This window comes from Patella vulgata, chromosome 9, assembly GCF_932274485.2.
Source record: "Patella vulgata chromosome 9, xgPatVulg1.2, whole genome shotgun sequence".
Taxonomy (NCBI): Eukaryota; Metazoa; Mollusca; class Gastropoda; family Patellidae; genus Patella; species Patella vulgata.
In genome coordinates this window covers 44524890-44779668 of record NC_065887.2, presented here as the reverse complement: position 1 = coordinate 44779668, position 254779 = coordinate 44524890, and the positions used below count along the sequence as shown (strand labels likewise).

The 254779-nt window shown below is 35.7% G+C and overlaps 5 protein-coding genes and 3 long non-coding RNA genes across 13 annotated transcripts; 5 read left to right on the top strand and 3 right to left on the bottom strand.

Moving 5' to 3' along the window:
* Positions 1-22807: 22807 nt before the first annotated feature.
* Positions 22808-44274, top strand: LOC126832545 (protein Wnt-9a). Its single transcript, XM_050563388.2, has 4 exons — positions 22808-23312; positions 25726-25991; positions 33140-33408; positions 42563-44274. Exons 1-4 carry the CDS (start codon positions 23233-23235, stop codon positions 43046-43048), a joined length of 1101 nt encoding a protein of 366 aa, XP_050419345.1. The 5' UTR covers positions 22808-23232; the 3' UTR covers positions 43049-44274.
* Positions 44275-62965: 18691 nt separating this feature from the next.
* Positions 62966-81701, top strand: LOC126832543 (protein Wnt-1). 2 transcript variants are annotated; one of them, XM_050563385.2, is made up of 6 exons: positions 62966-63116; positions 63378-63637; positions 71102-71370; positions 75077-75227; positions 77080-77109; positions 78605-81701. In XM_050563385.2, exons 1-6 carry the CDS (start codon positions 63016-63018, stop codon positions 78940-78942), a joined length of 1149 nt encoding a protein of 382 aa, XP_050419342.1. In that variant the 5' UTR covers positions 62966-63015; the 3' UTR covers positions 78943-81701. The 2 variants fall into 2 exon arrangements, with proteins under 2 accessions (XP_050419342.1, XP_050419344.1); XM_050563387.2 differs by lacking the exon at positions 77080-77109.
* On the bottom strand, positions 80774-100694 carry LOC126832547 (protein Wnt-6). Of its 3 annotated transcripts, XM_050563392.2 has the most exons (5): positions 100349-100694; positions 97111-98084; positions 90097-90317; positions 84495-84772; positions 80775-84396 (listed from the first exon to the last, which is right to left on the bottom strand). In XM_050563392.2, the coding sequence occupies exons 2-5, from the start codon at positions 97182-97184 to the stop codon at positions 83935-83937; spliced, it is 1035 nt and encodes a 344-aa protein (XP_050419349.1). In that variant the 5' UTR covers positions 97185-98084; positions 100349-100694; the 3' UTR covers positions 80775-83934. The 3 variants fall into 3 exon arrangements, with proteins under 3 accessions (XP_050419350.1, XP_050419351.1, XP_050419349.1); XM_050563393.2 differs by lacking the exons at positions 90097-90317; positions 97111-98084; positions 100349-100694 and adding an exon at positions 86716-86886 and having other exon boundaries at positions 80774-84396; XM_050563394.2 differs by lacking the exons at positions 90097-90317; positions 97111-98084; positions 100349-100694 and adding an exon at positions 86335-86460 and having other exon boundaries at positions 80774-84396.
* LOC126832571 (uncharacterized) lies at positions 87162-120026 on the top strand. Its single transcript, XR_007684773.2, has 2 exons — positions 87162-87317; positions 119552-120026. It is a non-coding gene; the product is annotated as an uncharacterized LOC126832571 (long non-coding RNA).
* Positions 120027-132610: 12584 nt separating this feature from the next.
* LOC126832579 (uncharacterized) lies at positions 132611-136400 on the top strand. The gene is made up of 3 exons (XR_007684781.2): positions 132611-132688; positions 133021-133150; positions 136264-136400. It is a non-coding gene; the product is annotated as an uncharacterized LOC126832579 (long non-coding RNA).
* Positions 136401-136430: 30 nt separating this feature from the next.
* LOC126832546 (protein Wnt-10a) lies at positions 136431-148947 on the top strand. Of its 2 annotated transcripts, none has more exons than XM_050563391.2 (6): positions 136431-136502; positions 139134-139620; positions 140368-140630; positions 145243-145505; positions 146375-146515; positions 147925-148947. In XM_050563391.2, exons 2-6 carry the CDS (start codon positions 139571-139573, stop codon positions 148240-148242), a joined length of 1035 nt encoding a protein of 344 aa, XP_050419348.1. In that variant the 5' UTR covers positions 136431-136502; positions 139134-139570; the 3' UTR covers positions 148243-148947. The 2 variants fall into 2 exon arrangements, with proteins under 2 accessions (XP_050419348.1, XP_050419347.1); XM_050563390.2 differs by having other exon boundaries at positions 146375-146521.
* Positions 148948-150331: 1384 nt separating this feature from the next.
* On the bottom strand, positions 150332-189510 carry LOC130014340 (uncharacterized). Its single transcript, XR_008789301.1, has 4 exons — positions 189292-189510; positions 159551-159727; positions 158237-158332; positions 150332-150462 (listed from the first exon to the last, which is right to left on the bottom strand). It is a non-coding gene; the product is annotated as an uncharacterized LOC130014340 (long non-coding RNA).
* Positions 189511-240865: 51355 nt separating this feature from the next.
* LOC126832528 (uncharacterized) lies at positions 240866-250451 on the bottom strand. Of its 2 annotated transcripts, none has more exons than XM_050563343.2 (2): positions 249046-250451; positions 240866-243377 (listed from the first exon to the last, which is right to left on the bottom strand). In XM_050563343.2, the coding sequence occupies exon 2, from the start codon at positions 243357-243359 to the stop codon at positions 241320-241322; it is 2040 nt and encodes a 679-aa protein (XP_050419300.2). In that variant the 5' UTR covers positions 243360-243377; positions 249046-250451; the 3' UTR covers positions 240866-241319. The 2 variants fall into 2 exon arrangements, with proteins under 2 accessions (XP_050419300.2, XP_055959142.1); XM_056103167.1 differs by lacking the exon at positions 249046-250451 and adding an exon at positions 248821-248865.
* Positions 250452-254779: the final 4328 nt, after the last annotated feature.

Sequence of the window (254779 nt, the reverse complement as noted above, 5' to 3'; positions counted from 1 at the left end):
ATCAACCTTGCGGAAATAACAAACTGGGTTTATCGTAGTTGACCGGAGGGCACGTTCTTCAAATCTAGTGACAAAGATTTCTGAGATGAGTGGAGATAACGGGCTTCCCATTGGTAGGCCATGGATCTGTTCAAAAATTTCATCTCCCCAGGTGAAGTAGGTGGAGTAAATGCACATGCTAACTAAACTAACTATATTATCTGTTGACAAATTGGTTCCCAACGGTTGTTCTAGGTTGTTGATTTGTGATCTTAGGGCTTCCATGGCTTCATCCCTGGGCACATTGGTGAATAAGTCTACCACGTCATAAGATACAATTTTCCCTGGGTCTTTTATATTTCTGATCTTTTCACAAAACATGGTGGAATCTGGAATGAAAGAAGATGCAACCTTGCCTAGTGGTGAGAGTAGTTTGCTGAGATGCTGAGCAACATTGTAGAAAACGGAGTCTCTTGAGCATACAAGTAATCTGGCTCTAACAGGGTTCTTATGGGTCTTGATGGTGGCACGGGCGTATGGTGGTTGTGGGTGACTGCAGCGGAATTGGTAAAATTGGTTTTGGTGATCTGTTCTTGTTCTCTCAATTCTTCAAGTTTACTGTTTAGTTGTTTTTCTAGTTTGGTGGTAGGGTCTTTTCTTATTCGTCTACAGGTAGAAGTATCTTGGAGCAGGTTATTAACGGTGGAGTGGTAGTCTTTGGTATCCATGATCACTGTGGATTTCCCTTTGTCAGCAGGAATTATGGTTATGGAACGGTCTTTCTTAAGTTCTTGTATGGCTATTCGTTGTTCTTTATTAATGTTGTTCCGTTTTTTGCTGGTTTTTGATTTAATAATTAAATTGGCGATTTGAATACTGCGGCTAGACTTGTTACTTTAACTAAGAAATGTGACCACATAACTCCTGTTTTATATAATTTACACTGGTTACCTGTTAAATATCGAATTGATTTTAAGATTTTATTACTTACTTTTAAATGTTTAAATAATTTAGCTCCTGTTTACCTCTCAGATCTTTTAGAACTTTATACACCTGGCCGAACATTACGTACATCCGATAAACTACTTTTAAATCCCAAAACTGTTTAACTAGTCTCTTATGGTCAGCGCTCTTTTAGTTATCAAGCACCTGTTTTATGGAATAATCTACCATTTAGTTTAAGATGTTGTACATCTCTATATTCTTTTAAAAAACAACTTAAAACACATTTATTTAATCAGGCTTTTAACTGACTCTGTATACAATCGTTAACATGCCCATAATCTTGTTGTTTATGTGTGATTTACATTGTCACTTTGTAAAGTGCCCCTGAACATGTTATATGAAATGGTGCACTATAAATATGCTGTAATAATAATAATAATAATAATAAATAAATCAAGTCAACCGTCTTGAATTCCTGCTGCACGTTCAGTTTGAAGTCGGTCGCCACGCTGTAAATAGAAACCTCGCACGTCGTTGACGTAGGATTACACAAACTGTTTCAGTACCATGGAAATACAAAAAATCGCTAGCGAAAACACGTGAATGAAAAGTGGGCCTTAGGCTTATAAGTCGATGAATCGGTTAACCCTGGCACTACCGGGCCTCACGCAATTATTACAAACACCCAGATATCATCGGCAAGTTTAGTAGTTGACGTTCCGGCAGAATTAAATTGCACGCTGAATCTATTATTGTACAGTTCCTGGTCATTACCAATCTGGTTAAAACACAGATCCTATTTCGTTTCGTTTTTATAGTTCAAAATTTCGTTTTACTTGTCTTTACTACACTTGGATCTGGAAGAGTTGTTATTTAACTCGTGTTCTGAATGGTGTCATGGATAAGCCAATGAAACGGTCTGTTACGGCGAGCTTTAGGCGTGTTTTGCACGGAACTGTGGGTAATCCACTAGTAACATCAATGCTGATTGGTTTATCAAATGTCTGACGTCAAAAGGGTCATAAGTCGGTCTTTTGACCCCTGACGTGACCTATCGCTATAACTTGTCAGATCTTCATGTAGTGTAGGCCATCGAAAGTATAAAAAAACGAAACTAAATATAGATCTGTATTTTACTGAGATTGGGACATTACCAAATATCATAGGTTCAAATGAATATAATTTTTGTGGGTGGAAGAGTTAACGTAATTTTGTTGAAAGGATTATACCTTTAAAGGTGATTGGTGAACACATAAGGTAGCCACGCTGGCTAAGTGGGTAAGACACTGGTTCACTAGCCTGGAGGTCGCGTGTTCGATCCCTGCATTGGCCAAAAAAGTTCATTGAGATTTACCGGCGTTGTTTCCCTTTATCAGTGGTGCATAATCCAAATATTTAAGAATTTCTCTATAATGAGATTTTTAACTATTTAATATAACATTTATATCCTTCGTTTTTGTATGTTTTTAGCATTTGTACTATTATAACTATCAATTACAATGTATGTGGAGAGGGCATCGGTAAGTTTTCCTAACTTTTGTCCCAATCCGTTTGTACTTTATTTATGTTCTAGTACAATAAACTATGTTTAAACTAAACTAACGGAGGGCCTGTGTATTCTTTCATGTGCACGTAAAAGATCCATTGGCAGTTTGAATTCGATATAAGAGTAGGCCTTAGTGCCGCTGCCCGGTCAAAATTTCCCTCATAGCACACTGTATGGAGTATGCCCGTCTTCATTCGCCCAGTAGGAGCAGAACAGTAGGACGTTAAACCCCATTTCATTTAGTGAACACATGATATTTTGATCAATCCCCAATACCCATACGTGCACAATGCATGTATGGGTCTTTTCCATAATACATGTTTGGGTAAGTGATGATAAACCATCGTACTTATCAATGCATGTGTGATTTTTCTTTGAATTGTTTTGATTGATAAGTTAAAGGCCCAATCCTGATAATAGTTTGGTGTTAAAATCCCTTAAATCCTCTACCTTAGGGCCGAGCAACTAACTCAATATATGTGGTACGTTTTCAAACAACTTAAACCTGTCAGTCTTCGTCTGAAAATGGAGACCGGTGTCCCAAGCTGTATTATAGTGTGTCTGGATAAAACCAGGCTTATATTTTATAAAAATAATGTGTAGGTGAAATTTACCTTTCGTTATCAAGTACAGCAGATGGGTGATTCACTGTAATAGACCTCTAAAGGAACGGGAATCGATTATCTTAATATGTATGATAAATGGACATTATGTAATGAAAAATACATTCTGAAAAATGGACCCTCCTTAACTGAATTGAGATGACAGACATCATGATGTCTAACAGCGGTTCATTTATAGCTTTGGGTATCCCCACGCAAAAACAAAGTTTAGAGAGGGATTTGAAGTCAATTTTTTATAGATTAATTAGTTTGAATATGTTTTTAGTCCAAGTATACAATGAAATCACACAGTTGGTATGCGGGAAAGTATCTTTAAATGATTGAATATTTGTTTATAGAGGGCAACAAATCAATATATCTGACAGTAATACTGTATATAAATTTCAAATCATTTGGATAATAAGCATACTATTTGACGACAAGGCGCAGACTTCACTTCACTCTCTTGTGGTGGGGGATGGCCGAATGGTTAGCACGTGCCCGTTGTATCATAGGGTCTGTCATTAAGTCAACTGGTGTAATTACTGTCGATCATTTTCAGCTTATTTTCATGATACAGGAATGACCGCGCATTCACTTTCAGTGCAAATGAACCCATTTGACCTTTGACCCCGAATATCTCGAAAACGCCCCAACGACTGACTGATTACCTCTCGGCATCGTATTCTACGCAACATTTCACTCTAGAAAAGTTTGGTCTGGTTTTGTGCCCATTTGATGGACCCCCCCCCCCCCACCGCGCTGAGCCTCCGGTCTAATATGATATCAGTGACACATCAGTCGACAATATAAACAGATTGGTCGTGTTTCCGTGAGCGGATGTGAGTTATTCGGGTTGTTTTACAGGATACATACTTTAGACTTGAGGTCAAGTTTCTAAGAGTACAAGACAATACCCTGCTGTACCGCTGTGAAATACTAATAGTTGTTATACATAATATATTTAGTAAATAAAGGATGTTAAGACCCCACTTCGAGCCATTTAGTCTCCACATACGGTCTACCGCCGATATATACAAATAGATTATTACAATCGACGATTAAACTATTGACAGAAAGTGAATGATACTATACACAACTTAATATCGACAAACAGACGTTTTGACAGCTTTTAAAGTGTTTCGTGAATATCATAATAATGATTTGTATAGCGTGTATTTGCTGATTAAACTGTCTATAGATCCACTTGTTGACATTTGGGTCGATAACAATTGCATTTATAGTGAAAGGTACGATATATAAAGGGAAGATAACTCGGAAAGCGAGAGTGAGAGTTTAACGTCCACTCAACACAGACTAGGTCATTTCGTGACAAACATGTGGTTCAAGTCTAGTTAAATAATTTATTTGTGCGTATTGGTCTTTTATAGGCGTTGGGAGGACTATGAGGGAACCCACCAGGTTGGAATGGACAAGTGGGAAGTTGAAACCATCTTGCCAAATGACGGACCTTATTAATTATCTAACTCACACGCTGATATAACCTCCTCAGAGAATTAACATTAGCTAATTACGAAAAACAAGCTGATCTTTTTTCAATATATTTAGATTTCAGTGATGGATGGAGAATAACTGTGAAACCCATTTCATGCAATTGTTTTTGTAAAACTAACCAAAGAAATCATAAATGGGGATGTCTAAACAGTGGATTCATATAAAATTAGCCTTCTCTTTGTTTTTCGATATTGGCGAATGACGAAATACAAGTAGTTCGTTTTTCGACATTCACATTTAAATAGCGAAAAGCAGATTGAAGGATGTGTAACTCCCAATTATATTTCATCAATACAGATTTATAAAAAGAATTTAGGAGCTATAAATGATAATGCATGTGTACTGGATTCAATTAAACTGCCTTTTCCTTTCGAACTGTCAATTTTTTTCAATATTAGCTAATGACGAAATGAAAGGAAATAGGGTTTAACGTCCTACCGTTTTGCACCGACTGGACTAATGAAGACGGACATACGTCAAACAGTGTGCTATATGGAAGCCTATTGCTGACAAGGGAGCAAGAAGTAGGACGGAGAGTCTGAAAAGGGACAACGTATTTTAGTTCGAATGGGATAAAAAAAAAACAGGTCCCGTGTACGGAATCGAAATGAAGTTGGTTCAACGGTGGCCCAGTGAGTAGGACGTTTGCTCTCTAACTTCATCAAAGTCCAGAGTCACGAGTGGTAAGACACTGGCTCGCTAGCCTGGAGGTCGCGTGTTCAATCCCTGCATTGGCCGTGAAAGGTCATCGGGATTTTCCGACGTGGATTCCCCTTGTCAGTGGTGCAGGACAGAGGGCCTGGCAAGGACAGCTGTCTAGTCGTTCGGATGGTATGAAAAACCGAGGACCCGTGTACACATTGGCGTGCGCGTAAAAGATCCCTTGGCAGTTGGAATTCGATATAAGAGTAGGCCTTAGTGCCGCTGCCCTGGCATAATTTCTATCATAGTACAATGTATGGCGTGTGCCCGTCTTCATTAGCCCAGTCGGAGCAAAACAAGGGCCCGACTAATCACCGGAATTCACCGAAAAACCCAAGATTCCTCGCACAAAACTAATTTTATTTTAAAAGCATACTACATTATGATATAAGGAATAACTATTCTGATCTCTCCACATATAAGCATCTCAAATATAAGCATCATGATTATGATAACTCCAAAAATGTTGACTGTGGAAACACAAAATAACAATTTAATTGAGTTTAAGACGCCTCACTCTGGGGCGTACATAACGATTTTGTTTGGGGGGGGGGGGGGTGTTTAGCCAAAATGCGACCGACTGATGCACATACCCCCAGTACGAGTGACGCAGTCAGGAGTCGCGCACCACAGGTGCGAGTTTTCTAGGGGCCATGTGCAGAGCGGATCTAGAAGTTGGGAATAGGGGATGGGGTGGTTCCAAATCTAGGGCGCCATCCACACTCCCACCCCACAATGTATGTCAACAAAATACTGGCTATAACATTAATCGTCCCAGTAGAACATAGACAGTATTGTATAATTATATAGTTGTTCGCCGATCGTTGTCTCGCCGGAAAGCAGTTTTATTTAAATTGACATAAAGTTTATGTCATATATGATGATTGTGCCTATAACACTGAGCAACCTGAGAAAATTTTGGAAAAATTGAGTCAATATCCTAGCACTTTAGGTTATTGCTGGGAGAAAGTCTTATGGACGAGTGGACCAGAAATGGGAGCCAATGGGACAGAATCTCGAGATCTGCCCCTGTCAATTCCGCCTGTTTTGCAAGAGTTGACATAACATTTGTATAGCCTGACGCCCCACGACCCACACACCAGTATAACTGGGCAGTTCACTATAACCGTGAATATGATAGTGCTGAGACAGTATAAGAAAACAGAGGAATAGAAGAATGATGTTATAACAGAATCGAGCGCCATAGGCGCGAAAAAATTTCAGATATGTAACCGAGCTTTTAATTTTTCGGGACTGGGCCTAAAAATTTTAGTCATTGTCATGGCAAATGGAACCAAATTCTCGCTAACGAAAGGATAAGAAATGAGACAGAATCTTGTTGCCTATCTGTCAATTTCGCCTGTTTTGTAATTGTTTGTTTACCTCATTAATTCATTTAGTCTGAGACCGACTGCGGTGAGTACTTTTTTTGAGACCGACTATTTTTTTGTCATTGGGGAAAAACATTTCATAGAACAACATACTCACAACAGAATAATAGTGACAAATATTTTTTCAAACATGACAAGCAGACATGGTTATTTTATACTATAGTTTTGTGTGACGTATGCAATTTAGGCTCACGGATTCACGCAAATACATAGTATTTGGGATCTATTCTGGCATTGTTTGTTTACCTCATTAATTCATTGAGTCGCCGATGCATAATTTTGAGACCGACTGCAGTGACTGCACTTATTTTGAGACCGACTATTTTTCTCCCTGGGAGAAATTTTGTTCATAGACCAACATACTCACAATAGAATAAGAATGAAACAACATTTTTTCAAACATGATAAGTTGACATGGTTATTTTATACTAAAGTTTTGCGTGAGTAACGTGACGTATGCAGTGAGCACTTATTTTGATACCGACTTCTCTTATTTTACGACCGCTGCACTGATTTTGCGACCGACTAATTTTCTTCCTGTGGGGGTCTACCCCCCCCCCCCCCCACACACACATTTACGCCCCTGACCTCGGAGGTTCATGAGAGATAACTCATGTATGAGAGAGAGAGAGAGAGAGAGAGAGAGAGAGAGAGAGATTTAACGTCCACTCGACAGAGACTAGATCATTTCGGGACTAACATATGGTTTAATTTTATTTCTATAATTCGCGTGGGGGTCTTTAGCAGTTGGAGGAGACCGGGGGACCCGGAGAAAACCCACGAGATTGGACAGACAACCCTACTCCTTGTCACGTACAGCCGGGGATTCGAAACCACGCCAGTTGACTCAATGACAGGTCTTATGATACAACGCGCGCACGTGCTAACCATTCGGCCTTCCACCCCCCCCCCACCCCCAACTCGTGTTGACAGGAAACTAATGTATATTTTCGTTGCAATTCGTTGTAATGTATTGTAATTAGAGATTGATTAATAGTTTATTAAAACAGTAATTATACATGTATATACATGAAACATATTATGGTATATATAGTGCAATAAACAATCCAATATTATAGCTATGTTTATTTATTTATAATTGCAAATTGTGTCGATTGTCACTTTCGGTCATCAACATCGTAACTTGTTTTGAAATAAATAAATGAAATCAATTTAGATGAGTACCGCCGACATTTAATTGTCTCTGTTCAGAGTATTCACATACCAAAGACAAGTCATCCCAAGACAACTCATCCCAATATAAGACAACTCATCCCAAGTTACAAGACAACTCATCCCAAGTTACAAGAGAAGACAACTCATCCCAAGATATAAGACAACTGGAGGCAGACCAACATTAATTTCCCCATTGACTTCAATGTTAATTCTGGCCTTTTTGCCCACCTCCAACTTTTCCCCAAATTTTCGTTGGGCTGAATGCTTTTCACTACAGACAGTCTTTGCCCTAAAATTTGTATGAGGTTGACCACCCAAATTTTGAGATACAAAAACTTAAAGAAGCATACTAAAAACATGTAATCATGAATATTTACCCAAAACCTGACAGAAAATGTTAATTCAAACCCTCTTCGTCCATTCTACACCAAAATATCAACAAAAATAGGCATGCAAAAGGGGAGAAAAGAGACAGAGAGGGAATCAGTTACCTCCCTTGAGCTTTAAAGCTGCATGGAAGAGGTCTGTCAGATTTTTACACTTTTTTCAACTATCTGCATCGTTTAACTTGTGAAATTGTGCAAGGATATCAAGTATTGTGATTATGATGTTTCATTAGATTTAGCTGTAGGGTCATATTTTAATTAAAAGGTCAAATTTCTTTAAAGTTTTAGAGTTCAGGGTCAGCTTTAGTCATTCATTGTTTAAGTGTAAGAGTTGTTCACGACTATAGCCCATGTGAGTTGGAATCTGCTCAGGGGAAAAGTTGGAGGTGGGCAAAGAGGCCAGATTTAACACTAAAGTCAATGGGGAAATTAATGGTGGTCTGCCTCCAAAGTTGTCTTATAGGAGGCAAACCACCATTTAATTTCATCAACGAATTGTAGTTCGTCTATTTATAGCAATTCTCTCTCTCTCTCTCTTTTCTCCCCTTTTGCATGCCCATTTTTGTTGATTTTTTGGTCTAGAATGGACGAAGAGGGTTTGAATTAACATTTTCTGTCAGGTTTTGGTAAATATTCATGATTTTGAGGCGGAAGGATAAGAGGGTTATCAGGTTAGCTACGGCGATATGTACGGCAACTAATTACATTTTTTTAGTATGCTTCTTCAAGTTTGTGTATCTCATAATTTTGGTGGTCAACCTCATACAAATTAACAATGAAGTCAATGGGGAAATTAATGGTGGTTTGCCTCCTATATATCTTGGGATGAGTTGTCTTCTCTTGTTACTTAGGTTGAGTTATCATGTAACTTGGGATGAGTTGTCTTATATTGGGATGAGCTGTCTTGGGATGACTTGTCTTTGGTATGTGAATACTCTGAACAGAGACAATTAAATGTCGGCGGTACTTATCTAAATTGATTTCATTTATTTATTTCAAAACAAGTTACGATGTTGATGACCGAAAGTGACAATCGACACAATTTGCAATTATAAATAAATAAACATAGCTATAATATTGGATTGTTTATTGCACTATATATACCATAATATGTTTCATGCATATAATTGCTGTTTTAATAAACTATTAATCAATCTCTAATTACAATACATTACAACGAATTGCAACGAAAATATACATTAGTTTCCTGTCAACAAAAATCACATACACGAGTTGGGGGGTGGAAGGCCGAATGGTTAGCACGTGCGCGCGTTGTATCATAAGACCTGTCATTGAGTCAACTGGCGTGGTTTCGAATCCCCGGATGTACGTGACAAAGATTAGGGTTGCCTGTCCAACCTACGTGGGTTTTCTCCGGGTCCTCCGGTCTCCTCCCACTGCTAAAGACCCCCACGCGCAAGCGAATTATTGAAATAAAATTGGACCATATGTTAGTCCCGAAATGATCTAGTCTGTGTTGGGTGGACGTTAAACTCTCACTCTCGCTTTCCGAGTTATCTTCCCTTTGTATATCGTACCTTTCACTATAAATGCAATTGTTATCGACCCAAATGTCAACAAGGGGATCTATAGACAGTTTAATCAGCAAATACACGCTATACAAATCATTATTATGATATTCACGAAACACTTTAAAAGCTGTCAAAACGTCTGTTTGTCGATATTAAGTTGTGTATAGTATCATTCACTTTCTGTCAATAGTTTAATCGTCGATTGTAATAATCTATTTGTATATATCGGCGGTAGACCGTATGTGGAGACTAAATGGCTCGAAGTGGGGTCTTAACATCACTTATTTACTAAATATATTATGTATAACAACTATTAGTATTTCACAGCGGTACAGCAGGGTATTGTCTTGTATTCTTAGAAACTTGACCTCAAGTCTAAAGTATGTATCATGTAAAACAACCCGAATAACTCACATCTCCTCACGGAAACACGACCAATCTGTTTATATTGTCGACTGATGTGTCACTGATATCATATTATTAGACTAATGGAAAGTGAGCAGTCTTAGATAAGGTTATCCAGTACACTGTAAAATTTAGGAGTAGATTTATGTTAAAATATACGTGCGTATAAAGCTTTCGGTGCAAAGCTCCATATTAACCAATGATCTAGTCTAAAAATATCATCTCAAATTCATTCATTTAACTCTTTCTTTTAGATCATCCAGACAATCTATTATTCTAAAACATACAGTACCAACATTTTTATAGTGTTTTTTTTTCTTATTTTATATTTTTTTCCACTGTAAAGGAATTGTTTTACGGCAACTATACGTTGATTATGTGTATAATAATCGACAAAAATGGTGAAGGATTCCAAGTATAAAGAACGACGAACAAATCAGTATTAAACAATCAAATTATATACCCCCTGTCTTCAAGTTTAAATCAGTGGCAGCCCTTACGATCTGTGACGCGGGTGTTGTTAGAACGCCCTGTTAACAGGGAGATATGTAGTCTTGTTAGAACAAAGTATTATGTGATTTGTTTTACCGAACACCGCAGAAAGTTGATATTGAGAGAGAGAGAGAGAGAGAGAGAGAGAGCAGAGAGAGAGAGAGATGGAGTTTAACGTCCACTCGACACAAACTAAGTCATTTCGGGGGCAACATATGGTTTAATTTTATTTCAATAATTCGCCTGCACATAGGGGTCTTATGCAGTGGAAGGAAACCGGAGGACCCGGAGAAAACAACCCACGAGGTTGGACAGGCGACCCTACTCCTTGTCACGTACAACCGCATTCTGCACACAGAGATTCATCTACTTCTTATTTCGAGAATAAATCTCTATCCTAAATGGCCGCCATATCTAAAAATGAGTATACTGTTTTTGTAATTATGTTCTACTCCGTTTTACATCTGTCATACACGCAAAGACTAAATAAACTTTTTCAATTGTATTAAATGGAAGCAGAATAAATCCTTAGCAAAGTTTACTTTGTGTTTTAGACTAAAATAGTCGATTTAGGACTTAAAATGTCGCTCAACTAGCTTAGTGTCTATTCTCAAGCGGAGCTAACTGTAGACAGACAGCCTAAGTTTAGTATGTTACAACCGGGGATTCGAAACCACACCAGTTGACTTAATGACAGGCCTTATGATACAGCGGGCACCTGCTAACCATTCGGCCATCCCCCACCGCAAGAGTGTGAAGTGTCGTCAAATAGTATGATTATTATCCAAATGATTTGAAATTTATATACAGTATTACAGTCAGATATATTGATTTACCTTACACTAGCAACAAATATTCAATCATTCAAAGATACTTTCCCGCATACCAACTGTGAGATTTCATGATATATTTGGACTAAAAACATATTCAAACTAATTAATCTATCAAAAATGTACTTCAAATCCCTCTCAAAACTTTTTTTTTGTTGGGGTACCCAAAGCTATAAATACACTGCTGATATACATCATGCCTGTCATCTCAATTCAGTTAAGAAGGGTCCATTTTTCAGAATGTATTTTTCATTACATAATGTCCATTTATCATACATATTGAGATAATCGATTCCTGTTCCTGTAGAGGTCTATTACAGTGAATCACCCATCTGCTGTACTTGATAACGAAAGGTAAATTTCACCTACACATTATTTTTATAAAATAAAAGTCTGGTTTTATCCAGACAAAGTATAATACAACTTGGGACACCGCGCTCTATTTCTAGATTAAGACTGACGCGTTTAAGTTGTTTGAAAACGTATCACATATATTGAGTTAGTTGGTCGGCCCCAAAATAAGCAGTTTTATTCTCCAAAATATTATCGGGATTGGCCCTTTAACTTGATAAGTACGATGGTTTATCATCACTTACCCAAACGTGTTATGGAAAATTGAGGATTGATCAGAACATTATGTTTTCACCAAATGAAATGGGGTTTAACGTCCTACTGGGATAATGAACATGGGCATACCCCATACAGTGTGCTATGAGGGCAATTTTGCCCGGGCAGCGGCACTATGGCCCACTCTTATATCGAATTCCAACTGCCAAGGGATCTTTTACGTGCACATCAAAGAATAAACGGGTCCTTGGTTTTTCGTTCCATCCGAACGACTAGACAGCTGTCCCTGTCCGGCCCTTCGTTCTGCACCACTGATAACGGGAAACAACGCCGGAAATTCCCAAATAACTTTTTCGGCGAATGCAGCTATCGAACACGCGACCTCCAGGCTAGAGAACCAGCGTCTTACCCACTTAGCCACCGTGGCTACCTCACCAATCACCTTTAAAGATATAATCCTTCTAACAAAATTACGTTAACTCTTCCACCCACAAAAATTATATTCATTTGAACCTATGATATTTGGTAATGGCCAGGAACTGTACAATAATAGATTTAGCCTGCAAAATCTCAAACAGTTTAATTCTGTCGGAACGTCAACTATTAAACTTGCCGATGCCATCTGGGTGTTTGTATTAATTGCGTGAGGCCCGGTAGTGCCATAGTTAACCGATTCATCGACTGACAAGCCTAAGGCAAATATTGAAAGTGTTTATCTTGTTTTTGTGTGATGTATGATATACCCATGTATGTTATACTTTTATTACATATTTTATATATAAAACATAGTAAATTGTTATATTTTCATTAAATTATAAAGTGCTTATGTGATGTATGATATATCCATGTATGTTATATTTTTATTACATATTTTATATATAAAACATCGAAAATTGTTATATTTTCATTAAATTATAAAGTGCTAATGTGATGTATGATATATCCATGTATGTTATATTTTTATTAAATATTTTATATATAAAACATCGAAAATTGTTATATTTTCATTAAATTATAAAGTGCTAATGTGATGTATGATATATCCATGTATGTTATATTTTTATTAAATATATATAAAACATCGAAAAATAAAAAAAAAATTACATAAAATATTTGTTTTTTTCCATCTAATAACCTATAACACCTAATCCTAATCCGCTTAATCCACTAATCCTAATTAGCCCTTAATTGGATTAATCAAAAGTGGGCACAGTGAGGACACACCAACGGGCCCGTTACAATTGCATTTAGACCGACCCCTCCGCCGGCGAAAATGCTCGCGGAAACGTGTACATGTACATTGAAAGCCGGACGCCTGTTAATGTATCTCGTAGAGATTTTGGTAGCCTCAAAAGGTTTTCCAATCGATTGTTATGCGTTTCGAATCGAACAAATATAACCCAAACTTGTACTTTCACCAAATTCTAGACTAAAAATTCAACAAACATGAAATATGGTTTCAAAGGTGTGTTCTTTAAAATAAAACAACTAAAACATAAAAACAAGATTCATGAACGATCATAATTCCGCTAATGAAGCTTTCCTGCTGTCTTTTACCATACAGAATCTTTCCTTTAATTCGTTTATATTTTTAATACAGAAATGGTGGATGTATGTATTTATTTACATACAGTTGTCAAACAAATATGAAATTAATCTAAGATGACCATATCTGCAAAGTAAAAAATGAAAATCACTTCACAAAATATGTTTCAAAGCAAAAACAAATTATGACACCTATGTGCTAACTCAAACTTTTAAATAAACCCATTAATACCTATGTTTCTCAAAATATTATATTAAATTTAGTTTAACAATTTAATAAATAATCTTTTACAAGCAGTATTTGTATATTCGGCGTATTTTAATAAATTTTGGCTTAACTGAGGCGTTCTATTGTGTGGTCGGTATGACAGACGCCAAGACGACCGCTTACCGGTTTACAAATGGTAAATATTTACAGGTCATCCAAGTTAATATTTTCACGACAACAGATAAGAAGCCGAGTGTATTGAACTGCAAATTGGATGTTTAACCCATGACCTCACAATTTTCGTGTTAAAATTGTGTGCGTGTCTGAGAATTAATATTATTATAATCTCGTATTTCAAGATGTGGCCAAATTAAACGTAGTTAAAATGAGGCGAGGTTTTTTCATTATAAGTGTATTATATAAGATTTATATCTACACCTCGTATTACACAACTCTTCATAAACTCCAAAATATTACAAATACCACAAAATATCACAACCATTTCGCACCCAAAATTGAAATATTTAATCTTAACAGTTTTTGGAAAACCTTTCCTTTAAGTAATTTTAACACCCCTTTAAAAGCAATCTATCACTTGGAAAGCAAACTCTACGCCAGCGAATGGATGAATATTAATAAGATAAAAGAAATACTTAAATTTAATTGAATAAATATTCAAATATACAAACTTAACAGTAAACTGTGATTTTTTTTTTTAGTAAGTGGAGATGTAGGCCTATTCACAATATTTTCAAAGTATATATTGTAACAGCTTTTGACCAACAGGTGATGTCGATAAAGTAAGCCCGTGTCAACGGTTGCTGTAATAAACAAAAAACAAACAACAAAAAGGAATACAGAATAAATTTGAAAAATATGTAAAAATGATCGAATGACGCGTCGCTTTTTTTTAAAATGTCGACGTAGTGTAAAAATGTCGACGTCATTTATTTTCTCTATAGGTTAACATTGAGTTTGGCGTCGAGTGTCGCTTTTTTCAAAGACGACGCGGGAAGTGGCTGGAATATAACTAAATATAGGCCTGTTCGACCAATGGTATTAATGAGTACATCATTACTACAGGTAACGCAGCAATCAGTTTCATAAACATTATCCGAATATAACACAGAGAATTAAAAATATTCACGTTCAAAACAGACAGAAGATAGGTTGCCAGCAGACAAGAAGTATACGCCGACAGTAGCTACATCGTACGGGGAGTCCACATTGTCGTATTGTAAAACTTTTGTTTAATAAATAGCAAAATCTTGTTGAAATTTGGTTTGTCCGGACTACAATTTTCTTTCTATAAAAAGGTCAATAACTAATTAATTAAAGGACATTTGTGAAATTCGACAGGATACATTATGTAAGATTTAGATAAAGAGCTGACTATTCTTGTTATAATAGCTCAAAAATAGATGATGTAAAATGAAAATTTCATTCAAATTTCTCGATTCTAAGTCAAGTTATCAGTGTTTGTAGTTTTGACAAGATATGTCCGTTGTGGTAACCAGGGCACTGGTATATTCGTGACATAGCCCCGCTTTCACATTTTTAAATTAAATTTTTAATCTAGTTAAAATCTGGAGTATCCAATGCCATCGAGAGTTGACCATGGTCTTGTTTTGTTAATTAATGTCTTATTAATAATTTAGATAACATTTAAGGCCTAAAGAAAGACCTGCAATAGGCATTTTAGCTCTTGCATACTGCATGTTTAATTTACTCATCGGGTAAGAACGCTTGTCGCAAGGGTAATAACTATAGTAGTAATTATTGAAAATGTGTGGCAATTCATTGGCTTCGGCGTCTCATGGTGCCTGAATAATGCATATACATGTCAGATCGGATGTTGATGAGAGTGATCAAGGGCAATAACCCACTAATGTAAACAAATTATGTAAATTAAAAAAAAACCCACACATATAGGGATGATTGAAGGGTATTACAATATACCAGCAAATTTTAACTGAATTCAAATCGCACGCACAAACCGTTATACAGGAAAACAAGCTCACCGACACTTTACAGGCCTTGGAGAGCAACTAGTTGAGGAACCTTGCTGCAGCGTTTATGTTCCATGGAAAATAATGTATTAATTTAGGTTGTGTTTATCTGAGTGGATTATTTCATATTGATAGATGTATTGGTAATAGTTCATACCCAAATGTTCACACTAGGTCTATAATATACAGCCATGACTAGTATAATACAATAATTATTATGACAAACATTTAACCAATTCTCGTAAATGAATGTTTGTTGACATTGAAACGTACACCCATAGAAAAGATGACGGTTTCAATAGCCAATTCTAACCCCATTCTTTCATAGCCTATTTTCTGCTTGAGTGGCTTATTATTTTGTGCGTTTTGTCGACATTTGACAGGTAGAAATACTCATTGTATAGAAAGTGGGTTTGTTCCGATATCTGACTGTGTGACTTGTTTAATACTCGTGCACCAATCCTCTACACCACTGATCAGTCTGTACATGTAGCTCATATTATACTGTCTTTTCCAAATAACCTGACGAAAACTCATTTCTACCATTTCAATATGTATTCATTATTTTACAGAAAGGGTAAAATTATAAACATAAAATGGAGAAAGAAAGGGTAAAATTATAAACATAAAAAGGAGAGGGGTTCACTAGTCCGCGTGTCCACCGCTATAAGAAATACTATAAATATGGGTATTAGTCCGGTGGCTGAAGGGGGGGGGGGGGGAATCGCCACCCGAGCTGTGAATTTATGAGACCAAGTTTTTCTAGACCAGTTTTTTGCGTAGATTCCGAATCTGGGTGGTGATCAGGCGTTTGAGGGGGCATTAGGGGGTCAAATGTCTACAATGGGGGGGGGGGGGAGGGGAGAGGTCATTATGTTGACATAATATATTAATAAAACATAAATTTCTAGGACTGACCATCTATAAATAAGTGCTTACGATTCCCCTGGACAACTATTTTGATTTATGGGAAGGTGGGGTGGGGGTAGCAGGTGTGCGCGTGTGGAGGGGTGGGTGGGGATAAAATTGGCGGGGAAATGAGTTCACGTTGATTTAAATGATGATTTTCTAAGAGCTTGATGAAACATCTCTAAATATGTTTATATGATTCCTATTATATGGGGGTGACGCCGGGGTGAGTGCCCGCCGTGGGGGGGGGGGGGGCGGTGCGGGTGATGGCGGGTGGCAACATGTGTTTTTGTGGACAGAACTCATTTTGTTTATAACTGAGTTTAAAGTGGTATCTCGTTAGCGTTTTCGTTCAAAATATTAAATTATAATGGTACTTTTCAAGAGATCTGGAAATGTAAATCAAAAACACATTAACTCAGGGATATGTTTAGTTGTTAGTTTATTCTTAGTCTTCATCAGAAGATTCAAAATCAAAAGTTCATATGAGCGAGACAAATATTTTCTCGGTTGCTGGCCAACAGCTCGCATATCCTTTGGATATGCTTCAGGAACCAATTCACATTGTAAATCTTCATTCCAGTCATGCAGCAAAAGACCACGTATACGGCAAGGTGGTAATAAAGAAAGGTCTGTTATTTTTTCACCCAGAAAATCTTTTTTCTAGCGTCATCTAGTGATGTAAGTCGTCTTTCGCGATATTTTTCTACCTTTGCCCGTCTCATTATCGATCAAAATTTGTATATTTGGATCATCGTTTGCGAAGAGAATGATTGGGATGTCTATTTTGCCCGAGCAAGAATGCAAAATACAATTTTTTTCAGCACCTCCATTAATTTGCAATGCGAAGAGGAGTAGGTAAGATATTTTGGTGTCCTCGTGGTTGGTTGTCAGTTCTAGGATATTCTCGACACTTTCAATACTAATCTTGATATTTTTTGATCCAATCAAGATTAGTATTGAAAATGTCGAGAATATCTCGGCCTACGGTACATGCTTTCAGTGGTAATGGCTATCTGTCTTTCTTTTTCAAGATAATCCCAACTTTCTAACAAGTTTTAAAGAACTGGGATAGACAAATGATGCTTCTGATGACGTAATTGCTGGTTTAGAAAAAAATGTTTGTAGATGACACTAGAAGAAAGATCTTCTGGAGAAATTTTAATTGTGATGAAAAATAACAAAATTTTCTTTCTTTATTACCATCTTGCCCGAGTAGTTTTTTGCTGCACATTAAACGCAATAATTATGTTGCAGCAATATGGAGACAGGTTGCAAAATTAATGATCGAACAAGATGAATGGGTATCTGAAGCATATCCAAAGCCATCAAGAGGATATCTATCCCGCACATATTATAAGAATAAACATATATCTAAACATGTGTTTTTTATGTAAATTTCCAGATCTTTCGAAAAGTACCATTATAATTTAATATTTTTAATGACGATATTGGCACTGAACGAAAACTCGAGAAAACACTTTTCAGGTCAATTTTGAACCAAGTGGTTTCTGTCCCCCAAAATACATTTACCCTCCCCTATACAACGGTAATCGTATACACATATTTAGAGATGTGCAGTGGAATTAAAAATAATGTTTTTACCAAGCTCTAAGAAAATCATCAACGTGAACTCACCACATCCATACCCGCACACCTGCTACCCCCATCCCACCTCCACACAAATCAAAATAGCTGTCCAGGGGCATCATAAACACTTATTTAAAAATGGGCAGCCCTAGAAATTTATGTTTTATTAATATATTATGTCAACATAATGACCCCCCCCCCACCACACACACACCTACCTGCTGTCCCCACCCCACCTCCCCACAAATCAAAACAGTTGTCCAGGAGCATCATAAACACTTATTTATAGATGGGCAGTCTTAGAAATTTATGTTTTATTAATATATTACGTCAACATAATGCCCCCCCCCCCCCATTGTAGACATTTGACCCCCTATATCTCGAAAACGCCCCCTCAAACGCCTGATCACCACCCAGATTCGGAATCTACGCAAGAAACTGGTCTAGAAAAACTTGGTCTCATAAATTCATAGCTCGAGTGGCGATTCCCCCCCCCCACCCTTCAGCCACCGGACTATATCAATATAAGACCAACTTTCATGCAGTAGTTCAAACATAATTTATCTAATTTCTTGCAGACAATGTGACAAGCAATACGTTGGGGAGACTCAAAATGCACCTAGGGAACGAATTAACGGTCACCGATCAGACATACTCACTAAAAAAGACAAACCGATCTGAATTCATTTCAACCAATCAAATCATGACATTTCTGATCTCATTGTCACGCCAATAGAAAAGACCGAGAGCGACTTTGAAACTACAGAAGAAATTAAAACGTTTAGGCTAACAAGAGAAAAATTCTAGATTGACAAATTGAAAACAACAGCCCCCCTAGGTTTGAATATGCATACGGCTAGCGCAATAGCTCCTTTTGTAGTTCCATTTAGCGCAACAGCAGCAAGTGCATCCAAAATCATCAGAAAACACTATACTGATCTCCCAGAAAATCACCCTAAAAATATTCACACAGAAACTTTTAATTGCATATTCTAAAAATAAAAATCTGAACGACATCCTAGTGCACAGTAAATTAGATTAAATAAGACCAGTCTCCACCCTAACCCAAAACAAACCATATATTAAATCCTATCCCTAACCGTTAGTAAATAAAATCAACTAGATATAAGAATCCCTAGCCATAACCCGGTGATGTGGAACAAACACGATTTTTTTTAGAAAATCCAATCCGTAGTAGGAAACACACTAATGTGGCTCTCTCCCGAGAGCCTCAAATTTATTTTCTTTTTTCTTCAGAAACAATAATACCAGAATACCAGAAGCACCATCAAAGGAAGACCATCAGCGCCACCAACACCAAAAAACAATGAAATCGCCTTTGTATATAAATCTAATGTATTGTATGTATTTTTAATAAAACTAGGAAATATCACGAACTAATTTTTCATCATCCTAGGTCAGTGCTTATGTGGAGACTTAACCTCTCCCCCAAATTCTTAAACCTAACCCTAATAATAGATATCGGTGGACTAATGAACTGCGGACTAGTGAACACTCCCCGTTTTCGCGTACCTTTTCGCCGGTGACATTAAAACGACCCCATTACATATGCATTAGACTGATTTTTTCCCCGGCGAAAATAATACACTGTTTATATATTATACCACATCACACACTAATAATACACTGTTTATATATTATACCATATCACACACTAATAATACACTGTTTATATATTATACCATATCACACACTAACAATACACTGTTTATATATTATACCATATCACACACTAACAATACACTGTTTATATATTATACCATATCACACACTAACAATACACTGTTTATATATTATACCATATCACACACTAACAATACACTGTTTATATATTATACCATATCACACACTAACAATACACTGTTTATATATTATACCATATCACACACTAACAATACACTGTTTATATATTATACCATATCACACACTAACAATACGCTGTTTATATATTATACCATATCACACACTAACAATACACTGTTTATATATTATACCATATCACACACTAACAATACACTGTTTATATATTTATACCACATTACACACTAACAATACAATGTTTATATATTATACCATATCACACACTAACAATACACTGTTTATATATTATACCATATCACACACTAATAATACACTGTCAATGCCGTATTAATCGATCTATTAATCAAGGGATAAACTACGAATGAAGGAAAGAATGGACACACAAAGTCATCACTATTATCATTAACAATATGAATTTATTTAAATTTATCATGCACAGAAATCAGTACACAAAGAATCAGTATCACCAACACTCTGAAACAAGTAACAATAAACATTTCATTAGACATAACATCACTATTTTTTTTATTTCAAATCCTTTGGAAGGGATAAAACCAGAAAGCCGAAATTATAAACTATGCCACGTTTTAGACCTAGTAAAATCAATGTAGGGATGAATAGCATTGTTCTCTGATGAAAGAATGTTTAAATACATTACAGATCGTACTACTATAGCAACTCGCCATGCATGTTTTTCCTCAACGATGTCATTCAACAGTGAAAGTGTTCAACATTGTTTTAACTGTAGGCTTGCCAATTAATCGTCCAAATCTGAAACAAAAAACTTTTTTAGTGGTGATCTTGAAAGAAATGTGCCAGATCTCTAGTGATAAAACGTATAAACGCGTACTTGTTAAGCTTAGTATAATATTAAAGATGCATTATGTTAGTATAATATTAAAGATGCATTACGTAAAAGCTAAGTCTGCCTATTGTACGTCTTTATTTTGGTTGTTAATGTTATATAAACTATTATTTAAACATGGCAAGCCCATAATCAACTCTCTAGGTCATAGGATGGCTCCAATTTTAAGTAGATTAAAACTTCGGCGAACGTCTTACTCACTGAGCCACCGTGGCTCCCCTTAGGTTCAATTAAATATAACTTTTGTGGGCCGAAAAATTTGGTTGAAAAGAATATACACTGACGTCCAAAAGAAAGTATACACACTAAAAGTATGACTAAGTTTTGTTTAGATTAAAAACATTTGATAAAGCATTACTGAGTTTGTCTCTTGCGTCCAAACTCAACATTTCTAAGCAAAATAAAAATGTGAAACAAATTGACATTCTACACAAATACCGTCTACCATGGAAAAACGACTTTGGTTGATGCAGCACAAAATGCACAGGGTATACTTTCTTTTGGACGTTAGTATATGTTTAATGGTGAAGAGATGGCCATCCAAGTTTTATAACAATCATAACAGTTATAAATACCATCGACCGAAATAATCCAAATTAACCATATCTATAAATAGTAGGAATATTGAGAAATATTTCTCGTTGTATAGGCTCTAAGATCAGGATTCCGAGTTTGGTAATACCTACACCCCAATCAGTAAGTGACATATGGTGTTCCGAAAACAATCAAGATTTACTGGGTTATAAATGAGCCTAATAAACAATGGGAATTTAGAATGAAGAGAGAGAGAGAGAGAGAGAGAGAGATGTTAGAGAAGATAGTAAAGTTTGAACATAGGTCTAATGAATGTTTAATTAAGAAAGGAAACTATCAACTGTAGATAAACTCCTTGAATGAATTGAAATGGCTGATCAAATTACGACCCAATTCATGTGGCTCTTACGTCATTATACAGAATTGTCTGACTGTCTGTTTTATATTCCGTCCTGACACTGATGACGACATATCTTGGCTCTATAGCGGATGTCTTGCACGGGGCAGGGTGTGCTTTTGTAATAATCTCGCACTCATGTGACCCCGAGTCACCAATGTTTATCCCATGACACGCCAACAGTTTAATAAAATGTTGAGTATGAAAGCTTTCTGTAATAATGGTATTTAGTGTGTTGTCAATGTAAGTTCTGTACAATGTTTAGTATATTAACATAACGCTTACTCTCCTATAAATATACATAGTATTACATTTTACTCTTAATGTACAGTCGTGAAAATAAGATCAGTGAAACACAAGATTTGGTTCATCGTTCCGTGCTGCGGCAGAATATGTTACATATAGACTATATTGACGATATGTGATGAGGAATATATGTTTTTGTGGGTACTATCATTGAAAACTAAGGATATAATGATACGGTGTCGACGATAAATTATATTGAACCATACTTTTAAACAATTATAAATCTTACATCTCATTCTATTTATTTCATGGTCTGCAAAAATATATTTGGATGTTTCTTACACTTTTAATGTAAAAATTGTGATTTTACAAAGTGCACGCCTGGAACGTAACACTAGTTTATAGCAAAACGATGACGCGTATCACTAAACTATATCAGTCAAGTTCAGGTATTGTGTTCGCAAAACTGTTCTAAGTGACCACTAAGCGGTAAAAAAAAGAATCACTGCCCGTGAGAGATGATAAATCCCAACTGCGTCCGCGTGACGTGTATAGCTCCCCTTGAAGCCACCTCGCTAGATCCAACATGCCTTTACTTGAGATGATATGATGTGCTTTTAGTGGCGACAGTCTTAACTCTCTCTCACTTAACAAAATACTACCAACGTAGTTGAAATACCTTGTACGATTGGATCCAACATATAAATTATTTTATTTGAAAGGGACACGGTGTCAGTTTATTACGTTGTGTGGTCGATGTGGAAATATAAATTCATTCAGGGTGTATTTGTGACAAATGGTTTAAATCGGAAAAACGGATTTTCTTTTATAGAGTACAAAGCCTCGCAAATTCACCGAGAACACAAATGATTAGAATAATAATACATCAACAACAGACAGTTTACAATTTTACAAAAAACTCATGCGTCGAATATTCTGGTGTGGTTTATTATTATTATTATGCTGTATAGAATATTAATATGTGAGCGACATGTTAGGCGTATTACCTTCTAATCACCATGAAGTTATCGTATGAAAAGTGCATCTGTATTTCACATCTAATTATTCTCTCGGCTTCCATGGTATTCGGATATTTCGGGTAAGTACGATAAATGTTTATAATAGATAGATTTTATTTTTTTTTTTAAAAATATATATTATGTGATCCTGTACAGGAATGAGTTAGTGCTTTAGTTAAATTGGTTAACTATACACATGGTGGTAAACCAGGCTAGTAATTGTGTGTTGGAGTTTTAAATGTTCTATTTAATAACACTTTTCATTATTTCTAAATTCTACTCCAAGTGAGTTGGTAACAAAATCAGTTCTCATTTTCTTTTATACACTTTTGATTGGTGATTATTTGTAAAAGGTTAAAACTAATTATGTTTGTTATATTATTAAAGATATCAACGTAATAAATATTTACTGGCATAACATGTTGAGGGAGTTGGGATGAGAACTCCCATCCATACAATATTCACCTAATTATTTACTACAAACACTTATCTAATATGATTATTAGTATTTCACTTGATATACGTTGAATATACAAACCTAGAGTAGATCAGATCTTGCTATAATTGTAAGATAAAGCACGTGTTGCTGTCTATCTGGCTGTCTTATGTCCCTAAAATTTGTTTATAATTTATAATGTGCGCCAAGATTCATTTTTAATATTCAATCTGACTCTTATATTGAAATCATGTCTGGGGCAATCTTTCAATGTTGCTATTTATAATTTGAATATATCAACGAGAAATTGTATCGTTTCTAAATACAGAAAGTTTTGCCAGAATTAGAAGCATGTGATATATAAGTAAAATGTTTTTCACACTACACGTGCAGATGTTCAGTTTTGGATTAACCTATTAAGTTATTATAGTCGACAAATTTACATAATATTTATTCAAACAAAATACATTTTAGAGGAAGGAAACTACACCATAAAAGAATTTCGCGCGGGACTCGTCTTCACTTTCTTTCAATACAGAAAACTGCGCCCATTTATAGAAAATCTCGTACGATATTTTCATATTGAAATAAATTAAAAGAAAAGTAACTGACATGAGAGAAACCTAACGAGGTTTAATTTCACTTCTTCATTCTTATTTCAAAAAACACGCTATAATTTCAATATATTTTACTTCACGAATTATTCAAATTTCGCCATTTGGACATTGAATGTTTATATTGGTTTTATTAATTTCTTCTGTATATTTCTTAGATAATAAAATAATTAATAGCACATTTATATTTTACTTTTAAAATGTTTGACGATCTGGCTTGCTCTGCCGTAAAACACACTCCTCGAGACAGGCACAAATGTTCCATGCACATAACTGAATTATTCAATTAATAATAGTAATGTTTGAAGTTTAATGCCGGCGTTCGCTGGTGAGGTGATGTTATGCGTATGCTTTTCAAAAGTTCAGAAGATATTATGTCAAGAGTTGAGGTTTTATATCAGGCGTCTACATAGCAAGGAGTAGGGTTTTCTCCGCCCCCCCCCACACTGTTAAAATGAATGTGCAAGCGAAGTATTATAAAAGGGATATACCAGATGCTAGTCTCGTCGAAATAAATGAGCCATGTCTCTGGTATTCTTTCATTTAGTAAATATTTGGATATATTTTCTATCTCTATAAATAACTGATAAGAAATGATAAGGGATGAAGACAGAAGCACTGCGAACTACATTTATATTAACCCACAAACTTCATCTACAACCATTACACTATTAAAATTAAAAGGTTTTGATAGGTGAATACATGCCTGTACTTTACCACCAATACATGTTTTATTGACTTCCCCAGTTCTTGGTCCCGTCAATATAACTTGTCGAATTAAATACTATGAAATTTAACAGTGAACTATTACCATTGGTAATGAATGTTGTCTAATGTATAGTTTGTTTAACACACGAGTCTCGTGTGCACCTGATACCTTTGATAACGTATCTAACAATCCCCACCCCCACTCACAATAACCCTCACAAAACATAATTAAATAAAGATGTGAAAAGTCAATGTATCAATTATCAGCGGTTTTTTGTTTGTTTTTTTTTTATTTTTTTTGCAAGGAAATAAATTTTTGTTAACCTTTATTTAATCCACAGTGTTGGAATAAGACCTATAGAAACCCTAAACACTTAGAAGATTTTGGTGCCCTCATATAGTATACAATTCAAAATGTAAAGAATAAAAAACCCGAAACAATCCGTTGAACACGTGGTTATCGATTTCTGAGGTTTTATACACGCCATTATAATTGAAACAGTAAGAAAAGACAAACAATGGAAAACTAATTGTTTCGATGTCATTTAGCTAATGAACTGGAATATACAGGGCACAATTACTGCTGATTACTGAGTGACGTTTCCACTAGGCTTCTCCATGATGCCCTAAGCTAATCCAGCCCTGTTTATCTATCCCAGGGACCATATTTGAGAAATTAAGTGTATATAATTATTGCATTTGATTGAAAACATTTATTTAATATTATACTTGCAGGTTGACGTCAAGGGAACCCCTTATTTCCCTAACCCTGGGATATCAAGACGGTCTCAATAATCGTGATCGCTACTCATCAGCCAAACTTTGTGAGATGTTAAAATTACACAGGAAACAGAAAAGAATGTGCAGAAGAGGGAAAGGAATAGCAGATAGCCTTGTAGAAGCCAGTAGACTAGCTGTGATAGAATGTCAATTCCAATTCAAGCATGAACGATGGAATTGTCCATTATTGGGACAATATAGACAAAATATACTCAAGAAAGGTAATTATACATTGACAGTATTGTGATAATTGGGAAGATAACACCGTTATTCAAAATAAATAACCGTAATTACACCTTAAACATGCATTATGTAAGAGCTAAATGTGTCTATTTCAGATCTTTCTTTAGCCTTGGCAAATATTCTATAAATTATTAATTAGACATTTATTAACATGTCAAGCCTGTAATCAACTCGCAAGAACTTTGGACATTTAGACATTTATTAACATGTCAAGCTTGTAATCAACTCGCAAGAACTTTGGACATTTAACGGATTTAAACACGGTTGCCAATTAATGATTTAATTTAAAAAATGGATAGTCGAGAATTGTTATTAATGTTACAACGGTACCAATAACAACCGAGACTATACTTTTAATCACCATAGCCATCATCATCGTCGTCGTCGTCGTCGTAGTTTGCATCAAACCTATCACCAGTCCAAATTTATTTTCATGAAATTACAAAACCCGTTGCTATATTTAATAAAAGCAGAGTATACTATTAACAAAGAAATGAACGTCCTACTGTTCTGCTCCGACCGGGCGAGTGAGGACGGACCCACACCATACAGTGTGCTATGAGGGAAATTTTGCCCGGACCGCTTCGCTACGGTCTACTCTTATATCGAATTCCAACTGCCAAGGGATCTTTTACGTTCACGCCAATGTGTACACAGGACCTCGGCTAGCGAGTCAACTGTGGCCCCTTATTACATTCAAACAAGTTTACCTTCAGCATAAGCTTTTAATTTTGTAATATAATTCATATGATTAATAAATTAATCATCATCATCATCATCATCATTATCTATCCTCATGCCGTAAAATCGTGGGATTTATCTATCCTCATGCCGTAAATGGGTGCACACAAATAAAAAAAAGTTACAACAAAGAATCCTAAAGAAATGATTAGTGAATTGCACCGCTTCCGTTTTTGATAATGTGTAATGAAGTACTTGAAAGATTAAAAAACTAATTACGTTCAAGTGATAAATAAAGGTCTAACCTATCCTCTTATATAGACAACTTGAGTCTGGCTTGGTAATATTCAACCTGTTTAACTACTCTCCTTTGTTTATAAGTTAACGTGTATTGAGATTAGGTGGACAAAATAACTTAATCTCATCTAAGTAGGCCTGTAATTTATGGGTCCAATACTAACATACCTGTAAACGTATATTAGATGTTTTATGTCGTCTTGTTCGTATTTATCTATATTAATTTCTCCTTATCACCAAACATCAATCAAACCATCTATATACTCGTTTATATATACTAATAAATCGGAATGGTCAGGTACAAGAGGTAGAGTGGCGGGGTCGTGGTCGGGGTCGGGGTGAGCGCAAACTAAATATCATCAGGTAATTATTGCGCGCTCTAAATAAATTTGAGTATTGAATAAGTTTGGTGACATCTTGTTTTAACTTTCCGAAGGTGCACGTGACACGCCACAAATCTTATTAAATACATGTAGTATACACGTCTTACAAAGTGCATAACATTTATCTCTGCATTTAACTAATTGAAGCGCTTGTTGGGAGTTTCTTGGTGATGGGTAACATATCAATGTACCCGGATATCTTTCATCATTCGTTCTAATAAAAGAAAGTCGAGCAAATTTTAACATTTAAATTTTATACCCTTTACGATCGATGTTACTGAATGAATCAGACATTCGGTTTAACAATACAATGTAATAGCGTATTTTAGGGTATTAACAACATTCAGTGTATAGAGCTGTGGAAATAGAAAGAAATTGGAATAAGACAAGACATGATAAGTTAGCCAGATTATTGTGTTAAAGTAACCGGGAAATGTGGACAGGACACGGTGTGTTAAAGAATTGTTAACGATATCCCAGTTGATAGTCGTTATTAGTGTCTGGCTCAATGTGACAGTGACAGATACTATGCAATCCATAAATTAAAGCGTTTTAATGTTTGCAAACATCGGTTTCACACGACGAGTTAAACATTTAGCTTGCTAGAACTGACGAATACAACATTGTAAAAAAAAAACAAAAGGAAACAAAAACTCATATTCTGTATTCGATGATCTCTATCAATTCTTTACGTTTTGTGCAATAATTGTTTTCAATTCCAGAAAATATCCCAGGGGACGTCGCCTATTTAATATATATTTTGATTATACTATATTTCGTCTAGTGTATTTATCGTGCACTTTAGGCTCGAATAGGCGTGACATGGGTGAATATAAAGAATCCTGAATTCATCTTAGATCCTGGTCGACTGTCCGTTTGACACAAAACTTGTAAGTTAACTTTTCACTCAGGCGTGGAATCATAACTCTTATTGTACATTAAAGTAATTAACCCTAGTCAGACATACAGGTCAGTCCTCCACACTAAATCTGATAAATGTTGTGTGAACAAGCACTTAACCAACAACAAAACATCCCTGCCAACACTCAGATACTCGTAAAACTAGTGTAGAAAATAATATTTGTTTCGTTAGAAAACCAATAAGGTAATTTTAAAATGTGATGGAACATTGAACCTGAACCATAGATAAAAACTGCCATTCATCACAAGTAATTGACTATTTTACCCTAGCAAGATAGGGGTTCAGTAACCCCCACACATCATGAACCCATCGGCTTTTTAAAGATCAATCTTTTAGCTTCAATGCCCCCCCCCCCCCCTTAGCTCTCCCACATACACCCACCCACACTCATCGCGGGTGATGACAAATACGGACCACACAATTTCTGGGTTCGACTACGACGATAACCTACATCTGTTGAAACGCTCGTGGTTAACTTGCAGTAATAGAATGGTGTCATGTAATGCGCGTGGACCTTCGGCTGATTTATGATGTTTCTGTCTGGTTTAACAAAAATAATATTTCACCCTTTCTTGAAAGGACTCCTCACTTTTTATGACATTTCCCATTTGGGTAAATCTGACTGACAAACATTATCTTGTAGTTAGCACATGAAAAATTACTGGCAATAAATTGTTCTTGTACTAGTTGTTCCTGAATTCACAAGGCTAAATTCTTTAACCGTGTTTGTCAACATAATGATAAAGACGTCCACCAGTTATATTTAGCTTAAATGGATCTGGTTTTTCCTTGTTCAGTGATATGATAAAATGATGAAATATATCGCATTCACTGGAGTGATGTAATAAAATAATTATAATCTTGAATTATCCGATGGTTCGGTAGTTTTAATCACGACCAATGTATTATTAAATAAGTAGACTAGCAAAATTAATATGTCAGTTGTTTTCGAGCACCATAATATGAATCTAAAGGCGGTGGTATTCTTTCCATTCAATGTTTTTTTTATTATTTCATTCCGATGTCACATTATTGATTCCTCGTGGACGCTCTGTCATCCGACAGACTTGAAATGTATACGCAGTATTTATTTCCATCAAGATCCTATGAGTTATAACCCTTTACCACTTATAAACAATATCCGATAATTAGTGTATGAGTTATAACCCTTTACCACTTATAAACAATATCCGATAATTAGTGTATGAGTTATAACCCTTTACCACTTATAAACAGTATCTGATGGTAAGTCAAAAAACTATATTAATTTTCAACTATTTCCGATAAATGGTTTTTGATTCCTTTTGTCGGGAGTTACTTGATGGATTGTTACGTTTTCAGTGCCATGTAACATCTGGAATTAAAATATTGCAGTGTTTCAACCTTGGATCTATACTGCTTTACAAAATGTACAAGCTAAGTAAGCATATAAATTATCTAACATTCGCTCAGTGTTTGCTATATGTAATGCTGAGGAGAAGATTTTTTCCATGGGATCTTTTACGTACATTTGTTTTTATGACAATATACAAAGGCAAAAACGTAGACTTCATGGGAAATAGGGAGAAAAGGTGCCCTTAGGAAGGATGTCTCATGTAGGGGGGTAGGGCCGGGACAATATGGGCTTTATTATGTGGACGTATTATGCCGCCACCCCTGACCGTCTGTGCGTACGTTCACATTTGCTTGTGGACACTGCAGAGGTCACAATTTTTATCCGATTGTACTGGAACTTAAAACGTATGTTTGAATCGATTTTAGCAGACATAGCACCGGATCATGGGAGGAAGAACCCTGTCGATATTCAGCGTTCCATGACCTGCCGGTCCGGACTTACAGGCTACACCTTGTAACGGGTGTGCTTTTCAAACAAGTCCTGTCTCCCGTCTATTTTATGCACGAAGGACTGGGTAACATTTCCTTTCCTGTGGGAAACACATTATAGTCGAACGCCCTTTGTTCTACAGTTTACCTGAAAACACACAGTTTATAATCCCGCTTCCTGATTTGAGTTGATTTTGTGGGTTACCGCGTTGTTAAATTGTAGTTCTTTAGATACCATTTCATACTTTTGAATCATCCAAAATTTCTACACGGAGAAATAATTATTACGTCGACGAGACAATCTTCTTTCTATCAATGGAAACAGATCTTTTTATTTTCTTTATTTACCACCCGTTGGTTGAAATAGACACAGGAGTGATTTAGTGCTATACGGGAACAACGCATAGTGGTAAATAATAAAGCTAAGAAAATTTAAATATGGATAAATCGTTTAGATTGTTTAACTACCACTACAACATTCTGTATGAGTGCACATGTGAAAGAAATCCCTATAATGTATACACAATCTACATATATATAGGTAGTAAATAATCTAATTACTTTTAGTGTTACTGCCCTTACTCAATTTCTAGACGCTCTAACAACTAAAGTTATTATCCCATATACTTGATATTTATATGTATAAATTGCAATAGAACACCATTCACAATGCGACAACCTATGTGGATTGATCAGATATCTAAGCTCTTGTGGGGGTATGTGTCATTGCCTGCTAGTCATTGGTCTAGTTTTATTTTATTACCTTTAGTCTTGGACATCTTCGATGAGCTTTGTATTTGTGTATAAAAGAAGTCATACCCCCACCCTCCCCTTTGTTGTGGGGTCAACCATGACGCCTTCAATGTGTTTCAAAAGCAAACGTTTTAATTTCAACAAGAAAATTATATATTTGTCAAGTTCTCACCCGATCCTTACAAACTATTACATTCTGAATGATAAAGTTATCTACATCAAACCTTGACATTCTGAATGATAAAGTTATCTACATCATCAGATCATTTCAAACCAGTTCATTCTAAAATGAGCGTATATGAATTGATATGTGGAAACTGTTTGGGAGAGGAGAGAATTATTTTAAAATGTTGTGGTAATGGGAGGATAATGTTATGGATGGATGTAAATAAAACTATTATAATTCTTATAGTTACATCAAAGGTTGAACTGTTTATTTAGCACTGATTAGTGTTAGTCTGTACAACTTCAAATCAGTCATTTCGTTAAGGTACGTGTACACATAGAAACAAGCTGTATATATGTTCATGGCATTGACTATTGGCCAAAATTACAATAAAATTCAAATCCAAATAATGTATCATTAAGCCGGTCTGTTATCTTCATTTTCGGAAAGAGGTCAGTGCAAGCTATAAGATAACCATATTATTCCATAGGATTCGTGTTTTTTTTGTGTTAATGTCAATGTTTGATGGTTAGATAGCATACCTGATATTCGCCATTCCAAGAGTGATGTGTGCGGGGGTGGTAATGAGGATAATACAACAGAGGTTTACGTGATCTAGCTGGACTGAAACCTGCAATCACAGATGTAAGTCTTCAATCATCCCGTCCTTTCAGTTCAGTTAAAATCTAAACTAGTATACATATGACGCCTGAATAATGGCTATTAAATGTCAGTTGTACAATTCTTAAGACAAGGAAATATTTGTATTTGATATACAGCTTTAAACAGTGATAACATCATCATAACAACCACCAATCATGCCAGTTCGTATACCAGTTCCTAATGAATTTCACAGAAACATCTACAATGAACCTATGCACTCACTGACTTGTTTTATATAATATATGTACCATTTGTATAACAAAGATGGATGCCAAATTCTTACAAACAATTACTTTGACATTAGCCAACTTGTTTATTTTAACTGTTAATATAGTTTTATAAGTATGTTAAAATTTGATATTCAGCCTCCTAGAAGACGTAAAGACCATTTAGTGCAGACCATGAATGATATGACGTAGACAGATTTAATAAGTCTCACAGCCATTCGTATAGTCTCATAATATAAAAAAGAAATTGTTTTAAGTCTTACCTGATTTAAAAAAAAACCCCAAAACAACCAAAAAAAACCCCCCAAAACCCAACAAAAAATAGATGAAATCACTGACAGGCCAAATGTGGCTATGAACGTAAGCCAGATACGCAGGGCACGTATAATAGAGGTATTCTGTATTACCAGCTAGTACAATTCTCATTTCAATTTTCTTAAAACTTTCATATATTGTGAAATATTGTGAACTAATTACACCCACATTACACAAAACTTGAACACTTTGAAAATTCATAATTCAAGCCCTAAAACTACATTTTTCTAGCATAAACATAAGACAATTTAGAAGAGCGGGCTATTATTAAAACATTAGTTTTCGACACAGTGTACCTTGGGAAATGGGACAGTCTTATCAATGATGACTTTAAATTAGCTTTTAAAGTAGCCAAGTCTCTAACTCAATATCATCCAAAGTCTTCAACTTTGAAAACGCAGGTTATTTGTCAATTTAAATCAACATTGATGTTGTCTTCTTACCGGGAAAAAATAAGCTTCTGATATCTAATATTTAAGGCAAAATAAACTTTTTACCTATGGTACTCGAACCGTGTACCATAATGAGTTTCAGCGCCATTTGTAACAAGGGACCCGAAGAACGAGGCTAGACATATTCCACAATTCATATTCTTATCTGGAGAGCATGCGTAATAAATACTATCGGTGTAAACTGGAATAACCAGACGCTGGAGATTGACATTCGATTGAGACTTCTGGCATATTTCTGCGAACATAACTGATTTGCAATTAGAGTAAAAACAGAAACGATTGAATGTAAATCATTTTATATACATTTATATTACATTATTATATGCGTTGCGACCCATTTGTATCAATCTCCAGGTCCCAAATATTAGAGATTTACCTCCTTTAATGAAATATGTATCGGACCATTATTTTGATTCTTTGGGTTTTTTTTTTTTTCGTTTCAGGTTTCTCAGAAACGTCATTCCTGTACGCATTATCGTCAGCAGGGCTTGTTCATGCATTTGCCCGTGCATGTAGTCGTGGTGTGTTGGACAGATGTACATGTGATGAATCAAAACACTTAGAAAATCGCAAGGCGTGGTTGTGGGGTGGCTGTGGTGATAATCTTAGATTTGGATTAAAATTTACTCGAAAATTTTTGAAACGAGCGCGAAAATCGGGAAAGGATGTACGTGCTAAAGTGGATCAACACAATAGCCGAGTAGGCATTAAGGTAATTATCTGGTTATAATATAGGTTAATAAATAAATACACTACTTGATCAAAAAACTACATAAATCTTGACATTTAAATGACGATAATTTAGATAAAGTTTTACAAGGTAGGGTGGTGGTCTGCAGCAGGTTTCCAACCGTGTTCTCCATTTATACTGATTAAAAGATGGCAGCTATGTAGGGTATCCATAGATACGTTGACAGTTTACTGATAACATGCACATAATCTTTATTACTTAATATAATTCGTATAACACGCCTTAAATAACACATATTATACACATTTAAATTATACAAATATACAAGTGTATAATGCCAATTACTGAGAGATATTATTTATTGAAATACCACCTGCTTTCTCGCCTTTATACATCTGTTGTATAGACATATTAAATCCGTTCAAAGCTTCTTTTAATTCTCAAAGTAATGCATGCAGTGTTCTATTGTTCCGTTTTATACGCACATATGGAAATCTGATCGTATATTGCAGTCGCCATCCTCCACACTTTCTTGTAAACACTCTACAGACTACATTTATCATCTGATTGTTTTGAAATTGATATATTATGTTGCTTACATTCATGAGGTGAAGAAGCCTATGATATTGAACCTTGTGAACGCTCTAACGACAACAGTTATTACCCAATCTGTATTAAATTGATATGCATTATTTAAATTAGTGAAACGAAGAAGTCTATTGAATTTCAGCAAATACCGTCGATAGCATCTAGAGTTATGGCCCCTGTTGCTCTTTGTTGAACACTGTGAATGCTCTAACGACAAAAGTTATCATCCAATCTGTATGGAATTTATATGCACCATTTGAGTTAGTGAAACGAAGAAGTCTGCTGAATTTCAGCAATTTCAGCAATTGCGTTTAAAGTTATGGCTCTTGTTTGACTTTGTTGAACACTGTGAATACGCGAATGACAAAAGTCATCCTCCGGCCAACTACTAGGGAAAATGAGTGGATAAATAGCCAACTGTTGAAAGTGAAAGAAGTTGTTCAATCAAGGACCGTATATGGTTAAATGAATAAGACTTAATTGTATGTGTACAGAAATCGCAATTCATTTTGAATTTTTGAAGATAAAATTGCCCTTGTGTACCGGTAGTGGTGACCAGCAAAAATATGAAAAACGGAATGAAATCTAGATCTATGTTTTCATCAGATTGCTCTGATTTAATAGTTAATCGAAATAATATAAATTTTCCTATTTTTCCCCGATTACTTCCTTGTATTCGGTATTAGTTTTTATAGGCCCACCTTGAAATGTGTCCGTATATTGTCGTCCCCGACGTCCGTTGGTCCGGCGTCCACAATTACTTGTGGACGCTCTAGAGACTAAAGACAAAGTTAATATCCGATCGACTTTCAATTTATACACAGTGTTTAAGGTCATGAGACAAAGAAGCCTGTTGATTTTCATCGATTTCCGATAATTACTGCCCGAAGAGTTATGGCGTTTGATCAATTTGAAAAATGTTGTTTATTGCTTTAGAGACGACAGTTATCATCTGATTGATTTTATATTTATACACTGTGTTTACGCCCATATATAATCGTTTTGATTGGCGGAGTTTAAGGTCTTGAAACGAACAAGTATATTGATTTTCAATGATTGTTAAACGTTAGCATGGGCCAAACAAATTCTAATGATTTTCTGATAACTACTTAATGAGTTGTTACTGTAGTGTATTATAAATGTTTCATTACCAACAAAAGTAAAAATATACGACAACTCTGGTTGACTGTTCGGACGATTTAGCTGCTGTGGGGGTATGTTTCGTTGCCTGGCAACCTATTTTCTCTGCTTTATAGAAAAAGGACTTATGTGAACCCTGGACTGATCTATGTATGCTCTTTGTTTCGATTATTGCGCCGAATAACAGTTATAGAATCTTAAGAATGGGTCAATGATTTTATATCTGTCTTCATGTGAACTAATCTATATATATATATTTGTGACTGTCGTTTGTCTGTCTGTCTGTCTGTCTGTTCGGGGTTGGCGGCTATACTAGGTCTGCCCCGAGTCTGAAATTTGGGGGAGTAACATAGGCCAGGTGGCGTTATTCTACCACTTCCGGTTTCGGAGTTATGACCGCCGAGCGAAGCCGGTCTGTTCGGGGTTGGCGGCTACACTAGGTCTGCCCCGAGTCTGAAATTTGGGGAATAGGGGTAGCTCAGACGGGGGAGTAGCATAGGTCAGGTGGCGTTAGTCTACCACTTCCGGTTTCGGAGTTGTGACCCCCGAGAGAAGTCTGTCTGTTCGGGCTTGGCGGCTACACCTGCCCCGAGTCTGAAATTTGGGGTATAGGGGTAGCTCGGACCGGGGAGTAACATAGGCAAGGTGGTGTTAGTCTACCACTTTCGGTTTCGGAGTTATGACCCCCGAGCGAAGTCTGTCTGTTCGAGGTTGGCGGCTACACTAGGTCTGCCCCGAGTCTGAAATTTGGGGTATAGGGGTAGCTCGGACAGGGGAGTAACATAGGCCAGGTGGCGTTAGTCTACCACTTCCGGTTTCGGAGTTATGACCCCCCGAGCGAAGTCTGTCTGTTCGAGGTTGGCGGCTACACTAGGTCTGCCCCGAGTCTGAAATTTGGGGTATAGGGGTAGCTCGGACCGGGGAGTAACATTGGCCAGGTGGCGTTAGTCTACCACTTCCGGTTTCGGAGTTATGACCCCCGAGGGAAGCCGGGTATCCTGCTAGTTAGAGATAATGTTAACTATTTTAAATCCAGATGTTTAAATCAGTTTGTCTTTCAAGTAACAAGAATAATATTGGGCAGAGTGCAGCGAAGTAATGCCAATATTTTGCGTTTTTCTATCTTGACTGGGGGGTTGGATGGCTGAATGGTTAGCACGTGCGCGCTGTATCATAAAGTCTGTCATTGAGTCAACTGGCGTGGTTTCGATTCCCCGGTTGTACGTGACAAGGAGTAGGGTCGCCTGTCCAACCTCGTGGGTTTTCTCCGGGTCCTCCGGTTTCCTCCCACTGCTAAAGACCCCTACGCGCAAGCGAATTATTGAAATAAAATTGAACCATATGTTAGTCCCAAAATGACCTAGTTTGTGCCGAGTGGACGTTAAACCCCATTTCTCTCTCTCTCTCTCTATCTTGACGTTCAACGCGTGATACCTTAACTACGTGGTCAAAGTACGAAAACCCGAATCATGGATGATTTCTGTAGTAATAATAAGCGTACCTATGCCGATTCACTATATCGATAGCAATGATACATAAATTTAGAATGGGGTTTTACGTCCTATTTCTCTGCTCCAAAGAGAGAGAGAGAGAAATGGGGTTTAACGTCCACTCGACACAAACTAGGTCATTTTGGGACTAACATATGGTTTAATTTTATTTCAATAATTCGCTTGCGCGTAGGGGTCTTTAGCGGTGGGAGGAAACAGGAGGACCCGGAGAAAACCCACGAGGTTGGACACTGCTCCAAGAAGGTAGGGTAAAATTTAGACGGCATGATAGTATTTTTAAACAAGAAACGTGAGGTGTGTGGTGGAAGATGGACGATGTTTGATCAGACTTGAAGATTTAACATTCTACTACATCTTTACTTGACGGCTGTACACCACTGTGCTAATTCTTCTCATGGTAAATATTGGTCACTTAATACTTTTAATCCGCGACTGGGTTAATAAAAAGTCATTTTGTCGAGTCTGTTTGGAGACGATGCGAGTCTTTTATAAATACATCTAATACTTCGGCTTTAACAACTTGTACTGTTACCTGGTTTTCAAAACTGCCGAACAGTTGCTGTAGAAAAACCGCATGTTGAATTGGGTCATTAGGTGCATACGGAGCCGCGGTGGTTCAGTGAGTAAGATGTTGGCTCGCCAACCTGGAGATCCCGTGTTCGATCCAGGTGTTGGCCGAGAAAGTTCATCTGGATTTTCCGACGTGGCTTCTCCTTGTCAGTGATGTAGGACGAAGGGCCTTGTAAGGGACAGCGTATAGTCGTTCTGATGGGACGTAAAAAACGGAGGCCCCGTGTAGACATTGACGTTCACGTAAAAGAAGATGTAAATACTGATCATTTTGTCAGCTTGAAAGTCTGCGTGACACTGTCAATGACCTTTCTACATTTATTTCAATATTAATCGAAGAATCCCCGGCCAGATAGGTTGATATATAGTCCTATATTGCCCCGGGTCGTATATTTCCGTCATTCTCTCGCTTGTATATTTACGTCCGACTATGGGCGTGTTCCAGTATAGTTGAAATGTATACCCCGCGCTTATTTCATTATATTTTACTTTCTGGGCTAGCGCTCTTGGATTACTCTGGTCACATATTACCTATAGAAGAATCACGATTCGAAAACCTGTGCTGAATGTACGGACGATTTAGCTGTTGTGGACAAGCGTAAAATATTCTTTACCATTGATTGACCAGTTGCGTGTGGTTCTTCACTGGTTTGACCCAGCAGGGTAGAGTGGATGCTAGGGGGATATGGTTGTCGTCACCCTTTGCCCGGCTCTACCGCGGTGTCCTCACTCGGGCTAAAGCGCCTGGATTTGACGACAGCATGCGTGTGGGTGTGATCAATTCACGGCTCAGGATAAGAAATGACTCGGGACTTCAGTCAGAGACAAAAGCCGCGATATTTGACACTAGTTAAACAAGGTTTGTCATTAGTTTGATCAGCAGACTAGCTTGCCAGGCGTCTTAACTATTCTTATCTTAAATGGACAATTGATTAGTGAAGAGGCAAAGTAAATGTGAATTGAAACTGATCCCATATGGTGCTGTCAAGCTTTGTCACATTAATATTGTCAGCTCCGTTATATTTGCTTACACAGTTTAAAAACTACTTTATTTAGTTATCTACTTAAAAAAAACCCAAAATAAGGCATGAATGGATCTCCACTATTTAATGTTTGGAAATATTCAGACATTGATTTGGAAACTTTACGTTACGTTTAAGCGTCCTTTCTAGTCCAATATTTTTATTGATATATTAAACGTAATTGGGAAACTCTAAAACCAATGTAAAATGCCGCTCATTGTTGCGTGTCTAGGGTACATGTATCTGCAAATGATATAAGTATTTAATTAGTCATGATCTGTTTTTATACGCCCACATTGAAATGTGGTCGTATATTGTTGTCGCCCCCGTCCGTCCGTCCGTCGGTCCGGCGTCCACAATTGCTTGTGGACGCTCTATAGGCTAAAGTTAATATCCGATTGACTTTACATTTATACACAGTGTTTAGGGTCATGAGACGAAGAAGCCTATTGATTTTCAGCGATTTTCGATAATTACTGTCCGTCAGAGTTATGGCCCTTGATCACTTCAAAAAATCTTGTGGACGCTCTAGAGGTCAAAGTTAATATCCGATTGACTTTAAATTTATACACAGTGTATAAGGTCATGAGACGAAAAATCCTAATGATTTTCAACGATTTTCGATAAGTACTTCCAGAGTTATGGCCCTTGATCACTTTGAAAAATCTTGTGGATGCTCTAGAGGCTAAATTTAATATCTGATTGACTTTAAATGTATACACAGTGTTTAAGTTCATGAGACAAAGAAGCCTATTGATTTTCAGCGATTTCCGATAATTACTGCCAGAGTTATGGCCCTTGATCACTTTGAAAATTCTAGTGGACGCTCTAGAGCCTAAAGTTAATATCCGATTGACTTTAAATTTATATACAGTGTTGAAGACCATGAGACGAAGAAGCCTAGTGATAATCAGCGATTTCCGATAATTTTTGCCAGAGTTATGGCCTTTGATCACTTTGAAAAATCTTGTGGACGCTCTAGAGGCCAAAGTTAATATCGATTGACTTTAAATTTATACACAGTGTTTAAGATCTTGAGAAGAACAAGTATATTGATTATCAAGAATCTTTATGACTTGAACAGCTTAATCCATGATGTTAAAAGTTTTGTATACTAAACGTTAGGATGGGGCAGAACTTTATAAAAACCAAACAAATTCTAATGGTTTTCTGATAATTACTTAATAAGTTGTTACTCTTAATCAGATTTTAATGTATTATAAATGTTTCATTACCGAAAAAAGTAAAAATATGTGACAACTCTTGTTGACTGCCCGGACGATATAGCTGCTGTGGGCGTATGTTTCGTTGCCTGGCAACCTATCTTTGGATATGTTTCAGTAATAATTCTACATTAACGCTAGTATTTGTCTCCTATTAATCATGTTTGGTATTTTGAATATTTATTTGTTTTGTTTTGTGTATATTGATGGATATTACACAGATTGTAACGCCACCTTATGATTGGTGAATTTGCTGGCTTTTACCTACAACTAATCATATGTTTAAATATTTCTAATATTGGTACATGTTTATCATCGGCGTCACCTTTCTTCAATTTTTTTTTACATTTCTTTAGATAATCAGGTTGTTAAGTAGGACAAGAAAATATCCCCCTCAATAAGATGAACCAGTAACCTCGTGTTTATAAATAATGTCGGAATATTTGCTGCGAGGTGTTCATCTCAGTTTCTCATTATAAACTAACGACAGACTATTTTCATATTTCTCAGAAATGTGCCTCCTACATCTTATAAACAGTCGCATGAAATATACGACGACGTTTACACACAATTCTACTCCATTACGCGGCTAGTAAACCATATATCTATTTCCCACGACGGTTGAACTAATTTCAATGGAGATGTTTACAAACTGTGACAAAGTTATTATTATTTTTTTTTTTTTTCAAGTTTACCGATTAACGCCACTTGACAGATTGATACATAGAATATGGCGATCCACAGATTAACTCAATATTGTCAATTAAACGCCACGTTAAATGTGAATAATAGTCCATCGTATCACGTCTGTCATTTTCCATGGGACTATCAAATGATAGCCTCTCTTATTGTCACACGTGAGCTCTTCAACGTCTTGTTGTAGCAAAACTTACGATTATTTGAAATGAACCAGTTTTAGTACCTTTTAAAGGTTTTGATCGTGAATTGAGGGATTTTTAATTCTTTGCGAACTACAAAAAGAACATCAGTCCAAACATATACGAATTTGATTGACTCTATAAGTGGGATAATGGTCAAACCAAGCCATAAAGTGTGAATTTATAGTTTTTGATAACTTTGTATGCATTGTGCACTGAAGAAAGGGTGATGCTGATGTACAAACCTAAATGTTTTCGATAAGTGTAAACGTTATAGTTTGGAGTCAAATAACCCGCGTTAAACATATTGATATACGACCGCTTACGATATATTGATACGACCGCTTACCTTATATTAATACGACCGCTTACGATATATTGATACGACCGCTTACGATATATTGATACGACCGCTTACGATATAAATCACCGAATCTGCTGGGTTGTGTTTTTTTTTTAAATTCTATAACAAAGTTTTCTATGCAAACTCCACTAAAGCCAACGGATTAAATGAATCGGGTTGTCTAATCCAATTGATATATGTCACCCGATAGTTGATTATAGGCTTGTCATGTGAATAAATGTCTAATTAATAATTTATAGAATATTTGGACCTGCAATATGAAGATTTGGCTCATACAAAAAATATTTTTAACCCGATCAGCAATTTCGTATAATGCGTGTAGTCGACTTCTCGATCAATAATTAGCTGAACATCGTCGACTATCAGCTAATACTCGACTTATTCGATACATCGGATTAAAATCTGCCGTCATTAGTGGAGTCATACAGTTTGTTTGGTATATTTATCTGTATAACATGCACAGCGTCTGGCCTGGTCAAAAATAAAAGGGGATGAACAACCAGAACGGCAGAGACAAGATAGATAGTATAAACATCACTTGTTTTATAAGTAGAATCCATTTGCTTGGTTTATTCTAAGAAGTGTTGAAGCCAAAACAAGCTAAGATCAAGCGGTTGTATAATAAAATACCCTTTCTTCTACACACAAAACTCATCTAGCTTGGCGATGTAATAACACGATAAGGTACCATTCGAGCATAATGCCAAGAATGTGCACAATTATAGTATATATATGTAATAGCATGTCATACCTATGTCATAAATCTAGCCGGTACAATGGGGAGGTGTTCTAACCGTTCTATTAATAGTCCAATATTGTTCGTAGTCTGTCTGCTCTTTGACTTTCTTAATTTTATACTTATTTACTAAATAAGATAATGGCAAATGACATTAGAACACTTTGAAACTGAAATGTTTTTTTCGTGACAATCAGATATTTTAATATGAGATTTAAAATTTTACAGGGCCATGAAAAAAATTCCCCCCCCCCCCCCAAAAAAAAAACAACCCCCCCCCCCAAAAAAAAACCCAACAAACAAATAACAACACATATAATGCACGATGGTTAAGGTTAAGGGCTCGGGGGATAATGCACGATGGTTAAGGGTTCGAGGGTTGTTAAGGGTTCGGGGGATAATGCGCGATGGTTAAGGATTCGGCGGATAATGCGCGATGGTTAAGGATTCGGCGGATAATGCACGATGGTTAAGGGTTCGGCGGATAATGCACGATGGTTAAGTAATTTCACCCGCATTTTCCACATCGGCATTTGGGTTCGAATATACATAATTTATTTTTCACCAAAAGACTTTCACCCGTATACTTAAAGTAGCTAAGTCTCTAACTCAATATCATCCAAAATCTTCAACATTGAAAACACGATTTATTTGTCAAATTAAATCAACATTCATGTTGTGATCTTACCGGAAAAAGATGGGCTTTTGGTATCCAATATTTAAGACAAAATAAACATTTTACCATTGGTACACGAATCGTGTACCATAATGCGCTTCAGCCCCAGTTGTATCAAGAGACTCGAGGGACGAGGCTAGACACATTGCACCAAATCAAACGGCGTATGTAGACTGGAATAACCAGACGCTAGAAATTTGCACTCGCTTGAGACTGCTGGCTTATTTCGCCGAACATAACTGATTTTGAAATTGGAGTAAAAACGGAAACCATTGAATGTAAATCAGTTTATATACATTCATATTACAGTATTATATGCGTTGCGACCCACTTTTGTCAATTTCTATAGGTCCCAAATATTAGCGATTTAGCTCCTTTAACATGCTGTTAGAATTGTCGTTAAAGAGAACTAATGTCCTTACTGTTAATTAAGTTATCTTTAAAATTGTTCTTCTATTTCGTTTCAGGTTGTGAAAGAAAATGTGAATACCACGTGTAAATGCCATGGTGTTTCCGGTTCCTGCACAGTAAAAACATGTTGGTTACAGTTATCTCCCTTTAACAAAATCGGCGAAATTTTGAAAAATAAATATGACAATTCGCTTAAAGTGCTCAGTCATACAAATCAAGCCACCGGCAAAAGCCTTTTGGTGAAAAATGTGGATACGAATCCAAATGCCGATGCGGACAATACGGAGGGAAAATCACCTCGCCGCGGTGAATTGTTATATATGGACGAATCGCCCAGTTTCTGTCGTAAAAGTCGATATACAGAAGGAACTGGTGGGCGAGTTTGTGACAAGGATAAGAACTGTGAGACAATGTGCTGTGGGCGTGGTTATAATGTACAACACACCATGGTAAAGAAGGCGTGTCATTGTCAGGTTATATGGTGTTGTTACGTCAAATGTAAACAATGTTTGGAAGAGGAAGAGATTTATATGTGTAAATGACGTCATAAGACCTTTATGAATATAATGCAAGAATGCAAACAGTGCTATTTTTTTATTACCAAATAACCAATGAATTTTAATGAATACTAATTTAACTGTCAGTACTAGATGAGGTGGTTGTACGTTTATGTGTTTTACTTACAACTATTTGAATAGACTGAAACTGTATATATCATATAATATTGTCCAATTCCACTCAGTCTTCTGGATATATAATTCATTTAATTAAGCTGTAACCAAATACGGATGACACGTTCATCTTATAATTAACAAGAAAAGAGATGTATTTGTGTGTAGTGATAAAGACTGGTATATTGTGACTACATTTGGTAAATTATTGTTAAAATACCGAATATGATTAGTCCTATATTCAACGAAGCACAATTTAAGCTGATTTATTAACATCATTTTTTACTTCATATCGTTCTTACTCGTTAGAAAAGAATTTGAGTTTTGACCACAAAGCTCTTTGAGAGTTCGTGCTTAAAAGAGTTTTACATCCATTAAAAAATGTGCAGAAAAATCAACAGTTTTGTAATGGTTCATAAATATATCAACAGTTTTGTAATGGTTCATAAATATATTTAAAGCGCATTCCCTGGAAAGTATTAACATGTATAAGGTAGTTATTTCCAATAAAAGTTTGGCATATTTGTTTGACACTCAATCGTACTAGATAAATACTGGATTCCATGAAAAAACAGTCATGGCGCCCCCTAACGACAAAAATGTAAGGGTATCAATAACTGGTAAGAAACGGGTCGTATGTGTTGATCTAATGGCTAGCGGCAGTAAGAACAGCTCGGTGGGGCTAAACCTACAGTAGACTGTCATTAATCGCCGGTAAAAGAAGGTGGTACAGTACAATGCAAGAATTAATATAGGCTTTAGTAAATGGACAGCGAGTAACAACAAATAATAGCTAAAATTCATTTCTCCCACAATCAAGTCCCGTGGCAAACATGGCTGCTTAACACAGATTGTTACGAAATGCGACATGGCTGCTTAACATAGATTGTTACGAAATGCGGTAGTTTTCTTGCAATTAAAATGTTTCGAGAGGGATTTGAAATTTACTTTGAATAAATAAATTAATTTGAATGGGTTTTTTTGTAGGTGGGAAGGCATCTTTAAACACAAAGCTTTATTTATAGAAACGGTTAGATATTTAGTTTTATAAACATATTTATTTGTATATAACAATGGCAATAAAATAAATAAAATGACATTAGGTGTTGTTTTTTTTTGGTGGGGGGGATGTATATTGTATTTATTCCGCGCTTTTTTAGCATCCACAACGCATTAAATTCCAGAAGACGACGACATTGGATAAAAAGAGATATCCAAGATTCTTAACTATAATGCAAGCGGACAGCGAGTCATGTTAAGCTTGGTGACATCGGAATCTGCCATGTTAATGCATTTTGTAAAATTTCAAAAGTTTTTGTAATAAATTTGGTTGAGAATCGGACTCAGTTGTACCGGATATGTGATAACAGATGGCGCCACTTCGCTTAGAAACCAACACATTCATCTTTTTCACAAAAAAAAACATGTATAGTTACTTCATTCCTTGGATTAAATCGTATGTTTTATTACAGTGACGCGTTATGAAGAAATGAAAACGAAACACCCATCATTGTTGGCGAGAAATAGAAAGTATCATATCCATATGCTGTATTACCTTCATCTATTTAAACTGAACAAGATACACAAAATACACCACAAACAATAAACGTTTATATGAAACAAACAAACAAGGGCGTAGATCCTTATTTTTATAAAACAGGGGAAACTTAGTACTGAAAACATGGAAGTCAACGAAAATATACCACCAGTCTGCTAAATTATGACGTTACATAACGGCGATCGTCTGCCAATTGACGTCATAAGTTAGAACGTCAAAAACGCAAACAATTATAAAGGCGATAATCCAGGTAATTATAAAGGCGATAATCCAGGTAAAATTATGGAAAACGCTTAGACGGTTGAGTTTAATAGTTTAGGATTAAAAATAAATAGGTTTTTAAACTATATACAGAGAAAAAACTATCAAATCAACAACTATGACTGGTACATGTCAATATGAAATCCTACACTTCTACGTTTAAGTTGGCCAGATTCGTGAAAACAGATCCACCTGTTAAATTCTCCTGGGAGGGCTTTAAGGAGGTTGTCCGATACTTAAATATGGCGGGAGATATGGTTAAATGTTGAACGATGACCATTGAAATGTGGTCGTATATTGTCGCTCCCGTCGGTCTGTAAATTGCACCGTCCTCCACAATTTCTTGTGAACACTCTACAAACTACATTTATCACCCGATTCTTTTGAAATGAATGTATGTTGTTTACATTAGTGAGATGAAGAAGCATATTTAATTTCAAGAGTTTCCGTTAATATCTCGTGTTTCACTTTGTAGTACCTTAAGTGAACGCCCAAACGACAAAAGTTATCCGTGGATATTATAAATTGTAAATTCACCCACAAAATATTAAACATGAGAAACGCTTGTGAACTGCTCGGACGATATAGCTGCTGAGTGCGTGTGTTTCGTTGCCTGGCAATCCATATTATCTTTAACACTTGGCGTTTGCTCTGATAATTGTTAAGACCATTTTTCCAGATGCACAGTACATAATGTGACATTGCTTAACGAAGTAAAATTCTTATTTTCTATAGAATGGTGGCTGTCTGTTTCATTAAAAATTTACGAGAAAATTGAAAATATTAGAAACATGTAGTAGATCAAGTTTACTGAATCTCTACATTTTATGGAAATTCTAAATATTGAACTTAAAGGTTGTGGAAGTTCCTTTTGTATGATGTATTTCGATAACAAATGGTGTATACATCAAGATGGTTATGTTAATATGTCAATCCCAATGGCAGTCATCGATGCGTGATAATTAGAATGCTATCAACTTGTATCTGAAAATTATTTAATCAATTATTGATGCCAACCACAAGTTTTCAAAAATAAACTCTTAGTTTCACAAGGAGTAATCCATGCTATTTAGTTTTATGCCAACAATTTGCAGGATCATTGGAATTCAACAGACGTTACGAATTTTCCTTGATAATAATAAAATAAAACCAAGTACGAACAATCCAAACCATTCGACACAATTCGAAGTCTCAAAATAGTGTAATAAGACAAAATAGTGTAATCAGCAAATGAACTGTTCACCATGTACAAAATACACGACAAACAAGGAAAAAAATTGTCGACCACAGATATACATTGTCTGTCAATTTTACAGCATCCCTGAGAACACTTCCCGCCCCCTCGTTGCACCGAGCTTGTCACGGCCCTGTATCCAAAGCATTACACGAAATTTCGGTAAAATAGCGTAATTAACAAATGGACTTTTTATATGCAAAATGCTCATGATGAATAGTATTCACGGATGTAGTAGGCATAATCAGGAAGATAGTTTACGCATCAATTAAATATATCTGGAATAATAGCCGAAAGGGACATGTTATATTTAGTAATCAAGTTAATATGACGGCCATAAAAAGCTTTTTATAGGTTTTTGTGAGTTTACTGGGCAAGTATCCCTTAAATGACAAATGCCTCGACCTACTTAAAAAATCAGAATAAAAGGAACAAGCTCTCGCGTAACGAATTAGTTGAGAAACAAACACTCCATAAGCTGTTGATATTGGAATGTTACTACTAATAAATGGAAAGTTAACAATCGAAAAGTCAAAGTCATCACGTTAATCGTACAATTTAACACTCAGTTTATGGAAATTGTCAAAATCGAGACGCAGATCCAAGTAGGAAGCGTAATTGTCACGTGAGTAGTATTTTTAATTTCGAGCTCATCAGGATATATTATGAATTCTATATAATCACTAAATTTATGATTATTCAGTGATAGAACATCATCGATATATCGATAAGTGGAATTAAAATGTCTGACTAATCGTTTATTTGTTTTAACGAGTGCCTGTAATAATTGCCTTCGTAAGAATACAGAAACAAATCAGCAAAAAATGGTTACCAGTTGGTGCCCATAGGGATACCTACCACTTGCTGATGTATTTCCCCACCTAATTCAACAAATATATTATCAATTAAAAAGTCCAACATCTGAATTATCTTGTTGGCAGTGTATTTATTTTTGGAATCACTATGGTTCTTAACAAAATACACGGAATTGTAATTAACAACTAAATATTGATATCTAACATTTCCCGATTTAGATGAAAAGACACTGTGAATAATGTCTTTTAAGCGCCCTTTAAATTCTATACAATCAGTTTCTATGACCGGTTGTAAAAGTCGGTACCCAGTTTTCTCCTGGCATCAATAAACCTGACAGGTTATCGGTTAACTTATGATATATATATTCCAGTTGTCCAAGGGGTATTATATATATTCCAGTTGTCCAAGGGGTATGCTAGAAACAATGTTTTGCTAATTTAATGTACAAGTGTATTGATATCCACATTTTAACAATTTCTGCTCCCTACATAAGCAGTTGTGTTCATCTGTTTAGTAATTAATGCCAGGTGAGTTTGTTTAGAGGTGTACAGTGCTACAAATTAGATGATTATCACTTTTATTTCAACGGTAACAAATTTCCATCAAATTTTAGGCATCGGCGCCCCCTCACTCCCCCCCCACTCCCCCAATCTCGACAAAGCACTCTCAAACGTCCACTCGGATTCGAAATCTACACACAAAACTGCTCTCACAAAACTTGATCTCATAAATTTTCCTCGGGTGGCGATACGCCTGATCCAAGCCGTCAAGATTCAGCACTGGTGGATTCCTCTGATGGACTTTACGCCCAAGAATGTCCCAGATATGCTCAATTAGATTCTGTTCAGGGCTTTTGACTGGCCCAGATAGTGTAGCAGTGGCTTCCTGGTGCCTAAAATAGACAACAGCCCACGCACGGTGTATTCTACCTCTGTCGTCCATAAAGATTGGCCTTGTTGGACGATGATGATTGTCAAAGTGAGACGCTACAATCCCGTCTACATATGAAGAACCGTTACCGAATGGAGTCTGATCTAGGGTGATCCTTGCTTGATTTGAGCCGATCAAGAAAAGCTTTGTAGCATAGCGGTGGGGGGGGGGGGGGTAACTACACGTGGCATGAAAATGTGGGTTCTTCTCTTGAAGACGTACTGCGAGGTCTATCAGAACGTTGCACAGATGCTAAGACTCGAATCCCTTCAGTTTGATGCACTACGCACTATTTGCGTTAAGGGTATTAGCCACGCCTCCCTCTACACGGAAACTGGGTTTATTCCACTCAAAGAACGACGAAATCGACACAAACTAAAATTACTATACAAAATTATAAATAACCTTACTCCTCCCTATCTTAAGAATCTCATTAATCTAGAACCAACAAGTACATATACTTAAGTTTTATTTCTAAAATATTGGTGAAATGAATTGCTTCTCAGATAAAGGCCCATCTAGATGATAACTGTTTGTATGAACCATTTCAAAGTGCTTATAAACAATTTCACAGTACCGAAACAGCTTTAACCCGGGTTTCAAATGATATTTTAATGGAAATTGATAATAGAAAATGTACATTTTTAATTTTAATAGATTTATCTGCTGCTTTCGACACGGTGGAGGCTTCCATTCTTCTACGTAGACTTCAATTTAAATTCGGTATTTGTGGCTCTACATTAAATCTTTTAGAGAGCTATCTTGTGGGTAGAAAACAGTGTATTTTAGTTAATTGCAAATCGTCGTCTGAATCTGTTTTGTCATCTGGGGTTCCCCAAGGTTCTGTTCTTGGTCCGATTTTATTTACCCTCTATACGTCACCATTAGGAGATATTGTCAGAAAATATGGTCTCAGCTTTCATTTGTATGCCGATGATACTCAATTATATATTTCATTTACACCTAATTGTCCATCTTCTTTCAATTTAGAAAATGGATGTCAAAGAACTTTCTAAAATTGAATGATGATAAAACCGAATATTTGTTATTAGGCTCAAGGCATCAATTAAGTAAATCTGCACAAGATAACCCCCCTGTTGTAATTGGTAATTGTGATATATTTTCATCTTATTCTGCTCGTAATATTGGCGCTATCTTTGATAGTTTTATGCTTATGGGAGCTCAAGTAAATAATATTTGTAAATTGTGCTATTTTAATATTAGAAATATAGATAAAATACGTAAATGTGTAACTGTAGAGGCCACTAAGTCACTTGTTAATTCTCTGGTCACTTCTCGATTAGATAACTTTAATTCATTTTTAGTTGGTTTACCTTTAAAGCTTATAGATAAATTACAAAAAGTACAGAATACTGCGGCTAGACTTGTTACTTTAACTAAGAAATGTGACCACATAACTCCTGTTTTATATAATTTACACTGGTTACCTGTTAAATATCGAATTGATTTTAAGATTTTATTACTTACTTTTAAATGTTTAAATAATTTAGCTCCTGTTTACCTCTCAGATCTTTTAGAACTTTATACACCTGGCCGAACCCGAACATTACGTACATCAGATAAACTACTTTTAAAGCCCAAAACTGTTCAACTAGTCTCCTATGGTCAGCGCTCTTTTAGTTATCAAGCACCTGTTTTATGGAATAATCTACTTTTAATTTAAGATGTTGTACATCTCTGTATTCTTTTAAAAAACAACTTAAAACACATTTATTTAATCAGGCTTTTAACTGACTCTGTATACAATCGTTAACATGCCCATAATCTTGTTGTTTATGTGTGATTTACATTGTCACTTTGTAAAGTGCCCCTGAACATGTTATATGAAAGGGTGCACTATAAATATGCTGTAATAATAATAATAATAATAATTAATCTAGAACCAACAAGTTCATATTCATTTCGACCCATCCATCTCATTATATATGTATTTACACTTATATATGTATGTGCTTGTAATTTTAAGGAGGGGTTGGATGGCTGAATGGTTAGCGTGCGCGCGCTGTATCATAAAGTCTGTCATTGAGTCGACTGGCGTGGTTTCGAATCCCCGGTTGTACGTGGCAAGGTGTAGGGTCGCCTGTCCAACCTCGTGGGTTTTCTCCGGGTCCTCCGGTTTCCTCCCACTGCTAAAGACCCCTACGCGCAAGCGAATTATTGAAATAAAATTAAACCATGTTAGTCCCGAAATGACCTAGTTTGTGTCGAGTGGACGTTAAACCCCATTTCTCTCTCTCTCTCTCTTGTCATTTTAACTGTGTATATACACCCATTTTGTTCCTTTGTTTTAATACTATGTATGTATATTATCTAGGGAGAGGGGTTTTACATAGGCTAAGCCTGTTCCCCAATCCCATTCAGACATCCTGAATAAAATATTGTTTATAAAAAAATAAAAAAAAAAACCGTTGGCGGTCATTATTCTATTGATGTTTCTCAATAATCAACTAATGTTCAAGCTATGGTGTGTACTGTTTTGTTGACAGCAGTGGCGATACCGTCTGTGGGTTTACACGTCGAACTGCTTGTCGAAACAATGTCAGCACCTCAACCAGGCTTTATACGCAAATTCAGACATACCTTGAACACAGCATAACACAGGAAAAGGTTGTTGGTTCTATATATTATGATGAATCTGGTAAAACAAAACCGAGAAATTACAAAGGCCTAAGCATGGTCAGAAAGGTGGGAAAGACGAACGTAAACATCTATAGTCCGGATCATACATGCCATAAAAATATCCATACAATGAGATTAATTAATTATTCTGATATAACTATAAGAAAGTATTTTGAAATATACATAACTGTAGAATTTATGCCAAAATATTTTTTAGTAATTTTTAATATGAGCAAACTGCGACTAAAGTTGTAGATTTTTAAAGGTTTTTTAATATTCTGTTCAAGACTGGATAAACACGTCAATACCATTAATATCTAAATATGGTGGACCGACGATGACATAACAGTACATGTGTACAATGTGTCTCATTGACATGACTCAACTATCGTACAATGTGTCTCATTGACATGACCCAACTATCGTACAATGTGTCTCATTGACATGACCCAACTATCGTACAATCTGTCTCATTGACATGACCCAACTATCGTACAATCCGTCTCATTGACATGACTCAACTATCGTACAATGTGTCTCATTGACATGACCCAACTATCGTACAATCTGTCTCATTGACATGACCCAACTATCGTACAATCTGTCTCATTGACATGACCCAACTATCGTACAATCTGTCCCATTGACATGACCCAACTATCGTACAATCTGTCTCACTGACATGATGGAATGGTTTCATACGTCGTTCTGTACTGACAGCTTTCACTAGTTGTATGGACGACATAAAACGTCAATATTTTCATTTCATTTTCGCATATATAAAAAAAGTAGAGGATATTGAGAAACAATACAAAACTGCGGAAATACACTGCTGTTTTTATTAGAGGTAACCAGTGTATGTTAATAACAGGCCCATTGCCTACACATGAACATAAACAGTTCATATGGGCGGCTTATCTGACGGCCCCATTTCACTCGCAAAGAGATACACCGTCAAAAGTGATAATGGACGTTTTTGATTTTTGTCTTAATAATGAGTAATTGCTCTACCAATCCTCGGATATTCAGCAATTCGTCGTGGCATGCTCCTAATCAACCGTCCAATCACGATTTGGGACAGTCTGACCAACTCCTCTTGCAGTGCCACAGCTATTCTTGCAGTGTTGTAGGTTGACGTTGACGTCGACGAACACGTCTCCCGATCATGTCCCAGATATGCTCAATAGTCGAAAGGTCAGGACTCATGGCTGGTCAAGGCATATCGACAATATAGTGACGCTTGAGGTAGTCATTCACGACACGAGCGCGGTGGGCACGGGCATTATTATCTTGAAAGATGAAACATCAACCTGCACGTTGAGCAAAGGCCAGAACAATCGGTGCCAGGATGTGGCCACGGTAGTTCACACCAGTGACCCTTCCTTGAACATTATGCAAGTCCGTTCTGCCAGTCATGGTGATTCCTCCCCACACCATAACAGACCCACGCCCGAATCTTGTCAGGCTGTCTGACGTTAACGTTAGCATGACGCTCATTTACACGCCTGCAAACGCGAGCACGTCTATCGGTGAAATCCAGAGTAAATCTGGACTCATCGGAGAACATTACACGCGCCCATCGACGATTACCCCAATTTCTACGCTGCCTACACCATTGACGTTTGTTTGCTATGTGCTGGCGAGTTAATGGAGGCACAACACGCGGTCGTCGCGCATGCAAATGGCTGCATGTAGCCGATTTCTAATCGTTTGGGGTGTAACTCGAATTCCTGTAACTTAGTACAAGTTTACAGAAAGCTGATTGGCCGTTTGTCCTCGAATTCGCCGGACCTGTGTACGAATGTATCGATCCTGGGCTTGTGTAGTGGCTCTAGGACGACCTGAACGAGGTCTATCATCAGCATTGTGTGTTTGTTCCACAGTCTGCTGATCACAGACTGTGACACATTAAGCATATTAGCTACTGCTCGCTGTGTAAAACCCATTTGAAGCATGCCAATAGCACGTAGACGTTCATCGTTTTGAAGACGTCTCATTGCAAATTAAACGTAACACACTAAAGCAAAGATACGCTAAACAGTAAATCTTATGCAAGAACCGATAGGAAAGCAAACATGGATAGGATAAACCGGCACGTTGCAGTTTCCATCAACCCTATTGCGCTATTGCGTGTCGCACGTGCAGCTCAGTTGTTCTGTTGGGGCGATAAGTTCTTCATCTGTGAACATACTCTCAAAGCAGGTCAAGTGTCCATGACTATTTATCATATCACAACCTGCATAGGTATTTGCATTTCAATATCCCCAACATTTTTTGAAGAGTATATATATATTTTGGTAATAAATTTCTCTTGATGGTCTGAACATTGGGCCCACAGAAATACAATACCTGTGTAAGTGGTAATAATTAGCTAACCTTAAACACCTAGTCGTTTATGTAAAGTAGAAGGCTGTTGTAATAGAGCGAGTATAGAATCGATGCTTGCTAGCTTAAAACTCAGTGTCCTTGAAATGCTCGACCGTTATTAGCATATTATGCTACTTTCGTTACAAGGTTAGGTTGATTAATCTGACACGGGGTCGCTTGTTATCACGGCGAGTACAATAGGGCACGCAATGTTTACCGTTTTTATACATCCAAATATTTATAACAGCGTTGTGCATTACCATTTCACAAATTGCGTTAAGGACATTAATTGAGAAAGTCAGAAAACTATGGAATTTACACAATAATTACTTCTAGTTCTAATCTCCTTCAATATTTTGTAGAGTCTTGTGAACGCCCTAGAAGCCAAAGATGTCTAGACATGTAGTGTAAAATGTCCCTATATGTGCCAATATAACGTATGAATCTGTGATTGATATTATGATGTCTGTTGACAGACCCGGATGTTATTATGTATTAGATAACAGCAGTATGCTATATCCAAACAAACCAGTTTACAACCATTGAATTCAGCAGCGATATTGTCAACTGTATGAAACGCTAGGTGTTTAACTCTTAGCTTTAATAATAATGACCATTCACTGTAATAAATTATATTCCACTGTGTCCACAACTTTAAATGGTCAAAGGTCAAACTGTGACCAATCTTTCAATCAAGATTCACCCGTCGTAATTTATTGATATTTATGTGTTTAGGGGTAAACTAGTGATTGTAATTATTGATATGTCGTTTTAAGACTTTAAAATATCTTAACTGAACCGTATCTTGGTGATAACAATTACATGACTACCCAGATTGAAGCCGATAATTGAAGACAAGATGTTGATAGATCAGAGAGCTCTAATTTTACAGTAACCAATTAGAAAACTATTCACAACTTTTAACTACGGGGATGTTGTAGGCATTTATGTCAACACGTACCTTGAAGAACGAAGGACGAAAAGAGTATAGGCTATATTGCCCAATATTACAAAGTATACAAATGAACATTTTTATTAGATCTATTACATTCTTATCTCTCTATATATATATCTATTCACATTCAGATTTCCCGGCGTGGTTCCCCCTTGTCAGTGATGCAGGATGGGGGGCCTGACAAGGACAGTTGTCTAGTCATTCGGATGAAACGAAAAACCGAGGTCCCGTGTGCACATTGGCGTGCACGTTAAAGATCCCTTGACAGTTGGAATTCGATATAAGAGTAGGCCGTAGTGCCGCTGTCCGGGCAAAATTTCCCCTCATAGCACACTGTATGGCGTATGTTCGTCTTCATTAGCCCAGTTCGGAGCAGAACAGTATGACGTTAAACCCCATTTCTTTTCATTTCATTTCGTTTAAAATCAATGTCTGTTCATCATCGAAGACTGTTCATGGAATCAACTCAGTATCTCAGCTCATATTAGATTTTGGAAGCACGTAAAGCAGAGTTACCCCCCTTATATTATAATCTTTCAATGGTAACTATATCATACATTACCATGTAAACATTACTAATATGCTTTGTACGTATTGCAAATATATGGTTGTATGGTACTTGGTATATATGGTTGTATGGTACTTGATATATATTGTTGTATGGTACTTGATATATATGGATAATAACTAACAAAGGTTTGATAAAATTGTTAGGTTATCACGGCACCACACACGATAATAACCCTTGTACAATATTCTCAAATAGTTCTACCTATAACAACATTCGCCTGCCTCCGTTCTTCACACTTTTAAGTAGTAAATCTACACGAGTTCGAATAGAGGAAATTTTTCAGTGGTACAAGAGCTTTTGGAAATGTTGGTTAGAACGCCCAGGTCAGTTGGCAGACGCCAGTAATTTGGTCGTCTATTTGCCAAGAATTAGTGGTTAACTTGTTTGGAACGTGTGGACATTCTCACCATTGTTGGTCGTTCAAATTAAAAAGCTAGTGCAAAGACATTGGAAATATTTCGTGCATCAGGCTTACCGTGTTTGCGAACAGTAAGAAAGACAGGCTTCTGTTTGTTGGTTCAATTACAACTAATCCTTCCATCGGTAACCCAACAATCAAGTTACTCGTCATTTAACATTCTCCAACAGAAACAATTTAATGGAGAAAAACAAACAAGTCTTAAACGAAACGGTGAAAGAAAAAAAAAAAAAACATAGCTCATAAATTAAAGTTGTCGAGTACATCACCATTACTCTTCTAAATGTTACTTGATTAAAAACATGGGTTGGCAGGCAATGACACATTAACCCACTAACGGCTTATCAAGATATTCACCAGTGTAATATGCTACAGTTTGAACACAATTTCTTCAGAATCTCGCCAAATTTAAAAACAAAATTTCATAAACTTTGATTCTAGGATTTCGAATGTTCGATGACATTAACTGTGAATGTTTATAGTGTTCATTAGTATTAAAAACACAACACAATTTATATAGATCATACACATATAGCATGATCTCTTATCGTTATCATTTAGATAATTTGTACTTGTGGAAACGTTGTGCTATATAATCCAGTGATTCTGGTGTGTTCAGGGATTATATTCAACAGTATTACTAGCTGTAATATTTGTACCAGAAAAACACACAGTTCTCTGAATCTTGATAGGGCTCATGGTCATTCCATGTCAAGTGGACCAAATTCCAAAACATTTGTCGGGTGACCTCGTCAGAATATTATGAAAAATATAAATGTTTTAATTTGTAGACTTATGTAAAGTTATAAGACTTTAGCATCAATATTGACTAAGATATGGCCGTTTGAATCGGGGAACCCAGTCACAAGTTTTGAAACTATTATTCTATGTTCTAGTTTTATATTTTCTAGTTAGACAATATTCTTCAAATTTGTAGATTAATAATCCTCCATCAGATTATCCGAACAAGTACTGTCGACTATGTATAGCGTGCATTAAGTCCCAAAAGTCCCCCCCCCCCCAGCCTTATTTTAAATCAATGTAGGAATTTTACTACAGTATATTAAAGGTTGTTACTGGTAACATGCAAAATTTATTCATATATATTTTTAGAACAGACATACTGAAAGGTTTCCTGGAAATTTAGTTTTCAAAGTCATATCATTGTTGGTATCTTGGAAAACTAGCTTTCAAAATCAATCCACACCGCAAAAAAGCTATAAACTTCTTGTATTTCAAATGGTAACCATCCATAAGAACTTATGATTTCTTTCATATTTTGCCGATTTGAATAGATTGATTTTAATACGTACAATTACCTGATCATCATGAAACAAAAACTTCTACTTAATAATTATACATCAATATTGGACACCATTAATTTATCATCCATAATCAAAAACACGGAAATCTTATTATATTTATCCTTTTCGTCCGTTTGAAAGGAACTCACTTCCATTACCCTGTTTATCACCAAATCACCCCCACCCCCACCTGTAACAGTAAGCTCATGAATACGCATAGCTTCTATAACTCTTTATTTGAATAGTTTTCTTGTAAAATATAAATCATTATACAATGGAATAATATGTAAGTATATATTTCTAATAAAAATAACACCTTTTAAATCTTTCCACGTTACTGCTTTCGAGAAGATAATTAAATTTAGGTGATAAGCTTTGTTATGTTATCTCCCTTGAATTAATGGAGTTGGAAGTATACATAATTAAGGGATTACAAGAAAACTATTAAAATACAGGTTATTGAAGCGATGTGAAGTCAAAGTTCAAAGTTCAAAGGTTTTTTTTAATTCTTTTGGTCATACGACTCATCAGATACAAAATAATACAGATATTTACAAGATTATTTACAAATTATCACATTTATTCAATGTAGAGAGATGAACAATGTATGTTAAATAAAGCCAATTAGTTAATAAATTAAATGTTGGACTGTGTTTGTAAACGATAATATAAAAATCAACCAAGGTTACACAATTCTTTGCATTTATTGACTTATAACAGCTGGATAAATTTATATACACTTGGATTTGTAAAATAATAAGGTTTTATATAGCGCTTGTGCATATTGTCAAATAGTTGGCATACTAGAATATGATGTGTTTCGTCTCCAATCTGTGCTAGATTATATAAATCACAAACTCTTTTTCTTCTTTCCTTATTTTTGTACCTACCACTTTCTATATTTAGACTATGTGCAGATAGTCTAATTTTTGCAATATTTTTAATATATTTAAAATGTATAGGTTTACGTACGTAATACTAAAGAGAAAAATTAAAAATACAGTACTGATACAATTCATGTTTTATATTTAAAATCCATGTACAATTATTATTTATTAACTCATTTAAACATGATTTTAACAATATATTTGTAGTTGAAGCTAACTTAATAAAGTATTTGAATATTCTAACTTTTCTAATAATATATAGTGGATAACGACCAAGTTCATAATAAATCATACAATTATGTGTGGATTGGCAAATATAGAGATTTTAGTTTCAATGTTAAAGTAATTCTCGTTACGTGTTCTTAAAATAGCGTATAAAGCTTTACAACCTTGGTCAGCCCTATGCTTTTGTGTTTTTAGAAATTTACCATTGAAGTGTAATAACAGGCCTAGATAATTAAATTCATCGACAGTATCAATATTCAGACCATTGTAATGCCATTTATCTTTTCCTGTTAATTTACCTCCGTTCATAAAAACGACAATTTTAGTTTTAGAGACATTTACAGTCAAATTCCATTTAAGTGTGTAATCATTCAATAAATCGAATAGTTTTTGTAGACCTTCTGATGTTTCTGAAAATATGTTTTATAATCGGCTTACATTAACAGGAAGAGATTTAATTATGCTAAGGAGATAGATGGGCAAGGAAAATGGCTTTAACGTCATTTATATAAAATGTAAAAAGTAGCGGTGATAAATTTCACCTTGAAAAAGTCCGGTATCACAGTTAAAAATATCAGATAAGTCACCTTGGTATTTAACCCGGTATCATACAGTGAACGGTATCATCAATTCCTTTCTTAGATTAATTTGTACCAGAGACTAGAGCGATGAACAAAATCAAATGCTTTTGAGTAATCAATGAAACAACAATATAGACGTTTTTTACGTTTTAATGCACAATTAATTAATGTTTGTAAAGCAAATATGGCGTCTATAGTGCATAGCCCTTTTCGAAAACCAAATTATAAATTTGTTATGACGTTATTAAGTTTATCAAATGTTAATATACTTGTATTAAGTTTATCAAATGTTAATATACTTGTATTAAGTTTATCAAATGTTAATATCCTTGTATTAAGTTTATCAAATGTTAATAGTTTATCAAATGTTAATATCCTTGTATTTAGAATTTAAGTAATTTAACTTGCTCTTACAGGATGTGATTGGATGATATTCAGTGTGCGATAATTGTTAGAAAGTCTTGTTTCATGATGATCATGAAAATATTATAATCAATTAAAAAAAAAACCAAAAAAAAAACCCAAAAAAAACCCCAAAAACAAAAAAAAACACAAAAAAAACCACCACAATTTACTCTTCTAATTTCATAAAAAAAAAAAGGAGTACGATATCAAAATATGAAAGATAGGCCTTTCACCATTGATATAGGCCTACACATGTATAAGCAACAATACTACAAATTTGAAGAATATTGTCTAACTAGAAAATATAAAACTAGAACATAGAATAATAGTTTCAAAACTTGTGACTGGGTTCCCCGATTCAAACGGCCATATCTTAGTCAATATTGATGCTAAAGTCTTATAACTTTACATAAGTCTACAAACTATAACATTTATATTTTTCATAATATTCTGACGAGGTCACCCGACAAGCACTGATCTAGTTGACATGGAATGACCCTCATACCTATTACTAGATAAATTCCCCGAGGAAATTTCCAAAATAAAATCTCAAAAACACTGGCCTATGAATAGCCTGATAGGGCTATAAGATTTTAAAAATTAGCGGAAATACCATAGATATAGTAGAATTCAAATATAACCATTACTACTTCCTATTGAAGTGCGGTATCCAAATAAAATATCCCAACGGTATTTTAGAAAAGAGTTTAGCTTCTCATCCAGACTCAACAAGCTAATTATGAGACTAACATGTGATTGTGTTTTACGATAATCTTTCAGTAGTATTTAGCGATTGGGATACTTGTCGAAACGTCGTGCTTTCAGAATAAAACCAGTGATTGTTTTCCCATAGAAATTGTGATCTGTTAATGTCATTTACGAGACGGAATGGCGAGACATTTTGTCCGGATAGAAGTTGAATTTCAACTCTTGTGTTTTACGTGGACAATAGATATGGATGTGTGGGTAGGGTGTGGCTGGCTGTCTTGAGAACTAAACGTAGTCAATGTTTTGTTTTTCCTAGTTATCTTTATTATTTTGTTTAAGAATTTATAAGTAATCGTTACTTGGTGTTTCATACCTTGGTAAACTCACGTTTACTTAAAATCAATCTCTTGTGACCGATGTCTGCTTGATATATGAATATGTAATCCCAGGATGAACCCGTCTTGTGAAAGTATTTAAACACCACACTCACTAATTTCCTGCTGAAGACACAGTAAATCTCTGAACAATTAACAGATCACTTGGTACACACACCTCTCAAGTCAAAGTGCCAAGTCAATATACTGTCAATAGTAACTGCTCGTGGGAAACAGACATGTATCTTTGTCAACTGTTACAAATTTAAGATTTAAATGTGAATTATGTGGAGTAAAGTCTTCATCTGGAAAGACTAACTATTTTAGAAATACTGCGACTTATATATTATAAACATTCGAATGATAAACTATAACTATCTTAAATAAAATAGCGTTTTTTATATACAGATTACCCATAACTCTCTCCTGTAATATTATCTAGATTACCCATATCTCTCTCCTGTAATATTATCTAGATTACCCATAACTCTCTCCTGTAATATTATAAGCACTAGGTATATACAAGTAATAAAGATATTATATTAGTCAACCACGTCTACCTGTAGCAGGGTGTATTTCTACCTCATCTACCCGTGGCGGGGTGTATTTCTACCTCGTCTACCTGTAGCGGGGTGTATTTCTCCCTCTTCTGCCAGTAGCGTGGTGTATTTCTATCTGTAGCGGGGTGTATTTCTACCTCGTCTACCTGTAGTGGGATGTATTTCTACCTAGTCTACCTGAAGCGAGGTGTCTTTCTACCTCGTCTACCTGTAGCGGGATGTATTTCTACTTCGTCTACCTGTAGCGGGATGTATTTCTACCTCGTCTACCAGTGGCGGGGTGTATTTCTGTCTGTAGTTGGGTGTATTTCTACCTCGTCTACCTGTAGCGGGGTGTATTTCTACCTCGTCTACCTGGAGTGGGGTGTCTTTCTACCTCGTCTACCAGTGGCGGGGTGTATTTATACCTCGTCTACCTGTAGCGGGGTGTATTCTACCTCGTCTACCTGTAGCGGTGTGTATGTCTACCTCCTCTACCTGTAGCGGGGTGTATTTCTACCTAGTCTACCTGAAGTTAGGTGTCTTTCTACCTCGTCTACCTTGAGCGGGGTGTATTTCTACCTCGTCTACCTGTAGCGGGGTGTATTTCTACCTCGTCTACCTGAAGCGAGGTGTCTTTCTACCTCGTATACCAGTGGCGGGGTGTATTTCCTATTGAAATAATTCTCACAGGAAGGCGTGGTTGTCATAATCAACATTCAAATATGAATGTCGAATATTGTCTTTGAATTCTCAAATATATTTTAATTATTACCAGAAACTTTTTATCGCTAGTCTAAAAACTCGTTATCAGACTTGCATCTAAACATTGCCCAGGGTCGTTTGGCGGTAACCTTTCAATAATGTTCGAGTTTAATATGTGGATAGGGATTAACCTGTATTATGCAATTAAAAATGTGGATAGGGATTAACCTGTATTATGTAATTAAAAATCAAGATAATAAATGGATGGACAAGGGTGGTGAATTGTGTTAACGTTTTGGTGTGTTTTGTTTTAGAAGGATTGGGCAGATTGAAGTGACTGGCCGCGATTATTTGTTGACTGTTGCTTGTTTATATCTTTTTCAATCCTTTGCGAGTTCGTAACGGAGACACAGTCATCGATGATTTTATATCGTTACACAACGGACGGTCTAAATGTTGTTCGCGTTTCTTTTGATTTTGTGTTTTTCTTTTGGACATTTTGGGAGAAAAATAAAAGACACGGGCCCCATTGTGTGGGCACTTCGATAAGGCATTAACTGCCATTAGATGTTCTAAATTTGACGAACTACACTATTAAATTGGGACAAGACAACTTGTTTTATATAGATAAATGGAAATAATTTGGATAGACTTTACGAATATTTTGAGAATAATATTATAAATTGGTCAATCTCCATCCACTGTAAATCAAGATAAAACGTGGTCATAAATATTAGAAATATAATTAGTACCTTTAGCTACCATGAACTAAGGCTATATTCTGGGGTTATCGTCGATTTTAATATCTACTTTCATCCACAGAGTTTAAGCATTAATTGTTGAGGGATGGGAAGGTTGTGGGTATAAATTGTCATTGAATATGAATATTATTGACTCTCGTCTGTCTTTATTGTGAGAAAATGGACATGGGTAATAAAATGCCTATCTAAGATTTACTTCATGTTGGTGATTTCGCTTAATGGAATATCATAATACGATAATGAAAGAAAACCTTCTATGTGAAAATGTACCGTTTCTTAATTGAAAACAACATCTAAGTACATGTGGGTAATCAAGTCGATCACCAAAGCGTATAGTAAATTAGAAACCACTTACTGCGAGTTATTTTATTGTCTCACAAGTAAAGTCATCTTTTTACTGGTTTGGGATCAATTTGACCCTGTGGGCCTGTTATTAACGGCGAGTTTCCCTGTTGACTGTTGACTGTATAGTAAGGTGTTATTGAACACGGTAAAAGTGACAGATACTGGGATAGTGTAACGCAGGGACAAAGGAAGATAGCGAGTGTCATCAACTAATTACGTTGCCAACTATTGTTAACAGCTTATCAGTGCTTCGTCAATTCTTCTTATTATTATTCTAAATTGAAAATCTAGTGGTGATATATGCTTTATGACTAACACTGTGTAACTCAAGTGAAATATAATTATTAATTCATGCGAATCAATAATTAGCGCCAGGATTAAGAAATTATACCATAATTTATATGTTACATTGCATAACAAATAATTGTTTTACAATATGGTTGCCCACAAGGGGCGCTCCTAGTTCCCGCCATATAATCGTTGTGCATAGATGAATTTCACTGATATGATTTGGAATGTTCGAATAAGTGAAATTCTAGATATTGTGTTTAAATAGGCATTCTTGAGAAAAAGTGATCATTTTATTATCCCGTATAGGGTAAAGCTCACATTATTTTATCTACAGAGCAAGACTACGTTCGATTACGTTTTAATTCAGTAGTATATCTACAGCTGCCATCATATTATCGTTCCGGGTTAAATTTGCATCTATATTGTCTTTATTGTATGTAATTGCGGTACAGCTTGAAAATGAAAATACATACCTAAGTGTCCCTCCCCCCAATTTATATGTGAACTTCATAATACATTGTCTCAAGATTTATACGACACAAGCTAGACAGACCACTGGCGTAAATGGTGTCCATTCGTGAAACATTCAACGGAATTTAATTATACAGACAAGGATTTTAACTGTTGCTGACTGCTTATAGCCTTCATCAAACAATTGGGACAAAAAGATTGTTGATGTTCTTAAGTATGTAAATACCTAGAAGAACATTAGGGTAGGCGGTACTCAACCCTTTTTCATAATGATAAAACGTAAATGGTAACAGACAGAGTGTATTTTACCTATTGCTATTAAATGAAGAGTTTAAAAGCATATTGCCGAAAAACCTTTGAGATTACAGGAGATTAAATTCAATTACTTATTGAAACACTCACCGAGAAAAAAAAAATAAAAAAAAAATAGGACGAAGGAAAAGAAAAAGTTTGAAAAGGGATCTTGGGCAATATTTTCTAATGTGAACCAGCATGCGTTTATTATTGTATTGTTTTTTGATTAGTTTGTGTTATTTATTAATTGGGGCTAAAAAAGGTCGACACCGCGGAAGAATGAAAGGGGTTCAATGGTGGTAAGATATATCCTATTTATTTTATATCTGTTTAGGATGAAATCTTGCTGATATAATCCTTCGTAATATGATTGAAATATTTTATAGATTGTTTTTCTATAGAGTGGTATTTTCACACTTTTCTAATCTTTTATATTGTTTATAATCGATCAATGTATTCAATTAAATAATGAAATGTCTGTTACAAATAATTTAAATACTCATTGCTTATACTTTATATCTATTCTCAATTTTAGTTTTAATATTTGATATTTATTTTAGGTCTTTGGCAAATATTGGACACCGAACAAACGATTTACGAACTTCTGTTAATCAACTCTACAACAATCCTAGTTTACTTCCATTAACAAAAAGACAACGGAAGTTAGTGACACGCAATCCTGGAACTATTATGGCCATTGCCAAAGGTGCAAAAATAGCCATTGACGAATGTAAACATCAGTTTGAGAATAGGCGCTGGAATTGTCCAACATTTTATGACGGGCACGGGGGATCTGTGTTTGGAAAAATACTTAATAAGGGTAAGTAAATGTCATGATTTTATTTTGTAATTTCATCAAATGAAACTTATGAAGAGTATATCACTAAAACTATAATCACTGCCTTACTAAAAGCGTGAAACTGTCGCATATTCCATTAAATATAACTGTGATATCGTATAATTTGTGTATGATGTATACAACTGTGATATAGTATATTTTGTGTATGAGGTATATAACTGTGATATAATATAATTACGTTCACACGATAAACCGATGGTAAAGGAAGCAAGACATCGATAATTCTAAATGTTTTATTATATCCAAATAAGGTAAAAGGGCTTGTAAATCATATTTAATCACGTAAACTGTTCAATACGAAATCAGTACTTAATACCCCCAATACAAAATAAAACTTGTATATCACAATTTTCGTCTTTGGAATCCATACATGAAATGGTCTCATACAGGACCCATTATTTCTCGATTATACCTCAGTGGATTTTGTCGATTCAAAGCACAACTCTACTCAAATACTATTATTATCATCATTACACAGATGAACCACAATGGAACTTAGCTCACCAAAATTAACAGATGAACCACAATGAAACTTAGCTCCCCAAAATGAAAAGATAAAACACAAACATGGATCAATGAAAATGTCCAACATCAATTACATAGTTTTTTATATTTAAATTCCGAGTCGAGTGTACGTGATATACAAAATATACTTTTACCGTTTTAAAACTTAAAAAATTTGAAATGTGATTTAATGATGCCAAGTAAATACCTTGTTTAATGGACCCTGGATAATAATACAGCCCAGCTCACGTGACTCTTATAACCAGCACTAAAACTGGATAGTATATTGCAGTCACCCCGTCCGTGCGTTTGTAGTTCACAATTCTTGTTCACGCAAACAGTCTCGCGGTCATGATTTAGTTTAAGGAAAAACCGATTGATTGTCAGTGAGCTTTCCTTTATCAGAAGATGTAATATTTATTACCAGAGTCTTTTTCTATTTTTAAATTTAGCTCTATGTGTGTCCGACTTTTGCTACAGAAAACCATGATTATGTTTAATGATTACTTCTAATTGTACGAGGTATGATTATAATTGGAAACCAAATACTTTAAGGTGGTTTTAAATAGTTTCGATATAACCGTCGATGGCAGCACACGTTAACCCCCGCTAGTTCCTGTATTTAGATCAATGCTCGGTTTCTCTTCTATCTTCATCAGTTAAAAATAGGACGTTAAATCCCATTTGGTTTCATTTCTCTCTGTCCACCTTTTTTATCCGATCATTGTGACATGTTGGACTATTTGTGGTTATAAAGATTAAGATGTTATAGGCCAAGAAATGTCACGAATTTAACATTGAAGTCAATAGGGAGACCGTTTACACACCGGCGTTTGGACGAGTTATCTTTCTCTTCAGGCATTCATTGATAAATCTTACGAAACATATAAACATATTTTTGAGTAAAATTTATAAAAAAACTTAGTGGGATACTTTCTGAAACCAGATATTGTTTAAGTTCATTTTGTACAAAGTCAAAGTGTTGTAATAAGTCTATTGGCGGCAATCATAAGAAGGGCACCATACATAGAATGGTCAAATTTATACTATCAAAAGCATGTTAATCTGTCAGGTAATAATACAACCAGTTTTACTTTAGTTTTTGTTTTATTCTATTAAATCAATTGGTGCATCTGACTGTATGAAGAATCATATTAAATAATAATATTTTACATATATAAGCTGTAAATACATATATTCGCCATTTGATCATGTCCCGTTTTCTTCCATACTTATTCTTAGGCCCGTTTTGATGAACAAAATGGCAAATAGTCATAATTGTGTGGTAGTTTTATTTACGATAATAAACAGGTAGAGAAGTCGTTTTATTGTCACTCCACCTGCTATTATCACAGACCATGAGAAAGTTTAACTTATCAATTGTTCAGCATAGTTTCAGCATTCCTACTCGTCTCTTAGGCTTGTAACATACCAGACTCATTGACAACAATTCTAGGCGACTCGGAAAACTTCAAGTTACATTATCATTGTTTAATTATAGGCGAGAAATGTTCTTCACGTCCATCTAGATTGGGGAATAAAACATAACAGTTTGGTTTATAACAATTAATAAAATGTTTCAGAGCATGGACCACATGAACATTCATTAATAAGATGTTATAGAGCAGGGACTACATGAACATTCTTTATTCTCCAAAAGATCATTATTATTACCGTCTCCGATATTAAGCAACCGTTTCACTATTTAGATGTAAGGATGTTCCTGCTAATTTGCAACCATTTTAAAGATATGAATCAATGACCGTTTAACCACTTGATTTTTTTTTTCTGATGATATTAATGTGTGTCATCAGGGGTCAATGCAGATTAGCGCACACAAAATGAGAATAAAGATAATAGACGTCAATCGTTTGTAAAAGGGACAAGATGAAAATAGCTGAAATAAGTCGTAGATAGTTAACACAACATATATGTTTGTTATAACCAGGGGGGATCAATAGGCCGAGAGTTCTTATAACATGAATGTACCCGTCAATCATTCAATCATCAACATGGATAAAATACATGTGTGTTGTCATGGGATTTAAATTTTAGCTATTGCGTATATGGAATTAAATTAACCCAGACTGGTACACAGAAGATAAAATGTACAACAAATTGAATACAAAAACTCGCCTAATATTTTATTGTTGTCGTATAGATGGGTAGATAATAAACATAATGAACCATCCACTGGCGTCAGCTAATAATATCTCTCTATTTTATTACAAATCTATACTTTCTTATCTCTTCATACTTGCCCGAAGGCGAAACTCATTTAAAAACACGTTATGTGATTTTTTAAAAAAATATTTTAAAAAGTCTGAAGAATTTGAGATAACGCCTGAAGGAATTATTTTATTAATGAATTAACAAGAAATAATCAATTACTACTTCTGAAATAATTTCTAATGTCTCGATTGGCAGAGCGAAATAAAATGACTGAATTATTGATATTGATTAGATTAGTTTTCCGGTTCTCCGTTTTGTGTTTACTTTACATCAACGATTTATAAAATATTATACTTCATATAACCTATATTACAATCATGTTTATAAATTATTATACTTCATATAACCTATATTACAATCATGTGTAGGTATGTCTTAATTAAACACATATAAACATTAATATCTGATTTACTAGCGTATGGCAAACCACGTAGGATTAACTTATCAAAGTCATCTTTTGATCTCCCGATTTCAAATATTACTTGTAATGTAAATTAATATTAATGTGACATGTGTCGTTTTGAAACCTACTTATTCACTGATCTACTGCTTCACAAATAAATCAAAATAAACGCTGAAGATTATTGAAATACTGAGTTAATTGGATAATTATTTTGTACAAAACGTTCAATTATTGGTTCCGTACGGTTAGCGCTTTCTAGATGCCTACACTATGATATTTGTGATTGTTGCGTTGTGCTCGTGCACTGTTTGTCGTATGCTGTCCACGTAACTTTAAGTCGGTTAGACATCTTGCAAGAGGCACCTAGAATAGCACTTGAAAGTTAATAAACAGCGTAAAATAAGAATTTCAACTTATCTGAATTATCAATTATTGATCCAATTTAAATATTACATATACGTGCCACTTCAAGTCACTTATGTAGGAATTTATTTTCATGAAAATATTTCGACCCCCAGGAGTTCATGGCGTTGGCGTGTTATCTCTCCTGCCGATTTTATGCACGAGGACTATTAAAGGTGTGAAATCATTCAACCAGTTTTATTAATGGACCACTTTTCCTGATTAAGTCATAAAGTTTTATTTTTATTTGGTTCCCGTGGCTTGTTAGACATTCCATACTGCTCTTGTTACTAATATCAACTATAAATATCTTCGTATCCGTGCCTTCTTTTTACCGCTGTCTGCGTGCTTCTTCCGCCAAATAACATACAAGTATCGCTAACACATCTTAAACTTGCGTATTTAATTATAGAGAAAGTCTATATAGATATATTTGGCCTATTGGCTCCACTTGATCTAAAATATGAAATATTCTTTACAAAGTTTGGTGACAAGGAATGAATGTCCTGTCTCTATCAGAATCATTATAATTATAATTGATTGATGGTAATATTTTCACGGTTCTATCTATACTGTGTCAACCTTTACCTGCGGAAACATGGCAATAAGTTTTGTATTAATTCTTGCTTTATTTCCCCATTTCATTACAAACTTTTACAACACCTTCTTCTGATGTCTTTACCTACCAATAACAATATATTTACAAGTAGTTGATACAATATTAAAAGACAAGTGGGCACTATATCTAAGGTCGTAAAACCTATGCAGGGAACACAAACATGGCATTATGGGGTATAAAAAGGAAGTATATTGGCCACCCACCATCCTTAATGAAGCCATGTTTTAAGAGAAGATGTCCTGTTGTTTTTCTGGGTGTGATTTAGCGTGTTACAAGTTACTATTTTATTTTCGCACGCCGCCCTTTTCGCTTACTTCTTTTCATTAGTGTGTTTTATGAGGCCCTATTCTGCAAGGTGTTATTAGTGTGTTTTATGAGGTCCTATTTTGTAAGGTGTTATTAAATTGTCTTTGAAATCTTCAAGTTGTATCTTTATCTAATTAAAATATGTTTAGAATCATTTTTCACATTATTAGTAAACATAACATGAGGCAAAAATACGAATCGTAAAATAACCAAAAATTCCCATCTCAAGGTTTAGCTTAACGTCTCGTCAAGAGAATAACATACATTTATTTTTTCGCTGAAGGAGAATTTTGCCAGGACAGTGGCTTTTTCGTCTACTCTTCGTCGTATGTCTGTCTATGATAAAGAATTAAGATAACGTTAAAAATGGAGGTTATGAAACGAATATTCACAGATTATAATCACGTATATTAACATACCATCCCTTTTCTTTATAAATCTATTTTTAGTTTATATCATTACTTACAATCTAAAACTTAGTACATTATAAAACAATTTATAGGAAACTCAATTATAATTAGACCATCCTTTATTCGCCTTGCCATAAAATGATAAAATCGATATAACAGTAAATCTAATTTTAGAAATTTGGGATAAACTATAGCGATGACCCAACATTATGGAAAACCAAACGAATCTTTAAATACCCCCCCCCCCCCCTGTTGATTATAGATATTATGTAGACATCAATGTACAATATAATAATTTCTCATCTCAATTAACGTACCAATAGAATGGGACAGGAAAATATTCCATTCAGTTAACTTGACGGTAGTGCGGAAATTAAGTAAAACAGAGCTACAATAAACTATGTAAGCGATTGAGACGCCCAGAAACCTACATCGATTAACATCAGTTAATACACTAGAGACATCGCATCCATCCTCTAGTGTTTTAATAGTCATTCAACTTTATAGACAGATTATCTGTAAACTGAACAGTAAAATACTATTCAATTTATCCCAGTATTACTGAATGATAAAAACATAAATCAACATATGTATATATAGTTGTTTTTCCACTTTGGCAACTCAAATCAACAAATCTTTTAAAACAAACTATGATATGTTTTTTTTTTTATTATTTTCTAAAATCATAAATCATGAATAATTTAATACTGCGATATGTTAAGCTGCTTGATTTTATTTGTCGAGACAACTGGTTAGCAGGTCACGGGAATAGTTTTCAACAATCCCAGTGATCTCAAGGACACTATTGAGTATTTATAAAATTAACTAGAAAATATAAGATGCCTACGTATTTCCTATAAATAATATTAAGAAAGCATCTATTTTACTCATCATTGATGATTCTAGTTTCCATTTTTAAGAGTTATTTCCCTTCAAACAAAACCATATAAAGTGAACATTAAACTTGATTTTTTTTCCAGTTCTATCGTTGTGTGTAAGTTGCTAAGCAAAATCATTTTTCTTGGCTATTGTACGTCTATAATATATTCTAGTAAGGGAAGGTGTTATTGAATTTCGTGTATCTCATACAGTGATAGGTTATCGATATTGGGGTATCTAATAGGTTGTCTTTAAATCTGAGCGGGGCGATGGAAATATAAAATGTCGTTTAATCATGCACGAGCAATGGAAACTGAATAAAAAGTTCATATATCTAACTCATTCCACTAGATTATATAACTAACTCATTCCACTATATTATATAACTAACTCATTCCACTAGATTATATAATAACTCATTTCACTAGATTATATAATAACTCATTTCACTAGATTATAGCAGAAATATTTCACTGTGTAATAAAGCAGAGAAATATTTCACTAATTTGATCAACTAGATTATAACTATTTCTCTATGTTGTAAAAAACAATAATAACTAGAACATTTCTACGTGATAAAATTAATGTTTAATACACCACGTGATAAAATTAATGTTTAATACACCACGTGATAAAGTTAATGTTTAATACACCACGTGATAAAGTTAATGTTTAATACACCACGTGATAAAGTTAATGTATTACACCACGTAATAAAATTAATGTTTAATACACCACGTGATAAAGTTAATGTTTAATACACCACGTGATAAAGTTAATGTTTAATACACCACGTGATAAAGTTAATGTTTAATACACCACGTGACAAAGTTAATGTTTAATACACCACGTGATACACTTAATGTTTAATACACCGCGTGATAAAGTTAATGTTTAATACACCACGTGATAAAGTTAATGTTTAATACACCACGTAATAAAATTAATGTTTAATACACCACGTGATAAAATTAATGTTTAATACACCACGTGATAAAGTTAATGTTTAATACACCACGTAATAAAATTAATGTTTAATACACCACGTGATAAAGTTAATGTTTAATACACCACGTGATAAAGTTAATGTTTAATACACCACGTTATATTAGAGAACTGTACCGGATATTTATCAACTAAAACATATAAATTACATGAAACTTAAACTTGCGATCTTGGCTTTTCACCAATATGATTTTATAATGCAAACTACATACCAACATATTAATCGTTAATTTCTAATAAGATATTTACATTTTCAATTCGGGAATCATTTACATTTGTGTTTATCGTCTAGACGATACTTGTTACAGTTTTAATCTCTTTTCCTAATGTCTTACAATGTTCTTCAAATATATACGGCTTTAAACATCATTAGTTTTACTTATAGTATATTAAATGTGTTTATCAAATAAATTATCAGGACGTCTTTATTAATATATTTCTACAATTTATTTATACATTTTGGAGTAAATAATTTTTTGTAGCTTGAAAAGCGCTAAAATTAAACTTAAACCAATTGTTTAAAGTGAAGATTTGAAGTAATGAACTAATTTGCTTATTGAAAAGGATCTTGGATGTTAACACCTAAAAATACAATATTTACGATGTTAGGGATCGATGTATTTCAGTAATTAATTATTGACCAATGTTTTTGTCTTGTGTTCCAGGGTGTAGAGAAACATCGTTTATTTATGCTGTCACGAGTGCTGCGGTGTCTCATTCTGTTGCACGTGCGTGTTCTGAAGGCAGTGTTCACACGTGTTCTTGTGACTATGAACATAATAAAGTTCCGGTGGGTAAAGATTGGGAATGGAGTGGGTGTAGTGATAATGCTCGCTATGGTCACCGCTTTTCTCGCAGATTTGTAGATGTCATTGAAAAAGGAAGAGATTTTCGTTATATGATGAACTTACATAATAACGAGGCGGGACGTGTGGTGAGTAAATCTAATTATTAATTAAATTGAAAACTACTATTTAAATTAAAGTACTATTTTGTAAATGGTAAAACCCGGATGAGGTTGCTGTGAACAATGATATAATACGATAGTCTGTTGGTATAAAACAATAATTATAATATTCAACATAGAAATCATTTTATCGTCTATAATAACCTGTTCTCATGACTTTAAACAATAAAATAGATAATGTACATTTCATTTGATAACCTCTGGCGCGAACTTTTCAACTAGTCTTCTTTATACGGCAATATTAATCTCTTAAATAGCTCCTAATCTCTTAAGTTGTTGTGGGTAGCTAGGTAGCCACTCTTTCATAGTATCTTTCAACTTTAATCACTTTGACACGTTCACCAAGTCAATACACATGTAATTGTAACTAGTGACGTGTGGCGCATGTATTAACAGCTAGTTCGGCCATGTTGGAGTGGTCATTTAGCGATCAAATGACAATTTCGAGATAAAAGGTGTTTACACTTTCTCCTTGAAATTAATTTTAATATTTCATTGCTGATGTTTATCAAGATATAAATAACAGTTACCTCTATCACTTATAAATATAGCTCGAAATGATTTAGGTACAAATTGAACTGTCACCGATATGTATACATGTACATGTAGAGTTTCATCTTTACAAATATTTCAAATTAAAATAATTAAACATACATTATGCATCTTGGTAAATCTGCCTATTGCAAGTCTTTCTTTAGGTCTGAAATGTTACATAAACTATTAATTAGACATTTATTAACATGAAAATACCATAATCATCTTTCGATGCCATCTTATGTGTCCGATTTTGTTGGATTTGAATCCGATCTGCTGTTCAGGGCTCCTTGATGATTAAACGCAAAAATGGATAATCGAGACATCGTTGATTGTCGTGACAGCGGTAATAATGACAATAGAGGCTACATTGATTTTAAAATAAGGTTTTCTTGGCTTAGAGTGAAGCAATTTGACTGAAATATTCAGCATATCCTCTTTACATTATCTAGTTTTTAACTATTATAGCAAGAACTGCCAGCTCTTTATCTAATCTCCCATAATGTATCTTTAAACAAGCATGTTTGCATTCAGCATTTAAAATACGGTGTTTGAGACAAAAGTTCAAAGTATGACATACAAAATAATGAGTAAACTTAAATAAAATGCTAAATATATACTTTCAATAGTCTAATGAATAAATAATGTCTAATGAAAATACAATGTTACCCGCGATATGGGGGAAATACGTAGATTATTTTATAATTCACACTTTGTTAATATGAACAAAGTATTTCAACTTTTCTTCAGTCAAATAGTTTTATAAGTTGTATCTCTAGCAATTTTAATTGTAATTTACAATATAAACTATACAAGAGTCTCTCTGTGTTAAAATGACCGTCGTTTCCGCCGGCTTAATCGATTTCAAAAACATTATTTTGTGAACTCGCCGTTTTTAATTACTTCCGCATTGTCCTCTGTGATATGTTTTTTTTTTTGTTCATTACAAATGGTGCTCGAAACATTATGTCCATGGAGTAGATGATTTCGGAATATTAGGATACCGTATTTTCACTGTAAGTTATAAACCTATAACGGTAAATCTCTTTGATCTTTGGGGTATATTCTATGCTTGGGACGGCTTTCAATATTATATAAGGGAATTTGGGGTTATTCTTCTGAAAGTTTTTATTTAAACCTGTAACGGGTTAGGGCTTTTATTTAAACCTGTAACGGGATAGGGTTTTTATTTAAACCTGTAACGGGTTAGGGTTTTTATTTAAACCTGTAACGGGTTAGGGTTTTTATTTTCCACTAGAAAACATGAAATAAGGTTTTTCTCAATGGAATTCTGGGATATTCTCATTTTACGTACATGTAAACATAGACGGTTTATAAGCAAGATAAAGTCCTTGGCTTCGGTTATGTTGGGGAAGAAAGCCTTCAGAAAAAAAAACCTCGAAAGAAAAACCTCGGCCTATCGGCTTCGGTTTTTTTTTCTCGGGTTATTTTCTTCAGTCTTTCTTTTCCCAGCATAACCCCAGTCTCGTGCTTTATACTACACATAACATCAATATTAAATGAAATAGACTAATATTGAATTATAATTCCTGTTTTCAATTTTGAGTTTAGTGTGATAAAACTACAAATAATAAGATAATCGTTATCTTACCTTGCACGTGCAGCTTTCTCAAGAAAAATTATAAAACAATTACACAATAGTTTCACCCTTCGTTGAATGTTGTTATCTAACTATTACTGCATTCACAATAGTTTCACCATTCGTTGAATGTCGTTATCTAACTATTACTGCATTCACGGATAATTCTTAATTTACTTTGGTAGTCTAAATGATTGTCCATTTTTTTTTGTAAATGTGTTTAACACCTCTTTACGGCGTCGTTGACATATTCATTTATTTTAGGCGTGTTAGCAAAATTTGACAATAATTGTCAGTGCTTTTATTGTTATTTATTAGTGGAATTGTCAGTACTTTTATTGTTGTTTATTAGTGGAATTGTCAGTACTTTTACTATTGTTTATTAAAGTTTTATTAAACGATTACTATTATTATTTGTAAGTTGTGCATTTGTGAAAAGGGTTAAAAAGATACAGTGCATGTAAATTCATTGACAAACTGAATGCCTTTGCAGACATCATATCTGATATTGTTTTGATTTAAAGATAAACTAATATTAGTTATTACAGTGGTCACATACATCTGGAACGAGTCGTAACTGTTTATTATTCTTAGAGCACAACGGTGGGTTGTCATAATAATTGCCGTGTATTAGAGGTTTAACAATTGTATTATCTAGTAAATTAAATATTTTTTCACAATTTTAAAATATAATACATTATTATATAGAATCAAACATATAAGCTGACACCTAAGCCAAATAATAAAAGGATTTAAAATTAAAAATCTACTTGAGTAACAGTGCGGTAAAACAGAACAAACCAACGTGTATATTATAATATGGGTTTATGTATTTTCCGGATGGCAGAATGAGGAACAGAAGCTAACCTTTTGTACAAATTAGTAACAAAAAACATAAAAACCAAAAAGCATAACATACCTCCTTAGGTGATAATATGGGTGGTCCTCGTAGTGGTCGGTCGATATTCTATTTTATTTTCTTATTAAGAGATGGAATTTAATGAAGATTTTACGCCCACCACCTCTCTGTATGGCTAATCCAATTACGCCCACCCCCTCTGTATGGTCTAGCCCAATTACGCCCACCACCCCTCTGTATGGGCTACATTACGCCCATCACCTCTCTGTATGGGCTAGGCCAATTACGCCCATCACCCCTCGGTATGGCTAGCCAAATTACGCCCACCACCCCTCTGGATTTACCAAATTCTATCATGCTGTCATTATGATGTATTTGTTGTTTATTGAGTGGGAGGATGTGCTATGAGGACAGCGGCGCTACGGCCTACTCTTATATCAAATTCCAACTGTCAAGGGATCTTTTACGTGCACGCCAATGTGTACACGGGACCATGGGTTTTCGTCTCATCCGAACAAGGGGGAACCACGCAGGAAAATCCCAATCAACTTTCTCGACGAAAGCAGGGATGAAACACGGGATGAAACACGGGATGTCCAGGCTAGCGTGCCAACGTCTTACTCAATATTAATTCAACATATTTCCACTATTTTACATGACCGTGTTTTTATATTTTTCAGCATGTATCAACGGGAATGAAACAAGAATGTAAATGTCATGGTATGTCGGGTAGCTGTACCATTAAAACTTGCTGGATGCGATTACCCACTTTCAGAACTGTTGGCAATTTACTTAAAGATCGTTTTGATGGTGCGTCCAGAGTTTTACCAGGTAATTACAACTTGTGTGTAATTAGAGGATGAGCATGTTGGGGAAATGCGGAAGTATACACGTGCATGTGGTCGTATGTTATCCATGTTATTGGAAGTTTACTCCCACACTGTGATTGTTGGATAAGCACTGTCCATTTAGATGACAAATCTGCTAGTCGACGTATCTCTATTTCTTGGCAAGATATATTTAAAACCGACTTTATATACATTTGTCTGTATGAAATAAGCAGGTGTTATTTACCCTACAGATGGATAATTTGTGGGTGTTATATAAGATAAAATGTTGTAGGTGCCTTGATAGGTAGATATAAACATGGGTAACTACCAACCCAGTTTAATTTGAAAAACATATATTCGATTATAATTCTTTGATTGGTACAAACACTTCAAAGGCGTTTTAAATACTAGCATCTGTTATATTAGTTTTGGAAGTAGAAAATGAAATATGTATTCTCATGTTAGAGAAGTGCTAGTCTTGTAACAATTACTTCCAGTTGGGTTTTATTAATGGGAGATAGCCACTTCCAGTAGGGTGTGATTAATGGGAGATAGCCACTTCCAGTAGGGTTTTATTTGAGATAGCCACTTCCAGTAGGGTGTGATTAATGGGAGATAGCCACTTCCAGTAGGGTGTGATTAATGGGAGATAGCCACTTCCAGTAGGGTGTGATTAATGGGAGATAGCCACTTCCAGTAGGGTTTGATTAATGGGAGATAGCCACTTCCAGTAGGGTGTGATTAATGGGAGATAGCCACTTCCAGTAGGGTGTGATTAATGGGAGATAGCCTCTTCCAGTAGGGTGTGATTAATGTGAGATAGCCACTTCCAGTAGGGTTTTATTAATGGGAGATAGCCTCTTCCAGTAGGGTTTTATTTGAGATAGCCACTTCCAGTAGGGTGTGATTAATGGGAGATAGCCACTTCCAGTAGGGTGTGATTAATGGGTGATAGCCACTTCCAGTAGGGTGTGATTAATGGGAGATAGCCACTTCCAGTAGGGTGTGATTAATGGGAGATAGCCACTTCCAGTAGGGTGTGATTCATGGGAGATAGCCTCTTCCAGTAGGGTGTGATTAATGGGAGATAGCCACTTCCAGTAGGGTTTTATTAATGGGAGATATCCTCTTCCAGTAGGGTTTTATTTGAGATATCCACTTCCAGTAGGGTGTGATTAATGGGAGATAGCCACTTCCAGTAGGGTGTGATTAATGGGAGATAGCCACTTTCAGTAGGGTGTGATTAATGGGAGATAGCCACTTCCAGTAGGGTGTGATTAATGGGAGATAGCCACTTCCAGTAGGGTGTGATTAATGGGAGATAGCCTCTTCCAGTAGGGTTTTATTTGAGATTGCCTCCCATATTAGGAAAAGCCTGTTGTAGCAGGTTTTGATGGAGATAACATGTTTATGGTTGTTAACCTCATGTACCAGGGTCTGTTTGCCACCATACTTCCCATTAATTGTACGATGTATTTTATTGAGGTTCGAGGTGTGAATTGTTTGACAGTAGATCGTTATGGAAGACATTCAAACTGTATAGAAAAACTATATTTAGTGCTCAAAACAAGATATCTTCAATATTTTGTGCAAATCCAAATCTGAAATCATGAGTAGGCGCTTTATATTGTTTAAAAGAAATTCTGGTTAAGAATGCTTAACGGGGCTACATAACGCAGATAAAGAAAACCAGTCCATTATGTATGCACGTAATGAGTTCCTTGATAAAGGAAATTACCACAAGCTATAGGGATATGATTATTCAGCAGTAATGGATTAACTGACATGTTTGGTTGATAGTTGATATTTCCTCAAAGATCCATTATTGATAAAAAAAAGTATTTGCTTCTTAGGTAATGATGGAAACAGTATATTAGATAAAGGTCAGTATATTAGAAATTGAAGCTTTTACTACCCCCCCCCCCCACTCTTTTAAATATTCATTTCACTTATTCACGCAATATTAATATTCCTTTTACGCAATTACTTCTATTTAAAAAAGAAAATACCAAAACGATCTGAAATCAATGATAAATTTTAACATACAATTCAGGCCTGTTACCACAATTAACCAATATAAAAATATATTAGACCGCATGAACTAATGGACAGCCCCTGGATGCCTGCTTATTGTAGTTATCGAAAGAACAATGTTAATTTCCAACCGCTCTTTATAATCTTGGTAAATTAATCTTAGTCACACGTTTTATTGCAATTCGTACCATAAAAATGAATTAGCTCGCAGAAACAATAGTCTTGACAACGGCAAATTCTGTTTTGAATATTTTGTGTGTCTACCCAGAGTTTCCATAGAGACGAGAATTATTGATTGGACAATCTAAAACAATAATAAACCTGTAGGTAATTAATATTTATTGGTGATGTATTTTTAAACTATTATAGTGAGAACTGTCAGCTCTGTATCTAATCTACCATAATGCCGCTTTAAGCTAATCATATTTACAGCTTTTAAATTCTCTATTTTTTACTTGTATAATATTGTAACCACGCCAACTGTCCTGTCCATTACTAACTGCGCTAACTGTCATGTCCATTACTAACACTTATTATTAATACCAATATTTATTGACCAACCTTCTCGAGTTGAATCCATTTAGAAATCAAACCTCGGCAAAAAATATTTATTGGTGTTTATTCAGACGACACAAGACCTACAAATCATTGTAATTATGCGGCTGCAAAATTAACGCCTAAAGTTTTATTTATCTTAATGCAGGGATCCATTTCATGCTCTTGTCGTATAATAGTCCTATTTTTTGGTTGACAGTTCAGACTATGCCCTCTTCTTTGGGCTGCAAACTGATCAAAGCAAATATTCTATTTCGTTTCGTTTTTTATAGTTCAAAATTTCGTTTTACTTGTCTTTACTACACTAGGATCTGGGTGAATTGTTATATAACCCGCATTGCGGTTGATGTTAGGGATTAGCCAATGAAACGGTCTGTTGCAGCGAGTTCTTGGCGGGCGATGCTCGAACTGTGGGTATCCTTCTAGAAACATCACCGCCGATTGGTTAATCAAATGTAAGACGCCATAGAGTCAAAAGGGGCTCGTATGACCCCTGACGCGATCTCCTACTACAACTGGCCAGATCTTCATGTAGTAGAGGATATCGAAAGTATGAAAAAACGAACGAAATATAGATTATTATGTAATTTAATCATATTGTTTGAGCTGCAAACTGTCAATGTGTCAGTTGGACCCTTTTTGTTCATTCCAAGAATGGAATGTAGGTCTACGGAGCAATCTAATTTGAGGGAAACTAAAGAATTATATTATGACTTATATTGTTTTAATATTTCTGTAAGAAAATCACTAGATATTGTTATATATAAAAGCAACCTTCTTTGTCTTTAGGAAATGCAGGACGAGCTGTAGGTCGCAAGAAGAGAAGATTTAATTTTAGTCCAGTAAATCCAAATCATAAGCGGCCAGGCAGACGAGATCTCGTGTACTTCGAGAATTCGCCGACATTTTGCGAGAAGGAAAATGTGATCGGTTTTGAAGGAACTTCCGGGAGGGAATGTAATGCTACGTCACTCGGGGTTCAAGGTTGTGACCTGATGTGTTGTGGTCGAGGTCATAAATCTGAAACATATACTGTTAGGGAAAGATGCCATTGTACTTTTCACTGGTGTTGTCAAGTTAAATGTCAAGTTTGTACAAGACTTAAAGTGAAACATACGTGTTTCTAACATTACTCTAACTTGACGTGAAGAACAATTGATGAACATGTGGAGATCATCCAACTGTGTCAAGTCTCATGCTGAAACCTTTTATAGAAGCTGGATGATCACCTATTGTAACACAGCAGTAGAAATAGAAATAACAATTTAGAGTTTAGTAGTTTTAATTTCTGTTTCACAGATAATTGGAACGGATTTAGTGTAAAACGTCGCCTGACGCCCTGTATTATCACCAGCCCATTACCCCCCCCCCCCCCCACATACACCCACACACACACACACCCACACACCCACGCACACACACCACCACCACCACCACCCAGGGGCGTAATTCACGAAAACTTAAACTAGAATATTTTTAAGCGGGAAGCTATTTAATTGGATGAGAGTGAAAATGTAGTTATTGGCCAATGAAAGAGCTGAATCCCTAAAAATCTTAGTGTAAGTTTTTGTGAATTTGGGCCCAGATCTTTCAAATTAAGTTAATGTGGACAAAAGACTGAGAGAGGGGAAGTCATTTTAAGTTATCTATTGACTCCATGATCCATTAAATAATTTGTGTATATTGGGCTAAGAAAATAAAATGTCTATATAATTCGAATAATTTTGATATTGTGAATAATTTGTGTGTATATACAGCCTTTTATTGTAAACTAAAATCCTTATATTTATTTAATCTTCTATGTAGAACTAGTATTTCACTGTGTTATAGTTATGTACATTTATGTGCCAATTATAAATTTATTGTAAATAGTAATACACTGGTTTTACATTTGTCTGATTAGTTAGATAATTCAAGGGTCCGTTATGCTTGTCAAATTATTATCATTGGTTGTAAATACTATTTAATTTGTTTTACGTTTATAGTATGTATACCAATCTTCAGCAATACACAAACTTAATAGGGTGTATCGAGACCATATCTTTACTTCCCAATTACCCATTCTACCACAACTTGCATAGAATTTTACTAGCTCTTGTTGATTTGCATATAATATATATTTACAATTTTCGAATTGTCTCCCATTTTCATGTTTACCAGAAACGGTGCTATTTACAAATATGTCAAGCTAAAACTATTTGTAGAACATTTAATCGTCTTTTTACCTTTGTGATAGAATATTTAACTTTGTATTTAATAAGACCTCAGAAATTGTAACTGACACTTGAACCCTCAATTTATTTGTATAATACTCATGATATATAATTGTCATGTAAATTTTATTTTATGTATTTGAATCCATTTCATGATAATAGGTAAGTCGGTTTTTATTCCCCCTCCCCCACCCCCACCCCTGGCTTTTCTAGGTCAGCAGGAGACTATTAAAATGGGTTAGTTAATATGTGAATGTCTTCTTGGCTGTGGACGATGATTATAAGCAGCATAGATAAGCATATTGGTTTTAATTGAGGGGGATGTCTGGGACTTGGTCCATAGTTTCATTACTTCAGTGCCTTGACCAAGTTCTATCATGGTTTTTGTTCTGCACGGGCTAAGTATAGATAAACAATTTACACAAAAATTTTTGCAAATGTGACATCTATTTATTTTGGTGCGTTGGACACCAGCCTCACTGTTGGCTTGTTCCATCTATGGTAATATACTAGTTGTTTACAATCAGTTGTCTTCGCCATCACAAATCCTATTATATTATAGATATATCATCATAAAGGCCCCCCACCCCCTACAGACCCCTACTGAAATGAATGGAAACCCATGATTAGTCCTTGTAGGCCCGTATGTGTCAAGCTAACATGTTGCCCAGTTATTTGCTTTTAGACTGATATAAACAACTCTAAAATTAAAACAAATTTAAGTTTTATTTATTTTTTTTTAAAGATTCTATTTTAAATGTTTCATAACATCGACAATAAAGTAATTACATTAATAATCTATTTTTAGTTTAGCATACAGGTTAAATACAAATAATTAGTTTATTGTTAAATAACACAGACAGGTAAATAACATTACTTCATTATCTTCACAACACAGTATGGCGTATTCACCCCTGGCAGTTATCAAACTTTGTTATAACTTTAATTATAAATGAGCACACACAAATATAATCTTCTTAACGTAATCTGAGTAAAATACACATCTATATTTCATTTTGGTTTTTTTTATACTTTCGATGGCCTATACTACATGACGATCTGACCAGTTGTACTGGGAGGTCACGTCAGGGGGGCATACGAGCGGCTTTTGACCCTATGACGTCAGACATTGATTAATCAGTCAGCGTTGACGTGTCTAGTGGTTTATCCACAGTTCCGTGCATCGCACGCCAAGAACTCGCCGTACCAGACCGTTTCATTGGCTAATTCTTCACATTAGATTGTGTTTTAATCAGATTGTTCATAAGGCTCTAGTTGGTAGTAATGGATGAATATGTCGTTATACATTAGGTAATGTTTGTCGATCTCAAGAACAGCTTATATTAGAGATGTGTTGAATTTAATATTAAACATTATTATTTTTTCAACAATGTTTGGGTCTATTTGCTGGGCCAAGATCTTTGAACAGGTAGATTAACTGTAGTAGATTCTGGGAAAGAAATCTAAGACATCCTAACAATAGACCGTTTCTCGTTTGGATGTGACGAGCTGTTGGTCGTCGTCGTAACATCTAACACAATAGACAAATATCTGACCAATTTAACAAAAAGTCTCCTGTTTTTATTATTGTTTTATTATTACCATTTGTGGACGTATCTTTTCAATGTGGATACAACTTTTTTGACTAAAATAATAAAGTGTTTTGTAGTTAATGCGGTGTTATATATTCCCAAGGAAAATATTAATATATTGTTATAGATACATAAAAACGGCACATATATTATTCATAATATTTAGACATTACCCTATAAATACAACAAATAAAACAACTTAAAGTCTCTGTACGTCTATTTCCATAACTTAATCTACGCTAAAATCTACTCAAATTGATTGTCAAAACTTCAAACAGTGATAACTTGGCTCAGAATAAAGTAATTTGAATGAAATTTTCAAAATATTTATTTAGCATTAACTTTTTTTGAACTATTATAGCAAGAATGGCCGGCGCTTTATCTAAATCTTACGTAATGCATCTTTAGGCCCATCAACCGATTTTAGCGAAGACTACAGACAGGTGACGTTTAGAGACTTAAACCGACAATTACATTGAAACAAACAATCAACCAAGCTGGGCTTGAATCGTAGACAGACATTAACATATATATATATAAGGCACACTAAATAACCCCTATTATATTGTTCACTGGTTCCCACTGTCCGGTATATTTTCCTCTCAAAAACAATTTATCCAACTAATTCATTGCGCTGATGTCATGTTGCCGGTATTTTTATACCGGACTGATAACCTATCCTACCATCTGAGCATGTAAGGTAACAAGCTGCTATAACAGGCAATTTATAAGTAATTAGCTAAGACTACGACGCATTGTTGAAACCAGGGCCCTGTTTCTCAAAATCTTAACTAAAGATAAAATCCAAATTTTAGTAGATACTTCAATTTTGATTGGCAAAGCACTAAAATCAATCTAATATTATCCAATCAAATTACTAAAATTTGGATTTTATTTTAGTTAAAATTTCGTGAAACAGGCCCCCGTTCCCTTATAAGCGTCGTGTCGTGTCGTGTCATAGTTTCTAATAAACGGTCGAGTTTCTAACAATCATTTCATTGATGTAGTCTTTATTATTAAATCTGTCATCGGTGGGCGATTGATACCAATACTTAAAGTTTTATTAAAAGAAATGAAGCTATCCATTTATCTATAGGTAATAATGCATTATTCCGATTCGTACGGTGATGGCAAAAGATATGTTACACCCCACCCGGCAAAACTACTTAAATCCACTAATCATTCAAATCCAATCTTAAACATTTTCATCAAGGTTTTCTATTTGGATATGCCTAGATTTATATAATGACAATTGACAATTATCTAATAAGCTTATGTCGGTATAAAACAATTATCTAATAAGCCTATGCCGGTATAAAACAATTTGACGAGTCACACACTCTTTGCGATTTTTTTTAATATTTGGGCTGTGAAAAATCTTTTATGCAGCCTTTTAACTGAACCAATATACGGTCGTTATGAGCGGATTTTAACCTGGGTCGGGGGGCAAGAATTATTTACGGATAACGGAGTCTCTTTATCAAATTCCAAGTGCCAAGGATATTTTTCACTGACACTGACTATATGCAACAACTTCTCAGTTATCTGTTCTAACTACCAACTGAGGAAAGATCTCCCGAATCGTCTTGAATAGGATTGATCTGTACACGATAGTTAGGCTTTATAACACTATGTAACGCCATTTCTAATAAACGCTGAATTTTGATTCAAATTCTACCAAATAGTGTGCAAACAGCAAATATACCATATACCAAGACTGTAAATTATTACTATGGTTTATATACCAGCCAGTACAGACTATGGTTTATATACCAGTACAGACTATGGTAGACACGATTATTGGGTGTTATTAATTTATTCATATAAAATAAAGATGTATGGCAGTTAGATCGTTAGCATTTCAGATCTCAAAACTCTCTAAATTTCGAATCCATTCAGCACGATTCCACAGTACTACGGTTTCAATCACTGTTCTACACATAGCCACACCCCTCCCCAGATCAAGCTAAATCTAAACGTTGACAACTGGTAATCATCAAGCAATACCCGAGCTATATGCTGGCCAGCAACTATAACCACGAGTATGTAAATATTAAATCAATAAACTATATTTGACCGATAGTACTAGTACCATCCCACAATTAGCTCGTGAATATAGCGCTCTTTATATAATCTAACTTACACTAACATTAATAATTCAGGCCAACGTCCTCAAAATTCTACTTCTTGGAAGACTTTGAAGTTGAAAAGCAGATTCTATTTTTCAAAATTAACATCTTTGAACGTTCGAATAAATAGCACGATATTTCCTTTGCTCTCGTCTAGATTGTTGTAATGTTTGTTAGCGAACGCATCATAAGCACCTTGTCTCGGTCTTAGTGTTCACACACGTGTCACAAATAACTTCACAGCACCACATAAACCTGCATTTACAATTTTCGTGGAGAGTTACTTGCTTTCTAGAATAACCCCGACCACAACATAGCAAATCGCAGCCCCCTACTGCCATAGAACTTGGGTCACATGAACGTCCCTTTGTGCCTAGCGACCCTTCTTTTTTGTTCCGTTTACAAAAATCCGGAGATTCTTCCGTGTACACTAAGTCTTCACGAGAGGGGGGTTTAATAGTTTCTCCTTCAGGTATTAAGTACTTTCCATCATTTGAACTTATCACCTTTGCCCCGCCATCAAACTTCTGTTTCAGACGATCTCCAACTTCTCGAAATTTGGGCATTTTCAACCAGCACGTTTCTAAAGTGCATGAGCCAGACAATCCATGACATTTACACTCTTTTCTCATGTACCGTTGTACTGCCTGGAATAAGAGAATATAACAAGATTACTAGTTCTTCTACAGCCAATTCTATTCCTTTATCAGAGATAGATCTTATTTAAATAATCCTTTCTACTAACCTGTCTGCCAGCCTCGTTATTATGCAACTGAACAAGGGTTGTGACGTCACCACGTCGTTTTTTCCGTCGACGAGCGTCCATAAATTCCCTGGATTTTTGGTAGCCAAACTCGACATTATCCCCACATCCCCCCCACTCCCATTCTCCATCAGTAGCCGTGTCCCGCAGATTATTGCCACAGGTACACTGTAGTAAACGACCCATACTGCATGCCTGTGTAACCGCGTATACAACCCCGGCAGCGGTAATGGCGTATACAAACGCGGCTTCCCGTGTATCTGAAATTATAAAAAAAAAACAATGATACCGAATCAAAATAAATGTTTTCTAGTGTTTCATACGAATTAATGTACTCCTTTACATAAATACAGGAAAACTATTTTAAAAAACACCATCGAATCCATTTCAAATTGATCTCTCTTACATATCAATATTTCACAAGTCGTTATCAAGCATATACACAAATAGATAAAATAAAATGAGAAAAATATAAATATAAATATATATATATATATATATATATATATATATCTGTGCGAACTATCGAATGATATGTTAAAGAAGGTGTGCAGGTATCACAAGCTACCTGTACGAACTATGAGCAGGTATCATAAGCTATCTGTGCGAACCATCGAATATTTGAGAAATATTTGCAAGAGTGATTGTGTTTTTTGTAGCGCTATAAACACGGCTACATTATGATCAAGTGATTTTCTGTGCCAGTTTATGTGGTCAGTATACTAGTGGGGTAGGCAAAGACATAATTCCATGCTTGACATGTAGCTATTATATTTGTGGGGTCTCTTGTCATAAAGATTTTAATCCTATTAATAAAAGATGACATACCAGTAGGAGATAAAATACCAATTCATTTATGAGTAAGGATCATAAAGTATTGGGTTATTTTATTCGTGTCTGGGTGCCACACCAAAGAATAAAACTGACAAAACATGCGTAAAAAATTCAAATTACACTAATACATAATCTCTATTTTAATGGCACCGTTTAACGCATCAGAACACGGAGAAGAAAAGGGGAAGGATCATAAACTCGGCGATTGTATTTATTAGTCGACTACCCGCAGACAATCCCAAAAAGGCTTCAGTAAATTAGTCATCGCCTACATCGCTGTAGCGGGAGTCTGTTTTAAGAGGAGCGGTGTCATAGGTTTCTACTTTTCAAAATGATCACCCTCATTGCTCGGTCATTTCCGTAATGAAAACATATAGGCCGAAGAAAACCTATCCAAATCATTCCGAGTACCACGTCTTCCATTGTGTCCGCGGAGAAAAGCAATGGTATATGGGCGACTAACTTTGAGATTACTCGTCCTAAACGATATTTCTTGACCACAGAATGATAAAATATTTCTGGTAACCGATATAACCGACGGGAATATGAAAACATAATATATTGCATTGGAAAGTTTAAGGCGTTTTGTCTTATCATTGTAGACACTTAACTCCCAACTTTATATCAAAAACAAACATTTAATGTACTTCTGAGCAATTTTCCTAATAACGTCTCCAGTCTACACTTCCTACCTTAACATCTCCATTTAAATAAATGTGTTGGCTCGTTAAATTTATTCCTTCTAGATAAATATAACTGCAGGGGGTTCCCCGTTTTTACGACTTAAAAGTTAATCCCATTACTGTTTACACGTGTAATGTGGACCACCATGGCCGAGAAATATAGAGTCATATCATTTACAAATTATTATCCCTTTGAAGTTTATAAAATGAGCAGTGTGGCGGGGACCAGTAAGTTTCTAACTAAACTAACAAGGTCTGGTCCACTATTCCACTACGACAAAAAACCCCACAAGAACTTCACTTACCAAGTACTTAAATATATCTTAACTGTTTGTTAAACTGTCTGATCGAAAATAACCAACAAACCACTCATTTTATAAAAATAAAAACAAAACAATGTTTGTGTTGCAAATACAGGCAGTTGCATACAGTATTATGGTAAGAAGACCATGTCTACAAAATTATTATAGAAAAAAATGGAAACACTTGCTAGGTTATAAGGCGATAAAACAGCTGAATGTTATAAAAAGCGGCATTTCTTTTAACACGTTTTTACGCAATAGCTACGGAGTATCTACAAACTAATGCAGTTAAACAACATGGTAAAACCGAGTTTTCGAACAAATATATCTCTATCGAAGTACATCCCCAGTAGAAACTATTATCATTGAAGACCAAAAACTAACTCAGCAGGCACACTTAGCAGTAAAACTCTGGCAGTCTTCTTTTAACTTTCTTCCATTTTTTTTAGCAGCCGTGTTCAAAGAAAATCCTATTAAAAGTAACTAGAAAGAAGTTAGCAGAACTCTTGATATTATCGCTGTTACTTCTTTAAGACTTTTGTTTCTTCCATCTCTAAAGAACATATGTCTATTTGAAACCCTCAACATCAAACGTCTCCTAGACGATAAATATGATAGTTTTCTAGCATCAAAGCGGTAATTATAGCAAAGTGCATATACTGATTCCTCTTCCATGCCAGAAAACAAGTAGGAAGCCAGATAATATTTTGTCGGCGCCTTTGATGTGTAACCTTATCCGTATCGCACGCGCTGTTACTGAGTGATGTTTGCCGCTTCATAGAGAAATTCCCTTTCATCTTTTAATTAAATGACCCTAGATGCAGATAGAATTCTGCAAAAATGGCCTAATTTCTGTTAAGAATATACTTGGTTCTCTCAGTTTGTATGTAGAGGTTTGTTCTGCGGATACGTATTAATACTGTTTATAAATTGTATGTTAGTTAGGCAATAAGTTAGTGAATATGTTAGCTGTACTAGTAGTACTGGTAAGTGGAATTCTTTTCTTTAAAAAAGAAGACTACAATAATTTTGTTGTCTATTACTAATCTATAGTATAGTAGTATTGTATCAGTGGGTCCTCTCTTTTATCAATGACTCTCTTATAAAGTCGGTATTTGTAAATACAGACAAATTTCAAGAACATGTGAATTTTACCATATGGATGCGTAGAGTTAGCAGGGGTAAAGGTCTCGTGTATTTATCTAGAAAGATACAAAAGGTACCATTTGAAGAGCTTCGTAGCAAGAGACCATTCATTAATTTTGGGATAATTTGAAAGTGTGTGAAACCTACAATGTTCTAAGTTTAGACACAGTGTGATAGCAAATAGGGATTATTTATTTTCACCTCTTATTTGATTTTCATTGAAATACGAGATTGTCTTTTGTTTGATATCTTAGAAGGTAAAATTAAGTTTGCTGTATGGCTCAATTTGTTTAGAGTGTGCCAAGATATTCTTTACTATTATTTTATATAGTCAGCTCCCTCGCCATACAGGTGTTCAGACACAGATAACCATCGCTTTGGTCATCATCAGTAAACTTATTTCAGTTGGGCAAAATGTAAGAAATAAAAAGGTTAGCGATACTTGACGTGCTGTCATAAGTTTGTGAGAAGTATTAGAATTACAGCAAGCATAATTAGTTGCTTATTTGTCGTTATGCATTTCCGTTCTTTGAATCATGTCTGGGGATTTTTAATTTAAGCCTTATTAAAATTGGGCTTTTCTCATCACATTCAAGTATGCTGATATAGGCTTGATGCATGGAACGGGGGACTAGTGATAATCATATCGAGATATTTAAATGGTTAAGACCAATTTTCTCAAACCCCATTATGTCAGTGGACGAGTGCCCTACATCGTTAAACTTGTCGGAATTTTTCCGCGACCTTTATTTTGTAACTGTTAATTACTTTTACAATATGATTTATAATTTCATCCTAGAAAGAAAATAAGCGATTACGTCGATTTGTTTCACTCACTGATTTTCTATATGGAAGAAGGAAAATATTTTGGTAGAGTGTTGCTTCCACTAAAATGATTAGGGGTACTGATTATCGTAATTGGAACGCCATCTTTCGTATACACATCTTAAGTATACACATTTTTAACAGTAATTTTGTCATTTGTTATTTTCACGCCACCCATTTGTTAAATATACAAGTACATAGGTTTGGATTTGTCGTATCACGACGTCTATTAATTGAGTGAAATTATGTTTTCTCAAATATATAATAATACATGTGTATAAAATGTGTAAACTCCATCTGAATAAAAATGATTAGAACTGAGATAATAAATATTTTTATTTAAATGAATGTGGACAGTTGGGTAAGAGATAATTACACAACAAAATGAAATGATTAGCAGAGTTTTATAGCCCGCGGATTTCCATTCTCATTGTTCAAATATGTAATTTGGACGTGGTTTGAAATACACCAGTAAGTCAATAATACTTTGTATATGATTATAAAATTTGATTGTTGATGCGGTTATTGAATAAATACATGAATCACCGAAAACGGCGTTATCACAAATTGATGTTCATGATCAAATATTGTGGTAATTCGAGTTAATTATCAAAAATACTGCTCCTAATTAAATTAATCGACTTTGATCTAGTGCATCCAAAGAATTAGATTTTCTATGCTTTGTTAGCCTTTTTGATAGGATGAGGCCATGTTGAAATGAATCTTGTTTACAGTATTCGATTTACTATGCGGAGAATGTTAATAATGGCGAACAATGCATGCCCATCGTTGTGCCTGATTCATGGTCTGTAAGATTAAGTCATAAACACAGATTCCTTTCCACTTAAAAAGACACATTGATCTCAAATGTGAAGCTAGGAATCTCATCAAAGTAGTTTTATTGTGCACCAATTGCAAACCTATTTAATTGCTAAAACTGCCATTAGTTGATAGAGCGGCTAGAGAAATTACACATCAACAATCTGTGTAATATTTCCTATTAATTTATTTTAGCTTCTAGATCTGTGATTACATACTACATTGTTTCATATTATCTATTTTTTGGGGGTATTTTTATAACGAGGTCGCAATAGATATAAAGCGTATTTGTGTAATTTGGGATTTCGAGAATTTGATCAAACATAACTTGGAAATGGGATAACATTCCATTATGTTATTTAATGTTAACGCTGCGAAGGATAGCAATCATACTACACAGATCAACCGTTACTTCTTTCACATAAATATTGTTTTTACAGCAGCATATATATTTGAAATGGAGTTTAAATTAGCATACAAAAGACTTGAGTAACTATAACATTCTGGCAATCATATTGTCGCTTTTTGATATGTTGAAGAGTCACGATGCGGGTCGCCGTATTGCCAAATAGATTTTCAGATGGGATATCTATTCGAGTAATTAGTTTAAACAGTTTTGATTTTCACAAATTACCTTTTTGAAAAAAAAAGGTATTAAACTGAATAGAACGGACTGCCAACTTCCTCATATTACATTATTCTAACGATAATTAATAATTAGAAAAAAATGAATTAAAAAAAAAAAATAAATAAATGTTGGCCTATATGTTACGGTACTTTTTGTGTAATGTAAATTAAGGTATATAGTTATTTGAATTTTAGAGTAAAGTAAATGTATATTATACATGTACACGTTTACTTATCTGTGTTAAACATACATCAGCTGTCGACACCTACTCGTCATGCTCAATTAACCCTCTACAATTACATATAATGTCGGCGTAGGAATTATCAGACACGTGCAATTTAACTTACCGTGTCGTAGAATCTTGGATAGGCTGCGTTTCTGCGTTGTACAATTCCATTTCCTCGTTCTAAATTGATACTGACATTCTAGTAACGCTACTTTTGCGCCTTTCGCTACCTCTTCAACGACTTCAGGTTCTTTTCTACAGATTGCTCGCTGCTTGCCGGCTAATCGTCGTGTTTTACGACATATACTGTTGGTATCCATAACAAGAGGGCTACCCACCGCCCTGAAATACAACAAAATATACAATGACAACTGGTCTACCCACCGCCCTAAAATACACAAAATATACAATGTTACATAATTTCTAGAGCTGGTTAAAGGCCTCCGCATTATTTTTCTTCGATCTATTTAACACACCAACCCATTGCTTATTTTTAGTTCTAGCTTATATTTATTTCGTTTAACACCTAAAAAATATAACAAAATAAGATATCTCTATATTTTATAGGAATATAAAAAGCCAACATTTCTGTTTAATAATAACTAATAATAATGGCTTAGACTAAAATATCGGTCAATAATATTCACTTAATTAATCCATGTGTTATTAGGCAACATTTTTATCTCTCTTTACAGGGGACTACTAAATATAGAATAAACAAAATATCTATCAAAGGAATATTTATAAAATACATAAAACCTTTACTAATATTAATAATTTAAACATTTTTAGATACATCTCTAGCTTCAGTAATATACAGTCTACCAAAATATTCAAAATGACTTTTTATCAGTAAGGTTGATTAAAAGGCACGTGCTCCATATATTTCATAATTTGGTGGGTTTTTTTCAATTTCCGCGATAATTAGCAAACTTTATGAACAAGATGCGGGAGGCTTACATTTTTAAAAACTATTATTTTTTGGATATCGGCATAGTCAAAATTCTTTTGTTAACTGGACTAAGTGTACCGCGTTTGAGCAATACATAATACACGTGCTTTAAAAACTTGGAACAGAAAATAGTTTTATATGGATTTCACATGTTGACTTCCATTATACATTATTATTTTTGGTCTTTCATATTACGGTATCTGTGTTTGTTTTTGTGTCTCTCTTTAAAAAAAAATGTATTTTATCTTGTTTTGTTTACTTTTAAAAAGGAGTTGGGGGTGGGGGGAGGGGGTAAGACAATATAAAATTTAAACTTACGACAATTTTATATATTTAACAAAAAGCATCCTGTAGCTTCTCCCAAATTCTTTTTTCAATTGATAGTATCCTTTATCGAGTATCCTTTATCGAAAGTCTTAGTTTAGTCTCTGATAACAATTCATTTTGTTTAGGCTAAATAGACAATTTTCTTTGGAGCCAAAATCAAATATTTCACTTTTAATATACATATTGATTGGTAATAAAACTGGACACAACCGTGTGAATATATTATACATAACTATAGCAACCGTGTGAATATATTATACATAACTATAGCAACCGTGTGAATATATTATACATAACTATAGCAAACGCATAAACTAACTGCACACAATATTCTCAAACATCGGATTACAAAATATTATCATATAATCCACGGAAAACAGAGTTAAATTTAAATAAAAGAAAACCAAGAAAAGCTTGATTCTGGATGGCAAGTATTGTTAACAATGGTTTATCTTAGTCTGTAGTTTGTATTCAGTCCGCTTACTCCGCTGTCAGCACGGGTGAATAGGAATTTGAACACATTGTATTTTATTTCGCAAATTCAAGTGAAATATTCTGATAGAAAATGAGAAAAACGAGAAAGTTGTAGGAGTAGGAATTAGAAATATGATATTCGTAGCCATGTTTCTTGATGTGAGGGCTAGCATACGAAACGATTTGGTGTGCGTGTGTTTGTTGAATGCACGTGTGTTGGAATGACAAGCTTGCCAAGGGAAAGGCCACTTGTGAATACTTTAAGCTTCAGACGAACGGGATTATTCGCAGATCAAACCACTTTTTAAACTTGGACGAAATGATCTTGTTGTTGGGACCACTTAGCATCTGTTTAATATAACAATAGAATCTTATCTAAAAATATGACCAATGTCTGCAGTGTAGCACACGTGTTTTTAAATGAATGGGTGTATAGATGGGACTTTAGTTCTTGACTCTGAATCTTCTATGTTTTACAAACATGGTTGAATGTGCCAATCTTATTCCCGGATGCTCAGAACCATTGCTTGATGACCATGTTGAATATTAAGCTAAGCGATCCTGCCCCACTGTACAGCAAGGTACCAAGCACGATCCTGTCCCACTGTACAGCAAGGTACCAAGCATGATCCTGTCCCACTGTACAGCAAGGTACCAAACATGATCTTGCCCCACTGTACAGCAAGGTACCAAGCATAATCCTGTCCCACTGTACAGCAAGGCACCAAGCATGATCCTGTCCCACTGTACAGCAAGGTACCAAGCATGATCCTGTCCCACTGTACAGCAAGGTACCAAGCATGATCTTGCCCCACTGTACAGCAAGGTACCAAGCACGATCCTGTCCCACTGTACAGCAAGGTACCAAGCATGATCTTGCCCCACTGTACAGCAAGGTAACAAGCACGATCCTGTCCCACTGTACAGCAAGGTACCAAGCATGATCTTGCCCCACTGTACAGCAAGGTAACAAGCACGATAATCCTGCAGAATATAAATGAGCTAAAACATGAATGAAATGAAATAATCACAAATCTTGATGAGTAAAATCACATTGCAATTTTATTATCCATAAATAATCTAACATTTGGCCACATCATCCCAGTCCAATAAATAATCGTTTCAGGTCTTAAACATAAGCAGGTGACACGTTCCCTTTCAGGAATTGCACACTACAGGAATAGGTGTTCTATAATGAGGTTATTTTTTAATTCTAAATATTTTAATTAAGACATTCAAAATACGTGTTGACTATTCTAATAATATATATACTCTATATTAAAGACATGAAGACTGCTGAACATCTAGATAATGGTCATCAAGTTAAAACTTATTTATCTGGGAAAATATTCTCAAACGATATTTTAGTTTAGAATATTTCGCACTTTCCTCTCGGAACCATTTTACTCTGTTATGTTAATTTCCTATGCCTAAGAAGCTTGTATCACATCCGAACAAACTATATTATTACATTTCCTTATTGTTACTAATTACAAAGTAGAAGTATCTAATCGAAAGTGTGGTCATATTTTCCTCGATATATTCTAGTAATTCAGTAATGACTTGCCCATTTATGTTATCATTTATCATCTAAACAAATTTAAATCACTTGAATCAGAACAAATATAATAAAAAAATCAAAAACACACCGACGCTTTAAATTTATAGGGAGAGATGTTGTGTACAGCTAGGATTTCTGGAATTTATTCTTGGACTCCATGCAACCAGGAGGGATATTTCCCATTATGACGTTTAATTTCCGCCCAATCTCAGCGATTGCGCGAAAAAAATTTAAGATATCGAATTTCAGTTAAATGGAAATGACTCCGAGGTGCTTTTAATACATGTAGTTATGGCGAAATTCCACCGACTAATGCATTTTCACATTCTTGCCAATTTTGTACGATCAAGGAGACATATTCTTAATAAATATCCGAATATTATATGGAATGAAAGCATGTTTGTTGGGGTTGGAAGGGAACGTCCAAGATTAACAGATTGTTAAAAGATTAGTGATGGTTTACCTTTCTTTATGGCAATTAAAACTAGGCCCATTTTACCCCATCTTTTATAGTATATAGATATAGTAGTGTTCACACGTATTAATAACGTTTTTATTTCAGAGCAATTTGTGTTTCAAGTCGGTAGGTCCGGGTACTGGGTATTACTTATTTCTAACAGAACACAGTTTTTTATGGGATACAATCACTAGTTTTATTCTAAAAGCACGACGTTTCGGCAAGTATCGTCTTATCGTTATCAAGGACAATGATTTGTCAATAGCTGTACCCGAGTTTGTCTATTGCCAACAGTCAGTTAAGGGCGACAACCCGATTAAAGATACATGAAGTAAGCCTCGACACGTGGGTATTAAAGTTTATTAAACAGATCGAACTGCCCTAAGAATCTTTTCGACTGGCAGAAATATGATGGTTTATTTGGAGGTTGTCTGGAACAATATATACACACAACTCTAGTTACCTACTCGATATTTACCTTTGGTTGTATTCAGGCTAGCATATCATTAGATTTGATATTGATACTCAACTATTCTTGACGAAGATGAAGTTTTGTTATACCTTAATAAAAGTTACAGGTAAATATACAGGTGTGTTATCACCGCCTTACCTAAGGAAGAAACCAAACATATGGTTTATGTTAAGTTTCATCTACATACTGCATGTGTATATTGGAAGGGCTTTAACTCGCCAATTTGAATCTAGCATATGGCAGTTTATCATCGTTTAAATCAGGGAACAGAGTAACCCCCTATAAATTTGAGTTTTAAGTTTGAGCATTTATTGTTATATCAGTTAGTTAATAGTGTATCAATGAAGTAGATTCAGCTCATCTAATTAACTTAGGTTGCCAGCTTATCTAATGTGGAAATCAGTTGAATTATATTAAGACATAGTTTAAGATGCAGTGGTAGAACTTATACTGGTCTATAAATGGCGGTTTAGTGTTTATAAAAATACAACAATTCCTTTTGTGTTATGTAGACTTTAAGTGAGCTATAACTAGAGGCCATTCATTTGTTTCTCTAATTCTCTAGACGACTTCTGTCTTATTTATGTAGGAATATTACCTTTGAAGGATTTTAACGGGCGTTGCTCATGTCGACAAATGTATCGCTTAAGGCAACCAATTTTCTATTAACACGGAATAATTGCGTAAAGAGTTATAAATAGGACTCTAAGTCTTTCATCCTTTCGTACCATATGGACCCACATGCTCTCATAATAATACACGCCCCATGTATCCAATCCATAAAATAATTGCCATTCTCTTTTTGACTTGGTATTTAGCAAATTGATAGAAGTTTCTGGTTCATATCTCCAAATATTCAACCTCTTTATTTTAGTATAAAATAAAGTATTGCTCTGAGTTGTTCGATTAGTAGTGGGTCAAGTTCTATACGGTTAGTTGTTTGGTTTGAAAGATTAAAAGGCCTAGTTGACTGTGTCGACAGTAGAACATACATCTTAATAACGTGTATTACAGGTAAAATCATTAGATTTCTCAAGTAAGTTTTATTTTCTGTCGAATGTGGCATCCGTGTATTGCACATTCCAAATGACAACATCAACTGTTTTTATTCACCGTCAAATCCCTTTAATTATATATCATATGTTCGACCCACAAAGCAGAGAGAGAGAGAGAGAGAGAGAGAGAGAGGGGAGAGAGAGAGAGAGAGAGGGGAGAGAGTCAATTTTAATTCAATAATTCGCTTGCGCGTAGGGGTCTTTAGCAGTGGGAGGAAACCGGGGGACCTGGGGAAAACCCACGAGGTTGGACAGGCGACCCTACTCCTTGTCACGTACAAGGACTGCCAGTTGTAATGATGATGAGCCTTACAAGCGAATAAAACATTAAGTTGATTATTACAAATCTTAGCATGTAGTTGACATATGGCGACTCATGCGGTATCTCGAAAGGTTTACTTTAAATTAAAAAAATGGTATTTTGATTATGTTTTCTAATTGATGTCGAGAAAATAGATCTTTAAAACTATCCATATTGATCGATGACGTATGAAATGACGTAATACTAGTGTTGTTTAAGGCGTGTTCAACAATAATGTAGATATAAGTGAAGATTTGATTAATTTAAATGTGTCTAGGCTACGAAGGTGTACATACAAGATATTTTAAATTGAACATTTCAATTGAGTTAATCCCATGTTACTTTCATCTTCTATAGACAACTATGGTTAAGTCGAAACAAAATAATGTGTGCTAATCCAATGGTAAATTCGATCGACTCTTCCTTATATTTGACGAACAAGCGTCGTTCTAAAGAATGTTGACACTGTAGTTAAGAGGGAATTAAACCAGGACTGCTTTACACGTACCGACAACCCACAACTATTGAAAGTCTTCTGTTCTCGGTTTGAAATCAGACCCCAGTACTTCTTAACTCAGTCTCCATACCAAACAAAACAGCATTTTAAGAAAGAAAAGGCAAAGAAAAACTCACTAAATATTTTAAACGCATACCAGTCTTAATATAGACACAATTTATAGACTGTTAAACTTAAATGTATACAACTAAAGAACGCGGTGGATCAAGACAAACAGTCAGGAGATGTGAAAAAAACCAGAAGATTTCAATTGAAACAATTCTCTTACCAGGTTAATATATTACAGCGGACGGTGTAAACTTTACCATGTTGTTGATATCGATAAAACCTGATAGTCTATCGACATAATCAACCTGTATTTTACTATTTCTTTTATTCAGACACATTGAAAATAAATATATTAAACAAACAGTGATAAACTACAACTCATTGGTTTCCTGTAGACGTTTACTTTTAATGTAGGTCTAACCAATCTATAATTATAAAAATACAAGTCAATGGAAATCACTTTGCTTATTTCGTTACATTTTAGCCGCAAGCAATTTAATTTCATTAATGTGTGGTCAATCTCCCGTGGATTGTGCATTACAGGTTTTATTGAATGTGGAATGGCAGGTTTATATTAATTTGAAAATAATATATTTATATTCCTGTTTGTTTTCATATAGAATCACTAGTCTATCAGATGAACAATGTATACATTATCACTTACATGGACGAATAGTTAGTTTCACATTTCTATTTCAATGTTCAAATTATATTCTGAAATTTTAAAACCCTTCTACAATATTTTGTTTTATATAGCTACATATTACGAAGACTGAAATTAATGTAGACCTAAACTGTCTAATATAAACATGGTTGTATAGATCTAATGAAATCACATCTATAATATCTATATTTTATATACACAAGGTCATCATTGAAAAATAAATATCAAGAACTCACCAAATTATGGTCACTATCTAAATGGGTGACATTAAGATTTGTTTTTATGAAGATTGGACTCTAGTACTTACCACCACAAACCTATTATATTGGCTGGAAATATCAGGTAGAAATAAAGGCCAATTAAAGCTCCTTGTACACGCATCTCTATTAGACTCTATCGTGGCGTTAATTTCTCGTATTATCCCCTACGATAATCTACGATAATCCAACACACGTCTTCAGATAACCAATTCAGATCTGACACTATAGAAACTACCATGGATAATAATCATATTCCAACTTTAAAAATCACTTTTAAATAAAGCTTTCGATTATTTCAACCATTCAAATTATGGATAAATAAATTATATTTGCTGTTTTGTTTTCTCTCAGCAAATAATGTTCAATCCATGTAAATAATCCAAATGTATGCAAGTCTTCGTATTGTTTAAATTAAGATAAATGTAATTGATGATCAAGTCCAGACTATCAGTAACTGGTTTCGGTAATAGAGTTAGACAGGGGTCTTCGTCTGTCAGACTTGACTGCAATCTGTTGCAGGATTGCACGAACCCTGCGCCAATTATACTTTTTTTTCTCACTATCTATCTCACTCAAGATGTCGATATATGAATAAATCAAAAGTTAGGATAGTTGGCAATCAAAATTCTATTCCGGCATATGTGTCGATTTAATTAGAACGTGATGGGGGTGCTTGTCCCACTCCTATTTTCACATCTCGCATCCGTAAAACTTATCCTTTTCTCTCCAGCTTCATTAACACGCAGGATTTAACACGGGTCTAAAATCAGGGTTCCGAAGCCGAGTTGAGATAACTGACGTTTCCACCATAAAATATTAAATAAGAACCAGTAAGAAACACACGCCCTGGTGACTCCCATTTCATTCTTCAGATATTACCTTCCCATTCGCCTCTTCTGCCACCAAAAAAATGAGGACCTGATGAAAACGTAACGTGTGTGGCCAACAGATACTTCAATATAATAAACGAACCCCAGGTAGGAATTTGACTGTCATCGAAGTGGAAGACAAATCTTCTTCTCTGAAATCAGGTTTAAAAAAAGATATAGTAAAAATATACTGCGATATAAATATAACAAAGCTTTCTAAAGTATATTCTAGTATACCTACTATATATATATATATATATATATATTTTATACCTTTCCTTTTAATAAAACTCTTGTGAAACGACTAAAACATTGCACCGTATTGGTCTACTAGTTCATCAAACATGTATATATATATATATACACACACCTCTCTACACCACTACAAGTACTCCAATACATTCAACATATACACGTGCATCATATGTCCCAAGTGTTCTTGAGAATGAAAATTCTGCCACTTACAATAAAGGACAAACGTCTCTTCTCGGTAGAATTAAATCTGTTATTGTTTTTAATTAAATTTCGATTGGAAAATTCTCTCATTCATTACGATATTGATATAAAGGCGACTGAAAACAAGCGATCTTTAGTCGAGTGAAAAATAAAGGCTAAATTCAACTGCAGTAATTGGGTTCAATTGAAGACAGGAGAACAATGGCAAATCTGCCGAGAGCTGAATCAAGACTTGTAAATTGTTTCATGTTTGAAAGAAAGGAAAATGGGTGTTTGGCATCATATCATAAGATACATGTTTAAATCACTGGTCAATAGACTGATCGAATTTGTATACTGGGTGACAAGTTAGTTGTAACATCTTCTCCCAGTGTCAGCTATTATCTTTGTCCACATGTTGAATTTAACACTTACACAGCATATTAACGTCTCAAGACTACAGTTAATTATTCACTATAATTAGAGCCTAATTGTAAATTAGTTAATATTCAGTTTTTACTCTAGCTTTATATCGACCAAAGCCATTACAAATACGAAATGAATAAATTTATTTAACATGAAAATATTACTAATTTAATTCATTTATTATAATTTAATTATTGTGTAATTTTAAAACTCAGTAAAATTATACCAGGGTAGTTATAAACCAGTACAAAATCATTACAATTATACCACGGTTTTATAAACCACCACAAACTCCTTTTTTAACTATGAAAGGAGAAATTTATCTCATGAACAATATTTTATTTTTATTTATACCTCATTTAATACGCGTACTATTTAAAGTTTCGTAGTTTACATTGTTGCACGTTGTATAATTTTCATAATAATTAAATACTTAATCAATTAACATTCCATTTTGTAAATATTATATTTTGTAAATATTATATTTTGTAAATATTATATGCCCATTCTGTAGAATTAAACTGACTATATTATTATATTTAAAAAAGGTTTTCATTTGCTTAATTAAACACATGATAGACTTAGTCATAAAATAAATACTCGTTTATCAGAAAAGAATTAAAAATATAAAATATTCTAGTAAATTTGCCAAGTGGCGTATGAGTAAAATAAAAAAAGATTAGAATGGAAGTAGTGGTAATATTCTCGTTATTTCATATAATTTACTAGAAAAATGCATGTCTAGCAATTTAGAAAATGAGAATAAAAAAAAATAGTTTATTTGAGAAATTATGAGAGATATAGACAGACATACAGACTCACCCCATTATCGTTGTGTGTAAAAAAAGTCATTTTCATATTGCTTGTGGCAAAACAGCAATCAAAATATATTTGCTATAAAATATGTGATTGCCCGAGGGGCATTATATCTGGTTCGTGCGATTTTTCATCAAACTCGAATGCATACAAATCTGATCGATGATAGAAATAAATTGGACATAAACTATCGTCGTTATTTAATTGTCTCTTCCTGTTTTCAGTTACGAGATTTAAACCATGTTTGAAAGTATGTTATGTTTATGTATATATATGTGTAGTGAGCGCGCATGAATTAAATTTATGAATGAAAATTAACTAATTATTAACTAAGTATGCTTGTCTATAAGAAAATGTGTAGTATGTACAGATATAAAGGGACGAAGAACATCTATCTTGAAGCGGAGTTATGTCGCACACATATCAACGTACAGACATAAAGCGTTTAGTCGGCAAAGATCAAAGAGGTAATAAATTGCATATAAAGTAGGAGGTATATGATATACATTCATGGGTACATGATTATTTTCTTGTATATCACGTGGCTCAATATACAATATTATATATATATATATATAGATCATATACTTATTTCATATATATATTGGTATCTAATATAAGGACTTGAAGTTACACCTGTATTCTTCGATACAAAATAATACTAAACTATCAAAGATTACATAAACACCAATTCAAATAAATTAAATCATAATTCATAACAAAAAATAATTGTTCTTACCGTGCAAATGAAAATTCCACAAAACGTTAGTTGTCAGATCTGTTTTCTTTTATTTATGTCGCAGTTTTTTGTCAGTTCTTTTCAATTAACGCGATCGTTGGTGTTTGATAATTATAATAAAAATATTTTAATAGTCATCGTCATAAAATATACTATCAATGTAGAACGAACATAACAGACGCATTCAGCCAATAGGTCACACTTGCCGCTGAGGTCACATGGCTATCCACCAAAACGAGGCACTATTTATTAATCCGAGAACGACGATTAAGTGTATTTAGAACAAAGAACTGATCAACAAACAAGGAGTAAATAACAGATATCCATTCGGTAGATTTATCAGACAAAAGATATGCATCTATCATCGGAAGGAAAAACGTGTGTTTTGGGAATAGTTTGCCACGCTGCTTGACTGTAATTCCCCATTTGAGTATGGGTGTATATACATGTATTATTAGTCGGTGAAAACAGGTTGGGAAGAAGGCCAACCGTTCTCTTTCGTTTTGTTTAATTTATTGTAATATCAATCTTGAGATAGCAGAAGTAAATTATAATACATATTATAATATTAGTTAACACTAATAATAACATGAGTATCTTCTATACATATATTTACCTTACACGTTCAGAAATCAAATTAATTTTAAAATTTTACAATTAGGCGTATGTTTTAAATTTTTGGAGGAACTATTGAGACAACTGTACACTAGTATTAACTGATTTGACCACCAAGTTTAACTTATACATATTACTATAACATCTACAGGGAGAATAATCATCAACGGTTTAATATATATTATTTTGATTTATCTTGACAAATTGTGAAACACGGTCGAGACACAATATAATCTTTATGTAAACTCTTTTGTTTTAGACGGTGAAATGTAGAATTGGCTGAGTTATTTGTGGACATCTTTCACTTATTGACAAGAAAAGACACATTTTACAAATATTAGGTATTACTGTAATTCTTATAAATAGACGACGAACATTCTGATAGATTTTTTGGTAAATGCTATCTGTCATCGCTAAACATTTATACCTATAAATTGATATTATGGGTGAAACAGAATTCCGGTTCCGGACAAAGATTGAGTTTTCTTTTGCCTTTATGCCTTTATTCGAAGGAGATAAAAATTTCAACTATCGTTTCGCGAAGACGATTGATTTTCCAAGTGTGATCTATACTGATATTAATTCAGTTTGACCTCAATATACACGTTTTTCACCATGCGAAATTGAAACACACCATCCTTTCCCACCTGCATTTTAAGTAACGTTGATTACCCAACATCATGCCTATGGAATTTATGATAATTATATTGTTCATCATTTGCAGATACTGAAATTCAGGACCAAGCTAACCCTTGAATTAGTTAATGGCGGGTTTAGTGAAGGAAGGAGATCATTAGTTTTATTAGTTTCTCACTCATTTGAAAAGTCTGAAATTTATGTTGCATTTTAAAGGTGCTAAAATATGGCGAAAATTATTGGAAAAGAATATATGAATGTATATAAATCAATTTACATCCAATGATTATTGTTATCCATTATGTTCCGTTAAATACGCGAGCGGTCTAATGGTAGTCTTTTGCGCCTTGTTAGTCCAGTCTACAAGAATATTTTTTTTGTCGTTTTTGCATCAGCCTTTTCAATTACTTCCGCACTGACATGTGGAGTATGTTTTGCTTTGTAATTTCACCAAGCCTTCTCATTACAAATGGCTCCCGAGACCAAAGAGAACTGACATGGGGATCTGATTGTAAATTGTTCAAATAGAGCTACACGACCCTTAAGGAGGGATTATTTTCATGGCAAGATAACAACACCATATTTGACTGAAATGAACCAATACCAAATTCTAATTATATATATTATTTATAAATAGCGCCAAGATGAGCGAAAAGTACTTTAAAATGTTATTAAACCATGTGTTGAAATCAGTTTGTCTCGGCATACCTTTTATCTTTTATCGTGAAACAAAGTAGTGCAGCTTTACGGTTGTGCTAATATACTCTTCAAAAAAAGTAAGGGATATTGAAATGCAAATACCTATGCAGGTTGTGATATAATAAATAATCATGGACACTTGACATGCTTTGAGAGTATGTTCACAGATGAAGAACTTATCGCAGCAACAGAACCACTGAGCTGCCCGTGCGACTCGCAATAGCGCCATACACGTGGGTGGGGTTCGTTGTCAAATTTGACACTTCAAGGAAGGGTAGATGAAAACTGCCACGCGCTGGTTTCTCCTATCCATGGCTGCTTTCCTATCGGGTCTTGCACAAGATATACTGTTTAGCGTATCTTTGCTTTAGTGTGTTACGTTTAATTTGCAATCTTCAACATGATTAATGTCTATATGCTATTGGCATGCTTCAAATGGGTTATACACAGTGAGCATTAGCCAACATGCTTAATGTGTCACAGTCTGTGATCAGCAGACTGTGGAACCGGTACCAACAAACACACAATGTCGATTATAGACCTCGTTCGGGTCGTCCTAGAGCCACCACACAAGCCCAGGATCGACACATTCGTACATAGGTCCTGCGAAATAGAGGACAAACGGTCAATCAGCTTTCTGTAAACTTGTACCAAGTTACAGGAATTTGAGTTACAGCCCAAACGATTAGAAATCTGCTACATAAAGCCCATTTGCATGCGCGACGACCGCGTGCTGTACCTCCATTCAGCACATGGCAAACAGGCGTCAATGGTGTAGGCAGCGTAGAAATTGGGATAATCGTCGATGGGCGCGTGTAATGTTCTCAGATGAGTCCAGATTTACTCTGGATAATAATAAATAATAATGAGGTTTTATATAGCGTCTTCTCCATGTTAAAGCGATAATTTCATATTTTCTAAGAAAGTCAAAACATAATTATTTCTATGTCTTTTGTTCAATAGGTTATCAACTCACTATTATACGACCATGGGCATTATTTCCACCCCTTAAAAATCATTGACACAGGAAATAATAACACAATTACCTCCCTTGTTTTCCTATTGCCTCCATACATTAGCTACCTTCAAACGTTGGAATTTGAAGTTGAAAATGATATTTTTGCCAATTTCTCAGCTGGCAATAGTGACCTATAGGATTAATAGGGTTATTCTTTAACAAGGTAGGACGGTTTATGGATACCATCTGTTTTAAGGCTTTATTTTAATAAATTTTAAAAATATAACTTAAAAATATGAAATTGCAACTTTAACACACGATCAAAACGCTTTTAGTAATGGCTCTACTGGTAAAACTGTCGAAACAGGAAAGTCTTTAGTGCAGATTTAAATTGATTAAAAGTTTGTTGAGTCTTGATTCGGGCTGCAGTATTAAGAACTTTCTGGATCTTGGCTAGAAGTGCTTGTTGGATTCCATAGAGTAAATTATTACAGTAATCAATCCTTGATAAAATCAGTGATCTCACAAGTAGTTTACTAGCGTCAGCAGTGAGATAGTCTCTGATGTTGCATATACAGCGTAGATGATAGTAGCATGTACGGCACCATATCAACCCGAGTGTCCATTGTCGGAGAAGGATCAAATATCACTCCAACGTTTCGAACATTTTTGGAGAAATTTATTTCTGAATTACCAATGGTGATTTTAATATCAGGTAGTAACCTGAGTTGTTGTGATGAACCTACTAAAAGAGCTTCTGTTTTATCTTCGTTCAATTTTAGTTTGTTCGCTTTCATCCACTGTTTAACTGCCAGCGAACAGTCAGTAGTTTTTTGTAAGGCATTTCTGATTAGCATAAGACTATACACACCAATGAGTTGAGTATCATCGGCATAAGAGTAGTGCCTCTGATCATAGCCATCGATCACAGACCTCAAAGCGGTTGTATAAAGAACAAAAACATGGGTCCTAATACACTGCTTTGCGGTACGCCACAGTCAAGTTTAAACGGTAGAGATTTAGTCTCACCAAGTAGAACTGTTTGATGTCTATTACTAAGATATGACGTGATCAATAAAAGCGGTGTACCGGAAATCCAAAACGATTTATTTAAGTCTATTGTATAGAATCTGATGGTCCACAGTGTCGAACGCTGCAGATAAACCCAAAAGGGTCAAAGATGCTACATTCCCTGTATCCACTGCACACTGTAGGTCGTTGAAGAACCTCAACACAGTGGTCTCAGTGCCATGGTGGGGTCTGTAAGCAGACTGAAACTTATCCAACAACTCATAGTTCGAAATATTGGATTGAAGACGACGATTGACAGCTCTTTCCACAATTTTGGAAAGGAATGACAAGTTGGACACAGGTCTATAGTTTTTGAGAATATTGGGATCAAGAGACTCCTTTTTTATTAGTGGTCTCACCACCGCCTGTTTAAACACCGATGGGAAACATCCAGTACTTAAACTTAAGTTGACTAATAAAGTAATAACAGGAAGCAGAATGTCTAGCAGTTGAATGAGTAGCTTGGACGGTGTCGTTTTGTTGGCGGATTTGATGATCTTTAAAATGTCATCCTGACTAAAACTCTCATACTCGTTGAGTGACACGACACCAGTCAAGTTCACGGGTGTACAAGTATTTGTATCATTAAGGAGTCCATGATCAGTAAACTCCTTTCTAATGTTGTCAATCTTCGAGGCAAAAAAGTCAGAGAAAGAGTTTGCCAATTTCTCGCGATCATCTGAATGTGGCTGAGTGGCTGTGGATTTGGTACCAAGTAATGATTTCATGAAGGAATGACACTTATCAAGACAGTTGACATCTTCAGTCAGTTTGTCAAGACAGTAGCCTCTCTGATATTTGTTGGTTGGTGAGCATAGTTCACCGATAGGCGTGCTCACGTTTGGAGGTGTATAAAAGAGCGTTTTGCTAACGTTAACGTCAGACAGCATGACAGATTCGGGCGTGGTTCTGTTATGGTGTGGGGAGGAATCACCATGACTGACAGAACGGATTTGCATATTGTTCAAGGAAGGGTCACTGGTGTGTACTACCGTGACCTCATCCTGGCACCGATAGTTCTGCCCTTTGCTCAACGTGCAGGTCGACGTGTCATCTTTTAAGATGATAATGCCCGTGCCCACTGCGCTCGTTTCGTGAATGACTACCTCCAGCGTCACCATATTGTCCTTATGCCAAGCCATGAGTCCTGACCTTTTCCCTATAGAGCATGTCTGGGGCGTGATCGGGAGACGTGTTCGTCGACGTCAACGTCAACCGACAACACTGCAAGAATTGGCCGTGGCACTGCAAGAGGAGTGGGTCAGATTGCCCCAAATCGTGATTGGACGGTTGATTAGGAGCATGCCACGACGAATTGCTGAATGTCTCAGGATTGGTAGAGCAATTACTCATTATTAAGATAAAAATCAAAAACGTCCATTTTCACTTTTGACAGTGTATCTCTTTGCGAGTGAAATGGGGCCGCCAGATAAGCCACCCATATGAACTGTTTATGTTCATGTGTAGGCAATTGGTCTGTTATTAAGATACACTGGTTACCTCTAATAAATACAGCAGTGCATTTCCGCAGTTTTGTATTGTTTCTGAATATTCCCTACTTTTTTCGAAGAGTATATATGCCATTTAAATAAATCACAATACATGCATAGAATATACTGTTGTGCACGATGCAGCGCATGTTTAGTCTTTCCGAATAATCTGATTCTACATACAGCTTTATACACGTTGACATTTGATTCACTACTGGCGTGTTTGTCATTATGTCTCATTTTTAAAGGGGTGAATACAGATTTTACAGCTGTGTTTATAGAAGTAGAGGAACCTGACGTCACCAGTAAATGTTTATAGAAGTAGCGGAACCTGACGTCACCAGTTAATGTTTATAGAAGGAGAGGAACCTGACGTTACCAGTTAAAGATACATTATGTAAGATTTAGATAAAGAGCTAGCCATTCTTGCTATAAAAGTTCGAAAATAAATAATGTAAAATGAATAATTTGAACATTTAATTCAAATTATTCTATTGCGAACGAAGATATTAGCCTTTGAAGGTTTAACAAGACGTGTGCAATAATTACAACCACCGTACTGGTTTTTCGAAGCTAATTCTGCCCCCCCCCCATTATTAAATTAAATCGAAATATGGCTGAACCGTTCTAATCTATTTAATATGGAAAAAATCCGAAACCATCGAGATTTGATTATGGCCCGGATCAGTTAATTAATGTCTAAGTAATAATTTATATAACATTTCAGGCCTAAAGAAAGACCTGCAATAGGAAGATTTAGCTCTTGCATAATGTATGTTTAATGTTGATAGAAGGAGAGGAACCCGACGTTACTTTTTAATGATCAATCACCGCTTTCATCACAGACAATAAACACGTCGAAATATGACATACTTGTTATCCACACTCAAGATAATAGGGGTAAATTTACCAGCCTCCTACCTAGCTGTCTTTTGGAAGATTTGGTCTATTGGTATATACAAGGGGGTCGCACCATAGATATTAGTTACCGAGGAGACAAACTCGAACACAACACAAAAACACAGACATAACGGACGTTGTAAGCCATGATTATGCTTTAGAAATGTTTATAGTTTTATATATTCATTGAGCCCTTGATCCAAGTCCCTATTCATTTCTGTATATCATGTACTTTAAAAAGCCTCGAAAAAAAAATAACTCAAACAAAAACAACATACTTGTTCGTGATTTGACATTCAAATTAAATTACTACTCGAAAATTCGACGAATATGAAGCAAATATTGGAATAGTTGCTATTCAAATACGATTTCTCAACCATGTTGAGTTACAATTTCAGACATCTTAAAGATTCATACAGTATCTGATTTAAGGCTGTTTCTTCCGGTCATACTATTCACCTACAAGAGCATTGGTTTTCAATAGCGCCAAAAGTATTGCATTAAGTGAAAGACAAGGAAATATAGAAATGCACATTCTACACATCATGTTCAAAATTTCAATGATTTGATAATAAACTGAAAAATATCAGACACTTGTGTATTGCTATATATTAATATCTGGTAGTATCTGGTAAATGCCATTTATTTGTTGTGTTTGGCCGTGTTCAAGCATTAGACATGTTAAAACAACTAACCACTTCATCTGAATACATTCCTATAAAGTCACGTGGTATATTTCCCTGCAATCTCATTGGTCAAAATTCTAACGCTACGACCGGCGTACGAATTTTAGGAGGCCCAAGGCCCAATTAATATTCAAAACGTATAACGCTTGATAGAAAAGAATTCGATTTTAACATATTAATTTTTCTTTATTATGAGTAAAAGGCAAATGTGGAAACGAATTTCATTGAAGATGAAGCAACACGGATCCTCGGTCTACCCCAAACATAAGACTGGTCGAATCTAGACCACTTCACGCGAAAGATCGACCAAATCGGATATGCCAAATCTGATGACAATCGTTAGTTTCAAAACTCGGCGAAACAAAAACACACTGATCTATCTAACTCGGCGAAACACGGTGTTCATCACCCATGTTGTTAAAGGGACTATCCCGATTTGAACAGAGTCTCAAAAATAAAAGTCCGAGTACGTATGAAATTTAAACGCCAAAATATAGAGGAATGGTGTATTGACCCATTCTCATAATTTTAGCTCAAAATATTTAGTCGTTTGGACGTGAACGTCAAAACTGCTTATCCGGGCACGTAACTCTTTTAAGATTTCGGGTCAATTTTTTCGTTGGGTGACCTGATAATCGATTCCCGTTCCTTTAGAGGTCTGTACAGTGCATGGCCCACGTGCTGTACTTGATAACGAAAGGTAAATTTCACCTACACGTTATTTTTATAGCGGTGTTTTATCCAGACACCGCATAATACAGCTTGTGACGCTGGTCTCCATTTTCAGACGAAGACTGACGAGTTTAAGTTGTTTGAAAACGTACCACATATATTGAGTTAGTTGCTCGAGTCACGAGAAGGTGTCCCTATAGTTTCCCGTGTCACCATCAACAGAACCAATCCGATAGAAAAGCTTGCTCTTGACAAAAGTAAATGACGGATTTCACGTACTATAATTTCACGTACTATAATTTCCTATATTTAGCTACCAAATAGGATGACCCCTTCATTTGCTCACAACATGAAGAAAACCGAATGCAGAGCCTTGTTTAAGTATTTTCATTTCGAAGATGAATTGCACAGATTGCGTGATCAAATCAAAGAGTGTGCGTGATCAAATCAAAGAAAAGCGCTGAGGTAAACTTTGTTCAGGTATATGGCTGCTCAAGGATAATAAGGCTAATATTCCAGTTCACACCACCCAATGAACAGTCAAGAACCTCCCTTACCAGGGAGGGATGTTGAGGTGATCACTGCTGTGAAGGAGGTTCATGTGACAAACGTTGACTTTCTGACGGGTTAAATATGCTGGCGAACGGATAGACAAGGTGGATTTCATATAGTTGACATGTTACTTGACAGAAATAATTGAAACTGTTTACTGAAGCTTAATTTGCCTTTTTTTAAAATGAGTCTACGACCAGACTTTAACAAAGCGGTTAATGAAATGTTCGAGATCATCTAGCCCCTGGGTTCCCAACCTCTGGGTGTCGACCCTTGCTGGTGTCGCGGAGCACTTTTCATCAGGTTGCGGCGGACTACTATGAAACTTTTGAATAAAACTATGTTTTCACGAAAAAAGCATATATATGAGGGCTGGCTGAAATGTTCTGACCCTGAAAAGGATACATCGATTGGTTTGAAACAAACTTTTACCACGAATACGTCCAATCATTGAATGAATCATAGTCATAAGAACTACAACTGTAGTGTTGTTATTGTCTTCGTACCAGAACCTACCCATTGATATCACCAGAAAAAGCCAAACTGGATATAGGACAGCCATCAAGTACCTTTGAATCAACTTAACGGACCAATACAAATACATGCCGACATGGTCTCCACTTTAGGGGATGATGCCCTTTCCTTCTCCACAGTAAAGTAGTGGGCTGTGGAATTTAAGCGTGACAAAGAGAGTCTTGACGATGACCCGCGCCCTGGAAGCCTTGACGATGACCCGCGTCCTAGAAGCCTTGACGATAACCCGCGCCCTGGAAGCCTTGACGATGACCCGCGTCCTGGAAGCCTTGACGATAACCCGTGTCCTGGAAGGTCACCAACGGCAGCCCTTCAAGAAAACATTACACGGATGCATAACATGGTGATGGCTGATCGACGATTGGCCACGCGACGATTCCTTACGCTTGATGACAATCTGCGCCGTTTTGAAGCTGATCCTGATAATATGTTTGGCCAGATTAGTAACCATGGATGAAACCTGTTTCCAAATCCGTAACCATAGGTAAGACTTGTTTCCAAAAATGAAAAAGGAAGTAGCCGGTCGTCATGTCACTACAGGCCCAGGACTGTACAGCGCAGCGCAGTGGACGCTTACGGCTAGCTCAAAGGTCCAGTCACTTAATTTGATATGTTCGTTTGTTTGTGATTTCTGCGTATTGTGCCTTGTCCGTAGTTTTGTTTTTGTGTAAATTATGTGTGGCGCAGTAACCCTGCACTTACTATTTAGGGTGGCTGAAGAAAAATTTCTTCTTGAGCGGCATCCAAGCCTTGCAATATCTTTGGTAAAAGTGAGTACACCACGAACGAGACTATGTAGAAAATATGGAAACGATCGACTTTGTACAGTTCTGTCACAGATAGGCGTAGAACTCTTCAGCCGACTCTTGTAAACCTCTTGCCGCATTGCCAATCGTCTTTCCTCTCTCAAGCTCAGTCTCGCATTACAACAATTTAATCTGTAAATAATGATAATGTTTCATAGTATTAACTGTGGGTTTTTTTTTCTTGTGATAAGTGGGGAGGTAAGTAAATGCGCCTTGAGCATTAACTTTGATAGAATTGTGCGCAGTATATGAACTCATATTAATATTATTATTATTATTAGATGATGTCATGAACACAAATAAAAATAAAGGAATTACGAGTTGATTATTAAATTCGAATCATTTCGCCAGAATCATAGTTGATTAATGTTTATACAGTAGTTTAATTGTTAACAGTGCCGGAATGATGGAGGTGAAGTCATATCTTTGTGCCGTTTATTTTAGTTAGTAAAACAAAGCCCAACTCTTGCCGGCGTATGGAAAACAATAACAGCTATAGATGCATTATAAATACAATGCACCACGATTTGGCGCAGTAATTCCAACAAGAATTTGGCTATTTTCAACATTCGCCTAAATTAATAAATAAATATCTTAAAACAGATTCTATTAAGAACTTAAACGTTTAGTTCCAAGATTCGCGACGCGGTAAAGTTTTCAATGTCAACGTTAGAGATTAATAATGCAGGTTTTCTTCGGGTCGAATCCATTTTACTTTATCTTATTTGTTTACCAACTACGTTTCCGGTAGAAAAGTATTACGCTGACAAACCATAATATGTTTTGATCACATGGTGTGGGCATTATGGCTACCTGTGCCCGATTTACTTCTCTGAAAGAAGGGCGACTCTCTTCATGCCAATAGTTTAAAATACTGCAAACTCAATGTTCAAAGTACTATGTCCAACTAATATGATAGTTTATGGACTTCAAATTTCCGATCTCAGAAGAAGTCTCAGTCATCAACATATTTTTGAAGGTACGGTTGTTTTTTTTTTTTAAAGGTACAGGGGTTTTTTTTGGGTTTTTTTTTTTTTGAAGGTACAGGGTTTTTTTTGAAGGTACAGGGATGCTTGTAAGCAACATCTAAAGTAGTATTTACATTTCACGAAGTTTCATACTATAAAACTGAGTAATTTGTTTCAACGAAGCACAGAAATTATTGAACGGAGAAATTAGATATGAACCGAAATCAAATAATCAATACAAAAACTAAATGAATTTGTTTACCATGGACACATAGATGATTAAATTTTGATAAATATCAAAAACCATAAGGTACAACTAATATAAATGAAACGAAATGAAATGGAGTTTAACGCCCTACCGCTCTGCTCCTACTGGGGTAATGAAGACGGGCCTACGCCATACAGTGTGCCATGAGGGAAATTTTGTCCGGACACGGGAACAACTAATATAATAGGGTGGTGTGTGTAGATAGATTCATAAATATATCCTGAACAAACAAAACGGGTACGAACGGACAAAAAGGGCCAATTTCAATATCCGTAACCATGACGATGACAACATAAAACTCGAGTTTTCACAGTAACACAATCGTAAATACTGTATTATTGTTAAGGTTAGGAACAGGTTTAATCTTGGGGTTCGACACTCTTTATCTGGAAGTATTATATTTGTAAGTGTTTCGTACTATTTGAAAAATTTATATGGTACCGTGTTCAACAAAGAGATTCGATGCGCTTCACATACAAGTAAATATTATTAACAAAATACCTGAATTGTAGAAGATAAAACAGTAAGAAGTGATTGGATGTCAAATAATAGGCTCAAAACTGGCTATTGCCTAAATCAAACAGCAGGTTATTTCAAGATTTTGGAGCTTGTGTACCAAAATAAATTTTAATGTTTAGTGCAAGCTTTAGTTACCAAAGTTTTAATACAGGTAGTCAGAAAATGGTGTGAGACTACCTGCAAAAGCCTATCAAATCTTGTTTAATTTGCAGAAATACCTGACATGTATGGTATTTCTAGTTATCACTGCGCCATTGACCGTTTGTGTATGGCTATATGGCGCCAAAAGCAAGGTAAGTTTAAGTAGAAAAGTATTGTTTTAAAGGATTGCTAGGCAGATAACCATGGATACAGAGATTACAAGATTTAATCTGGATAATTATATATTGTTCGGAGACTGGAATGTTGTAGAAATAATTAAATTTAGATTTTACCAACCAAATAAACAACTGAGAGTATATACATTCGATTCGATTCTCCAAATATTACATTGTAACTGCTGTTCTCTGATTTAACATAATGATAAAGAAAATAATATGTGATAGAAAGTCCTTGGCAGCACCAGCAGGTCACATTTATTTCTCGAGATTGTTTCCAGCTACTGAATTGAATGTGTACATACCATTAATCATTTAAATTGTTCAATACAACAAAGGGATTATTTCTTCAATATGAAAATATTCTTTTCTGTTAAATTGTTGGTTACTTACGTTTAACGATAAATAAAGTCCCACACCCACGGAGTGTTGTAGAAAAGTTCTAAATTATTCTCAGCAAATAAATCTCATTTCTGATTCGTTATTCGCTTTTGCATTTTGTAGAATTATGACTGTAAGGGTGTTTCAGAAATCGGCCACACTCGTTCGTCACAAATAAAGGTGGTTTTATTATATATAAGTATTGATAAATACTGGCGTGATCACAGAGTGCATTCGTCAAACCACAAAATCATTCAACTTAACTTTTAAATATTTTTGTTGAACATCTGTAAGTTGTTAATTTTAGGAGAAGGACATAATTAAATATGACAAAACCTGCCTTTCTTGGGTTCGTAAAGGAAGACAAATCACACCTAATTATATTGTCCCGCCAAAGAAATCATTTGATACTGGTATTATTTTTGGGTTTGTACCAATATGCCCAATTACAGAAATGGTTACTAGTTTTACACATGTAACATTATCGTAACACTGTAACATTATCGTAAACCAATATTCTAAATATACTTCTATTAATGTTGTTTGTCGATAAAAATATCATCTTTGGATTTGGTCTGTATTATTAAATGAGAAAGTTTTATTTAAATCGTTTTGATATTTAACATACCTTGAAGGCTACTTGATGCTGCTTGATGCTGCAGTTTTCCTTGATTTCCGTCCCTTGGAAACGGTTACGTCTTTCGTTTCTGAATCAGAAATTGTTTTTTTTAATAGACCTGTATATAGGTTAGTCGGTATCAGCGGCTAATATAACAGAGATTTTAATTCGGCTATAAATGAATAGGACTCTTTTATTTTCAATAATATTCGAAATTAAAAACACGTCACCCTTAAACGATGCTTGTCTCTTTGATAATGACACGCTGACTGGAATTGTGATAGTTGGGTAATATTCGATAAATCCGTGACCAATTCTCGGGGACCTTGGCATGAAGGTGGTTTCTGTAAGATAACGACCCTCTGATTTAAATACGTTTGGGTATGCCTCCCAAATGTGAAAGACAATTCCACTACGGGATCAAATTCAAAATGAAGGCTAATTTGGGCGGGAAAATGATAAATTCCCCTACATAGATATATGATATATAAGTTCCGACCAAAAGGTATTTCAGTAGGACATAATCTCATGGTGTAATACTTCAAACTGTAGGTTTTTGTGATCGCCGAATTCATATCTGAACAGCAAAATGTGTTATCATCGAACTCAACGCCCCATAAGGTTCTCAAATTTGACATAAACGCCAAGTTTGGAGACCGTGGAAAAAAGTAGTAATATAAAAACAAAGAGCAAAGCAGGGTGAGCGTTAACAGTAATCTACTCCTTGTGTTCTTCACAGCCGAAAACATTCCATCATCTGACCATAGTCTTGAATCACCACAACTCTTGCTTTCATCTATATCATTCAACGGGGTTTTGGCAAACATTTTACCTCTCCCAATTCCCGTCCGGTTTAGGTGGCTGGACGGATTGTCAACGTAGATCACAATGTATGTGTGACCGAGAGGTCCGTCAGATATTACAAGGGTCTGGAATGGTTCTTCAAATCTTTAACACTGGAACCATAATAATTATCTACATACACGTTCAAGACCTTATGCTACTAAGTCGGATAGACCTAAAAGACTCACTTATCAAGTACAATCACATATTTATATGGAATTACTTCTAATCACTTGTCGAGATCAAATGTTGACATAGATAAGCATTGATGTAATAATGTACAATATAAGAAATGAAACCAGCGGCTGCCAGGCAGGATACGCCCACATTTTCGAGAGATGGATAGAGAACAAGCTAAAAAGAAAGTGATTTTACCTACAATCAAGGGCCATAATTCAGGAAATTACAACTCTATATGCGCAAATATCGAAAGGAACCGAGATCTTTGGGTTATAAACTTACATTTCAAGTTTCAACAAATTCGGAGAAAAATTGTGACCTCTATAGGGTCCACAACATTGATATAGCATATTTTTACGCTATTTGAGAAAGAGGGGCGGCCATTTTCTCTGTCAGTTTTGGGCCGATTTTCACGAAATACGAACTCAGCCGTCCTTAGGGTGTAACGGTGATATAATAATACGTTTTTTAAAATCGGATAAACATTATGACCTCTATAGGGTCCACAAGCTAAAAACGTGATTTTTCGAACAATCAGGGGCCATAAATCAGGAAGTTACGGTCCGATATGCGCGAATATCGAAAGGAACTGAGATCTTTGGGTTATAAACTTACATTTCAAGTTTCAACAAAATCGGATAAATAAAAATTGTGACCTCTACAGGGTCCACAACCTTGATATACCATATTTTTAAGCTATTTGAGAACGAACGGCGGCCATTTTGTCTGTCAGTTTTGGGCCGATTTTCACGAAATTCAAACTGAGTCGTCCTTAGGGTTTAACGGTGATATAATAATACTTTTTATTTTTAAATCAGATAACAATTATGACCTCTATAGGGTCCACAAGCTAAAAACGCGATTTTTCGTACAATCAGGGGCCATAATTCAGGAAGTTACGGTCCGATATACGCGAATATCGCAAGGAACCGAGATCTTTGTGTTATAAACTTACATTTGAAGTTTGAACAAAATCGGATAAAAATTGTGACCTCTATAGTGTCCACAACCTTGATATACCATATTTTTACGCTACTTGAGTACGAGGGGCGGCCATTTTGTCTGTCAGTTTTGGGCCGATTTTCACGAAATTCGAACATAGCCGTCCTTGTGGTGTAACGATGATATAATAATACGTTTTGTTTTAAATCGGATAAAAATTATGACCTCTATATCAAAAAACAAGGAGAAATATCAGTTTTATGTGAATACACTGCTCAGGCAGCCTCATTTATGATTACATTAGTTCGTTTTAGAAAACTTATTTAATTAAATGTGTTTTGGAGATATTCTGTAGATATACATCCATCAAATCTGCTTTTTTGAGATTCAAGCCTGAATATCGAAAAACGAGTAGCTCGTTTTTCGTTATTCACCAATATCGAAAAACGAAAAACGAAAATCGAGCTAACTTCACACTGCCTCAATAGGGAACCACACATTTAGGGTGTTGAATGAATGGAATGGGTATTGTCCTGAGAGTTTAAATAAATTCAATTTGAAGGCTTTCACTTTTAAAGGAGCTAAATCGCTAATATTTTGGATCTAGAAATTGACACAAATGGGTCGCAACGTATATAATAATGTAATATGAATGTATATGAACTGATTTACATTCAATCGTTTCTGGTTATTCCACTCTATACCGATAGTATTTATTGAGCATGCTCTCCAGATAAGAACATGACGTCACCGTTTGACATGACTTGTGGAATATATCTAGTCTCTTTCTACGAGTCCCTTGTTAAAAACGGCGCTGAAATGTACCATGGTACACGATTCCTGTACCACCGGTAAAATGTTTATTTTGTCTTATTATTGGATATCAAAAGCCCATCTTTTCCCCGTAAAATCACAACATCAATGTTGATTTAAATTGACAAATAATTCGTGTTTTCAATGTCGAAGATTTTGGATGATATTGAGTTACAGACTTAGCTACTTTAAATCATCTTAAATATTCAAGATTTAAATTATAACAGATCACTACTCTAACCTGCATGGTTATATAACATATCACTACTCTAACCTGCATATGTAATCCACCAAAAAACAATAGGTGAACATATTTCCTGTTTTTATATACTTTGGGCAGATTAGCATTTATTTCTTGGACATATTGGACATGGGCCAAATTGGGTGGCTTTGATGGTCTAGTAAATGATGAATTTCATGACAATCAAAGTATTCATAAATGGCCCAGTAAATGTTGAATTTCATGCGACTCAGACACATTGCTTAAGAAATCTATACAGTGTTTAACGACTACCTACCTTAGATATTCTTTTGTTAACTCGAGGGGGTCATCTATATTGACTAGTCTGTTTTCGTTTTGGGTGTAAAAAGAAAAGATTTTTAATTTCGACATTACTTGTAAAATTATCCTAGATCGTGTTAAATCTAATATGACAGCTATATGGTAGGTTTGTTTAGATTATAACATTACCTACATGATAATATACAGATATTCTACAACACCTTCTATATTTATATTTCCATTTAACAAAAGCTCATAAATGGGTAGAAATGAAGACAAAGATCTTGCAAAATATTTCAATAATGGCAATGCAAATCCGATTCTGGTTGAGGCTTGCTCGCCGGAACAGGAATAAAGCTCAAGTGGATTCAACACGTGTTTGATTTGGAAATACTGCTCTTCCTTGAAGGGAACCTACAACAAAACTTAATTGTGACGGTTTATTCACCTATACCATTACTCATATCTGGGGAACGGCCATGACACATCAGATGAAATCTGTTGTTTATAAGGGGCCATTAGCGAGACCGAACTCGTGCAAGTGGCTTAGCTTAAAAGATGCCGAACCTTCCTCGTACAGACATGCATGGTTTAAAATAAGCTTCATCTTTTTGGGATGTATCGTTTAAAATCATTTCTTCACGAAGCGTGGAAATACGCCTACAGCTATTTCTATGAAAAAAAAACATAGCCATAGAAAGCAACTTATCTATAAAGAAAACCTGGATGTTGATCAAATTTGATAAGGATCCTTTTTTAAAATCAGATTTTTTGAAAGCATTAAAATCTCTATTTAGTTCACATGCTTTTAGGGACACGTAATTTATCTCTGAAATAGGAATACCAATTCTTTTCACCAAGTTTCAAAATCAAGATAGTTCACATCAAATTGGGGAAAAAACTATAGCATCTATACAGCTTTCGCAGGGTTTTCGGATTTGGGGAGGGGGGATTCCGGGAGGACATTAAAAATCCATAGATTCATGACTTGTAAGGGGGTGGGGGATGGTCTTTAAATCATAAGGTTTATCAATGAATCAAGTGACGTGATTTCGATTCCACACTTATACGTGATATGGAATAGGGTCGTCTGTCTAACCAGGTCTTCCAACTGCTAAAGACCACAAAGCGCAAGTCAAATATTGAAATTATGGTAGTTTCAAAATGACCTAGTTTGTCTTGAGTGGACGTTAAACCCACATTACTTTAGAAAAATATCTTAAAAACTATCGTCTCTATTTGAAATGGGTGGGGTAGGGTTAAATCCGCAATAGCCGATCGTCCAAAGTATGAAAACGATTCGTTAAAAAATGTAGCCTCTATCGTGTTAGCAAGGTTATCAGGAAAGGGATATAACTCTGGGCCAGAGTATGCTTTGGTATGCTTTATACCAAATTTAAAAATTAAAAACAAAAACTGTTAAAACCCGAAGCCTTGATCATGTTCACACGCGCATCACTGGCGGACCGAAGGACGCCCATGGGGGACGACATAATACGCCCATATCGAAATGTGGGCGTATAAAACAATATGGGCAACGATGCACAATGCTTGACTTCTTGAATACGTTAGTGAAATAAGATCGATTGATAGTAATAATTAGATAAAAAAAAACTGAAGAAATTTATTGGTTCGCTTCGCACATTATTTTCTGTTTGAAAATACCAGACCACGACCAAGATTCTTGGAAATCGTTGATTAGATGCCAGTCTCTTATAGTTTTATATTTGAATACCTTTAAACATAAAGAAGAAGTATGGGTTTATTAGTTTAAATATATCAAACTTCAATAGTCACATTTATCCTTAAAATAAAATACTAGACGATATCTGGCCCCGCTGGTAATACGGCTACCAACAAATGCTTACACCTTTTTCTCGTTATAAATTTAGTTTTGTTGAAATTCTACTTAATTGTTTTTTTTTATCTGTTGTTTATTTACCTTTTATACAAATTCTGTGTGCTCAATAAAATGTGTGCTCAATAAAATGTGCATTTTTTGTATATCATCATGATGATAGTTTCGCCAGATTCAAAATTATCAGAAAGTTTTTTTTCATGTTGGTACTCATTCATTGCCCCGATTGGCAAAGCGGATACATGAGTAATTATAAGAGCATGATAGGGTGGTGTGAATTAATAGATTTCACACAGTATCCTCGTAAAATCAACGTAAAACATCTAAATTCATATCTATTGCTCGTGTCATATAAATTGTATTGGCGTTGGGCTTTCAATTTCCCCTGTTTTGGCATTCATTGCAGTTAATTAAGAGCTTATTTCGTAGATAAATATGAACCGAAAAACTATATGACATTTTTACGAGTATCGTGCAACTCTTACTGTGTGTCTATTTGGCTGATAATTACATAGACATATTGCTAAGTGATTTTGGGAATCTAGTTGATGTAGAATCTATTCAGATATACTACCAAGTCGACACGGCAAAAATAAACACAGTGTATTTAACAAAAGAACAAAGTATTTTACTTTTTCACATCAACTGTCTAGACGAAGATAATAAATAATCGACATTTTTACTCAATGATGCAATCGTAAAAAGTGGTCTATTAAATCTGACTTGTTTAATAGAATTGGTGAATGTGTAAAATTCAAGTCATAAAGCCACTAGTTGAGAAAGATGGGCCGTGATAAACATACAACTCGTACCTTAAAGAGGACTATTCGAGGTAATCCTTTAAGTGGTAAGCCCCGGGGCGAAACCTTTTTTTCTCCCTAACATCCCACTTAAGCTGTCATTAGGATTGTAAAAACCACTGACCCACCACAATGTCACCCTTACACCATCACTGACCCACCACAATGTCACCCTTACACCATCACTGACCCACCACAATGTCACCCTTACACCATCACTGACCCACCACAATGTCACCCTTACACCATCGTTTTTCTCTTACATCCTGGTTATGCCACCGGAATTGGCGTGGGGTTGTGCACAACCGAAAGTAAAAGACATAATTTGAATATTTCACTATGGGAAACTTCCGTTAAGAGAATGTCTGTATACCTGTTTGTTTGGGTTTGTTTTGTTTTTACTGTATAAATATGTTGTTTCGGCGACATAATGGAAATGTATATAATAGTGTGTAATATGAATTGATATGTTTGGTGTAGTTGAGTATTTTCCTATAATTCTATCAACATCTCAACAATCAATAAACGTTTGTCTACAACACTTTAATAATTCTTACTTTTATTTTGATTTCAGTGCCAGACACGAGTCTGAGAATGAAGCGATTCCACCTACTAAGATGTATCAGGCTGGAAGATGTAACTGCAATTCGAAACAACGAATAAAAAACCCCATGGTATTTTCTTTCAACCTTATCGATAGATGAGACAGTGAGACAATTTTATTGCTTCAAAACGGGAAAAATCAGAAACGAGTTTGGCACTGAAATTCATGGCTCACGCATGTGGGTTTTGATTGGGTAAACGTCTGTTGTTTACGATATAACAAGTGCAAATGTTTATTAGTAGAAATGTGCTTGCGTTTTCATCAAAATTAGTCAGGTAGTGTCGGTGCGTCGGATCGTGATAAAAGAAGAACCACGACCATCTATACGAAGCTAGGCCCAGACGACTCTGTGTTGCATCTTGTGCCAATTCTAAACATCTTCCCATTGAATTCATGTCATATAAAACAAATATTGGAAATAAATATAGTTTATACAGGAAAACAATGTGTTTGTTCACGCCCACAAGAGTATAATATGCTTTCATTTATGATCATGTTATTAGTGGTATTCAATAGCTGAACAACATCCTGAATCAAATTACACATCAAATCAACTCAATTTAATACATTGGAAGTAAATACCTGTTATAGCTTAAACCTGGTTCACATGAGTGGGTCACGTATCCGTGAAACTCTCATTACGCCATCTTGCGTAGAGATATGCGTAAGAACGTGCACCGTGTTAGACAAAGACAGTAGGGTGGTGTAAAAGTACGGTAAGAGTGTCGCAAAAGCCACGTCGTTTTTGAAAATGTTGAATATTTTGCTAATAACCACAATGATGCTGCGCATGCGCTACCACAGTATTTATGTCAAGTTTGCGTGGACTTGTGCGGCAAGTCGAGTATAGAAGACCAAATACCTCTTTATTCAACGGAGCGCGCACTGCACAAAGATGCAAGGGTGTCACTAATTTAGCCTGGCTATTAGGACTGTCTGCTCGAGTAACGTCCAGTGGCGGCACCAAGCGGGGGCTTTCACCCCCACCCCTATAAATCTGCTTTGCTCCCAGTTTACCCCCCCCCCCCCAGCCAAATAATTAAAAAAATTTAATCAATACCTTCTACGGTGATTAAATCCCACATCCCCACTCAGTGATGGACTTGCATGTTGTAGAGTCAGAGTGATTTCTTACCGAACCCATTCTGCTGTAAACCTACTGTAAACAGTATCACGTAAACCATAAGTGCTTTTTACGTTCCTCAAAGTTTTGGGGTATAGGTTCAACGCGGCAAGACAATTCATTAACTTTGATTCACTCACTCCGTTATTTGACACCTTCCTAACTGTTCGGATAAACTAGTGATTTTGAGACAGTATCTGGTCAGCTCTATTTATCTCGACGACCAGTGTCTGAAATACTGCCAGGCTATTTCTCAAAATATCGCCGCAAAAATATTCATTCCCCTTGATTCACTCACTCCGTTCGTTTGAGACTTTCCTCTCTGGTCGGATAAACTAGTGGTCAGGCGAAGGCGGTATCTGGTCAGATCTTTTTATCTCGACGATCAGTGCCTGAAATACTACCAGACTGCATTTCCGGCAGTCATTTTTTCAAAAATTTCTGGGGAAGGCTCCCCATACCTCTAGTTGAAGCTCGCGCCTCCCCCCCCCTTAACCTTGGACTTTGCCCCTCCTACTATCTACCAGCGGCTTGCATTTAATGTATATGTTGATAAACATGATTGTGAGCAGACGTGGAAAAGTGAGAGACTTGGGCAGGGATTTATCCCAGAATTTAGTAAGGTTTCGATATTTATGGTAAATGGGCAGCGATTAATGATGATGGGTTAGTTGTATTTTACGTCCGCTTCCACCGAGGTGATATCGCAGACAATGCAGGCAGCGATTATTTATGGTAAATGGGCAGCGATTAAAGACAGCGTCGTCTTTTATATGCAGTGAATTCTCTTTCGGCTTGGTAGTGACACAGACATGGCTTCTTTAATTAGATTGTTTGTAGCTCGGGGTATTTCCTCGAGAAAACGATGTTTTCACAGGGATTTGAAACAAGCTTTGATAGATAAATTTGTTTGAATATGGTTTTTTCCCAATATACCATCAAAACACCCAGTTTGTACATGGGAAGACATCTTTAATATAATGATAAAATATCTTTTAAATTTACATTTCATCAGAAACATACAACAAAAAACAACAAATCTCGAATAAACAAATATCCAAATATCAATCTTGGAAAAACCAATGTCAAAAATATGTCTCTAAATTCGTCTAACCTGAACCTTATGACTACAGAGGACGCTAGTCAAACGGCTCCACCAACCGATAAAATAATAGCCGCACCTATACGTTTCTTCGATGATATACATCGTCCCTGTAAAGATTTATATAATAATTATTAAACTCTTTATATAATTGTAACTTTAAACAATGTACTTATATTTTTGTAAATAATTTCGTTGGGGAGATGAATTATACCAAAATCGTTTCAGATTGATACAAAGATGTATATTGACATTATTTGTAGCAGTGTTGCATTGGTTATTTTAATAAACGTGCATGTCGTGTAAATATTTTCTTTTGTATTCTGAGTAGGTTAATTTCATTCGCCCAATCGGAAGGTTAAACCCACTTTCATTTTATTTAATTTCATTACTAATTTAAAGCCTTATATAATTAATAATTATTAGAATTATTAAACAATGTATACCTTTTCTTTGTAATTGGTTAACAATTCTAAACTATGTAGTTATAATTATTTGGAGGAGAGAATCTTATAAAAGCCCCGACTGTATCTTTTTATATTAATATGTAAATATTTAATGAATAAATAGTCTGAGAACAAAAAAAAAAACAAAAAAAAAAAAAACCATAAAAAAAAAATAAATACCCGTAGGCAATATTTCGTTGGATGGATTTTATTCAATGTCACGTTTATTATAAAAAGTTCGATATACGTCATAATTCATCTCCCCAACGAAATTATTTACAAAAATATAAGTACATTGTTTAAAATTAGAATTATATAAAGAGTTTAATAATTAATATATAAATCTTTACAGGGACGATGTATATCATCGAAGAACCGTATAGGTGCGGCTATTATTTCATCGGTTGGTAGAGCCGTTTGCCAGACTACCACTAGCGTCCTCTGTCGTCATTATGTTCAGGTTTTTATGTTGAGATTTTTTTTTCGTTGTATGTTTCTGATGAAATGTATTGTTTTGATTTTCTTTATCATTTATCATATATTAAAATAATTAAAATTCAAGTCAATTAAACAAAGATACGATTTACAAATTTGTTACAACAAATGTCTGATTTGTAAAACAAATATTGATTTTAGTATACAAATGTCGAAATACGACAACAAATGAAGAAATAAGAATTAAGAGGCCTGTGAATTAAGACCTAAGAATTAAGAACACTGAATAAAGAGCTGTTTGGCCTTAAAAAGACCAATGGGTGACGATATGATTACATGACTTACATGTTGTGTCATCACGGAGTCACGCTCCGCACTACCTACGCCAGGGTGAGACAGGCGTTCCGTCCAGATAAGAAAACAAGGAGATACTCGATTGAACGTTCCAGAAATGAATTCTACCAATCCACAAAATTGTGACAACCAAGTGAAAAGGGGGATTTCGGTCTACAACGCATGCGCAGACTGCATAAGAAAATAACTCAATCAACCATGACAGGTGAAGTAACGTTCTGATTCTACGCACCCCACCTCCGTTATCGGCAAGGACAGGGCTGTGACGGGACGGAATTCCACTTTATTCCATTGAAATTCTGTCAATTCGGGACGTTCTGGACTCACAATCGCACATGCCTAAAAAGGTATCGAAACGTGATAAGGCTTTAGTCGTTACGTGGAGTAATTTCCCTTTAAGAGGGCATCTTTGTAAATCCCCACCCCACCTCGACTATTATGTATATCCAGAGGTGGATCCCCTTCCCAGACCCAAATATGTTTGTTCCCAACCCGTTGCAGGGATCCCAAATTACACAAACCATCGACTCAAACACACCAGTCTGGTCTAATTAATGCTTCCACTTTCAAACGAATTCTTGTTGTTTAGCTGACGTTGCCCTAATCCTATAGAGTGACTATAGACAGACATCAATGATAGCATCTTGTGGAATCGGCGGCGTATACACTCATGCCCATCACCGACGCGCATGAGTGCAACTTGATGTAGCATTGTTTCATGTGTGGACAGTACACAGTACAAGTTACAAGGCTTAAATAGTAAAGTGGCTAGGGAATAGATTCGTCTTTTTCCCATCATATTGCCTCGCTCGCCTTGACAATTTTCGAGTCGCATGTTCAACTGGCTTTTTTGCTCGATTGTAAGGCTTTTTTTTAACGATTTCCGAATGTTTACTTTGTCGAAAATATCAACCAAATAGCTCTTGGAATGGCTACAGATGCAAGGAAATGACGGATAATTTTCTTGGGGGACCCCCCCCCCCTTTTCATGATTCCTAGTTCCACCCCTGATATCATATATATATATATATATATATATACGTGTTACTATTGATGATCATATAAATGGAATTAAAATTAAAGGTTTCTAAAAGAAAATGAAATCTGTTTAGCAAATTGGGTTTTAACCTATGACTGCCGGATGTTAATGGGCTGGAATCTTGCAACAGAATGAATTGAAATGGGAAAGAATTCAGATTGATATTGTTACTGATTGAGTTGTAATAAATATATTTACTCAGTTATGATTATGGAATATTGACTACATTTAGTTATCAACAAATGAATGAATCATTATTTTTAATTGGAAAAGGAAAGCTTAACTTTAGACCGAATCCGAGCAATAGTGGGGCAGATATCGGAAAGAATCATTCAAATCTGGATACAAACACTAACATTTATTAAGAAAAAAACCGTTAGCCGCTTAAATTTTCAAACTGGCCGAAATTTTTCAAGATGGCTGAAATGAAATGAAATGGGCTTTAACGTCCTACTGTTTTGCTCCGAACTGGGCATACGCCATACAGTGTGCTATGAGGGAAATTTTGCCCGTACAGCGGCACTACGTCCTACTCTTATATCGAATTCCAACTGTCAAGGGATCTTTTACGTGCACGCCAATGTGTACACGGGACCTCGGGTTTTCGTCCCATCCGTCCTGAAAATCTGGATGAACTTTCTCGGCCAATGCAGGGATCGAACACCCGACCTCCAGGCTAGCGAGCCAGCGTCTCACCCACTTAGCCACCGTGATCCCCCAAGATGGCTGAAATCTTCGTCTTATCTTGTATTCACTGAACGAATTAGGATGATTTTATACCCCCACATTTTCCTATGGACATATTATGTTGTCGCCAATGTTAGACATCCGTTCACATTTGGCTGTGGACAATCTAGACGTCACAATTTTTATGGGATTGTGATGAAACGTTCGTTCGTTGTCGTTCGTTCATGGGGTTTTACGACGGCTTCAACCTTGGGTGATATCGCAAATGTGATGAAACTTAAAATATATGTATGTCTAGGCCTGCAGGCTCGATTTTGGTGTGCATTGTCCCCCCACCCGCCACCCACGATCCCCTACCATATACGTATAATTGTGAATTTGTACAAAGGCTGTGGATCACGAAGAGGCCACATTTTGGGGTTCTAGTGACACAAATCTTTTATGATATATATTATCAAAAGATCTTTTGGGAGTGAGTTCGATTTTGGTCTGCCCTTTAGAGCCCTCAATGTTTGTCCGATTTAGATGAAACTTAAAATACATGTTAAGGATCAATAGGGTGTAACTTTATCTCAAAATAAAACATATTTAGATGCCTCAGAGTCGACAATCTTCAAAATGGCCGCCATATTGGATTTTCGAGTGGGTCTTGGGCCTTTTACTAAAAAGTAGTTCCCAGGGAATATGTGTGCCAATTTTTAAACTTTTATTGACATTTGAACGGGTTGCTGTGTGTGCAGTTATCTGCTGCATTAGGTTTACAATAAATAGATGTATGCAGTCCAATCAATCGTGCCAACAAAGAGGTGGGCACGTGACTGTGTGGGTTGTAGATATTTTCTCATAGCGTAATAATACCCAGTTTTAGTAATAATTCTGGTAACAGTATTTTGTACTCTTTTAGTTTTAAAATTATTAATTCGCGACGTAGCATTGGCATTCAAAATGTTTGGTTTCTACTTAGTGGTTTCAACGCACAAGTCAGAAATGTTTGAAAAGTCACGTATAATACCCAACATTTCTAATTTGCTGCTTAATGGTGACCAGTTCCGATCCTTATGGGACTGATTACTTTTATTTAGATAAATCGGATACGCAGTGCCTAAAGCAGGGTACCTAGAGAAATGACTTGTTTATACAAGCGACACCGAATGAAGACCATCAGCGTTACCAACACCAAAAAAACCCAAGCGAAATCAACTTTGTACATAAACCTGATGTTTTAATAAAACTAGAAATATCACAAACCAAATTTTCATCCTCCTAGATCAGTGTTTATGTGGAGACTTATCCTCTCCCCAAATTCTTAAACCTTACCTACAATCTCGTCAACAATCACGTGCCCTAACCTTATTTACCTCTCGTCACCTAATGTTCATTATTAAAGTAAACGCGAAATCAAATCCAAGAAAAGAATGTATGGGAGGTAACTCCTTAAAGATTTCAAGCTTTAATTGGAAACTGCAGCATTGCTTGCTTCCAATTCCAGTGCACTGACTTATTTTTTAAGCAAACAGTTAATTTTATTTTATATAGCAAGATTTAAGCGAAATATTGGTCTTCATTTTAATGTTATTTACTAGTGAAAATCTACCCTTTCCCTGTGTTTAAAACTATTACATTTAGCATGGAAAACCTCTCAACAACAGCAACCAGAGTTTAATCAAATATATAACTAGATAGTGCTACCCGCTTTTAATAAATGTTAACAAAATTTTAACTGGAGTGTATGAAATAACTTATAAATATAAGGAATTCCAAAGTTTTGGTAATATCAACTGGTGAACTGATAATAATTGTTGAAATACTAATAAAACAGACTAAATTTACCTTGAAATTAAACCAACATATTTATACAGTAACCATAGTGATTTGATCATATTTTCAATAACCATAGCACTCTGAAACAATGAGGAAATTCAATTAACATTATAAATTAAAATCTTAATGCAGGTGTGGGGAGGTAACATTTAAAAACAAAACAACTACAATAAAACAATAATATGTTACCTATCCGGTCATACGAAATCAGTTAAAATAAATCAATGTCTACCATCTTCCTTTTTGCTAAAAAAATGGATATGGTTCTGTTCGTTCCTCTATTTTTTTCCAGCCACTGGAGATATAATTGGTAAAAAATCATACTAATTATTAGTTATCAGACGGTACACAATAGAAATTACCCATGTCTGAAAGACAACTAAACAAGGATACACATATGCAAAAATATATGGGGTTTAACGTCCACCCGTCACAATTTATGTCATTTCGGGACTAACATAATGGTTCAATTTTATTTCAATAATTCGCTTCCATGTATGGGTCTTCAGGTATGGGAAGAAACCAGAGGACCCGGAGAAATCCTACGCGTTAAATCATTCAACCACTCCAACCCCATTGTCACGAACCTTGTCACTAACCTTGATTACGCTTACTGGGATAAATACTATAGACTAAACATTACTCGAGAGGAACCCTTAAATGGATTAAAGACCCTAAATATATATTTCATTTTCTCAGAAATCTCTAAACGACTGAACTTTTTATAATGCTTACCCTTAAAGATAGTAACTACTTTACCTTGCTCAATGCAGACTTTTATTGTGTATGTTCCTTGGGTTTTCCTATTATTTCTACTTTATAAATAGATTATTTTTATCGCCTATATTGACCTAAAAGGAACAGGTGTATATTAGTGGTAAAATGATATAACATTGTGTACATTAATAATCTTTAAAAAAAATAGTAGTAAAATTATTATTAAATATAATTAATATCCCGTATCTCTGTTCAGCGTTGGTTTGTATCGGGATGGCTTCTTTATAGTCTGCGTATTTGTCTTGGTGAAAATCTCGAGACCATTGAAAATAAGTTGTAGCTTTTCTTAGTTCGTATCCCGAAAGAAAATATTTACAAATATATAAATACATTGTTTAAAATTATAATCAATAAATTAGAGGGAGTTTAAATTGCAAAGAGAAAAATGTGTACTCTCAGTGTGGCAATTAATCGACAAGTTAACATACAGAAAGTTATGAAGGTAGTATGGTTAATGTCTAAAAGCTAAAGCGGGAGCTGAAAAGCATCCGAAATAATAGAAAAGTATTGGTAAGTTGGTAATGGTTGATGTATAGGCGGTCAGGACATAGTATCATCAACCAAGATACGGTCAGTAACATCATCGGGACACATCCTCGGTATCCCCAGTTGTTTTATTCCCTTCTACTCCACTAACCCCTGGGTTAATCTCTAGTCGGAGGGGGGACGTTTTCAAGTCATCCGCCCGTGATGATTGTGCTGTTTTATCGACCAGTCCTATAAATCGTTAATTGCAAAGGAATTTGGCAGAGGGAAGTAACATTTACGTGATGTCGTAGACAAGCCATTGTGCGTCAAATTGCCAAGTATAACATCAATAATTATAAACATAACAGAATGAAACATTTCAGACAAAGAACGAATACTACTAATAATAACAAAAGTCAAACATACAGATGTTATACATTTTTGAAATCAGCGAGACATACTACATATTTTGATAATACAATTAAATATAAATGAATTAGAAATATATACATCATTTACATAAATCTTTCAGTAAATGGACATGAATATGGTTATCTACCCTTATAAAAACCCTATGGATTAACTGAGGGTATAGAGGAGTAGAACGGAATGAGAACACAGGGGATACTGAGGGTGTATCTGAACACAGCTAGATCAATCACGAGATAGTAGGTAAAACTAACAGGGTCAGTATCAGCAAGTTAGTCTGAAGCCAGCAGGATATGATAAGTGAAGCCAGCAGGATATGATAAATATCATCAGCCATGAAACAGTAAATAAAACGTACAGGAAGCGATACGTAACAACAATCAAGAAATCCTAAGGAAACCCACCATTACACGATAAATATCAGAGGCCGGTTTTCAAAGCTCGGTTAACTTTTAACGACTCGTTAACGTGGAGTTAATTGGTCGTTATCTTTTCCGGAGAGAAAATCTGTTGCTGGGAGTCCCGTTAACTTGCCGTTATATTTAACGGAGGTGTTGGGCTCCGTTATCTGTTTAACGATGGCATTAGTCGAAGTATACCTTAGCAAAAAGTCATAGATTACCAGTGTAACGGATAACGGATAATGAAAATGATTTTCCAGCAACAGAAATTTAACGGACCGTTAACAAACGACACGTTAGCAAGATAGCGACCAGTTCGAGTTTAATGAATCGTTAACATAACTTAGTTTTGAGCAACCGGCAGCAGGACAGGATAAATATAAAGACACGGTAGAGAGTAAACCTACCATTACGCACTAAGTATTATCAATCTTCAAACGGTATTTAAAACCAGTAGGTATCATCAATCAAAGGACGGTGCGGGTTAAAAACTGTGGCCTCTATCGCATTCACCAAGGTTTGGGCTAAGGTGGCATAACCACAATGACCACAATGCTTCAAATATGTTTTTGGTTTTTAAATATGTTTTAAAAAATATATAGTATTTATCGCGTTCACAAGGTTTTCGGAAAAGGGAGCATAACTCCGGATCGGTTGGTCAGATTTACACCACAATCTTTGGCATATATATTAAGTTTCATCGAAATCGTACAAACCATCGACCTTACGACATTATTATATAAGGTCCATGTACAAACATATTGACCTCCAGAGGCAGGCGGCGTATCTCCAGCAGGGCATCGCAAAATATATTTTGAAGTTTCATTTAAATCGGACAAAAATTGTGACCTTTAAATGTTCACAACCTTGGTATATGTATTACATGCTTTGCCACTATTTGCGTAAATGGGGTGGCAATTTTGCTAGAAAGTTTCGGTCCGATTTTCACGAAATTCGACCTCATTCGTCATTATGGTGTAGCGCCGATATATTTGAACGGTCTTTAAAATCAAATAAAATTCCAAGATCTCTTCATTCTTAATATATTAGTTTAAGTTTCAACTAAATCGCTGCCCTTAGAGGGTCCACAGCCAAAAACGCGATGCTTCGTACAGTGAGGGGCAATAATCCAGGAAGTGAAGGTCCCATACCTGTCACAATTGAAAACGTATATTTTAAGTTTCATCAAAATCTTTGTGATATTACCATATATATTAAGTTTCGTCAAAATAAGATTCAAATTGTGACCTCTAGAATGTCCACAAACAAACGTGAGCGGACATGCAGGCGGACGGACATATTGACGGACATGTGAGATGACATAAAATGGCCTATCAAGGGTTTATTAGCATTAGGTGGGAGACAGGAAACCTGAAAATATTACTATAGATTTAAAAGCATAATAATTATTTATATAATTATTGAAGTTTATAATGTTTTCAGTGTTTGTTTAAAGCTTTCGGAAACAACATTACTAACGAATGTAGGTCTTTATTCAACATCACTAACGAATGTAGGTCTTTATTCAACATCATTGGATAGGATAGATAACCTGGAAATTAGGATTTTCTTAGGTTATTTACCAACATAATAATCGTTAAATAAAACGTTTTTTTTTAAAAAAAAACCCAACAAACATTTGAGGAATGTTAAATGCATAACGTAATCTTGATTTGATTTCACAGTTGGGTTAACTAATTAGTCGAACCATGCACGCGTTGATCTACATATTCTGATGAATGTCATGTTATATCAATACTGATCTGTACCAGCAATAGTATAACACAGCTTGTATTTACTCTGTTCATATTCTATTATGGATGAATTGATAACTATCAATAAATTTACTGTAAAGTATCTACAAAAACGACAGCATATAGTTATTGAAATATTGAAACCCAAACCAACCTGGTCTCGTTGCATATTTATAAATATATATTACACTTGAAGCGTTTTTTGTTTTAGCAGGAATAGTTGTAGCGCCAGTTGATTTTGGCGTTAATGATATTGTTTATGTCCGTGGTATTATGTATCAAACCTTGATTTTATGATTTAAATTAATATCAAACGAACATATTTCAGTCCGTAGTATTGTTGAATTTATTGGCTTTCTGCCACCGTGTGTCTTTTATCTAGAAAGTTACCAGTTCTATAATCTAACCAAATTAACCCGTTCATTTATTTACTTAAATAGCATTGAAACCTTGGGCACTTCCTTCAACTCAGCAAAATATTAGCCTTTTATTCTACATAAATTAAAAACATCGCACACACAAAGGAGTCAAAAGCTAAAGGCAGTTGTTGATTTAAGGTATACGTACAAAGCATATTAAAATGCTATGGAAACCATATGAGAGGTAAGACGAAGGATTATTACATTTATTGCCGATAACTATATACCTTTCAAAATGTTGGTTTTCTATAGGGATGTCGTTAAAACGTTATCTACATACGATCAATGACAATAACATACCCCATATATATTCGTCAATAGTATTTCCATGTATTAAAAGGTTTGACTGTGACTATCGAACAACTATATTTAACCTAAAACAGGTGTGTATATCGTATAAGGTAAGCCATTTCACATTCTTTACTTTTAAAGCGAATAAGATACAGGTGTACGTGTCGTAGACTCATGGAAATGATATGATGTTCAAAAAATAAATTCATTCAATTAAATTAGGATATAGCGAAAAGAAAAACAAAAACACCAAAGTCGTCTTTTGCTACTGTTTTTTTATGTTTATTATTATGAATGTCGGTGATATATAATTGGAATGGTAGATAATTAAGCTTTCGATATGTGAAAGTTCTTACAAAGAACAGGGCTTTTTACCTGTTACTCAATCTTTAGTTTTAATTTGAGAATAAATAATATAGTATTATTATTACTTTCAAGTGTCAATCAGTAATTCAATATTAACAGCTACTGTATATATACGTTACGCCAGATAACTAAATAAAAAAAATAATTATGTCCGGTTAGAAAAATCTGCTCTACACATGAACAGATACGAATGTCACTGTCTGTCCATTATAAACGTCCGTCTTTGAATGTTTTAATACATATAAACAATGTGATTTACACATGCAGTTTTATTATACACAGCGAATAATAGGACTATTATATTAAAACAATTTAACTGTCCACTTCGTTCCCTTTCTTTTTATCTTCCGATTGGTGGCCAGATAAATCCATTGTAGACAATTGGTTTATAAATGGAATTTATTTATGATGTAAATGGAACAGAAAACTCGCCACTAGTAGGCAGTTTATTGTTAGTTGTGTTACAGCGCAATAAACCAATACAAAACGATGAAACGGTAGAGGTGTTTTATTCTTCAAAATATCAATGATGACCGTGTGGACAGACGGAGAGAACTTGTTGAAATAAACTCATCTTCTTCTGTTGAGAACAAATACAGTCCTGCATATTAATAATATTTATTATTACTAAACATTTATAGTTGGCATTCTATACTGAAGTGCGTCAATGCGCTTTACATATGAGAACATATTTTAATGATAGAATTATGTAATATGAACGATAAACAAAGCACTAATTAGAGCCTGTAAATATTTACTTATATGTGTTAATGTCATAGCGATTGGTGATTTAACCGACGCAGGCTTGTATTTAGTCTCACTGTATCTAGGAGAGGTTAAAGTTTTTCTACGCTTTAAAGTATTGTCTATATCACACGAGTTCCTTTTATAGAATATTTACGACACAGTTACAGTCACCATTAATTCATCCTTTAATATGACTAAGATACTACCCATTGTTAATCTAGGGCGTAGGAGGTTGATGGGGTGTGTGAAAAGGTGTAAATATTATAAACTATTTCAACAAATTATCTATTTAATATACAATTTCTAATATACGTGACAAACTATTTAAAATATGAAATATAGTTGAACAACAAGACAAATATTACAAAGCAGAGTTACGTCCCATGTAATTTAGCCATTCAAGTAGAATCTAGAAGCTGGAGAACATGTTAGCCTGTGATTTCATTAAGTAAGTAAATGAAGTATTTATCCATCTATAAATCACGGGTACATCACGTTGGTTATTCTCTTCTGGTTGAATATATACTAGAATATCTGCTTAAATAGTTTATAAACGTTAAACTACTTCCTTTAAAATTATATTAAAGACATCACAGTTTTTTAGTAGAAACAAACTGGCGGTAGTAGTATTTATTTAGGACTTAGTGTAGTGCTAGGGACAACCCATAGAACTCATTGCTCAAACTTTTCAACTTAAACCTTGTTAGAGGTCTCCATATAATATGGTTTTGTTCGGTTGATGTTTATATTGAAGTTCGGGTATGGTTGTTTTTTATACAGAAGATATACAACGAATTATTTATGGGGGTGTAACTGTATTTATTCTTCTTTGCTGTTTTGTAATCAAGGCGGGCTTCCTCGAAATGTTTTACGACGAGGGGTCAGTGGTGAAGAGGTCAAAAGGTTAATGGTGAGTTTTTCTGTCTTTTCACCATTTAACAGTAATAAGAGATTAGCGCTAGTTATATACAAGATTATTTCTATTTAATAAACACATCTATTTGGCGCTTGTGTTTGGTTGAGTTTATCGTTGGTCGTATGACTTTTTAAAAGGGTTACTTACGATCTAGCGTTGACTAGAAAAGGTGAATTCTAACTGGTGAAGTTGGGTCCTACCATGTATTGTATTTTATCATTGTGTTGAAAATTGGTAAAAACACAAAAATAAAAATGTCCGTATATATCAAAATGTCACTTTAAAACACACTTATAAAATTGGTATTGTGAGAAGAGAGGACGGACCATCTTCTCACTTTGTCATAATAAAAACAACTTAGACAGTGCGGATAGACAAAAACCCGTTGAGGAAGAACAATCCGCTTGCTTTATGTGGAAAAGCGAAGTGCTCGCAGTAAAATCACATAGATGGACCATGGATTTTTTACATATTAAAAACTGTTCGTCCAATAAGTTCAATATGGTTAAAAGTTAGTTAAAAGTCCTTTAATACGGTTCCCAGCGTCAGGGATTAAAAGTTAAGGTCATTCCATTAGGGGTTTTCTTACGTATGCCTATCGTTTAGAAAATCCTCGATTTAACCAGGTTAATAAAGATATTTGTAGTTTCATGATGGGTTTACCTGTCCTCTCTTGATTGATGAACGTGATCATGGCCTGCTTGTTTTACCTATTGCCGATTGGTTGATGATACTAGCTGTGTTCTGATAGTATTTTGGCTAATGATACCTGTTACGCCTTGGCGGCCGATGATACCAGCTGCGTTCTGATAGCATTTTGGCTAATGATACCTGTTACGCCCTGGTGGCCGATGATACCAGCTGTGCTCTGGTGGTATTTTGGTTGATGATAACTGTTACGCCCTGGCGTCCGATGATACCAGCTGTGTTCTGATAGCATTTTAGCTACTGATACCTGTTACGCCCTTGCCGCCGATGATACCAGCTGTGCTCTAGTAGTATTTTGGTTGATGATACCTGTTACGCCCCGATACCGATTCTAATGATGACAAATATCAAATACAATCTCAAGACATTTACCCCTTTTGGAATGTATATTTTTAACTCTCTCCTCTGGCCACAAATTAAAGTTGGTTTAAACAATATTTTTAACTCTCTCCTCTGGCCACAAATTAAAGTTGGTTTAAACAATATTTTTATTCTTCAAGTACATAAAGAATATTTACAACAATCTTGTAATGGAATAGAAAACAGGCCGAAGCTTATATAATTTCCTCGCCATACAAATTAAAGTTGGCACACTCGTTAAATATTCTAGATTAACTTATACTTACTTATGTAAATGACGATACGTTTCTCATTAATTGCAACGTGGAAAGTAAAAAAAATTTCTTTGTAATTGAAATCGTCATATATTTTATGATTATAATTTTAAACAAAGTATTTATATGGGGAAGAATTTTATATCATATATTGTAACTTTATATTATGAAAATATTTATTGAAAAAAGTGCTAGAAAAGCAAAATAATATAATCTAAAAAATCTTTTTTTTTATTTTTTTTTTTACTCAACTATACCCGTTCTTCTGTTAGCGAGTGTTAGAATAAAAATCGGATTACCATAGTCACAGGCTTTTTTGTGTTTAAAGTTATCCATTTTTCTTCTGAAGTAATTGTGAATGTCGGTCATGACTTGCGTTCGTGTAAAAACAAGTAAATGATATCCAGACACTGTAATTTTATGTTAGGCAGAAATTGATCCGGTTAATTTTGTAATGGTGATAGTTAAATCTGGTAGGCTAGACCACCCGCCCATACATCCATGATAAAAATTCTTGGTTGGTTTATTTATTTCGTCCTTTCCTAAAACAAGACAGCCATATCGACAAATAATCATTGGACAAGGAAAATAAAGAAAGTGACGGTAAAATCTGTTGGTTGTGCTTCAGTAGTTCCTTAACATACTAATAAAGTGTTATTAAGTAGATAACACTATGTTCCAGACTATTTGAAAATAAACACTGATTATTAATAAAAACGGTTGATGTAAATACTTCATTTTATCTTTACCTATTTATGATAATAATAATAATAATACTTAAAAACGTGTGGAAAACGCAGGCGCGAATGGCGCTGTCAAGTTTCATAATAATATAACAATTTATAGTCCACATTGGCATGTAGAAACAATCGATTTACATATTATTATGAAAATGTTTTACGATTTACAAGTATTAATTAGTCAAACGATCTATATGTTACTTGAGGTCAAGAGATGTAATAAGCCATATGGTGATGGTCATACCACGAACAGTCCATATCAGAGTTGCTGCTATCATTTATTTAGAGTGTTACTGTTTGGCCATGTGCTAGTCATTCATATGTTCTTTATAGTTTACAGTCAGTTGTATCCGACTCATCTCAACACCACGTCGTTCATCAATTCACATAAATGCTTTAAATATCTTTTAAAAAAAATTTCTTTTTCGTCAATGGAATTCAGGATAATAATTTTTATATAACAAAATGTTCATTTTTTTTTTTCGCCAACTTAAATATTTATTCTGCCAAAAATGTGTTTTAAAGCCTACCATGTAATAATTTTATTTCTCGTGTAGGCCTATTATAAAACAATTACCAGTATTTATTATGATAAAACAACTTATTTTAACTAAAATATAGCCATTTAATGTATCAAATACATCAGTAAGAAACTATGTGTAAAGTTTTGTGTTTCTGGATCAAAGATATTTCTCATAAACAGTGATTGAAAACTGAGTAAATTCTTAACTTGTGAACGTGGAGCCAGATCTTTGTCCTGTTTTCTACCAGTAATTCCTTCATGTAAGGACTTGATTGTTATTTCTGTTTAAAGTGAAATGATCTTACTGTGAGAACATCAAGACGATTGAACAAAACAGCTCAATATTCTAATGTTATAATTTCTAAATCTTATTCAACCCTAAAAATAGTAAAATAATATGTTGTTGTCTTTGTAATGTTGACTGGTTTGATAAGTGTGGGCTAAAAGGGTCAGATTTCCGTCGCGCCATGTTAACTGAAATTGTAAGTTTTTGTTGTCACTCTTTGATCCATTGTTTTGTAGATTGACGGCTTATTACATTGCCCAGATTACCAGATAGGATTTACTACTTCAACACTATAGATTCAACACCGGTTAAAGTTTATCACTTCCGATGTAACCAAATATTCACTAATAGACGTAAAGGATTGTCGTTTTGGCGTGACATATATATATATATATATATATATATATATATATATATATATATATATACATGTATCCTATTGAGTATATAACAAACACATCTAACGATGTTACAGGTAAGTCGACATCATTATTATTATATAATACTCACAGACTATTATTTATACCAATCACCGGCTTTCGTTTAAATAATCATATTAAAATACATTTTCAACTTGTCTGCGATATCACCTCGGTGGAAGCGGACGTAAAACACAACTAACAAGTAGTAGTACATTTTCAACATTTAACATAATTCTAGGGTTAGATTTGCCTGGGTTGTAAAAATGCCTGCTACCAGAATAATGTTTTTTTCAATGTGTATGAGGTATAGATAGGTTAAAGTTTGTTGACACCACTTCTAACAATCCAACAATAACCAAATAATAAAAACACACGTGAATCCCGGCATTAACAGTTTTTATATTATTAATAAAACCAATCCCATTGTGTATCATAGATATAGTGCTAAATCAGTAGTTATATACTCTTCTTTAACAGTCACATCTCAAACCCATTGTGTACTAAATCAATAGTTATATACTCTTCTTTAACAGTCACATCTCAAACATAATTTACATTGGTTTGTTCATAAAGCTTTCAATGGCGCTTTTGCAAAAGGCAGAAATTTAATGACCATTTACGGACAAGGGGCTAAAAGGGTTATTAAACGTCGGAATACTGACACTACAGCCCATTCATGGCTAATGCACATTTATATAAATATAAATTCTGCTTTCGGGAACATAAACAAAAACTGATTATAACGTAGCAAAAAAGTCTAAACTATACCTTATCAATGATAACGCAACTTTCAACAGGTAAAAAGGTGAAATATGTCCCTGTAAATTAATATTAAATGCAGAAAATTCTGACACAATAACTGCATTTGTTCTTGAATTGGATATTAATATAATTAACAGTAAATTTAATGTCGATATTTACCAGATTGTAAAACTCTATGTCACGATAAAAGAAATATTTCTTCCAGAATAAAATCTTATTTTAAATGCACTGCCTAGCGTGGAACGTATTTTAAAAGAAATTTCGAAACTTCCATTTCTTCAACATACCATGTTTGACATTTCTTGCAAGTATACAGTTGATTATATTTTGTGTAATGATGTTGTTGAATAATATCTGTTTCTTCCTTAATTTCCATTTCTTCAACATACCATGTTTGTATTTCTTATATGGCTTATTTTATTTTGTGCAATAACATAGCCGAATAATACCTATCTCTTAACCCTTTTATCGTTGTCTTACCTGAATTACGAGGGCCTGACAAGGACAGCTGTCTAGTCGTTCGGATGGAACGAAAAACCGAGGTTCCGTGTACACATTGGCTTGCACTTAAAAGATCCCTTGGCAGTTGGAATTCGATTTAAGAGTAGGCCGTAGTGCCGCTGTCCGGGCAAAATTTCCTTCGTAGCACACTGTATGGTGTATGCACGTCTTCATTATCCCAGTACGGAGCAGAGCAGTAGGACGTTAAACCCCATTTCATTTCATTTCATTTCTTACCTGAATTATCGTGTATCATAATGCGTTTCAGTGCCATTTGGAACAAGCGACTCAAAGAACGAGGCTAGACATATTCCACAAGTCATGTCAAATGGTGACGCTATATTCTTATCTGGAGCGCATGCGCAATAAATACCATCGGTTTAGACTGGAATAACCAGACGCTAAAGATTGTCTTCAATTGAGGCTTCTGGCGTATTTCGCCGAACGTAACTGATTAGAAATTACAGTAAAAACAGAAACGATTGAATGTAAATCCGTTTATATACATTCATATTACATTATTATATGCGTTGCGATCCATTTGTGTCAATTTCTAGATCCCAAATATTAGCGATTTAGCTCCTTTAATGTGTTTTGTTAAAATATGTCTCGTATTTTAATTATACAACGTGGAATAAACAGCAACCTTTCTTTGTGATCTTAATCTTGTTCCTATAAGCTTACGCAATATCAAATATATACAAACACACTTTTTGAAAATTTGGCAAAGGAGCATGATAGAAAAAACATTTAAAATCGGCATTTAAAACATATGAGCGGTCTCTCATTACAATGTTAATCTATCTATAGTCACAATGGACCCAAGTTCTACCTGTTTAAAGATCAGGTCAAGGTATTGCTAGGATTTAATAAATATTCTATTCCAGTTTTCGGTCAGTATCCAAACGTCTTGCCATGTGTGAATTATCGATGTAATATAACCACGCTTCACTAAATATGACGTAACCATAGCAATTAAAAAAATTAATAAAACCAATTGTATCTCATAAAATATTGATCAAAATTCGATGAATTTTTATCTCTTTGAGTTTTGGTTTTACAAATATTGTGTATATTTGAATATGAATCTAATAAACACGTAGTTGGGGTGCGCGTGCATTTGTGTGTGTAATGGATACCAGGATTCCCACTCGCCCTTCCCTTTACTTTTATCTTCTTTGATATCAAAGGAAAATCTAAAGCTGCACTCCTTCATTTTTAAATATATTGAGAACTTAAAGAGAAAATTTCTCAATTTTAAGTGAAACATACTTTGTTTTATGTGTTCGTTTGACTTAATAGAAAAAAGAATTAAGCATGTCTATTAATAACACTGCCCTTGCCCTTAAAGTAAATGTATCATTTTCTGCATGACTATTTTATATACATGTATATATATATAAAGCTCCATTTCTTTCCAGAATACAAAAATTACATGAACCGGAAGAGGTGGATGTATCTCGACGAGTAGATTATATACATCTGTTGGACTAACTGGAGGATATAATTTACGACCATAGTTTTTCATCAAACGAAAAGAAGACAGTATGTGTTGAATGTAGACTAAAACCAACTGCTTATGTGCCGTTGTGTTAACCAGCCATTCAGTAATTACTAAATTAATCATAGTTTTTCATTGGAAAGTAGGAACACGCAGAAAGTGATAAATAAGCTTCTAGAAGACCTGTTTGTAATATGTATTTGTTGGTTTAATATACCTTTGTAATTGTTGTAAAGGAAATATGATCTTGATCTGTGCTGTCTTCAATGGAAATAACAAATATATATAATAGTCCAAAGCTGGTTTTTGTAATGGATAAAAAGGAAGTTTGGATTCATAATCTGTTTCAGAGTTAAAATGCTCCTCCATCTAATTGTTTTTCTTTTGGCATTTCTGCCAAATTTAAGGTAAGCATACTATAATATGCACATGCAATAATTTACATTTCTTAATTCTGAGACTACATTAAACACACACAATACTCCATTAAAACTTAATTTATCAAACATAATCACCCTTTTCTTAGATAATTTCGATGTTTATTTGGGTGTATATATTCAAAAACATTAAAAATAATATCAAAGAACATTATCACTGTCTTTATTGAAAGTAATCTTAGACTCGAATTATCATCGAAAATCCAAGCAATGACCAATTTTATGACTAAAGTATTTGTCACTCCTTGAAAACCACACAAGAATAAAAGTGAAATGGCCTATAGCTCAGACAGATATGTTTCATATTCTTTAAACCCATATTTAATTTGAACATCACGGATACTACTGTAACTATTATTATTTAATTCGCTGGGTGTTACTATAAAAAGGGAGACACGTCGGTCCGTTGTTCGATCCCTGTGTTGACCTGACATTAGGAATACGTTGTTGAGTAGGCGGAAACGCCACTATCCGAGAAAAAAATTTCCCTCATAACACACAGCATAGCGCGGGTTGATGCAGAAAAGTAGACTCTTAAACCCCATTTCATTTCATTTCATTCCATTTCAGAATCCCCTTTATACACGATACTGTCTATATTGTATAATAACAAATTTTCGTTTGGAAGTAAAGCTAAGTCACCTTTCTTATAAAGATTTTATAAATAACCATTCCAAATATTGTCAATGTTTACTATGAATCATTCATTATTTACAGATGTATATCTAATAATATACTACGGCTGAACATACCAAGACTACCTAAGCTCGATCCCAATACGGTGTGCAAGACATACCCAGACTTATCTGAAAAACAGTACGATTTATGCCGAACCTATCCGGATGTTACAGCTTCGGCTATTCAAGGAGTACAAATAGCTATCCATGAATGTCAATTTCAGCTGACTGAGTACCGATGGAATTGTTCATCTCTCGAAAGAAAAAATAAAAATCCTCATTCTAGTCCTCTCTTATCTAAAGGTAAGATAAAATCAAACATCCATTTACCCGATATTCCGTCTCATCCTTGACGTTATTCCATCTCCTCCTGGTCCTTGCTTGAGTAATGGCCAGTAGCTAGGAACGCCAGATAGCTAACAAATCTTGTTGTATTAACACCACTCAGAATTCGGAAGGTTTAAAGTGTTCAGTCATTGCTTAATGTCATCCTGTAATTTAGTGATGACGTTTGGCCGAATTATGCTGAAAATTAAAGCATATTGTATCCCAGCAGGTCATGAAGCAAAAAGAATTACTAACTTGTGCTTACTCTGAAGTCTAGAATGTTTAACTTGGTATATACTGGTTCAATAAATTCAATTCAAAACTTGCTAACCAGAAACATAACCCTCAAAGTGGGAGGAGAGCATTGAAAACAACTGTACAGCTAAAGCTCGGTAAAAAGTTCGAATAAAATTGGCGGCAAAAATCCTGACTTTTGGCTTTCTAAAATATATTTGTGTACTCGGGTATTTATTGTAATAATCGTATGTGAAGAAATAAAGAAATAATGACGAATCCTCCCTCTTGTAATAAGTTGTAGAAAATAAGATATTTTCCTACTGTTCATTAAAACTGATCAGAGTTTCTCTCTTAAGAGCGTGTCCGCGAGAAAACCATGCAGAAGGTGCTAAGGCTTCAATCACATTTTGACCAAATTTGGTTTATAAGTTGGGATAGTCCCAAAACACATAAATGTGCAATATTAGATAAATCTTTCAATTCCTGTATGAGAAAATTGAAAAAACATTTTTCATATGGTGAAATTGCCAAAATCTGTCTTTTCTCAAATACCAACTTTGGCAAGTCCTTACACCTTTACTATACGTAGCAGAAAGACCAAACTCACACAGTTTATCGATGACTCAGTGCTGTTACCACAATATTAACTTCAGACGATTCTTGCGAACGAGATCTGTATACGGACTGGATATCAAAGCCTGTCTAAATTCCCCATTTTTCGTCACCCAAAGTTTCACGCCCTATAGCTACTTCTTTCATGGGGTGGGTTTAAAAAATGTATGCTCACGTGAACAAGCAACCTCCCAACATTTGATACAAAAAATAAAAATGACCGGAATCGACTTGACAAAAACTAGGTAAAGGAAACAATAACCCATGAAATTAACCTGTAATTTCCCTATTTTGGAGATAATTAAACTTGGAGATGAAAAAAACTAACAATTTATTTTCCTTTTCATTCATATGGTGCTTACTACCAGCCCTAAAATACATTAGTATCTGTTTTATAAAAATATCTTGAAAAAAAATACTTTCAAAGGCCTGTAATCGTTCATGGCTCATCTGGCGTCAACGGTAAATTGACTTCTGCAGTTGTCCACGACCTTCCATTGGAGTTTCGACGTGCTCAATCTTAACAAACATATCTATTACTCTCAAATAGACATTATTTTACATAAAATAATCTAACGAAAATGAAAAATTCACCTAAAAGTGAGATTCGAACCACCAACCGCATGACTTCTCCCGACCCACCCAATCACCGAGTTGCTTGTCCCAGGGCCCCAAGGTCCATGTCGTGGGCCCTGTTCAGGGGGTTTGCCTAGGGCCTCTCTTATTCTAAATCCGGCCCTGAAGGTGCAGCTGACGGTGCCCGAGAGCTGTAGCTACCATACTACACTGTTCAATGTCACCCACTTCGACGCAATTAGGCTTCGTTGCCGTTAATATTTAAGCTTCCACATTTCTGTATTGTAGAAATTAGTGGATGTGTCCCAAAATGAATAGTGGAAACATGCTCTGAAATTAAACATTTTGTAGCCATTTTCGGTAACTTGTTTTTGAAAATGAAATCTTAAAGAGACAATACAACAAATATGTTAAAGGGACAATACGACAATACCAAATATACAATAAATACAAATACACACTTATATAAAGTACAACATGGTACAAATAATGGCTATGGATATGATGAAAACGTATAAAAGTCAAAAATTTTATTTCTCTAATTAAATTCGCCAAAAAATGTATCACAAAAGCTTTTTGTTAGCACTTTTCAATAAGTTGTATATTTTAAGTATGTTGCATTCCGGTCATTTTTTTTACACCTATGGATGCTATGTGCGTAGCACTTCAAAACCATCCAAAGAAATTCTACTTGCGACCATGAAAGAAAAAGTTACAGTGTATCTTTTTCTGCACTATAAGGACAATGTGAATATGGTACCCTAAAACAAGTCCACACAAAATTAGTATGTACTGATTTTTTTTTTCAAATAAATGCTGGGATAGAAGTTGACCACCCGCTTTATCAGACAGGGTCAAAATTAGAAGGTTGCTATTCCACCATAGAATGCAGTCTGTGCTTAAAAAAGGTGATAAATACACATGTGAAAACCGCAATTTTACCCATAAAATGAACAATTCCTGTACAGTCCTTTAGAGCGACATCAGACTGTAACCACTTCAGCATGTTACCTCTTGCCCCTAGGGGGTGTCATACCATAAGTTTGATCAAAAACTTCCGACCCCTCATCTTAGCACTTTTTGCGATTTTTGCATGGTCTTCTCGCGGATACACTCTTAATTATTGTTGAAGTGTTGATCGCTGTCATAATGGACTTTTATTACGGTCAACCCCACCACACTTTCTGTATAACTCATCGAAAAAGTTATATGAAACGCTATTTATAGAACTGACTGTTTTCTATTTCTTGAACTCTCGGAGCATGTTGAATTAAATTCCGATACAGGGACTGGATAAATTAATTTGGGGTAATAACTAAATAACCAGATGACCACACTGTAACCAGGGAGACAGGCCATGCTGTAACCAGGGAGACAGGACATGCTGCATGTGTTTTGAATATAATTAAATTATCAATTAAGAGGAATCCTTGTGAATATAACAATTGTTCTCTCTCGAACACGAAGGTGCGAAAAGGGGTACCGGCAATATAGGACCACATTACAGTATTGTATAGTGTTGACTAAAGCCAATATCCTACTACATTGGTCTGTTCCTTCTAGTTGAATACTACTTAAAACTGCTGACGTAAAAACACGGCCACGTGTTGCAGTAAACACGTCATAATGGCAGTATTCATTGATACAAATAAACTATCTCAAGTATCCTAACTTACGTCAAAATAGCAGGTACTTGCACGGATTCTTTCATTACCAGATGGTTACTAATCATCTAGCTATATGCAATAAACCCATTTCTCAGACGTTTCTGTCCAGGTAAATAATATATTATGGAACTCGTTTATTTAAAATACAAACAGTCCCATTTCACTCATCGATACAGAATCGAACCAGGAAGACGATCGCCGACTTTTGCGGATCTTAAATATTTCCTTTCTGGTACCCACGCGAGATCCAAAGCGGGTTAGTCATAAATGTGAATGGGTGTTGATTGTTTCCGTCTAGGAAAATGAGAAAAGGAAGGAAGCTATCAGATAGGAAATCTCTATCAGAAACGGGTTGTTTAGTCTTGTTTTCGAGACACAGCTGGTTCTAAATAAGAGGCCCAACACAAACAAAAAACGGAACGAAATGTTCTCCGCCTTCAATCACCTGTATCCCATTGCATGTGTGGAAGTAGAAACAGATTTGGACGAGAGATATATAAAGATTTAAATTACTATAACAGGTTGTCGATAGTTTCTGCCTTGATCTTCGACCGTTACCCCTAGAGCCTTATCAACTCAAATCGAGACAACTATCTACCCTGTATTACAATATGTCTAGTTGATAAATCTAATGATTTTATATTTTTGTTCAAGGAAACTGCTGAAGGCTAAATGGCTATCGCACTCTAGGCATTTAATTTGGGGGGCATCGGGTTTGAAATGCTTGGTGAGTTTTGCACTCGCCATTTTGTTTTCACAAGGACTTCTTTGATATGAAACCGTAGTAGCAGTTGTATTTATATTATTTGTGGGCAACACTGATGATTTGTTTTGTCGCACCCATCGCACTTAAAACAGATAGATTCACATAGCGGTGAGACACATGTTTTTGAGTCTTTCAGTTCATTATTTAATATGGATTAAAATTGAATACGTGTCAGAACAAGGCAGTCTTAAAATAGATATGCAGTAGCTAGTTTCAAAGATAAATGAAAAAGAAATAATTCTACCAATTTAAAAAAGCTACAAGATAAATTGTTACATATAGGCACTTCCCAAATAACTGCCAAATGATGCAATAGATAGATAAAGCATGCTCTACAACGTGTAGTATACCTGTCAATAACGGTTTCTTTACAAAACGTAACGTAAAATAAGTGGTAGACGTTAGTAATAGGGCCGAGTTGAACTATTCTAAGGTTCAACGTTCAGGGGTGAAAACGTGTTGATATGTTGATTGTTTGAAAGGTGGTACCATGTCTACTATCTCCAACATAATACTTATTCTGCTTTCATTGACCCAGTCCGTGAGCAAACAAATAGGACGTTAAACCACATTTAATGCTATCCAAAATATTCGATTTTAGAGCGGAGCCTAAATGTTCAATTTTTTAATTTTCTTTTTCATTTCAAATTACATAAAATGTCCAGGAACACTCTTTTACAGTCAATGAGCAGATCTGCGTTTTTATCCTACGATTATATTTCTGTTTCAGGGTTTAAAGAAACATCGTTTGCCTATGCTATATCTGCCGCAGGAGTGACACATCAAGTATCTAAAGCCTGTAGTATGGGCAAATTAAAATCATGCGGCTGTGATATGAGTGTTTACGGAAATGACAAAAACTTTGAATGGGGTGGATGTAGTCATAATATAGAATTTGGCTCCAGATATGCAAGAAGATTTATGGATTCCAAAGAAGTCGCTAAAGATATTCATTCACAAATTAACCTACATAATAACCGGGCAGGGCGGTTGGTAAGTGTGTAAATAGCATAATATGTGTCTGATACAGGGGTCTGATACTGGAGTCTGATACAGGGGTCTGATACTGGAGTACAATCCTAAATATTGAACAAAACGAAATCCTTATGTCAAATACAGTGCATGTGTTAAATGGTATAATTTATGTTTTTATTTAAATATAAGATGGTCGCAAAAGTAACAAAATATAGAACGTGTTTAGGAGGGTGGTGGTGGTGGGGGGGGGGCACCAATTGCTTTGTTAGGTGACAAATTTAAAAAAATGAATTAAGAACTTTTAATGAGTTTTTTTTATTGTTTTCCCCTCCGTTATGTTGCCTGTTTTGTCTCAGTTCATTATGACGTGTTTTTAAAAATACAAATTTATTTTATGTTTATTATAGATTATATATGGAATTACATAATTAGAGGATATTTGTCGTTTTAGAGTGAATAACACATTTTATTTCATCTCTAAGCAAGAAAACTTATATTTTCACGAATGCGTGGCATGAGTGAACATATAAACGTTTTTTTGCTTAGAGATGAAATAAAATGTGTTATTCACGACAAAACGACAAATGTTCTATTTTTTTATGATTTTACAATCATTTGAGGTAAAAACAACATGGACTACTGCTAGCCAGTGGAATAACACTTTTATTTCACTGATAAAACACGGTATTCCACTACTGATCATAAAATAAAGACCTATATGGAATTACATATAGACCTTTATGGTTTATTATAGTTTATATATAGAATTACATATAGACCTATATGGGGCAATGAAATCTGTTAAGTTCTATGGGCCTCTATTGGTCTTAATCTGGCGCTATGTGTCCTCTGTCATATCCTCTTATGTATCTTGATGAATATTTTAGGCCGTGATTCGTCACGTAAAGAAACTGTGTAAATGTCATGGGATGTCCGGAAGTTGTGAATTAAAGACGTGCTGGAAAGCTGCACCTGATTTCCGGGCTGTAGGTGCTATTTTAAAACGAAAATATGAGGCGGCGACACAGGTACAGGTAGTAAATTCTACATTTTAAGCATGTGTAGTGCCCATGATGTATTAAATAAATATAAATATACCATCGACAACAATATAGGCATGTCTATAATTTGTCACTATTTTATGTTTTCAAACAAGTTTGAAAGGCAATAGTAATCCGTCTTTATTTTTTATTTGGAAATTCACTGTAAAGTAATGCTTTAGAGACAGATTGTTGACACTCTCTTGTGTAAATGACTGAATAAAGGTAGATAACACTAACCTCGAATCTGGATACAGACCACCATATATTATCCTCATTAAATTGTCAAGTCCATTTCTTTACCCAATTGTACGCGTTCTATCGTATATGGAGCAACGTGGTACAAACAATTAGAAACAAAATCATCCCGGGCGAGCAACTCTAAACGGAAATATGGAAATAGCGCCGACATTGACAGAGATAAAATTCTAAATTTCTTTATTGTTTGGCTTTATGTCACTGAGGTCCTGATCGTGTCTTGTGTTAACAATAAAAGTGTAAACGGGTAGACAACTCTGTAAAACACGGTTGATATTTACGCATGAGTCAAACTTCCTTACGTTGTTTCAATGTATGATACAAACTGCACGCAGCGATCCATTATCCGTCATTATGATCACTGCCCTAGTTAGCCGCCATTTAAAAGGCTCACGTGATCATTTTGGGGCGGGACTTATCGACTAGACGGCAGCTTTGTGTACACAACAGAGTAAAAATAACCCGATCAAGCACGTGTTTTATGTAAACACATGCCAACTTCTGCCACTCCGGTAAAAGCGATATATAATATGTGCTAGTGGGCAATATTGCAATACATTCTTTGCCATTGTAAACTGTCTTTAGAGTTTCAATCTGTTTATCTTTCAAAACAAGGTTAGATACTCCTAATTGGTCTTCGCAAACAAAACCGCCTCTGGGAAATTACCTTTTATGGGCGCCGCCATATTGAATAATTAGATGACTATTTTGTGATTCGGCTTTGATTAGTTTGACATCTTTCATACACACAGCGGCTAAATAAACATATTTAATTTCATTCAATATGACAATAGAAGAGAAATAAATACTTCTAAAAATTACTAAAAGCATACTCACTGTTTTCGACTAAAATCGTCGATGTAGGAATTAAAATGTCGGGTAATTAGCTTAGGGCCTGTTCTCAGGCGAAGCTAGCTGTAGACAGGCAGTCTAAGTTTTGGATGTGTATGACGTACACAGCAGCCTACAATTGGATTTATGTCGACAACAACGTTCAGTATTATGTGTTGCTTTGTGACCCAAACCTACGCACGTTTTCAGTGAGAGTTGGTACAAGTTTAAAAGTTAATTGTAATTAATATATGATTTATTATGACAACATTATATGTTTAATTATATGTTTAATTGATGTGTTTCAGGTTGATATCTCTAACAGCGCCAATGCCAAGTTAATAAAACGCAACGGACGTCGTCCAAAACATTTAGAACTGTTATTTTACGAAAAATCGCCTAACTTCTGTGACCCAAATCCTGTGGTCGACTCTCCTGGTACTACGGGAAGGCTGTGTAATAAAACTAGTATAGGAATTGATAATTGTGAAACGCTGTGTTGTGGTAGAGGCTATAATACGTTACGAGTAAAAAGAACAGAACGATGTGAGTGTAAATTTTATTGGTGTTGTTACGTTATGTGTAAAACTTGTAGCTATGATGAATGGGTGACCGTTTGTAAATAGATACGGTTGTAGTGGAGCTATCCATACATAAATACACTTGTGTTAATCACAGACAATACACTTAAACTGCTGCTATATTGTTTTGGTAGTGACGTCTTTAATGTTTAATAAAATTTCAAACCAGTCGCCAATCCATTTCTTCGGCTGTTTGTAGAAACATGTTTCAACTATAAAAGGGTGTGCGTGGCAATGGGTGTGATCCACAATCTCAAATATGTTTGCTAATAAAAGTTGAACCCACTTCTCTAAATGACAAAATCTTGAATGACCACACTGCAGTTACGGGCACGTGCATTTGCTCCAGCAGATATTCGCCCAAATATATGGAGGCATCTGTATTTGTTGGTATCGTGCCAACTTTTAACTTGTATTTAAGTTTTGATAGTGAGCAACATTTTCACACGTCTAATTCTAATAATTGTTACACAAGTGTGAGAAATCCTCTGATTTATAACTTTAACTGATAGATGATCGCTATTCAGGAGGCGACCACCATCACGACCGGTGGTATTATTTATATTACGTTATTCTTGTAATTCAGTATTATTACAGGTCCGGGACTATCCAGCGCAGTGGACGCTTATGTTGATAGAATGACCCGTGTATTCAAAGTTTTTCTAGTTTTAAAATTGTGAACAACATCGAATGCCATATAGTCTAATAAAAATGCATTTTTTTGATTTTGTAAACAATATATAGTATCCACCGTATGATGGGCTTACAAGATTTCATAATTGTGACGTAAACACAGGGTTAAATTTGCGATTTGCAGTCAAAAATTCAGAATTTAGATATGGATCTCATCCCACTGAATATTCTGCGAATTTAAAACGAAATGGAACCGTTAATGGATAATTGACAATGAGAACAGATGATAAATGTGGAGAGAAAGGAATTGTGGACGACGGATGCAAAATACACTCACATTTTGCAATAGATGGACGGAGAACTGCTACACACCAAAGTTGAAATAATTCGTTAACAACTGTAGCCTTTATCACATTGAGAACGTTTGCGGCAAAGAGGGGCAATTCCGGAACGAAGGGTCGCGGTACAGTGATTATCGATAAGGTTAGTCCCCTCATGACCCAAATGCTTGTATTAAATGTTTTAAATAGACTTTATCGCGTTAACAGGGTTTTCGGAAAAGGGTGCATAACACTAGACCGGAAGGTCCGAAGCACCTCAAAATCAAATTCATTGGAGATGTTTTGGTTCATTACATATGTTAAGTTTCATCTGAATCACACTAAAATTGATGAGTACGGACGGACGGACAGGAGCGACCATATGTCCACGTGATAATTTTGGAGTATTAATAAAACTCTGAAGGGAATTGTTGATAGAATTAATTGAGCCTGTACCTTTAACATGTGTCAAGTTACTTTCAAAATTTAATTATAAGACTACACGGTATGGCTAAGATAAATGAAATGTCGAGGTTTTAATCCCTACTTTAATCTGCACCAACCGGGATAATAAGACAGGGCACTGTGCTATATGAGGGAGGGATATTTTGCCCGGCCTACTATAGCTTATTATAGCGGGATTGTCAAGCGCAAGAGAGTCGAGGAATAAAAACGCGATTATGAAGTGACAAGAACAGACTTCCATACAAATGCATGTAATTATCACACATTTGTTTCAATAAAAGAGAAGTTGGTGTTTGCTTCCACCAGTCTCTATGAGTACAGGATGAATTACCTAGGCATTTGGCCCGATATACAAACTAAATTAGATTTAGAAATTGTTTTTGTGAAATTCGGGTTCAAAAGGCTAAATTTATGTTGGAGATTTTTAGACAGGTCCAATGACAAAAACATGAAGTTTTACGTCCCTTACTGATATTTACGTCCCTTGTAAGGAATGTGTCCAAGACACTGCTAAATTTACAGGCATGACAAGTATTCGGGCTGTTGTTAATACATATACTTGGAATTCCATATTGTCTATAGTTAGATATAAACACACACGATCCAGATCTTACGTATTTGTAAAATAATTCAGTGCACATAAAAAGTACACAAGATAATCTGGGACTAAACTAATGAAATGAACGAAGCCCACAAAAAACAAAAAAAAACCAACTGCCCCTTTATCATTTATTGTGCATCATATTGTTCAGTCTTGTGATAACCGGAATGTGTCTCAATGCTGTAAACCGGTGAAACGTCCCAAAACCTTGTCTTCTTTAGCGCCCAAAACCAGAATTACCAAATACTGAAATAAACAATATTATAAAAAAAGCTTTTAAAGTTTTGGATACAGTATTTAAATAATGGCCCTTATATCACTATAGGTAGTTTAGTTGAAGGCAGTAGGACCGATGATTAAAATGTTGTAAAATTGTTCCCATGTTACAGTTACTATGCATGTTTTTATTATAAAAGTACGGTAGACAGGACACGTCATGGCCAGTTTTCTCACAAAATTTAAGGAAGAGAGCTCAGTTTAATTATGATGAGCATCCTTGACATGCTTATAAATGAAAGCTTGTCGATAATTTTAAATAATGAGACATCTACTGTATCCAGAAACCTAAACCTGAGATGATCAGTCCATTATATAATTATCTCTGCTATCTTAGGTTCATTATTCTCCAATAAGGCAGTAAGAGGTGAAACAACTCAGACAGAGGTTAGAAAGGGTATTGGCAACTCGCAAGCCCAGTATGATGGGGCGATCAATCAACTTTTTATATCAAATAAATTAAGATAACGTTGCATTTTTTCAGACACCAATATTTGTACACATTACTGGTGCAATGTAATAGACTGATATATATGATTATTTTCATTTGATGTCATATGGAACCATATGCCAGGAAAGATATTATTATTATTATTATTATTATTATTATTACAGCATATTTATAGTGCACCCTTTCATATAAACATGTTCAGGGGCACTTTACAAAGTGACAATGTAAATCACACATAAACAACAAGATTATGGGCATGTTAACGATTGTATACAGAGTCAGTTAAAAGCCTGATTAAATAAATGTGTTTTAAGTTGATTTTTAAAAGAATATAGAGATGTACAACATCTTAAACTAAATGGTAGATTATTCCATAAAACAGGTGCTTGATAAGTAAAAGAGCGCTGACCATAAGAGACTAGTTGAACAGTTTTGGGCTTTAAAAGTAGTTTATCTGATGTACGTAATGTTCGGCCAGGTTTATAAAGTTCTAAACGATCTGAGAGGTAAACAGGAGCTAAATTATTTAAACATTTAAAAGTAAGTAATAAAATCTTAAAATCAATTCGATATTTAACAGGTAACCAGTGTAAATTATATAAAACAGGAGTTATGTGGTCACATTTCTTAGTTAAACATACATTATGCAAGAGCTAAATCTGATTATTGCAAGTCTTTATTTAGGCTTCACATGTCATAGAAATCATAAATTAGATATTTATTTACACAACAAGCACAAAATCAACTCTGTAGACCCACGGATGGCATGGATTCAGCTTGGATTTAAACGGGGTTTCGTTGACTGATTTAATTTTAAATGGCGTCGTGAGTGGAGATTAATCGTTACGTTGACGTCATACTCCCGGATCGAGGCTAAATGATAGAGTGTACGAAGCGAGGCCGTTGTTGAGCGATGCCTTAACAAATGACATCTAAACTATTTAAAGTGCAATAAACTAAACACAGATAATGACAAATTATACAATTCCTGGATGACTTATACAGACGGACAGGTCTTCTGTCTTAATAATATCAATAAAAATATTTTTATTTCCCAAATAGGCACGACGCCACTGGTGTATACCTATAGATTTATCATAATTGTATTATAATATAATGTCCTGTATTCAGTTGATTTAATGCATGCCCAAAATACAAGTAAGAATGAAAATTTACCCTCTCACTCATTTTGTCCAATTGTTATAAAAATCCAAAAAGGTAAAACACAAATTCGGATATGATGACAGCAGACAAAAGACGGCAGAGATTATGTAGGTGGAGTATGTCAATCAAACGACGGGCCATACCACTAATCGGTGAAGATGGAATTCAATCCCATTTCTAGTCAAAAATTACACTAGTGATAACTTTGTTCAGAATAAAGTAATTTGACTGAAATGTTCAATATATTCTTCTTTCATCATCTATTTTTGAACTATTATAGCAAGAATGGCTTATAAAAATCTCCCATAATGCATCTTTAAAGTAACAAGTCTAGCCGCAGTATTCTATACTTTTTGTAATTTATCTATAAGCTTTAAAGGTAAACCAACTAAAAGTGAATTAAAGTTATCTAATCAAGAAGTGACCAGAGAATTAACAAGTGACTTAGTGGCCTCTACAGTTACACATTTACGCATTTTACCTATATTTCTGATATTAAAATAGCACAATTTACAAATATTATTTACTTGAGCACCCATAAGCATAAAACTATCAAAGATTGCGCCGATATTACGAGCAGAATAAGATGAAAATATATCACAATTACCAATTACAACAGGGGGGTTATCATGTGCAAATTTACCTAATTAATGCCTTGAGTCTAATAACAAATATTCGGTTTTATCATCATTCAATTTTAGAAAGTTCTTTGACATCCAGTTTCTAATTTCACTAATACAGTTCTCAAGTTGCAATTTTGATAAATTGAAAGAAGATGTCCAATTAGGTGTAAATGAAATATATAATTGAGTATCATCGGCATACAAATGAAAGCTGAGACCATATTTTCTGACAATATCATTTAATGGTGACGTATAGAGGGTAAATAAAATCGAACAAGAACAGTACCTTGGGGAACCCCAGATGACAAAAAAGATTCAGACGACGATTTGTAATTAAGTAAAATACACTGTTTTCTACCCACAAGATAGCTTTCTAAAAGATTCAATGCAGAGCCACAAATACCGAATTTAAATTGAAGTCTACGTAGAAGAATGGAAGGGTCCACCGTGTCGAAAGCAGCAAATAAATCTAATAAAATTAAAAATGTACATTTTCTATTATCAATTTCCATTAAAATATCATTTGAAACCCGGGTTAAAGCTGTTTCGGTACTGTGAAATTGTTTATAAGCACTTTGAAATGGTTTATAAGCACTTTGAAATGGTTCATACGAACAGTTATCATCTAGATGGGCCTTTATCTGAGAAGCAATACATTTCTCCAATATTTTAGAAATAAAACTTAAGTTAGAGACTGGCCTGTAATTTTTAAAAACATTAGGATCTAGTTTAGACTTTTTAATTAAAGGGGTAACATAAGCTTGTTTGAAAACGTTGGGAATAGTAGAGGAAGATATACAAGAATTAATAATATTGGTAAAAACTGAAATAACTTCGTCTAGACAGTCCTTAAGAACAGAAGTCGGAACAGGATCTAATGAACAAGATTTGGGAGCAGACGATTTAATTAGCTTTAAAACAAAAGATTGGCTAACCAAGTTAAGATTTTCTAAATAAACAGAATTTTTCTAACTTATCAAAATCATGAGCGTTATAGTCAATAGTTTTATTTAAATCATCAAGTTCAGTTCGTATTATTATTACGGTCCCTTTTGGCTTCTAAAATAGAATCATTAAACCACTGCGTATTGGGACGAATAGTAAATGTTTTCGTTTGAAGAGGAACAAGCGAGTCCAAAATTTCAGCAAGCTTTGGGTGATATTGGGTTGCCTTCTCTTGTATATCTTGAATTCGTTAAATGCCATTGAAATTCGAGTTCACGATTTCCGATTTAAATTTATTAGTGTCAAGTGATTTAAACCTTCGATATGTTACAGTCTTTCTTGTTGGTTGTGGTTTCTGGATCAAAAGATTAAAAGTTGCCGGGAAATGATCAGATATTAATTTGTCCGAGGCAGAGAGATTATCCAGTTTAATATCACATAGATTAGTTATCACCAGATGTTGTATGAGAGATCTATTAATCAGCATATCACAAAAATCAACCGCGGTAGAGTCGTTGGAATCATCAACATGACAATTAAAATCCCCCCAAATAATAGTGCAACACTTGGTCATCATTAACTGGTCCAGAAATAATCCAAATTCTTCCATAAACTTTTGACACAATTTGCTATTGGACGGGCTGTAAATTGTAATAATCCTAGTTTCCTTGAAAGAAAACTGTAGAGAACAATCCAAAATTTCAAAAAAAATCAAAACGATGGATAGAGAACAAGCTAAAAGAAAACAGGGGCCATAATCCAGAAAGTTATGATCTAAAAAAGCGAAAGGGACTAGATATTTGAGATATAAAGATATATTTAAGTTTCATCAAAACCAATTGAAAATTGTGACTTCTAGAGGGTCGACAACTTGGTATTACATACTTTTACATTATTTGCGTACAAAGAGCATCCATTTTGTCGGGCAGTTCGGTTCAGATTTTTAAGACATTCGAACTCAACCTTCATTGATGTGTAACGGTGATATATTTAAACGGTTTTTAAAATTGAATACAAATTGTGACTTCTAGTCGGTCCACAAGCTAAAAATGCGATTTTCCGAACAAGCAGGGACCACAATCCAGAAAGTTACATTCGGATATGCGCGATTATCGAAAGGAAGCAAGATCTTTGTGATATAAAAATAAATTTAAAGTTTCATTAAAATCGGATCAAAATTGTGGCCTCTAGAGGGTCCACAACCTTGATATATCATATATTTGCACTATTTGCGTACGAGGGGCGGCCATTTTATCTAGCATTTATGGTCCGATTTTCACGATCATTAGGGTACAACGGTGATATATTCACACGGTTTTTTTTAAAATCGGATAAAAATTATGACCTCTAGAGGAACCACGAGTTACGAAAATAAAGGGCCATAATACAGGAAGTTACGATCGGATTAGAAATGGTTCCACCACTGATGTTTTCCGCCTTACTCCAGCCACAGTAGTGGCTCGTCCTACGGAGTTCCTGTGCGCAAGTTTTTTTTAGTCAAATGACTACAAAAAGGTTACTGGCCTATAGCTCCCTTAATTTACACATAAACTGACCCAAAACTGTACTTCACATAGCTTAAAGAAGCTAAATCGCTAACATTTGGGACCTAGAAACTGACACAAGTGGGTCGGAACTCATATAATACTGTAATATGAATGTATATAAACTGATATACATTCAATGGTTTCCGTTTTTACTCTAATTTCAAATCAGTTATGTTCCGCGAAATAAGCCAGCAGACTGAATCGAATGCAAATTTCTAGCGCTTGGTTATTCCAGTCTACATACGCCGTTTGGTTTGGTGCAATATGTCTAGCCTCGTTCCTAGAGTCTCTTGCTAGAACTGGGGCTGAAACGCATTATGGTACACGATTCGTGTACCAATGGTAAAATGTTTATTCTGTCTTAAATATTGGATATCAGAAGCCCATCTTTTCCGGTAAGATCACAGCATCAATGTTGATTTAAATTGACAAATAATTTGTGTTTTCAATGTTGAAGATTTTGGATGATATTGAGTTAGAGACTTAGCTACTTTAACATATAATAAACCAATTCCTATTGAAATAAAGGTGAAGCCTTACCGCATAAGTATATGATATGAAACCCAACTGTTACGCGAAATTTCTCGACTACCAAAGATATTTCAACTGGCCGGTGTCATGGCGGCTTTCACATTACAAGATACATCGCTATGCAAATGTAGAACGCATAACCAGAAAGAAAAACTGTTCGGTAACTATTTTAGTGGGACAGTCTTCACTATTTGTGATAGAATTACTTATTTCAATACAAACTGTAATGATATGTGTTGACAATTGTGTGTTGAACCTATTTAAACTTGCGTAAGGAGTCTTGGTTTAACGATACATTTAATTGTAGTTACGATCCAATATGCATGAATATCGAAAGGAACCAAGATCTTTGGGTTATAAACATGTATTTCAAGTAAGTATAAAAATCTGAATTACCACAGTGTGGGTCTAATTTCAGCTTCTATTGTTTGAATGGCCATGTTTCATTCACCTGAACGAAACTAAACACCATCCTAATATGCGGTTCAGTTGAAATCGCCCCAAAGAAGCATGGGCATGTGTAAAGTTGTTCGCTTCCGCGGAGTAGCAGAATGGAGTCGTCCACTTTAATAAGAGAGAGAGAGAGAGAAATGGGGTTTAACGTCCACTCGACACAAACTAGGTCATTTCGGGACTAACATATGGTTTAATTTTATTTTAATAATTCGCTTGCGCGTAGGGGTCTTTAGCAGTGGGAGGAAACCGGAGGACCCGGAGAAAACCCACGAGGTTGGACAGGCGACCCTACTCCTTGCCACGTACAACCGGGGATTCGAAACCACGCCAGTCGACTCAATGACAGACTTTATGATACAGCGCGCGCACGCTAACCATTCAGCCATCCAATCCCCCCCCCACTTTAATAAGTAATCATTTAATTAGTATTACTTCCATATTTATATGATTAAATAACAATTAAATAGATTTATATGATTAAATAACAATTAAATAGATTTATATGATTAAATAACAATTAAATAGATTTATATGATTAAATAACAATTAAATAGATTTATGAATTTAATTTATTAAATTATAAAGGCCGAAAAAAAAATAATTAATATTTACGGTTGCTTGGTTGGTCGGTAAATCTTTTTATTTCTGTTATTATTTCTTTTTGTTTGTTATTTTTTGAAAGGGGGGGGGGATTAACGTCCATTCGACACAAACTAGCTCATTTCGAGACTAACATATGGTTCAATTTTACTCCAGTAATTTCCTTGCGCGTAGGGTTTTTAGCAGTGGGAGGAAACCGGAGGACTCGGAAAGGTGGCCCTACTCCTTGTCATGTACAAGCAAGAAATCGATACCACGCCATTTGATTCAATGACAGACCCACCAAAAGCGTTATCTTTCTATTTTGGCCAAATATAACTTTTGAAATTGTAATCAGTCACAATGGAATCAGTCACATTTTAGAATTACTCTATTACTTTTAAAGTCACCCTTTTAATATAAATGAAAACGTAACAGACGAAAATCGATACGAGTATACGTGTTTTTAGCTAAAGATCTCTTCATTAAAAACTAATGTAAATAGAAAATCTTAAATAGCTATACGCTATAGTAACAGACATTTGAATAAAAATTAAACATAATAAATATATCGGTATATATTCACAATATTATTACATTTGATATACAACGAATTTATTTACAAAATTCTCCTTAAGACATATATTTTTGAAAGAAAGAAATATAGTTATCCGGGCAGTTCAATTTCTGATAATATAATTAGAAGTCAAGCTTTGCAAACACTGGCCGCTTCAACAACATTCAATATAACATCATTAATAGCGGTCAGTTAAAGTTCAAATGAAAACAGAGTGTGGTCATCAATGACAAATTAATCTTTGTCACAATAAATATAATTATTTAAGAACTATGACATTCCTTTGTCAGGCAAGCAACGATAGATGACGTAAGACTAGGAGTTACAGCAATTACATGTTCAGAGTAGACAGATCTATGAAGATACCACGCAACACACCCACCGAGATAGCCATAGCTATGTCTTGGAAAAACAAAAAGAGAAAGAGAGAGTGTGTGTTGTTGTGTCCGGGGAGGGGGGGGGGGGGTAACTACGATCACGGAATGCTGAATTTCATTAAAATCTGTTATTAATATAGCCTTTATCGCGTTGGATTAAATCAGCTGATTTTTACGTATATTTATAACGATTTTCAATCACCATAAAACTAAATTTTTGTATTTAATACATTTCCATACATTCGACTATCATGTATTTATATTATAGATTGTAGTCTTGGGTAGGAGGGTCGCGAGAAGAGGCTAAATCACCGTCATTTTACATTTTGATAACCGCCAGTGTGAGTGGCAGGAGCTATCTCAAGCAAGGGGGTGCTTGGTCATATCATTCTTTGGTTTCGGGCGAGAGTCGACGAAAAATTATTCTTGTAACCAATGACCTCAACCTGTCAGTGACCAAACATGTAAAGGTTGATTAACAACCGTGTTTTTACCTCGTTTTCTCAAAACACTTCTAGATCTGGGTTCCAAAACACTTCTTGATCTGGGTTCCAAAAGATCAACTAGTAAGCTGCTAGATATTCCCGATTCTGTAATGGAAAAGACATTTATTTAGTGCTGGAATAAAAAAAATACCAAATTACAAGTTGTAGTTGGCGAAACAGAAACTCTTAGCTGTGTAAAAGCAATGAAGTGTGTATCATTCGAATACAAATAAGTACATTTGTCAATGAGATAAATTTCACGGCACGATAGTTGGGTAACCATCCATGGGCCATTATTCGATTATTGCGGAAACATCAATACACCAATTACCGTCAACGTTCCGGTACACCTTCCAGTACATTTCCAAAAGATGCAGCTCTTTTGAGACTCGTGTGACGTCATACTTTCACGCCAAGCACTGTGTTGAAAAGGGGATGGTTACCTCACAGCCCCTATCCTACAGAACTCTAAGTAATGAGTTCAGATCGACTGGATATGATACTAAGAGACCTATCTGACGACGATAAGACTAACGTTTAGTATGAATAGAAAGTGGTCGGAAATTATAAGCATGCGTGTAATTAACTTGCTATAAATGAAGTCGTCGCCACTCTCCGTCAATTATCGTGTCCCAAAGCCTCCGCTAATCAAATCGCCTATCTCTGATTTATCTTAGCGGAAAATGTTAATCATCCATCTCAGTAAAGCCATTCGCAGTGGGAACAGACACACCAAGTTGGAACATTCTGTTCGAAAGTTTTGATCAATCAAATCGCTCATCGTTACTTAGCCTAGTCAAAGTACTAATGTTCCCTTCCATTACTCTCACTCAATGTGTTCCAATGTCTCAACTAATCAACTTGGTTATATCTCGCCAACACCATGTTTCAACATTCTACCCCATATAGATGTAAAGCTGTTATGTTCCAAAGATAAAACCGAATTCGCTTAGCCTTAGCAGCAAATGTTCATCACCGAAGTAATGAAACTATACACCAAGTTCTACAACTCCAACTTAATTAAAACATAAGGCATCGTGCTTCAAAGTTTCAACCAATAAATTTGGTTACAACTCTGCATAACCTATGTAGAAAATGCTCACTCTATCAAACTTATACAAAGCTTCATCACCCTTGACTACATCAGCATAAAAGTTATCGACCAATGAAATGATTTATCTCCGCGACGGCATTCGCCTAATAAATAAGCACGTACACGAAGTTTGAAGATTCTAGCTCAGTTAGAATCATACATATTGTTTCCCCAAATGTTTAATGGAAAGAGACACAGTCGTGAAGAAAAACAGTCAAAGAATAACTTACCATCAATACACGAAAGTCGTCCATTGACATAGTCTATATCTGCATTTAACACAGCCTGACAAAACATGGTTAATTCGTCAAATGTATAATTCTCTATACAGGACGGAACATGAAGATAACATCGCCCATTCTCGCTGTCTTCTGACCAATCCTCTGGACAATCCAGTTTTCGTAAACCTTAAAAATTAAAATTTAACGAGGAATTATACTAACAGAATAGTGGTGGGGTCGGTGGGGTGGGTATGGGCTCTTCTCTCTTACAGAATATGGCAATTACATAATTGTATACAGGGGATGGCGCTCTAGATTTGAAACCGCCCCGCCTCACCCCCTATTCACAGCTTCTAGATCCGCTACTGTTTTATACATATAAGCAGGCCCATTCGAACGTCTATAAGTATTATGTTATTACAGACCTACTCTGTCTATCGTCTGTGATGGCGACCAGTCCGTGTTGCCCAATTGCCAAATCGACCAAATGCCAAAAATGCGATTGATGGCTTTGTTAAAAATCAGAAATGCTCTCCTTGATACAAATAGATACAAATAGACACAAATACACTGACATAATATTTTTCCAGCTATTACTAATTTTATCATAAAACTATTATATCAAGCTTGATTTCTCCTTGTGAAATTGTGACAGATTGTACAAGAGGCTAGAACAATGGAGCCGTGAAGATTGAACTATAACTTGCAACTATGTAAGATTTAGATAAAGAACTAGCCATTCTTGCTATAATAGTTCGAAAGTAGATGATGTAAAATGAATAATTTGAAAATTTCATTCAAATTACTCTATTGCAAGCGATGATATTAGCCTTTGAAGGTTTGACAGACGTGTGCAATAATTTCAACCACCGTACTGGTTGATCGAAGCTAAGTCTCGGTCCTCCATATTTGATTAAATCAAAGTATCGCTGAACGATTCTAATCTATTTAATATCGGAGAAATCTGACGCCATCGAGAGTTGATTAAGGCCTGGATCAGTTAATTAATGTCTAATTAATACTTTAGAAAACATTTCAGGCCTACAGAAAGACCTGCAATAGGCAGATTTACCTCTTGCATAATGCATGTTTAAACAGTTTAAACAGTGGTATGCATAAAAAGCTATTCTCTCCACGCCAGTCTAACCAGCGTGGCTGGACTCAGGAAACCACCAGATCATGGGCGTCTAAAAATCAAATGGTGGTCTAAAGAACCCAAGCGATGTCGGATCTGTCGCGTGTGTGTGTATGATATCGCAGTTCGCTTCCACCGAGGTGATATCGCAGTTCGCTTCCACCGAGGTGATATCGCAGACACTAACATGTTATATATACATAGTGAAATTATTTACAATGTGATTAGCGAAAGATCCTGCTTTTTATATGCATAAATTTCTGGCATTAGTTAGGTGATTGGTCAATTACCCTTAATGACGTCAAGAATTACCCAAATATGGACATTGAACATGAAAGAATATATCGTAAATTTCCATTTAAAGTGAATTGACTATATCAGTAAACATAATACATTCCAATGAATGGGCGTATATTGTGATCACCATTCTCGTCCATAGGTCTGCTCGCTCTATAGGCTATGCATCTTTATGGATTTTTGTTTGATTTTGGCTTTGTGTACAGGTCATTATGAAGAGGGTCTCTATCAGATTTAATGAAGATCCGATAACTTTTGTCCGAAATATGGACTCTGATTTCGCGTATTCATTCCAATTGCAGTATGTAAAAACTCGTTGTTTTCAGTCAAAGACTTACCACATGATTTTAGGTGATGAAAAGAGGAGTAGATGTTTGAGCAACAAATTCGTTTCTTTATATCTAATTGTTATCGATGGTTACATACTTAAAGACTCAAATTATCGTAGAATGGGCAGTGTGAAGTTACCTCCATTTTCGTTTTTCGATATTCAGGCTTGAATCTTAAAAAGCAGATTTGATGGATGTATATCTACATAATGTCTCCAAAACACATTTGATTAAATTAGTTTTGTAAAACGAACTAAAGATATCATAAATGATGATGTCTGAGCATTGGATTCATATAAAAACTGCTCTTTCTCCTTGTTTTTTGATATTAGCAAATCACGAAAAATGAGCTATATTCTCGATATTCAGGCTTGAATCTCAAAAATATAGATTTTAATCATGTATATCTACAGAATGTTTCCAAAACCTATTTGATTTAATCAGTGTTCTAAACCTAACTAAAGATATCATAAATGAGGACGCCTGGGCTGTGGATTCACATAAAAACTGCACTTTATGGGGTTTTTTTATATTGGCGAATGTCGAAAAACGAGCTACTCGTTTCTCGACATTCAGGCTTGAATCTCAAAAATACAGATTTTAATCATGTATATCTACAGAATGTCTCCAAAACACATTTGATTAAATCAATGTTCTAAACCGAACTAAAAATATCATAAATAAGGAAGCATGGGCAATGGATTCACATAAAAACTGCACTTTCTCCAAGTTTTTTGATAGTGGCGAATGTCGAAAAACGAGCTTCATCAATATTGAAAAACGAAAATCGAGCTAACACCACACTGTCGTAGAATGGGTGGTTTTCAACGCATTGTTTCAGTAATAAACGACTTTCTCGATCACCAAATGCCTCCCATGGATTACTTGTATAAATAAATACATATCATTACTCTACAACTGTAAACCTCAATCGGAAAGTTCACATACTTGCGAGCGGTGTTTTAATTTACATGTCATAAAATTGTCTACGTGATTTATGTATTTTAATTACCCTTTTAATACTGACGTCTTTCAGGCAATTTTAATTCTGACAGATACGACATCTGGGTCATCGGTAAAAAAAACAACAAAAGACTCTTTGCTTTCGTCATTGTATTATAATGATATTCTAAATTTACTGTGTATTAGCAACAACTTACACGCCGAACTCCAATAAGTTCATCTAGAAATACATCTAATAGCTTGTTGTAAAATAAAAATCGGGGTCCCTTATGAATACTTCACAATGAAATTCCTCATAATTACAAACTATTCATTAGAATGGATTCATCTTTAAGATGTCCTCATAGAATTCTTCCACATCAATATTGATTTACTTGGCGCTTTCCTGATCTTTAGATAACAGAATAGTGGTAATCGCAGACATCATATTCTTTGGGTTATATAACAATTTGTATCCCTTAAAGTTATCAGCTATAAATAAATAATTGTTCAAACAAATACAAAGCCAAACCAGATTAAAATAGGATAAGTTTCGCACTATATAGCATACAAATTTTTCTACATATGGGATTTGAAAAAATAACATACAAGTAAAAAGTCAATTCGTAAGCTTTCCGATTATATAACCCAGCTTAAGAGATTGGCACAGCCGTCTAAGCATCCATAAAAAAGCTAATATTTACGCCATCGGATACGTGATGTATTTGTACTGGTTTATTTAATAAACAAGGTGGCTAACATCTAAAACATGATTGCAACATTGGAAGTGACACATTTAAAGTATAGATCAGAGAACGCGAGACAAATGGAAAAAGTCCGTCGATTATCGGGGTTTGATTAATTGTCTATTTATATTTTAAACTGTTAGCCCCATTAATAACGCCATACTATCATTACTACTGATTTCCTTCATCTCATCACATCTCATCTCATCCGAATATCTTATAAACGGGATATACACTGTTGTTTTAAACAGGTTTCCATGGCAAATCATGTCAATATCAAACTTTTTCTTTCGGATCAGCTGTTGTTTATTTCTATTTAATTCTTTCCAGAAAAAGCTGTTGTGTGAGCGTATTTTGATATTGCAGCTTAATACGGGCATGCAGGACCAGTGAGAGGACTTGGTTAGTTAAGAGAACGTTCCGACAGCAACTATAATAGTTCTAGCTTTCTAAGCCCCATGAACGCCAGATGCATTGGAAAGAACGTAGGGGTTATGGAAACAAACGGGTTAACCAAGTTATACCATATGACGCTACCACAAATATTTAATTAGTATCAGATTAATTGACATTGAAAATCACTCTCACTTATCATTTGTGTCTTTATGAATGAGTGAAAAGAATCAATTAGTATTTTGTGTATACCGTAAAGAAAATCAAAATTGGAAGAACTTCCCTTCATTTGGCACACAGTTGTAAATAAAGTTTGGCTTCATGTGGGCGTCTGTATCGTTCCCTGATAAACTTGGCTTCATGTGGCTAGTTTACCGTTCCCTAGAAAGCTTTGTTCACCTCCATACTCGCAATATTTGTTGAGTTATTTGATACAAAATGAAAAAATTACGGCATGATATGAGCTAGGATTTGGATGAAATTATAGTTTAAGTCCACGCCAGTGTAGTTCACTCTTATGCACACAAAATTTCTATTTAGATCAAGTTCAAACTTTGTGGTTGATCAAAATATTCATTGCAGCTTAAATTTACATTTCATACAAAATGCCATATCTTTAAATTTTGATAATCAGGTGGAAGTGAAAGAAATAAGGAAAATTTGAGCTATAAATAAGGTATAACAACAGATTGATGTGAAAATATAGTGAATATAGTTTTATCAATTTCATAGCCAGACGCTTCGGTTTAAAAATACCTAAAACCATCGCCATTTCACATGATGTGTCTATTATCCTGACATATATTTCAGTAAATCTTTTGAAATTGCATTAACTCTCCTTCGCCCATACAATTTCACCATTTATATTAAGTGGCAATAACAAATCATACTACAGATAAGTAGATTGGATGATAGAATGTTTTCCTTTCTTAAAGTAGTCAAAATAGCCATTGGAGGGATTATTTTACTTCAAAAGTTTGTTAATGGAATGTTGCCTTTAAATTTAAACGGTACCACGAACTGAACTTGATGATTTAAATAAACCTATTGACTTTAATGCGTTTGAAAGCTAATTAAATCGTCTGTTCCTAGATCCTGTTCCGACTCCTACTCTTAAGGACTGTCTAGACGAAGTAATTTCAGTTTTTACCAATATTATTAATTCTTGTATATCATCTTCTACTATTCCCAAAGTTTTCAAACAAGTTTATGTTACCCCTTTAATTAAAAAGTCTACACTGGATCCTAATATTTGTTTGTTTGTTTCTTTAGAAATTACAGACCTGTCTCTAACTTATATTTTATTTCTAAAATATTGGAGAAATGTATTGCTTCTCAGATAAAGGCCCATCTAGATGACAACTGTTTGTATGAACCATTTCAAAGTGCTTATAAACAATTTCACAGTACCGAAACAGCATTAACCCGGGTTTCAAATGATATTTTAATGGAAATTGATAATAGAAAATGTACATTTTTAATTTTAATAGATTTATCTACTGCTTTCGACACGGTGGACCCTTCTATTCTTTTACGTAGACTCCATTTTAAATTCGGTATTTGTGGCTCTGCATCAAATCTTTTAAAAAGCTATCTTGTGGGTTGAAACCTCAAGGTTCTCGTTTTGGTCCGATTTTATTTACCCTTTATACGTCACCATTATGCGATATTGTTAGAAAATGTGGTCTCAGCTTTCATTTGTATGCCGATGATACTCAATTATATATTTCATTTACACCTAATTGCCCACCTTCTTTCAATTTATCAAAATTGCAACTTGAGAACTGTATTAGTGAAATTAGAAAATGGATGTCAAAGAATTCTTTTAAAATTGAATGATGATAAAACCGAATATATATTATTAGAAAATGGATGTCAAAGAATTCTTTTAAAATTGAATGATGATAAAACCGAATATATATTATTAGATTCAAGGCACCAATTAAGTAAATTTTGATGGCCGAATGGTTAGCGCGTGCGCGCTGTATCATAAGGTCAGTCATTGATTCAACTGGCGTGGTTTCGATTCCCCGGTTGTATGTGACAAGGAGTAGGGTTGCCTTCCAAACCCGTGGGTTTTCTCCGTGTCCCTCCTACTGCTAAAGACCCCTTCGCGCAAGCCAATTTTTGAAATGAAATTGAACCATATGTTAGTCCCGAAATGACCTAGTTTGTGTCGAGTGGACGTTAATCTCTCTCGCTCTCTCTCTTTCTTTCTTTCCTGCACATGATACCCCCCCCCCCCCCGTTGTAATTGGCCATTGTGATATATTTTCATCTGATTCTGCCCGAAATATTGGCGCAATCTTTGATTTATGCTCATGGGAGCAGTAAATAATATTTGTAAATTTTGCTATTTTAATATCGGTAACTGCAGAGGCCACTAAGTCACTTGTTAATTCTCTGGTCACTTCTCGATCAGATTACTTTAATTCACTTTTAGTTTATCGATACATTACAAGAAGTACAGAATACTGCAGCTAGACTTGTTACTTTGACAAAGAAATGCATCACATAACTCCTGCTTTATAAAATTTACACTGGTTACCTGTTAAATATCGAATTGATTTTAAGATTTTATTACTTACTTTTAAATGTTTAAATAATTTAGCTCCTGTTTACCTCTCAGATCGTTTAGAACTTTATACACCTGGCCGAACATTACGTACATCAGATAAACTACTTTTAAAGCCCAAACTGTTCAACTAGTCTCTTATGGTCAGCGCTCTTTTAGTTATCAAGCACCTATTTTATGGAATAATCTACCATTTAGTTTAAGATGTTGTACATCTCTATATTCTTTTAAAATACACCTTAAAACACATTTATTTAATCAGGCTTTTAACTAACTCTGTATATAATTGTTTACGTGTCCATAATCTTGTTGTTTCTTTATGATTTACATTGGCACTTTGTAAAGTGCTCCTGAACATGTTATATGAAAGGGTGCACTATAAATGTGCTGCAATAATGATAATAATAATAATTTAGGTGTCTATGATCAACGGAAGAAAGTCGGAAAGTAGGGTAGATATGATTTGACAACCGGGATTCATTGATTTCCCGCCTATTTTGTTTTTATTTTGCTGTAAAATTAGAACGAAACTAAGAGATTGTACGTAACTAAATCAGGTGATTATACGAAACTTAACATTGCCAAGAAATACAATGTGATAATATTTTACATAGCATTTAAAGGCATGCCACGAATTCATTTACTTATTTATTTCATTTAATATTTGATAATCTTTCTATTTATTTATTTCATTCGTTCATAAACTGTAAATAATCAAATAACAAATACTTTAAAGTAGCTAAATCTCTTCAACCGTATCCATAATCATCGGCATTTAAACACAGGAATCAGAATTTAATATTGGTTCATTTCAGTCAATATTGATTTTGTTATATTGCCCTCCTCAACCGAATATTTAAAACACACAGAACATTTTAAAATCGAAAAATGAAATCGGGTTTGATGTATTACTGTCCTGCTCCGACTGGGCTTACGCCATATAGTGTTCTATGAGGGAAATTTTGCCCGAACAGCGGCGCTACGTTTAACGTGCACGCCAATGAGTACACGGGTCCTCGGCGTTTTGTCCCATCCGAATGACTGACTAGATGATATTCCTTGTCCGACCAACCTTTCTGCCCCACTAAACTTTTTAGGTATAGGTAAACTAAAGTAGACGTCGAGTGGCAATCTTGTTCTGATACCACCCACAGATGAAGCAGTACAGAAAGATTCTGTCTGTGATTTTTATTTTGTTATGATCCCGGTTGGTGTAGGACGTTAAACCCGATTTCATTCATTTTTCAAGACGAATTGTGTAAGAAGAAAGGGTTCATGTTGAATCCTTTACAGTAACGGAAGGATATTATACCAAATTAAATTGTTATTTTAACAGTGTTGTGCACCCCATTAGTACAGGAAAGTAGACCGTCAACCCCCATTTCATTTCTTGGCACTATAATGTAACTACGATTTTATTTTTATTTTTTCATATTAACGAATAACACTTCGACACTTGACAAATTGGGCATGGCATTCGGGAGGACTAGCCTAATTTGATTTGAGGAGTGGGAAGTCTGTTGCTAAGTGGTATCTTATAAACTCTGGAAAATAAAATAATTTCTATTGCTAAAAAATTATAATCCAATAAGTGACATGACCGTCGATCGGTAAAAATACGTTGGGAAAGTATAATTATTAATGAATATTTGAAGGGCGATCGAAGCATGGCAATGTTTGATAATTAAGGCCGACAAAATGAGTGATACATATTATCTTAGTAAGAATATACCCAAATTGTTTATATTTCCGATTTGAACTCGACAACAATCCATAAGTCGTAATAGAGACTTTTGGCAAGGGGAATTTTTTCCATCCGTAGCACGTATCCGTGTCGTCACGTGAAACGTTTCGTCGATGTAATTTTAGAGTTTTGGCAGATTTGGCGTAGTTCTATTACGGCATGATGGCAGTGATCTACCATCAGTAATAGCCTACAAAGTACTGGAGGGAGTGAAGTCGCTCGACAGTCGCTGAGCTATTAAAAAAACCCATTTATATCAAATCTTATTAAAAAAATCTTTGACTTCGACTCGACTCGACAGCAATGTTTAGTTTCACTAATGTATCATTTAAGAAAGTTTATACCCCTTTACCATAGAATCACATCATTTACAGATTTGCAAATTTAGCGTGTAGATCAACCAGCATGCAGACATGCAGGAAAAATATTAAAATTCAGAGAAAAAGTAATCAAAACTATTGATTAAATTCCAGTGTTTATCATGGTTAAAATCACATGAAATATACACCTTCGTGTTCCAGGATACACATTGATTCATCAAATATACACCTTCGTGTTCCAGGATACACATTGATTCATCAAATATACACCTTCGTGTTCCAGGATACACATTGATTCATCAAATATACACCCTCGTGTTCCAGGATACACATTGATTCATAAACACGCTATTCAATCTGATTAAACACACAGATCCTATTTCGTTTAGTTTTTTATAGTTCAAAATTCCGATTTACTCTTTACTACACTAGGATCTGGAAGAGTTGTTATCATTGACGTGTTCTGGATGATGTGAGGGATTAGGCGTGAGGTTCACGAAATTGTGGGTAATGCACTAGAAACATCAATGCTGATTGGTTAATCAAATATCTGATGTCATAGGGTCAAAAGCCGCTCTATAACCTCTGACGCGACCTCCCAGAACAACTGGTCAGATCTGCATGTAGCGTAGGCCATCGAAAGTATAAAAAAAGCACTATGGCACAACATTTTAGGGTCTAAAAGTAGCAAAAATGACGGTAAAAAGACGACGTGCTGTTCGATACGTGCTGCCGTGCCCGTGTGCTGTATAACGTATGGGAAATACACACACATTGATGACGGCACACGCAAAGTCGACACGGATACGCGATACGGACCGGGAATTTACGCTTGCCAAAAGTCACTATTATCTTGATTTACATGTGTATGCAGACCGTCACACTGTTTATGACACGGTAGCCAAATGAGGTAGAATATTCAAACTTGGTATAAATGTTCATCCCGTGACTGAGGTTGATGATGAATATTTTATTCGTGTATTGTTTTATTCGATTGTATGTTGTTTTATTCTGTTTAGATTATATCTTTTAAACATACATTATGACGTCACATTAATAATGATGTCATCGTATTATTAAACATACATTATGCAAGAGCTAAATCTGTCTATCGCAGGTCTTTCTTTAGGCCGGGAATGTTATCTAGATTTTTAATTAGACATTAATTAACTTATCCACACCATAATCAACTCTTGATGGCATCGCTAGCCTGCGATATTTACTGGATTATGATCAGATTTGCTGCTCAACTTTCATTCATTATTTAATCATGAAATGGATAATCGAGACTATGTTTTTAATCGTACCGACTTTAGTAATGATGATCGAGGCTAGGCAGACAATTCAATCGTCAAAATCTCGGTCCAGAGTGGATCAATTTGACTGAAATGTTTAGCAAATTCCCTTATCTAGTTTTTAACTATTATAGTGAGAACTGCCAACTCTTTATCTAATCTCCCATAATGTATCTTTACGTTTACCTTAATATATGACCCATTTTGCACTTGATTTAGATTTGGTCCCATCGGTTAAGTTTGCTATTGTGTGCAGTTATCTTACACGTTAGTACATAAATCTGTTCATGTATTTAACCGTACTATATTCGACATTTGTTTACTGCGTGGAGTTTTGCAAAATATTTGTTCAAGGGGCATTATGGTAGATTAGATACAGAGTTGAAAGTAATGTAAATAGAATATGCCCGGAATATCAGTCAAATTGCTCCACCCTTAACCAAGATATTAGCTTTTGAATTTTAGGCCTAGCCTCGATCATCATTATTAAAGTCGGTACGATAAAGTCTCGATTATCCACTTTTATGTTTCATTATTTTTCAAAAAACGAATTCCAATCCGTTAAATATCCCAGGCTAGCGATGGCATCGAGAGTTGATTATGGTCTGGATAAATTCATTAATGTCTAATTAATAATTTAGATAACATTTCAGGCCTAAAGAAAGACCTGAAATAGGTAGATTTAGCTCTTGCATAATGTATGTTTAATGACCTCTGCATAAATGTTTTTCTAGACTGATCCTATCAATATTTGGAAGTGAGACGAAACGATGAAATTATATTTAATGTAATACGGTATATAGGATGGAGATTATTAGTACATTTTGATTAAATTGGCACAGCTGAGATAATGAAACATGCTAATGGTGGGTCCTTCCTTAGAATGTGTAAACACATAATCAATGGCAATTCATTTGAAGGTTTGAAGGTAGCACTAATGGGATTAAAATAGTAGTTAATAGCATTATTGCTTCGTCTACAGAACGTATATCCCCTGAAGCGCGGATCCTAGGCCTGTAGGATAATCCCCTCTCCCCGATTATTTCAGACATAAACGGCTAGCCAAACTGCCCCGGACCAAAATTACAAATACGCCTGTAGTAGCCAGCTAGTATTAATAAATTACAAATACGCCTGTAGTAGCTAGCTAATATTAATAAATTCCAAATACGCCTGTAGCTAGCTAGTATGAATAAATTAAAAGGTCGACTTTTTTTCTTTTTTGAATTTATCTAGATTACATACACTTTTCCTCGTGTACTAATCACCAACGGACTTTTTATAAATATATACGAACGCCATTCTGCACAACGTATTTGTTTGTTCCTCTTGTTTTTTATATCTTCACAGAATTAACAAAACAAAGGAATATCTAAATGCTGAGAGTACAGAACTCCTCATTTATTCATTCATTACAAATAAACTAGACTATCATAATGCCTTATTTTTTGGCCTTCCGAATTATCAAATTCAACACCTTCAACGAATTCAAAATGCTGCCGCCAGAGTTTTGACAAGTTCCAAAAAAATCAGACCACATCTCCCCCATTCTGGAAAATCTACATTGGCTCCCAGTTCAACAACGAATCATGTTCAAAATATTACTGTTGACTTTCAAGGCGTTACATGATCAATCACCAAAATATACCAAAGATCTGATTACCCCATATAAATCCACAAGAACTTTTAGATCCACAGATAAACAATTTCTGTATCAACCATCAGTGAATCTTGAAATAGCAAAAAAAGATCTTTCTCGTTCTCTGCTCCTCTCTTATGGAATTCGCTGCCTTACCACATTAGAACCATTGACTCCCTAGATGTATTTAAATCTCAGCTAAAGACGTTCCTGTTTGCAGAAGCGTTTCCGTAGTTCTATAGAGAAAACTTGAAAAGCGCAATATAAACTATAGTTTTAGTATTATCGCGCTATATAAATAGAGAATTATTATTATTATTATTATTATTATTTATTTATATATTTCTCTGTAGGATTAAAACTAAAATGCCAAGCCCCCCCCCCCCCATCCACACACATACACACCCTCCCGGCTAACTTATGCTTTGATGTGTACAGTGGCGGCGCCAGCCGCCGGGGGTTGGAGGGACCAAGATTGGGCAAAGTCAAGTCCAAGGTAAAGGGGGCAAAGGCACGAGCTTCAACTACGGGCAGGGAGGTCTACCCGAGAAATTTTTAGAAAAACAGACTGCCGGAAATGCAGCCTGGCAGTATTTCAGGCACTGATCGCTGAGATAAAGTGTCAAACGACCGAACCTCGACGAGAGCACACTCACGAGCGCCAAAGTAGGGAATCGTTACGGAGGGCATGCGGGACCTCCCCCAGAAAAGTTTGGAAAATAGACTGTCGGAAATTCTGTCTGGCAGTATTTAGGCACCGATTGTCGAGATAAATGGAGCTGATGAGATAACGTCTGTCACCTGATCACTAGTTCATCCTACCCCAGAGATAAATATAGCTGATCAGATACCGTCTGTCGCCTGATCACTAGTCTATCCGACCCCAGAGATAAATAGAGCTGATGAGATACAGTCTGTCGCCTGATCACTAGTCTATCCGACCCCAGAGATAAATAGAGCTGATCAGATACCGTCTGTCGCCTGATTACTAGTTTATCCGACCCCAGAGATAAATAGAGCTGATGAGATACCGTCTGTCGTCTGATCACTAGTCTATCCGACCCCAGAGATAAATAGAGCTGATGAGATACAGTCTGTCACCTGATCACTAGTCTATCCGACCCCAGAGAGGAAAGTGTCAAATGAACGTACTTGCGAACCTCAACGAAGTCCCCGAAAATTTGAAAAGTAGACTGCCGGAAATGCAGCCTGGCAGTATTTCAGACACTGGTCGTCGAGATAAATAGAGCTTACCAGATACTGTCGCCAAGTCACTAGTTTATTCGACCAGAGAGGAAAGTGTCAAACGGACGGAGTGAGTGAATCAAAGTGAATGAACATTTTCGCCACGATATGTTGTGAAATAGACTGCCGGAAATGCAGCCGGGCAGTATTTAAGAAATAGAGCTGACCAGGTACCGTTCGTCGCCAAATCACCAGCTTATCCGAACAGAGAGGGAAATGTCAAACGAACGGAGTGAGTGTATCAAGTGAATGCATATTCTCGCCGCTTTGAACCTACATGTATATACCCAAAAACTTTGAGGATCGTAAAAAGCACTTCTCAAGTGATTCACGTGTAATTGTTTATAGTAGGTTTACAGCAGGATGGGCTTGGTAAGAAATCTATCAGACTCTACAACATGCAAGTCTATGACTGAGTGAGGATGTGGGATTTAATCACCGTAGATGGTATTATTGATTACCGAATCGTATCACAAGTAATTTTTTTTTTATTTTCCAAAATTGTTGGGGCGGGGGGGGGGACAAACAGAGGGCAAATGCCTCCCCCCCCCTTGACGCCGCCACTGGATGTGTATCACAATAAAGAAGTAAAATTTGATGGGTTTTTTTTTTTTAAACTGGACGTAGTTTTATCGGTGTTGTGCATACTTAGTGCTGTTAAATGTAATCGTCACATAGAGAGCATTCCGTCAAAGGGAAGTCAATAAAATACACGATTCCCGACTAAGAATTAATGATTATGTTTTCGTTGTCTGCCGAGGGTTGAAATTTTAATGTGACCAAGGGCGTTAACCCTCAATGACACAAGAAACGAAAAAGCGCCAACAAGAGTTGAAGAAGGCCGATCAAACTTAAAATCAATTTTTAAAAAGGATATATTCAGATCTCCTTATCTGATGGATAATGACAATACACCATGATATAATCCTATCTATCGTCGGTGGGGAGTCGAAAGGTCGTATCTGGATTTTGCGAAATTGTCCAGGAGAGCCAAAAAAACACACAGAGGTTAAGAATCACAATGTCTAATAAAACCGTCATGTCAAAATGCCGTATGTAAAATGTCGTATTTCTGAAGCTTTTCTTAAATATTTCTGTACAAAGTGTATGTGTAGCTAGTTATTGCAATTTTATACAGCAAAGACGTATCTCAGGAAAATATTCACCTTTACCTGCTTCAATTTCATAGTAGACGCTCAACAATAATTTCTATAATACATATTTAACTATAAAACAACACTGGCTACATTTCGTTTGATTGTAATACTTTGGTTAGTACGGAAGATCATTAGGGTCAATCACATGAAAAAAAAATTATTCTGTCTATAAAACCTCTTTTTATTGGCTTAGAAATACGACAACTAGATGAAAAGATGCGCAAGAAAATCTTCATTCTGAAGAAGCAAAAAAGTGAATTTCGCAAAATATGCCAGATACGACCCTTTGACTCCCCAGCGACGCTATGCTACATCGTACCATAAATCTTGTATTAGATAAATTATGTTTGTCAACAAAAACCTGTTCTTTACATTATTAATACTTAACTAATTTCCTAAGAAGACCCACCAACGCCCATCCGTGATAACTGAAAGGTCGGCAATAATCGAACCACTATAAATCTGGTAGGCTCTCATGATATTTACTAATCTCGGAAGAGTACATAGTAACGCGCCTTTTTATGTCTAACTTCAAAGTGTTAACAGCTAATAGCATCATTGTTGAAAACAAGCATGAAGACGGAGACTTAATTAATATCTATTATAACTCTTAATAAGGCACTATAAAGCACCTACCCACCTACTGTTAAACAGTCGTGATTGTTTCCTCATTCCAGCACAGCAGTTGACTTAATAACAAAATCAAGTCTGTTATGGCAAATTCTGCTTCTCTGTTGTATAGTTCTAAGAAAACTGATATGTGAACCTTTTGGTTCATTAACTACTAATATTGGGTTGCGATAAATAGTTATCTAATCTAAATTCTTGCCATGGTCAGTAGTAAACTTGTCGGAGACAGAATAACATGTGAAACAATGTTTGTAGTGACCACACGGCCCGGATAATCTTCTATAAATGAACAATCGGGGCATGATACTTTTATATTTGGCGTCCACAGACTTTTCACTCTGACTTTTTTTAACTATCGAAAAATGTTTTAGAAACCTCTTTCTAGAATAAGCTTTCAAAGTTATAATGAATAGAGTTGTTAAAACTGTTAATGACGAGTATAGTTCGTTATCTACAAGCCGCACTCACCATGTTATTCCATTGACGGCATTTCTTGGGCTAAAGCCTTCATTATATACTTAAAATTCATAAAACGAAGATAAAAAAAAAATGAAGTACACCCTCGTTTTATATGGTCGCATATTGTCGTCCCTTGCGTGTCTCTTCTGTGTCCGAATGAACTGATTGCTTGGATAATTTGCATAAATAGTTGAGATGTCGTAAAATCGTAGTCTTACTTTACCATTCGATTTCAAGGGTAAAATTCGTTTAGATTGGTTTAATACATATCGCCGACGACTGAAATAGTGGGCGTACAAAAGAGTGTTACCAGCCCCCGTCTGTTTTTCATAGGACGATAAACTAAGGTGTCAATGGCGTAGACTGTTAAACAAGACGATTAGATAATGTTACTTGATCATCAAATATATCTCTCTAATATTTAGTCGCTTTATAATCGTCTAGCTTTAATAGCAGGGGGGTTATACATCAACAAAACACACAAAACATAGTTTGTGTCACGGAATATTACTATTTATAAAAATATGTTGGAATGGCAATGAAAAAAGATGTTGTTTCTGGGTCCCAAGCTCGTGACACAGTAACCTAAGGGCCTATAACCACACAGATTAAGGCGTTAGGTGTTAAGCTCGTGACCTAATAGATTACCGTAACAACCGTAATAATAACCAAACGATCAATCAAATATGTCATTTAATACAAATCCAATGTTTTAAATAAATTTTGACAATCTCAATTTTATATCGTCTGTCGAGGATACAGAATGTTTCATCATATCTTTGTTGAGATTGCAACGTATTGAAAATGTCTAGAGTGACGATCAATGGTTTTATGAAAGCTTTAGATCAATGTATAATACATGGTATTTCAGGACGGAGGAAATCTATGTGAATGTTCTCAAAAACTCCACACGTTCTGGAAACTGGCAACATCGTGAAGCACACCTACAATGGCGTTGTGACACGGTCACAGAAAGAGAAGGGGTATCTTGTAGTGGCTCCTCGATAGAGATAGTAGCTGCACCAGATCAAACTTTCGATCCGAAGGTCTCATTGGTCAGAGATCGCAGTTACACCAACAGATGGTATGGAAGCGTTGTAAAGTCATGAGTGCACAGATTTAAAAAATCGTATATTTTGCCCCTTCTGCTTCACTGTATTTATTATCATACTACAGTAAGTTTGAACATGTATTTTTAGGAAAAATTTTTGCGACGAATTGGAGCAGTGAGAGGACGAAAACTATCGATATTTATCTCTCCGTGACCTTTTGTGCCTGAGTTAACTCTCCTTTTTCGAAACATTTCTTAACCAAATGCAGTCTATAGATTCTAACCGGATTTTGTTTTCATTTGGGACCAACCCTCTCAATATTAATGGTTCCACAACATTCCTTTCCAGAGTTACCTCCCCTTTTCCGAAAACCTTGGATTATATTTTCAAATTTGATGTAAAGCATCTCGGTGATGAGAGAACAAACCCTGTCTATGAAAGTATTTTTGTTCCAGACAGAGCTGCTGTGTGGGCATAATTCCACGCTGGATATTGTTTTATAATATGGCAGCAGACAAAAGGATCCTTTCATTTCATTTGATATTTGTTTAGTTTTTGCAATGTCTATATTCTGTCTTGTCCAACAGGTTTATCTTGTAGATTTTGTTTTTGCGTTGTAGTGCGGTCTTCCTGCACATACTATTAAAGATATCAATAAACTTCTCCGTCGATGGGACATTTAATCGACAATCAATTCCGCTAGTTTGTTAGAAATCTTAGTAAAATTAGCTCGCGTGTTAGAGTGGTTTCAGTAGAACACATAAAGCTTCATCTTCTTGACAAAAAACATTTACTAAAATGTGTGAAACTGCACTAAAAAAGTGGGATAAAACTGTAATATTTAGATGGATGCTTTCGGTCATTTCTTCATACAATAGGCTAGTTAACTCAATATCTTTTAAAGTGCACATGCCATGTTCATAAACACTTTATACCAATGACAAATCAGTCTAATTAAAGTGCTTGTTGCCAGTAGGATCACTTGCCATCATTAATCGGTCTTTAAAGGGGCATTATATAAGATTAAGAGATAGTTCCAAAATAGATAATTCAAAATTGATTCATTGAAAATTTCATTCAACCGACGTTGTCACTGTTCGAACTTTTGATAAAGATTGTTTATTATCGTAACAACGTTACTTGTTAATCGAGACCCAGGCTCGCTTAAATTAACTCATTAAATGGCGAACGTATTTTAATCCGCTTACATCTGCACCATCCGATAGTCCAGAGAGTTGATTATAGACTTGACATCTGCACCATCCGATAGTCTAGAGAGTTGATTCTTGACTTTTCATGTGAATAAATGTCTCAGTGATAATTGGGAGAACATTTGAAGCCGAAAAACAAACCTGCTTGCTATTTGAATAAATGTCTAAATAGTAATTTATATAACATTTAAAGCCGAAATCCTGCTATAGGCCGATTTATCTCTTACATAATGCATCTTTGAGCATACTGATTTTACAATTTTACCTTCGTTATATAAAACACTTTCAAATTTGTCAATATCGGGATTCGTAGATGTATCGTAAACACGTATTAGCCCTTTCATGCCGTCCGTAACAGCTTCCTGGCATTGTGGTTATTACGACGAATTACCAATTTCTCTACGATGCCACACAAACCCTTAAGTCCGCCAAGGGCAAGGGGCGTGGCAAAGGCAAGCGGCCATGGGAATTAGAGGACCAGGACAGCCCCAGGGGACCTACGACTTCATGGGATGACAGCCCTGCAGCAGATAAGGGCCCCCAAGATGTTCCCCACACCAAGGAGCAGCGCACGCAGCAGGATGACAACCCGCACCAAGGCCACCAGAACCACGGAGAAGAAGGTCTTTTAGAAGACAGTCTGATTGGGGTAGGTTCTTGGGGCCATGTGCTTGCCATCTAAGACCGGCCGGAAATGAGGAACATTCCATCGGTCTTAGAATGCAAAGCAATGACCTTCCGGTCATCATGGGTCCGAGGCAGTGGCTTGACCTCGTCCTTCGGCTCTTCAATGATGGTCTGCACACCTCTGTGAATGTCTCCCACGTTACTCTTGCCACATCTGGAGACACAGTGGAGGGTTGGGTACTGGTCTCCTGTGTCAGGGGGCCATTGTCAGCTTAAGTCCGGGTTTTAGGTCCAATCCTCTGGAGCAGCTCATCAAACATCTTGGTGGCATTCTGACATAGTTGGTGAAAGACTTCTCCCATCTTCCACCCTCAATTCTTGCACAAGTCCAAATTCTAGCCTTCTCTGAGGTGTCAGCTATAGTCGAACCCATCGGCGCTTGGGGGTTCCCTTCTCCTCATGTTGGTACTCCGGTTCCATAATCTGAACATTTAATGTGCAGATGACGGGTTCGGCAGCGATCGGCGGCCTTTTATAGCGTTTACGGACCCATGAATAAGCCGAACTGAATTTGGCATATTCGTAAACAATTCGGCATATTCATAACTCATACGCTACAATCTGTAGATGATTCTTTCATTTCGGACCTTTATCATAATCCTACCTTAACATTTGTGAAAGAGGGGAATTCGCTTTTTTCCGAACTGCAAGTCTTGACATGTAGTCATAACAAAGTTCGTAACGTTCAAAGTTGGTAAGATATTTTAACGAATTAGATTATCTCCCGCGTGCACGGAACATATGATACCACTTCTGGATACATCTTGGCATTCTTTAAATTCTGATAATCTGTCAATTCCTTTCTCTGAAAGGCTGTGAAGGACTTTGAAGGGCTTTGCCACTTACTTTGAAAGTGTGCATACATGTAGTCGTATTCAGTTGGGGCATCGAATGTTGCATTGTCTGTTAGATATACGATTTGCAGGAGAAAGCATGAACAGGAACACTACATATTTTAACAGAAACAATAAGCTTGAATAAACTGATTAAACGTAAAGTTTCACTCCCGTTGACGGCAGATAAAAGTATTATTGTGGATGCAATAGATGATCAAATTCTCCAAGCAGGAATTAATACATCACTAAATGTTAAATACTGGTAAATGGTTTATTATTTTTGTTTATTACGTAATATAATGAGAAAACAATGGTGTAGACTCCCATTAGAGTAACTTGATGTTGCTAAACAGGAAAATAATTATTCCTATAGGCTAACATAATCTAATATCAAAGTTTACGTTGTCTAGGCATCGGACGTATTAGAAACACCGATGCTTAATTCATATCAAATTAACATCTCTTTATATTGAATTGTTTACATTATTTTCAAGTGTAATTTGAATTTCAGTTTGATGGAACATTTCCGTAGCCACCTGATCATGGATGTGCTATATAAGACTTATTGTAATACTTTAGGTTTATCCACGGTTTGCCAGTAGGGTAAAAATCAATTAAGGGGATTCAAAACATTTGTCACCCAATTATTGCGACGCGGTGAGAAGTGAAGGCAGTTAATCCCCTCCTGGAAAACGGATAATTAGAGAGTATGTGAACATTTTTAACAGTTTGGTGAATTTAATATAAAATGGCTGTTAACTTACCAAGATGGCTGATAAGTTTCAACAATACGCCAAGAAGATGTGCGATAAATATAAAGTTTCTTATCTATGGATATTTTCTGTCTTATTAATTCATACAGATTTTATATTTTTTTAAATGAAGGTGTTAATGTTGTCTAATCCATCCATGCGTATTATTCCTGCCTTAACTTATACAGTCCGCAAGGACATAACTCGAACACCTGACTACTAAATCTACCCGCTCGATCGCCTGCTTTAACTTTCATTTAATAAACTCATAATATTTCCAGTGAAAATCTTAAAATAATTTGGAAACAAATCGATTGTTTTCATTGGCCATCAGGGAAATCCCTTTTGTGTCAATCAAATTAAAAATAAATGTTTTTGTCTAGCTGTGTGTGTTAATATCTCAATATGTTTCACCGAAATCTTTACAACATGCAAAAACAATATTATTTTTTTAAAAATTGACCTATGACAACTATTGGGGAACTATTGTCTTACTCACTGAGCCACCATCACTCCATGTGGTGTCCGCGTCCGGATATTTTTCCAAATGTCTGTGTTGTGCAAGTGAGTGGATAACCATGTCTATGTATTTATCAAAGTTACTGGGTCATGGCGATGATACTGTACTTTATATTTGTTCTGAAATGTTTAAATATCGATTGTTTAAAATGATACTAATTCCTTGGTTAACTTCTTGACTTAAGTTTGTGAAAAGCCATTATTTAGGTCACCTGAAAGTAAAATGAGTAATCATATCTACTTCCGCTCAATATTTTGCGAAATGTTAAAGGACAATGTAATCTTTGGATTTTGGATCGTCAGTATTAACTCAAATTAATCTAAATCAAAGAGGCTTAGCTCCTTTAACAATGAACTAAATCACGGAAATGGTCATTAAAATGGGATTAACGATTGCCTCACTACTTAGTACGTGCAAAGTATTGCAAGGAATGATAGTTTATAGATATGTTATAGATATATGTTATAGATATATGTTATAGATATGCTATGGATATATTAAAGCTACAGATATGCTATAGATATGTTATAGATATGCTATAGATATGTTATAGATATGCTATAGATATGCTATTCGTTCAATGTATGCTTCAAGTTCTGATGTAGTGGTATCTGGTGAAGGATCAAGTTCAACATATAACTGGGTATCATCCGCATAGGTGGTAATTAAGACCCATCTCACGGATAACATCTCCAATTGGTGCAGTGTATGCTGTGAACAAAACCGATCCCAATATGAATCCCTGGGGAACACCAAAATCAAGAACTTTACGCATTCAATTAGATGCGTCAATAATAATGCTCTGCTGTCTTAATGCCGCACTCAAGTCCAATAAAACTAACGACACAGGTTTCTTCCGATCCAAGCTACATACGATATTATTGTGAACACGAATTAAGGTGAATTCCGTACTGTGCCGTTTTTTTTGTATGCTGATTGAAATTTTGCTTGGAGATTGTTTTCACACAAATGATATTTAAAATGATAAAGGACATTTTTTTCTATAATTTTCGAAATGAAAGATAAATTCGACACAGGTCGGTAATGTTTTAGCAAATTAGGATCAAGGGTTGATTTTTGAATGAGGGGTTTCATATGGGCTGTCTTAAGCGTTTCACGTACTTCTGCGCCTACTAAAGACGTGTTCACGATCAGTGGAATCAACTCCACGTCGGACTTCTTTAGTATCCATGTTGGCAGAGAGAGGATCGCGGGAACATGACTTTGAGGCTGATTTCTGAATTGTTTCTCTTATCTCATCTTCTGTTGCTAGACAAAAATTCTCAAGTGTGCAACCTTCAAACTGTTTCTCAATGAATATGTTTGTTGGTTTATTTGCACTGAGTCCTTGTCGAATGGTGGAGACTTTGTCGTGGAAAAATTCAGAAAATTGATCTGATAGGCTAGCATTATTTTGAACCGATGGCAGAACCTTTGCTTCTCTTGGTTTTAGAAGACTGTTTGTAATTTTGTAGACTTCACGTGGATTATGTTTGTTTTATATCAGACAGTCCTTAGTGAAGTATCCTTTAGCCAATTCCATTAAATTGTTAGTGGTAGTTCGAGCCTTATTGTAAATTTGTCTGTGAATTTTCAGATTGGTTTTTCTCCATGTTTTCTCGGCTTTCCTGCGTTTAACGTTATGATCACGTATTTCGTCAGTGTACCATTGTTTATCAGGCCTAATAATGATTTCTTTTGTTTTCAGTGGAGCATGTTTTCAGAAAGAACGTCATTATAAATATAGAGTTTTATTGTCTCACATTGTAGGAAGATATGTGTAAATGTTTCCTCATGTTTCATGCATAGGCTGCATCTATTGTTACTATATATAGATTTCTCTCGTATAATAATTGTTTTGTAGGCAGTGCTTGGTGTGTTATGAGAATTACGAGGTCATAGTCGAAAAGGGTATAAGGCATACTAGCAAGTTGTTTCCATGTTTTAAAGTAGTCTATTGTTGGATATTTGTACATAATAATTGGTTTAGTAAAGTCTAATTTGTTTATTTCATTGTAGATATGTTTTAATTTTGATGTGCCAGTAAAATTTATTTTATCACGATAGTGAAGGTAAGTAGTTTTTATGCTTTTATAAATTTGTGGTGTATTTACTGTATGCAGTATTCCTTTAAGTGTATACCCAAACCAATACGCAAAGAGATTAGTCCATGTTATTTTTCATGATTATAATTCTTTGGAGTGCCATTGCCCTTATTTTATTTTCTGTTAGGCACATTTAGACCACTCATATTAAATGGTTGGTGTAGTGTCATTCTTCTGATAGTTTCTGGTGTGTCTTGGTAAATAAATCTAAATATTTCTTTATTTATAGATTTTATAATGTGTTTTGGTGGTGTGATAATTCGACATGTGTACCATAGTTTACTGAGTATGTAAGTATTTAATACTGGATATTTATCTTTTATTCTTAGTTTATATTTTATCCATTTATCTACTAATTTTCTTAGTTTTACCAGTATGGGTAGCCAGTTTTTATAAGCCCACATTTTCATGTGGATGTATTATGCCGTCGCCCCTGTCGGTCCGGACGTCCGTTCGTCCACAATTTGTTTGTGGACACTCTAGAGGTCACAATTCTTATCCGATTTTGACGAAACTTGAAATATAGGTTTATCTCCAAAAGATCTCGGCTGCCTTCGATATTGGCATGTTTGTACGGAAAATCACGTTTTTAGCTTGTTGACCCTATAGAGGTCACAATTTTTATCCGATTTTGTTGAAACTTGAATGTAAGTTAATAACCCAAAGATCTCGGTTCCTTTCGATATTTGCGCATATCGGACCATAACTTCCTGAATTATGACCCCTGATTGTACGAAAAATCGCGTTTTTAGCTTGTGGACCCTATAGAAGTCATAATTTTTATCCGATTTAAATACCCTATTATTATATCACCGTTACACCCTAAGGACGACTGAGTTCGAATTTCGTGAAAATAATAATTGTACTAAAATAAAGGGTATTTAGTTGATTTGCTATTTCCTATCATATTTCATAGATACACGTTAGGCCGATTGAAACCAACATTTAGCTTGAGTAAACGGAATTTATGACGAATCAGTACATACATGTAAGAATTTGGTTAAAGGTTTATTTCCTTCAGGTACAGATGAATATATGTCTGTAAATTATCAGATATTTGTTAGATTATAATATGGAGCCTTTATTTATTTAAGGGAGGTAACAAGCCTTAAAACAAGATGTCGACGCCCATGAATTAGTTTTAGAATTGACATTTCAGAAAATCCATTTGATTCCATTGCCAGTGTAATATCCAACACTCTTAAAATATGTTATTTTAAAATTTCTCTCTTCATGGGCCATATCAATGGCTTTTTAATTAATCTTAATTCGTCGTCACAATTCATGTTTGTAATATATTAATGTAAGAATTATGGGATTTATTGCGGAAAGGGATGCAACTCTTACTTGACTTGGCGAAAAATACTGGATAATCAACCACATAAAAAAAAACTCCCGGTCACGCATGGGTAATGGATCTTTTCGTCAAATATTGACAACGGTCCCAGACCCTCTATACAACTTAACTCAGACAAACAGCACATTCGAGAAATTTCTCAATGCTGTGTACAAAACTGAACTTAAGTTGATCGACACGCAATTAAAACGACCCGGAGTGGATATTTGCCATTTGAATGGCGAATACCCTAGAAGGATAAGGATGGTTATTAGCCATTCGTTTTGTTTTATAAACATAAACATCTAGTAGATTGTTGGTGGTTTTATTGAAACAGACACCTTCGTTCACAGGGAAACGAACGATAGAGAAACAGGCATCTTGTGTAGATGCAAGTAGCATGAAAAGTTCGTATTCTATGAAGTTTTGTATCTTACTAATCTAGAACCATTGAAAATGCATTTATTTGCACTTTGTATTTCATAATTGACTGTGTATTGCGGGCAAATCTCAATGCCAGTACTCAGAAGAAAATGATATAGATCTATTCAGTTTTAGTAATGCGGCAGTCCACTATTAGACAGGGTAGTAAACGAGTGTGTTAAAAAATAAAAATGAATGAATGTAATAAATTAAATGCAAAGTTAAGTTACAGGTCCTTGTTTAAGAAAAAAAAATAAAATAATAAAAAAAGTACTATACACTGATTAAAAGTAATTGGTACCGTAATGCAAATGACACAAGGGTCGTCGGTTTGCTGAAGTATCAAAACGCTGGCATTAATATAAACGATATCCTTGCTCAAATATAAAAAGATCGGCTATATAATGGTTAAAATAATAATAAGAAGAAGACTCAATCAATAAGACCCCCCTGCTCTTGGACATGGACAAACGGTCAAATACCAGTAGTGTACACGTTATAAAGACTACCAGGGCCCGGTTGTTCAACTTTTAGTTAAATTTAACCATGTGGTTACGTTTAACCATGGGTTATATATTTAACTAATCGTTACATAACCTGTGGTTAAATTTGTGTTGTTCAACTACATTTAACGACGTTGTTATGTAACCATATGGTTAAAATTTAACCATTCGATAACCGTATGGTTAAAATTTAACCATTCAACTAGTATCCCATAATTCTCTTTATATTACTAGCAACCAATTCAAGATGGATGACACTGCAGGGGGACGGGCAAAAGAAAAACAATTGATATCCTCAATCAAATTTTTCTAATGTTTAAAGATGTTTAGCTGAATGGGAAATTAAGTCTTCATGTGGTGTTTTTAGCCAGCATTGTCAATCTTCAACGACATGGTTGTGGCCTGCTAATCGAGACTGGAGAAGGGTAACTCTTGACAACAAAAATTGTTTCGCTTGTAAAGTTCCCCTCTTGTAAAATGTGGTAAGTTGTTTTTTTTAGCTTTTTAAAGTCTTATTTGCAGACCTTTGACACTATTTTTATTAGTTCCTGGTCAGACAAAAGTTGTTCGAGGCTTACATCCACCAAAAAGCCCTGTAAAATTATGCGATGCCTCAGTGGACAGTGGTTGCTACGTGATGTCAATGAATGCACAGGAGTCTGACCTTCTATCCGTATATATATATATGCATACACCATGTCCAACCAGACAATATACAATAAAAAAAGAACAGGAATGCAATGCCTGTTGAAGACTCGATTTTACCTGCTCTCGCTTCGGCTCGTTTTTTTTCAACAATTCGTAATGTCAGGCAATCAAACCTCTGTCGATTCACTCAGATATGTTTTTTCTTCAATCTAGTCGTTTTGATTTGCATAAATACTCCCACAAAACGTTATCATAGCCACTTGTTTCCAATATTTACATTACTTTCGTCCGTTTCCATTTTGTCACGGCCGCCATGCGCTGACGTCACACAAAAAGCTAACCAACCTCTGAAGTCTTGTATACTTCCGCCTCAAAATGATGAATATTCACCAATACCTGGCAGAAAATGTATATGCAAACGCTCTTTTTCGATTCTACACCCAAAAGTCAACAAAAATCGCCATGCAAAAGGGGGAAAATGGAAAGGGAGAGAAAAACTAAAAATATCTTTGGCACTTGTTTCAATGGTCTACTCACCGCGGATTGATTTTGTAAAATCGAGTCTTAAAGAGGCATTGCATTCCTGTTCTTTTTTATTATATATTGTCTGGTTGGACATGGTGTATGCATATATATACAGATAGAAGGTCAGACTCCTGTGATGAATGTAAACACAGATAATGATGTGTCAATTTTGGCATTCTCTATTATTATGAGGCGTATTTCAGCTGCCATAATCATATTTTCATCTTATTAAGTCCTTTCTTGTCACTAATGATTTTATTAATTAGGTGGTAGTCAGAATTTGATAAAAACTAGTAAAATTTGCTTAGTTAGTGATGCTGCCAAAAAAAAACGGAACAAAATTGTGTATATATAGACAGTGCCTAATTAGCTAGGCCTACAAATAGTTTTAATTAATTTGTGACTGATTTTCTACTGTTTTATGTGTTTCGGGGATGTGTTTTCATATAAGATGAAATTTGAAAATAGTGTGATGGACATTTGCAGAATTTCTTGAAGATTTTTGTCACTCTAGCCTACTTTTTGAGGTGGCGAAGATCCATGACCATGAAAATATGTATGCCTAGACACCAATATTTATAGGCGGTTATTTGTCTTGTTGAAACAGTTGTTTTTGTCCAGTCAACCATACTCTTCTATCAATGAGAACCGCGGAAATTTCAGATTTGTGCTACGATGTTCCCGGAGTTATATATTTAAAGGACATAGACGTATCATGACATCTAGGCCTATCTTCAAGTGAACCAAGATCTACTTCCAACTTTACACACTGACTGCATACCGTTATAGCCTTCATAAAGAAGTTACATGATTCTAACATAGAATTACAGAAGGCAGAGGTTATATTATACAAAAGATCAAAAAGTTCTAAATATTCATGTACCAAACCATCAATATTGACAATAAATCCTAATGCATGTAAATTATTAATTACTTATCTTTGTGAACTTTGATTTATGCTGAAGAAATCTGTTTATTTTCTTTTTAAAAGCGACTACATATGTAGTCGTTCGGATGTCATTGGGCCACGATTACCTAGCAATGTGGAAACTGGGCTATTTGTGGACAATGTCATTGATTTAGAGAAAGGACCCACTTGCATAAAAGCACATTGCAATGAATACTTACTGCTTCACTTCTTTGGTTATTAGTTGCGTTTTTTAGGTGAATGTCAAAAAGATTACATATATTGGTAAATGACCTTTTCTATAAGCATGTATAAATCAGAAGGAATCTTTTGAACTTGAACTTATTAAAGGTGCCCCTGTATGCATTCTTTTCGGGAGCCACAGTGGCACAGTGAGTTAGATGCTGGCTTGCTAGCCTGGGACTCACGGGTTCGCTCCCGGTGTTTGCTAGGAAAGTCCATCATGATTTTTCGGTGTGTAGGACGGAGGACCTGGGAAGGTCCTGTGTACACATTGGCATGCACGTAAAAGATCCCTTGGCAGTTAGAATTCGAGATAAGAGTAGGCCGTAGCGCTGCTGTCCGGGCAAAATTTCCCTCATAGCACACTGCATGGCGTATGCCTGTCTTTATTAGCACAGTCGGGGCAGAACAGTAGGATATTAAACGGTTTTATTTCATTTAAAGTGGGAAACTTGACATGAGAACTTGTCTGGCAGTCATCTTGACTGATTTAACGACAGGTTAATTATTTAACGATGCCCTGCTAGGTGGTTTAAATATGGACCATTTTAAAGATGACATAACCATGCGTTAAATCTAACGACATGATGAACAACAGACTTCTTCAGTCGTTAAATATAACGATGTCGTTAAATTATTTAACCACATCGTTAAATTTAACCACAAGTTGAACAACTGGGCCCAGATTGTAGGCTGGATTAACCAGGTGCAAACGCCAATAATAAGCGTCTTGTTTCATCAAATAGATCAGAATTATAATTCCATAGACAGGGCATAAAGTATGGTACTTTTCGGGTAGTAAATAGCCTTCCAATGGCACCGAGTCCATCACCGTTTATTGTAGCTATTTTCGCATTTTTAATGCAACGAAAATGATGTTTGTTTATTTTGAAGGACAAAGTTAAACTATTTTAAGTGCTTGGTAGCATTATCCATCGACCAGACACAGGGGTGGATTGGGGCCGGAAACCGGCCCGGGCTCCCGTGTCGGAGCGACCCCTTTTCCGCCGGGAAAATTTTGAAAAATGAACCCCAAATATGCGATTTGGTGGCATATCTGATTATAATCTGTCAAATAGTATATCTCATAAATCGATTAATTTAGGCCAAAACCCCGCCCTGCAAGTAATTTACAACCATCAACCTGTAAAATCATCATATCGTCATATTATGCAGGATTCTGAATTCCGGCCCACACCCAGCACACCCGGCCCAGAAAGTCTATTATACCAGCCCATTCCAGACTCCAGTGATGGCGTGGCGGTTCGTTAAAGCCACCGGCCACATACATGATCATCATCGCTCCATGGCCGGTCCAATACCCCCCCCCCCCCCATATAATGATCAACAGAAAATGGTTTTTTAGACGAATTGGACAAAATTATTTTTTTCAGTTTTTTGTCCGACCGGCTATTCGCCTGATCGCCCGATGGCCCAATCCGCCCCTGACCAGACATCATGATAGGACAGAGAATATCGATTTAAAACAAAACAATGTCAAATAATGAAAACGAATGGCGAATTACGCTTTGCCATTCGGATGGCGAATAACCTACGCCTTAGCTGACAGTTAATGAAATTGAAATTTTACTTTTGGCATTATTGTAGGCTTGATATTTTATCTACACGTGCCAGTCAACAAGGAGACCATTAATAGCATTACTTTAAAAAATCAAAAGTGAGTAACGTGTACGTCCAACTATAGCAACCGCACGGAGGCGAAAATTCCTTTCTTTACGCTCTTTAAAATGTTGCGGTGGTTTTGATGCTCATGCCCTCTTGTAATAGTCAAATTACTTTCTTCTTGCCGAAGTTATCAGTGTTTTAAGTTTGGACAAGACTATCATTAATAATTTAACGTTAAATTGGAAAATCTAGATTTGTTTATTATAGTAGCAATGTTGCTGGTCAACCGAGACTAGCTTAATTATAGTAGCAATGTTGGTGGTCAACCGAGACTAGGTTTATTAGAGTAGCAATGTTACGTGTCCAAACTTCAAACAGCGATAACTTCGGTCAGAATAAAGTAATTTGAAAAACCTTCATTCATTTTTCATTAGCCATAACATAACAAGAACATCCCGCTCATTAGCTAAATCTTACATATTATACTAAATAATTCATATAAATTACACTTTTATAATAATTTATAGTTTATCATAGCTTAACAAGTAGGCCTAAAAAAGTTTAATTTGAGATTTTATATATTTGACGTTTATCTATATTATTATCTTCCTGGGTGCTCAGTTAGTTTTCTATTTGTCAATTGTTAATACAACCACTCTGTAAATGTTAACTAAACAGTTATGAATTATTAATCAAACTCTCTTTCAGATGAGGATTAAAGATAATTAATTAATTACACATTAGTTCGACCGAGGTAATCTGTAATCAATAAAATATTTACAATCTGGGAGTCTAAAAATGATTTTTTTAGAAACTTAAAGTTGGTAGCCGATAGAATAAAACAATAGCAATTGGTTTGATAAAAAGGAATATTAAAATATTTTGGTCTGGTCCTCCACCCAACACATAAATACCTAATCGATTTAATAATTTGAATGTCAAATATTGGAAAATGAATCAATTACATATTCTGGATAAGTAAGGATTTTGAGTTAACGTGATTGTTCAATACGGTGTGCGAAAAGACTAGCGTCACCAATAGTAATAGACACCCAAAATAAAATCTGATAGTAAATCATCCCAAAACTGGGCTTGTGTCTTATGTGAAGAAGGACTTTGTAAGTTGTTATGATTCGTAATTGTTTTCACACATTATTGGCAGATAAAATATTGCAGTTGGCGGAAAAAAGTATGAACATATTTTTATTTAAGTACTATTATCCATTTTGGCGGATAAACAATTGAAAGCCAGTGTTAACTGTTGACAAATATTTATAAAAAAAATAAAATTCGGATTAATTTCCGAAATGACTTTCGTTCATATCGTTGGGGAGAGGGGGGGGGGTCCATTCAGCCAATTAAAACGACTCGTAAAACTACAAATACCACATTAATAAATATTTTAGCCAAACAGACAGGTTAACTACGAAACATGTCACTTTAAAATAATCATCAAATACATAAAATTACCTGCGAGCTTCTGTGATCGGACACTTCTTATTAATAAAAGCGTTGTTATAACTATAACGGTGACAAACTGATTGATATCCATGTTCTATTCAACAGATCTGATACGAGTGCCCTGTATCTGGTAGTTGTCGCACTATCGACTGGTTATCGCGTCTACTCATATATACTGTCTTTTATCCTAAACTCGAGCTTCAATCATAGGCGTTCGCAGATGACGTTGTGTCGTGATGTCAAATCGGCGTGTTTAGGGAATAGAAAGTTTTCAAGAGCTGCATTCGGTCTTTTGTTAGATAGTTAGATAGCCGAGCATACTAATTCCTATTGTTGTTCGTGTCTGATTCCCGAGCTGAATCTATTGAATTGTGAAGAGGGGGTTGCTATAAACCCAGTTGCTAACCGTGACATGTATAGTCTAGTGTGCTGATAGTGGCGTCGTGTATATCGCAACAGATTGTAAAGATTTACCATCGTCATACGTGAATGAACACGATTCTACAGATTGCGATCGTCATACGTGAATGAACACGGTTCTACTAACAAGAACTAAATAATATAGAGCATCACATGCTAGAATTTTAGTTCAACTGCACTTTTTAGTACGGTATTAACGTAAATTGGAGTTCTGTGATAAAATCCATGCAATGTTATCACATTCCTTGCCGTCCGCATGAATTTCAATAGATTATTTTAAAAATAAATAGGTAAAATGGCATCTTCCTAATTTTCTCGTCTGGAAAATAAATGAGAACTTGGTACTGAATATTTGGTATCTTGATATTAAATTACCGGGGGTTAGCGCGTGAGCGTTGTATCATAAGATCTGTCATTGAGACCCTTGCATATTCTAGTCATTGTTCGTCACATTCAAATAGATGCCTAGGTTTCCTATATCCTTGATTAAATGTTATACCGAGCTTTTATTCAGAACAATAAGTAACGCTTTAAATTTATGCCAAGCCCTACATGCTCTACGGTTTAGAACATGCCGTAATTACACGGGAAATAAAGACATTTTATTATTGACAAAAATAACCCTTTATCCTTGAAAATATTAATGAAAAAAAACTAAATCCACTGAAACTTGATTTTCCCATTTTATATACTGTGCTTTTCCAAAAAAATTCGGATTGGTTTGATAAAACCCCGAATTATGCGCTTGGCAAAGAAAGAAACTCGATAGCCAATCACTCGCAAAAAGCAAAATGAATAATTAAACGAATTTTATATGGCCATAAAGTCCACTGGTTTTAATACTCTTTGGGCCATTATAGATTTTAGTAAGACTATTAATCCGACCCTTAATGTAAATCCGTCGGCTTTTCGGGTAGAAATCGTGGAATAAGCTTTATTTTGAAGGTTTCGATGTTTAATGACAAAACAACAATGTTGACATTTTTTCTGAGTAGGTCTTCATAGTATGGGAGACCATTATCTGATGGTAGCCATTTTCGATAATATTCCAACTTATTTTTTTTTATTTTCACCCTACTTATAATGTTATCGACATATCAACTGAGATTTGGCACTGTATTAGTATTCACAGAGGTCATGACGATATTTCAAATTTTTTCCCATCACTTCATGAAGATATTACCAAGATGGCAGCCATTTTTGGCGGGAATTGGGACCTGTCCAGATTTTTATTAAATAGTAGTGTTTGGTGTCAATATATATATGTTTACGGGGACGCGGATTTCATTTCTGACATTTCATTTCATTTCTGAATATTATTTCCTAACGACAATAAACTAAGTTATAAGTTATAAAGTCGAGCTAACAAAGTAGATGAAGACAAAGGTACGCTAAACATGGCTCAGCTAACAAAACGGGTAAAGTCATTATAACATATTGAGTAAATTAAAATTAATCCAAATAGCCACTAAGTTAACCTAACAAATTAGATAAAGGTAAGATTAAGCTGCGAACGGCAAAAGTAAGCTAAGCAGGCAATGTTAAGCCGCTGGAGATGTACGAAATGCTCCTAAACCTATGACCCACTTCCAGGAAATTTTTTAATGAAGATAGGTAAGCGATCTCGTAGGCCGAGGTTATGGAGGTCGCGTATGATACCATGTTCCCATGTAGTATCATAAGCTTTCTCCAGATCGAAGAATATTGCAACTAAATGTTGTTTCTGGATGAAAGCGTCCCTGACGAACGTTTCAAATCGAACGAGATGATCAAGAGTGCTCCTTTGGGACCGAAATCCACATTGGAGGTCTGTAAATGAGGTTGTTGGACTCAAGGTACTAAACAAGCTTTCGATTCGTATGATCTTTACCCCGTTTAGCTCTTGGCTATCATTGTTTAGCCATGGGGCACCAGGTCGGATTGGTACAAGATCATCACTGTTATTTTGAAGGCGTTTATTACAGTATGCTGCTTTCGAATTGACGTCATTGATTTGGTATGTGCTATTTTGTTTTGATAGAAGGGTTTGGATGGCTGAATGGTTAGCGTGCGCGCGTTGTATCATAAAGTCTGTCATTGAGTCGACTGGCGTGGTTTTGAATCCCCGGTTGTACGTTACAAGGAGTAGGGTCGCCTTTCCAACCTCGTGGATTTTCTCCGGGTCCTCCGGTTTCCTCCCACTGCTAAAGACCCCTATGCGCAAGCGAATTATTGAAATAAAATTAAAAACAATATGTTAGTCCTGAAATGACCTAGTTTGTGTCGAGTGGACTTTAAACCCCATCTCTCTCTCTCTTGTTTTGATGAACACAGAGAAGAGCTCGGCTCAGCATCGTTCAGCGATTTAAATTTTCGGAAAGAAACGTCTTTTATTTTTAATTGTTCTTTTCTTGTGTTGAGATTAAGGATTGTAGGAAAATGGTCCAATATAAGTTTATCTCTAACAGATAAATAATTTATAGGTGAAGTTAGGGGAGGTGGTGGGTTTAACTTAAATCCTGTATCATCAGGAATTCTCTGTCAACCTTTGCGGCGGGAAAATGGGAAATGAGACGGAAGTAAATAATAGCCACGGAGAAATGAACAGCTCGATCACAAAAGCTATTACTTGGTAATATTTATTATTATTTAGATAAGATTGTATCTAACGTTTTTGAAAAATGGCAAATATCAAATCATTTGAAAGTTTTTGTGATAAAACGCATTATTTACACTGTAGAGGTTGATTATCAAACTGTTTCGTTTTATGGAAAACGTAATTCCGTGATTTATCATTGCCCCGTAACTGTATATGTACTGGATTTAATACATACTGACAGTTACAGGAATCGTGTAATATCAAATTACCTTTCATCAATGTAATACGCATTCGTATTACATTCATAGATAACTACATCCCAGTTCCGTCTCAGAAGGTGGGTGAGCGTTGATCAGCTATTTGATTCTAATTTTAAAATGGACTTAACATTTGAAGATGTTTTAAAACATATTAATTTAGTAAACTGTTGTAATTTTGTATTAGTTATTAGTAAACCAAACACAGATTAATGCAATATTCGAACACGCAGTGTTCATTCATATGCCTGAAATCTTCATATTTGCAATTTATTGCAGTTGTATTAAAATCCAGGTAAGGATATACTTTGACAAAAAATAAACATCTTTAGACAAAGGTATTTATAAGTTTGTCAGATTTAGAAAATGCCTCATCTTTCAAACAGAAAATTGAAAATTGGTAGCATTGTGCTAAAAATGGACAGCAGATCAGCAGATGGGTTTGACGAAAATGTCCAAAACAGGGGTTGGCTCAATTTTGCCACTGTTACCAGGCAATAATTTTTTTTCTCATGTTTGAAATATTAAATTCTTGCTTTTCACTCCGCCATTCCATAAAGGGATGCTGTAAACACCCCACCCCACTGTTTTTTTAAAATGTGTTTTGAGAGATTTAATTGCACCCGTGTTAAATGATAGTTACAGCTAACAATAATATTTTTCACCAACAAATAGTTATTTTGCACATTTAAGTGATTTCTAACAATTTTTGTTTAAGAGTCAAACTTGAAATTCTGAGGTATTTCTGGGCAATTGGACTACATCCTGATAAAGAAATGGCGTAGAGGTGTAAATGCCATCTCATCAAAATCTATGATTTGTGGTGTTTGTTGCATATGTGTTACTCTAGAACAATAAAATGTTAATTTTGCTCCATTTCAGGTAGTGTTTGTTCTGCAACCAAAGATTAGATTTGATTCAGTCAGTAACATGTTTCAGTATATATCTCTAATATTACAGTCAATGAAACTGATTTGTGATTTTTCTGTTTGCATATTGTGTAAAGTTTCTAAAATTATATTCCTTGTGAGTCTGGCTATGTAACGAGTGGAAAGTTATAGGCATTTTGCAAGATACTACGTGTAAATTTTGTACATTTTTCATGACATTGTAATAAATAATTATATTTTTGAAAAATAAAATCCAAACTATGAGTATTTTCTATGCAGTTTGTTTGCAACTTGTCCAATTTTGTCACAGAACTCAAATATTGAACTTAACAAGTAAGATTTTTAAAATTTAGCAAAAAAGGTCACTGTCCATACAGCAGCGTGTATAATAAAGGGTCATCAAGTTTGCAAATAAGAGGGGTTTTTCGCTAATACCTGAAGTTTTACCACTATATAGGACACAGCACACCAATTATTTCTACTTCCAGCTTGTGTATCTCAAGTTTTTCATGGTGAAAGTCATACATGCTTTTGGACAAGAGTTTGCCACATGTTGCTCCATCTGTGGCAGAAAGCGTTCTACCCAAAGGAAATTTGGGGAAAAGTTTGAGCCGGTCTAAGAGACGAGAATTAATATTAAAGTCAATGGGCAAATCATTGGTGATCTGAGGCCAAATAGCAACAGATGTTTCAAAAAGGCATAAATGAAAACACTAAAGTTGAAGGCGACAGTTACTCTAAATTACGAGAGGGAATGATTAAAATACAAAAATAATCCTTTGCAGACCTTAAGTCGCAAAATAAACAAATTAGTAGAAGCGGGGCCAGTTGTCCTGGAGGCCTGGTTCGGACCCAAATCAAAAATTTCAAAGAAATCAGAATTATCAACACCAACACAGTGATATGACAAAAAGTCGCTCCAAGTGATCAGCGAATCTAGGGTGAGCTCATTGGTTGATAAATAAATCCGAACTAAATTGGTCTGGATTCATAAATTAATTAGTTGTTCCAAGTAGGAACTCGGCCTATTATATTCGTTTCCTTAAAGGTGTTTTTCATTTAAGACCTTATTACCTAAAAATAACAATATTTTGGGATGCGAATACTGTTCTTATCTCTAGTAAATGAAGTTACTTTACGTCATTTAACTTTTAAATTAATAAGTTAATTAATTAGCTTATCTTGGCAAAGATTACAAGACTTACATTTGATTGATAAAAGAAATTTTATTGTTTCAAATTCCAGTGTTAAATTTGTGGTGAACTGTTAAAGCTGTAGTGGGGTTGGATGGCCAAATGGTTAGCACGTGCGCGCTTTATCATAAGGTTTGTCATTGAGTCAACTGGCGTGACAAGGAGTAGGGTCGCCTGTCCAAACTCGTGGGTTTTCTCCGGGTCCTCCGGTTTCCTACCACTGCTAAAGACCCCTATACGGGAAAGGGAATTGTTGAAATAAAATTTTAAAAAAACATGTTAGTCCTGAAATGACCTAGTCTATGTTGAGTGGACGTTAAATCCCATCCCTCTCTCTCTCTCTCTCTCTCTCTGTTAAAACTGTAACACATGATGCTATCTGTAGATGGATTAATGAAGTATGGACATTACAACATTTGTTTTTGTTTTGTTGCGAGCGCATGTTTTATAATTGGAACGTCCCTGGATAGAATAGCAGTCTTGAAATGAAGTAAATAATCATATTTATCTGGTGTTCCGGGTGTTGGTGTTAATGATAATGTTGCTGGTGGTGGTGGTGGTAGGGGCGACCTATAATATTGTGTAGCTCCAAATGGGTTAGATCTAGGCCAACTTCAAGTTTGGTCAAAGGTCACGAGATGTAAACGGGGCTAGACCTAATTCCAACCCCAACCCTTACCCTAACCTACGACCTTATTTACATCTCAGCGACCTTGACGAAAAAGAGCTGACCTTAACAAATAGATTGATTATTTTATGTCTAAATCCAGAAAAAAACGTTATTAGTAGATTGACGTTCCTAAACTACAAATGGTTCCGTTCTTGGATACGTTCGACCCATGAAACAACTTTTAGTAAATGAACTAAATCCAGATGATTCATCTGAAATATTCTTGTAATCAAGAAAAAGTGTTTTGCATTCTAACTCAAATAATTTACTAGCCAATGTTGAGCCTGTTGATCCAAAACCAGAGAATCCGCTTCTTCAAGTAACTGCACTAAATCCAGATTTATTTTCAGAAAATATCGGTAGCTTTCTTTCAAATGTAAATACTGATTTCTGCAATGGTTTTTCAAATCCAGTTCATCTTTGCTATGCTGAATACATTGTTTCTCGCTTTCTTGTATGCGGTTTCATTTAGCTTTTACTATTACCGCTTTAATATAAAACAAACAGTTGCCATGCTACCCACATTTTCCAACAGATGGAGGAGATGAGAGAAAGCAGATAAGGTTCATCCTTTTTTGCCCGATTACTTCCAACCATGTTAAAATCTATGACACCCTCCGCGTCATGGAGGGATAACCCCAGAATGTTTAACCCAAATGTTTCAAGCCAAATATGAAAAAGGTCCATTAAAGGTATTTTTTGGCAAAAGGAGCATATCCTTGAAATAGAAATACGTAGAACACAGGGTTCATCCTCCCATGACCCCAATACTCCAAACCAAATTTGAAAAATATCTGTCAAAGGGGGGAACTCCAGAACGGAAAGTCATGATACGTTGAATATCGATAGGGCTTTTCATCTCATGACCACATCATTTATATTTGAACAAAAAACTGTCAAGCTTCCCACAAAACGAACACTGAACAACAAAAGGTTGTCAGGCAACCAAATATACGCCCACAGCAGCTAAATCGTCCGAGCAGTAGACACCGGATGTCACATATATTTATTCTTTTGTAGGTAATGGGAGCTTTTACAAGACACTTATGAATTTCATACAGATCGAATGATAACTTTTGTCGTTCACAAGAGTTCAACACAGTGAAACAAGGGTCACAGCTTTAGAAGATAAAAACAGAATAACTGAAATTCATTAGGCGTTTCCGTCTTATTAATCTTAATAATGCATATAAATTTAATACAGATCGAATGATAACTTTTGTCGGATGATAACATGTCGATAGAGCGGTCACAAGGTTCAAAAAAGTGAAACAAGGGCCATAACTCTACCAGTAACCAATATAAATTGCAGAGATCCAATGGACTTCTTCGTTTTAGTAATGTAAAAAATGCATATAAATTTCATACAGATCGAATGGTAACGTTTGTCGATAGAGCGTTCACAAGATTCAACAAAGTGAAAGAAGGGCCATAACTCTAGAAATTATAAACAGAAATTGCTGAAATTGGACAGGCTTCTTCGTTTTACTAATTTAAATAATGCATGTAAAGTTAATACAGATGGGATGATAACATTAATCGTTAGAGCGTTCACAGGGTTCTACAAAGTGAAAGAAGAACCATAAGTCTGGAAATAATTAACGGAAATTGTTGATATTTAATAGGATTCTTCGTCTCACTTGTTTAAATAATATATATAAATTTCAAATGATCAGATATTATATGTAGTTTGTAGAATGTCCACAAGAAATTGTGGACGATGGGCGTATGGACAGGGGCGACGGCAATATACGACCACATTTTAAAAATGTTTTTACTCCAAGGTAATATTCTAAAACCTAAATGTTTTCAATTTAGTTTACCTGAAGAGTGGTTTTAACAGATTATTTTGTCTAAGGCGTTTGTAATTGGTTGAACTGATATTGGCCACCCTTTTCCTTAATTACAATTAAAAAATGCTTTCAGCGCTTATTGGTGTATTATTTACAAAGGGTATATGTTGTTGGTTTCAGAAATCTGGACATTACTTAGGATATTTCCTTATAAACAAATCCCCCCTCCCGCCCGACCCTTTAAACAGAGACATCCCCTCCCGACCCTTAAAACAGAGACACCTTACTCCCCACCCTTTAAACAAAGACACCCCCCTCCCGACCCTTTAAACAGAGACACCCCTCCCTCCCTCCCGACCCTTAAAACAACCCCCCCCCCCTACTATTTACCTTCAACATATGAATAACCAGAATTGAAATTTAACGTCTTGTTAAAACTAGGCATACGATTAAATTTATTAACTACGTTTACGCGTTTCCTCTTGGGTTTGGACGAATCTTTGCTCACAGTGGAGAGATCGCCTATTCGTTTTTGAAACGTTGTTTGTCAACAGGGGCGTTACCCCTGATCAGTCTGAATGTAGATTCAGTGATCTATATCGAGTTGCAACATTTATCTGAATTCATGTTTAAAGTTCACCAAAACACTCGAACGTGTCGTTATCACACCATCCGACAAACTGATATTAATGGGTCTCTGGCTAGTCTACACAAATAATCGCCTTCTTTATCGAATAAAGCTTCTTGAGTACGTTAAATAGTGAAAGAATAATTTAAGGTTGGTCACTCATCGTTAATGTAATAGACAATGTGAGACCGAGTAGGTGGGTGTATACTGCAATATGATTACTACAGCCAATGTTAAGATAAGCTCATTATCCCCGAAAATAAAGAAAAATCATTTACTATGGACGGAAGTGAAAACTAATGCCAGGTCTCGCAGATTGAAGTAGAGATAAATATTTGTTGACCTTTCTACAATTAGAGACAACCCACTTAACAATACTCCACCCAACCCAAAATGGCAATCTCATCTGTCATCCTTCTATATCGTTACAAAGTTAAAACGTTTCGCATACTCCCATACTACCAGATTTTAATAACTATCCAAAAAATATGCACATCATAAAAGTTTCAAAATCAACCTATTTAGAAATCCTTTTCGCTTTGCTTCAAAATTTAAAGAACAAAATTATTCAATCTAGAAAAGGTATAACAGCTTGGCCAGATATATTTGTGCCCCGCCTTTCGAAGAAAGCAGGACTATTAAATTGGGTCCGTATATCTGCGGTCTGTCTGTCCGCCACACTTGTTGGGACACCGAGGTGAATAATATTTGATGTACAGCTAAATTAAGAACCCAGTTAATAAATACTTTAGAATATATTTAATTGTTTTATATATTTTATTGTTTGTATAAACATGTAATTGCCATAACATATTCTTTTATGTTCTATCTTTACAGATGACCCAGCAATATACATGTAGTAAAACTGCCAATAATATCCTTTATATTCTCAGGTGTTGTATTACTTATAGTATGAACATTCCTTGACATTTTTACACGCAGAATTAATACGAGAATATATTTCTTTATATCTGAAGAAGAATATATTAGCAACTATGAAGAAATCCGATTAAGACCGATGTTGAAAGAATCCAAGATTACGTTCACTTCTGCACAACTTAATCTAGGCACACAGTCTATAATCAGTGAATGAAATATATACTAGTACAAAAACATTATATTATTGTATTTACATTTAAAAATGTAAAATAATGAAGTCTCCCTAAGGGAAGTCAATCTATAAATGAATTTGACGCGTCGCTTTTTTTCTCTTTAGCTTAACATTGTGGTAATAAAATATGTTTAACCCAAGATTGGAAAAAGCGATCAATTATTTCAATCATCAATTAACTGACTCTGGAACACCGTTTATTTTGTTACTAAATTTATATAACAAATACAGCAAACTACAAAGTTAAATCCAGGAAAACTACAACATCTATTACAGAAACTTTAGGCGTTATTAAAATATCTACGGTCTGAGTTTAGCATCCTTTACAACTCAGACCTAACGGTTTAAATACTACATTTTGTCTCTATCCCAGCCTCTCAGCCGATGCGGCTGTGGGTAAGTTCCCCTTGAGCTCCGAATAATGTCTAAGGGTAAAGCAAACCAACTATCCTATATAAAAATTATACATGTAATGCGTCATTATTAGGGCGGTGCGATTACCATTTTGGGGTAAATGTTTCGTATAGGCACCGTTTTACGTCAACACTATTCTAGTTAATTGTACTAATCCGTGCACGATAGGACTGGACTATAGTACCCTACGTCTAACAATGGATACTGACATAACTGTCGGTGAGGTAATCTAAGATAGTAGTAGAACAATGCAAGCTACTTCATTACACTAGTTTTCTATATTAAACAGAACACCTATCTTAGAACTAAAATAAACCATTTAGTATACTCAGCCAAATTAAAAACTTGACTCTCGGGATTTTTGGGACTAGATTTTTAATATTTGGTTTAAGGCAACTATTTTAGTGTTATGTTGTGCACAGACGACCTTGACATCAACAGAAAGCAAGAATACGTCTCGCCGAAAGTCCTTGACATTGATAACGTTCGTGATGTCACAGTACCCCCAAAATGAAATTCACAGACTTGGAGAACAATCGGAATAAAGTGTTTAGTAATGGTTGTGGCCTCCTCTAGCGTCTCGTACTGCCACACAACGTCTTCTCATGGATCTCAGAACATTAGTAAACACTACCCGAGGAAGACGTCGCCATTGCTCAGCAAGAGCATGTTGAAGGTCCTGCAACGTCAGTGGTGGATTCACTTGCTGACGAACACGTCGATCCAGTTCGTCCCAGATGTGTTCAATAGGATTAAGGTCGGGGCTAAGCGACGGCCAATCCAGGACTTGGACACCGTCATTTCTTAAAAAATTCTGAGTAGCAATTGCTGTATGGGGTCGAGCATTGTCTTGTTGAAACGTTAGTCCAGGCCCATGTCTCTGCATAAACGGAAGAAGAACAGGTTGCAAAATCTGATTCCTGTACTGGACAGCATTTAAGTTCCCTTGGACAACAACAAGAGGAGAACGTCCATGTGCACAAAAAGAACCCCAAACCATGACGCTGCCGCCACCAAATCGGTCAACTTCTCTGACGCATACTTGAGCGTAACGTTCACCTCGTCTGCGGTACACTCGGACCCCACCATCGGCAAATCTCAAAGTGAATCGAGATACGTCACTAAAGACAACCGAATTCCACTGTCTTTGAGTAAATCTTATGTGTCTTGTGGCCCACACAAGTCGGTTACGGCGATGAAGAGGTGTCAATATTGGTCCATTATAGGGCCTCCGAGCTCGAAGACCAGCAGCCTGCAAGCGATTTCGAACTGTTTGTGCAGTTACCCTTCCACAAAACATCTCTCTACTTGTGGAGGTTGCAGTGACAAATCTGTTTCTAAGATGACGTAATCGTATTGCTTGATCTTCCTGGAGTGACGTAACACGTGGCGCTCCCGCCCTTGGGCATCGGCAATAGTTCCAGTTTGAAGCACTCTCATTCTAGGATTAATTATTGTCTGGCGTGAACAATTAAAGGCTCTTGCAACAGTGACCACAGACTGACCAGCATAGAGCCTACCTATAGCACGTAGACGTTCTACATTTGAAAGGCGCGGCATTTTCTAACAAAGATGAAGATAACAATTTTAATTTGTTTTTCCAGTTCAAGTTACGTGTGCGTGTTCAGTTTAAGCAAACTTGCATCGATTGACCTCACGAGTTTGTGTTTGTACGTGTTTTTCAGGTTTTTCATCTTTATATGCTCAAAAGTCACGTGATCCACGTGACTTTACAATTTTATGAAATTAAAGACTTCTTACTACTTACTATCGTTAGAAACACTTTAAAATTTATTTGACTTACCAGAAAAAAAAAATTGTTGACATTCATCAGTGTCAAGTTTTTAATTTGGCTGAGTATATTACAATTATCAATGAATACAGATTCAGTAAAACAACGCCCACCCCCCTTGAAAACATTATGAACGCGTTGGATGCTACAGTTTTAAATGGGTATTTCAATTTGGTGGGAAGCAGAGGATGGACCATGTTGATTTTTAGCATTCTGGGACTTTATGTTCAAGAGATATATCACGTGGGCGAAAAGACTTGTGAACACGATAGAGATAAGATTTCTTGAGGGTATAAAGGACTCTGATCAAATTGGGTCAATATCCAAGTGTTCCTTTCGGATCAGACGTTATCTTTGCATGACTATCTTTTATTTGAAGTATTGTCGGCCAATGGGGATGGTACAATCGTAAAGAAAATTTTGTCTGGATTATTGCTTGAGAAAGATTTTTGTACTTGAAGATTTATTTTAAAAATGTGGACAATCAATTGTACTTATACAATCAGTAATCCACACAAGCAATGTATACGCCAACAATCATGTTAATGCCTTTAATCGAAATGTCTCTTTAAACAAACTTAATGACTCCGGTGAATTTATTATTTAGATTCTATCAATGTTGAAATAGAGTATTGACTATGGCACCCGTTAATCCATACGTTTTATAGGATTTGCAATATCACGGTTGAGCTTTATACCCCGTCATTCAATTTACCTACTAGCATGGAGACACGCGTTACTTTTGTTTACTGCCAACGCTAGTATTCTCATATTACCTTTATTTAAACAGTTATTTTATAATTAATCACATGTAATGCTATGGTAATTAGAGCTGGTACTCACAATGATATACATAAAAACTGCAAAATCTCCCTTTAATGGATAGATTTTAATTCAACTACGTCAATCAATAGGTTTGATTTAGATACTGAAAAAAGCTCATCTTCTATAACATATTGAAATAGCACGTTCTGTTCACAGTACAGTACGTTTTATCCTCGTCAAATATTGGTAGTTGTTTTAACAACGAAACTGTATATACGCATTAAATTAACACGTTACATAATTTCATAACATATTGAATATGGAATTAATTGAATAATCCGGTTCTGCGTCATTGGATATTAGACTCAATAACGTCACTTCCGGTTCAGACGTAAAATGTATGATTCATTATTAAGACAAGTATATACCACAAACGATAATTTCAAGGGGAATTAACTTATGTTGTTTTGTTGTTAGAATAGATCGACAAATAAACTGCATTGATATTGTCAGACGCTTTTTTATTATTTCCTTTGTAAACTGTAGCTTACCATATCTCTAGGTGAAACAATTTGTACGAAACCCTTATAATAATCATAACAAAGGGTGTCATGGGGGACAGCTTGCCCGAGAAGCCGCGTTTTCTGTTTACCCTTCCCCGAATTCAATCGTTCAAGGGTTCTTTAACGTACACGTCAACTGGTACGCGGGATCGTGTCTCACCGAACGTCTAGGCGCTGTTAAGCTGGTGTCGGCATATGCGAGAAATCGTTTAAAGGAGTTAAATCGCTAATATTTGGGACCTAGAAATGGACACAAATGGGCCACAAGGCGTATAATAATGTAATATGAATGTATACAGACTGATTTAAATTCAATCCTTTCCGTTTTTACTCTAATTTCAAATCAGTTGTGTCCGGTGAAATACGCCAGAAATCTGGTTATTCCAGTCTACACCGATAGTATTTATTTATTTATTTATTTTTAAACAATATTTTATTCACGGGATACCGAAACAAGCCAAAGGCGTATATAAATCGGCTTCCCAAAAGCAAGATACATAAATGATATAAACATATATTAAGTATTTAATGCGCATACTCTCCAGATAAGAATATGACGTCACCGTTTGACATGACTTGTGGAATATGTCTAGCCTCGTTCTTCGAGTCCCTTGTTACAAATAGCGCTGAAACGCATTATGATCAATGGTAAAATGTTTATTTTGTCTTGAATATTGGATATCAGAAACCCATCTTTTCCTGTAACATCACTACATCATTGTTGATTTAAATTGATTTAAATAATTCGTGTTTTCAATGTGGAAGACTTTGGACGGTATTGAGTTAGAGACTTAGCTACTTTAATAAATCCAGGCAGATCCAGGATGAAGAATTTAGAAGGAACCGATTCAGATGGCGTGTATATTTCATAGATGGAAATAAATTGCCAGGAAAGCTATAGATGATATACCATGGATGAAACTTAAACTTAATTGTGTTGCTTTGGCAGTGGAATGGGTTACTGGACCAGAGGTCACTGCCAGGTCCAAAAAAGGCTTTAAATCAGATTTTCTTCTGTTAGAAAAACAAAATCTTTGGAACTTATTCAGGTGACAAAATAATTCCACTGGGTAAATTGAACGTAGTATATGAGTGAAGTTCTACTGGGACGAGGACAAATGAACGAGAAGATTGGAAGAATATTCGAGGAAGGCGGCAGAAAGGCGGATAATTATAAAGACGTTTTTTGATGATCAAGTTTGAAGAGTGAAAGGGAAGTAAACTTTAAAGCTGGACTTGTTGTCTTCGCTCTAAATCACTAAAACACCACCACGTGACTATTGTACCAGTTGCTAAATAAGGTAAATAATAATAATAATAATATGTTTGTGTGTCCTATCTGATGTTAAACCATTTCAAGCGTCTGAGAAACAAATGTGGTTTCAAAGTGAAGCGTTAGATGTAATGAACGATTTGTAGTGCTCCCAACGAAACATACGCCAATCTAAAATATTGTTTGTCCAGTTGCCCTGACAAATCCTTTATTAGTGTTGCATATCTAAATGCAATTATGCTAGGTTCCCAGCATCACGATTAGCGCTACGATTTCAATCGTAGTTTTAATCGTGGAGTAATCGTGGTTACCCTATCAGGTCTGATCATACATTGTGGTCAGTCGTAGCAATGGTGTTGATCGTATCTACAAGTACCAGATCGTGAACTCAATAGGGACCATCCTATCATAAAGCATTCTACGACAGTGTGAATCTAGCATCAGTGACTGATTTAATTCTCATATACTTAGTATACCACCAAATTTTATTATCAATAAGTTATCCCTCGATGAAACAATGACAAACTTTAACCTACACGTTCGATGATATCTTATCCCAGTAAAAATCATTATTTAACATTATATAATAGTGTCACCCGACACGTGGAAAGATAGATTTGTTGATTCGTCTATGATAAAGATGGTTTTACGCGTAGGCGACTTCATAGTCTTGTTTGTTGTTAGAATTCATTCCATTATACTGTGTCTTATTTTGTCAGGGAAGATGCGTAGAGCATGTACACTTAAACACTATTTCATTTATATACGCCCACAGTTTGTAAAGACCAAAGTGACTACAGTTTTTGATGGTTATTTTCCAATTTGTTGAGATACATCGGGCTCATGGGAGTATGAACTCTTTCACCATTCCGCGACCTTATTTAGAGGTGTAAATTCTCTCTTCGGATATAACAGACTTCGAATGATTCTTCAATTCTTTAATATACCGGAACATAAATATACATATATCGTCATACAGTACTGACAGGCCAGTTACTGCACTTAGTAAGGGATCCTAACTAGTGACTGCCTTCAATGTACAAATTTTGTAATATTTAAGGAAAATAAATGTAATTAAAACTGACATGTCGATAGATGAACAATGCATAAAAGATTAAACAATATAATAAATCAACAAAAACAATAGATGGGATTAACGTCGTTACCAATGACGGCTTGAAAAGTGGTGACAGGTTAACGACTTACTAGGAAGTTGACCTTAAAGTGGTTAATTTATGAAGCATTAATTATATTAGCGATAGCAGATTATCACACCATTATACTTACACCCAGGAGTTACACCGGCTTTTTGAACATCTGGTAAACGCTATAGGGGCTAAAGATTTCTTGAGTTATGCCCCCTTTTCCGAACAGATTGGGAACGTGATAGGGATGAAATGAAAGTGAGTTTCATGGCACGTCAGCTCCAACTGGGCTATATTGCTCCAAACATGTTGAAATATGAAACAGACTAAATTATATCGTAAAAATACACATTTATTATATCCATATAAAAACTTTAAAATAAAAACTGTCGTCTCTTTTTAAAAAATCTACTGTCTTACAATAAAGACCCGATTGGACAAATGTACTTAACGACAGTGTTCACATTCTGGTTGAGGTTCTGGCTTCAAGATGAAAATGTAGGTTAATGAACGTGATGGAGGCTAGTGTCTTTAATTAATATTTTTTAAAAATTTGGTTTGAAGTATTGGGACTGTTCGTGTGTGCGTCACCCTTGCTGTATTAGGGATTTTGCGTACAATTAAATCAGGCAACTACCGACAGACGCCCTGCGCTGCCTTGGTCTCGTCATGGACGGAATGGTCTGATCTACACTAGTTGGTGCAAGGATAGTGACGCACAGTTGTCAACTAGGCGTTAAGTTTTACTATATACTGTCTTCATTAGCCCAGTCGGAGCAGAACCGTGGGACGTTAAACACCATTAGCCCAGTATATTAGGATCTCATTGGTTGTAGTGGAAGCTCGCTCCAAAGGTCATACGAGCGAGTTATGGCCCTTTGACGCCAGACATTTGATTAACCAATCTAGTGGGTTACCCACAGTTCCGTGCAAAAAACTCGCCGTAACAGACCGTTTCATTGGCTAATCCCTCACACCATCCAGAACGCGGGTTATATAACAACACTTCCCGATCCTAGAGTAATACAGTAAAATGAAATTTGAACTATAGCAGAAAAATCGGAGGAGATAAAGTGTAGCGAATATGGATAAAGAATTGAATGTGCATTCTGGACTTGCTAATTATTTCACGGGAACACGGTTTGAAGCGTTGTCCTCAATTTGGAATATATATACAAATGTCCGCGAAAAGAACTATAACCACGCAGGAGTGTGTGTGGGGGTGGGGACTAGTTTTCATTATGCCATTATTTAGAAACAATTTCTGATATAGGCCATTGTACGGAGTGTAGCTGTGAATATTCTATATAATTATTGTCGAAACAATCTTAATGTTAACCTGACAAATAATTATAAGTCTTGTAACAAGCGGTTGCATGCAAGATACGCCCACATTTTGCAAGAGATGGACAGAGAACAGCTAAAAAAAAGTGATTTTTCGTACAATCAAGGGCCATAATTCAGGAAGTTACGTTCCAATATGCGCGAATATTGAAAGGAACCAAGATCTTTGGGTTATAAATATGTATTTCAAGTTTCATCAAAATCGGATTTGTCCGACAGTTTTGGTCCGATTTCCACGAAATTCAAACTCAGCCATCATAATGGTGCAACGGTGATATATTCGAACGTTTTTTTTTTCAAATCGGTTAATAATTGTGACCTCTAGAGAGACCACAAGCTATAAACGTGATTTTTCGTACAATCAAGGGCCATAATCCATGAAATTACAGTCCGATACATGCCAATATCGAATGAAACCGAGATCTTAGGGTGATAAACCTGTATTTCAAGTTTCGTTGAAATCGGATAAAAATTGTGACCTCTAGAATGTTCACAAACAATTGTGGACGGACGGACCGACGGGGGCGACGAGAATATACGTCCATATGAAAATGTGGGCGTATAAAAATGTAATTTTAAAATTTATTTATTTCAATATAATTAATGTATGAGTAGTTAATTAAATTGTTTAATTCTTTTGGTTTAGAATTAGACTGTGGCGAATCCTTTGGGTTTGTTTTTACATACATTATTTGTGAAATCATGGATTGATGGTGATATATAATTATGGCCGAGCAGATCTCCAAGTTTACACAACGCGTGGTTTATAACCGTCAATAATCTGAAAACAGTTGTCACCACACTCCTAGGTTTATCACGGTTTCTCGTAAAATACAGAACAGTTAAACACATTCTTAATCAGGCTAACACAGAGTAACATATATTATCACTTCACTTATGTCCCCGTACATACACCATAAAATGCTAGATATATATCCAATTGTAGGAGTCTGAAAGGCGCCTTAAATCTATTAGTTTTAAAAAAACGCCATTTACAGGATTATGTTTCTAGTACGGTTGCTACTGATGGCTTAAGCTATTGCGAAATAATTTCACCACCCTTTTATCCTGCTAAAAGTATTTTTTCATTGTAACCCGATTCGTGATGTAACAAAATATTTACTGATTAGAGGCTAAATACTGATGTCACGTCTCTATTGTTGATACTGTGCTATTCATGTTCCCAGTATAATGTTGGCGCACGTGTCTTTGTATCGCCAATCAACCATTCTTGTAACACTCAGTTTAATTCAAACTTGCCGCTGCTACACAAAATACTAAAAGAATCAGCGTGTCCTACCGAAGCTTTTAGACGGGTGGTCAAGGTCAAAAGGTCAAGAGACCTTTGAAATACCACTAAAAACTAACCCTATCCCACAGAATTGAGAACTACCCATCACAGAAACCTTATAAATGTCATCAGGAGGAACCTTATAGAAATTCGGAAGCTGTTTGAAGAATTATGGCCCATGCCACTAAAATCTTATTACACTCGACAGACTAAAGTTACCCAGGTTTTTTTTTGGGGGGGGGGGTGTTTTTTGATAATAATAATAATAATAATAATAATAATAATATTTATTAATTAACGCCAATTGCATCAACATGGATCTCAATAGGTGGAGTTAAAAACAATAAAATATCACAGAACATCGTAAAAACCAAGATACATAAAGAACGTTTACGTTAAAAAGTAGATCTACAATTAAAAGAAAAAACCCCGGAAAAACGTCTAAGAACAAAACAAAATTTTAAAATTGCTTAAATATAATAATTAAAACTGATAATTTGCTGTGCTAAAAAGATGGGTTTTAGTTGGGATTTAAAAGATTCAAGTGACGGTGCATTACGGATGTTCAAAGGTGTGGCATTCCAAAGATGAGGGGTGGTAAAAGAAAACGCTCGCTTGCAATAAAACTCCTGCTTGTATCTTGGCTCGAAAAGTTGTAATCCTGATGAAGATCTGGTGGTTCTAGTTGACTGACGATGAGAGAGACAATCACATAAGTATGAAGTTACTTGGTTGTGTAGAATTTTAAAAAGCGTGACAAGACTTTAAAATGAATTCGTTATGCGATGGGTAATCAGTGGAGTGAGAAAAGAATAGGAGTGATGTGTGAAGATTTCTTAATGCGACAGGCAAGGCGTGTAGTGGAGTTTTAAAGACATTGGATACGCTTGATTAGATAGTCAGGTGCATTAAGAAGTAAGCTGTTGCAATAGTCAAAACGAGAAGTATTGGTGCGGTCTAGGATATTTCTAATTCGGCCTATTCGATACAAAGCAAAACTTGCAGATTTACATACAAAAAATAATATGTGACGACAATGAGCATACGTTGAGGAGATTAAAACCAAGATTTCTAACACTATTTACAAGATGTACAAATTCACCCCCAATACGAATATTGTTTAAAATAGACTGATTACGATATTTAGAATACAAATATATGACCTCTGTCTTGCCGTCGTTAAGTACATGTCTCTTTGTTGTCATCCATGCCCTGATTTCATCTACACATTTTTCTATTGAATTAGTACACCGGTCACCGGATTTAAATGAGAAATAGATCTGAGTGTCATCAGCGTAAACCATGAAGTCAAGACGATGCTGCTTTATAATGTCCTCCGGTAGTGCGCAGTACAGACTGAACAAAACCGGACCTAACACACTGCCTTAAGGGACGTCATATTTTAAAATTGATGTTTCTGATGATGCAGAGCCTATTTTCACAGATTGTTTTCTGCCGACTAAGAGTAGGTTTCAAACCAAGAGAGGGAGATTTACAACTGAATCCGAAGCATCTATTCAAAAATTGTAATAGCCTGGGATGGTCGATTGTATCGAAAGCTGCTGAAAGGTCAAGCATTACCAGAACGACTTCGTGATGATTGTCTAATAAGATTAAAATGTCATTAAAAACTTTTACCAGCGCAGTCTCAGTGGAATGGAATTTGCGATATGCCGATTGAAACTTGCATTACATGGAGTTATCGGATAGATCGACTTAATTAAAGAAAACCTTTCCAAGTTTGCCAAGGAACGAAATATTTTGTAGTTCAATTGGATTGAGTCCTGATTTCTTTAAGAGTGATCTGACAATCGCACACGGAAACACACCCTCTGAAAGAAAAGCTTTGATCACCCTAGTAATATATGGAACACTGCTCGACAAGCATAGCTTTAGAAGATATGTTGGTATGGGTGATCACGATCGCAGGACTTAAATTTCATCGATTTCAACAAACAGATAAACCTTGTGTTTTGACTGCGGGGATCTATAGATGTTAATAAGATACATCATGTTTGATTCCATGGAAATATTTACGTCTAAGTGTTCAAATGACTCATAGCAAACACCTTGAGCAACTGACGAACAATAACACCAACTCCAAGACCTTTGCTGTTGCTGCCTGACACCTTTACTTATCAGATCTATCAGTGAGTCAAGTGGCGTGATTTCCGTTCTTTGTGGGTTTTCTCCAGGTCCCCCGTGTTCTCAGATTACTAAAGACCCCTTCGCTCAAGCGAATTATTGAAATAAAATTGAACCATTTGTTAGTCCCGAAATTACCTAGTTTGTGTCGAGTGGACAGTTGTTGATCAGGATATATGGTGTTGAGCCATTCATCTGTTTGATCTAACCTAGCTTGTACAATGAGAGTAACAGATTCATTGGCAGATCTGTTTATATAATTTCGTGTTTCTACTGTAAAATATTAATGAATGGCAATGGTTAGAAATTCCTAGGTGAACTACTTCATTATTATCTATTGTGAAAATGAAGATTTGTTAGAACAGGAATAATTCTGTTGATATACTGAAAGCTTTCTGTTTTTTCAAAAATAGCTACACAGAAAACCATAATGAACTTCCATTCATTGAAGGCAATATCTTGATACATTAGCATCCGTTTTCTTTCACTTTAGAAAAACAACGCTAGCACACATTTTCTTACTCCTTAGTATCCATTATCGTTGTATTTATACGGCAAATGTCAAACTGTGGGGACGCACAGTAACTAGTGTGAATAAGGTTCATTCAGAACTGGTCACATGGTGGTTAGGTTAAAGTGCTAGCTCACGAACCAGAAGGCCCCGATGTGAAGGCCCAGAAAGTTCCTCGGGTCTTTTCAGCCCGGTATTCCACTTGGCAGTGCACGGGACAGTGTCTTATCGTTCGGATGTGACGAAAACCAGTGCAATCAACACAACAAACAAACTAGTATAATGCGATCGTAATTGCAATGTGATGAGGATGTATTTAATGAAATACTTGTAATTATTGTAACAATGATTGACACACATACACAGCTTTGCTACGCGGAGTGATATTGTTAGCCTTAATACAGGTTCCTAAAGCAACTACTGCGAGTTTTACAAAAACGTAAACGGCTACAGTGATAGGATGACGGAAAACGGACCAAGACTTCAGTGTTATTGACGTTATTAAACGTTTGATATTGACAATTATACGTTGTTTTAGTTTTTAAAAAAATATTCACGGCTTATTCGATTATAGTCTCGGATTTTCTATGCTTTGCAGTTTGTCTCAGTTCAGGCATTCATTTTTGATCTAGGTTCCTTAAGAATTATGCTACATATTCTTTGTTACCTGGTTGTAGTCATCCCCAAATGGTTGTAGTCATCCCCAAATGGACTAGTCTTGATAGTGGAAATATGCTGTTAAGAAAGTTCACCAAGTCTAATTTATTTTTAAGCATCACAACTTTAATAGAAGCCTTTGTTATACCTGTGTCTTCAGATTTAGACTCGACTCCATAACCGGACGAAAATACAAAACATGGACATTGTAGAAACATGCCCGCGTGAAAGTTCCCATGTTTTTACGATCAGAGCCGAATATGAACATATACTATATGTTGTGTCCGTCTGGTGTCAATATCGGAACAGTGTGACACTGTACTCTAGTATTCTATACATTATTTATAGGGTTTTCTCTAGGAAATTCTACAGTTAATGAAGGAATACTGTAGTATTGTGTACTTTGCACAGTAGGTCACTACAGGTTATTTGTAATAATGGGTACTATAGATTTCTTTTTTTAATAATTCTTATTTGGGGAAAATAGTAGTCCAAGGATTTATGATATAGCCGATCTCATAATTCAACATATGTTTGGTGCAATATAGCCCGGTTGGAGCTGACGTGCCATAAAACTCAATTTCATTTCATCTCTATCACGTTCCCAATCTTTCCGGAAAAGGGAGCAAAACTCAAGCACACATTAGCCCCTATAGCGTTCACAAGATTTTCAAAGAGGGGGTGTAAATCCAGGATGGAAGGTCGCGGAATGCTGAAAAAGTTCATACTCTCATGGCCCCGATGTTCCTCACTAAATTTGGAAATAACCGCCAAAATCTGTAGTTACGCTGATTTCATTTTTTTTTTAATTTTTGTCCGATTTTCTAGTGTTTAAGAAAACGTGCGCTATGTACGGTACTTGTCTGACAAAATAAGACACAGTATAATGGAATGGATTCTAACTAGTAACAAGTCTATGAAGTCGCCTACGCGTAAAACCATCTTTATCATAGACGAATCAACAAATCTATCTTTCCATGTGTCGGGTGACTCTATTAAATAATGTTTATCTTATTAATGTATATATGTTCTCATTGACCTAATTTTCAACCCTTTTGAAATAAATTAATTATTGGTATCTTTATTATTATTAATATAAGTTGGTGGTACTAAAAACATGAGAATTAAAACCGTCATCTTTTTCAATTTTCTACTAAATTGCATTTAGATATGCGACACTAATATAGGATTTGTCAGGGCAACTGGACAAACAATATTTTAGATTGGTGTATGTTTCGTTGGGAGCACTACAAATCGTTCATTACATCTAACGCTTCACATTGAAACCACATTTGTTTCTGTGACGCGTGAAATGTTTTAACATCAGATAGGACACACAAACATATTATTATTATTATTATTTACCTTATTTAGCAACTGGTACAATAGTGAAACTTTAGCTCGAACATATTGATCAAGTGTACAGTACAGGTGTTTATTTGAATCCCTTCAATTAATAATACATGTACAATAAATTATAACAACCCACTGGGTTACACTGTCCACTTGTCAATGATTCTGTCTTTGGTGACACTTTAGTTGCTGGCGAAGTTGAAGTGGGCAAATTGTGTATGTGGATTAACAAAGCCCGGCAGTAGTACTGCTACTGGTAAGAATTCCCAAGCTCAACCATCGAAGACTGAATTGGAATACCAGAAGAAATCCTTCGGTAAAACAACTAATACTACTAGATCGAACCCAAACTACAGGGGAAATTTAATTGACAAAAAATAATATGATGTGCAGGTTCAAATCTTTACAAGATTCAATTCATTAATTCAATTAGAGGTGAAGTGGATTTTGGTTTTGGTGTATATAAAGGACTATTTTCATAACTGTCCGTTACATTCCTGGTCCTTTCAATTATTACTCTAATTTAGAAAGTAGAGTTTCGAAAATTGATCATGAATAGAAATTGAATGGAATTGTATTTAGTTTATGAAATCCGCGATTATGGAAGTGGCAAGTAGATCCTTTTGCATAATTGATAAATTTCTTAGTTGGAAGACAGATCCGGATGCTTCGGTTATTGATGAATTTTCTCTAAGATGGAATAATTTTTGTTCTTATATTTTTGCTCTTTTTAGTTTACCATGTGGAATTTTGTAGAGAAAGTTCTAAAACGCACACCAGCTGTATCTATTTCTGATGAAGGGAGGCTAATCCATTTTCGACCCCATTGAATTGATTTTGGATTTCTTGACTGAATTTGTTGTCACAAAAATTTGAGTTACAATGCAATAAATACAACGAGATCTGCTGTGTTTACACTGGGGTTTTTTTTATTGAAGAAGGAATAATTGGCAATCACCATATCACCATTTAGTTAGGCGGCTTATAAAACAGGTGTTTAATAAAACTATTTCATGGTATGTGAATATTGTGTTGAAGATGTTAATGAATTATCCCAACTTTTAAGAGATTGACATTTAAAGTAAAAATGTTACCTTTGTTATTGACTGGGTAAAGAGGACACAAAAACATGCGGACATGGTCTGCACTTTAGGGGATGATGCCCTTTCCTTTTCCACAGTGGGCTGTGGAATGTAAGCGTGGCAGAGAGAGCCTTGACGATGACCCGCGTCCTAGAAGGCCATCTACAGCAACCCGTCAAGAAAACATTCATCCCAAACTTAGGCTGCCTATCTACAGCTAGCTCCGGCTGAGAATAGGACTTCAGCTAATTAACCGACATTTTAATTCCTACATCGACGATTTTAGTCGAAAACACTGAGTATGCTTTTAGAAATTTTTAAAAGTATTTATTTCTCTTCTATTGTCATATTGTCAAATTAAATATGTTTATTTAGCCGCTGTGTGTATGAAAGATGTCAAACTAATCAAAGCCTAATCACAAAATAGTCCTCTAATTATTCAATATGGCGGCGCCCATGAAACATAATTTTACAGAGGCGGTTTTGTTTGCGAAAACAAATTTAGGAGTATTTATTTTAATGAAAATGAACATCTTTCATTGCGAAGAAGCCAATACTGACGATATATTCAAAGTGAGATTTCTTTTTTAAAAAAATCAAAAGAAAAATAGAAAAACCCCGTGCCATGATCTACCCACCTAACAATTTTTATGTGTGGCCTAGGGTTTTTTCAGTAATTAGTGTTGTTTTTCGGTAATTAATGTTGGTTTTTCGGTACTTTGTGTTTTTCTGATTTTTTCGGTAATTACTATCAGGAAAGATTTTTTAGTATTTTTCGGAGTTTTTTCTGTATTTTTCCTCGCTTCTCGGAATTTTTGTGTAGTTAGTACAGTCGCATGTGCTGGACACAGGCACGGGGCCCTTGTACAAAAGTCAAAGGGGCCCTTTTGTTGGACATGGGCCTTAGGCAGAGGCTTGCTGTGCGCTTAGGATGGGCATGCAGCTGCCTATCCGGTCCTCATAAATACACAGATAGGTTGCCAGGCAACGAAACATACGCCCACAGCAGCTAAATCGCCGGGCAGCAAACAAGTGCTGTCCCATATTTTTTACTTTTTTTGGTAATGAAACATTTATAATACACTCAAATCTGATTAAGAGTAACAACTCATGAAGTAATTATCAATCTGAAGTCAATCGGATGATAACTTTAGCCTCTACAGCGTCACAAGATTTTTCAAAGTGATCAAGGGCCATAACTTTGGCAGTAATTATCGGAAATCGTTGGAAATCAAAAGGATTCTTTGTCTCATGACCTCAAACATTGTGGATATTAACTTTAACCTCTAGAGCACCCACAAGATTTTTTGAAGTGATCGAGGGCAGTAATTATCGGAAATCGTTGAAAATCAATAGGATTCTTCGTCTCATGACCTTAAACACTGTGTATAAATTTAAAAAGTCAATCGGATATTAACTTTGGCCTCTAGGGCGGCCACAAGATTTTTTGAAGTGATTAAGGGCCATAACTCTGGAAGTAATTATCGAAAATCTCTGTAAATGAATAGACTTCTTCCTCAAATGACCTTAAACACTGTGTATAAATTTATAGTCAATCGGATATTAACTTTGACCTATAGAGCGTCCATAAGATTTTTTGAAGTGATCAAGGGCCATAACTCTGGCAGTAATTATCGGAAATCGCTGAAAATCAATAGGATTCGTCGTCTCATGACCTTAAACACTGTGTATAAATTTAAAGTCAATCGGATATTAACTTTAGCCTCTAGAGCAATTGTGGACGCCGGACGGACGGACGGACGGGGGCGACGGCAATATAAGACCACATTTCAATGTGGGCGTATAAAAACAAAAGAAATTGAAAATCGTTGATAACGCTCGAATCCGCTGAGATTTCCAATTGGTGGTAATGGTTGTAGGCTGCAGACTTACCATTACTTCTTAGAACATGTACACAACAACATTCCGTCCTATTTAGGACTTCCATTCTATGGGAATTGTGATCAACGCACAATTTTACAGACCGACCAGAATCTAATAAGACCAGAATCTAATAATATTCTGGATGAAATATGTTAGAGACATCAGTCTCGCTTCTATGACGTTTTCCGTCGGTTCTGGTGTGCACACCCCATTCATTGGTCATCGACAGGGCCAGTTATCTTTGAAGACTGATAGGTAGTTTACAGTTCTTGGTGCGATATATAGATATAGGCAGTTCGCTTGGTTTTTTAGAACATAACGTTTGGGGTTGATTCATCATGTAGTTTAAACCGATATCCTAACTAAAAGTCTATCAAATCACTTGTCTATCTGTCCAAGACTTGTTAGCAGGTGTTTCTTTACTGTAACATGTTGATTCAAATATTGATGGGGTTCGTTTGCAATTTGGATTTAACTATTGTTATATATCACCAACGGTCATTAATTTATCTAAATAAGCTTGTTATTGCCAAACTAGTATTTTTCTACAGATGTCTACTGTTATCATTGTTTATTTATATTATATGCATGATTATGTTTATTTACAATGTAAGGTCAGTAGTGAGTAAACACTTCCAGTTGATCAGAGCACTTGGGAAAATCCTACCTCCCCCTTCCTAAATGAGAGTTAGGGTTGGGTAGCCGGCTCTCAACACAGACCACTGATGTCATAAACGCCTACAAAGATCAGATGTTTAATTTTGGGTAACATAATACTTTATAAGGACGTTATGTCAACATTCAAAAAAATTTTATTGTCTATACTTGGGACATAAAACTTTATGGGATTCTTAATGAGGTCAAACTAAAATTCTTTCCAAACTTTCGACCGAGCAACAGGATTTTTTGGGAAAAAGATGTTACCTTTTCATATTTGTAGTGTTTTCGAGACTCAAGGGAGGTTTTGATCAATATTTATATCTGTAATTCTCTTATATTACTCAAATAATTACCTTAGAATAATATCTTTAAAGATTGTAGGCTTTTCTGACAGAATATTTAATGTTTTTTCGATATTCACATATTATAATGTGTATTGTGTTTGTCGTAGGTAACTATACGCCATTAAAATGAACCAATTCAAAATTACATATTTTTTCATAACTTTCGACAAATCAACCTGATTTTTTGTTTTAATTTTATTTGTGACGGGGAGTCATGCTATAGGTCAACATTCTAAATTTTCTCTTTCTTAAACTTGGAACATAAACCTTTATGGGAATTAGAATGGGTCAAAATTATTTCGAAATTTTCGACATACCAACATGTAGTCGTGGGTGCGGGGTGGATATGATTTTAGGAGCAACCGCATTTCATAGCTTTTAAAATATTGTTTAATTGATAATTTATCAGTTAAAAGAGATTATATTATTGTTTGTTAATGTGGTTAAAAATCATTTACAAATAAAATATTTCATCATCGCTGTGGTTTGAATCTGATAGGGTGGGGAACACCAGCCTTGTAATTTTGCTGTGAAATGTTGAACAAGCCGGCGGTAGATGAAAAACTGAGCTGCAGAATAAGCTTGTGAAATCAATGTTCAGGGAAGTGACGATTATCATGGAAGAAACATGAGGCTTCTTATTTGAGATAACAATTTCACAGATAGCAAGGTTTTAGTTTTGGAGTATAGCACATTTAATGTGAAGAACGAAAGTTGTTTTAACATGGGGCCGACGCGTCTCGGAAATTCTAGCTGCAAAGTGTTCCATTTTAATTTACCCGAACTAGGCATATCTCTATATCGGCGCCCCAGATGCTTTAGGTGTAGATACCCCTCTGCCCATTTTGTTGCACTATTTGATGAGGACATTGTTACATCTATTGCACGAAAAGGCGTCGGGTTAATCAACGAAAATTAATGTAAGAGAGAAGTGGGGTTTAAACGTCCACTAACGCATTCTCATTTGATCATAAGGCCTGTCATTTGAGTCAACTGGTGCGGTATTGATTTCCCGCTTGTGTGTGACAAGGGGTAGGTCGCCTGTCCAACGGGTTATACTATATACCGGAAAACATCGGAAAACAACCGGAAAACACCGGAAAACAACCGTAGAACTACTGGAAAACACCATGTTATACTGAATACCGGAAAACTACGGAAAAACACATTACACTAAATTAGACCAACCCATCTTTAAAGACACCTCAACTTTAATAAACAACATCTTACATGAATTGCAAGACAAGGAATACATAACAACAAAACAATATGATTACCTATCTGCTAAATCTGATTGCCGACAAAGACATCTCTATACACTACCAAAAATACATAAAAATCCAGAAACAGAATGGTTTATACCTAATAAATTACCCAAGGGGCGCCCAATAATATCAGACTGTGGCAGCGAATCATACAATGTATCACAATATATAGACCATTTCTTATTACCCCTAGCATGCTAACACCCATCCTACCTTAAAGACACCAACGATTTCATTCACAAAATCAAACAGTTAAGAGTCCCCGAACACACCATTTTAATATCCATCGACGTACAGAGCATGTACATGAACATAGATAATAACACGGGTATTGAAGCAGTTAGGAAAGCATTTCTTAGGAACCCGCAAGCATCCAGGCCGGACGAAGAAATCCTCAAACTACTCGACATTTGTCTGAGGAGGAATGACTTCGCTTTCAACGACCAAGTATACCTCCAGTCTTCCGGAACTGCGATGGGAAAACGATTTGCCCCGAGTTATGCAAACCTCTTCATGGCGGAGTGGGAAAGGGAAGTTCTGCCGCTCTGCCCATTAAAGCCGGATTTCTATGGGCGCTTTCTAGATGACGTTTTCATAGTCTGGATGTACACACTAGACGAATTTTGGACGTTTTTCAACATTCTGAACAATCATCATCCATCTGTCAAATTAACCGCAAATGTAAGTCATAACAGCATAGATTTTCTTGACACCACCATCTTTAAAAGTAGCAACACCAAAAACACCGGCCAACTGGAAACTAAAGTATTTTTCAAAGAAACCGATACACATCAATTATTGTTCAAGAGCTCCTTTCATCCCAAACATACCTTCTCCTGCATCATAAAATCACAGATTCTCCGTTTTCATAGAATATGTACTCAGATGACCGACTTTGAGTCAGCATGTACGCTGGTATTTGGCAAACTAAGAGAAAGGGGATATTCCAAACGCTATCTACGTCGTATTAAAAACAACACTCTAGCTGACCTTGCCGCCAAAGAAACAAATAATATGCAATCAGCAGTTACAACCTAAACTTGTGGCCATCAAAGATGTCAAACATGCAAAATCTTAAACATATCCGACCATTTCCATAACAAAACATCTGGCACACAATTCCAAATATTAGACCAACTTTCATGCAGTAGTTCAAATATAATTTATCTAATTTCATGCAGACAATGTGACAAGCAATACGTAGGGGAGACTCAAAACGCACTTAGGGAAAGAATTAACGGACACCGATCAGACATAGTCACCACAAAAGACAAACCGGTCTCAATTCATTTCAACCAACCAAATCACGACATTTCTGATCTCATTGTTACGCCAATAGAAAAGACCAAGAGCGACTTTGGAACTACAGAAGAAATTAAAACGTTTAGGCTAACAAGAGAAAAATTCTGGATTGACAAATTGAAACCAACAGCTCCTCTAGGTTTGAATATTCATACGGCTAGCGCAATAGCCCCTTTTGCAGTCCCATTTAGCGCAACAGCAGCAAGTGCATCCAAAATCATCAGAAACACTATACTGATCAACAAGAAAATCACCCGAAAATATTCACACACAAACTAATAATTGCATATTCTAAATATAAAAATCTGAACGATATCCTAGTGCACAGTAAATTAGATTAACTATGACCAGTCTCCACCCTAACCCAAAACAAACCATATATCAAATCCTATCCCTAACCATTAGTAAATGAAATCAACTAGATATAAGAATCCCTAGCCCTAACCCGGTGATGTGGAACATACACGATTTTTTAGAAATTTTTTAGAGCCTCAAATTTATTCTTTTTTCTTCTTCAGAAACAAAAATACAACAATACCAGAAGTACCATCCAAGGAAGACCATCAGCGCCACCAACACCAAAAACAGTGAAATTACTTTTATAAATTAATCTAATGCATGTATTTTTAATAAAACTAGGAAATATCGCGAACTAACTTTTCATCATCCTAGGTCAGTGCTTATGTGGAGACTTAACCTGTCCCCCAAATTCTTAAACCTAACCCTAACCCAGGCACACAGAGAACCAGGCTTCTGGTTACCTATTTAGGGTGCCAGTCTCCGGGTTAGGTATTTTCCGGTATTTGGTGTGTTTTCCGGTATTTAGTGTTTTTCCGGTGTTTTCCAGTATTCAGTATAAAATGGTGTTTTCCGGTGTCTTCCGGTTGTTTTCCGGTGTTTTCCGATATATATAGTATTGCCGCTGTCCAACCTCGTGAGTTTTCTCCATGTCATCTGGTTTCCTCCTACTGTTAAGTGGGTGGGGGGTTGAATGGGCGAATGGTTAGCACCAATATACAATTACAGGAATTATTCTATTCTCATACAAATAGTATTTTTTATTGCACTTTCTGTAGGAAATTCTACAGTATGTATAGGAATGAATACTGTAGTATTCTGTAGTTTGGAAATTGGGCCACTATAGTTTTCTGTAGGAATGGGTACTATAGAATCCTATAGACTTTTTTTTATTAAATTTTATTTTGGGAATAAATATAGTTGGCCCATGATTTCTTCTGCATTGATAAGCTTATATTTCTCTGATGGATTCTTCTAAATTGATAAGCTTATTTTTTCTCTGATGGATTAATGTGAATTCTGTTGATGATCCAACAGCCGGAACCATGAAAAGTTCTTTTCTTGGTAAAACTGAAATATATGGAAAAGAATAGGTAATAAAGTTAAATAAATAACAAAATCACATAAATCTTATTTAATTAAAGTAATTTAATATACAGAGTTGACATTGATTAGACTCATTTTACCTTGTCATGCATGTCTAAATAATTTGCTAAATGATTTTCCATAATATTCGAAATTAAAAACACGAATTAGAATTCAATATTGATGTTGTTATCTTGCCGCGAATATCTAATATTTATGACACAATAGATATTTTAAAATCAGTAGACGATTTCGAGTGACATTTGTAACCAACAAAGAAAAACACATGGTTTAAGACAATGTGGATGTAAATAGTAATGGCTGGTTAACCAACAACATGATCCCGTTCAATTTGGACAATTCACGCCTTTAACCGAACATAATTAATTAGAAAGTACAATCATGTTTTTAAAAATTGAATATAAATCACTTTATATTCATTCATATTACATTAATACATCCTTTTATTGTTGTGAAGATTCCAGGGAATAGAACCATGCTCCCATTAAGAAACTTTCACCAACACTTCAACACCTTCGAGGAAATAAAATCAAATGGGATTTAACGCCCTACTTTTCTGATCCGATCGGGCTATTGAAGATGGGCTTACGCCATGCAGTCTGCTGTCAGAAAATTTTGCTCAGATAGCGGCGCTACGGCCTACTCTTTATCGAATTCCAACTGTTAAGGTGTTCTTTTGTGTGCACGCCAATGTATACAAGGAACCTAGGTATTTTGTCATTATCTGTAGACTAATGGTTGTAGGCCGCAGACTTACCGTTACTTCTTAGAACAAGTACACAAACACATCCATACCTTTTTGGAACTTCTGTTATTTGGGAACTGTAATCAACAATTACACAGACCCACACTCAAGGTTTATAACATTGTTAATCTAACAGGATTGTGGCTGATTTACATCTATGAAATATACTAGAGACTTCTGTCTCGCTTCTATTGGGTTTTCTGGTGTGCACACCTCATTTATTGCTCCTCGACGAGGCCAGTTATCTCTGATGACTGGTAGTTGGGCAGTCCATATCAGGCTATGGGCTTCTGATACAGAACAGAAAAAGATTCATTAAAGCTCACACGTTAGGAGATGATATATAAACAGTCTGCTTCATTTCTCTAGATTATAACATTTGGGGTTGCTTCATCTTGTAGTTTAAACCGATATCCTCAATAAAAGTCCATCAAATCACTTGTCTATGTAATGGCGTGTCCAAGACCTGTTAGCAGGTGGTTTCTTTACTGTAACATGTTGATTCTAATATTGATGGTGTTCTTGTGCAATTTGGATTTTACTATTATTATATCTCTGTATATCGCCAACGGTCATCAATTTATTTTATACGCCCGCATTTTCCTGCGGTTGTATATTGTCGGCCGAACGTACTTTCACATTTATTTGTGGACACTCTGTAGGTCATAATTTCCATACAATTTTGACGAAACTTGAAATATAGGTTGATATCTCAAAAATCTCGGTTCCTCTCAATATTGACATGTAGTGAATCGCAACTTCATGGATTATGGCCCCTGATTTCATTTTTAAAAATCACATTTTTAGCTTGTGGGCTCTCTAGAAGTCAAAATTGGTGTTTGATTTTGATTAAAACTTAAAATATATGTTATAAAAAAAGATCTTGGTTCCTTTCGATCTTAGCACATAGCCGATCATAACCCTCCAGAGGTCACAATTTTTTTTATTCTATTATAAAAACTGTTCAAATATATCACCATTCCTAAACGTAGGCCGAATGAAGAAACTAGAAATGATTACCTTGAAGCTAAACTTTCCGCAGAGACAGAAATCCAACAAGCCAAGGCAGAAAACTGGCAAAACTTCTGCAGCTCCCTTAATGATCGAACGAGTATAAAAACAGTATGGAACAAGATATCAGGAATCACTGGAAAAAAAGTAAGACAAAATATACAAATAACACGCACAAGGCAAATTTGTCAGGACAGACTTATGCAGACGGTTGTAGCAACAGCCAGCACAACGAGATTTTTAGGGCTAATAAAAGTAAATTCTTAATAAACCAAAGCCAAATAGTGCACGAAGATGCAGATAATACGTCAGACTTAAATTGTCCCATTAATATAGATGCGCTGATAAAAGCATTGCGGGCTAAATCTGACAGTGCAGAAGGGCTAGACTGTGTGAAATACACCATGCTAAAAAATCTACCCGAGAAAGCACTGGCGTTAGTCCTAGATATCTTCAATCTCTCATGGTCAAAAGGAAAAACACCGCAAGAATGGAAGACTGCCTCAGTTATTCCACTGCATAAATATAACAAAGACAAAAATGAAACCACGTCGTATCGCCCTGTCAGTCTAACATCAACTTTATGTAAAACATTAGAAACAATAATTACAAACTGTGAGAGTAATAACATCTTCACAAATCAACAAAGTGGCTACCGCTCTGACAGGTCGACTGCAGATCATATCATTAGACTGCAACATGACATTTCCAAAGCATTTACCGCCAAACAATACCTCTGCGCAATTTTCGTCGACCTAACTAAGGCCTTTGACTTTGTGTGGGTGGACGGTCTTTTACACAAACTCCACAACGCAAAAATCAAAGGCCGAATGTACAAGTGGATAGAAGATTTTCTCAACAATAGGCATATCAGAGTACGAGTAGGGAACTGCTTGAGCGAAAAATTCAAAATGGAAAACGGAACACCGCAAGGATCCGTTATCAGTCCAATACTTTTCAACATCATGATAAATGATCTTCCCAGTTATGGGGGGAAGGACACAGAATCGGCGCTGTTCGCAGATGACAGCTCGTTCTGGAAGTCATCGAAAGATATAGGTAAAATCAAAAAATCACTGCAATACACTTTAGAACAAATTTTCAAGTGGGCAAATGATTGGGGGTTTAAAATATCAGAGGGAATATCAGTAGCAATGCTGTTCCACCCGACCGATAGCAATAGGAAAATTGATTTAAATCTAAACGGCACAAAAATTGAATTTAAAACAGAGGCCAAATTTCTTGGCATGACATTCGATTCTAAACTAACTTGGAAGCCTCATATCGATGGCATAGTAAGTCGCACATAAAAAATACTCAACATGATGAAATATATCAGAGGGACAACCTGGGGCGCTAATAGAAGTACTCTAATGTTAATATACAGATCACTCATCCGCTCGGTTATCGACTACGGATGTCTGGCGTATGCCAACGCAGGCGATAGTCAGCTTAGCCGACTAGACAAAATACAAAACAAAGCCATAAGACTCGCGACTAGAGCAGCTATAGGAACAAAAACAGTAGCCCTTTTACACGAAATGGGAGAGCTTCCGCTTAAACTCTCACTCAAATATTGGGGCAAGCTGCAAAGTCTAAAACAAAGATGCCCAACATACAACTGTCTCAGCAAATTCAAACGAATAGGTTTTAGGAAAAAAACCAGACCCGTGAGCTTTGGACAAATGTCAAATGATATTCTAACTAAACACAACTTGAAAGGCACAATTATCGAGACTCAAACCTTCCCCGACACCCCACCTTGGCAATTAAGTAATCCAACCACCAACACTTACTTGAGTCAAGTTACAAACAAACGCGTTAACCCAATAGAGACTAGAACACTAGCAATGGAACTACTAGACTCAAAATGGAGTAACCATCTTAAGATTTTCACAGATGGATCAAAAGATTCTACAAAAGAGCGACATGATTCGGAATACACATACCCAAAGTAAAGCTGAACATCAGGAAAAGGTTACCAGAACACTGTTCTGTGTACACCACGGAACTGATGGCCATCAAAACTGCACTGGAATGGCTAGCTACGCAAACACACCAAAAAAACGTAATCCTGTACGACTCCCTGAGTAGCATTAAAACTATAGAATCAAACTCCTCAAAAAACAGGCAAATCATAATCCACAAAGTCAGGGAGATCATTCAAAAAATCAAAAACAGTGGGAGGGAGGTGATCCTTGCATGGATCCCATCTCATGTCAATATCTTGGGAAACGAACAAGCCGACAAGCTGGCGAAGGAAGGTCTTTCACTAAATGAAATAGAAAATCTAGAATATAGCAGTTAGGAATTTGCAAGCATAGCAAAAGAAAAGATTAAATATGCATGGAAATGCCGTCTAAAACAAGAAAACACCCATCGCTATCAAATAGATAGCAATCTTGTAGACAAGGTTTACATTAATCATCCTTCAATCAAAATATGCAAACTCATCACGAGGCTTAAAACAAGAGATGTAGTTAGAGACTACACATACACACCAATTAAATGCCCGTGTGGACAAATTGCTACCACCTCACACCTGCTAATCAACTGTAAACAATTAAATAAAGAACGTCAATCAATGATGGACAAACTGATAGAGAGGGGAAAAACCCTCTGTCTCAACTCTCTCCTCTCTCCACAGCCGGAAGATAGATACTGGGCATCTCAGCTTGTCTGGGATTGCATTGAGAATATAGGTATGACCAAACACATTTAATAATAAAACTAATCAATTAAAACACGCTCAGTAGGGCGAAGCGTAAAAATGACTCCTAGAGGGTAGCGCCAATCGCCCTACAATACAAATAAAACTATGATAAATTAACGAATCAAAATACACCACTAATAAAACTTTAAATTAATAAATCAGGGTGTTAGCGTAAAAATGTCCCCATAGAGGGTAACGCAACACACCCTGAAACCCAACGAAATATTTTTTATTATCTCTTCTCGACTAAATAAGTATTGATTGTAGATCATATTAAGTCATCATATATTTATTATTGTATTTCATTAGTTCCTAATAAATATTAACTATATATTATATTAACTCACCATAAATGCAATTCTTGAGTAATTTCTCTTCTTCCATTTATTATTCTTATTATCTGTTTATAATTCATTTATTATTCTTATTATTTGTTTATAAGGACCCCCCCCCCCCCCCCTACTGAAGCCTTACCAGACGAAACAAAAAACCCAAATCACCATAAGACCAGATACTCTCTTTTTTCTCTCTTTCTTTTCCAGGTGCTGGATTCTTCCTTCAGAGAACCAACAACAAAGGAATGAACAACAGAAATAAAGACGAAATTCAACCACCATACCGGACAACAAAACCAAATGGAAGGAAGAATGGTCCAGGGCTTATACTCACCAATAAGCCCCAAGGAAGAGTTGCACCGCCCTGCCATTCGACCGGACAAATCGAGCAGACCGACGAAAACGACCGAAATATACCTATATGTACATACTATGTCTAAATGTCCGTCCAAATTTTATGTCTGTTTGTCAAATATCCGTATTGCGTGCATGTCTGCAAATGTTTGTCCTGGTCCAAATGTTCGTCCATATTCATGTCTGTTTTGTCACAAATTCACCTGTCTATCAATGTCTACTGGCACTACTTTATTCTTTGCACCTGTTATCTCGTCATGTTATCTTTTGTCTTCTGTACATATATACAAAAACCTAATTATCCTCTTTTTCACTAATCACATTGTAAATTATTGCACCATGTACACATAAAATGTTATTGTCTGCGATATCACCTCGGTGGAAGCGGACGTAAAATACAACTAACTCACACACACATCACCATTCCTTCACACGTCCAACAACAAATTACGACAGATTGACATTTCACAGTTCATGTACTGCACATTAAGTTGAAAACATGCTTTTAAAGGGCTCACACACAATGCTGCAATTTTTTTTTTTTTTTTTTTTTTTTGCACACGGGCCGATATTTTTTGCGTTTGGGAGCATTGTGTGAAACAATAGTTCATAGTATTGCATAATATTATACATACAAAACCACCTAGTAATAAAATATTTGGGAAAAAAAAGTGATGCATTTTCCATGGCGCTCAGTATATTATGTGCATGATTTTGTAAAGCGATATGTCTTTTTAGAATATAAGGCCAATAGTGAATAAACACTTCCAGTTGATCAGAGCACGTGGGAAAATCCTACCACCCCCTTCCTAAATGGGAGTTAGGGTTGGAGAGAGTGATGGGTTTAACATCGACTCGACACGAACTAGGTCATTTCAGGACTAACGTATGGTTCAATTTTATATCAATAATTCGCTTGCGCGTAGGGGTCTTTAGGACCCAGAGAAAACCCATGAGGTTGGACAGGCGACCCTACTCCTTGTCATGTACAAGCGGGGAATCAAAACCCATGCGTTAATCATTCGGCCACCCAACTCCCAATTAGGGTTGCATAGCTGGCTCTCAATAATTATGATAATACCAGACACTAAAGATTGTACCCACATACCAGACACTAAAGATTGTCAGAAAAGCCCACAAAGAAATATTTATTTATATTTTTATATTGTCAGTTGTCTTTGGATAAAATAATCCAACCATTTCTTAATATTGTCAGTGCATATAAATCTATATTGTTTGTGTTTTAAAATTTAATGCCATGTATTTATTATAAATGTTTAAATTGTTCTGTTTTGCTGCTGGCTCTTCTTTACCTTTTCTTTACGAGATTTTTCGTACAATCTGGTGTCAAAATCCAGGAAGTCCGATATGCACGAATATCGAAGGAACCATGGACACTGTTTTACAAAAACTTGTAAGGTAAAATCATTGAAATAGAATTTAATAGAAATCAAAATGAAATTTTAATGCTTTTCACGAAAATCGATTGTAACTTAAAATGCAATTTTAATAGATTTTAGTTAAAATTGCTTGCACCCGCACAGTGCACATTCCCGGTGTGGGCACTGAGGACATTGTAAGCAAATACGCTTCAAAAACTAACGGTAACACTATCAATGGGGAGAGTTTCATACGTTGTGTCAATGTTTGCACATGGTCAGACATCCGTAGAGAGGTTTTGGTGGGTTGGCCTTGAACTTGGCATTTGATACGTGACCTTGGCATTTGATTTATTATTTCAATGGACATAATGTCTATCGATAAAATACATCGCTTGAATTTCGTAGTTTTATGGTATTTTTGATAACAGAAACTGTTGAGAATTGTCACAAACATATATTTTTGACTTACTTAAATGACTAATCTAGGCTGTAAATTGTTGTCGAATTTTAAAAGTATTTAATAACTTTAAAACTAATCCACCAAATAGCCAATGTTCCGATGCATAGATAGAAATGTCATCCCAATTTACTGTTTCAAAAATACTTTGAAATTACCAAAGTGCCACACTCCCTATTGGATAATGCCTATCTATCTTACTCAGTTAAAATGATTTTGGCTTCTAAAATCATTCTGATGTATGTTGTGTTACTAACGTAAGCCTTCATTAATAAATAATAATAAATTTATGATATTAAAATTTAATTTCGAATAGACCTATAACATTTTTCAATAAACACATTTGAGATTATTGATTTATCTTTTTACAAATCACCATATACTGATTTATCTTTTTACATGGGCCAAACGTTACCATGGGCTAAACGTTACCATGGGCCAAACGTTACCATGGGCCAAACAAATTCTAATGATTTTCTGATAATTACTTAATAAGCTGTTACTCTTAATCAGATTTTAGTGTATTATAAATGTTTCATTACCAACAAAAGTAAAAATATGCGACAACTCATGTTGACTGCCCGTACGATTTAACTGCTGTGGCCGTATGTTTCTTTGCCTGGCAATCTATCTTTTAAATCGGATAACAACTGTGACCTCTAGAGGCTCCACAAGCTAAAAAAATTGATTTTTCTGACAAGCGGGCCATAATCCAGGATGTTACCATCAGATATGCGTGAATATCGACAGAAACCTATATCTTTAGGTTATAAACATACATTTCAAGTTTCATCAACTTCTAGAAGGTCCACAACTATGGTAAAACGCGATTTTTCGTACAATCAGGGGCCATTATCCTGGGAGTTACAATCCGATATGCCCAAATACCGAAAGGAACCAAACATTAATTTCAAGTTTCATCAAAATCGAAAGAAAATTGTGACTTCCAGAGTGTTCACAAGCTCAAAATGTGATTTTTCATGCAATCAGGGGCCATATTTCATGAAGTTAAGGTCTGATGCGTGCCAATTGCGAAAGGAACCAAGATCTTTGGGAGATGAGCCTATATTTCAAGTTGTGTCAAAATTGGATAAAAAAAATTGTGACCTGTACGGTGTCCAAATTTAATTTCAAAGGAAAAGATGCCTTAACAAAACAATCATATTCGTTACATCTATTATCAAATTTAGTGGATGGTCATTTGGGATATAAACATATTTTTCAAACTTTCATCATAATCAGATATAAATTGTGACCTCTAGAAGGTTCACAACCTTGGCATTACATACTCTTACACTATTTGTGTACAAGGGGCGGCCATTTTGTCAAGCAGTTTCGGTCCAATTTTCACGAAATTCAAAACTCAAACATCACTAGAGTGTAACGGTGATATATTTAAACGGTATTTACCATTGGATAGAAATTGTGATCTCTGAAGAGTGCACAAGCTAAAATCACGATTTTTTCGTACAATCAGGGGCCATAATCCAGGAATTTACAGTCCAATAGGGCGAATATCAAAAGGAACCATGATCTGTGGGATATAAACATATAATTTAAGTTTCAACAAAATCAGATCACAATAATTGTGACCTAGTGGGTCCACAACCTTGATATTACATACTATAACACTATTTGCGTACATGGTGCCTCTACTGCACAGGGCATTTTGCCTTGTAAGGCAATGATTAGTTTATTACAGAAATTTAAAAGTATTATTTGAATTTACTAAAGTATTACGAATTCAATAATCTAAATGAATTCCTAATAAGAAAGAATTCAATACAATCATCTTTAGGAATGGTTGTGAAATCTACAAAAATACAAACAGTTGTCAAAGACTAGGCAATAGTTATCCTACAGATATCCATAGTAATAGAAACTAATTCAGGTTTTCAGCAAAGGGGGCATAACTCTGGAACGAACAGTGACAGAATGCTGTAAATCGCTAGGGTTCATCCTCTTATGACCACAATCATTCACAACAAATTTGAAAAGAATCAGTCAAACACTGAGGCCGTTATCTTGTTTGGGATCAGGGGGCATAGCTCTGGTACAAAAGGTGCCAGAACGTTGAATATCAATAAGTCCAAAAATGTTAGATTCCTTTCATTATTTACAAAGATATGACAAATTGAAAATACAAAATCACCATTTTATTTGCATTGACCAAATTGATAGGCCAGTTTTAAATCCTATTGAATCCAAGCCAGGAGTTTATTTAGCGGTGGTTGTTTTTGTTTTCTTAATCAAATTTCAAATAATCATTCTGAGTACATATTAGCATGTATTAGGCTGTGAGAATGAAAATCAGGCTGGGGAGTGCTGAAAAATGATAGGGTCTTCCTCTCATGACCAAAATCCTTCATACCAATTTCGAAGAAAATCTGATCAAAAGTGTATTGGTAAGATGTAGTTTAAAGGGGAGGTAACTCCAGCACCAAATGTCATGGAGCACTGAAAACCAATATGATTCACCCTCTCATGAAAACCAACATGACCCTAATGCATCATACCAAATTTGAAAAAGTTCCATTAAAAAATGTAGCCTGTATCGTGTACACAGACCAAACTACGGATCAACCACTATGGGTGGGCGTATCAAAAATGAAAAAGTTATGAGCATTCTAAGACAATTTTAACATGGAGAATTTGCATAGCTTTGGTATCCTTACATCTTTTAGGGGGAGCCATGATGGTTCAAAGAGTATTGGCTTCTTCCGATGGGACGAAAAGCCAAGGTTCAGAGTACACATAAAAGAACCCTCGATAGAAGGGTAGGCCTTAGCGCCGCTGCCCTGGCAAAAAACACTAATAGCATACTGCATGGCGTATGCCGGTCTTCATTAGCCCAGTCGGAGCAGAACAGTAGGACGTTAAAAACCATTTCATTTCATTTTTTACGGTTATACTGTTGGAATTATATATACTACCACCTACTTTTCTACACCGAAGAGCTCAAAGCAACACATAATTGTACAATTTTAATATAATAATAATAATAATAATAGTGTGTATTTATAATGCGCACATTCCATTCGTGTATCCTCATGGCGCAATTGTCAGCTCTTCACATATACATGTAATTGAAGAAGTTAGTATGATAGAGTAAATAGATATGTCTTTAATTGTGACTTGAAGGATTCCAAGCTCTTGGAATTCTTAATTCTTAAAGGAAGGGAGTTCCATAGGGTTGGTACTTTGTACGAGAGAGCTCTGTGTCCAAATGATTTAAGTTTATAAGTAGGCACATTTAAAAGATATTCTCTCTGCGATCTGAGAGTTCTTTGTGGTTTGTAGTTTGTTAGCAGGCTACTTAGATAAATAGGTGCTGTTCCATTAAGGCATCTAAAAGCTATACAAAGAAGTTTAAAATTAATCCTGCTTTTGACTGGAAGCCAATGAAGATCTTTCAGGAGTGGTGTTATGTGCTGATTTCTGGTGGACTGAAAAATAATTCTAGCTGCAGTGTTTTGTACTAGCTGTAATTTATTAATAAGTTTTTGATTGATACCCGAGAGAAGACTATTGCAGTAATCAATTATTGATAATACTAAGCAACGAACCAGTGTATGGGCGGCATCTTTTGAGATTAGATTACGAATTTCGCGAATGGATCGCAGATGGAAGTAGCAGGTCTTACAAAGATGATTAACCTGTTTTTCCATGTCAAGTTCCGCATCCAAATAGACACCAAGATCTTTGATATTATCAACAAGAGAGATTTTTGAGTCAGCTATTGTGATAACAGTTTCATTTATGTTGGACAACTGTTTTTTGGTACCGATTAACATGTCTTCTGTTTTGTCATCATTAAGCTTTAGCATATTCTTCGTCATCCAGGATTTTATATTTTTCGTGAAGAATTCAATATTTTTGAAGGAGTCTTTGTATTTTGAGGACTGAAAGCTGTCAATGATTTGAGTGTCATCCGCGTAACAATGATAAAGAAAATTTAACTTTTGCAAAATATTTCCAACGCTGACAGTGTACAATGCAAACAGCACAGGACCAAGCACGGAACCCTGGGGCACTCCATTTAATAGGGTGACCGAATCAGATAGCGTGGTTGAGATCTGAACAGACTGGGTTCAAAATTGTAGATATGATTTGAACCATGTTAGGACACTTTCAGTGATACCGAATTCACATTCCAGCTTCCGCAGGAGCACATTTAGATCGATGGTGTCAAAGGCTGCGGATAAGTCTAACATTACCAAAGAACAACAGTTACCATTATCTACCTCACATCGGATGTCATTCACTACCTTTAATACAGCCGTTTCAGTAGAATGGTTCTTTCTATATGCTGACTGAAATTTATCGAAAAGAGCATTTCCAATAAGGTGTTCTTTTAGTCGGCTGTTAACAGCTTTCTCTAAGATTTTTGATAGGAAGGGTAAGTTTGATACAGGCCGATAGTTTTTAAATACTTCAGAGAAAAGTGTGGGCTTCTTAAGCAAAAGTTTAACAATTGCTGATTTATATAAATCTGGAAATTGCCCAGATTGAAGACTCGGGTTGAGGATTGAAGTGATGACAGGCAAAAGGACGTCTAAGTATTTGATCACAATCGAGGTAGGAACAGGATCAGATAAACAAGTTGTTGGTTTAGAAGCACAAATAATATTTGATACTTCATCCACTGAAAACAATTTGATGTTAGGCAGTTTATCACCTACAAATTCACTAGCCATATCTTTTGTGATTTCACTTACTGATGACTCACACAACATTGTTCTGATATGATCAATAGTATCAACAAAAAATTGATTGAAAGAATCAGCAATCTCCAGTAATATAAATAACATGTATAATTAATCAAACATATAAAATAATTTGCATCAATAAAATACTATATTACATATTAAAGTAGCTAAGTCTCTAACTCAATATCATCCAAAGTCTTCCACACTGAAAACACGAATTATTTGTCAATTTACATCAACATTGATGTTGTGATGTTACCAGAAAAAGATGGGCTTCTGATATCCAATATTTAAGACAAAATAAACATTTTACCATTGGTACACGATTCGTGTACCATAATGCATTTCTGCACCATTTGTAACAAGGGACAAGCCATTTCAAATGGTGACGCAATCATACTTTATCTGGAGAGCATGCGCAATAGACTGGAATAACCAGACGCTTGAGATTCCCATTTGACTAAGACTAACGGATTTGTAATTAGAGTAAAAACGGAAAAGATAAAATGTAAATCAGTCTATATACATTCAGATTACATTATTATATGTGTTGCAACCCATTTGTGTCAATTTCTAGGTCCCAAATACTTGCGATTTAGCTCCTTTTACTTGACTTTTGTGACAAAGTGTTCTATAACATTCATCAAATTGAACGATCATTTAGGTGCATACATAGAACTAAATTATGATGCATAGAACTTATTAACCCCCAGCTGGTTTTTGATAATATACAGGGTGACACACAAAAAAACGTTCATCAATAAAAATCGAATAACTTCCAAAATGTTATTTAGATTAACACAAAAATTCAGCTACATTAGGTTCAGTCTATGTAGCAGACATCTCCAAAGTTTCAAGTCTGTACCACAAAAACTCTTTGTTTAACTGGCGCTCAAAAAATGTGCTCTAAATGAGCTCCCCGGTGCTGCAAGCACATTTGGATCCGGCGGGCAAAGTTCTCGATGACCCTCCCACATTCTTCCCTTGGGATCGCTTTTATTGCTGCTGTGATTGCTCTCTTCAGATCAGGGATAGCCTGGGGTCTGTTGCCATACACCCTGTCCTTAAGTTGAATGCGGCGACCACTCCGGGTCACACCTGCGGCTGATTAGTCGGTCAGGGAAACGCTGCTGTAGCCATGCCAATGATTCGTTTGAGGTGTGGGGGGGTGGCACCATCCTGCTGGAACCACTGGAGGTCCCTGACGACCCCTCTTCGTCGACCAAGTTTAGGTGATGAACGCTTTTTTTGTGTCACCCGGTATGATATCTACTTCTGTTAGTCACGAAATGGCTGCCTTCTAATAAATATGTAATTAATCCCATATGTCATTTGCAAGCTACATATGATCTGTGTACAACCTCGGCATGACTTCAATGGAAATACGCATGGCTCAGTTAATCATACCATAATGTGACAAATAGACAAATTCCATATATGATTATGACTCTTATCCATTTCCCCTTACTGTCAGACGCTAAATAACCAGGATTTTGCTGATAGACAGGTGAGTGGGGATGAGAAGAGAGCAGCGAATGGGCTCATCCGAGTTCAGCCGCTGCCAAGGCAGAAGGACGATATGGTTGAAATATAGTCATATACTATATTAATGTACCTTGTTGGTGTTATCGTTTATATTCCTGGTGTAATTAATTTTCTGTTTGATTTATGTAGCTGTTTTATATTCTGTTCCGATGTAAATAAATCCTATATGTACCAAACTGGTCTCTGTTATCACTAAGATAGTGTTACACTTTAAATTATAAATTTCTTAGAAACTAACATGGCCGACACTTTAAACTAAAACCATTTACACAACGTAATATATATTTAAAACTAATAGTAACACATACACACCTTTCTGAGTCATGGGTCAACCAAAAAGATGTTGCAGAGGGGCTGGGGTTGTTATAAGAAACAATCCAGAATGAGTTCAATACTTTATTATCGTAAAAACCAGACACGCAATAAAAACCCTGCAAATATATTAATATAAGTTTTACAAAACAAAATACAAACATCATTAACACATTAACTAACACCATTACTACAGCGTAGAATTAAATCTCAGCTACAGAGTTTATAACTGTTTGAAACCAAGAGTAAACATGCTACCTTAACTACAATACTCTATATCTATACTCTAAACTAACGAACCCGAAGTGGGGTTTTAAGGGCAAGGTAAATTATCACAACACCTGAAATGGGGGGTCCTCAAAATATCATTCAGTGCCTGTATTTTGGTATCTAAAGCTGCTTGAGATCATACTGAACAATAAAAAATGGTTGAAAATCAACAATAATGACTTTGGAAAAAATGAAGCACTGGGCAGCTACAGGATAAACAACACAACATGGGAAATCACAAAGTCTCAGACAGATGCCTGAAGTACACAACAACCATCAAGACTTCAAATGTTGAAAAATAGCTTTGTTTTAACACAACTAGTCCAAATAATCAAACATTTTTTTCAAGGGACTACTTTCAGACTTTTTGTATAGAGTACCATCATAAACCTCATCTGGATGAAATATTTCAAGTCTATATGGCAAATACTAAATACTGCATCAAAATTTCCTTAAAACTCCTTTTGTTTTCAGCTATTTTTATAGGCCTAATGAATGCACATTTTTGTGGAAGCATAAAGATACACTGACAATTAAACATTGGACATTTGTATTTACTAAGTTTTACATTAAAATATTTTGTAATACATTTTAACCAATATTTATTCACACTCTTCACGTACAGTGTTTAATCTTTGTTAAATTGTACACTAATAGTCCACAACTGAATGTGGAAATGTCCAGCTCGTTTTCATGTAGGGTCATTTTCAAGATTTAAAAAAATGGCAGATACGGACACAAGGACACGGAAATCTCACACCACATGGAAACAGGAAAGCAACTCCAAATTCTAAGACTCGACTACTGTACTACATAGATCAGATCCAATAGAGAGATTTGGCAAGAAAGCGATAAAATTGAAATGTTCGTTTACACGATAACACACGGGTGTACGAATTAAAGGGGTATTGACAGTCAGGGCCGGCGGAAGCAATTCTTGGGGGAGGGAGGGGCTAAAATCCTAGGACTTTAGGCGAGGGTCCAGGGGCCGCCTAGATCCCGGAAGCTGCTGGGGACCTAGAGACGCTTTCTGGCTAATGAAATTACTCAGCAATGAAGTGGAATTTTATTTCTGTTCCAAATCCCTTACCATGCAAGAACATTCGATTGTGGTTTCCTGCGATGCTGAACTTGACAAATATATGCCTAATAATTTCAAGGTTGTGGACACTCTAGATGTCACAATTTTTATGCGATTTTAATGAAACTAACAATGTATGTTTATAACCGAAAGACCTCGACATGTTTAGCTTGGGGACCCTCTAGATCTCACAGTTTCTATTCGATTGTCAAAACCGTTCAAATACACCACCGCCGCACCATTAATTACGGCTGAGTTCCAATTTCGTGAAAATCGGACCAAAACTGCCCGACAAAATGGCTGCTACCCTTAAAAGCATGTAATACCCAGGTTGTGGACCAGAGGTTCGAAATTTCATCAAATTTGGATATATCCTAAAGGCCTGTGTATTGTCCTGGACAGTAGCTTTCTGGATCATGTCCCCTAATTTACGAAATATCCCGTCTTTAGCTTGTAAACCCTCTAGAGTCCACCATTTTTATGTTATTTTCAGAACCGTTCAAATGTATCACCGTTACACTATATAATTATGGTTGAGTCCGAATTTCCTGAAAATCGGACCGAAACTTTCAGTCAAATGACCACTCTCCTTTACGCAAATAGTATTAAAGCATGGAATACCAACGTCGTGGACCAGAAGAGGTCAGAAGTTTTATCCGATTTAGATGAACTTAAAACGAGTATAACTATAACTCTTGGATGAGTTTAATTTTGGTGCGTATTGGCCGCCTGCCTTTTACGCAAAATGTGTGGACCTTCCCGAGGCTACAATTTTTGTCCGATTCATGAGATGAAACTTAACCTATGTGATCAAAAGTTCTTGGAGGAGTTCGACTTTGGTAAGCAGCAGACCTCACATTGTAGAGCTATAGCCCCTGCGTTCACGCAAGATGTGAAATATGTATGCATTTTTAGGCCCTCCAGAGGGGTACAATTGTCCCATTCTGATGAAACTTAACAAGTATGAAATGAAATGAATTGAGTTGAGGTTTAACGTCCTACTGTTCTGCTCCGAACTGGGCTAATTATTATTTGATAGATAAGGGACACAAGGATAGAGTTTTTCTCAGAACTCTATTTCGTCGGGGGTTTTTTTTGGTGGGGGGGGGATACTTACCTAATCTGTCATAGATACAGCGGAAGTGAGATGGGGTTGAAATAAGGATTGACTGTTCAGTTAGCAGGAAAACACATTTGTTGCGGTTAAAATTTCAACTTTTTCTCGGGGAGCGCGAGGCCCCCTTGTAAGATCTGTAACACTATCGTTAGTGATAACAGTAGACCAGTTTAGTAAATACAGCATTTATTTACAACGGGAACAGTGTATCACACATCTACATAAATACATCAACACTACAAAAACTAGACTATACTGGAACTATTAATACGACAGGAATACATCTAACCATATTGGATCTACCATTCTGCCCCTCTGCCAAGGCAGCGGCTGAACTCGGGTGAGTCCATACACTCGTCCGACCCTTTCTTCTCCTCCCGGCTCCTCTCTCCTAACTGTCAGTGAACTCCTCAATATATACCCTTGCACACATGGTCATACATGCAATTGTCTCTTTTATCTCGTCACGGCATGACTACTGACCAATGCATATTCCTTTGAAGTAAAGCGGAGCGTGTGTAAAGACCATACGTAGTTTGTAAAGAACATACTGAATCAATTACATGTTTAATAAGCTCGTGCTTAACAGAAGTTTATATAGAGGTGAAATTCAAAAATCATATATTGTTAAAACTAGCAGAGTTCATTAAGTTCTATGTACCTAAATGATACTGTTCAATTTGGTGAGAAATATAAATCACTTTGTCACACCCTTTCCCTCGACGATTGTTTGGTTGTTTGGGATTTAGGTAAGTCACCTAAGGTAGGCTATATTGAACCACATTGAAGTATCCGTATTCACGGACCGAATGTCATCTAGCTCGTAAGCCTGTGCATCACGGCACCTTTCTATGTATAGATTTTTCTGACGTATATATTTTCACTCATCGTCTTCTTTATATTGTATATTATTATTGGCATACTTATTCAACAAGGACGTTACTCTTATATATGTTTTATTATTAAATATAGGGGCATAAACGATCTGACGATTAATTTTATTTGCGCAAACCAGTCAGGTGTTACATAGAAATAGAAGATGCTAATACAACTGTCTTAATCCAATATCCCACTACCACCATTCCCGCAAGGAAAACATGTCTGCGACCGTCAAATGTTCCAAATTATTTTAAGGGGAGTGGGGTTGGGGCTACACGGTAAGCTCTGTCCCCTCGCCTGCCGCAGACTACTGGCACCACCAACTGTAACCCGAAATTAATTCGGGGGGGTGGGGGCATTTCAGGTTGTGCCTACTAACATTTATCGAGCCCGTACGCCTTTGCTCGCAACTGGAGGTCTCTCAATCCAGAGGTGGGATGGGTGGCTGAATGGTTAGCACGTGCGCGCTGTACCATAAAGTCTGTCATTGAGTCAACTGGTGTGGTTTCGATTCTCCGGTTGTACGTGACAAGGAGCAGGGTCGTCTGTCCAACCTCGTGGGTTTTCTCCTGGTCCTCCGGTTTCCCCCCACTGCTAAAGACCTCTACACGGAAGCGAATTATTGAAATGAAATTAAACCATATGTTAGTACCGAAATGACCTAGTTTGTGTCGAGTGGACGTTAAACTCTCTCCCTCAACCCAAGGTTCAGTATAGAGCATAATAGAGTTTTGTTGCTAGTCTACGTTCTAGAAGTGTCACTTCTATACTAAAATCAGACTTCTTTGTATCTAACGGCATAATTACTTGTGTGCATTAACCCGGAGAAAAGAGTTCTTGCGGACAAATTATTGGGGGTGGGGGGCTAGGTTTGGCTGAAAAGTTACTTTTATTGTATGCATCTACATTCATTTCACTGAAAAATGCCACACATGTCACCCTACTTAAAGCGCCAACGTTGTCTCCGCTCTGTGATTTTATGATTTATGTTCTATTAATTAAAGATGGATGATGGAAGATTAGATAAAGAGCTGGCAGTTCAAATTATAATAGTTAAAAACTATAGATCATGTCAGTCGAGAAAATCTTATTTTAAAATCATTGTCATTGTTAGCGCTGTCACGATAGTTAAAAAGTCTCGATTATCCATTTTTGCGTTTAGTCATCCACGGACGTTCAACAGCAGACTGGATTCAAATCCAATGAAAATCGGACAGATAACATGGCGGATTTACCACTTGCATAATGCATGTTTAAAATAGACTTCTTTTTTTAACAAATAAAATAATAGTTACAGACATTAAAATTTGTTAAAGTTAGCCGCTTCAAGAAGGCATATTAATAACATATATTACAAATTAATTGTATATGTCCTCTTGAAGCAGCTAACGTCACGAACCTAACTCCTCTTGAAACGGTTAACTTCAGTTGAATCGGGTAGTGAAGGGGTGTGATACACGAACGACAGGGAACCCTCCATGCCACCTCTGGAAGGTGGAGGGCAAACTCCCTTAAATATTTCGTTTGTAAATAATTCAAGAGATACGGTTTGTGACATCAGCTTATGGTAAGTCTATAGTTATTGAGCTTGTAAAATGGCCAACTTGTAGGATAAAAATTCACAATACCAATATTGATAGTCAATATTAATTTTCTATGTTTTATATTTAATCAATACTTGTGATTTTTATACGCCCACATTTTAATGTGGACGTATATTGTCGTCGCCCCTGTCCGTCCGTCCGTCCGTCGGTCCGTCCGTCCACAATTGTTTGTGAACAGTCTACAGGTCACAATTTTTATCCGATTCCAACGAAACTTGAAATATAGGTTTATCATTACTAGAAGGTTTTATTACTCAACAAATACCTTCTCGAAGTATGTAATAAAATCTAATCGGGTGCCTTTCGATATTCGTGCATATCGGAACGTAACTTCCTGAATTATTGCCCCTGATTGTACGAAAAATCACGTTTTTAGCTTGTGGACCCTATAAAGGTCATAATTTTTATCCGATTTGAAAAACCGTATTATTATATCACCGTTACACCCTAAGGACGGCTGAGTTCGAATTTCGTGAAATTCGGCCCAAAACTGACAGACAAAATGGCCGCCCTTCGTTCTCAAATAGCGTAAAAAAATGGTATATCAAGATTGTGGACCCTATAGAGGTCACAATTTTTATCCGATTTTGTTGAAACTTGAAATGTAAGTTTATAACCCAAAGATCTCGGTTCTTTTCGATATTCGCGCATATCGGACCGTAACTTCCTGAATTATGGCCCCTGATTGTACGAAAAATCGCGTTTTTTGGCTTGTGGACCCTATAGAGGTCATAATTGTTATCCGATTTAAAAACCGTGTTAATATATCACCGTTACACCCTAAGGACGGCTGAGTTCGAATTTCGTGAAAATCGGTCCAAAACTAACAGACAAAATGGCCACCCTTCGTTCTCAAATAGCGTAAAATATAGGAATATCAAGGTTGTGGAGCCTATAGAGGTCACAATTTTTATCCGAGTTTGTTGAAACTTGAAATGTAAGTTTATAACCCAAACCTCGGTTCCTTTCGATATTCGCGCATATCGGACCGTAACTTCATGAATTATGGCCCCTTACTGTACGAAAAATCGCGTTTTTTGGCTTGTGGACCCTATAGAGGTCATAATTGTTATCCGATTTAAAAACCGTGTTAATATATCACCGTTACACCCTAAGGACGGCTGAGTTCGAATTTCGTGAAAATCGGTCCAAAACTAACAGACAAAATGGCCGCCCTTCGTTCTCAAATAACGTAAAAAAATATGGTATATCAAGGTTGTGGAGCCTATAGAGGTCACAATTTTTATCCGATTTTATTGAAACTTGAAATGTAAGTTCATAACCCAAAGATCCCGGTTCCTTTCGATATTCGCGCATATCGGACCGTAACTTCATGAATTATGGCCCCTTACTCTACGAAAAATCGCGTTTTTAGCTTGTGGACCCTATAGAGGTCATAATTTTTATCCGATTGAAAAAAACCGTTTTATTATATCACCATTAAACCATAAGGACGGCTGAGTTCGAATTTCGTGAAAATCGGCCCCAAACTGACAGACAAAATGGCCACCGTTCGTTCTCAAATAGCGTAAAAATATGGTATATCAAGGTTGTGCACCCTATAGAGGTCACAATTTTTATCCGATTTTGTTGAAACTTGAAATGTAAGTTTATAACGCAAAGATCTCGGTTCCTTTCGATATTCGCGCATATCGGACCGTACCTTCCTGAATTATGACCCCTGATTATAAGAAAAATCGCGTTTTTAGCTTGTGGACCCTATAGAGGTCATAATTTTTATCCGATTTAAAAAACCGTATTATCATATCACCGTTACACCCCAAGGACGGCTGAGTTCGAATTTCGTGAAAATCGGTCCAAAACTGACAGACAAAATGGCTGCCCTCGTTCTCAAATTGCGTAAAAATATGGTATGGTATATCAAGGTTGTGGACCCTATAGAGGTGACAATTTTTATCCGATTTTGTTGAAACTTGAAATGTAAGTTTATAACCCATAGATCTTGGTTCCTTTCGATATTTGCGCATATCGAATTGTAATTTCCGAATTATGGCCCTTGATTGTAGGAAAAATCACTTTCGTTTTAGCTTGTTTTCTATCCATCTCTCGAAAATGTGGGCGTATCCTGCCTGGCAGCCGCTGGTTTCCTATGAATTTGATATAAATATGGGATGTAACTTCCATCTAAAGATTTTCCTACGCCAGGTCCCATCATAGCTGTACTGGCCCAATGAGAGTTAGGAGGGAGCGGGCAGAAATAACATGCCCGAAAAGATTTCCGCACTGCCACAAACGCGATTTCATACTATTCGAGGCCGTGAGTACAACACCAGAAATTTGACTTTCCGAAAAACACTATTTATAGAACCCGGTTTATTTCACTGGAGAAATGACGAAGTTTTATGAAAATATAATTTTTTTTATATTGTACTATCCCTGCTTTAAGGGACCAATGTTATAAAAACAGTTTTGTAGATATACATGGTTATTATTGTAGTATATTTAATAAAATGAATTAAAATAATAATAATATGCAACAAATGTTAAACTGTTACTAATAATACTCTTTATACAATTGCTACAAGACTTTTAAATTGAATAAATATTTTACCAAAAAGAGAAAAAAAAGAAGGGAGGCACTGCCTCAGACTAGATGACCTATCTATATAAATCCACCAATAATTGTAAGCTCTAGGGTAATTACAAGGTGACTACAATATATTAATAAATCAAATATTGAGCGTATTAACTATTACAACATATTTTGGTACACTTTAAATTAAGAATCAAATTTGAACATAATTTAAACGCAATATACTTTTGGCCCGTTATATTTTAGCACCAGTTTTAAATACCCTGTTCCCAAATTCTTTCAACCAGGTTCTCTTCGAATGGTTACGGCCCTGGAATTTGAAAGACGGGATATCACATAAGACCGGGGATACTTGACTACTGTTGACAACCAATGGAATAATAACCGGTTGATCTTGAGGAAGGGTGTTAATCGGGTAATCTTCCACTAAATTCGTGTTATTATTTTTAAAAATACACAATACCACGATATTGTGAAACGACATGGCCGTCAACAGGGCCTGCGTTTTGTCTTTGAACTGAATAATATCCTCTTGATTCTTCGTTACCTTTAACCCTACTTCTACCAGCAACTCCTTAATCAAATCGGCCTCTACCTTACAAGTTGTGATGTCATAGATAACGCGGACATGTGAATCGACATCGTTAACATTGTAAGAAATCAGCATCGCTCGTTCGAAGCAGGTTTTTACTAGGTCTGTTTTGTCTATCTGATCAGCCGTTTGTTCAACAATGTCCATCATCACCTCTACGGCTACCTTCTCTATATCTGGTATATCTGTTACCACCAGTATAGTCGCTAAATCCAAACAGTCATAATAGCTCTTTAAGTCTAAAAAATTGTATAGCAATTTTTTGAAAGCGTCATTAATATCCCTTCCCCTGTAAGCCTGGTTGATACTACTCATAAATCCGAGAGACCGTTTATAAAATTTCAGGAGTCGTTTAACCTGATCTAAGGTCGAACTACGGTCATCAGTGTACTCAATAGAATCACAGAACAAATCCTTCACAGAAACCTTTTCTATCTCCGAGGCTTTGCCATTTCTAAGATGAAGCTTAACAGCACTAACAATGCATTCTCTTCTGCAGCGATTGCATTCCTGGTACCATTTTTCTTTTTGTGGGGAATTGCCCTGGCCTCTCGCCAGTAATTTATAACAATTGGATGATCTTTCGTTGCCCTGTCTTTGCCAATAATAGTCATTTTCGTCAGCTAGTTTCCTGAAATATTGGAGAGCTTTGTCGTAATCAGGCTCACCGGACTTCATATGAGCGATACCTAATTCCTCCATCGCGGGTTGGTTGAGTCCTTCACTTAATTCTACGGCTTGTGTCAAGTAGTCGACCACTAATGGAGTATACCCATCAATATCTCTGATTGTTAAAGCAAGATGGTGACAACATATAGTGGTTGGTTGTATTTCCATCGCCTTTTCCAATACCTCCCTTGCAGGTTGTAACTGTTTTAATTTTCTCCTTAAGCGACCAGTTTCTGTCAACACCTTTTGATCATCACCAGCGAGTTGTTCAGCCTTGTTTAAATATCCAATTGCCTTTGCTTCAACAGCTTCTTCTGTTTTAAGTTCCATGTCGCTCAAAGTAATTTTCTCAGCACAATATCCATAATGTAAATAGGCTAGACCAATAAAAGACAAGGCTTTTAAAACCTTATCATCACCATTCTCGATTATATCTTCAAAAATCTGTTTAGCTTTGTGGAAGTTTTCTACGGGGTCACTTGCCGGTAATAAGCCCAAAACGCCTGGATGTTGGCGTCTACGTATAGTTAGTGCCATGCGATATTTCCAGGCATATTGTTCTGGATATTTTTGAATAACGTCGTCAAATAATTCTGTGGCTTTCTTATAATATTCTGGACCCATTCTCGAGTACGCATAAGCATTTTCCGCTTTAGCCTCGGTCATCAAATAATCGTCTTCGCTTAATTCTTTCAGTTTTGTAAATTCATTTTGTGCCGCGGAAGGCCTGTCCATTTGACAATAGAGGACAGCCTTCATGACATTTCCTTGGATGTTCCGCGGATTCTTCTCTAAAACGCACAAGTTTTTAGTTTCACAGGCACCAAAGTCTTTGTAAAGAAAACTCAGAAATGATGCCAGATTATTGTTTACCGTTTCAGTGAATTTATTTTGTTCCTGTTCATCCATTTTAACTTTCATAGTTTGTAGTTTACTAGTTTGAAGGCTGGACGTGTCCAGTGTGAAGAAACTTGGGATAAATGTCAGCTGTTCAATAAATTCATCAAGACCCATTTTACTTCCTTTAAGGACCTGAAAGAAAAATTTAACCCAATCTCATTAAAATACTGATCTATGGCCTCTACTACATGAAGATCTGACCAGTTGTAGTGGAAGGTCGCGTCAGGCGTCATACGAGCGGCTTTTGACCTATGACGTCAGACATTTGATTAACCAATCAGCGTTGACGTTTCTAATAGGAAACCCACAGAATGCGGGTTATATAACAAGTCTTCCAGATCCTAGTGTAGTAAAGACAAGTAAAACGAAATTTTGAACTATAAAAAACGAAACGAAATAGGATCTGTGTTTTAATCAGATTCCTTGAGCCAGTAATGATTCAAATAATGTACACCTTTGGGGTGTGACATCAATCTTGGATGTAATAGGCCGCAGGGTGGTTCAAAGGTCAATAGCCTCGGTAAAGGTCGATGATATAGCCTTTTAAAATTATTTCGGGGTGAAGATCGTAAGTCAAAGTCAAATATCCAAAAAACAAATTATCTTTTCTGAAAGGCATCGTCTCTGTTTTCACCCTGGACATTAACCTCAATAATAGCCTACAGCAAAACAAAAAAATGGGGCATAGCACACATGAGGGCAAAGGCACCGAGCTCGATGGGAAATTTGAATTCAAGGTCAAGGTCACGGCGATATTCACATGTAAAGGCCAATCCAACTGCCAAAAAGTAGTTTATAAAAAAAATGGTGTCTTAGCGCAAAAATTAAAATATACGAAAATTATTAATGTTATGAACTGCAGCGTTAGGCAGGAATAGAAGCACAGTGTGTCAAAATCCATCTTAGTGTCTTGATATTCGAGTCTAAATAGTTAACAAACAACACGGCCTCTATCGGATCGACACAAGATAAAAGATCAGTAAAATGAAAAGTTATTGATCGATTCGGCTGAGGTTATGGCTAGTTCCCTTTAACATCTACGGGGACTGGTAGAGGTACGAAAGTTCAATAGCTCCAAATGTTGTGCATATACGAAGTATTTTTTATCCGATTTTAGATAGCAAAGCAACTTATTTTTGTCTACAAGTCACGATAATCTAGAAAACCAACTAGTATTATATAATTATAGTGGCCATGTTAAATCTCGCCCTTTTCATAACGCGACAACACGACATCACGACAGTATTGACGCAATCATACGACACTTTATTCTGTCGTATCATCGTGTTATTTTTATCGTAAAGTCGAGATGTCGACTTATTGGCATAGTCTCTTTCTACAAGTCACAAAAATACAGCTGTACTCTTTACATCAGATTAGATACATATAAATAAGACTCGTCAAAAGAGATAATAGGAAAACGTTGATTAATTATTCGTTTTCTAAAAAAATGAAACATTTTGCGCCCAAATTGAATTATATTTGGTATTATATTCAAAAAATCTAGAATTATAATAGCAGGACAAAAGTGAGTCAGCTATGTTAATTCCTTGAATAAGAAGTGGTGTCGGTAGGTATCGAACAAGCATGCCGTGCCTCGTGTACGACACCCACCAATACTTATAGATTACTGAAGCGATAGTTTAGAAGCGATTTCAGAAGATTTCCAATTTATTTTATTAGAGTGGGAAGGGGATTATATAAAACCTCAAATCAGACCACATAAAATCACCGCATTGGTGTTCCACGCCATCCCAATAAGTTCAGGGGAGGTTTTTTATGAGGTAAAGAAAGCGATTTGCAGCTGTTATTGACCTTATCGCATATCCATCCGTTTGGCATCACTAATGGGATCGGGGCCTAGATGATTAAAAATAGGCCCAGTATTGCCTTCAGCTATGAACAGACTCCGAAAGTCCCCTACGCACCCCCCCCCCTCTTATTTTGTTTAACAAATAATTTCGGAATCAATAAAATGGTAGGTCCCTATCAATGATGTTTGATACGACTGGAAATTAATGTGTCTAAAATTGATTAAACATCATAGGGTAGTAAATATTACATTTTGAATCCGTATCAAAATATTTACTCAAAATGTTCCTTCATTTAACTTGAAAACAAGGGAAGCAGCCGATCGAAGCAAACTGTCGTAAGATCGTCTGATTTTGTCGTATCATCGACCTTATTTTGTCGTGCTGTCGTATCATCGACTTATCACCACGACAAGTCGATGATACGACGGTACGACAAAACACTAAACTGTCGTATCATCGACTTGTCGTCTCGGAAGTTTAAAACTGCACATGCGCTATAGTCTTTATCTACAAGACCCTTCTATAAATATTCGCTAAAACACTTAGCACATGTGAAAACAATATAATTTCAAAATTAAAAGACTTTAAGAAAATATATTTTTATAGGTCTGGGGGTTTGTTTTTTTTTGTTTTTTTTTTTACATTTGATCTGTCAACACTACCTACAGGCCGCGAATCTAGATGGAATTTGTTCAAATTTGGCACAATCATTACTTTCAAATAAAGGATGGCACTCTCGGAGGTAAATGCATGACCGAAGCACTACTGTCACATTGAAACCTGTTTTTTTTTTAAAAAAAAAAAATCTGTTTTCTTCAATCGACTGTTTCCCTTGTTTCAAGTTAAATGATGATCTATTGGAAAGAACATATTGAGTAAATGTACGTTATCACTAATACGGATTCAATATGTAATATTTCTCATTACTACCTATGTTGTTTAATCAATGTTATACATGTTATTTTCCAGTCGTATCAAACATCATTGATACCATTTTATTGTGTCTGAAATTATTTGTAAAACAAAATAAGAGACGTGGGGGAGGGGGGGGCGTATGAGGCTTTCATAGTGTGTAATCATGTAGGCCTCGATCCATTGTTTTAGGTGCTTGATATTTTGCGGGGGATTCACAGTGGCTAGGCAGGTAAGACGTTGGTTCGGTAACCCGAAAGCTGGGTGTTCGATCCCTTCATTGGACGAGAAAGTTCATCCAGATTTTCCGACGTGGTCTTGTCAGTTGTGCTGGACAGAGGGCCTGGCACGTAAAATATCCCTTGGTAGTTGGAATTCGATATAATGGTAGGCCATAGTGCGCTGTCCTGGCAAAATTTCGCTCATAGTATGGCATATGCCCGTCTTACAGTAGTGGTTCGGTCATGTATTTACACCCGAGAGTATCATCCTTTCAGGGGATCGCGTGGCTACGTGGGCAAGACGCTGGCTCGCTAGCCTGGAGGTCGGGTGTTCGATCCCACACTGATCAGAAGTGAATATTCGCTAGGCTGCTACAGTCGCTGATAAGGATGACATCGATGCGACTTAATGAGTCCCCAATATTAACTTTATTCCTCCGACAAATTTAATTCTAAAACATTTTTTTTTATGTATTAGAAAAATAAATAAAGACATTTGAAGTATTTGTAGGTAAAAAATATTTCCTATGTAGCGTAAATGGGTATTAAAATGAGTAAAAGGCATCATTCTACCCGAAGCAGTCACGTCTTATATAAACAATGCACGCGCCATTGGTCCAATGATTGACACCGCGTGATGTGATTGCATGTGTTGAAAACAGTAATCTTTTACAGAGATATTAGAAGACTTTTTTCACAGATTGGTTCGATCCCTGCATTAGCCGACAAAATTCATCAAGATTTACCGGCGTGGTTCCATCTTGTCAGTGATGCAGGACGGAGGGCCTGACAATGACAGCTGTTTAGTCGTTCGGATGGGACGAAACACCGAGGTCCCGTGTACACATTGGCATGCACGTAAAAGGTCCCTTGGCAGTTGGATTCCGATATAAGAGCGGGCCGTAGCGCCGCTGCTCGGGCAAAATTCCCTCATAGCACACTGTATGGAGTATGCCCGTCGTCTTTAGCCCAGCTTAGGAGAGAACAGTAGGACGTTAAACCCCATTTCATTTCATTTCATGTCATCCTTTCTTTGAAAGTAATGATTATGCCAAATTTGAACATCTAGTTCCGTAGTCTGTAGTTATACCAGAGGGTTGACAGATAACACCTTAAAAAAACAGATCTATGAAAATATATTTTCTAAACCTTTTTTAATTTTGAAATTATATTGTTTTCACGTTTGATAAGTGTTTTAGCGAATAGTTGTAGAAAGGGTCTTGTAGATTAAGACTATGGCGCATATGCAGTTGTAAACTTTTAGAGTGTGTTCATAGTTGAAGATGTTACTGGGCCTATTTTTACTCAACTAGGCCTCAGTCCCATTAGTGATGTCAAACGGATGCAAGCCTATATGCGATAAGGTCAATAACCGCTGCGAATCGTTTTCTCCACCTCATAAAAAAAACTCCTGCATCTATTGGGGTGACGTGGGGGGGGGGGGGTGTTGTATGAGGGTTTTAGAGAGTGTTCATAGTTGAAGATATTACTGGGCCTATTTTTACTCATCTAGGCATCAATCCCATTTTAGATGATGTCAAATGGGGGTGGGGGGAGAGAGAGAAATGGGGTTTAACGTTCACTCGACTCAAATTAGGCCATTTCGGGACTAACATATGGTTTAATTTTATTTCAATAAATCGTTTGCGCGTAGGGGTCTTTAGCAGTGGGAGGAAACCGGAGGACCCGGAGAAAACCCACGAGGTTGGACAGGCGACCCTACTCCTTGTCACGTACAACCGGGGATTCGAAACCACGCCAGTTGACTCAATGACAGGCTGCGAATCGTTTTCTCCACCTCATTCAAAAAAACTCCTGCAACTATTGGGATGAGTGCTGCACAAGGATAATGCTGTGATTTTAAAGAATGTGGCCCGATTTGGTTTTTCTACAATCCCCATCCCACCCTGTCTTCTGAAATCACTTTTAAACTATCGCCCCAGTCATCTATAAATATTGGTGGGTGTCGTACACATGGCAATGAATGCTTACTTGTTCGATACCTCCTGACACCACTTTTTCTTCAAGGAATTAACTTAGCTAACTCACTTTGGTCCTGCTATTGTAATTCTAGATTTTTTAAATATAATACCAAATATAATTCACTTGTGGGCACAAAATGTTTCATTATTTTGAGAAAACAAATAATTAATCAACGTTTTCCTACTATCTCTTTTATATTTATCAAATCTGCTACTTAGGCCTATATATGATGTAATGAGTACAGCTGTATTTTTGTGACTTGTAGAAAGAGACTAGGACAATAAGTCGACGATAAAAATAACACGATGATACGACAGAATAAAGGTGTCGTATTATTGCGTCAATACTGTCGTGAAGTCGTGTTGTGGCGTTATGAAAAGGGCGAGATTTAACATGGCCACTATCAGCCACCATTACATTCATACGCCATATTACATTCAGACAGTGGAGCCCTATAAATCATTTCATTATACCCTGACAAATTCAATTTTCTGTAGGCCTACGGTATTCTGTTTTTGAAGACACTGCCCCAAAATAAACAAGAGAAGTTGTATCAGTTGATTGTACCCAAAAGTTCCGTATTCGTATTAGGAATGTCCATAATATGTATATTTTAACGTGAAAGTCAAAATAAAATGAACTAACGTCGGGTCTTGAGGGGGGCGCCATCTTGGAAATCGAATCGTCAATCCGGCAGGTGGGTAAGTTGGAAGATTTGCATAATCGATTTGGCAAATTGTCGTGGCAAATACAGCTGTTACGTGAAGCCGATAAGGCAAATTTTGACGTATCGTGATTTAATGGGATTCTCGTAAAATGCCTCTGGTTATCACTATGAACGACCAGAGAGCCAAATAACATGATCCTTACCTTAATTACGATGTGTTTATCCTCCCCATTTGTAACAACTGTGTAAGCTGAATAATAAACAGAAAGTGAAAGTACGTTGTTTTCCTGGAAATAATACCCGAAAGTAGAAGTATTGTGTTTAACAGGAAGTAGGGGGCCTAATCTTATGGACACAGATCACTAAAGATTTCCCCATTGACTCCAATGTTAATTCTCGTATCTTAGACCGGCTCTAACTTTTTCCCAAATTTTCGTTGGGTAGAACGCTTTCTACCACAGATGGAGCAACATGTGGCAACCACTTGCCCAAAAGCACGTATGAGGTTCTTCATGAAAAACTTGAGATACACAAGCTGGAAGTAGAGACAAGTAAACATGCAATTTCAGGCCCTACATTTCAACGTAACCAACCTCTCAACTCTTGTATCCTTCCGCATCAAAATTATGAATATTCACCAAAACCTGGCAGAAAATGTATTTTCAAACCCTTTTCCTCAATTCTACACCAAAAAGTCAACAAAAATCGCCACGCAAAAGGGGGAAAAAGGAAAAGGGAGAGGAAGACTAAAAATAGCTTTGGCCCTTGTTTCGTGGGTGACGGCGTAGGAATATTTGGTGATCTGTGTCCTATATAGGGGTGAAACTTCAGGTATCACCAAAAGGCCTTTTTTATTTCCTTCCCATGTGTTCTGGCAACATGCCGGTGAAAGAAAATCAAAATCAAAGAATAACTGTAAAAATGATGGCCCTTTAAGTACACATGCTGCTTTATGTACACTGGTGCATCTCAGGTCCATAGGCCTTTTGTGCTAAAATTTAAAAATCTTTCTTATTAAAGGCAGTATCTGAGTTCTGTGAAAAAATTAGACAAGTTACAAAGAAACTACATAGAAAACACTCATAATTTGGAATTTTTTTCAAAAATATAATTTTTTACTGCCATGTGATGAAAAATGTACAAAATTTACATGTAGCATCTCTCAAAATACCAATAATTTTCCACTTTTTTAAATATCCGGACGGACAAGAAATATATTTTTAGAATCTGTGGACAATATGCAAACAGAAAAAATGCAAACCAGTTGCAATGATTGTAATATTAGAGATCTATACTGAAACATGTATGCCTACCCCCTGAACATGCCACTGATTGAATTAATCTAATCTATGGTTGCAGAACTTACATTACCAAAGGAATCTGTCTAACAGCTATGTTTTACCATCCCTGGCTAACATATGCACATATAAACTAAAATAGGTGCAATAAATATGAATTATGGTTAAAAATAGGCCTTGATGAATGAAAAAAATGCCATATTTGGTCTATGATCACCCCTCTCTAACAGAAGGGTCACAGAATACACACTTTTCACAAATTTGGGAATATTTCAATGTTTCCAACATCTCAAACCTCAGAGGCATGATACAAATTTGTATTGCAATCCTTGTGCTGAAGCAAGATGTCTGGAACTTTACATTAATTTCCTGAAAAAATGAAGTCAAAAAAGTAGTCATGACGGACTTGACAACATAAAAAGAGGCCTGAAAAGGAGAAAAATTAACATTTTATTGTTTTATAGGCAACATAAATGCAGCAAACACCACAAATGCTGGATTTTGATAAGAAAATATTGAACATTAAACTGACATTTACACATCTACACCAGTTTTATATCTGGGTCTGGTCTCATTGGCCTGAAATGCCTCAGGGTTCTACGTTTGACTCTGAACAAATAAGGGTTAGAAATCCTTGAAATGCACAAAAAAAATATTTTTGGGTGAAAAATAACATTCTTAGCTGTAATTCAACCACAAATTCCAATTAAGATCATTTTCATGTCAATACAGGTGCATTTAAATCCCTCAAAACACATTAATAGAAAAGGGTGGGGTGGGGCATTTATTGCCTCTCTAAACAGAATGATGGAGTAAAAAATGTCTAGAAAGGCTGGGATATTGCTTCCTACATGAAGGAAATGCAAGAATTTAATGTTTCAAAGGAGAAAAAAATGCTTATTCTGGGTAAAATAGTGGCAAAATTGAGCCAACCCCTGTTTTGAACATTTTGTACAAACCCATCTGCTGTACATTATTAACTCAGTGTTACCAATTTTAAATTTTCTGTAGGAAAGCTGGAGCTATTTCTAAACCTGACAAACATGTAGATCCCATCTAAGTTATATTAGCAAAGAAAATGTGGACATTTTTAGACATTTTGACTCATTTTAGTAGTCATGAAAATATTAATTTCTACATCCAAATGGGGGGAATCTCAAGATTTTTTGTGAATATTCCTGATTTTTAGACAAAATTTGGTGAAATTTCAATACTGTTCACTTTATCTGTGCTTTCTGAGACTGAATAAGCCAACATTGGGCATTAGAATATTTTACTTACTGTTAAAAATTCAATAAAAATTGAAAATTGAGAAATTTGCAGTAAAATTACAATTTTTCTTCAAAACTTTTATTTTTTTTTTTTTTTTCATTAACTTTTTTTAGTTTTTCTGTAGCCAAACTATTTTATTCATATTTTCTGAGAATTTAATCTTCATATTTTCAAAACTAAGGCATATCAGTGACAGCCTTATCACACACAGACAGGACACAGATCACTAAAGATTTCCCCATTGACTCCAATGTTAATTCTCGTATCTTAGACCGGCTCTAACTTTTTCCCAAATTTTCGTTGGGTAGAACGCTTTCTACCACAGATGGAGCAACATGTGGCAACCACTTTCCCAAAAGCACGTATGAGGTTCTTCATGAAAAACTTGAGATACACAAGCTGGAAGTAGAGACAAGTAAACATGCAATTTCAGGCCCTACATTTCAACGTAACCAACCTCTCAACTCTTGTATCCTTCCGCATCAAAATTATGAATATTCACCAAAACCTGGCAGAAAATGTATTTTCAAACCCTTTTCCTCAATTCTACACCAAAAAGTCAACAAAAATCGCCACGCAAAAGGGGGAAAAAGGAAAAGGGAGAGGAAGACTAAAAATAGCTTTGGCCCTTGTTTCGTGGGTGACGGCGTAGGAATATTTGGTGATCTGTGTCCTTATTGCAATAAGGCCTACTACGTAAATCGGTTTCGTTTATTTTTCCATTTTTTACTCCGAATTAAAATATTATAACTTTGAATCTGATACCACAGGAAGTAAACTGGTGACATTGGTCGTCAAGATTTTTTGTTACAAATCATGTTGATATTTTGAAGGAATATTATTATGTTTGTAAGTGACTTAATATTAGCAGGCGTATTTGTGGTTCATAATGCTGGCAAGAAATGGTTTGGGGACTGTTTGGAGTTAAACACATATTTCATGGAAATGATGGCACCCAATAGCTTATTGGATGTTTACAAAAAATCCATACTATTCATATTTTAATACCCACTGATCTCATATAGTAGAAAAGTGTTTATATTCAATTATTTACGGCAGATCTTTCAACCAAGTTTAAAGTACATTAATTATTTGATAAATAAAATACACCAAAGTATCAGGTTCAAAATGCGATCTAGAAAACCAAAGTAAAAGGGGAAACTTGTATCTAAAAAAGGATATTTTATTTTCGTGTAGGAATCATATACACGCAAACGGAAAAAGAAACTGCACCTTTTAAACTTTGAATCGTCAGAATTATACATTCATTGATCGATTTTCTTTTGAATTTCGACTTTATACTTCAGACTTCCTACTAACGATTTTCTACCCCATATTTTTATCCAATAGAATTTATATAATTTCCTTCGCCAACTGATATTTGACGGAAATAAATTAGATCACGTGACATTCGATGTGGGTATAAGCTTTTTGCGATAGCATTGATTTGATTTTCCTGCTGTTATCCATACAATACCTAGAATCAGGACTTATTCGAAAACTGTATTCTTCTTGAAGATCATCGGTGTTATGGTTTAAAAAGCTAATGGTGATTACTGATCTGCAGTAGACTATCAGAAACCTAAATAACATCACAGACATTCTTCCCGATTGTGTTAGTGGATTTTGGCAGATAAAAGATGGGCCGGTCGGTCGGTCATAGAGTTTAACGGCCACTTCCAACCAAGAGTGATATGGTAGTCACGGATATGGGCGAGCAGTCAAAACACAACTTCATAAGAAATAACATTTGGTATAAAGAACGCTTTTGTGAGTATCCGTAGTTGTCATTTGGACTAAAGAACGCTTCTGTGAGTTTCCAGGTGATAATCTCTGGCATTCTGCAAGAAATGAATTGACACGAGCTCTTATCTTGGTCCATTTAGACGATAACATTATATTTTCTGAGAATTTCGACCAACATCTAGAATTTTCGCGCGATGTCCTGAACAAAGATTCTGCCGCAGACATTATCTTAAAACCATTCCCATTCCAAAATCATTGGTTCTTTTTCGGGTTTGTGTAATTTGCACCGTAAATGTCACTGGTCTGATGAATGTCAATCTGCATTTGAAGAAATCAAATGTAACTTAATTTCAGTCCCTATACTTCTCTATCTAGACGATGCTTCTGGCTATATCATGCGATTTATTCTTGGCCAGATAGGCAATGGACAAGGATTGCGGTCATCAGAAATGTCAATGTTTATCTTTCAAATTGAGGGGGGGTGGCTGAATGGTTAGCACGTGCGCGCAATATCATAAGGTCTGTCATTGAGTCAACTGGCATGGTTTCGAATTCCCGGTTGTACGTAACAAGGAGTAGGGTCGCCTGTCCAACCTCGTGTGTTTTCTCCGGGTCCTCTGGTTTCCTCCCACTGCTAAAGACCCCTACGCGCAAGCGAATTATTGAAATAAACAAGAATTAAACAATATGTTAGTCCCGAAATGACCATGTTTTTGTCGAGTGGACGTTAATCTCTCTCTCTCTCTCTCTCTCTCTCTCTCTCATCAGAGTATGTTCAAATTCCCCCAAGTTCAACGTTCGGCGGTTACCACAAAACACATAAACAATAGTTTTGAACTATGTATCACCCACAAAGACAAACCACGTTCATCCTTTCTATGCCGAATACCAACCTTCCAAAAATTGACATAGCTGCCAAGCAACGGGAATGTCCTGGTTTCATATCGATATCTAAAAACCAGTTTGGTATTTAAGGCTGAACAATATGATCTTAACCCCCTTTATCATTTCGATCAGCCGTAACGGAGGAGGCCAAAACCCGACGAAACCTCAATTAGTTTATCAAGAATCTTCCGTACACAAGCACTGCACTTTCATCACGATTCCTTGGCAGACGATTGTCGTAAAGACAGAGAGGCTACACGAGCTGCTCTTATTCAAAAATATTATTGGCCTAGAATGGACTAAAGAAGTAGCGATTATTATGCTAAATGCGAAACCTGTCATCACCATAAAGTTCCTCTGAACCTTATGCTGGTCAAAGTGACATTCTGGCGCCTTTGCGTAAACTTTCGGGGTCCATTCCCAGTAATAATCGAATGTTTCAAAAGGATTCTCTAGATGTCGATTCCTGCACAGTTTGAGCAATGTGTTTTCCCACTAAATGCTGATCCAAACACATTAGTTACTATCAGACAGGGACACCAATGCATGGAGTAAACATAAAGCAGTGAAGGAAAACTCAGACATAGCCTGCTAGAATTTCAGAACGATTAGAAACAATTTTTTTAATTTTATCAGAAAATGTAAACGCGAATATTTTGAACAAATTGATGACAAATGTAAAGATGAGGAAAGCTTTCGTAATCAAAACGGGTGGCAACTTATCAATTCATTTATG

Excerpts from the sequence above, each read along its gene's own strand:
- LOC126832528 (XM_056103167.1), bottom strand. The coding sequence starts at position 248,844 with ATGGCGCCCCCCTCAAGACCCGAC. Across the intron at positions 243,378-248,820 it reads CGCCCCCCTCAAGACCCGAC|GTCCTTAAAGGAAGTAAAAT; the intron begins GTTAGTTCATTT and ends TTTTTCTTTCAG.
- LOC126832546 (XM_050563390.2), top strand. The coding sequence starts at position 139,571 with ATGCTCCTCCATCTAATTGTTTTTCTTTTGGCATTTCTGCCAAATTTA. Across the intron at positions 139,621-140,367 it reads GCATTTCTGCCAAATTTAAG|ATGTATATCTAATAATATAC; the intron begins GTAAGCATACTA and ends CATTATTTACAG. Across the intron at positions 145,506-146,374 it reads ATAACCGGGCAGGGCGGTTG|GCCGTGATTCGTCACGTAAA; the intron begins GTAAGTGTGTAA and ends TGAATATTTTAG.
- LOC126832547 (XM_050563392.2), bottom strand. The coding sequence starts at position 97,184 with ATGCGTGTACAAGGAGCTTTAATTGGCCTTTATTTCTACCTGATATTT. Across the intron at positions 90,318-97,110 it reads AATATAATAGGTTTGTGGTG|GGCGGTGGGTAGCCCTCTTG; the intron begins GTAAGTACTAGA and ends GTTGTATTTCAG. Across the intron at positions 84,773-90,096 it reads ATCCAAGATTCTACGACACG|ATACACGGGAAGCCGCGTTT; the intron begins GTAAGTTAAATT and ends TTATAATTTCAG.
- LOC126832543 (XM_050563385.2), top strand. The coding sequence starts at position 63,016 with ATGCGTTTATTATTGTATTGTTTTTTGATTAGTTTGTGTTATTTATTA. Across the intron at positions 63,638-71,101 it reads TGGAAAAATACTTAATAAGG|GGTGTAGAGAAACATCGTTT; the intron begins GTAAGTAAATGT and ends CTTGTGTTCCAG. Across the intron at positions 71,371-75,076 it reads ATAACGAGGCGGGACGTGTG|CATGTATCAACGGGAATGAA; the intron begins GTGAGTAAATCT and ends TATATTTTTCAG.
- LOC126832545 (XM_050563388.2), top strand. The coding sequence starts at position 23,233 with ATGAAGTTATCGTATGAAAAGTGCATCTGTATTTCACATCTAATTATT. Across the intron at positions 25,992-33,139 it reads ACAAAATATACTCAAGAAAG|GTTTCTCAGAAACGTCATTC; the intron begins GTAATTATACAT and ends TTTTCGTTTCAG. Across the intron at positions 33,409-42,562 it reads ATAGCCGAGTAGGCATTAAG|GTTGTGAAAGAAAATGTGAA; the intron begins GTAATTATCTGG and ends ATTTCGTTTCAG.